General features: G+C 41.2%; 2 protein-coding genes across 4 annotated transcripts; one reads left to right on the top strand and one right to left on the bottom strand.

The window, feature by feature from the left end:
• Positions 1-10,457: 10,457 nt before the first annotated feature.
• TLN2 (talin 2) lies at positions 10,458-153,357 on the bottom strand. 3 transcript variants are annotated; one of them, XM_058033114.1, is made up of 59 exons: positions 153,233-153,357; positions 148,915-149,024; positions 111,399-111,481; positions 100,428-100,597; positions 96,211-96,308; positions 94,172-94,301; positions 92,754-92,906; positions 91,385-91,527; positions 89,832-89,959; positions 84,799-84,862; positions 82,624-82,728; positions 81,709-81,864; positions 80,717-80,818; positions 77,740-77,816; positions 75,967-76,147; positions 74,289-74,402; positions 73,521-73,629; positions 72,634-72,842; positions 72,404-72,502; positions 70,781-70,948; positions 70,370-70,664; positions 68,861-69,027; positions 67,675-67,803; positions 66,167-66,280; positions 65,758-65,871; positions 64,316-64,450; positions 63,288-63,416; positions 62,571-62,673; positions 60,819-61,027; positions 59,905-60,024; positions 58,852-59,049; positions 56,701-56,840; positions 53,930-54,023; positions 52,344-52,433; positions 51,077-51,199; positions 49,695-49,838; positions 48,915-49,076; positions 47,694-47,834; positions 46,409-46,590; positions 45,874-46,006; positions 44,359-44,460; positions 43,443-43,613; positions 42,678-42,824; positions 41,736-41,837; positions 40,302-40,421; positions 38,638-38,784; positions 37,738-37,904; positions 36,847-37,030; positions 36,099-36,224; positions 35,689-35,805; positions 33,472-33,657; positions 29,569-29,676; positions 27,506-27,611; positions 25,752-25,876; positions 19,023-19,148; positions 17,209-17,271; positions 16,932-17,114; positions 14,729-14,854; positions 10,458-13,538 (listed from the first exon to the last, which is right to left on the bottom strand). In XM_058033114.1, the coding sequence occupies exons 4-59, from the start codon at positions 100,561-100,563 to the stop codon at positions 13,410-13,412; spliced, it is 7,629 nt and encodes a 2,542-aa protein (XP_057889097.1). In that variant the 5' UTR covers positions 100,564-100,597; positions 111,399-111,481; positions 148,915-149,024; positions 153,233-153,357; the 3' UTR covers positions 10,458-13,409. The 3 variants fall into 3 exon arrangements, with proteins under 3 accessions (XP_057889097.1, XP_057889099.1, XP_057889098.1); XM_058033116.1 differs by having other exon boundaries at positions 96,211-96,281; XM_058033115.1 differs by lacking the exon at positions 148,915-149,024.
• A 26,589-nt stretch (positions 153,358-179,946) lies between these two features.
• Positions 179,947-181,601, top strand: LOC131089022 (C2 calcium-dependent domain-containing protein 4C-like). Its single transcript, XM_058033520.1, has 2 exons — positions 179,947-179,996; positions 180,248-181,601. The coding sequence occupies exon 2, from the start codon at positions 180,303-180,305 to the stop codon at positions 181,599-181,601; it is 1,299 nt and encodes a 432-aa protein (XP_057889503.1). The 5' UTR covers positions 179,947-179,996; positions 180,248-180,302.
• The last annotated feature ends 24,448 nt before the right edge of the window (positions 181,602-206,049 follow it).

Here is a 206,049-nt window from a genome sequence, read left to right as displayed (position 1 = left end):
AATAGTTTAGAGGTTATGCTAAATCAACTCTTTGCCCAAGTTAAACCTTAATTACCTCTCTCTAAAGAGAAAAATTAATTCCATTTTCTATATTCACTGAGAGAAGAGAGGAAAATTGCCAAGAGCCATATAGCTCAGTGGTAGAAGAAATTCAGCTCTAAGGCTTGAGGGCTGTAAATCCTCAATGTTAATAGAAGTTTTGCACAGTCAGAGAGTGAAAGTACAATTTCTGTGTAGCAATAGTGGCAACAATATAGGGGAGAGCTTGGCATATTAAAGCAGACACACAAATTCCACCCAGCTCCTTGTTCCTTTGTTTCCCAACATTTGTTGAATTCTTCCCACTTTCCATGGTTTTTTTAGGAGTTCTTGCAGATGTTTTAGATTTCATCTAATCACAGTTAGGCACTGCTTATGTTGGGGTTTTTTTAAACAATATGAAATACATAATTTAGTATTAAGCTCCATTTTCCACGACGTCTGTTCCCCTGTGCCTTTTGTTCTCATATTACCCATTATAAAAATGGACTTATAATTAGAAATTATTGCTTTAATATTTTCAAGCTTTGACTGTTCTGTCTGTTGGTAAAAATTTCATCTATCTCTGTAGTGCAAGGATGCTGTGGGGAATTGTGCTCATTCATATATTTGCAGTTTTACCCTTTACCTGAAGAAAAACACTGATGCAGTTCAGCATTGCTTGCTGGAGGTTGAACTGGTGGTTTGGGATGAGGTGGTGGAGGATGAGCAGCAGCTTTTCTAGGCACAGAACCAGCTGACACAAACAGGAGAAGTTAGAAAGTCTTTGTAGGAATAACCCTCTTGCTGCTTTCCCTGCACTGCAAACAGCATCAGTGGCTGGGAGCAGTGCGGGAGCATTGCTCATCTCTGCCACCCCTGCTAAGATGTGGCTTCATCTCCTGCTCTGCTGTAGCTCAAACACTGCCCTGAAGACTCTGCAGGTTCCAGACTCTGCAGGTTCCAGACTCTGCAGGTTCCAGACTCTGCAGGTTCCAGACCACCTTCATGCCAGAGGTGCTTACAGACAAAGCAGCTCTGAGAGGAGACAAGTCTGGAGCAGCATAAACAAAGCTTATTTTGTTTGGTAGGATGAGGTCAGCTGTGAGCTGCTGCTGGAAGAAAGATCCTCCAGTGAGTCCATTGCAGGATGATGAAGTTTTCTTACTTCCTTCCTTCTTCCCTTCAGTCTCTCTGCTCCTCTCAAGCCAAGCCAAGTTAAGAGGTCCCAAGCAGCTCTATGCCAGAAACACCAGTCAAGTTTGACAGAGCTTTTCTCTTATGTTCAGTCCACAGGCAAGGAACAAATGGAAGAGGAAAAAGTGACACTTCACCCAAAATCACTTCCTGAAACAATCACCTTGTCATCAACTCACCTTTCTTTGGTGGGCAAAAAGAGAGTGAGCAGACAAATGTGAGCAGGAAATGCTTTCCAGTCAAAGCCTCCCAGTGATGAAGTGCAAAGACAGCAGAAATGGGACATTGACACAGGCATACACCACTGTCAGCACCAGCAGGCTGAGTGAAGAGCTAGGGGAAAGCTCCAAGCTCACAGTCAAATCATCACCAGAGCAAGAGAGAGAGTCTGAGACTGCAAGGCACATTGAGTTTCTACAGTGACAGCACTTCTCTGCTATTAATAAATTTAATCTTGTCTGTTGTGGCATTTGTCCAGTAGGTGGGAGGTTTCCTTAAGTCCCAGGATTTATTCCCTAGTGAAAAAGTGCAGTGTTTGGCTAGCCCCCTTTCTAGGACACATTCCCAATTGAAGAACAAAGCCATGGAATTATCCTTTTTGGTTTGGTAACAAATCCAGATACTGTTCTGTCTTTCAAATGAAAGGAAATGAGAATTCAGATATAGAGGATATACAACACTTGCAAGGGAAGACATGGCACTGTTTTACATGAAGTTTCTGCCATTCCTGCACTCCAGGGTGGAGTTGGCCCAACACATTGTGGAGGCAAGTAGGATCTTGGGAGTGACTTGCCCCCAAGAAAGGCACTAAACCTCTGGCTAACTCCTGGGGACTCTCCCTTAGCTGTTTCTCTCCTTGGCTCCTGGAAGCAGCTGGTTTTAGTGATATTTATAGAGCAGGGTGTGCTGCTAACTCATCCAAACAGTAGGCCTCCTGCAAACTTTTAAGAGGCCTCTGCTTGTAGCAGGCATAAGTTCCCAGATCTTATTAAATGTTATTCTGGGCACTAGTCTATACCCTTGTGAAATTCCTTACTGAGCAGATTAGAAGGACAGGCTGTGACCCAATAACCTTCATTTTCCTGGGATGATGCAATAGCTGCTTCATGCTCAGGAAGTAGAGAGGGCTGAGCAGAATGAAACGAGCTGCTGAAATTCCCAAGTCAGCATTTTGTTCCCATGCCATTGAGGGTAGAATTTCAAAGTGTAGAATGGTCCTTCAAGTTCTGTCTTTTATGAGGTCAGGCTAAATGCTTCCCTTTTATATATGAAGAGAGGGTGATCTTTGCCAGAGTCTGCACTTGGTTTGCTCTTATTTTGATTTCTGCTTTGCTTGAGAGCTCTGTGTAGCAGGAAACACAGCTTTCAACAGCAGTTCAGGCTCTGCTGGGAAGTGGCCCCTGCAAGAAGCAGAGGGCTGCAGAAGCATCAAAGCAATTTAGCAGCAGCAGACTCTTACTCAAATTTCTCATTCCTACTCAGTCTCAGCTACAAGATATTTGATTTGGGGCAGTGAGAACCATGAATGAAGGAATAAAAGAAAAAAAGCTCTGAAGAGTTGGCCAGGCTGAGAGAGAAGTGCAAGGATTTCCACATAAACTGACCTAGTGAAGGGCAGGTTATAAACACCCAGGATTCTTGACAAGAAAAATGTTTAAGAGCAGTCTACAGGGATCTCCAGAAAAGCATTAAAAAGTACATTAAAACTGGTAGCTTGGGTGAAATCACCAGAAAACATTCTCTACAGTAGTACTTGCAATAGCAGAGAAATAGACTGGGTGCACTAACACACTTGTGGCTGTTTTAACACACTTTTGGATGCTCTAACACACTTGTGGATGCTCTGACACACTTGTACCTGCATTGGCTGCAGGGACTGCAAGTGATCTGGGCAGCTGTTTAGATTCAGCCATTCAGGGTGATTACCCTGGAACCCTAACACTGGGTTCCCATCTCAAAGTAAACACTCTGTAAAGGGCAGACACAAATCCCTGAGGCCAAGCCTTTACTGTGACTGTTTTAAAGTCTGTTTCTCATTCTTGATATCAAAGCAATTTGACCTCCTAAAGACTAGTCCAGAATTTTCTTCCTGCCTAATCTAATTTAGGACCAATACATATCAATTCCTCTTATGCCAACACTACTGTGAATTAAATAGCACCCTGTCTCCCAAATCTGCACTCACCTTCTTGCTGTTTGCATGCAGAGGAGCCATATCTGGCTCAGTCTCTTATGCTTAAACAAAACATTTCTCCCTTTGGCTCTCAGAACAGACTCTCATTTCCTTTTGATTTCAGAATTTCTGCCCTTTGAAATGCTGTGCTTAGCAGCTCAGTATTTCTGAGCATGGAAGTTTCTGTAGGGGAACAAAAAGTTGTCAGAGCATTCAGAACTGGTCCCTAGGATGGGTCCTGCAGGAGCAGCTCTTCACAGAGCTCGAGGGCTCTGGGCAAGCAGTTAGGCTGAAGAGCTGCCAAGTGGTTTTTGAGCAAAGAAATGCATTTTTCTTTGAAAATCTAAACAAAGCAACAGGATCTCACTGCTGATGAAAGGGGCTGGACATGAGACTGGACAAGCACTGCAAACACAAGAGAATTTTCCGGGGACCATATAATGTATAAAAACAAAGCTGCAGCAAGATGCAAAATTTCTCCTTGGGGCTGCAACATAAAGAGTAGTCTGTTCTTAGTCCAGAAGGAAACAAAATCAGATGAATTTGATCCCAAGTAGTGAACAAAAAAATGCCAGACATTTTCTGGATGTCTGTGTTATTACAGGGAACAGCCAGGGATGAATTATTTGTCTTTGAGCTATACAGCTGTTAAAGTTCTAAGAAATGAAGTCATGGCTTTTAACATGCCTCAGTTATTGCATATATTTTTGTTTGAACTCTAAGGTGGCTTGGACTCACAGAAATGCACAGATGTCTCAAAAGCCACTATTTACTTTGCTGCAAGATCAAAAGGGACTAAAAACATTTGAGTTCACCTGATTTTAAATATAATTCTGTAATTCACCATAAGTAGTGTCACTGCAAGTTTGACTCACCATTTGGATACTCCACTACAGCAGGGAGCAACTAGAGATGGTGTAATCCTTGTTTGGAAGCAAATATCTGAAACAAGTCTCAAGTGGTCTGCTTGCTGTCTCAATTAATGTATTTTTGCAATTTTGCTAAACCATTCTATAAAATTCAAAGTAACTCAGCATTTACCTGCTAGGAAAATCCAAGTAAAGTTCCCCCAGTCCTTATTCTGTTGCCCTTTTGCAACAGTAAAGATGCAGCAATGTCTTTCATTATGTCTCTTAAAGGATGGAAAGCTCTTATCTCATGTTTTGACCCTCTACCTTTGGTCACAGGGATTCTTTTTTGTCTCCAGCACAGGATTTAGACTTGCCTGTGCTGCAGGGTTTGGCCAGCCCCATTTCTAGGACACATTCCCACATACCCAAAGCTGTGCTGGCTTCTCAGTTCTGCTGCAATAATGTGACCCAGCAGAGAGAGACCTCTGCAAATCCCAGAGCCACTCCCTGACCTGTGCCTGCCTTGCAGTCCCAGAAGGAACCACAGGCAACTTTCTATTCTATCCAGCAGCTCTGGATCCCAGGAACCACACAGCATGACTGGCAGGAGGAGGAAGGGTATGAAACAACAAAATAAAGGGGAGCACCTGCTGTCTTCATCAACTGGCATCATGAATCTACCCATTCTGAATCTACACAGGCATCAAGCAGTTTGAACTTTGTTGCAAGCAAATACTTTTGAAAAACAACTAACTGGAAGGTTCTCTTTTAATGGGTGTTATCCTTAAGATAGGGAAGAAGATCTGGATAGGGAATAGGCTCTGACCTCTTCTGAGATGGGTTCAATGGCAGCCTGTTTTATTTTACAAAACATTCAGTCTACAAAATACTCAGCATATTCAGTTTTTCCAGTTCCAGGAGAGAAGTAGGACATCTGAAATAGGGGTCTCCTTGAGTTAGGTCTCATAAGCTCTTGGAGATGTATTTCACACCCAAGATACCTTAGCAGGCATAAAATCAACAGGATGGCTTCTGTGGTGGTGTTGGAAACAAAAAGTTTTTATAAAAGGCAAAATAACAAAACTCTTTACAGAGAAAAACCAAGCCAGATGCAAGAGGTTCTTGCTCCTGGTAAACACCTCAAAAAAGCCATTGGTTTCTTTTTTCTCTTCTTTTTCTAGTGAATTGCTCAGGTGGGACTTTTTAGCTCCTGTCCAATTGGCCATCCTTAGGTTTGAGGTGAAGTCCCCCAGGTCCTATGAGGTGTATTTCCACCTAATTGAGGAGAGAAACCTCTGGGCTTATTTCTTTTTTAGGGGGACAAATGATAGTTTTGTATCTCTCTCAACAGGGGGCACATTCCTACAGACATCCTTTGAAGATAAACTTTTGCATCTAGCCTATTTTCAAATAAAAAGATCTTGAACAAACCAAAATAGGAGGGATCTGGTCATGTAGTAAGGAGCCACTCCTGTGATTTGGAAGGGATCTGAGATGACTCCTGAACAGTCAAGAAACTAACCAGAAAATTTTCTCTGTGGCCTGAATTGCTGAGCTGCAGCATCTGGAGGCATCATAGGCATGTGACAGCAGTGGTTTAGTTTGAGAATGACCCTAAATAGCCTTATTATCACCACCAAATGATAGAGTATGGCAACTGGAATGCAAGCCAAGCACAGTGGAATGACCGATGGAGCTCTTTTTCTGAGGTCATCTTGTTGAACTCTTATTTTTTTTCCCCAGTTTTCACATGTGAAATCTCACTAACACAAGTCCCAGATCAGAAAAGATCAGCAATATATATGAGATCAGCAACATGACATTAAAGTTCTCACTCACTTTCATTTTTCTAAGGCAAAAAGAAACATTCTTAAAGTTACACTCACACACAAACATTTAGCTGAAATCACTGCTGACTTCATAAAGCAAAAGTTCAGTCTTAAAAAACTTATTAAAACATAATCATGAGACTGGATCTTGAGAAACTGTGCTAGCCTTTTAGAAACATAGTGTCATTTCAACTCATTTACCATTAAAAAATGCAAACAAAAGATGAATATTTAGAAGAGAGAAAATATTCATGCTTATATAGCTGAAGGCAAAGAGTAAGTAATTGCAGACAGACCAGAATCACTGCAGCTGACTAAAGGCATCTCTGAGTAAACTTCAAAACGGGTTCTGTGGCTAAAACTGTCACACTGAAGGCTTCAGTGCCTCAGGAGTTTCATTGTATTTTCCAGGAAGCTTTGGGAAGGCAGGAGGCTGATTTAAATAAGCTGCAAAGCTTTTGTCCAAATTCTCAAACTGTCACTTTTCTTGTAGAAAAATTCAGAGAAAAAAAGTGCAGTAAATCCTAAATGGAAGGGAACTGAGGCTGGTGCCTTAACAGAAGTGGTTACAACATAAGGCAAAGGCAAGGAACTGAGCAAAGATTGTTGCAGATTAAATTCAACTCTGGAAGACAGGATGTTTGTCTAAAACCTTGGCAGTGAAAGATGGTTATTCTTGGCTCTAATCACAATCACTGTTGAAGTCCCTCTGCTATACAGTTACCAATAAAGAATGCATTTGATTTCTCTGGAACTGACAGAGTGCAGAAACATTAATGCACAAAATAATGGATATATGAACTAGATGGGAATGTAAGTATTAACTCTTTGCTTCTACTGGTCTGTCTAGTTCAATGTGGATCACACAAACTGGACTGGTTATTGCATTCAGGGCAACCTGCTCTATGGATTTGAACAAATTATCTCCCTTCCTGCAACATAATTTTGCCATCTGTACAACAGGAGTGACTCATTTGTATGAGTGTCCATATAGGAGTCTCCATTTGTAGTGCTCTGCAAAGGAGAAATAAGAAATAGTTTCTAAGGGTAGATTATTTTTGTTAATGCTTGAAATTTACTGTGGTGATCTTGGAATGGGTATGATGGAGAAGGTGGTCTAGCAGCAGAGCAATAAAGCCCATGGGCCAAAAGGTCTGAAACACTGTCATTTGGAAATCTCTTTAGCAGGGGCTTAATCCCAAATTGAGGCAACTGGCCTGCAGACAGAAAATGAAGGTTTGTTTTTTTTAAAATAATGTAAATATGTGCTACAGCATTTGGTGAGCTGGGACATGAATACTTTTTCTGGTTTGGAACCAAGGCTGATAAACTTCTGTCTGGCAGCACATCCTTAATACACAAAATGTACTTAAGGGTGAACTGGAAAATGCACAATACAGTGCAAACACATTTATAACATACCCACTGCCCCAGAATCTCACACTCTTTCCAAGACTTAATCAGGTCAACAGTTTGGTGGCTTATATTCAAATTAATATTTTAATCAATAACTTAGAATATTCAATGCAGTTTGAATGCAAAGATCATAAACTATAATGCTGGAAGAATCCTCCCTGTTAACCTTTATACTTGGTCAGCTCCCACTTACAAAATACAAACAGCCACGAAGACCTGGTTTTGTACCATGTTCAGAGAAGATGGAGCACAGTACAGGCAATTATTCTATAACAAAAGGGTTTTACTAACAGCATAGGCAGTGCTGAATATTGATCTGTGTGGCATTGAAAATTCCAATTTGTTTTATTAAATTCAGCACTTTAAGAGCAAGAAATGTATTTAAAAACAGCCAGTGACATTCTCTCACTGTCCTAATGCAGCCTCTTTCCCACAACTTGAAAATGCCTCTGACTGTTAAATTAACATGTAATTCAGTACCATGAGCAAGTTTTCATCATAAGTTCTGGCCTTCTAAACTTAATGCTCCATGTAATTTTTTAATAAAGAGATGGTTAACTTCATAGCAGAACTTGTTACATATAACTGTGCCAAAAGAAACCTCCTTCACCTGGATAAACCCTCACAGTGGACATTTTGGAATGGTACAAAGTCAGCAGCCCTTGTTACCCATTTTAAAAATAAATAAATATACTTGAAGAAAATAAGCAGGATGGAAATAAAATCATGTTTGTAAGATGAGCTTTACACCATCCAAATTAGGCAGTGTATGGGTAAACCCCACATAGTAGTATTTTCTCTGCCACACTAAACACAACTGACTTGCACAGGTGAAAAACTGAAGTGTATATATTGATAAAAGATGTTCCAGGAGGGAAAAAATCCAATTTGATAAGAGGAAGGCAAAGGCAAACAGATCTGTAAAGAAAGGTAAGGTCAAAAGGGATCCAAGCATGTCAAACATTGTGGTTAGGCAATACGGTCCAAGCAAATAGAACTAATTTTCCTGGACTCTCTAAAGTAATGCCATAATGTTCTGAACACAAATTAAAATTGTGCTACACCAAAAATACAAACACGCAGCAAATTTGCTAAATTTCTTTTTTTTTTTTTAGTAGCTTAAAGCATCTATTTTCACAGATATTTGAAAATATTTTAGCCTAAAACATGTCTAGGGCCTCTATAGCTCCTCAATTCATTATTCAGCTAACCATCATTAAAAAGGAGCTTCTTCAGGCTTGTTTCTGTCATGAAAAATGAGTGAAAAAAGCTATCACATCATCAGAGGTGTAACATCCACATCTGGAGAGCCTCTTGATGAGCACACAGAATGCCCAGAAGATCCCACTTTGACATGAGTGTAATTATGCCAGAAACAACCTCCTCTGGTAATGACATCAAAGTACTTTAATGCAGCTGAGCAGTGGCAAAGTTCTGGCACAGTTTTCCTATGGAAACCTGGAGTACCTACACACAGTTATATCTGACATGGAAAAATGTTGAATGAAATGTAAATCATTAAAATATAAAAGCAAAACATGCCTTCCCCCCAAAATAACCTGAACAACACCAAGTATCCAGCACCCTTGAATAACTGGTGTTTGATTTTTCCATATATTTGTGTGCTTAACATGTACTCTAGTTTATGGATATTGAATAATCACAAAGAATACCTGATACAAAGATATCATAAAATAAGCACTCCTAGTTCTGTCTGTGCAGCAGAACTTGAAATGGAACATTCCTCTCTGTCACCTGGGAATTTCAAACTCTTCCAGGCAACTTCAGCCTTATTGTGCTTAAGGAGCAAAACAATCCTTTGCAAGTGATTTTAACCTCTCACAGGCAACTTCAGCCTCATTTTGCTTAAGAAGCAATATAATGTTTTGCAAGTTACAAATACCTGAAAGGGGAAAAAAGGAAAAGAAAGGAAACAAGAAAGGAAAGTAAAGGAAAAAGAAATAAGGAAAAGGAAAAGAAAAAGGAAAAGGAAAAGGAAAAGGAAAAGGAAAAGGAAAAGGAAAAGGAAAATCTTTCAAGGAGCTTATTGTTGGTGAAGACCAAACTAAAATATATTACTTATTTTTATGGCCAGATAAATACTCTACATGGTAGCATGACTACAAACTTCACTGCACTTCTCTTGAGGTTAAAACTTAAAAGGAAAGGAAGACATTAAAGTGAGAGCTCAAACCCCTAGAAACTTCAGCATAAAATTTCAAAACTATCTTCAAGAAGGTTCTTCCACTGCAACGAAGTGATAATTGGAAGAAAAACCAGGGGTTTATACTGCATTTTATTTTTTAAAAAGTGTCAGAATGGCACTTATAGCTCAGTAAATGAGGGCAATTTGTGACAGAGTTGTGACTCATGTGACTAAACAGTTTTTGCATTTGGCATCATTAACTGTGCCACAGAAATGTGATGTTCCATTACCACGACCAACCACAATGTGTTTAATGGAAGTAACATGAATATGGAAATGCAGCTTTCAGAAATCATTACAATTCCGGGCAGATCATTCTCTCTGTTAACCATGATGCAATTACAAAAGGAGAAAATTTCCAGTGTAAGCTACCTGCCCCTAAACCAAGCCCACTCCTAAAAGGGGAAAAAACCCAAACCCCAAGAGGTTACAAAATATGTAGGGATGATAAATGCCATACTCCTGGGCTGAATATTTTATCAGTTTGATAAGGACTGATGAAAACCAGAAATGCACTCATGATCTCAACATATTTAGGTTGAGGAGGTTTGTAGATTTATGTACTCCTCCCTTCATTAGCAATTAAGTAATGAACAAGCAGAAAATCAAAGGGAAAGGGACATACAAAAAAGTCTGGAATTCAATTTCTGTTTCAGAACTTTTCTAACTTTTGAGTCTTCTGAAGGATAAAAGTTTAGACAAGCAATGAAATATTCAATTTTTGAACAGTTGGGGAAATGACATTAGACTATTTGTACACAAAGAACTTTGAGGCATTTTGTTTTTAATTTGCATACAATTCTCAGAGTGAATTCCACATGAAGAAGGGTGAGATACAACAGAGCTCATTCATCATTTCACAAGTTAACAGAACAAAGTAAACATCTGTCCTTCTTATTAATTAGCATCTACCCCTTACTCCAATTTGTCACTTCCTGCTGCAAGTTCCCATGCCAAAGAAATGGATGGACTGGTTCCAAACTCCACAGATGTTCACATGTGAACTTCAGCAATACTGCAAATTATAACAGCAAGAAAAAAGTTGAAAGACTTTGGATGACCTTATATTCTCTTAATGGTTGACAAATGAAGACCCAAAATTCTGAGTAAAAAAATACTTCAGTTGTCCAGCTCAGCTATTCACCTGACTGTGGTTCCTCCATGGAGCAGTGAGCTAAGGAAAAAATACTTTGTCATGTAAGAGGGGGCACTAAATCAGAACAGAGAAGTCTCAAAATAGCTGTGCCAAAATGGACTTCCCAAACACTTTTCTCTGGAGCACAATTTGAACATGCTCTTACCTTCTACATACTGATAAAGTTTTCTAGCTATATCTTTTCCATACATAGCTGCATTTGAAAAGGTTTTTTGGCTTATATCAAACTGGCAGATATCATCCTGACTGAAGTATATTACATCAGTATTATCCCTACAATAAAATAGTGGCATGGTGTTAAAGACAGCATCATCTTTCTTCATGCTTTAATGAGATCAAATAACACTTAAAGGCAGGTTGGAAGGGAAGTAGTAGCAAATCTGTCTTGCAGATCTTTCTGAAAGAGATCAGAAACTGAAGCTGTGCAGGTAAGAAAAAGAAAGGCATAAGCTGCAAAGGAGTTGAACCTACCAACAGCAGCAGAAAATCCCCATCACTTGAGCAGTCTTTATTCAGGTCTTACAGCAATAAATACCAGTTTAGCCTTCTGCCCAAAGACTTACAGAAAGCCTTTTTCTTGGTGGAGGACTCCAGACTGTGACACTGTTCACAGTGAGTTGAACAAAAACCTAAATTGTGTTGAAGTGGCAAATGAAAGAACTCAAAATTGCACATCTCTGATAGGACAGGGTTTGCATTTACACACAAGCCTACACATCACAGCACATCTGTCAATGCCAGTGATTCCATTTGGGATACACCAGTTTATTTTCCTCATGATTGTGTATTTTCCAGCAACTCTACTGAATCTGAAATACGTCAGTATCAGAGAAGAGACAATAAAAACCTTTTTACACTTCAATATTTATTAATTCTCTAGCAGATTTTTGCTATATATTTAGTACTAGTGTAACAAAATTCCTGATAATTCTGTCTCATGCAGGTAACTTAAATGAGGAGTTAGCACTATCTAAACTGAAGAACTACCATTGGGGGTTACTGGGGATGTACAAGACAGGTATTTCCTGCAGCAAGGACAACGAGGTGGGGATGCACAGAACACAGGTCAGGCTCAGCTGAACGTACCTGGCTGGATGTAAGGACAGCCCAGCCTTCAGGAGGACTGCAGGGGCAGCATCCTTTGACCTAAACAGACTTGCCATTGTTGTTAGGAGGGCTTGAGAGGAGTTGGAAACTACTGTTAGGAAAGATGATGTTTCTGTAGTTATTCAAATAGTTTAGCTCTTGCTACTTAAAGTTGCTGTGATTTGTGTTCTCTTTTTGACATAGTGAAATATGTTACTCTACCCAAATTGCTATTTAGGTCACAACAGATACTGAGAGCATACTGTACCTTTCTGCACAAAGACTGCTGATAGACTGCTGCTATTCCTTCTCTGCAATTCCTTGGTGAATACTTTTTCATCAATAGCAACTGTGAAAACAAACTCTCTAGAGTCCAAATTTTTAAAAAATATATTACAGGAAAAATTGTAAATCTACTTGTAAATCACTTATTCTTTTCTCCTACAATTCCCACAGGTTTCAAAACATAATAATTATAAATGTAATTATTAAAATAATAACAAGAGTTGTGATAGTCTTTTGTTGTACTGGGCATTTCCCTTTTTTAAATGAGATACATTCTAACAGAAATACCACAGTACGAACCAGATAATTTCAATTAAAAAACAAAATGCAAACGATTCAGTCCAATGTTAGAGCATGTGTATGTGTGTATAATACTGTAAAAGTAGTCACACATTAGAGGTATATAATTGAAACAGCATTTTCTTTCATGAACCTGCTATTATTGAGGCAGTGACAAGGTTTCCATTTCTTTGTTTTTTGAGCTCTTTAAAGAATGGCTATTGCCACATTATGTAAACCTAAATACTGCACAAGCAGAAGCTTGTTGGTATCAGGTAAGGAATAATACTAGTAGTGCAAACAGCTGCAGAGACAATTCCTCCAGTTTTGGGGTGAACCAGCCATATAACACTGAAAGAGGACAGGCTTCTTCAAAGCCACACTCGTGTGTGTTTCTCCACTCAGCAATACATCCTTCTCCATCTTGGTCTTCTTTTTACAAGGGTACTTGGGGGACAACCACCAGCTCATGGGATATTTATCATATAAAAGACTTCTTGACTCTTTTCCTACTTAATCTTATCAATGTTTTAGAACAAGTCAAGGACTGATAAATACCTCCAGCATCAGGAAAGTGACAATAATACTGACTTAGTATCTTTAGTAAAAAGTGAAACATTCTCTCCTGAGATACAAATCAAGGGAGGAACAGGAATGATGAACCTAACACTGTACCATTGTTTGATCATCATGCACCTCAGCTGAGCAGGTGGGAAAGAACAATTGTTTATTGCCCTCTGCTCATCCAAAGCTATGAGAGGCAGTTTATTTAGCTAAGTGCTTGGCTTATCAGTATGCTGTCAGAGCAGTTCTCAATGTGCTGTCCCCCTTTAGCTTATTTCTTTAAAAGAAAAAAAGAGAAAAAAAAGAAAAAAAATAATAAAAAGGAAGAAAAATCTCAGCAGGTTAACAGTTAACCCTCATCTTCTCTCAGCTCTGTGGGTAGAAATTTGTATTGCTGTTGGCGGATCTGAGCCAGTTTTTTCCTTGCCTCTTCCAGTTCTCTCTCCTTCTTCAGCATTTCTTCTTGGGCTGCAATAATCTAGAAAACAGAAACAGCAAGGAATACTGTGTAAAATAATATTTCTTTCCCTAATGACGCCACAGTCACAGCTGGCCATGTGAGCATTCTCCAGAGAAGCACCTAACTTCAATGACTTCATCAGGAATTGCTCAAATTTTTCCAGATGCCAGGACTAGGCCATCAAGAAAAGTATTCTGTTTCCACTTGAATAAAAGAAAAAAAGAATCTACCACCTTAGTTGTACCATGCATCCATGATGAATTTTACAGTTCTGAATTTTACAGTTCTGCATTCTCCCAACATTCAGCAAGGTGGAGATTTAGAACATGTAGAATAAGCACTATGTCTTAACACAGTATCTGATTGACAGTAAAATTGAACTCTCCTCATGCAGGCATCCACAGTATTTTCCTGCATCTCAGAATGCCAAAGAAAAAATGACAGCAGTACAGACATGCAGAAATAATCAAGCCCAGTATATTTTAAGTAGCATGTACAGTATATGATGTACTTCATTCATTATAAGGAATCTAAAAGTTGATACCTCAGAGCCTTGAAATCTTTTAAATATTGTTATTATTTCCCAATAATTATTATGGTCACAGCAACAAAGCCTCATTGGTTCTTATCTCTCCTTCTTTATTTCTTTGCTTAAATACATGCAAAATCATTGTTTCATTAAGATTTGGGAACAGTTAAACTACATGAGAGAATTCTGAAAAGATTTATTCATTTAATCTGCTCTTACAGCAAATGCTCAGTGGAGAAGTGCAGCTACCACACAGGACATCACTGCTCTTATATCAGGGGTTCCATGGTAAGGAGGCATCAAGTAACTGATCATGGATTTTTCAAGTAATTAATCATGGATTTCTCAAGTAACTGATCATGGATTTTTCAAGTAATTAATCATGGATTTCTCAAGTAACTGATCATGGATTTCTCAAGTAACTAATCATGGATTTCTCAAGTAATTGATCACAGATTTCTCAAGTAATTGATCACGGATTTCTCAAGTCACTGACCATGGATTTTTCAAGTAATTAATCATGGATTTCTCAAGTAACTGATCATGGATTTCTCAAGTAACTAATCATGGATTTCTCAAGTAATTGATCACGGATTTCTCAGTAGATCTGTCCAGCAGGTGGACATTGTAACACCCCTCATTTCTGTGCTGGGTTTATTTCTGGACTGATGGTACCAACCTGAGCAATGCCACCCACAAACTTTGTTTTGACCACAACGTCATCATCCTCTGCTTTTCCAAACGCTGCTTTCTGGGCTGCCCTGACAAGATTGTCTGATGCACGCTTGACAGCATTTCCTGCAGCCTTGGAGGAAAAAAAAAGAAATTGAATAAAAAGAAAATAACTAACATGGATTTGTCTGAACATCAAAACAAACATCTTTGCTTGACTGCACAGGAAAGGTATGGGGTTTTTTTCCCCAGGGAAAAGCAAATTAATCTGTGAAAATCAGTGATACAGAGAAAACAAAATTCCTTTCTTCAAAAAGCTGAAAGTTGGAGAAGTCACAAATGAGATTTTTTTCCTACAGTTTGAAATAAAGCAGTGGATGAAATTACAATTTATAATTTACTGATCAGACTTTTGTTTTTGAGAAGAACAGAAACTAAAAACTAGTGTATAAAGATATTATAAAACAATAATTTTTTTAAATTAATGGATTTTAATCAGGGCAAGTTAGCAACTTACACAGCCAGGGTTATCTCACATTTAAACTTTTACTTCCTAAAAATTCTCAGAGAAACAGTCAAATATTTGTAATATGTATCTTTTGTTGTAATACATATCTTTTGTTTCTACAAAATATTTCTTTTGTTGTCTGAATATATATATATATATTTTTGTTGTTGTTGTTGTTATATAATATATATATTTTTTTCCTATCCCATATTTCCAGCTGCATCTCACTTTCAAGTCTTCCTCACTGAGATGTCCCAAGGATAAATTGTTTGAAATTTACTCTGCTCACTCTGGAGCTCATCCAGAAAGAATGGAAACATTTCCAATTGCTTCATTAAGTTTTGGAAGATTCTGTAACAGTGCAGTCCAAATTTACATTCATGGGAAATGCAGTTCAAATTGGGGTATGAAGGAAAAAACCAAGACACTCAAAGTCCTCAATCCAACCTATTGATTAAAGCTATGGAAAACATTTCTGCTGGGGGCAAAGCCAGCTGAAAAGTCTCAGTAGTTTTGGCATGTCCACCAGAAAAAATGTTTAGTAGACATCAACTCATTGTTTTTGCTATGATAAAGGACATGATTTCCAAGTGCAAACTGCTCTTCCTTTCATCATTCATTCTGGGACTAAAATGAAACTTGGTAAAATGGCAAAGTTCAGTTTCAGTCCATGCTTGGGCTTGTTTCCTTTTCACATTCCCTTCCAATTTCTCACATTTGATGTCTATTTAATAATATTTGCCCACAATGACTGAGAACCCCAAATTTCCTGTCAGAGCTGAGAAAAGTCTCTAGTAGTTGAATTTTTCCTGTTTCTATTGTTTGTTCTGCATTTAAAATTCCTTCAGACCCCCATCCTGGCACCTAGATATTACAGAGCAAATTGCATTATTCCAGTTACTGCCACCTTCCCCACACCCTTTGGCAATGTCAATCTACATGGATTGACTGTAAAGCACTAAAACCATCTCAGCCCTATAACTCCCCTATGACATACCACTGTTTGCTGTAGAAACATGTAGATTTTTCACACAGTCATATATTTTTTCCCTCCTAAATATTTAAACCATGTTTCTACTTTGAAAAAAATGATAACATCAGTTCCTCATGCTCAGAGAGATACTCTGTCATATGTATTTCTGTTGAATTTGATTCTGCCCAGCCATACATGAACTGTTGCACTCAATGTCCATTAGTAGCAGCTGTGCAAGTACAAGAAAAAAGGGAATTTTCACTGTTCACCAAAGGTGGTATAAAAAAAGCAGCTGAAATAGTTGTATGTTCCAGGCTGAGCCTGCAGAGAAGGCTGTGGTAATTTTAAAAATTACCATCCTCAAACAAAACCTCCAGAGACTTTACATTTTACCCATCAAAACACAGTGGTAATTCAGCAGCAGTTGAGAGAAGCCCAACATGAAATGGATGTTAACATAAAAGGGAACCAGTTTTATGTCAAGAAGCTCACTCAGACCTCAACTGAGATGTTGCATTAGATTCTCCTCTTATTTTTGTCTAACAATGATTGTCCATTTTAGAAATGCTCTATCTACAACTGCTGTCTCTTGACTCCTAGGAACAAAGGCAGTCTGACCACAACCTTAGCACTTAGAGAAATACTTTGTTGAACACGTGCATAATCCTGGAGTGCTGAAACAGTGTTCACACAGCACTACATGTGTTCTCAGTAATTAAACACAGGTACCTGTAGCCTCCTCATGGCTTCAGAGTCATGATCAGCCTTCACTTTGCAAGCCACAAGCAGCTGTGCTGTAGAAGCTGCCACTTGTTTGGCAGATGAGATGAGTTTCTCCTCACTGGCATGGCCTTGCACTGAGGCATTTGCTGCTTCACAGAGATTGCTGGTTGCAGCTGCCACCATTCTGGCCTAGAAGGCAGCAAAAAAAAAGCCACTGGGTATTCTCACAGATATTATTTCTTAAGAGAATGTGCCAGTTTTCTCAAGAGAAGTAGTTACTCACAGCAGAAATAAGTCCCTGAGACCACTGTCCATCATCAGCTGCATTTGCAGGGATTGCTCCAACCTGAAAAAACAGTTCAGAGATGGCTTACAAGAAAACAGAAAATTCAATTGCTCTGTCTCAGACACTCAGTAATCCATGAAAAAAGCAAACACCTGTACCTGTGACTGTGCCCAGCACATTCAAGAGCAGAAAATCCAACTGGAAGTCAGTTGTCACAGTGACTGTGCTTCCAGCACACATCTGCCTGCTCAGGAAGTGTCCAGCTTACTGTACTGCTTCAGCTGACCCATTCTTGGAACACACAGGAGTAATTACCAGAATAACCAGTAATTAGCTGACTATGGTGGTTGAAACCACAGCTGAAGCAAGAGCTGAAGCAGCAGTTCCTTAAGTCCCAGGCTTTAAAATAACTTACTTCTGTCTCCATAATACATTTGAATTTACATTATTCTTTCATCTCTTCTGATCTGAGCACTGTGGGAAGGTACAGAAGATCAGAAAGCTTCACGGGGAAGCCCCCACGTGCCTTTATGCCCAATAATGGCACTTCAGGAGAGCAGCTCATTTCTCTGCATGGCTTTTCCACTGAAGTGTTCATGGCATCAGCAGTACCAGCAACAATTTGGAGACAGTTTTCTTCCCATATTGGATGAAAGCAATGAAGCTAAACCCTGTAGTTGGTTGCCAGACCCACATCCCCACAGCTGCATGGGTCTGGGTGGTTTTTGGAGAGAAGCTCCAAGATGTGAAATGTAAACATGGTCCAGAAACTTGTGTTTTAAAAGAAATGTAAACAGGCATTCAAGCATAATGAGAATTCCAGGGAATTAAATCAAATTATTAAGTACAGCATCAACATAAACAGAAGATATGTTCTCTCATGGCTGTGATGACACTTATGCAACTTAAAAAAAAATCAGTTATAAAAAAACCCCTAAAGTATTTAGGTTTCAAGTTTTTCTTGCCTCATCATCCCCTGAACAGATATGTTTAGGCAGAGCACAGATGAAGTGCTTGTTGGTTCTGTTAGAAACAAAAGCACAAGCTTTCCAGAGCCCAGGCTGAAGAGACAGCAGAGCCTGATTGTGGGATCCATGACAGAGCCTGCTCTGAGTTAACAGTCAGGTGAAAATGGAAACCAGAGCTATACAACAACAATGATCCTATAATAATTGTTCTCACAGGCAACATACCTGGTTGATGTTTAGATTTTATCTTTCAGAGTATACTGACTGTGAAAAATAGTGATGGATGTGAAATGATTTACAAAAATCTCAATTCTGAGCACACCAAAAGGATGTCATGTGCTGTAAACACTCCTTCCATCGCCTGCAGCAATAACTACAAGCACAGCCACTGAAATGTCCTGAACTGACATGCAGGCCTGTGTCCCCACTGAATCACAAGTCACTGAGGGCACAATTACTGAGGCCTTCTGCTGTTCTGGCCCAGAGCAGTATTGGACATGGTGACATTTGGTTTTGGATCCCCAAACTGTTGTGTGGGACTGTACATTACCAGCTTCAATCACAGATCTTCATGAAGTGAAAAAGCCCCACAGCAAAACTCCCCATGACTGAGTAATTTGAGGAGTCAAGAACTTGATTACACTTGTGAGGTTGAAATAAATGTAACTGTGGGATTTTTTAAACAGAACCAGGTCTGGGCCATGTATTGTGATGAGCAGAACAATTCACATTTTCATTAGTCATTCCAAAGCTCCTTCCTACTGTTTAACAGAACCTTTAGGAGACTATATTCATTTTTGATGCTTTCCCCCAGTACTGTTGCTACATGTCCTGTTTACCCACCTTTCCCTGAGCCACCAGTTCCCTCTGGGCTGCTGAAGCTGACTTCACAAGGGCACTGGTAGCAGCTGCAATGGATTTAGCTGCTTCCAGGATCTGTTCTTCAAAATCCAGAGTCTCATCTGCTTGCTATAACCAAGAAAAAACAACGTTACACATTCTCCTGACAGCATTATACTTTCCAGACTGAGGATATATACAAAGACAAGAAGATTCTGGAACACGTCAGTAAAGTCAGTAAGATCTGTAACATCATTTTCTGCACAGGAGTTTTGTGTGGACTAAAGCTGGGAGTCAACATAAAGTATTAGAGCTTGCCCTTGTGCCTGCTCACACTGAAACAGCATCACACAAGATATTTAAACAAAGCCATCAACTTTCTAATGCATTAACTCCACTAGAGCTACTCTAAACTACATTCAGAAAAGTGCAGGTCTGAAAAGAAATTCTTGTCTTTCCTATCAAGACTATCTCTGTAGTGCCATAATAGTGGCTTCCAAGATTGCTAAACTAGGGAAAGCATTTTCTAAACACTTAAAGACTTAAGGCATTGAAAAAGAACAATGATAAATATGTGTTGTCTCATTCACCTGCAATAAGGAATGTAAAGTAGATACCAAGCAAGAGCAGAGATTTAACAGCTTTTGGTAAGAGCTGTCACTGCACAGAAAGCAGCTTTGTGCAGTTCAGTGATCTTGGACATTGAAGTTCCAAATCTCTGTCTGGAGCACTTCAGTCATCCAATAATGTCTTTGAACAAGCATTTGCAAAACCTCCTAATGGGGTTTCTTACTATTTAAAATGTAAATTTATTGTTCTATAAAAACTTTCCTGACTTTCAAATAATTTAAACAAATATTGAAAACATTTGTCCATCTAAGCATGCTTACTATCTTTTGAACAGTTAACAAAATAGATAGAGATGAACAGTTATTGTTATTTTAAACAGAACCAGGCCTGGGTCTTGTATTCTGATTGTTTTTTATATAAAATATTCCAACAGAATGTATTTTGTTTGAGACTCAATCACAAGCCCACTGGAATCCAAGGCTGTATGACAAGCAGGGCTAGTGGCTACAGTATCAGGACATCCTATTTTGTGAGAGATAAGGCTTTTGAAATATTATATAGAATATATAGAATAAATAGGTTTATTCTAACTACAACCACAATGTTCTTGTGCCACACAACTAACTTTAAAAACACCAGCCAGGAGGGCCATGAGTTAAAAAACTGGGCACTCATTTGCAAGTCTAAGCACACCCATCTAAATTTAAATCAGGTTTAGTTCTCCTGTTACTGCAGTTTGATGAAATAGTCAATTATAAAATAATAAAGGATAATGATAAGTAATTACAAAATGACCCATCAAGCAGCACTCAGTCCTACAGCACTTCACATAACTGTCACATAACTAAAAGTCCAGGAGATGAAACAATAGCATCCACAGACACCAGAAAAACTGAATCATCTGAAAATTAAAACTGATGTGTAGATAAAGATGTCTGGCACTTTAAAGTTTTTCTTTTTTTAAGAAAAGCCACCTAATCCACAGAAAACAATTTGTCTTGCCTTGCTATTGGGCTGTTCCCATAAACTAAAGTATATGTCTTTGTAATAAAAGAAATTGCTTTGGAAAGTGAGCAAGTCATGTTCCACACACAATTTTGGCAGTGCTTGCAATGCCACATCATGACCATTGTTATAGCAAAGTACAATCACATTGGTCCTCTACAGGCCTCAAATTTCATAAATAAAACTCCTATTTCAATCATGACATTGCCAGAGTGATTAAATGGAATCCAGTACAGTCTGTCAGAATTACTGTCCTTATTAAAAGAGATGCATTATTGACTTTGATTTGGCTAAAGACAAACAGAAATATCAACAAAAATACCACTGACTGACAGTAAATTGAGGAGACTGTTACTGCACTTTTAAAAGTCTGTTATTGCACTTCTACTTTTGTGCAAAACTTCTTACTATCAAGTTTGTAAATTCTCATTTCCAACATAAAATCCACTATGTGCATTACTGTTTATATGTCAGCACTGTCAGGAATTCAGACTTAAATGAGTGAGAACTTCAATATCTGCTTATTTATTACAAAGGAAGTGTCAGTCTTTGTTGACATTTAATAAAATGCTCATGGCCATAGTGTGATCTGCTGGACAGCTATGAATGTGCTCAGATGGAATTCAATTTGTGAAAAAACAGCCACCAAAAAGATACTGAACAAAAGCAGTTGTTTAATCTCAGTTCAGGGTAGTGAGTGGACTAAATATTGCACACAATTCCTAAGCAAAAATTACCTGCTTTTCAAAGAGAATGCCAAGAAATCAAGAGTGCCATTGTACAATGGCTGGATTAACTTCCACTGTGGGGCAGCAGGTGAAGCTCAACAGGAGAACAAACAGCTAAATAAACCTTAGTGTCTCATCTGGTAACAGATTTTTTTCTCCCCTGTTTGCCCAATCACTTTCTTTCCAATTATACTGAAATCCAGGACTTGGGAGATCAAGCCATAGGTTAAATTTCTCAAATTTCCAAGTCTTGCATGTTCTGACATCTCACAACTTTTTTTACTTCTGTAAAAAAAACCTCTTGACAGTTGATCCCTTCTGTGAAGAATTTATTTCTGTAGCAGCCCTACACAGCACTCAAACTGTTGAATGCCTGTTGGCTTTTTATCTTTTCTAAGAAATCCTTCTTTTCTAGTTCTTCTCTGTGGTTTTCCCTTCACCACTCTCAGGTGTGCCACATGCCAGGGCTGGATACTCAGTGGGGGAGGCACAATGCTCAGCCAGCACTGTGGCTGTGTTACTGCCACAGCTCTACCCAGAGCATTCCTCAGCAACAGGGACAGGGAGCAGCACAAGGCTGAGCACAGCAAAATGCCCCACAAGAAAAGGAAATATTTCACCATTCTCATTCTTAAAAGAGTGTGTCTCCTGGACTGCCTTAAGTTCACACTCATAAACAGTACCCTACAATGTGTCAGTTCACAGCCTTCATGAATAAAGTTGAGAGCAATGATGGCAGAAAATGTCACATTGTGAGATTTTAGAGCAGGTTTCTTTAGAAAAGCAGATCTAGGACAAAAGGGATAAGCTTCTCCTTCCTCCAGCAGCCCCCATGAAGATCAGCATCTCATTTTCCTCAAGCCTGAGCTAATATGCTGTTATTAACCATGTACAGCTATAAATAGATTGGAAAATTAAGTCACCAGAACAGACAAACATTAGGCTCACTACAAAGTCTTTAGAATGGAATATCCTTAGAATTATGTTGATTATGCCATTGAAATGTTGATTATGCTATTGAAAAGAAAACGAAAAAGATATGGTTTTGTATTGTATTTTAACCATTTTTCTACAGCATCTGCATTATTAGGGGTAGCATAAATAAAGTCAGGGTTAATAGGAAAACAAATGAGCCCCCAATCTCATTGCAAAACAGTAGCAAAAATTACAAAAGACAAACCACTTTCTTTTCAAGCACCTCTAATTTTCTACCTTATAATGAGCAAACCAATATGAGTAAGTTACTGCACTGAGCCATGGAAAGCACAATAAGAATCTCAGTGAAAGTCAGCTGCTGCTCACTGTCACAAAGAGCCCTACACAACTTAGAAGTCCCTCCAAGAGCAACTCTACTGATAAAGGAGCACTCCATGTATGTATTTTATACCAGATTAGATTAGGAGTCTACAGGAAGTCTTCTAAACCTGCTTGTGAGTGACTCCACTCCTTCACATTTCCTTCTACTAGGTTAAAACCCCCGGAGACAGGGCAGGACACTGTAGGAATATGTTTGATATATAGTTGGATTAAATAACAACCTAATATATCAAACATATCACACAGAGTCCTGCAGAAAAAGGCATCCAGGTTTGATTCATCTTGGGTTAAAAAAAAACAAAGGACCAACTGCTGAAAGCTGCCAGCAGGGAACTCTTCCTGACTACAGGACACCCATGTGTGGAGGCAGAGGCCTGCACAGAACAGGGGAGGGACAGCAATGCTCTCTCCTTTGTACCCCATCTACCACACCTTTTTACTTAAAAGTGGGTTTTGCCCAGTATTAGCATGAAGATTTTGCTAGACCAAATAGTTTTCTTCTTCAGAAAGTTACTAGTTTTGGGGGTTATTTTACAGGAAGTAGCATGTTTGCATAACAGAAGGAATGTGTGTCTGCATTGCAATACAACTGACTCTCCAAATGGAAAACTGAAAAAATAAGAGTCCACATTCAGGAAAAATAATTGTACTGAAAGGAAACATGACAGCCAACTCCTGCTTAATAGACCATAAAGATCTCTGCTTCTCAGATAATTTCTCACTTTGAACACTGCAAGGAGAATACTGAACAGGTTTTGTGTTACAGACAGTAGTAACAACAACTGCTCAGGAGAGCCCTCTGAGCTCAGAAGACACACAGATATTTACAGAGTGTCACTGGGGCTGTGGACTAGTGCACTAAGCATGTTGGGAGCACATTCACCTGCAGCCAAACAGCCAGGATTTAAACAAACAAAATGGTGCAATAAAGCACAGGCAGCAGTTAGCAGCACTGTGTCTCATTAGAAATTGTCCTCTGGGATAAGATGATTCCCAGCAGCAGAAAATGAAGATGTCTCATGCTATTTGTGTCAGTTTAAGACATCGGGGGGTATGATAGGTGCAAAAATATGAAGAGGAAACAAGGAAAAGAAGAAATAAAAGAAAATAAATCCAAAAGTAAAAAAAAAAAAAAAAAAAGGTGAAACAAATGAGAAGAAACCCTACCTTCAGCTATTTGTGGTTTTTTTAGAGCTAAAAGACAAACTGACTGGAACACAAAGATCAAAATTTCAAGCTGAAATCAAATTACTCCCATTCACTGCACTAATAAAACAACTTCAGAAAAAACAGAGAATCAGCCAGCAAGCAGTAATGATGAAGATGGATTTCCTGCAGGTAGACATTCTAAAATTACCAACTGAGGACTCTGCAAGTTCACTTGATGATGATTGCTGCTAACCAAAGCAGGATTCCTGCCTTTCACAGACTGAGCACAAGACAAAGCAGCCCTTCCCTGGTCTAAGCATTCCTACTCAACACCCTGGGTGTTGCCAAAGATGGCTTTAGGAAGACACAGGCTGCTCACCACAGGAAATCCTGCTCTGGGAGGATACAATCTGCAAGTCTGCAGCAGAAAAAGTGCTGTTTGAGCCACTCTGTGATCTTCCTGTAGCTTTTGATGTGGATTATAATCCTTATTGTGAAAGAGATTAAACATCTGAAAAGGATGCAAAGGCTGCTGAAATCCCAAATCAAACAAACAGCTGGATATGAATTTTAGTTTCAGAAAATGACAAACCAACCAGTAAGTCACAAGGAGACTGGATACTCAAATTAACATGTTAAATGATGAGCAGGTGTGAGAACTGAGAAATTCACTGGGAGATTACAATGACCCTGGAGGGGCTTAGATGTTGGCAGGAAACTGCTCCATGGTTCCCAGGCAACACACATGTGCTATTGTGCAGTGACTGCATAGAAAAGGTGATGGAGGACTTCTCCACTCCTCACACTCAGCCTGTGGAATCTCATTAGAAAGGACCATTTTTCTTTATAAACAAAATGGATGTACTTGTTAAAAAATGCAGACAAAGAGCTTTTTTTTTTTTCATGAGCTAATTTATTCCTATCACTGAACAGGGAATGGGGGGTGAGAGGTCCTCAAAGGCTGAAGCTTCCAAGAACTATTTCATCTGATGCTCCTAAATAACAAAATACTACCCTGCACCAATGGAATTGTCCAACACTGAATGAATGGTCTTGAGGCTCTGCTTTTTAGAAAGATTTCTCATTAGCTTTACTTTGAAAACAGATTTGCACCTGCAAAGCAGCATAAAGAGGAAAATAGACACATAGTCCTTTCCTGACATCAATTACACACCCAAACATGTTTTTAATTTTAAAAAGATACAACACAGTAATTTCTACTAAAACCTGCCTGTTAATACCAGGCAAAAGGTAGCAATTCTCTGGGACCCACCAGTTTCATATATTCCCTCTGTACTGCATGTTGGCTTAATTTTATTATATCCTCAGAGACACATTTGAAAGGACCTGGCAACATGCAACACTACTTGATATCATAATGAACTGGAATTTAATTTCCTTCAGGAAAATGACATAGAAATGATCATGCAATGTATCTGATTCTATACTGAAACAGCTACTCTCTAAGCAGTGCAGAAAATGCTGGTTTTAGCCTTAGAAAATCCTGCAGGTCCTTTGCATTCTCTTGAATCCCAACTGTGTTACTGCTGCTTTCTCCTGCTACATCCCACAAATTCAGATATGAACAAAGGGGCTTCAAAAGAAAGCAAGTAAGAATGACTACACAGCAGTAAAATGTTTGGAAACAGAAAAGTAAATATTCAACAGTAATGATGCCATAACTTACAAGCATTTCTAACATTTGGCTCCTCTTCCTTTGCTTGCTTATGGCTGGTGCTTGACTCACTCCCTGAAAAGCACCTTTTTACCCTCTGCCCTCAGGGGTAAGTGCCATCCAGAGCAGGTGGCACTTAACTCATGCCACTTTTGTGGCACTAAAATTCGTGCAAGGTTTGATTTTTTACACCATTATTGTGGCCAGTAGCAAATACACACCAAACTATGGGCAGTGTGCATCCTCTGCCTTGTTAGCCTCAAACAAACAGTGGGGATGGACACTCACCTTGGGCTTGGCTCTTGGTTTCAGCTGCTCTAACTTCTTTGCTGCAGCCTCAATTGATGCTGCAGCCCCTAATAGCTCTGTCTCTGCAATGACTGTTGGGTCTTCTGGATCCACCCACTCTGTCCCTGAAATTAATGGAGATGGAGACAATAACTTCAGTGTCACTGTGAGCTGCCACTCAAACAGGGGGAATTGCAATCACACCTCAAGTGTCCAATACAGAATGTACACCACAGAAGGCAGATTTTAGTGCCATAATGCCATGAAGCCAGTGGTTTATGTCACAGAGAAAACTGTAAAGCAGAGGGGAAAGAAATATTTAGTAGCATTATTTTTTCAGGACAGTAACTTATATAATAATTGTGTAAGCAAAGAAGCTTCAAAAAGGGATGCTGTCCATACTGGGAACAAAACCAGCTGTCACTCAACTTGTGTTTATCAGAGATCTTACTCAGATGGTTGCCAACTTGACCAAGCCATGGGTACATTGAGAAGTCTGACACAGGTAGAGAGAACAGGCTGCAGCCAGCACAGCCACCCCAGCACACTCTGCAGTCCCCCTGCTCTGCCCTGGCATCTGTGCACTGGCAGTGCCTGGGGATGAAGCTGGCACTGCCTGAAGGAAGCACACTTCTGGCAGTGTGTGTCTAACAGTGATGTAGAAAAGGCCAAAGCAGTTTCTGTACCACATCTGAAGGGTAAATTTTTTTTTGCTGTTGACTTTTTGGCATTTCTATTTTCTCAAAGAATTTTTGTAGATCCACAAAATGAATACTTGGCTGGAAGTGGTTTCAGATTTTTTGAAGCTGTCAGTGCATTATTATTTTTGATTTCCTAACACCATTCTCTGAATTACAAGATTCAGAAAGCATCCATATTCTGGGTTGAGGGAAACAATGAATCAGCCAGAAGAAGTTCATAACCTCCAAGGGCATGGTCTAAAACCCATTTCTCAGCTCAAATGCTGTACAGAATGACGATGCTCTGTATTCAATCCTAATACTGGCAGATAAACAGGGTAAAAAAAAAAAGGCAGCAAGTATAAATGCAGTCAACCCCAATTTTGTAAAATGTACTAGTTGCTCTTCAAAAAAAGGCATTTCACAAAGGTTAAAACATTTACATGTTGAATTTGTTAGGAGACAGCTTTACAGCTTTATTGTGTACCTATAAATGAAAATGAGGAAAGAAAATTGTGAATGGCTAAAACACATTTTACTTCCCACAAAAAAAGCTTCTAAAGTGAATAAAGACATCCTCTACAGGCAGCAAGTGAAAAAGAAATAAGAAGTGTTTTTTTTATTTTAGTGAATATGAATTAAAATGCAAAAGTAGCCAGAAATTAATAAATGTGTCCAAAGATGAGAATAATATAAATATCTTTAAAAAGCACTTAGGGAATAGAAGAAGTTTGATATCGGCTTGCCTTAATAGCAAACGAAAACAGAAATTTTGAAATATATGAGGATGCAGGAAGAATTCAATAAAGCTACTTGAGCAGGGAAATAGCATCATGTAGATAACTGTTCTGTGAAAAAGAGTAACTCTATTAAGAGATAAGGAGGGAAGGAGGAGAAAAAAAATGGATTCCCATATATGAAAATTGCTTATAGTGCAGATTCATTTGCAAGGATCAGGTACTGATAACAGCAAGAAATAACTGAGGAGAGCCTGCAGTGTCTGTGACACAGAAGATCAGACCATGATTTCTGCAGTAATGAGCACAGCACACTGGGAGCCTGCTCCCAACTCACCCTTCATTGCTTCTGCTGACTGGATAAGCTCTGTGACAGCACCTGCAACCCGCTTGGAGAAAGAGGCCAGCTGATGCTTTAGCTCTGGAGTTGCTTTTTGCAGAATCTAGAGAAAGAGAATGCACATTATTAAGGATTCCAGGATGCTGGAGGATTCCCAAGGCACTCTAGTGAAATATTTATTTTGTATAGCAATGGTCTGAAGCCCAGTGAGAGAACTGTAACTGTCAGGAGGGGCTAGGAGCAGAGGCTTGCACTACAGTGCTGGGTGCACACCAGGAAAGTGGCACTGCCTTGCACAGCTCCAGACTTCCCTCACCTCAGCATGGACCAGCACTGGCCAGGATGGAGCACATGGATCTGCAGGAGGTCAGGTCACTCTGGATTCTCACTAATACTTACAAGTTTTATTATGATGTGCAGAATTCAGCTGGAATTAGCGTGTTCCTGGCCCTACCCCCAGCTAGGTGATTAATGCAATAGGGCTTTGAGCAAACAAGTCACTTTGTGCCACGTGCCCAATGCAGCATTACCCAATTAATGCACTGGCTTGAGAAATTTTAGCTATTGCATCTGACAACTCTTGTACCTAACAAATATCATTTCCAAAGAAGGATGGCTGCCCTGTAAGCATCCCTAGCCTGAGCACTGAGGGTATAACTGAACTTACTGACAGCTGTATCACAGGGTGCCAGATGGACCAATTAGAGATTCCTCATCCCACATGATCTGCATTTCTGGAGGTTATAAATTAATGAGATTGCAGACCTAGGGGTTCTAAATCACCAGAGGCAGCCAACACTGAGGTAGGGACAGGGTGGGTATGAGGGGGCACAACTTGCTTGTGGCTTCAGGGTTAAAAGGCTTAAGGTAGAAAAGGCCTGTTACTTCAATAAAATGGAACATGCCTTTCTAACCTTAAGCCTCTTGACTTTGTAGAGAGACAGAAATAAAATGAGCAAAAGTGTTTGGTCTGTTCTGGCACTCAGTTTGAAACACATAGTGCTGGCCTTCTAGGGGTCAAATCTGAAAAATTCCCCACAGTCCTCTAAACTAAAAATGGATCAGACATCTAATGCTAAATCACTTACTGCAATACAGCTCTAAGAATTCCACTAGCAAGTTCCAATTCTTTTAAAACTATTTTAACTGCTAGTGACAAGCACAACTGTGACTGGACTTGTACTTTATATATAAATTTCAGCAAGTTGATGCAAATAATTACACATGCCCTTTTCTCAGCAGAAAAAACTGATTTGGGTTTGCTAATGTGCAATTATGGCTGCAAATTTCAGTTTCACAGACTTTAATATGTCAGCTGAGAGCCACCTAAAAGAAACTGCTGGTCATCCATGAAGCTGATTGCTGATTTAAGTCTTCTCACAAACAATAGTTCAAACACATTTTATTGCTTCCTACAAAAGTAATAGCATCAGAAGAACAAGTATTATGGGATAACTAATATATCATGGGATAACTAATATATTATGGGATAATTATGTATGGTCAAGCAAAGCCCACTGACAGCAGGGTTCCTGAGTTTGCATTTGAGTGTAGAAGTTTTATGCAGAGCTTTGGGGGTGCCATGTCTGATGTGCTGGAGGGTTCTTTGTGAGGCAGTGCTGGCTGGGGATTTTGGGATGGCTCGGAGTAGGTGTGGCTGTGAGAGTAACAGTAACACTGATGTAACAGTGCCTTAATGAAGATTGTGAAACCTCTTCAGTCTGGGGCACAGCCCTGTGCCTAACATGTCTGGTGTTTATTGTGGGCTTAAAAGAATGCTGAAATGTCTTAGTTTAATTCCTTTGTCACAACCTTTTTTAGGTTCAGATCCAGATTGCCTCCAATCTGATCCAGAATGCAGCTCCATTTAAGTACTCCAGTATTCCTCCTGTCTCACAGAGCTGAAATATTGAGTTTCCTTTATCTTTCTATGACGACAAAACTGCATAACCTTGTGACAAACTGACAAAAATGTGTCACTAGCAGTCACTATAGAAAGAGGGCAGGGAGATAACTCTCTTTGGAAGCAAGCCAGTGTGTGCATGCAGGTGAGTCCTCACCAGGAGAACGTGCTCCAGGAGCTCCAGGTACCCCAGGGTACATTCTGTTCCGAAGCGCAGGGCTCTCTCCCGAACTTCTTCACTCACATCTGGGTGGTAGGATGCTTGCTGAGGAGGCAAAACAACATCAGCATCCAAAAGGATCCCACAAGAGAAGATCAGCACAGAGATGGGGGAAAGAGAAGGGAGGAGATTTTTTTTTGCACTGTGCAAATGACATTTGAGCTCAAGGGCCAGCCATTTCTGTTGTAAGCAAACGGTGCTGGAAAAGCAGCAGAGCTGCAGTTCTGCAAGGGCTCATTAATGCTGTTAGCTTGACAGAGATTTAACACAGCAACAGCAGGGCTGGAACCATCTGCTAAAATACAGAAAGAAGCTGCAGCAGAGTCAGGACTTTGTAAGGCTTTCCACTGAGTGTCATGTCTGGCACCTGACATAAGCCCGACTAATTCAACCATTTTATTTTCAATGAAAAGTGAAACCTACAGCCTCTTCAAGCCTTGTACTTTCTCCAATAAACTTCTAGGGAACTTTTTTATTGAGCAGAAGTACCGCTTGTTGCCAAGGGGAAGTTCCCAAAACGCACAGCATTTCCTCTCACAGAACAGCTCCTTCCATTCCTGCTTCTCTTATCTCCCGCTGGGATGGGGATTATCTCACAGCTCACTTATTCTGCAAAGCCGCAGCATCCCGAGCAGGGCGGCGCTGGTCTCTGGGCTCCCTCTGCAGGGCAGCTGGGGATGAGCAGAGCACGGAAACCGCAGGAGCCACCTCCCCTCCTCATCCCCACACCCTGGCCGAGGGGATGGAGGTGGGACGAACAGCACTGAATTTCCTCATCCTCAGCATGCTTCAAACGAGCTGCCGAAGCCCACAAAGTTCAGAACAGTTTTGGAATTTTCAAACAGGGCAAAGGGCCTCTAAGTGTTTCTTATGCATGCATTGTAAAGCATCCTAAAATGTCTCTTCTGCATTTAATATTACTGTAACACAGGGAATTAGAGGAAGCATCTGTAGGAGGGAAATAGGAGGGAAATTCCTTCTATGTTTTGCATACATAGCCAAGACTGGTATCAGAATATTTTGGGAGTATTTTTAAGGTTCAGTATAAATTTTGTGTACTTCACAGCAGGCTAAAGAGGTGACAGAAATCATTTTAGGAAATCATTTTCATAATCCAAAAACATCCAAACACACATCTCACTATACCATTTGGGACTTGCAACAGGAATGTTCTCCCCTCCAGCCCTGGGCAGAAGGGCTGAAAACTGCAAAGTGTCTGAAGAAGCAGAACACACACTTGTTTCCTCATGCTGAAGCTTCCTTCACCATCAGCCCTCCTTTTCTCTCCACATGCCAGCACTCCCTGCCTCTGGTGCAACTCCCAGCCCATCAGCAGCACTGGTGCCTCAGGGAGGGAGGTGTGTGAGGGAGCTCCCCCTGAGCCATTTTTCCCTGGCTGAGCCCCAGCTGGGCTGTGTCTGCTCCCAGGGCCTGTGCTCCAGCCTGGCTCTGCTCAGCTGCCTCCAGTGCTCAGAAAAGGGGAGAAGTTGTGTCCCTCCATCCACTGCCTCTGGAATGAGCTCAATGATTGCTCACTTCCATTGCTTCCTATGGGTTTGATAGGCCTTTCATATCTGCTTCCTTTCCAACAGCAATCACTCCATACAGTGATACTGTGCACAGGTTAATTATGGCATTATTTTATACAAACACGTAATAAAAAACCAGAAATTGTTAGCTTAGGGCCTGCTCTAACATTCAATAAATGTAATTACAGCATTTCCACTGACTTTAATGAGAGTTGTCTCAGTACATCCCACAATAAGCATCCTTATTGTCTTTTGAAATGGCATCTCCTCATAACAAGTGAATTAGTAATGAGCACTGTAAATTCATCTACAGCACAGGCATCTACATAACTGTTAATCCTGACTCCTTCTACTACTTGCCTTAGGCAAGAGGCAATTAAATAGAGCTTACATTCAAATTCCTGACACTGGGGAGGTCAGAGCTATGTTCTGTACAATTCTACCACAGATCATATACATGCACTTTTGTCTTGGCCCAAAGAACATAAAAATCTGATAACCTATCAGTGCTATTTCTACAAAGTACCTTAATATCACTATAAACCCCTCCAGTGTTTGTCAAATACCACAAAACCCAAGTCCCATTGCATCACACAGCTTTTACAGCGTAGTAGGGCTAAGAGTGCTGGTTCCTATCCCTAAAATTCAAGGAATGTAGCTTATCATGGAAATGCCACATCCAGTAATCAATTTGTAGAATTAATGGCATAAGATTTCTAAGACTCTGAGCGAAATTCATAGAAACGAAGTTTTCTAAATCAAGTCTGGTTAAAAATCTGCATTTAAAATCTTTGTTAAATGATACTGCTATTTTCTGATACATTTTAGATAATGCACAAAAATTAGTATTCTTGGAGACTTTTATTCTTGTTTGTCCAATAAATGCTCTTGGTGTTAAGAAAGTAGACTTGATCTCAGGCCTTGGCACTGTGTAATTACAGCAAGTAAAATAATTCCCAGCCCTTTTCCTTCTGTAGGATCCTTTCTTTGTGAAAGCAATTCCCTGGGAGATCACAAAGGCTTTTCCAGCATCCCAGACCTCCACTGTTCCATTTGCAGGAAGCTTCATCCTGTCAGCCACTTACAGTGCACAAACCATTCAAAATCATTAAATTAACTGGGAGCAAATGTAGACATAAAAACATTTAAAAACGAATGTTCATAAATAGATATTCAAAAGAAATTTTGGTTCCGGGTTCAATTCAAACATGTCGAGTATTTGAAGACTCTGAGAATTCCTTTTTAGTAAAGCAAAAAAAACCTAGTTTTTCTAGTATTTGTCAATCCATAGAGTCAGAGAAAGAAAAACTAGCTTTAGTCCAAAGGGTAGACTCCTTTAAAATGTAGTGGGCTGTGCATGCATGGAAGTGTTTTATAACATTACTAAAACCAGAGGATTCTGTTCCTGAGAATTTGCTGCCTGTTTGGAAAGACAAATCAAAATCTGAAGCATGCAAAGTGGTTAGACACTAAAAAACCTGCTACAAAGCTAAGTCAATATAAAAAGTTTCATTCAATGGTTTTGTATAAAGGCAGTTCTAAAGCAGAAATTGCACTTTTGAAAGAGGATCATATTTCAAACAAAATAACCCTTCTGTTTGGGCAGTATTAGGCTAAAAATCACTCTGGGACTGATGTAGGCAGTTAGGATTTGACCAGATACTGAAAATCAGACACCACACAGAGCACCATTATTTCACTGTCACCTTCTATACATGGAAAGGCAAAAGTAAATAACTGTGATTTACAGGCAAAGGCAGTTTGCTACTACAATCACTACTGAAAATCAAATAGAATGAGATCTTTATAATCACATTTTTTAATCATTTATGCCTAGAAATTTTATCATCAGAACAAGGCCAAATGGCTTAACAGTCATTTATGTAGCATACAGTGTAGAAAATAGAGCTACAGCTATTTTTTAAAAATTTGCAATAAAAATTGCACACATTTTTGAAAAGAACAAAAGAAATTGAGCAAACCCGCAGACTTAGTCAGGGGGAAAAGAACTAAAGACCGATCAGAGTGATTTCTTTCACCAATCCTTTCACTGTTCTAGGAACACTGAAATTATATTTGTGACCACAGGAATATTTGTATATTCTACTACTTGCACAAATTGTTTGTCTCCTGACTGGAAACCAGGAAATTTAAAAAAATTCACAAAAAACCCTTTCTGAAAGAGCTTTCCTTAAAATCACCTTAACTTTCTCACATGAAAAGCAGAAAACTGAACAAAATACACAACGTTCTATGGATTTAGAGGCACAAACACAAGGAGAGCAGTGCTAGCAAGGAAGGGAATGTTTACCTTACAGGCTGTCAGCATGTCAGACACTGCCTTGCGGCTCAGGTTTGCTGTGGCAATCACATCCTCCTGCCTGCACGAGTTCCCAGCTGCCACAGCTTTGGCAGTTGCCATGGTGATGCCTTTCGTCATCCGGATGGATTCCTCAGGTGATGATGTCTTCTCTGGAACCTCACTGGACTGGAACACCTAAAAGTGAAAGCAGAGGGAAAGTCTGAGAGCCAAGTCAGAGCACAACAACCGTGAGAGAGCCAGCAAAAGGAAGCAGCCTTTGAACAGCAGGAAATGAGAAACATATTTGGAGAACTTGGATATCATTGCTGCTTGTCATGGGCCTGGATCTGATGAGCCTGCTCACCTACAGACACCACGGAGGAACAATAAGCTGAGGGAAGGAGACAATAAAAAAGGTTAACCCTTTAATCTCATCTGCATTTAACTACCCACAAGACAGTTACAGGCAGCCTTACCAGGTGAAAATGAAAGGCACAGTAATATAATGAAAGGAACAGTAATTCCTTTCATTAGATTCTTTCTGTTCCTTTCATTATATTCTTTTCTCATCCTGACTGCTGTTTAGCCTGGTCTGATGACATAAGGAGATCCTTCCCCTGCAGAGGCTGGACCCGACCCAGTGCTTGTTGATAGCACAGAGTAGTGGAGACTGAGAACATCACCACTAAAATATTCAAATGTGTCTGAAAAAAGCAGAGGTGGAGCATTGTCTCTGAGGCTATATTTAGTCTCCCTTAGAAATCTGAAGATAGAATTTTGCAGGGTGAAAAATGTGAAAATAGTTCAAATTACCTGACAATACACAAATTCTGGAATACTGGAACTGTGGGAAGGTGTAGGTAACAAGAGCTGCACAACCTTAATTTGATCACATATTTTCTTCTCCCAAGCTTTAGTCTGTATTTGCTTGCCTTTCTTTTAATGTACACCCTTTATTTGCCTGCCATTCTTTTACTGAGCAGGGGCAATTTGGAGTGCACAATTAATCAGGAGATTTCTTGACCACACACAGTGCAACCTAAGCAGCCAGTGGTTTCAGAATGCAAATGTCTGGACACAATGAGCCTGGTCTATCCTGTGCTCCTGGTAAATCAGTTTTTCACTTCTTCTCTCCAGAAACAGAAGCAATGTTAAAAAATGAATTCTAGTTATACATGCAAAGACATCCCTCAGTGTTGCTCAGAGTCAGCCCCTGGAATTCCAGATCAAGCCTGACACATTTTCTTGAGTACCTGTGTGCCACCCTCTGTTCTCCCCAGGAATGAGATGACAACACCACAAGCAGAGGTGCAGCCCCCAGCAATGCTGACAAAAGCAAGAGGAACACTTCAAACAGGTACCAACCAAACTGAGAATGATGTGATAACCCAGTGACAGATCTGAGCAGGTTTCAGCTCAGAGTTACAGGATGGGATGTAACAGCCAGGCCTTCATGAGGATACACAACAGTAACTGGTGAGATAATGTACAGAACATGCCTGATCAGGAACCACATCAGGAGGTCTTATGACTGCCATATGAATTCCCAATGACTATAAACAGATATTTAAAAATATTTTAAAATAAATTTCCTCATTACAACAGCTTTGCTCACACAGTAAAAAGGCGGATGTTTGATGGAGAGCATTTGACAAGACAAAATGGTGCCACAGTGCAGTTATGGTGTAAGAATTGCTAATCCACTGCCTATATAACAAAGCATTTCCTGCTGAAGACTGTATCTACAGGGTGTTTTAAAACAAAAATGGACTGTAACTAGAGGAAGGAAAAAATCAGGCTTCTTCACAATCATGCAGGTATTAATTTATGCCATTCATGATTATGCTAGTAAAGAAAAACCCCTAAATATACTTTATGTCTTAAGAGGAAGGAAAACAATTGTCATGGTATAACACTTCATTTGAGAGAGAATTCCACACTGCCATTAATTCCTGCTTACACAGGATATTCACAGCAGGCCATGTATCACAGGTGCAATCATTCCATAATAAGGGAAAAACAGAAACAAGTTTGAACTGCAGACACAGATGAGAGTGATGTTGAGGAGACACTACCAAAGCCAGGATGAAACAAAAGTGAACAGCATCAGATCAGAAAACAATATCTGTACTGAAAGCTGAAGGTCTAATGAAAAAACAAGCAATTGCTCCCAGCTTTGTGTAAGGACACACTTGCAAAAACCACTACAACAATTCAGTTCTGTACCGTGAGCTCCTGTTTGATGTACTCAATTGTGGCCTCAAGGGCTCTTGTCCCTCGAGTGGCTTCATCTTCTACTGCTTTAACAGTCTTCAAGAGGGATGTGACATTTGTTACCATCACCTGAAGAGGAGAAGCAAAGCAAAAAAATAACATGTGAATCCTTCCTCCTGTGTTCAGGGTATGAGGCAAGGCAAGATGGGAAGCATTGTCAATTCTAATAGGACCTAAGAGATTTCATGAATTCTACTTGTTACAGGACTAAATACCAACTCTTGTGTTGGCCATGATACCATGATAATTAAACAAATAAAGGTGTTTTCAGGCAATTAGAAAATGCTGACGTCAAAATTCCACATGTTTATCAAATGTGATTGCACAGACACTTGCAAATAAAATTAACACTAAGGTTTTACCTTGGCAGCACCTTTCAGCTGGTACATGGATGGATCATCTGCTGGTTTGCTGGCAGCTCCTTTGGTGGCACTAATGAGATCAGAAAGGGCTTTTGCAACATCCTTGATAGCATTGATCAGAACAACCTAAGGAATGAGAAACAGCCATAAGGCTCAGGCAATAAAGCATGAAGGTGTGATTTTTAGACCACAGCTAAAAGAAATCTGTGTCTTTTTCAAACATCTGCAATTTGCTTGCCTGCCTCCATTTTACTGAGATCCAAACAAGAAACTGAAGAAATATTAGGGATTATCCACATAAAAAAGTTGTAGAGTTAATTGAAAAACAAGACACATATAGCTGGAGAATGGCAAGAGTTTGTCAGCCTACACAAATAATACACAGCACAGTCCAGACATAAGCTGGATAAAGCAGATTTAAAGCCCTGCAAGCTCTTCAGAACAAAAATGGGATGAGCCAGAGTTCCAATGACAGGTCAGTAAAAATGAGCCAAATACTTGCCAGAAGCATCCCAGCTGGAACACAGCAGTGAAATAAAAGCAGAAGGATTACACAAAGGCCTGACTCATTCCAATCAATGCTTGAGCCTTTTGACTGTATTCTAAACAAGTGATATCTGAGTAAACCCAGAAAACTTCCAGAGGAGATGAACCATATTGTGTTTCCTAAAAGCATTAAATCACACAAAGTTCTACCAAATGAAAACTGTTCTCTGTAAGAGTATCAGAAAATCTTAAAACTTCTCACCTGTGTTTCAGGATCATCAGATCCCAAGCTAGCTGCTCCCAATTTTACTACCTCAGCAAGTTGTGTGATGGTGTTAGCTGATGACTGAGCTGCTTGGGCCAGTTTGTCCTGACTTGAGGCAGCACCAGAAACCAACAATTTTGTGTCTTCAACTAAAGCTTTTGCTGTTTTCAGGATATTTTCCCTGTAGCAAAAGAAGAGGAAGCAGAGAGGCAGGGGAAAAAATGTGTTTTCCAGAGTTATGGTGACTAACATGAAAGAGCTGATCTAAATCATCATACCACTGTCCCTTCATAACATAACACAACACAGGTCAAAGGTGTAAGTTAAAAGAAAATAAACCCAAAAGCAACTATGAAAACAGCAGCAGAGCATTTGGGACAAATGCAGGGCAGTGTAATAAAATGAGCCCATCTTGAAAAGAAAGAGATTGGGCAGTAGCATGGGAGATCATTGTATTTGAATACTAAAATAAAATCTGGCCATGCTGTGAGAGAAGTACCAGCTGATGAACATCCATAATAATGAGCATATTGTAAGAAAAACTGAAGTAATCACAGGTGAGGGAGGTAGAAGGAAGAATGGCAGCATGAACAGAGAGTGTGTCCTGGTCAGGGTTCCCCACCCCCTCCCACCCGTATCTGTGTTTTGACATGTCAGGACAACAAAGCCAAAGCAACATTTAGGTAAAAGAAGAAATAATTTTGAGTATGTAGTTCACAAACAAGTCACATTCCAGGTTTCCTATTCCTCCTCTCACTCCCCTGCCTCATTCAGTTTCATTCACAGGAATCCAAAAAGGTAAAAATTTATCTCCATGTGCCAGTCTCTTCTGCCAGTTCCACTGTTCCCCTGGGCATGCACTCTTCCATCTTTTCCAGCAACACTGACCTGTGATCTGCAAATGATTCATTGTTTTCAGCATTAAGGGTTCCAGCAGTAGCAAACATGATAGTGGTGTCCAGATCTGCAATTATCCCAGACACAGCACTGGCTGCAGTGATACAGGCTTGTGTGCCTTTGTTCCCTGCCTGGAGGGCAGATAAAACCAAGGAGACCTAGAAGAGCAAAAGGCAACCATTGAAAGAAAGTTGGTCCTGTGAATCATTACTACTCTCTTTATCAGCTTTAACTTTAATTACTAGGTACTGTCTAACTCTGTCTAAATTTGGAATTGTCACTGCTCCTGGGATCCATCATGAAACTGGTACAGCTGAGAGCACATTCACACAGGCTGAACCAATGGTGTTTGGTGAGATGTGAAAACTCCTGGCACCAACTCTCAATGTTCATGTCCAATAAAAGGAGAGAGATGCCATCAAAAGGGTTCAACAAAACTACCCAGGACATTTATTTGCAGGGGATGTTTCCAAGGAACAAGAAGCCCCAGAGTTTGAAGATGCAGTTCTAGGCAGTTACTTCTGTCCTAAAAGGGGAGAACATTGCTGCATGAAACCACATGTCACTGACCAACCTCACAGTAACTGTGACCTGGGAGTGCCCCATAGGGCACAAGAGCCATCTCACATCTTAGGAGATTGTTTGGACCAATCTCCCTCTGATAGGAGATTGAAGTTTTATTGCAAGGCCTGAGGAAGGACTATCATGGGCTAATCCAGCACAGGAACACTGAATGCTTGAAAGAGAAGCAAGACCTTTGGGTAATTCAGACACTGTTGTACTACAGTGCAAAGTTAAAAGAAACATTTTCCTGAATCCAGTTTGACTGGTTTACTCCCAGTGGGAGCTGGGTAGACAAACACCATGGGGTAACAAGGAAAGCCAGCTCACCTTTTCTGTGACAGCACGAGCACATTCTATCAACTCCCTTTTGGTGTAGCTGTCTGTAGGGCAAATCTGGAGAGCCCCAGCTTTTTGTACAAGAAATATACACCCATGGCCAAGCTCCTGCACCCGAGTCCTGATCTGGAACCCAATCTAGATGGCAAAGAAGGCACAGGGAAAAAGGAAGAAAGCAAATAAATAAATGTCATGCTGGTACACTGTGTCAACAGAAATGGAAACACTGTCTCTCTGGTGAATATCAATATTTTGCCCACCACTATAACTTCTCCAAAGATCAGAAAAAAAGCACAGATGTAATTGCATCTACACATGAAGCACAACCCTATAAAGGCTGCCTCATGAAACAGGGCAGGAATGACTCAGAAAGAGAAGGGTAAGGAGGTAACTGAGTCAAAGGGACATAATTCAAGCATGTGCAACTTCACATTTAAACAATGCATTGTCCAGAACTGCCCTGTCAGCATGAGCTGTACTCAAGGTATGTTCAGCAGGTAAAAGCACATGGTAGTGTTCACTGCTGAAACTGGGTCAAAAAGTAGGTAAGTATGTGATTCTTTTTGCTTGGTTTTGAACCTTGCACAGTCTTCACTCTCCAGAATCAATCACATCCATGTGGAGCACTGAAATGGGGAAAATCCTGCTATTACTTCTGATTTATTAATAATTCTACATCCTAATATGTGCAGTCCCTCTTCTGAAACATAGCTGTAGTCCCTGCATGTTATGCCCTCATTCCAGGGTGATTTGGGATTAATCCATGAGCAGGAATCACAGCCATTAGTATCACAAACGGAATTATTTTAACCTCAGGCACAAAGTAACATGCAGAAATCGTAATTCAATTTAACAATATTGGGCCAAGTGCAAGGCATTGCTTTTCATGTCGCTGCTGAGCACAAAACACTTAAGTCTATCAGCAGGATGTGTAAGCACAAAGTCAAAAACTCTTGAAAAGACTTTAATGTAGATAATCTGATACATCTGGAGAAGGTGAGATACCCTCTACCCCATCTTGACAAAGTTTGTCTATGCTCCAGTAAGAAGAGAGGGGTGAAAGGGCTGTGCAGCTGTGCTCAGAGAAGATGCAGCAACTCCCAAACAGGTTAATGCAACTGAGGTGAACAGCCCATCCTCCTCATGTAGCACGAGGTAAGTAAGATACTTGTCCCACATCACATTCCAGCTCTGAGCTATGGAGGATGTCCTTCAGCAAAAGACACTTGTGCCCCATGTGATTAAAGTGTGATGAATCTCACTTTTAGGATAGCAAGTTATACTTACAATCACTTACAGGCAAGATAAAAAAAACATATAAATATTTGTAACTTGTCAAAACATGCAAGATTGAAGGAAAGCCACATAGTCACAAGTGAAGAGTTTTAAGAGTTTTCATTGTATTTACAAGTTGCCTGTGGGTGAAAGCCCCAAGTAATTTAGGAGGTTCTGTTGTGGTCTATGGAATTATCCACTTTTATCCTGAGCTGTTTCTTTCTAAAGCCAGACAGAGCTTCTGACAACAGGTTTCTGTTTTTTTGACTGGGCAATTCTTATAACAAGGCTTGTCACCTTTACTGTGCTCTTCACAGTAAAAGAACACCCTTGTTAACACCACCATGAAGAGGGAATAAAGAGGTCTAAGGGCTGCAGACCTCCTCAGGTTCTGCCGTAGCCGCAGCCATCCGGCCCTGCAGAGCCAAATGCCCATAGTCATTGGTCATTTGCGATGCCAGTCCGCCCAGCTCCTCCGGGTTAGTAACCGACTTAGTCATCTGCAAAGAGAACACAGGCAAGAGAAACAGAAAATGGACAGGCATGAGGATAACTTGTTAATACACCCCAGTTAGAAGCACACTCATCTGTTTGGCCACGCTGATAAAATGGGGTAATCCGCTTGCCATGGAATGGATGTGTCCTCCAGCAAGAATTCCAGAGGAAACTCAAGCAAACATGCTTTATTAGAGTCATGGCAACTGGGCAGGTGCTGCAGACACCGAGGAATCCAAGAGCAGCAGTTAGAGCCAATACTTCACTCTTTGCCACACATTGGCCAGGTACAACTATTCAGACTGGGAAGGAAAGTGGGGTTTGTGTGTCACAGCCATCTCATTCTGTCAAAGGTGAGCTAATCCCCATCAGCCTCAGCTGAGATGTGGAAGCACGGAAATGGAAAAAATCTGAGGAACAATGCAAAACGCATCTCAGATGAGGGAACAGGATGGAGAAGAAATAGGCAGGATGACACAGAATGTCTCAGTACAAATAACTGAATCTCTCTTTAGAAAATTCTTATCTTTTAACAGAGATAGTTCTTCTGTCTCAAATTAATGTAAGTAAATGCAATGGAGGTCCATTCCTGGGACAAAACTAGTTTTAGACCAATTTTTACTGTCATAGATAGCAGAATCATGGACCTGTCTTGACTGCAAGAGCAATCAACTTCATGAAAAGTCCTGTCTGTAGCACTCACAGAAACCTCAACTCTCTCAACAACAAATTAGCAACCACTGTACTGTTCCAAGGGAAAACACATTATGCATCACTGTGAAACACAAGTCAAGAAAAATCTCAATTCAAGAGGTGTCACTTTTTTCTTTCTTTAAACCCAGGTGAGTCATAGAAATAAAAGAAAAGGATAGTGTGGGATGTTGATCTGCATTCATTCATGAAGCATTATAGAGCTCTGAAAACACTGATGCTATTTCACTTGCTACATGAAACAGTAAGTGTGAAAAAGTATCCCAAAGTCATTGATAAACAAAAGGTGGCATTTCAGCCCAGTTATATGGACTGATGAAAAAACATGTGGTTTTCCTTTTATTTCCCTCAAAAATGAGCCAAAGAAGGAGTTTCTGTGCAGAAAGGCCACAATACAATCCAGTGCTCCTCCTGTAGAGGACCCCTCCATTATTATACCACTAAGATGCAAGAGTCAAATCAACAAGATCATCACTCCTTTTGCTGTATTACCCCAAAAGAGATGAGGTTATTGAAAGTTTGATGATCAAGAGTGTCTCAATACTGTGCAGATAATTCCGTGTTCCTTACGTACACGGAATTTGGACCTTGCCAAGGTAATTTCTTACCATTTCCTGTGCTGTAACAGCAATGGCTTTAGAATATTTCACCACAGTGGTCTGATAATCAACAAAAGTTCCTTTTGGATCTGGAGGTGTACCTTCATCCAGCTGCAAGACAAAGGGAAAACCACAGCATTAAAAATTCACAATAAACAGCATACTTTACAGGCAACAGTAAACTTGTATTATATATTCAATTCTGTGATCTCTCTCAAGATACACAAGTGAAAAAAGTGCACCAGGATGTACAAAGAAGTTCAGCAAATACTTGACCCCAGGTTATGAGCATGGAAAATGCAGAGAATGTACAGAGCAAAGTACAGTTTTTGAGCATGAGGTTTGCTTCTCATGCAAGATCAAATAATTTGCTCTTCTCTGCTAATAGAGAAAGGTGAAACAGTTACAAACCAAAATGTTCATGACAGAAGATAATGTAAGATTTCTTTATATGCTAAAGTATTTAATCTTTAAGTCAGGATAGGAAAGGCCAAATATTTGGATTGAACTCATGTACACTTTGCAACCATACATCTTCAGCAGAATGCATTACAAAGCATAGCAGGGCATTTCAGGCTTTGACAGCTTCTCTGAAAGTAACTTGCTTCAAGGTTGGCTGCTGTTCATTTAAGAGACTAACATGAAAGATTAGGGAAAAAAAAGGAAGCAAAAGTAAGAGGTCACTTGACCTAAGATGATAGTAAAATGGCAGAATATTACAGAACAAATATTTTGTAGGAATTCTACTGACAGGTACCATGTAGGTTGTAAAAGTGAGCACCATGGCCCACATCAGTTTTATTTTACAATATGCAAAATCAAATAATCTTCAGGTTTCCTTCGACAACATTTCATGACTGAACACTAAATCAGCACCAGTTTGTCCAAAGCTCTGCAATGTGGATCAGCTTTCAAACACAAAGTGAGAAAGGGGTTTATTTCTATGCTCACCTTGGTCATTGCCTCTGCAATTGAGTCCACCATACCTCCAACCATGCCAACTTCACTTGCAGCTTCATTTAAAGTGACCATGATGTCATCCACAGCCTCCTTCATCAGCTGTGCAGCCTCAGTGATGGCATCGTGAGTGTGAGATGCCTGGAGGACACAGAATGAGAGAACTGAGATAGTCTGAGATTTTCTCTCTGCAAAACAATGTGTATGAATGAATCAGAAGTGTAAGAAATTAAAACAGTAAAGGTACTGAAAATAACACCTCTGGGCAAAGATGACAAGTCAAAACACTGCAGCAAAGCAGACAGAACAAAACTTGGTAACTCCTACAAGGAGCTGTGGCACATGACACTTTCAGCCTCAGGTGCCACAGCCTTTTTGAATGTCCTCTAAAGACAGCAACTCTCTGAAAGCCACCAATGGCACCTGAGTTATGTAATGATGTGTGATGCTGCTCTTTCCTGCCAAGGGTCCTCAAACCATTGGGCCATGCACCACACAAGCCCTGCTTTTTAACCCTTTGCTTTCTCTGTAGAAGCCTAGATTGCTGCTGTCATACCCTGACAGTGTCCCCTGAGACAATGCTGTGAGAAGACTGGAATCCTGTCCTGGAGAAATGTTCCTACTCTCAGGAGACACCAGGAGAGCTGTCACTGGCACTTGGACTGCAGACATATCCCTTGGCTGTACAGCAGGTACATGCTGGGTTTTCTGCCATTCTTGCCTTCTACTCTCACCCTTAATGCCACACAACCACCTTACCTTGGGGTTTCCTCCCCCTTCTTTGGCAGCATACAGTATCTGTAAGGCAGATTCTGCTAGAGTCTTGCTCTGGTCCAGCACAGTCATCTGTTGCTGATGATTCAGTGTCTTGGATGCCACACCAACTGCAGCTGAAACGAGGGGTTCGAAGTAACTTGCCAGCTGTGTTACCTAAGAAAGCCAGAAGAAGCCCAGGAAGCCATTAACCACACCTCTCAGGTGGAACAGAGAAAACACATTCCCTGCTTGCCCCTGGGATGTGGGTGAGCTCAAGGAGCACAGTGCTCCTGCACTGTACAGCACTGGGTTTGGATCATGTGCCCAGGGACTGGGTCTGCCCTCACTGCCCAACTCCTTTGCAAAGCCACAGGTCTGCTCCTCCACAAGCACATGGCCCCTTGAGGTTACATCAGACTGTTCAAGACTGTCACAGGAGCCACGTGCTATTCAACATCTCCTCTGGGCAAGGGAGGAACCTCTCAATCTTTGTTGCCTCTGCAGTTTTTGCTCTCAAGAATATACAGGATGAGAACTTGCTATGTGAGAAACTTCTAAATCTTGCAATAACCATGGTAAATATGCTTTTGGTATGTGCATTCTAACATTTGTTTTCTTGGAGAGACATCCTACAAGCATGAGCTTGACTCTACTTATATAACATATAACAGAGGAGAGAGAGACACTTACACAAAGCCCCTAACCAAAAACCTCAATAAGAATCTCTCCCCTCTAGCCCAACATGTAAAAAGCTTTGTTTGGTCTTGGCTCTGAGTATTTGAAAATTCCACTTTTTTTTTCTTACTACAAATGTGTTCTTCTGCTCTCCCATAGGAAGAGAAACTGCCATCAAATTGGGCTCTTCCCTAACATTCAGCTGTCCAAGATCTCAAATGCCTCTGTCATGGCAGCACAGTACCTTGTGCCCCAGCTGAGCTGCCTCTCCCCGAGCTGCAGTGGCTATGGGATCAATGAGGTGGCCAATTTCCTGTACAACTGAGGTCAGCTGCTCCTGTAGAGCCTAAAAGAGAGAGAAATTGTCAGTTGCTATCACAGCTGTTCTCCCACTTGAAAATCACCCATGGACCAGCCAACACCCTCAAAGCTGTTCAAGTGACCTGCTATGGCAGAATGCAAGAATCCCCACTGCTGGTTTTCCTCACATACTGCCTCATTTCTTCTCCCTTATCCTCTTTCAACAACAGCAGCCCTGAGATGGGCCTGCTCCTCTTAGGTTTATATGACAGATCTGGGGAGAGAGTGCTGACACCAGCAAACTCAGGGCTAGGTGTTCTTTCTCACTGCAATGTGATTAAGGACCCCCTGACACCTCCCAAGCTATTTTCACCCTGATAAAGATTTAGTATCACTGCACCAATCAGAAAACTGCCAGGAGCACTGATTTAAGTGTGATGAGACATTTTTCAAAGCAAAAAATACAATGCAAGAGCAAAAAACTCTGCCACAGATTTTGAAGCAAGTGGGACAAGTCCACTGGCAAAGGAAAAATGTCACATCTCTGAAGGATAGAGATGAGGAGTGACCTCCTGATTACAATGTGCAGGACAGGAGTAAACACATTAAAAGCTTATTAGTGGCTTGGTCAAGACATAAATACTGGCTTTTAATTCAGAGGCACTTGATGTCTTGGCAGCCATCAGGATTAAGGTCACTCTCATGATAGCGAACAGAAAAAAAAAATTATTTTTGCCCTTTGTTACATTCCTTTACTGCTTTATAACTGCCATTTTTGGTAACATTTACTTCAGTTCAACATGGTGAACACAATAACTGCATTTCAATTAAAATGAATGATAACATATTTTCTGCAATGACTTCTTTTGCACAGCTTCATTTGGTCTGACATGTTTCTAGTATGCAATGTTACAGCCTGAAGGAACCACTCCAATAAACATGTCAGTTCAGGAAAAAACAGTATGAAAAGGCATAAATACCAAGATGAGAATCTCAGTGTGGGTTGACACACTGAAGAGGGAAGCTTTCTTAAAGTGAACATATCAATATCAACTTCAAATTTCACTTATCAAAGGACAAACTAGGCATTAAGAACAAAGAACATTGACATTTATGTCATTGGACTTCTATAATAGACCAGCTTCAGAAACAAATTTATTAAGAATCTTCAGAACCTAATCCTGGCTTCCACATGGCAAGGCACCACAAAAACTCTATCAGTCTGTCATTTCAGCACAGGAAGTAAGAGTAACACGTGGGTGGCAGCAAAAAATAACTACTTTCACCCCTACTACTCCCTGGTGATTTTGGGATCTTTGAAGAAGCGATTCACTTTTGTCTGTGTATGACTTTGCCTAGAAAGACCCCCAACAAGGGCATTTCTCCCCTCACTGGCAGTGCTGTGGTTGAGCAGCAGGGTGTCCAGCCCTGCTGTGTCTGTCCCTGCTCTCTGCCTCACCTCCACAGAGATGTCATCCCTGGTGGCCAGGCTCTGGCTCACAGCAGCCAGCGACGCCTGCTCGATGTCCCTGATGCACCTGTTGATGCCATCGATGGAGAAATCACATTCACGCTGCCCTGGGGCCTTGTCCCTGCAAGACAAACACTCAGCTGAGCATCGTGCAAGGAGCAGGGTCTTTCCTGAATGCACACAGGACCTCTTAAAAAATAAACAACCCAAAAACTTATTTCCTGCATGTTGCTACACGATCTCCATGGAGGTAATATCAGCTAGGGTTCGTTTTCCACAGCATTCTTTATTACATTTACCTTAGAGTGAATTGGGGGTGGCACCAGAGAAGGAGAACAGAACACAAACACACAACAGCCCTGTGCTGCAGGGTGCTGCAGTCATCAATTATGATTAAACACCCGTGTAACTGGGGAGATATTGTGCATCACAGAGTCATTTCCATCAGAGAAAAATAACAGTGCTAATGGCCATACGGCATTTTTCTTTATGAACAGTAGCTCAATTGCTACAGAAGACATACCTGATAGAGGTAATAAGACTCTTGATAGAATCTGAGACTGTGTGGGAATGCCCTGCTAGTACAGACCATGTAGGAGGGTCTTTGGGGTTGATAGCCAGAGAACGGGCAGTTTTGATCAACAAAGATGAGCTCTCCAACATTGTCCTGGCAGAAACCAGAATTGGCTCCTGTGCTTGTGATCCCTGTGGTCAAGAATGTATAAGAACAGAAAGAACATCTGAATTATTGTTCAAGTTCATCCACACTTTCTGCTCCTAGAAGTCTATTTAATTAACAGCATTAAAATGGAATTATAATCCCCTCCATTGTACTATTATATTCACAGATAGTCAACACAGAAATAGAACAAAAACAATCAGTCCAACAGCCTTCTCTGAAACATACTTAAGAAATATGTCTCAAGAAATGCATTTTCCAGCTGAGGAACAATGACTTGTCCAGTTGCAGACTACAGAAATATCACTGAAAATACACCTTGTCACAAAAATTCTTGTCATCAACAGATGTGCCCTTTCCCCAGTCAGATTAACTCCAAGTGATGACTGATGATTCTTGACTGGCTTTTCATCTGTGTATGTATTTTATTTTATAATCTGATAAATCCAGGTACCACAGGCCTGGAGGACACATTTAGATTTCAGTTACAGCCCCACAGCTGTAAGAGTGCAACAGCTGCTGCATCATCTGATACTGCCATCTGGAGCAGAGCCTGACAACAGCAGGAAGCAGCCCCTGGAGGGCCAGCAATAACACATGACCTTTACTCCAAAGCTTTTACAGAGCTTGAGGGGTTTGCTTTTTTATCTTTTCCCTGTGAAAAAACCCAAACTCAATGAATCCCTTATTAGTCTCTTCACATTCTACTCTGTTGTAGTTACACAGTTTGAGGATGGAGAACTTGTGGGCAAAAAGGAAAAAACCCAGCAACATCTTTTTGATTCTTGTCAGAACTAACTAGGTTCCATTTGTTAAAACTGCTCTTGAGGGAAAACAAAGGGTATTTACAATTGTATTGCATGGAAGGATCCAGCTACCAAAACATGCAAATCCCCTGTGCTGTATGGCTTTGATAACAGCAGACTTGCAGCACTTACTGTGGCCAAACTGTGCAACCTGCTGATAGAAAAGTCAATGTCAGAGGTTAAACACAAGAGAGCAGAATGCCCTGAGAACACCCAGAAAGCCAAGGAAATATTTTGGGGTTTTTACACTCACTCTCTCCCAACATGTGATTAATTCAACATTTCCAGCTTTTGGAGGATGGAAATGCAGTATCCTGCCTTACCTCAGTGCTGATCTGTGCTGGGATGCTGACAAATTCTGGGTTTGAAGCAAATGCTGTCAGATTTTCCACAGCCTCTATTAAAGGTGCAGTGGCAGTTCTGCACTTGTTGCGGTTCTCCTCTGAGAAATCTCCATCCAGTGCCTGGAAATGAAATCAGCATTGAGCTCTGCCTGAACAGGTTTCTTTAGCAAAATGGAAGGAAGATGACTTAAATCTTCCTAGTTTTAAACCACTGCCTGTTGAGGATATTTGAAAGCTCCTTCATAACCAAGACTGATGCAAAGAAAGTGATCTTTTAGGAGTGTGTTTCCTTCCTCAGCTGGTTACTGACCCTAAACTGCTGCAGGTTCTCTGTCACTGCACTCTGATGAATCCCTCAGGTCTCTCTGATGAGACTCAAGTCTCTCAAGTGTCCCAGGACCTCACACTCCAAAGGTGGAAGAGGCTAACTCCCATCTTTTTGTGGTTTGTGAAGGTGGTTGTTTTCTATGGGTGAATTTTGAAAATTCTCAATTATTTTTGTTTTAAGCAAATCATTAATATATTGCTCTCATTTTCACCCAAGCCAACTGATCTCTCTCACAATCAGAATAAACATTTCAGCTAATGAAATCAGATTAGATCAGTTAATGGCTTCCAGAAGGGTTCAGACTTGTGAATTCTCCACAGCTTAACAAATATTACTTCTGTTTGCATGAAAAACCTACTCCCTACCAAACTGCTGGAAGAAATCTTGAAAATAAAAGGTTACTATTAACAAGAGACTACATAAATGGCTTCTGTTTGGTTCCCACTATTATTTATTTCCTTTTTTTTTTCCTCTGTTGATAAGGTAAAGCTGTCAGAAGCAGCTCCAAAAACCTCCATATACTGGGGAACTTAACACCATTAAAAACCTTCACATTCAGTTGCTTGCAGATTATTATGGTGCAAGATCATTAAATACATCAATCCCTTCATACTGGATGGGTCAGCTGTCTCTCCTAATATTAAAACTGCCCAATTTTTTTCAACTTGAATTCAGCAGTTACTCCATTGAACATGTTTTCCAATGCAGATCTTCAAAAATTTAATTAGTTATTTTTTAAAGCACGCATGCCCAAGAATATAAAAAGATATTTATAACTGTTCTGATTGTGTCTCAACAGGGGAAAAAAACCAAACAAGAAAACCCTCTAAATCACAAAGGAAGAAGAAAGCACAACTGAGCAGCATTTGTACCTTGATAGTTTTAACCAGGTTAGCAGTGCTGTTTGCAACTTCCTTGGCAGATTGCACAAAGTGTCTCTTGGCAACAGGATTTGCTGTTTTTGATGAAGCAATGCGACAGGCGTTGCACAGAGCAGATGTGTGCTTGGCCACGATGGTGGCAGCTGATAGGACCTGTAAAAGCCAGCACAGAACAGGCACAAGGTTTAGGACCTGTAAAAGCCAGCAGAGAACAGGCACAAGGTTTAGGACCTGTAAAAACCAGCACAGAACAGGCACAACGTTTAGGACCTGTAAAAACCAGCACAGAACAGGCACAAGGTTTAGGACCTGTAAAAGCCAGCACAGAACAGGCACAAGATTTAGGACCTGTAAAAGCCAGCACAGAACAGGCACAATGTTTAGGATCTGTAAAAACCAGCACAGAACAGGCACAAGGTTTAGGACCTGTAAAAACCAGCACAGAACAGGCACAAGGTTTAGGACCTGTAAAAGCCAGCACAGAACAGGCACAATGTTTAGGACCTGTAAAAACCAGCACAGAACAGGCACAATGTTTAGGACCTGTAAAAACCAGCAGAGAACAGGCACAATGTCTTAACCCACAATATTTAGGATCTGTAAAAACCAGCACAGAACAGGCACAATGAGGTTACTGAGGGACAGTAACCACACTGCAACTCTGCACACCAGCATCCAAAGCCAGGCAACAGAGTCCAACCAGAACTCCTTGGAATGGACAGGAACAAAGCAAAGTCTCTTGTCCCAACAGGGATGGTCCCTCTGCATCACCTGGGATGGGCTGCTGGCTGGATCCACCAGGTTCTGACAGGCCATCTGGATCGCTTGGTTGGCACGGGCAAACTGGATTGGGTCAACGAGGCCCTGCTGACCAGCCTGGCTGTTTGGATCTGAGATACCGACCAGGTAAGCAGCCTACAAATGGGGAAAAGAAGAAAACAATCCTAATAAATCATGTTCATTGTGTCTAGGATCTCTGGTAAGCTGGCCATATGTCATAGCTCACTGTGGTCAGAGATTATTCAGAAATCATACTGTGAAATACAATTACCATTTGCTTTTAGCAATACATCACCAGAATCCACTGAAACCAAGAAAATATACCCTTACACTTGAGAAATTTAATTAGTTGAAACAAAACTAATAGTCCACTGTTCAGACAACTGCTGTTCCTGAAAGCATTGCTTGTCACTTGCACAGCCAATAGAGCTTTAAGGATTGCAGGTACTGGCAAATTATTTACTGTATTAGCCATGGTTGGAGGCAGTGGAGGTTTTTGTCAAGATCATAAAAGCAATCCAGCAAAGGCACTTCTGCTGAGTGCAGGTCCTACCAGGCCTGCAGCTGCTGGTCTCACTGCAGCCCAGAGTGTCTGATGGCCAACCTTACCTCCTCTCTCAGTTAAAAGTTTCATGCCTCTCAACAACCACAACTTAACTGTCACAATCACACATGAAGATTCCTCATCTCTAATACAGGTACAATTATCTGTCACCTTAATATGCCAGTAAGGCAACTCAGAGTTAGATGTGAAGGAGATTTAGTCCATACCAATGCATTTCACATTTGGGGAAATGAAGAAGAGGTTTTCAGATGCAGAGCATGATCCCCACAGCCAAATCCTTCACCAAGGTGACTGTATCAGCTCTTTATAGTTCACTATATTGTTACCAGATCAGTGAAACCACAGAGATCAGACCCTAATTTAGAATTTTGGTTATTCCAAAAGTATCTGAACAGCTGAAACAGGTTTCTTTTTAGTTTCAATGTCTGAAACTTGTAGTGCTCCTTAAGAACTTCTACAAACTACAACTTGATTCATTACTTTTAACTGTGGCTTTTTTGTGCATGTCTCTATGATATAACAGTTCTGAGCCTGAACTGGAAACATGAATTCCATATGCTGCAGCTTTGCTTTATCCTCAGCAAAGCTTCCTTCTAGATGGTATTTCCCTTCCTTAAAAAATACTCATGTTATTGCACTCTGCTCCTCCTGCACTTTGTGCAATTTCTGTGACATACACAGAACACACTGTGTAATACAAACTCATCACTTGCTTGATCACAGGGAAGTGAATTTCAGATTACAGACCCAGAACATGAGCTTGCTAAAAAATAAAATCTTAATTGCTTTACAGCCTTCAGTCTCTTACCTGAGCTGCTGCCTCTGTGAGGCCACAAAGAGCCTTGGATGCAACTCCAACACATTCTCCAAAGACTAGAAGATCCCCAGTTTTTGCATTCTGGGAAATGCCTGCCATTGATTCTCCAAGAACCTCAGAAATTAAAAAAACAAAGTTATCTTCCAAATATGCATCCCTTCCACTTAGAGGCAAGCAATTGCTGGCCTGAAACCCATTTTGGCCCACAAACCCCCTGGACTTAGCTTCAGAATATTTAGATTTCTCTAAAGTGGGCACATGGCTCTGTGTCATGTCAGGGATCAGGCATGCTCACCAACTACTGGACTGACAGGGAACAGAAGCTCTGCTGCAGCTCAAATGACTGAGAGGGTACAGAATTACCCCTCATTCATTCTGCTGTCATCCATTAATTATTTATTATTATTAATTATTATTTATTAATTAATTATTATTTAATTAACAGCTAACCTGGCACTAGGTGCATTTCATGCAGCCTGCATGGCAGTCCTGCAGATGCTGTTGACACCTACAGGATCATCTTTGTACCCAAACTCACTGAAGCTCAGTGGGAATGAACTGCACCTGACTTCTGGAACCATCTTAGGGTCAGAATGCACATGAATTCCCACATTATGTCCCACTGAATTCAGTTCACTTGGATTTAGAATTCAAAATGAGCTCTGACTGCAGTAGAGCATTAGATGCAAGATGACACACACATCCATTAGGTATTTTCTTTTAGAGAAGAAGGAATATGAGACCATTCCAACAAATCAAATAATAAGGACACAAAAGCCAGCTTCAAAGGAAGATGTACAGCAGAGTTTGATTAAAAGTAAGTGAAGAAGTTTCCCACAGGTTTTCTGATGTGGTGGGGTGTCTGGACTGCTCAGACATTTGGCAGAATGGGATTTCATTGTCAGGCCCTCCCATTCATGCTTTGTGCTGTTCTAACATAGCTGCAGTCAAAATACAGCACCCAAAGTATGGCATGCTGTCTACTGCATGTCAAGGAGAGGAAGGGAGAGAGCAGAAGCTTTCAGAGCATTGTGTACCTGTCACTTAATTAAAAATTTCTTACTGAGGCAATACAGTAAGTGACCAAAACCTGAAATTACCTGTAAGAAACCAATCTCAGGCAGAGTTTATCAAGGAGTGTAGCAGACATTTTAGCAATAAACACTGACTGCACCTCTAACATTCAATATGCATGTGGAAACCTTTGAAAATCCAAACACATTTTATAACTCACAGAGAGGTGGGAAAAAGAAATTACCTTGGAGTTTTCCATGACGCCCTCAATACAATCAAAATATGAGAGATCACTCACAGGCTCATTTGGGTTATCCAGCATTCCCTTCACTGTCTGAAATAGTGAAAGCAACTGATTATTGACACTCTGAAACACTGAGCTGAGAAGAACACAGACCCTCATGCCTATTCTGCTTATCCCAGTGTAAGCTGACATGTTTGTCTCCAGCAAGCAGCCAAAGCTACACATTCCTGAGGGTGTGCCATGCAGGAAACTGCACCCAACAGGAACTGAGCTCTGGGAACTCCATGTTTGTGCACCACCAATCTCTTGGAAACTCAGGTTTACCTCGTGTTTGTGATGAGTGATATATTATGGCCAGAGGTGCTCAGCTTGACATGAGACAATCTGGTTTTCTGTCAGGTGTCAACAGTGTAACACATGTTTTCAGTACTATTTTATATTTCATAACCAGATTTAAAGAAGTGATAAGAAAAGCAGCTGCCATTTGTTGAGCATTGTCTGGAAACACAAAGAACTGAGTACACCTGCCTGCCTCTTACAGTGTCAGATTCCCCCAGCACAGGAAAATTTTCTGTCAGGAAACTACATAGTTTGGTATAATTTCTTTTTTTGAGGTGATTCTGAGTCCTGAATATAACAATGTGACAATCAGTCACATATCCATTGAGAAGAATGAATGTAGTTAGATAATGAAACTTGTAAAAAGCTGCAAAATGCAGGAGACTAATTCTTTTATACATTAAAATATCTGTAGCACACCTTTTTTCAAGTCTTAAGGAACACTATTTTACTGCCAAATATCATGCAGAAAAGACTTTTAATCCTTCTGATGAAAGTGAAATCAGTATGGACTTGCATATTAAGAAAAATCACAATATCCTGAAATGACTTTGGTATCCTTGTGATACTAAGGGCTGGAAATAAAAATTTTAATGGTATTTTATGCTCTCCACACAGGCCAGTCACCCCTTGATGTTTTGACCTTGACAGTAACCAACAAATATCTAGTTGAAATTAAAACATTATTTCCTTCTACTGACAGTGGCCTGTCTGTGATCAGTGGAGGTCTCTCAACTGACCCATTATTTAGCCAGCCAAATCTTTCACTCAGGACCAAGAACTTATCTTGCAAGAACCTGTATTGACACACACATTGTATCAGTTTGACAGGGAAGGCACAAACAAGGCATTAAAAGTCTACACTAAGAATGGTCAAGGTAGAAGATTCCAAACATCATCCTAAAGTGGGATGTCAGCAACAACTTCTTGCAAGTGGAAAAACCAAGATATTGCAGCTCCCTCCAGTGCACTGGAAAACATCCATCTTGTCATGATTCTTCCTTAATGAACAGTAAATATGAATAATAGGGACTAAAGTGTATCTTTGGAGGGCAGGACAGAGGAGATGGGGACAGGGCAGCAAATTTCATTCTGGCCAAACCTACCAGATGTTTACATGGGTTCCATGCTCACCTTGTACACAGCTAAAATCCCTGCCACAGATGAAGTGAGAGGACAGTATCAGGAGCTATTCAGACACAGAATATAAGGGAAACAATACAAGAACTTTTGACATATAGTAATACCTCCAGTTCTCTGAGTGCATTATCACATTCCTTCTGCCCAGGAGCTTGTTGGGTGCACAGTGTGATGAGCTGGTTTATACTCTCAGTCACAGCTCTGGGGAGAGTAAGAGGAAAGAAGGTGCATTTTAAAATTGAACTATTCCTCTTAGTAAAACTGTTGTCATTAAATGTATACTGCATAAAGTTATACAGCTTGGATTATCTACTACACAGCTGAGCCCAGCAGCCAAACTGGTGGCACATCTGGGAAAACACTGGTGACAAAGGACACAACACCACCTGGCAGCAGGTCAAGGTCAACCTATTACACTGTCACAGTGACACATGTAGCTGCTAAAAGGTATTTCAGCACTTCTCCAGGTCTGACATTAACTGAATAATTTCTCAACTTCCAGCCCAGAAGCCCTGAAGGATCCAGTAACAAGTGTCTGGTATGGAAAACAATGGTGAATGTAAAGCAAATGTTATTTACCTTTCTCTAGCAGTCTTGTCTCACATACTGTAACACACACAATCCTGCTATATCTATAGTCTTTTAGTGAATCAGTCTTTTTTCTCTTTAACTAATAATTGATATTCTCCCATAGGTTTATATCCCCAGAGAACAAGTTATGCAAAGGCATTGTGTTCCTGTGGGAGTTCACAGCTTCTGCACACAGGCTGAACCTGACACACAACAGTCACTGTCTGTCTTTCTGATCAATGCTCTGATAATAGACAACATTCATTATAACTACATTAACTCAGACTCATGACTAACAAGCCAGGAAAAGTGGCATCTAGAAGAAGAGAAAATCAGTGAAATTGGAGTGCATGGAGAGTATGCTTTCCTCTGGCCTTGGACACTGAATGGCATTTGCATCACTTTCCCGTTCAGAAAACAGGCACTTGATAACTCATCAATAACATGATTACCTGGCTGCATGGTATCCTACTGTCACAAAAAGAAACAGGATGTGCTTATTACATTTAACATGTTTATGTTAAATTCCAGGCAAAAGAATGGAAACTAATAGACATGTTTAACTGAGACTCCTACCCTTTTCAGCAGCCTTGGTGTCCCTGTGGAGGACCTGGTGTTCACCTGCTGAACATCAGTGATTTCTATGCATCAGAAAATAATCATTGCATACAGACATAGGAATACAGAACAAAAACTGAAATTCTGTTCACTCCCAGAGAAACTTCACACAAAAATATCTTGTCTGCTGTTGATTCTAATCTGAGACACAATTCATATTGACTCAGAGAATATCAGCAATTGAAGAGAGAGAATTATCAGCTTTGTTAAAGAGGCCACATGATCACAAATATCATTATTACACACCAGGTACCTCTTCCAGGAATCCATCCAGTGTACAGACATTACTCTGAAAACCATTTGGACACAGTAGAACCAGGAAGGTGGCCCCTCAAACACCAATCCCAGAGTGGCAGAGGACTGCTAGGACTCTAAAGGCCACATCTGTTTTCATCAAATACAGCACACAAACACTTGGGCCCTGCAGGGAACTCAGCCAGTGCTGCTGCCCTGTCAGAGGTGGTCAAGAAAAATCCCTCCACAAGGAAGACAAGACTACTGAAAAAGCTGGTGTCTCTTACAGCTGGTGCAAATGGGGAAGAAAGCAAAACAAACCCAGCAAAACCCCAGACTAATCACACAGTACCATTGAGGATGAGAGAAAAATGAGAAGAAAAGCTATCTTATAATAAGGCAGCTGTGCCTCTTCTTTCATTTTCATAAGAGAGAAAGTACAAATATTTGCCCCTGATTGTATCATAGCAGGGAAAGAGAAGAGAGCCCTGGCAAGCTTGTCCCAAGCCAGAGCAGGGGTCTGAGAAGGGAGCACAGTGTCACCTCAGCACCTTCAACACAACCAGAACTGGTGCAGTGTCAACCTCACACAGCTCTGTGCTGTCTGTGTAAGGTCCCACACATGCACACACACAGGACAGCTGAAGGCTTGACCTGGCTCACCTCCCTTTTTCTATTAAATGCTTCCACAGAGGGAATCCCAACCTGGCAGGAACTTACAACTACCTGGTTTCACTGGGGTGAAATTCCTCTACACTCCTGTCAGGAATGCTCCAAGCCTAAAGCAGAAATCTGGAGCAGCTTGATGCTGCAGCAGTAACAAAATCTCATGTGACTCCTTCACTTCTAAGCAGCCTGTCTTTGGTTATCTATAATTTTCATAGATGTTATTTATTTCCAGGGAGATAAGACAGATGTTTTTTTAAACAAGATACAACAAAGTAAAGTAGTGTGAGTCCTTAAGGAGTCCTTTACTCAGGGAGTGGATTTATAATCCTTAAAGTAAGGGTATGCTCCACTGCAGAAATGTAGCATCTAACCCTTTCAAGCATTCCTGATCATACACATGTGCACACTGTTAGTGATAAATAGCTACGATTTCTAAGCACATTTTACTTAAGAATATATTCCATTTCTTTTCTTTCAGGGACTGAGAAGCTTAATGTTAGCTATGCCTGGTCAGAACACAGATAGTGAGAAAACAGTAAGTAAAATACACTGGGGTTCCTTTCAAAAACCAGGCCAAGTCCTCAAATGCTGTTCCTAATTCCACAAGGGTAACAAGTTATCCCAGGTGAGGAACTACTCCAACTCTCCCCTGGCCTACTTCCATTTAAACAGAACTGCAGGTTCCAACCACTTAACTGTCAATAGTAGAAAAATATATAAGCACAATATAAATATCACAGAGAAAAGCAAATATCCCAGGAAAACAAAGCAAGCAACACATCCTTACCTTGCTGCTGCTGCTAAGAGGTTCTTGGCATTAGGAGCTCCAGGATCAACAGACAGAGACTTGGCAGCCAGTAACAGCTTGCTGGAAGCCATTGAGATGCTCTTGAGGTTTCCTATCACTTGAATCTGGTCCTCTTTAGTCTGGAAAGCCACAGCAGCATAACATTAAGTGCAAAATTAGCAATCAAGAGAGTGTGCTGAAACCACACATGGAGACCCAGTTTATTTATCCACCTGAAACCACTGACATAGGTGAGCTCAGAGAAGGAGGGCTCAAGCCATCCTTCACCCAGACAGGTGCCCCTAGCTTCACTTACATAACACAAAAAGACCCTTCCAACAAACAGCTTGGCTTCTAACACTGGTAGCATTCACAAATGAGCAATGGAGGAACTTCCCTACTTGTTGAACAATGCTTTTGTTGACAAGACTCTTATGTGTCTCTGCCTGGCACAACTGCTTCCCATTATTCAGTCAGTGCAGGCTCTCTGGCACCCTTTGTGCAGCCCACAGGCTTCTCCAGCATCTAACTGGAATTGCTCACACAAAAATGGCCTCCAGGAAGCAATCTTTCCCAATAAAATGACTTTCTATAAGCCTATTTTGGTCAACATTCTGATTTGGATGTTCTATTACTTATTTTAAGCCCTTGCTTGGAAAGGGAAACCTGTATTTAAATCCAGTTACAGAAAATTATTGCATCTTTACAGTAAACAGCAGTGACTAGATTCTTCTGCCAATGATCAGTAGAAGTGAACCCATTTTTTCTAACAGTCTGTTCACAGTTTTATGTAAAGGGGTTGCATATTATTCAGTTGGTATGAATAGCTTTTACTCTCTATTTACTATGTTCTACTTCCTCCCTACCCCTATATTTTTCTAGTCCCCCAAAATCCCTGGTATTGCTTCTGTTCAGGCCAAATAACTACATACAGAAGGCCTTCTCATTTGAAAGATCAGCCATTAATAATTCAGAATAATAACCACCCCCTGTGCCAGCAGGATCAGCAAATTCACAAGGGCCACAAGGTCATCAGCAGCTGGATTCTCATTTCAAGATTTCAAGCAGCCATTTGCAGCATTGTTTCTACCTCTGCCTTCACTGAATTGCCTCAAACAAAACATTCTAAAAGTCAGTGTGGTCCACAGCTAAAGAGACAGGTACCTCACTGCTACTCAGAGTCAGCTGTTTATGTAGCCTAACTCACTTCACACATCTGGAACCTGAATGATGGAGAATAATCACCAACCACTGTCAGATGTCTCATTTCTATGTACAAAGTGTCTGCTCTAGAGACCTTTTACAAAAGACTTCAAAGGACTGACACACTCAGGCCCTCCTGGCTGCTTTCTGGCAATCATTTCTGGGGTTTGCAGGGTCCTCCTACAAACCAGGGTAAAACCATCTGCAGATTCTTTTTTCTGCTAGTCCTCCCATCTCTTCTGATACACAATTCCTTTTTATATGCTGGCATGTGTTATGCTAAATCATAGGCAAATGACCAATTACTGTAGCTCAGCACAACTTTATCCACTAAGATAAACTGAAGGTGGCATCTCCAGCTACCAGGAATGAGCTCAGCAATGTGTGACAACATTCCTGATTGTTAGAGCTCCTCAGAGTAGAACTCTGCCAGATTTTAAATCACTGAACACAAGTCCAAGTGCTTGCTGTCACATCCAAGGATGGCATTTTAGGCAGCCCTCTTCAAGTGCTTGCTCCACTCTGCAGCAGATCCACAGCACCATGGAGCAATATCAAAGCATCATTTCCTCTATCTACTTAACAAAAGCAGCAAAGAAAGGTGCTACATTTTGAACAGTGTTCACCCAAATTATGCTCCAAGGGTTCCAACCAAAAGGAAGCAACCCTTTCCACAGGCTCAGAGGTTCAGCACACCTTTGTACCTTGGCAGCTCAAACTGCACAGAGGAGTATGAAGTTGTATTTCTGACTGGACACAGAAACAAATCCCAACATCCTATGGAAGATGCAAATGTTGAGTCCTGTCCTTTCCAGATAACAGCTCCAGATGATTCCCTCACAACAAACATCTCACACAGCAGCATGCTGTAGTGCTACATAAACAATGTGCTGCACTGCCAGAGGTTATGGCAAGATTATCCCTCAATCAGCATGATCAAGGACTTACTTGTGCTTGGCCAGCCATTTCAATACCAGCATCAAGAAATTCATCAAAGTCATCACTGAATTTGCCAGAGGCTGCAGCCAGCTCCCCACTCTGGCCCCGTGTGGCATGGACAACTTCTCCAGCTGACTGATTCAGGTCTGCTGCTGCCTGGTTCAGTTCACTCTGAGCTTCTTGAAATGACTTAGAACTTGGAGGTAGCTGTAAGAGACAAAGTTCAGTATTTTACTGTCTGTCACATCACACCAGCCTTTCCTGGAGAGTTCAACACGTGCTGAGAATCCCAAATGCAGCAGAGCAGTGAGCTGGAAATGTGGGACAGCTGTCACCCAGAAATCTGTCCAGCAACTTGTGTCCTGCTGTTTCTTTCAAGGGACAGACAAGTCTGTAAGCTTTTCAAGGGACACAAATATTGGCAGCTCTTCAGAATTACTCTAAACTCTCTCTAGTAAACCAGTTTGGTAAAAACCTCCCTGGTTTTATCAAAAGGCATTGCACAAACATATAAAAATACAATTGCTCCTTTATTCACAGGATAGCAAGGTCAGTGATAAATGCAGAAAAAAAAAGCTGTTCAAATATTATAACCATCTGGCAAATTGCCAATGCAAAAAGAGTTTGTTGACATGAATGCAGTTAAACAAAGTAACAATTCTTCTCTTTACATAAAATGACCAAGCATTTTTTTGACAGATCACAATGCTCCTTCAAGTAAACTGATCACTTCTAGGTGGGAGATTAACTATAATTTTCTAATTTTCATTTTTTTCAGAATGTCAAGTCATAGTTGCCATTTTCAAAACCAAAAAGTTAATACCAATCTTTGACCATTTTAATACTGCCCTCACAAGTCACAGACACATTTCACCTTGCCCATAAAACTACAAAAATGGTATTTCAGTCTAAATAGCAGCTGCCTGAAGGTGCATAAACTTAAACACAGCTTACATGAAGTACACTTAGAGCTCACTTACTAAATAATCATTTGACCCATGAGGAACTCAGATGTGCTGTTCAGTTTTCTAAAATCTATTTGCACATGAAAAGCCATCTTACCGAATCAACCAGGAGCTTCTTGCTGGATTCCCCAATGCTCTTTAAGGCCACATCCACATCCTTTTGTCCAGGCAGACAATTCACACAGTTATTCAAGGAGTGAGACACTGCTTTGGCCACCTACAACACACAGGTGAACACAGTCACACTGAGAGAGGTTTAAATGCTCATTAATGGGAGGCACAGCCTCTACTCCATAGCCAGAAATTCCTATATTCTGACCCTTACAGCAACATTTTTGCAACTTTCTCAGTTTGTTGTCCTGCAGTCTTGATTGAGGCTCATCCATGGGATAGGATGGTGTTGGCAGGGCAGCCCCACGACTGCTCCTGGCACCTGTGATAAAGGCTGCAGCACTGCAGATAAGGGAACCCCCTGAAGTTATCTATAAACTAATCACAGAAATTCATTCCATGCAGCTTTTTACACAGATCTGATTAAAACAAAGATATCTTCATAAGAAATTATTTACAATGCAGGCCAATTCTAGAACTTTTCAAATCAGTAAAAAATGAACCTGCCACTCCTAAAGAATTCAAACATAGTGGTGCTACACATGAAGAAAACATGCACTCCTTTTTTGAATGTAACATGGATAGAGATCTTTTATTTGAAAATTCCCAGTTTAATGGCTGTCTCACTTTTGCAGTCAAGCAGTCTCCTCACATATATTGTGGGTAAAAGCACAGAGCTGCATCTTTGTATGTTTTCCTAAGAGATGACTAAAATACCATACTTATACCATTTACCTTGTTTAACCTAGGCATGATATTGTCTGAGAGCTTGAAAGGCATAGAAAGTTGAACTATCCATCAGCCTTATTTTCTGTCATTCTTTCTCCTTATTCAGTGCTGGTTTGGAGTAAATTCACTGCACGTTTGACAACTCTTGCAGCTGCCCAAGTCCCAGCTTACCTGGGCTAGTCTCTGCTGACTGTCTGCATCCCCTGGGGCAGCCAGGGCCTGCTTGGCCTCCTGGATCAGCATGGCAGAGCCTTCCATGACATCCCTGGCTGAATCCAGCATGGCATGGGCTGCCACAGGGTCACTGGTGGATGCTGCCACACCTCGTGCTGCCTGAGCCAAAGTCTTCAAGGCCTGAGCAGTTTCTCTGGCAGCAACTCCTGTGGTCACATTGCACCAAGGATTTTGTTAATACCTTTAAAACAATCTTTGTGTTTCATGACATGATCTTGCATGTAATGATCCTATTGCAAAATAACACTGCAAATGCAATTTAAAAGAAAATCTTCAAACAGGAACAAATTTGAAATACACAGAATCATTTGCTTATTGAAATGCCTGTAGTGAAGCCATAAAGTAAATGTTATAGCCCAAAAGCCACATTCTGGGCACAGTCTCTCAGTCACTACATCCTAGTGAAGCACTGAAAAAGAAGAAAAGCTAAAACCTGAAGATGAGGAAAAATTCCAAGCTATGGGGGGAGTGATTGTCTGCAAGAATGGTGCACAGGAGTTCAGAGCCACAGCACAACAGTTTAACTTCAAGCGATCACAAAAGAGATTATTAGGAATGATACAACTTGATATAACCTAACATCACTGTGAGTAAAAACATAAAAAAATAACTGAATGAAATCACAGAAAGGATGTAATAAAATTACCTTCTGTTAAAAGACATCTATCAACTCCAGTGCTAAGGTGTAGGACTATGTGAAAATGGTCTCCTTCTTCTATTTTTGAAATTATTGAAAAGTAACTCATTGCCTCATAGGGTTTCCTACAATCTGATGATAAGAGAGCTACTAGGTTTAGCTATTCATTGTCAGCTGCAAGTATCTGTACTCCCTTGCCTGATACCTAGTGCCTACTTGTGCACAACAATGTGACAGAAACATGAGCTATCTTGATGAAATTCCATCTGCTGCAAATGAAAGCAACTCTACGTTCTAGAGCCCAGATGCAATTATAACCAATGAAGTGGTAATTGCCATAACACATTTTATCAGTAATATTAGACAAAAAAATCTTATGGGAGCATTTGCAACAACAGCTTTCATTTCTAACAGGAATAAGGACACAGAACATTTTAACATCTACAAGTGAGCTTTTGTCCCTCCTGTAGAGCATTTTTCTTATTAAGGCATTTTTGTTTCTAAACTAAAAGTACAGGTACAAAAATAAACTGCAGCATCTGTGTGCCCAGGTTTCCTACTGGCTTCACCTCAAACTATGCAAATGTGCTCAGTGAATCAGCCAGAGCAGCTGCATTGTACATGAACTGGTAACTGCTAGGAGGAGATGCAGTTCTGAATGTCACCAAGCTGTCCCCACTATGTTTGCACCCTGTAGCTTCAAAACATGTCCAAGGCACCCTTTAAACATTCTGCAAGGACACAGCAACATTTCCAGTGGCACTGATCTTTAAAATGCAATACATTTTATTTCAGCCTTTCACAGTTTCAGTGGCACATATTTACAAAAACAACAGATGTCCCAATCTATTCTGATTAAAGACAGAGCAGATTGCATCACTGTTCTTTTATGAAGTATGAGTCACGCTCAATTCTTCAATAACTTAGCACAATTCACTATCAGCACTATAAAAAATAGTGAATTTCTTGATTTAAGTAGTATGTGATAGGAAAACCTTTCCTCAAGGTGATGGAAAGCAGAGGTTTCAGAGCCATCATGGATAAAGCAGTACCTGTGTAGTGCTCGTTGCCCTGAGCAGCACAAGTTAACAACTGGGCCATGGAAGAACCCACAGCTTTGGATGTGCTTCCCAGGTCCTGAGTGCACTTCTCGAGCTGTAAAAAATTGCAAAGTACAAATTACTTAGTTTAAGCACAACAAAAATGCACTTTGTTTTAAATACTACGGAAAAATTCCTCATTCCACAAAAAAACCTAAACTTCCACCTCAGCTACTGAACACACACACAATTTCTCTGAAATCTGACTAAGACATTTTCCCTGCTCAGGATGAAATAAATTAACATATTAGGTAGTGTGAACAATAAAACTATTTAACAATTAGCAATGGAAATAAATACCTTCATCCAAGGAAGGGCTTTCCCCCACCACCAAATAAATCATTTCAGTTTCTATGTCTACTAGAACTGTCCTGAGTTCTCATCATTGTCACTATTGAAAAGCAATTATTTTTGACAAGACCAAAACATGATTGTTACCAAATTGTAATTTGTACAATAGAGCACGAGGCCCTACAGTCCTATGAGTAACTCTACTACAGAACACACTGTTGCTGTAGTAGTAACATACATAATTTTAAGAGAATCAGTGCAAAATCCTATCAGCATGATCATTATCCAAAGCTTCATGATTTGTTTTGCCTCTAATATTTAAGTTTTTAACAGCTAACTTTGTTTGTTTTTAAATGAAGAAGATCCTTCCTCAATTACAGTTTCTCCTGGGAGAGGTTTTAACTGTCCATCCACAGCTGCCATCTTCGCATCCTGCAGTTCATTTTTGAGTGTCTGGACTGTATTCAAAGCAGAATCAATTTCCATTGGGCCACAAGCTTCATGAGCCTGTTCAGAAACCAGATCAGCACCACTGTTAGCAGCTGGACACAACTTTCAGAAACAGTAAATGCTTCAGATCTCATCTCCCCTCCCATATTATTTCTCTTCCTACTTTAGAGGCCATTGTGAGCCTCCAAGGGTTATACATCATGGATTCCAAACTCCAGAACAATATTTCAGTGTGTGAAGAGAATAGCACCCTGCTAAAAGGGGAATGAGGTGCACTTGCCTTGTGTGCATGTCCCTTCACAGCAGGCAGCCCAGGGACTGACAAAGTGACTGTGGCACCCTGGATTTCCCCTTGGACAGTGGCTTCACTGAGCATCATGATCAAAATCCCAGTGACTCCCTGCTGTGGCAGCCCACACTCACCAGCATGGGATGGAAATTGTAGCATTAGCTCAGGTGTGGCCACCTCAGTGCTACAATCCTGGTTTCAGGCCTCAGGGTACACACACAAAAAAACCCAGACTTTCCACTTGCATTTTTTAAGCCCCACATAGTTTAGAAATCTGTGTGTGAAACACAGAGCATCTGCTTCCCTGAGTTTCACAGATGATGATTCCAGTTCACAATGACAGCACAGCTGTAGCTGGTTCTCACTGGTTTGGTGGGGCATGAGATGTGTTCCCTTTTTCCTGCTCTCCCCTGGATGTAACAGCAGTTCAGAGTCTTGATGTGCTGCTCTGTACACTCTGCTCCCATCTGGCTGCTATGGAAAGGGCAGCACAAGCTTTTTCAGCTTTCTTGTCACTTCTCCCTCCCCTTTCTCTCATGCCACAGAGGCCACCTGGGAGTCTGAGCAAAGTGTGCACAAAATACAGCAGTGAAAGGTGAGCACTGCCTCAGGGGGGACAAGAAGTCCTCTTGTTTTAGCTGATTAAAAGCAGGATTTATTTACCTACCTTCTGGGAGGCAGTTCTCAGCTCAGCTAAGCTGGTAGCAAGGTTCTTTGCACACTGACTGAGCTGCATTGCTGCTGCTTGGTCAGTCACTGTGGGGACAGCAGCTTTAGCAGATGCCACCATTTTACTTCCAGGCTGTTCAGAGAACAACAGTGAACACAATTAGTTTTACCAGCTCATTTTCTTTAAAGAAAGTTTAGGATTCAATAAAACTGCTTCCTTCATTCACACACTTATGAGGTTTCTAGGTTTTTCTTCAATGACTAGCACATTCCTGCTCCTTAAGCTGGAAGATCCTGTCAGAATTCTGTCACATTTCCAAGCCCTCTGCAGCAGGACTCATCTGTGCTTTACTGGGACAATGATTACTCCATTGGTTCCAGTGTCTGCCTGAGGCCTTTGAATACTTATGAAGACTACTTAAAAATACTGAAATGTGAAATTTTGCCACTCAGCATTCATGTGGTACAATCAGCTCAAGGTGGCAGAGATGGCAAATTTCTCTCTACATTTCTAAATATTAACCTCTGCCAAAATTCTATTGAATGAAAATTGTAATTCAAGCAATGCCTCTACACATGGATTACTGCTGATACAACTAAAAACCTTTGCTGATTCTCACCATCACCACTGTACACACACACAGCCACAGGGGAGATGGATCAATCATGTGAATGACTCCAGAGGGAATCATAAAGCAAATACTCAAACAGAGTGAGAGGATGGTTTGTGATCCCTCTGCCTACACAGGACCATAAAAACCTGCTAACAGCCATCACTTTAAGGGAACACTAACTGATGCCAATAATGACCATGCCATTGCACAGAGAATTGGTTTCTGGTGTTGGTTCTTGTAATGTTAACAATAAGCCAATAGTTTTGTTATCAATACTCAATATTCTATCTTTCTATTTTAAGATGTTATAGAAAAAGCACACAGTCCAATTTTGTGTTTTTCCCAAACCATCAATCTAGATCTATTATGGAGGGTAATATCTAAAAAACCATGCTAGTATTCCCTTCTACTTCTGAGGAATTCTGAAATTTGTTGCTGCAACACTAAGTTTACCTTGCCTAAAAAAGTCACAACAGCCTGTCACATATTCAGACTCAGACCTCTACTTAGAAAGATGCTAAATTCTCTCCATTTTGTTCTTTAAACTCTAACCCAGAAGACAAGTGTACAGCACTGACTGTTTCTTCTCCATAAACATACTTTTTTCTTGTTACTTTTAACCTCAATGTCAGCAGTTCTCACTCTCCATAGCCACAATGAATTCTGGCCACCTAACCTGAGAAACAAAATTCTGCCTGTCTATGGCTCAGAGCAGTGAACTTCTTTACATGGTTCTTAACAGTTTACTGGTTATTTATCACAAATGAAAACATACAGCACTAAAAAAATGCTTTTTACATCTACTGCAATGATTGGTTCACTTCACCTGAAGGAAATTCTGGCTGGAATTGATTAAAGCAAGCTGAGCACTGAGGTCTTCTGCCTGAGCTTGACTTCCTCTTACACCCTGCACCAGCTGAGGAATGTGGTCTGCAACAGTCTAAAATGGACAAAGGGAAAAGATTTTCAGTAAAAAAATAAAAACTCAAAATCCTTTGAAAATAAAGCAAGCACCCTTCCCACTCTCCTTAAAGATAACTGCAGTATTTCTGTGTAAATTACTTCTGTGCTGTCCTAGAATTAATTTAGGATGCATGGAACCAAACTAGTATACAACAGGACTTTTTATGGATGTTCTATGCAAGAAATCATTATTTATTTCATTATTGATTGGTGATCCTCATCAGTTCCCCAAAAGCATTGCTCAGGAGTTGTTTGCCATGGGCTGTGTTTACCTTGCAGCTCTGCACAAGTTGCTGGTGGGCTGCTGTGTTCTTGTTGGAAACAGCTGCATTCTGAGAAGCTGCAATGGTCTGAGTAGCAGCAGCTGCAGCTTGTTTAGCTGCAATCTTTGGAGAAAAAGAAAGTTAAATCAGTTCTAAAAGTGAATAATTCAAAGGATGGAACACACATCACTGTAGGTAACTTTGACAGTAACAACATTGACAAATTAATAAATTTTATCCCTTAATTTGATTTACCTTAAGGAAACCTCAACTGACCATCATTGCTCTTCTCTCAAGGTGAAAATGATTGGAATACTGTTACCCATCTCTGATTTGCCAATAAAGAAAAAGGCAGGGTTATAAGCATTCTATGCCCTTACTCTTTGACAGCTTAGGTTTCAACAAGAGGAATATTAGTGAATTGCAAACAGCAGAAATGGTCTGAACAACGAGCTCCTATGAAGGCCAGAGGAAACAGCAAAGCCCCCACACTGACACCTCTGAGCCAGGGCTCAAGGGAGCCAATTTCTGCTGAGACTGCCCTATAGCAAAAGCAAAGATCCTACAATGACACAGAGGGTACAAAATACTATTTCCACTTCTGAGTCTAAAAGCATTGTAAAGACCTACTTCAAATATTATCAACATATCCCTATTATAAAAACAAAAATTCAACAACTTATCCAAGGTACTTCAACATGTTGTACAACACTAACTGGCTCACTAAACAGAAGCAAGCATGAAGTTTGTTACATATTATATTCCTTTGTAAGCCAGTATATGTTATAACAGCAAAACATATTAAATACTCTTTTTAGAAAACTTTCTTGAATTAGAAAATTACAGATATCAGCCTTTATTTCCTACAGTACTCCTGATTTATAGTTCTAGACAGACACAGGAACTCAGTGTATTTCTGGAACCTGGTCACCTTACTGCATTTGAACCAGACTAATGCAAAAATCACAGTTGCAAACTAGGAACTATGAAAAGTTTCTGTTTTTTCTTCATTTTAGTTGAGAATGTGAAGATCAAACTTTGCCCACAGAACAAACTCCCATGGTATTTTATCCTTACTAAATTGCTTTTCTCCTAGGCTGGGCCACTAGATAGGCTCTATCTTTTTACTTCCATTTCTGCTTCCTGACTCTGAGTAATTCCCCAGTTTAACTGGACATGCTGTGATCCAGCTAACTTGGTACAGAAATTCGTCTGGAATTCTATATCCCAGTACAGGCACAAGAGGTACTGTGTGTAAATGGCACACCAGAGAGATAAATTAACACAGCAGTGAAGCCATTTCAGCTCAGCTGTTTAATTTTAGGACTAAGCCACCATCAAATGCCTTCTGAGTCAAATCCTAACAGCACTTTACCACATCTGTGACACAAGTTACTCAATTTTCTGAGAACTATGTTATGATATACTGGCATGTCTAATTCTAAGCTTTGTACTCTGGAACTGAGCTTACAGCACTGTCATTCTCTGCTTAGCACTTTCACTACATGGTTTCCAACCTCCAATCTGTTGACAATTTTCTTCTTGATGGCATTCTGTGCAGCAGCATTTGTAGCAACCCGCAGTCCCTCTGCTGCTTCCCTCAGACGCTGCTGCTGATCTTCATTTTCAGGATTGGCTGCAGCTCCCTGCACAAAATGTCCAAGCAAACTTGAGTCTGAGTAAAAAATGACTGGAGAAAATGTGGATGAGCATCAAGACTTAAATCAGCTACATCAGCATTCATTCTCTTCCAAATTTTCATAAGGAAGTTGGAAGAACACTAAAGTATTACAAAACTTCAGAAAGTCTGTTTCTAGTGGAAGGCTGTTACTATGTGTGGTGCTTAGAGGAAGTAAGCTGAACATTTGCTTCATATACCACTTCAGGTGCTTGGGAAAAAAGAAAAAAGCCTTTTTTAACTGCTTCTCCTTTGATGTGAAATAATGTACTTGTATGAATATAGGTTTTTGAAAAAAAAAAACAGTTTTAAAATTCCCAATTCAATATGTCTTTCAATAATTGCAGTCCAAAATTTGAAGTTTAACACAGTAGATCATCTCCACTTGAAGTCAGAAAATACTGGAAAGCCAAGGATAGCAGCCAGGCACAGGCCTTCTGGAGTCCCAGCAAGAATGGCTGCCCCTGCTGCTGTAAAAATAATTTCAATGCAGGATCTGGGAAACAGTTCAAAGGAATTCAGAATTTCAATTCCTCCCTAGCAGACTGAAACAGAAAGGGAAGAAAAGTTGTGATATTTGTGTCTCTTGTGAAAACAAGGAGGGAAGGATGTAGAAGGGAACAACACAGGCAAGATTCCCCAGGTGAAGGAAACTGTTTCTTTAACAGAGGGGAGTTACTGTGCAATGACTGTGTAATGATTGCTGTGGTTGTGTTGCTCCCTCTCACTGGTACAGACCCTGCACCACAGCAGGGCTCAGGGATGTGGTAACTGCCCTACAGGGCTTGAGCCAGGACCACAATGCACACAGGAAAGCAAAAGCAGTGCAAGATGATTTTTGAAAACCAAAAAAATCCAGGCAGCTAATAAATTGGTTTTTGCAATGTAGTAAGTCATTAAATGCTAAACTTTTACAGGATAAGAGAAACCAGATAAACAGCCAGATGCTATTTATAAACCCCAACACCCTCTCTTCCTTGCGCACAGCATTACAATTTTAAGCTGACAGCTCATTTCCCTGGTACCTTTGCAGCTTCCACCATGCGGGCTGTGGAGTCTGCCAGGAGCTTTGCAGCAGCCAGGAGCTTCTTGGAGTTCTCCATGTCAATCTCAGCCTCTGCATCAGACCTCATGGCATTGACCAGATCCGAGGTGGCCTGAGCCAGCACCCGCGCCTGCCGCACCATCTCACCTGGGAGCACAGGGATGGAAAATGCACAGCCCCACCTCACCCTCTCCTCTCTGCACTGCAGGCTTGCTTCAAACCTCAGCATCCGTGCACAAGGTAAAAATTTAACTTCCATTTGCTGAAGTGTTTTTTCACTTGAAAATTATACACATGTATATACACATATAACTTGAAAGTTTCATAAGCGAATCTTGGACCCCAATATAAATGACAGAAATCACTACAGTGGAGATAAAAGTGTAGTATTTGCAATCTAGATCATAAGACAAAAACACACAATCAGTAGTTTTAGGTAATTTTGAATATACAGTTCAAGGAAACTACTGTCCCAGCAAAAACTAACAACTTGGTTTCAGATTTTAGGTAATTTTGAATATGCAGTTCAAGGAAACTCCTGTCCCAGCAAAAACTAACAACTTGGCTTTCAAATCACAGCCAAGATTTCAGTCCTTGAATAAAAATCATCCATATTCTTCCTGTGTTTCTGGGGAATTATCTTTTGTCTAATATAAACTGAGAACTTTGTTAGAAAACACTTAGCACCATTAAGTTCATTTTAGCCAAAACCATCTTGTTTCTTTTTTAAGAAACTGCACTTTTTAGAAACATCTCAGAAGAAAAAGCAGATGTAAGTTTAAAAACCTACAACAAAATCTATGCATAGTAACACCAATCACTATGAAGGATTTACCCAGGTGCCTGTCTTCTGATTTGGAGATGAGAAACTGCTATACAATACTATGAAGCGAAGCAGTGGCAGAAAACACAAAATATTACAGTGTTCCTTTAGCATGGTATTGATTGTTTTCACTGAATATTTACTCCATCTAGCACACAGCTATGTGCACTCTGCTGCTTTATATTATGAGCTGGATCACTACCCGCGACAACAGCACTAGCTTAGAAGCAGAAAACAGAGAAGGATTTTTATTTTCTTGACATACTGTTGTAGCTATGATATTTTCTGAAAAATCCTTTCCTTAGGATTTTTTCTCCTGAGAAGCTAAGAGGCCTCAGGAACAAAATGTAAACAATGATTATCTGCAGCTGTGGAATGCAACAGGTGCATCTGTGATTGGTCTCATGTGGTTGTTTCTAATTAATGGCCAATCACAGCCAGCTGCCTCAGACTTAGAAAAGAAAGAATGATGAATGAATGAAATCTTTTCATCCTTCTGATGAAATCCTTTCTTCTATTCTTTTAGTATACTTTTAATATAACATATATCATAAAATAATAAATCAAGCCTTCTAAAACAGAGTCAGATCCTCGTCTCTTCCCTCATTCTCAGAGCCCTGCGGGCAGGGTCACACACCGCGGTGAGCCCGTGCCGCGGGCACTCACCGGCGTCGCCCATGGAGCTGAAGATGCTCTCGGTGACACACATGATGGTGTCGGTGGCCTGGTCGTAGCGGCCGATGGGCTCCCCCCTGCTGGCGAACTGCCGCACGTGCTGCAGGAGGTCGTGCAGGGCCTGGCTGACGATGCTGGCGGCCGCGCTGACCTGCTTCAGCAGCTCGCTGTCATCCGTGGCCGCCTGGCACGCCCGCACGCAGTTCTCCACCGAGCGGTCCACCAGCTTCCCTGCCTCGATCAGCTGCTCCTGGCACACCGGGGAGCTGATGGTGGGACTCACCACCTGCGTGGGGACAGCACCCACAGGAGGTTTATTACTCACCGGCCCACGCTCGAGGCATTGGGGACACGCAGCGGCACCCGCGGGGCTCCGGCCCTTGGCCAACGGCCCCGGCTCACCTTGGCACAAGCCACGAGCTGGGAGGTGGACAGGGCACACTGGGTGGCAGCAGCAATGACCCTGTTCTGCAGCACTGTGTCCTCAGCCACCTGCGCCACGTTCTTGGCCTTCAGCACCAGCATGGCAGCAGCGTTGGCAACGGCTTTGGCCAAACTCATCAGGACATCCTGGTAAAGGAAAAGGAAAAGTCAGTCTGAGACATGAAAACACACCCAGGTGTTAATTCCTGCAGTCACTAAGTGAAAATAATTTCTTCCCATTTCCCCACTTAAAATCCCACCCATATACTTCAGTTTTTTAGTAGGATAGAGTCTTCCTAATGCCTCTATACTGTTAAAATAACCTGGTTTTCCAGCAAAGGAAATACTTCCAATACACTTATAAATAATTTCACCTTCACAGCAGGCAGAAAACCTTGCATTTCTAAAACCAAACCCACTACTTTTTGTTTTGCTTTTAGATATGATAAACCATCCCCTTTCCTTACCCCCTATCTCCAACCTCCATAACATTGATAAGAATGCTTAAATGCTTCTTCCTCTCAGCCAAGAGTTGTAATAGATATATTCAGCTAGGAATACAAATGAGAACTGATGAAGTTCACAGATTCACTGCTGGATGAAGGGTGAAAATGGCCTGTAAGTTGTATCAGCAGACACCTTGCACACAGTACACTCCAGAGGAGTAGCTGCTGCTGAAAAGTGCCTTCCCTTGCTTCTGGTGCAAACATATCCTTGGCATTCAGTGAAAAAATCCACACATGCTTTTTACAGAGAATTTAAGAGCACTGGTAACAGCAAACACTGTTAAATCATAAGGCATTAATGATTTTGTAAATGCTACTTTTCATCTTGATGAAGTTTTGTTTGCAACACAGCTTTTTTTTCTACTCAGTTTACCAAATGATTTTATTAACTTCTACATGTTTACATATATACATACAGACACAGCAAACACTTACATAAACCCCATTATATTTAATGAGAAGAAATACAGTGCAAAAAGCTCTCCATGAAGCATCTGTATGATGCACAGAATGAAGTAAGGGTTCCTATGAAATCAGCATTGTGATTGTGTGTGACATTCACATTCTCTGAAAAAATTCCTTCTCCCAGGATTTTTCTCCTGGGAAGCTCAGGAGCCTCAGAGAAAAGAAAACAATTCTTATTTGCTTCTCCTGTGTTTTGCTCATCTGTTTGGAGATTGTTTACCCCCACAGGTGATTGTTTCATTGCATTCTGGAGTGAGTTGTTTTCACTCTTTGGCCAATTATGGCCAAGCTGTGTCAGGGCTCTGGCAAGAGTCACAAGTTTTCATCATTATCTTTTAGCATCTGTAAGTATCCTTTCTTTTTTCTTTAGTGTAGTTTAGTATAGTATTTTTTAATATAATATAGTATAATAAAGTAATAAATTAGCCTTCTGAGAAGCTAATTTAATTTAATGAGAAGGCATTCCCAGCAAATACAATAATTGTGTAATTAAAATCAACCTCAAAATGGATTCAATTAGCATAGGGAAACTTCAGCATTTTCTAACCACACTCTGAGCAGCTTGGTTTTATGCAGGGACCTCCTCATTAAAGCTGCACAGTTCTGAGAGTGAAAACAATCCCCCCATTACCTGGAACCTCTCATCTGTCTCATTCTCCCCAATTTGCCTCAGCAGCTCCCCACTGGCCTGTCCAATGCTTCCAGCTGCAGTCAGAACTGTCTGGCGAGGCTGGGAAGAGGTAACAGAGAAATGCATTAATTCATAGAAATTGCATTTTATATTTCCTCAAGGAACTTGTGCATTAGTGTGCATGCAATATGGCCAAAAAGAGGGAACCTGACAAGTTTTCCTTTGCTCACCTCTCCTGAAGTTGGTTGCACAGCCTTCAGCAGGTCTGAGACAGCACTGGCCAAGGTTCGAGCAGCTTTCAGGAGGTCTTCTCCACTTCCAACCTCATCATCCATGAGAGCAGCAAGCAGTTTCACACCTTTGGACATCTCAGTGAGGTTGGAGGAGATGGTTGTAATTGCACATCCCACAGCAGTATAATCAGTGTCAACTGGGTCCCCTGCAGAGCAAATGGTTTTCAGTGATCAGAATGCTTTAGTGGCTAAAAGGGAAAAGCAGCAGCTACAACAGGCTACACTGGTGAGAGATAAGGGAGACATTTCAGGACAGCCAAGCAATGTCTATTAAGTAATGTGCCACTTAAAAACACATTAGATTGCTTTAAACTTTCTCATTTCTACACTTCTTCTGCAATAATCTATCCTCTAATAGAATGTTTCTTCATTCAATGCCATTTGCTGAGAAGTCCACAGTTTCAGCCTCCTTCAATACTAAAAGAACCTAAGGCAAGACAGTCTTGTCTCCTTTAAGCCACTCACAGCTCCCTCAACCTGTAATTTGCTGAAGAAAAACCCCCTGTCAATAAAAACAGAAACTCTCCTTAACAACTGCCAGATCAATGATGCTTTCTTGTAGTAATCTTGCAAACACTCTACTCTGCTGGATAAGCCAGCTCCATTTTGTCTTCACTGACTGTTACACCTTTAGAGAAACTGAAGATAGAAAAATCTGTGCTGGGAGGGACACCAAGTTTGTTCCACATGTCAGTGCATTAACTACTGGTGTGTTTTAAAGAAAAGTTTCTGCAGCTGCCCCATACTCAGTTCATGTTTCTTGATTTAGATTGACAAAAAAATAGAATGACAACTGCAAGGAAATCCTTCCCATTGAAATTTACCTGCTGTAAGGTTAACAACAGATGCAGTTCCTGCCGTGATTGCATCAACCTGAGAGTGTATTTCATGTTTTGATTCATCAACCTTGTTCTGAACCCAAACTCTTGATGCCTGAAGAGCAATAATGAAAAGAAGAATTAAGGACTGCAGTGAGGTTCTGTAAGGTAAGATACTAGGTACATTTCCCATTCCTTTGTGGATTTTTAAAAGTGAAACAGAAGAAAAACAGCAGGCCCCTAAAGTGAAATAAGAATGCAAGCATTTTCCTCTGCTGATTCATTCATTACAGATTTGCTGTCACATTTCAACAGCTGCCCTTTTAAGGTAAATGCCATAAGAAAGGCTAAACACTCTTGACTGACAGTCCCCCATAAGCAGTGACCCTCTGGGGCTCTGCCATCCTGCCCTAACCTGGATCATGAACAACAGAATCATGTTTTGTTCTCATTTTCCATGTTTCTGAGAGGCAGTAAGTCCCACCATTAATACTGCCCATAGTTTGTGTTTAACTGTACATATGCCCACAACACAAGAGCATTCCAGGCAGGATTATGCAGTCTGCTACATCTGGTCTCAGGAGACTGATTCTCTAACCAGTCTCCTGGTGTCCTGGTGGACCAGTGAGGTGGGCCACTGTACATGAATTCCTTAGTGAGCACAAATTTTACCCCATATTAAAAGCTTTAGCAGTACCACTCCAGATCTGGGGGCAATGACTAAACTGCTCTGTGAACACCCCAAAGGCCACTGCTGTGTGGGTCAGCACTCACCATGTCCTGCCCCAGGGGTGGCAGGTTGTCCACCTCGCTGAGGTCGGCCTGCGCCTGCTGCACCGCGTGCATGCTGCTGTTGATGGTCCCCATCAGGGCCTGCTGGGCTGAGGTCTGCAAGGCAGAGCAGGGCAATGGCTGGGCTGTGCTCCACAGGGCACTCCAGGCACAAGGGACAGCAGCCCAGCAACCATCCCAGGCCATTCCAGAGCTGCCTTTTCCTGGCACAGTGCAGAAAGCAAAGCACTCACGCTCTTCTCACAGTCCTGATTCTGCTCATGCCATTTTACACTCTGTGCTACTTTCACACAGATATAAAGTCCTCACCTTTCTCAGCTCAATGGCCAACAGACCCACACAAACCCACTGAGCTGTCTTACTGACCTGCATTTGAACAACATGAAAAATCAATTTGCTTCTAGGAGATCATTACGGATTTCCTGGGACAGTCTCCCAATGCAATGAAGGATGATTCTAAAACTAAATTGTCATCAATATGCATAAGCTAACAGAAAACTGAAGGGGTTTAGCAGAGCAGGATGCTGCCTGTACTGGGTCTGTCTGTGGCAGAAGTTCTGGCTGCAGGGGTGGCCTCTGGGAGAATTAGCCAGAGGCTGCCCCATATTGGGCACACACAGCTGATTCTAGACATCTCCAACAGACCCAGCACAGGACACAGCTGAGTGCAGCACCCAAACTGATGGCACATCTGAGAACACACTGGTGAGGAAGGGCAGTGAGGGGAACAAGGAGTTCAAGAAACAGCCTTGCCAATGCCAGTGCCTGACAGGGATGTGGAGGGTGTGCTCAAGACAGCAGAGCTGAGTTTCCTTAGCCTGTGGGAGAGAGCCAAGTGCAGCAGGTATTTAAACCCTCTTTTTCCCCTTTGAATACTAGTTTTAACTACTTAAAAGTAAAGAAAAGGCTGGAAGAGCCTGCTTTAAAGAAAATGAGGAAATAAATCAAAAAGTGACACCCTAAATATTTAAGGGATACTCATAACTTATGTTTGGTAGAAAAGTCAGGACATGACAGCCAGGACTCTCAGTCTCAGAAATGTGTACAACATTCTGTTTCTGACTACCTGCTGCACAGACAGGTTTCATGAACAAAAAATCTGGTTTTATGGTCTCACTGCACAGAAAGATTTGACATTCCTTTGCAAGAGTGTGGCCAGCTCCACAGTTCTGTGTTTCCCTGTATTCAGTTACTCTCCCATCAAAACCATAACCTGACCTACCTGTACCAAACCCTTTCCCCTACCCACACCATACATCTGATGGCTTTGGCTGCTGAAATAAGCCAGCTCTGCTCATAACACTGTGTACAACCAAACTGACAGGTGTCAAATCTGCTGGAAACCATGCAACCAGCAGACACAAGCAACCAAAACCTTGTAAATCATACATGAAGATGAAAAAAAATACTACAGCTTCTCAGCTCTGCTTCATCATCACCCTCTCTGCCTCAGCATTTTACTGAATTACAGCCTGAGTGCTGTAACACAGTCAAGTTGATGGTGCCATTACTGGTTGCTCTAAACAAAAATTTGTGACCAATATCTGCTCTTCAATCCTTGAACGAAGCTAGGAGCCTGCTGCACTGCCTGGGACAGCACTTCCTTCTACTGAAATACTCTGCAGAAACCCATTCTTTCCCAGTAGCAAGTGTTTCTCACAAGAGGGGGCATGTGTCCTCTGTGCATCTGGCCCGTTGTCACTTGCTGCTGAGGGGAGGGCATGATGCCCACGTTGAAGGTCTCGGGGCCGCTGGAGCCCGAGCGCATCACGGCCGGCAGCGCCACCGAGCCGTGCTCCACCTTGCCCGTCCTGTTGAACTGCTGCTGCAGGATGGTGGGTCTGCAAAACACCAACACACACTCCGTCAGCTCCTAAAAACTCAGCTCTGCCTCAGCTAGGCTTTCAGTTGCATTTCACAGTGTTTGGAGCAGCTGGAGAATTTGATGGTTTTTCTTTGGAACCATTTTTTAACATATCGGACAAAAGATAATGTGGGGCTTCTGGCAGATCAGTTATTAATAGCACTAATGAGCAGGCACCCAGGAAAGATGGCAATGTGCAGTTTTGTTAAACATGAAACAATGGCTTTACCCCTGTTAGACACTGGGCAGACAGAACCAGAACAAGGTTTATGGCATAACAACTGCTTTGTTTCACTTGTATCACAGGCTGATCAATACAAAATAGAAGCATGAACCTTGTGGAGATCTTTTGCAAGTACTCCCTAGAACTGGGATAAAAACTTAATTCTTCCTCCTTTACACAAATAAGCACACACAGTACTTGCAAATAATCTGGCAGTCCTCCAGATACTGGACTGGAGAATAATAAATAAAGTTACTGCCATCCCGAACTGCCTTGCCAGATATACTGATCATATTTAAACATGACTCAACCTTTAATAGCTGGAAGTGTTGACAGAAATTCAGGCTGTAACAACACTCTGCTGAGGGAAAAAAAAAGTGATTTCAACCATGAAAAAATTTTGTATTTATCTACTACAAGTTCTGGGTTTCTCTGCACAGCACTTAACTAACAGTATATGCTGGAAGTGATTTGGAAAGGGCCATGTCAAAATAAAGCACATCTGAACATGTGTAACCCATCAAAAGATGAAATTTCCCATAAGGCCACATGAAATACCTAACAAATCTATCTCATATAAACTGTAGGCTTAACAATAAATCAAATGGACATTTCACATACACACTGCTGACACTGCCACCCTCAAGAGCTCCAAGAAAAGACTTGAGTGGCTCATTACAGCTTCTAATGTCACCAATCTGTTTTTATGGTCTCACTGCACAGAAAGATTTGACATTCCTTTGCAAGAGTGTGGCCAGCTCCATAGTTCTGTGTTTTGCTTTATTCAGTTACTCTCCCATCAAAACCACAACCTGACCTACCTGTACCAAACCCTTTCCCCTACCCACACCACACATGGTGTGATGTTGATGGCTTTGGCTGCTGAAATAAGCCAGCTCTGCTCATAACACTGTGTACAACCAAACTGACAGGTGTCAAACCTGCTGGAAACCATGGAACCAGCAGACACAAGCAACCAAAACCTTGTAAATCACACATGAAGATAAAAAAAATACTACAGCTTCTCAGCTCTGCTTCATTATCACCCTCTCTGCCTCAGCATTTTACTGAATTACAGCCTGAGTGCCTTTGTTCAGGAGTCAAGTTGATGGTGCCATTGCTGGTTGCCCTAACCAACAATTTTGTGACAAATATCTGCTCTTCAATCCTTGAACGAAGCTAGGAGCCTGCTGAATTGCTTGGGGACAGCATTTCCTCCTATTGAAATACTCTGTAGAAACCCATTCTTTCACAGTAATAACTGTAATGCTTCATTTGAAAAAGCTGCCACTGCTAAATGTGGCACTCTTAAAACCAGACCATTTCTTCCTGTTGCATGCACTCACTTCTTAGGTGAAACAGATTCTTCCAACATGGTTGATTCCTCATCACCTTCAAGCCCAAATCTATCTTTACTTTGTTTCTGGAGGGGGGGAAAAAGAGATAAGTTAAACAATGAGTGTTGTTTCTTGCTTTCTCTCCACCATTTATCACAAACATAAACAAATGACCTGCAAAGCCTTGTCAGGTGCTGAACACCACATTGTTGGGCAGTGAGTGACAATACATCCTCCCCCAGAGAAGAGGAACTCTTCAGCATTTAACAGTCCAGGCTCTAAACCCTGGCAGATGAAATATGTAAAGGAAAAAAACCTGCTGGTGCCTTTTTGAACAAAGGTATAAGCAAAGTGCTGAAGTGTTACTGCATGGTGCTACCCCCTGATGCCTCAAGATTTTAGCCTTTATATTTTTGAAATCTTGTACTGCAATATGCACAATTCTAAACTCCATATAAATGTGTTAGTTAACTTGTTAAATGTTAGTTACCTGTCTTCACATTTTGCTCAGAGAAAACAATCCCTCTAGGCCTGAGATCCAAGCACACCCTACAGCCTCAGGCCCCAAAAAGTGTAAACAAAAGTGAAGGGGATGGGGAAGGGGGCTGGAGAGCAAACTGGGGGAATGTAACTTCATCACCTGAGGCTGTCATTGGAGGATTAACTCCTGATATGTAAATGGACCAAACTTATATCTCTCTGAAAAACTTGTGACCACCATTCATTTTGGGGAGGCTCTGTCTGTCCTTAATATACCTGAAAGATATACTTAAAATATAAAATTAATGATTTAAATTTAATTATTTAAAATTAAAATATACTTAATTAAATATATCCACTTTTATTCTTTATCTTTGCCAGGCCTCTGTTTCTAGATAAGCCCAAAAAAGGCATCACTGCCAGTAGGAAATACATACCCACCAGTAAAGACAATAAATTGAATAGTGTCTCCAAGTCATTTTATCATAGTCTTTAAAAGTTCAGGACCTTAAAGTTGACTTTAAAGACTTTAAAGTTTAATGTTCAGGCTGACTTCAGGCTGAAGATTGAGGCAGGGGTTTTTTAGTGCTAAGAGAGATTTGTAAATATGTGTAAGGGCACTAAGTCTAGAAACAAGAGGAAACTACAAATCATAGAAATAGTGCCTTATAAAAAGAGTCTATTTCTACTTGTTGCCTAGTGCAGAGAAACTGTCTGCTTTCCCTCTTGCTACATGATTTGTAGTCTGAGTCCATAGAGAGGAATATAAACAGAGAAGTATCCAAGTGCCCTTCCATCCAAGAGGAACTCCTCATGCACATCCATATGAACACACTACTTTGGAGAAAGAAGTTCTTACTATTAGAGTTTGATTTTATGCATGGACTCAAGCTCCCTATGTCTAGTCATGATTGTGCTTGACTTCTGTAATAATGTGAAGTAAAAAAAGAAATCTACTGGTTTTAATTTAGATGTATGCCACTCAAGTAGCTTACTCAAGTAGATGTAATTAATTTAGATGTAGCATACTCAAGTTCTGGGTTCTCTGTCAGCTGATTAATGACCTATCACTAAAATTGCAGGACATGAGGGGTTGGGTGGAGTGGAGAAGAACACTGTACTAGTAACACTTGAGCAGAAAATAATGTACCCATCAATGCACACTGGAGAAAATGAGCTGGACCAGCCCAAAACACAGCAAGAATTAACAATATGCAACTGAAAGCAACAAACCCAACTTTGATGCATCCATCCCAGACATTACTTGGGCTCAACAACTACAAACTGCAGCTTCTCACATGAATCAGGGGTGTTTATGATTGAACCTGTTCCTAATTCATTAGTTTCAAACTGCCTGTGTCAGCAGATGGTAGAGAAAAAAAAAATCAAAGAACTGGGAGTGGAAATTTGCACATTTGTATTCTATCAAGACAGAAGGCTGCTTCCATTTGGCACTGGACAGCAATGCTACTTTTGAATCAAGTTTTAAACCATCTACAGAAACCTGCAATTTATTTGATGTTCATTAAACCTGAGCCTGACAGCCTCAGAGAAAAAGGCATGTGATGAATTCTGGCAATCCTCCTCAACCTTTTATTATGTAACCCTTAATGTTACATCCTAACTGCTCACACTAACAAAGGCAATAAATTCTGGGCTTCTTAACTTTGTGATTTCTTACTGCTGAAATCTATTACAGTAAAGAATGATGTAGTTGGAATGTCAATGAAGTAAAATTTTGACAAGAATGAATCAGTGCTGTTTGAACACCTCAGTTTTCTGTGTAACATGATTAGAATGGGACCATTCAGCTCCATGTGTGGTGGCAAATTTGCCATTTTTTGCTGTTGCACTTGTTTGCTTGGAAATATTTTGAGTATTTTGGAAATTTGTATCAGCCCTTCCTCTCTCCTGCCAGGCACATTCTATAAAAACAAGTTTCAAGGCAGTCTGACCTCTTCACAAACACTGATTTTTATCCCCCTCTGCACAACTCAGGTCTAATTTTTTGCTTTACTAATCACAGTGTTTTTAAAGCAATGTACTGTTGGGGCTTTTTGGTTTGTTTTTCTGGCCAAAAAACTTTCTCAGCTTTGGTACATTATATACAAGAGCACCTGGACAACTATTGTGCAGTCCTGGCTGTAGTTTTAAATGCTGCTTCTAGGGTAATTTCTTCCCACCTGCTTTATGAGTTTGGACTATAGCATAAAGATCCACAGCTGAAGTTTTGGACTCTTCCCTGGGTATACACTCACAGCCACCAGGTCACTTTCCAGACAGAAAAACAAAGCCCAGGAGTACTGTACTGAGCCTGACACATGCTAGAGATGTAAGAAATAGCCTTGATTTTTCCAGAAGCAGTGCCCTACTTGCAGGTAAAAATATACAACATCAAAACACAAGATACAACACTGACTCCCTGAGAGAAAAACTGCAGTTTGCACACATCTGAATTTTTGCATTGGTTTTTTTTTTGCTACATGCCAAGATGTTAATACTGTACCTTCTTTAGGATGATATCAATGTAACCTGCAATTAATTGAGAGATCTGTTCTCCTTCAGTGGTCTGTACTGAGTAATAGCTTTCCTGATATTCACCAAAATCCTGAAGAAAAAGGGAAAAAAACCCAAAACTTATTTGAAAGTGCAAAGTAAGTAAATAAAGAAACAGTATCAAATATGAGTGAGAAAATTCAAATTCTGAAATTGTATAGACATTTTATTATATCCAACAGTAAGTTAAACTTCTCCAAGATTCTAAACCAGTCTGTATGTGAGACTGAGGGAAGAGAGAAGAATGCTTTTTATTTCAGTTTACTCACAGATGTTTCATAAATTGAAATACCCAAGAGATACTTCATCTAACTTTATCAGATTCAGTCACTTGAGGATGAAGAAAAGTTTTTTTAGAATTTAATCCTAGAGCACAATCATCCATGCAACTGGAAATTAGATGCACATGAATTAAGTGAATGCAATTTTCCAGCTTCTGCCTCTTGCTCCATCACTTCAAACAACCTTTTCATATACAAAATGTATGTTGCAGTGGTCTCCTATTGACCAAATAATTAGCAAAATATCACATTCATGAAGCTTCTCTAAACTCATAATTATCAAACACATGAATGAGCCAGCTGACTTTGTTTATGTTCACATCTTGCAAGTCACAGAGTGCATTATGAATGACAAGCATCATAACTATGTACACAAGTGTGAATAATAGTTTTCTTAATTGGCTCTTCAGTTAGGCACAAATGAGATTTAAGTAGTGGTTTGTTGAAAGATTTAAACAGTATTTCTGAGGAACTGGCCTGTCCAGAAGCACCAAACTCCAGACTGAACCTGGACTACAGCATGTGCCAGTTTACTGCTTGGGGACTCAGTGACTCTGCCAGGCTCGAGAATTGGAGATGGAACAAGTCACAGTACAGAAACTGCTCTGAGCCTCCCTGCCACACAAATCCCCTGTCCTCTGAACACACACAGCCAGATTACCAGAGTGAAGCTCTTAGGGGAGGCAGCCCAGCGTTTCACAGTTGTCAGGGGCCACTCCTGCAGCACCTCCTTGGTCTTCTCATCCACACGCATCACCGAGTCCTTGGTGACCCCCAGCAAACGAGGAACCAGCTTGTTCTTGCCTTTCATTTTTTCCTGTAACAAGGTGTGGGAGATTGTTTTCCTTACAAATGAAGCTTCCCACAGGACAAAGGAGAAGCAAGAGAGAATACTCTGCAAAGGGAAGCAACTGGCATGCAGACAGTGACGATTTAAAACTCCAGGCTGAGTTTGTTTACAGACAATGATTTTCAAGCAATGCATTAATTAAGAAGCTCTGGTCTTTAGTGCAGCTTTACTACTCAGTTCAAAAGACAACCCTGTTGGTGAAATTTCTCCTGATGGGCAGGAAGAATGATGAGCAGGACTCCATGATATCACAAGGCTCATTAAATACTTTATTATACTATATTATTCTATACTATTTCACACTACATCTAAACTGAAACAAGAACTCAACTGAACAAAATCTTTTGACTGTCTCCTGACCAACCATCAGGACACAGCTTGCAGAGATTGGTCAAGAAAACAAAACACTCCCACCCGAATCCAATTACCAAATCCCTTCAGGTAAACAATCTCCCATAATGCATTCCACTAGTGCACAAACACAGGAGCAGCAAATGAGATAAGAACTGTTTCGATCATTCTCTTCTCTGCTTCTCCAGGGAACAAGCTGAGAGAGAGAATTGTCTCTGTCTGCTCAGAGAATGTGAATCCCACACAGCCCCTGTTCTCACTCCTCCTGGAAACTGAAATATCTCAGTGGCTGAGGTAGCAAACCCTGGCTGAGAGAGGGAGCTGAGATAACCCATAACCAAGGGCACGGGGTGGTGCCAGCAGGAGCTGTGTTACCTTCACAAGGAAGAAGGAGACGCCGTAGGTGCGCAGGGAACGCGCCAGCTTCACGTACTTCACCTTGGCCTCTATTTCTGTCATCTCACCACAGTTCTTGTGCTCCTGCAACAGAGTTCTGTATCAATTAGCCAGACCAAAGCTTTCTACAAACAAGAAAAGGACACAGCTTTTATCTGTTTCAGGATGCTTAGTTCATAATCATCACAATTAGAATATTTGAAAAAAATACTGGGTAGAAATGTTAGCACAACTATCACATAATGCCTCACATGAGAGAAAATAACTAACCTGGGCAAACAGAACACTCCTCTTTGACCATCAACCAATCTGTGCCTCAGACCATGCACATTAAACCCCTTCTGACACAGTTTAAAATTCTAGGTATTCCTGCTGTTCGACATCATTAGGTTTCATACAATTAATGCCTCTTCACTCAGCTTTTAAATGTCATTTAAGTGTACCCACACCCTTTTTTTCCTCCTAGAAACAGATTCTTTATTTCTGCTTTGTGCCCAAAACTTCTGACTCATGACAGCCTCACACCTTGTACTTGAGACCATTTTTCACGCCTTGTAGGCACTTCCAATGGGCCTTTTTTGCCAGTTGGAGCATTATTCAAATTTTTTTTCCATCACAGGAAAATATCTCTACAGCTGAGGAACAAAAAATTATTTCTCTGAATAGTGTGGCCTGAAATACTGAACTAAGTGTGCCTTGTAACTCAGTCTCCATTTATTACTTAAACAATGTGGTCATTAGTAGATTGATGATGATGTGTAAGTAATGACAGGCACCCATTTTATGTATTTAAATTTGTTAAATTTAAATAGGATCTGCTCTCCTATCCAGACCACTGTGCTGAAAACCTCATCCCAATGTCTCCCTATTTCAATCCTGTTTGTGGGATTCCCCATCCCACCCCACCTTCCCCTCAGGTGCTTCTCAAGTGCAGGGTGCCACCTCCTTGGGGCTGACCGATGGCAGCAGGGGGAGCAGCAGGAACATGGGAAATGCCCTCTGATTCCACTTGTTCCCACCTCCCCAGCCTGGGAGAGCAACTCCCAAAACCTCCTGCATCCCAAGGACACGGGCTGCTCCAATCTGTCAGCTCAGCAGAGAACACAGCCAGGATCCCCAAAGAACAAGGAGCACAAATGTAGCACCTGCCAAGCTCCAGAACTCCATGGCTTGGGAAACAGCTGAGGGTTTTTCAAAAAGACAGCTCACATATGCTACCTCGTTGATTCTTTGCCCAGATCAGTGCCCTCACTGCTGAGCCTCTGGTCCATGCACTACAAAACTACTCCTAGGTCATATCTGACATGGGCAAAAATCCCATGCTGTGAAAAGCATGGCTGTGATACTCAGAAGTGAATGAATCTGGTTTTGCTCAAACTGCAATGTCACTGCACCACATAAAGGTGCACAGCAAAGTGTCAGACACACTCATCTCCAAGGAAGTAGCGAAGATTCAAGGTAGAACAGACTCACTAAGTCAGAGGATTGTTCAGCTGGGAGTGCAGCAGACAAAAGAAAGGATGTGACCTGCTCCTGCCCTCGAACTTGTCTCCCTAGCTGGGATCTCAGATCTCTGGCGTGTCCTTCCAGAAGCCATGAGACTTCATCCCACCTGCTGACCTCAGAATTTTCCAACTTCCACTGTATTGCCACACTTGTATTTCTGTGGGCAGTTCCCTGATCCATCCATAGCACTCAGGCCCTCAGACCACTTCTAACAATACCAGCACATTTTACCATTGGTACTTAACTTACAATGGGGTGATTCCCACACACATCACTGAATTCAAGCATTAACAAGCAGAATTAAGGCTCATGTTTGAATGAAGCATGAAATTAAAACTGGCTTTCCTAAACATGTGTCTATTTTAATACAAATATGCATCTTTATATTTCCATGCAACTGACAAAAAGATCTTTAAAATACTTAATTTTTACTCTCTCCATTGGATAACCATCAGTAAAGAAAGAATGATTAGGACAATAAATCCACTGAAGAAATAAAATAGAAGCTGTCAAATACTTGGTACTTCATTTTCTCAGAGCTATATACTTCAATTTTTTTTTGTATACTACAAAATGTACACCTGGGAATCTCAGATTTTTCTTATAAATGTAGTGAAACTATAGTAGCTTTTTCAGCCTCACAATTACCTGAAATATTCTCTTTTCAGCCCCTCTTTGTTTGGTATATTCTTTAGGCAGGAATTCTTTCAGGCTAGGGGAAAAACAAAAAAGAAATTCCAAAGTTAATGGTTCCTCCTTGAGGAGGGATGCTGTCCATACATCTTCACTGGCACAAGTTCCCCCAGGCTTCCTGATGTGGGTGTTAAATACTTGCACAACAAAACAAAACTAAATAAGCAAGAGCAAGTGGTTGTCTTACCACCTGAGTTGCTGCCCCATGTAATACCTTTTCATGTTTTGAAAATTCATCAAAAATAAAGAATAGCTGGGACACTTTCCAGTTTTATATTATAGGATGTGTCTCAGCAGCTCAGAGGTTTCATATCTAAGTGTGACCACACTCAGTGTGATCTGGGACAAGGGGACATGGAGGCTTGGGCCACCTCTGGGTGCAGACACTGCTGTCACTCTACAGCAGCCCTTGGATTTACTGATGGGTGGGAACAAGTTCTTTCTCTGTGTCATCCAAGATGTGTTAGAGCACTAATACTGTACTGAAAAACCAGACACTCATTTAAGTGGACACTTAACACCACTGTGTTGTCTCAAAGTAAAAAAAGAAGCAGTTTTAGTTTCTGCAGCACTCAGCTTCCAAGGCTCTCAGAACATGGATTAAATTAAACAAGTTCAGCTCCCTGACAGAGTTCGGTCAGAAGGAATCCTTCAACACCTCATCTGCCCCTCCTTGCTGTACAATAAAATAACCCTTGATCTCAGCCAGATTTCACCCTAACCTGAGGGCATATCAGCATCATCCTTTAACAAATAACTGATCTGGACTGTCCCTTCCCATCTGGAATATTCTACTCTGATGAAACCATGTCATACATTCAGCAGGTCATTTTCCATCTGAAGAAACCTGCACAGTTAAAATAATTAGTCTCTAAGGATTCCCCCTACTTTGGACTATTAAGAATCATAGAAAAAGGATGACTGGAGAATGTCCTCCTTGTTCTGATTTATTCAGTGAACAGGCAACACTTAACACTGAAGGATAGACTACCTACTATGATACAAAGTTAGACATTTTGAGAAGGATGGATTGTTTTAAACAAGACTGGCAAAACATTGCTCAGCTGGTCTGTGGGAGTTGCTTTGTTTTTATATTTTGAAGGTGGTTTTGTTTATATTACTGTTTGGGGTTTTTGTTTGTGTTTTCAAACACAAAACACTGCCATTGCAGACAATCAAAAATAGATCAACATACTTAATTAGGATTTTGTGCTTCAAAAATATTACTCAGTACTGAGATCACACATTTTGTCTTTTCCATATTATAGAACAAAGTAAGAACAACTGTCCTTGATAATCTTTGTTCTGATGTTCTCATAGCTACATCTCACTTATCCATGATAAAGAAATCTCTTCTTGGAGACTTATTTACAAAGACACATCATGGGGTAGGGAAGGCTGAGAAGCCAAATTAAAACTGTAGATAAGGACTGAATACAGCTTATTATCTTAAAAATCTGGTGTGTCTATTATGAAATAATTGGTGGTTTTATACAGAACTTCACAGGTTCAAACCAGTTTAGTTAAATTCAATTCCAAGGCAAATTAACAAAATAACAAACTCAAACCTGAATTAAACGAAGTTTCATTCTGGAAATCAATTCATATAAACAAATAATTTAAAGCTATCAACACACTTTAAATCATCTTTTATTAGCTAATTTTCTCAGCTACCTGCATACAGATAAACTATCAGAACCATTACCTTTTTAAGCTTACCTACTTAATTTTTAATGAATATAACACTTTAAAAAACATTGCTAAGCAAGCATTACTTGGAGCTTCATAAGCAGTAAGGGTTAAGAAAACAACTTTGTGCTTTGTCCACTAACAGCAATTGTAACACCCCTGCACACGTGGGTGGCAATTGGATTGGAAGTTTTTTCCTTCTATCACCTTCCACTACTTTTAAATCAAGAGGCAAGTAATCCCCTCATCTGAAAGGGTGAAATGCCAGTTGTGAACAGACTTAAATTATTTTAATTCTACCTATAATCCAGATATCTTCTTTACAGACACAGTTTCATTTTATGTTGCAACTTTTTAATGGAGCTGGCAAAAACAATGGAAATATCATTTAGCATTCTTTAATCCCTTAAATGACACATATTAGAATGTGTACATTGAACTCAGTTAAAAAAAAACCAGCTAACAGCAAGCAGGGTTGATTTCACTTGGTTTACATTGAATTTCATCTTCTAGTTCCTTAAAAAGTTACATGAGTGCCAACACTTGGATTGTTTCTCATGAGCACAAATGTGTTCCTGAAAAATCCAGCTTCATTCAGCAAACCAGGTTAGACTGAAGAACTGAGCTCAGCACCAAGCTCACTCATCATCTGCAGTGTATTTGTTGTTCAGTGTGCTTGCACAGAATGGAGCTGTGCAGTTTGAGGGCTCCTTTCCTACCTGCTCAGGAGCAGTGGGAGCTCTTTATTAAATATTCTCTCAGCAAATTCAGCCCCAGGGCAGCCTCTGCAGGTGCCATGCAAACCTAGATGTGTTCCACAGAGCAGGACTGCTTTTAAATTGACAGTTTAATGCTTTCACAATTTACTTTGGCACGAGCTTCAAGGGAATTCCAAGAACCAATACCAACGTCTTAGCAAGAGGCAGGAAAAAATCTCCATCTGTGCCAAGAATATTTTAGCAACGACAAAAAAAGATACAAAAGGTGTCTCTACACAAACATATTGTAGACAGGCAACTAAACTAAGCTGTTTCCAAACAATATCATTAAATACTACTGCTGCTCTGTTCTATTTTTTTGTACAAGCTGACAGATTCTCCTTAAGGGAATCTGCAGCATCTTAAGGTTTCAGCAGTGAGTGACTGGACACCTCCCAAATGTATTTCACATACTGAGCTACAGCATACAGTTTATATAAAAGAAAACCACTTTCTTACTTGAAAAGCATCAGTGTTTATGCATTAAATAATCTTCAGAAAAAAATAATGAGGATTTAACTACACTTTTCTCTGTATTGCTCACAGTGAGCCAGGATCACTTGGCTCACTTAGACTCACAAAACAAAAGCAGGAGGTTTCACAACAAGGCTGCCATGATGGCTGTGTAAAATAAAGATATCATCACTAAATCATAAACATGTACACTTCAAATTAGGAGACAATGACCAGAGACTTACAGTTCTGGAGCAGATTCATCTACAGAGGAAAAAACTGAATTACCTCCAAATAAATGCTTAATTTTATGAAACTGATAAAACACCAGGACACAGAGCAATTACACTTGGTTACCTGCCAAGTTTGGTTCAAATACAATCAAAGCCCTAAATGAAAATAAAACAAGAGCAGAGAAAAATGCCCTACTGAATATAAGAAGGTTCTGAATTTTTGAATTCTGGTTCAAAATGGTTTCCACTGGAGTAACACTTTTCTAACAGATTGTTCAGTTATTAATACCTTTCATCTCTATTAGGATTAAAAACACCATAATGCACATTATATGAGTGATGACTGTTTCATGATGGGCTCCAAACTGTCCAGCACTGCATGCAAAGTACAAGCAGTACATGCACACAAAGCAGCTTCAGTACACCACAAAACACACTCACTGTATGAGAGCTTAGAAAAAAGAAAAGAGAAAGAAACTTTCACTGAAAAAACCAAGCAGTGCATTAGAAAATCCTAAAAAATTTAAGCAACTGAATGCTGTCCAGCAGTTTGCAAAAGCCATTGGTGAAGCTTGTGGGAAATTACTGCTTTAAAAATTAAAAGCAACTATTTCAGGGAACACCTAACTCTTGAAATCATTACCATGGCACAACATGAGCTTATCATGACATAATACCCCAATGGTTTGCTGCAGGAATACTCCTCAGGGAGTGGAGAGGGAAGGGAAGAATAAGCAGACAATGGACAAATCCCAGAGCAAGATTGTTGTGTAGCTGGTCACAGTTCTAGGAAATAAAACCCCAATGTACACTGAAGCTCTTACACTGGGGCCCTGTAATCCTTAGACATCAGTATTTGTAATAGGAAAGATTCATGGGCCAATCAGGAGCAGACAGGCAGTAAAAGGAAAATCTGATTATTAATTGGAACTGAAGGATGTTTATCTGCATAACTGAACTGCTGCTCCAGGAACAGGCTTCAGAAGTGAAGTGTTTCAGACAACCAGAGCTGCAGCACTGCCCACTCCACAGCAAGACACCAGCTCAGAGTGCTCCCCTGAGACACCACAAACCCCAAAGAGGCTCACAAAGGGAGCCTGAGGCAGCACTGAGCACTCTGCCAGTGGAACAGGACAGAAACCAAACACACACCCATTGCTGTGTGCCTCCAACTAAGGGATTTATGAGCCTCATGTAGGCTGGGTGGAGTGGGCAGTAAATAGCTCTCTTGTACCTTCCTACATCGCCTTCCTCAAACTTCAGCCCTTGGTTAATCCTACTGCAGGTAAGCCAATCAGAATATCCAAACCAGCAGAAAAATGGGACATCTAAATGTCAGTCAAACTCAACTTGCCCTCCTGATAGCAATAAATTGTCACACTAAAGATGAAAGGATGAGCCACTTGTGAGCAGGACTTCTGCCCATGCCTGAAACAAAGAGCACAGTTCTGGAATTCCATTCATACAACACCATGAGAGGCTGAATCTGACCAAGTGATTAATGCCACTAAAAAGTTTGAAAATTTAATTTCTACACACATGAGTATTCACTTTATTCAAATGACAAAACTTCTTCCCACTCTTGTACTTTCCTGGTACTAAGAGTGTATTTAACTGGCACTCTGGGAGGAGCCAGTGTCCTTATCAGTGCTGTCTGATAAGCCATTGCCAAAGGTGCCCTCATCAGCTGAGGCTGCTGATTTGTGCAATAAAGCTCCTTTCACTTGGAGATTGCTATTGAAAATACACTGAATCTGATTACCTCTGCTTGGAGTAATAAAATGTGCTTAATCTGTGACAACTCAACATTAGTTACACTTGAGGTCACCCAAAGTTAGAAGTTAGAAGTGTTTACTCTAAAAATCCAGGTTTATGTTTGTGTTCTACATGAGGTCCAAACTGGATCTGTGCTTGAAAGCCTCCGAATTCACAAGCCTTCTCAAAGGAGACAGGATGGGAGCCATTCAGAATGTCATCACGAGCCTGCAGGGGACAAACAAAGATGTGTCAGAGACACCCAAACTGCTAAACCCATCTCCAATTCCTTGAAAGCTCCAATACAGCCAGCAACACACCCTTTTCCATCTGAATGTCTTTGTTATTCCATTCTGGATGTGAATGTGACTAATAAAACAAGGGGCTAGATTATTTCATGGTGAGTATCTATGGAGACTTACTGAATTTATGATTGTATCAGCTTTGATCAAAAAGAGAGTTTGACAGTCATTTCCTGTGTATATGTGTAAATAAAACACAACCTGCACAGACACTTCTGTGTATGTACACACACATTTACAGATGCATGTGAGTGCAAACACACACACTGAAAAGCTTTCACCCCACTGCCTCATCTAGGAGGGAGAGAGATCATAATTAGGAAGTAAAAACAAAATTACTGTTACAGATATGGCAATAGGACAGGCCCACAGCATTTTCATTCCTTCTGAGTAAATTTGGTGGTCATTGAAGATGACAGATTTTATAGCCCTGGCAGTAGAAGCTCACCTACCCAAAGACAAAGCAACGACAAAGCATTATCAGCACACACTGTCACACCAGCCTGGATTAAATATTTCAGTGGCAGGAGAACAGCTCAGTGTGATGGTCTTCTAAAGTACTTCAAAGAGGTACTGCTGTTCTACAAGCAATAGAACAGCCTTACCTTCTGCCTCAGATTTTTAAAATGTAACTTATAGCAATATCAAGTATAACAACAGCACATTCCATCAAACTTTTTTTTTTTCTTTGAAAAAACATCCAAAAACTTTAACAACGAATTTAAAGCCTACTTTTTTTTTAGACTGAATTGCAGGCAACTGCAATGGCACCTTCAGTTAAATACGATCTTCTGCATAAAGCTCCTGGCTTTGCTAAGGCATGCACAGTTCCTCTGAGAGTTTAGGAAACCTGTCTGGATGGAATCCTCCTGTGTTACATGACATGGTCCCTTCTGATGGAAAGCCTGCCTGCCTTGTGTGCTGCTGGGCAGAAGATCAGAAAGGAGTCTCACTGATCAGGCAGAAGAGAAAAAGACATGAGAAACAGAAAGCTGTTCACAAGACTGGCCTGAGGTTCAACATGACACAGAGAGCACCATCCAGAGAAGAGAACAGGGAGAAGAACTAAAAGGAGCAACTTGGGACTAAAGACATGTACCAGTTTTAAGGAAGCAGGATGTGTAAGCCAGTGGATTTTTGGCTCAGTGTCCATTACTGGGTTCAAAGCATTGGATTAAAAGAAAATCAGCAAAAGCCTCTGTACTATCATGTGTTTTTGGAGGGCTAGACAAAAGAGCAAAACTAAAGCACATCCAGAACTGGAATTCTAGAAGACGGAGTACTTCAGCAGTGTATTTTTTCTAATTAACCTCCATGTGGGTTTCCTCAGACAAGGTAGAAAGTACTGTACCTGAACATAGAGCAAATTAAGCTGAACAGGATCTCTGGAATCTACATTCTGGTCTGAATAGAAGAACTTTCGCCTCAAGAGCAGCGTTTCACTCTCATCCACGCCTTGCTCGCGGAAGGTGCGGCTGTGATCCAGCCAGTTCACTGCAACAGAGACACAGCCAGGGACACTGAAAAATCCACATTGCTACAGTGTCACAGCCCTTGTCAATCCCATGGGATAGTGGGCATTTCCACTGGGGGAACTGTGATCCAGCCAGTTCAACAGAGACACAGCCAGGGACACTGAAAAATCCACACTGCTGCAGTGTCAAACCCATGGGATAGTGGGCATTTCCACTGGGGGAACTGTGATCCAGCCAGTTCACTGCAACAGAGACACAGCCAGGACACTGTGAAACCCATGGGATAGTGGGCATTTCCACTGGGGGAACTGGGATCCAGCCAGTTCAACAGAGACACAGCCAGGGACACTGTAAAATCCACACTGCCTTTGTCAAACCCATGGGATAGTGGGCATTTCCATTGTGGGGGAACTGGGATCCAACCAATTCAACAAGAGCCATGCACGTTGTAAAACCCACACAGCCCTTGTGAAATTCATGGGATAATGGGCATTTCCACTGTGGGGGAAAACTCCACAAGAAATGTTACTTTCATTTCTGGGGCTAGGCATGAGTGCTGAAGGTTTGCTACAAATGAGAACTGTAAAACAGCACTGCTGAGAAACAAGGATATACTACAGCATAAACATTGTTAATATTGAAGAAACAACTACAGTCATATTTTACTGGTAAATTTGTATCTTTAAAGCTTCACAACAAAATAAGTTTACCACATTTTACCTTTAAAACATATGATTTGTTTACCTTTCTTATCCCCGAACACAATTTTAAAACATCTTCCTGCCACTTACAGTTAATCTTAGTGTCTTGTAGTAAAACAGAAAACACAGTTATCATGACTTAGCACACAAACCAAATCAAATACTCTCTTAATTCTTTGGCAAATTTCACTTCCAGTTAAAACTTATACTTTCAAATACAAAGCTACATTTTAAATGCTTTCAGTAGGCATCAATTATTAAATATCCAACTTCAGTGAAGGGAGAAAAAATAACCCTTCCCACTGAAGCTGGAATAGCCTTACCAAACACATGCCAAAATGCACCTCAAAACACCTGCTAACTCTCAAACTTACTCATTCACTTAATTTTAAAAGTACTCATTGCAGACAGCACTACATAAAAAAGGGATGCAAAACACAGCCAGGAACCAGCTGAAACACACTGAATGGCCACTGCATGGCTTCTCTGCAACATGATGTGGAAAGATATTAATCCAACAATTACCCTGGAACACAATACTCACAATCATCATCTGTATGAAGCTTTGCCTTGAGTTTTTCCATTTTTCTTTCATCACGTAGCAGGGTCCTGTCTTTCTTAAGTGTTCCTGTACTCTCCTCTTTCTTCTCTTCGATGCTCTCCTGGATTAATGAATATTCCTCATAATTTGTTATTCCTGGAATTATAAATAAATCCAATATCTGACCTCATCTTTCCAATATATGAGTTCTTTGTCATATGCTGCATCTGCCACTTTCAGAAAGGAATTAAGTATAAGGTATTTTTTTCTGCTGCCTACCCAAGAGAAGTTGCCAGTTTAAAAACATGATGGAATGTAAAATAATTGTAAATTCAAAAATGGGGACAGGCTATAGCAAATTTCAATTCATGGATGCCTACAATTGCTTCCTGAGGACTCAGTAATTTCAGCTTGCCTGTGATGTAAAAGCAATGTGGCAGAGCCAACTGAGGAACAGAAACCATGTGAAATTCATGATTTTTTTTGTTTAAAGTGTTATGACTCAACTCTTCCTGTGAATTTTATATGAAACTGAATCAAAAATCAGTTCAAAACATTTAGCATATATGCTAAGTTGTTCCAATTTCTTTGTTCTGTTTGATTTTTCTGTACTGTTTAGGAAAGCATGTTTATGATATACCAGACAGCAAATTAAATGCTCACCTACATGACCACATTCATGAAAACAAATCAAACTAGTTTTTGAGGTAAACTAGTTACAGCACATGAGAATCCAACATACAAAACCTCAAAGCTGAAATACATGATTCCCTTTCCAAGTAAAGTAATATAAATCAAATTAAGGCTGCTTGAGCTCTAAATGAGATTTTAAGCAGTTTTAAGACTTAAATCAATCCATGTTGGATGCATACTTATAGTACATGTATTAAATACAAATTTGTTTTAAAAAATGTCTACTTAGCTACGTATTGAGACAGACTATAAGCAATATCACACATTTTTGACCAGCTGCTCTGGATGGCTTCTGTGTGTATTTTTATAAATGATACAATTCTGTGATCAACTCAATCATAACAACACAAAGTCCTAAGCTTGGGCACGTTTCAAGGTCAGCAATGTTCCTCTTTTATCCAATTAACACTGAGTATAAATTCAGTTCTAAACCCTTATCTCATAGCAAGAATAAATGTAATGTACAACAAAAAATTGGTACCTGTACTGTTGGATAACTTTGTGCCTTCAACTGCTAAATCCTGAAGTCTAAGGATACAGCTGACTCTCTACAGACTTTGATAAAACCTGGATAACAGGTTTCAAGTAAGTGTTTGGTAAGTAGTAACTTAAAACAAATGTAAATTTTTCACATGTATGCTGATTTCTAGCCACATAACATCCTAACAATCAAAATTTAAATATGACAGAAGAAAACATTCTTAAGCATGTGGGTCCTAAAACCTTACCTATCCTGCTGCAAATGGTAACCAGCAATTCACCCACTGTTTTAGAGTCATCCACCATGACTGTTTTCACTGAACCATCCAGCATCCGGATTTTCTGAGGTCTCTGTTTCTTTTTGTACTCCAATATATCCTAGGAAGCAAACACAACTGTTTCTAAATGCTTCTGGAAGCCACCACAAGCCAAAGCACTACCTTAGATGCCTAAAACAGGATTCCCTCCCCACCCTCCAAGCTGGATTTTTCCTTTGTGACACTATAGGCAAAGGTACTCATTTAATAAACTTGAGCAGTGACTGCTTCTAGATCTGGCAATGTCATTTTTCAAGGATTGCTCTTGTGCTGTGCAGTGTACTCCAGCATTTCAGGAGGACTGCAGTGCTGTGGCTGCAGCAAGCTGGCCAGAACAGGAGCCAGTGGGACCTCACCACCTCCAGGACACAAGAAACCACCTCTAACACAAGGTCACAGCAAATACAGAGGATATAACCAAAGTTACTTGTCAGCTCCCTGTTAATCATTCTCTGAAGACACTGCTGACCACAGCAGCTCACAGTCACAACCTGAGTGCAGGAGCAAACTGAGCTCTGAGGCACAGCAAGGAAAGGAGCAGGTCGAGTTCAGAACAGACTCAGACCCTCCCAGCCCTCCAAATGCTGAACATTCTTCTTGCTGAATATTCTTCTTGTTTAGGAAACAAGATCTCTAAAAATATAGAAGCAAGAGCCTTGCACCATACCTGATTCCTCAGCATGTAGTAACTGCACCATACCCATTCTGAGTATGTAGTAACTGCACCATATCCATTCCTCAGCATGTAGTAACTGCACCATACCCATTCTGAGTATGTAGTAACTGCACCATATCCATTCCTCAGCATGTAGTAACTGCACCATACCCATTCCTCAGCATGTAGTAACTGCACCATACCCATTCTGAGCATGTAGTAACTGCACCATACCCATTCCTCAGCATGTAGTAACTGCACCATACCCATTTCTGAGCATGTAGTAACTGCACCATACCCATTCTGAGTATGTAGTAACTGCACCATACCAATTCTGAGCATGTAGTAACTGCACCATACCCCATTCCTCAGCATGTAGTAACTGCACCATACCCATTCTGAGCATGTAGTAACTGCACCATACCCATTCCTCAGCATGTAGTAACTGCACCATACCCCATTCCCCAGCATGTAGTAACTGCACCATACCCATTCTGAGTATGTAGTAACTGCACCATACCCCATTCCTCAGCATGTAGTAACTGCACCATACCCATTCTGAGCATGTAGTAACTGCACCATACCCATTCCGAGTATGTAGTAACTGCACCATACCCATTTCTGAGCATGTAGTAACTGCACCATACCCATTCCTCAGCATGTAGTAACTGCACCATACCCATTCTGAGTATGTAGTAACTGCACCATACCCCATTCCTCAGCATGTAGTAACTGCACCATACCCATTCTGAGCATGTAGTAACTGCACCATACCCCATTCCTCAGCATGTAGTAACTGCACCATACCCCATTCCTCAGCATGTAGTAACTGCACCATACCCATTCTGAGCATGTAGTAACTGCACCATACCCATTCCGAGTATGTAGTAACTGCACCATACCCATTTCTGAGCATGTAGTAACTGCACCATACCCATTCTGAGTATGTAGTAACTGCACCATACCCATTCTGAGCATGTAGTAACTGCACCATACCCCATTCCTCAGCATGTAGTAACTGCACCATACCCATTCTGAGCATGTAGTAACTGCACCATACCCATTCCTCAGCATGTAGTAACTGCACCATACCCATTCTGAGCATGTAGTAACTGCACCATACCCATTCTGAGTATGTAGTAACTGCACCATACCCCATTCCTCAGCATGTAGTAACTGCACCATACCCATTCTGAGCATGTAGTAACTGCACCATACCCCATTCCTCAGCGTGTAGTAACTGCACCATACCCATTCTGAGCATGTAGTAACTGCACCATACCCCATTCCTCAGCATGTAGTAACTGCACCATACCCCATTCCTCAGCATGTAGTAATCCAGGGTCCTGCCAGCCTCCAGCCAGATCCCTTTCCGGGGGTCATCATCTGACAAGAACAATCCATAGTCAGAGGCTGTGGGACAGAACAGACAGAGACACATTGAAAAATATCAAACCTAAGAAAGCCAACATGGTTTAATTCAGGGCTAATCAGATTCAGGGTTAAGCCTACATTACACTCACCTTCCATTCTTAGTAAACTTGGATTGAATATTTTTCTGTGCTTCATGAAAAATTCAGTTTAGCAGCAGATAGCAGGGTACATTAGGCTTTACAGAAGGCTTGGAAAAAAGCCTCACTGTGTCATCACATCCTCACATGTCACATTTCTGTGTATTATATTTATAACTACTTTTTTTGAGACAACCTGTTTTAAATGCTCACAGGTCCTGCTTTGGAATTGACTAACCAAAAATACAAGCAAGTTTGGCCTTAACCACAGTGTACTATTTCAGGCAGCAGCTCTATTTTCAAAACACAGTTTGCTTTCAACCCTCCACAAAATGAGTTTATTATAAACTTGGGAATCTTTTGGGTAGATGATTCAGGTTTAGCTTTTTAAAAATATACAAGACTTCTAGAATTATATCCATGGCAAACACAGCAAAAACTTGAATCTTTTGAATGTCAATTGATTCTTTCAGAAGTAAATGATAAAATTTTCATTGACACACAAAACCAGGCTTAGGTTTAAAAGACTGAACTCCAGATACACAAAATGAGGCATCATGACTGTTAATTTAAGGCCTAAACTCCAGATATATCAACTGAGGCATCATGACTGTTAATTTGAGGCCTATCCATATGCATGAAGAACCAATGCAGATTCCACTTCACAAACAACCAACCATTCAGCAGCTGAGCCTGCTCTGTTGGCAGCTCTGCAGGTTAAGCTAATTCCCTTTCTCATGGCCAGAAAGCCATGTAAAAATACCTACAATTTTTGGATAATATTTCATTCTTAAATACCATGCATAGCAATAATTTACATTTAACAGCATTTACCTTGAACACATGATTATTTATGCAATTATACAAAAGACCTTAAACATAACTGATAGAAGTGCAACTGACTTACAGAGACCCAATTTAAAAGGAAGAATCCTTCCATAAACAACCAAGTGAGATGAAAAACTTTCCCTGCTGGCCTTAATTAGAAACTCCCCTGAAAGGTCAAGTGATCTGTCCATACAGGGATATTTATGATACAGATTCAATACATAACCACTTCTGTAAGATTTGAGAATCTCTGCCTATAAATAGGTTGTGACCTTTAGAAGCAGACCAAGTGCCCAGAGCACAGCAGCACCAGGGAAGCACAGAGTGCTCTGACACTCGTTGGTGCTGCCTGCACCTGGAAATGAAACAGCAGGAGCTGTGCAAGTGCACATGGAAATCGTGGCCAGCTTTGTGCTGGGACCAGGCTGTGGGAGAGGGAAATGAATGTGCACAGCTGACAGCCATAAGGACATTTTTTATTGTGCACATCCAGTTTGTCAACTGTACAGCTGTCTCCTGAACTAGCAGGCAAACACACACTTTAACACCACCAAGAAAGGGAAAGGATGTGTTGGAAACATTCCTGTTCATCACTCAATCTTTTAGTGAAGACTCCAAGTGCACTGCAATCATAAGCAAAGGAAAAGCCCTACTATAAAATCTGAGAATTCCTTGGCTTTTCTCTGAGGTTCATGATGTTCAGGGATATTTATCAACTTCTCCAAATTCAACAGCTGTCTACAATCACTGCCTTGAGAGACCAGCATGGTAAAAATGCACAACTTTTATCTGAAAACTGAAGCTCTGGGACTAGACTTCCAAAGGACTCCTGCAAAGTACAGCAAAATTCTCAGTCATAGTAATAAAGTCCATTACTAATAAGTTTTCCTAACAATACTTTTGAAAATGGCTGTAAAGTTTGAGAGCTTAAGCCTCAATAAACAACCTGCTTTAAGAATTACATTCTGGTGGCATTATATACAATGCAGCACCAAAGGGCTTTGAAGTATCTGAATTTTTTTACAACTTTGGTCATGTTAAAACCAGATCTTTTGTCCATGGTGTTTACCAGTCTATATTTACCTAATTTGCTCAATAGGTACAGAGAGTTACATTTGATTAACATGTAGCACTGTGGTAACTATGATATGCACAGCAGGGTGATTTCAGTCATTAACCAGTTTCAAACATTTCTCTTTGCACATTTTGGAGGTACCAAGCCATTCTTTTGTAATTCGTGTCACTGCTTCCTTTGCTGAGGCATAAAATAACTCTGCACAGATTTTCTTAGAACACATTGCCAGAAACATTGCTTTAAGTAGGCAATACCAAACAAAAAATGCTCTTCAAGCAGGAGAGCAATTTCTCACCTTTAAGGCAAACCAGATATTTATTTAAGAAATCTAAAAACATCCATTGTAGGAAAACCTTTGTCAGGACAAAAGGAAGAAAAATAACTGTCAAGGCCCAAAACATTCCTCTGACTGCCCTAGAAGACTCAAAACCCTACCAAAGAGCTCAAAGGGTTGTGCCCACCCAGGGATGCCAATCTTGGGTTTGTGTTGCTGAAATGGCTTTTGAGGTATTAAAGAGTTGGTTTTTTTCTTTAGTTTTGTGACTGAAGAAGAAGTCAAGATTTTTAAGCTTTGGTTTTTAAAGTTGTTTATATTTTTATTTAATACATTCTGGTTTTGACTTGTTGAGGTTTGTTTTGCAGATTGGGTTGAGGCACACTGACTGCTTTAGGGGTGGTGTTAGTTTTTTATACTAGAAACTATGTGTACTTTATTTAGAATAACTTTTTAATACTTATTTATGTTAGACAGTTTGTCTTTAATTTAGAAGTGTCACTATTACAGCAGAAGATGGAGTACAAGAAGAAAGGATATGTTTAGATTTTTTTATTTTGCTTTTTGAACTTCTATTTTAAAAACTTTAAAATTTTACTTTTTGATTTTGTGACAAGTTAGCTATCATTTTACTTAAACTATTGTGGCTTGTAAATCTTCACATAAAGTTGGTAATTGTTTCTATGGGTTAAAATTAAAGGTGCAGGTGTCTTTGACTTTGTGCAAAGGTCCTTGAGCTCTTTGCTAGGGTTTTGAGTCTTCTAGGGCAGTCAGAGGAATGTTTTGGGTTTTGACAACAACTTTTGGTCCCTTAAAATCTGTTTGCACTTGTTTCCTTTCACTCCAGAACCCTACAACTTAAATAAATAAAAACAAAAACAAACAAACAAACAAAAAAAAAAAACCAAAAAAAAACCAAACCAAAATCTCCTGTCATGGACATATTTGATGAAAAATCCTTTTGCTACGATCTTTTTCTCCTGAGAAGCTGAGAGGCCTCAGGAATGAAATGTAAACATTGATTATCTGCTGCTGTGGAATGCAACAGGTGCATCTGTGATTGGTCTCGTGTGGTTGTTTCTAATTAATGGCCAGTTACAGTCAGCTGGCTCGGACTGTCTGGTCAGTCATAGGATTTTATTATCATTCCATTCTTTTCTACTCCTTGCTAGCCTTTTGATGAAATAATTTCTTCTCTTCTTTTAGTACTGTTTTAATATATCATTTTCTTTTAATATAATATATATCACAGAATCACAGAATCACAGAAGTTCAAGGCTGGAAGAGACCTATAAGATCATCAAGTCCAGCCGATGTTCTAACTGTTCAACTAGATCATGGCAGCAAGTGCCACATCCAGTCTTTTTTTGAATTCTTCGAGGGATGATGACTCCACCACCTCACTGGGTAGATGATTCCAGTATCTGACCACTCTTTCTGTGAAGTATTTCCTTCTTAATTCTAACTTACATCTCGCTTGACGCTGCTTGAGACTGTGTCCTCTTGTTCTATCTGTTGTTGCCTGGAGAAAGAGGCTGACCCCAGCTCACCACAGCCACCCTTCAGGAAGCTGTAGAGAGCGATGAGGTCGCCCCTGAGTCTCCTTTTCTCTGGGCTAAACAACCCCAGCTCCCTCAGTCGCTCATAAAATAGTAAATCTGCCTTCTGAAACGGGGAGTCAAGATTCTCATCTTTCCCCACGTCAGGGCTGCCTGCAAATTCAACACTCTCCAGCACAAGAAACAAACGGAGAAACAGGACAAACGCCAAAACCCCCCCTCGGGGTTGGTGTCCATTTCCAATTCAGTGGAAGAGGAGCGGGCAGGGGGAAGAGGGGAGCTCACCCTGGCCAGTCTGCGCCTCGGGCACGCGCTCGCGGATCACGCGGCACGCGTCGTACACGGCCGTGGAGGGCTCGAACTGCATCGTCTTCACCACATTGCACTGCCGCACGCAGATCTTCAGCGACAGGGCCACCATGGCGCCCGGCCTCTGCAAGCCCCTACTGAAGCACCTGGAAAAGGAGGAGCGGTGTTGTGGCTCAGTTTGTCGTTTAATGCTTTAATATAATCAGCTTTTCATTAAACGAGTGAAACTAGTTCAGTGAAATTGCATTTATTCAATTGCACTTCTATATAAAGGCTCGTTAGGATCATTAAGGTAGAAACTGGCCAAAACACGTGTTTTTCTTGGTGTAATGGAAATTCATTTTTCAAAAACTTGTGGACGCATACTAAATGTTCATACGTTCTTTGAGAAAGGTTAAAATGGTGCATAAAAAGCCAACACACTTACTGGGTATATTGGCAACATATTTACCTTTTCTTATATATCTTTTTCTCTCCGCACATTTTTATTAGATCATCTAGACCAGCTTGTAACCAACAGCTTAAAATAACTACTTCATCAAAAGTAGGATTTTCTTAGCACATAACTACTCCTCCCTGAAGATTCTGAAATGTGCAATATAGTGCTGTGGTTTTTCTCAAGTCTCCACATAGACCTGCTAGATGTTTTTAGCCTGTTGCACAGCTACAGAAAGCCTCGAGAATGAGTTATTTTTCATTTCAGCTATATTTAAAAACTACACCAAATCTGACAGCATTTTTTTACAGAAACAGGAAGCTACAGATGCTTTTTGTATTGTTTCATTTTGTAGATAGTCTGGGTTTTGTCTCCAGTGTCTTCCCTTGCTGTTTTAACAGTCCAAACCACTCTTCCATCACTAGACTTTCCACAACCATCTCCAAGAACTCTTCAGAACTTAAATCCATTCTCCATAAATACAGAATGCACTAGAATGCCCAAATAATTTCTGCATAAACTGATGTGTGTGTTTTTAAATAGGACTTTCCTAAGGGATCTTAGTGACTAACTTGAAGAGCTAGGAGCTTGTTTTCCTCAAGTTCAGGGGCCTGAATTTACTCTTCATGTGAACCACATCCCTCAGAGCTGCCAGTCCAGCCTGCCTCCAAACTCAGCATCCCTGCTGGTCCCAGGACAGCATCACCCTGAAGGGATGTTTATCCCCTGCTGTACAAGTTCCCTCTCTGCACTGCCCAGGCTCCCAGTGCTGCTTCTCCAGCAGCTGCAGGGGTGGCTGGAGTGCCCCAGCAGGACCAGCACTGTGTCAGTGGCTCCCCTGCAGCAAACACCCACCACGAGGTTCTCCTTTGTTTCCTCACACTCTGATTCTTCTCCACAGGCCTTCAACCTGCTCACAGCCCTTCTTCAGATCCAGCTCTTGGCAACCTCTTCTTCTCCTGATGTGAAGGGAGCTTCACTCCTGTTCTTCTCAAGTGCCAGAGGTCACTGAGAGTGACACCCCAGCCATGGGATTCATCTCAGCAGCTTTCAGTGAAGGCAACAGGGCCACGGCTTCCCAGCAGCAAGGTGTACTCTGTTAGTGTGACACAATGCTCTGCTGGCTACTTCAAAAACAAGCAGGGGTCCTGTGTCTTAGAAAATGTTCTTTTTAAAGGACGTTGTTTAGGTTTTCAGCTTTTTAGTATTTTTACTTTGTGATGGTGCACCCCATAAACCATAAACATGCATGTCAGAAAGAACATCACAAGGCAGCCTAGCAGAGTGCCTTGCATTGTAAAATGATGCATGCCCGTGCTGTCCCTGCCAGATGCTCATTTAATCCATTCTGACAAAGCTCCATAAAATGGGAGTCCACAGCATCCACAGCTAAGCTGCTCCACTTTTGTTTTTCTTTTTGCTATTTCTACATTTTGGATGCTTCTCCCTCATACAAGTTTTCAACTTAGGCTCTCCATGCTGCCGAAGAATGTTTTTTCCCTTCCCTATATAATATATACAAATTTATCCCTGATATCTTTAATGCACTCATACAAGTTGGGAACCTGTTACTGTCTCCTCTCACCACCACTCCTATTTTTTTTTTCCAGGGTCAAATTCAATTCAAAGAAGGAAGGACCTAAATATATCAGTGGTCTGGTTTCCTTCAGCTCAGGGTTCTTGGTCTCAGAGACACCAAAGGATGCTTCATCTGAAACAGAGCTCATGACTGATCAGCTTCCTCCAATAGAATGTTCTCAAACTCAAGAGAAAGGTTTTTATTTGCCTCCTCCAGATTATCCTCAGGCTCTAAATCTCTCCATTTGGCTTTCAGTAATAAATGGGATAGGCAGTTTCCATCTCCTGAGTAACAGCCAGAACAGGACAGCTGTTCTTTCTCAAAAGATCTAAGAACTTGGTCAAGAAAAAGGGCTGAGATCACAGAGAAAAACAAGGGGGAAATATCTTCCACATTCCCTTTATCTTCTATACATTGATTCACATCATTTAAATATTTCTCTGTGCAAGCAATGGACTCTCTGTGCCCCCAGAATCACTCTGTCTGTGGAATGGCTGACCAAAACTTGAAAGGATTCTGAAAATTAAGAAAATTTTAAATGGAACAGCTTGCTTCGTACTGTGAGTAATAAAGTAGGAAATTTCTAAATCACACTGTGACTAATCTGTGCTTGTAAGGTGGGAGACTGGAATAATAAATTATGAATATGACAGCTTTTGGAGGAATAGCAGCAGCTTTGAGCTCTTAAAAAAGCCACAGAGCGTAACTCAGAGAAGCCAGAGCCTGCAGATACATATCAGAGTGTGCATGTCAAAGCCTTGAGCTGAACCATCACAGGGCTCACATTCTGGAAAATCTGAACAAAACAGAATTCTAAGCAGTGCTTGAATGAAGATGAGCAGCCTTGGTGTGCTCTCAGAGATACCTCACCAACAAAGCAAACAAGCACAAGGATTTCAAACACATATCATCCAAGATAATAAGATATAAAGCAATGAGATATCATCCCAAGACGTTATCAAGGACTGAACAGTAAAGCAAGAATGAGGCAGCAATAAGGTTGTTAAAAGTAACTTCAGGGGGAGGAACGTGTGCCTCTGGGTTAAGGGGTGATTACACAGCGAAACAATCTGAACACTAATTACCAAAAAAAAGTTATTTGATGAAACACTTCTATATATACATAAATATATTAAGTCTATTATTATATATAAAAATATATTATGTCTATTATTATATATAAAATATATATTAAGTCTACTATTAGATATAAAAAGATATTAAGTCTGTTGTATTTTATGAAATAAATCTGTAACTTGCCTACTGCAAGTCACAAACTAATATTTTGAACAAAAGCTCCAACATATTTGTTTGAGAAATGTTCCCAAATTAACAGGAAGAAAGTTGATGCCAAAACACCCTCACCCTTCATTTCCACTGGAAATTAATTTAAAATTGCTTTTACTCCTGGTGTCATTCAAGGGGAGCAAAACAGAACTAACCAACATCTGGTAGGACTGCCAAAGCTGAGTAACAAATGAATTTATTCCTATCCTACTGCACCTCTTCCTCCATCAGCTCCAGCAGTAATTTCTGGAAGGGTATTTTCTAACTAAGTAGTAATTTGTACACACTGTCTGTGCTACCACAGTAAATGAACAGTTTTTGCATGGATTTACTCTCAAACCTCCTTGTTCCGTTTCTGCTTCACCCACAAACAGCTTTCCCAACCAGCCCCTTAAAAAGCCTTCTGTAACAATATGCAAAAATGAGTTTTGTCTGCTGTTTGTGAATATATCTATGTTAAAATATTAAAAGCATTGAGATGGATGACACACATATGATGAGGTTCAGACTTGCCCTAATTAGAGAGCTTCCATGATTTTTTGTCATTAACAGAGTACTAAATCTGTGTAGGATCCAACTCTACACAGTGAAAATTTCACAAATCAAATGAATACTCTGAATGTAAGGCTCAGGTAATGTACAACACAGGTCTCCATTCCACAATGCCTTGCTGAGATAACTAACATGATAAAACCAAAATTACAGAAATTCCAGAAAAGGTTTCCCAAGAAACCCAACTGTACCTGAGAGTCCAGCTCTGAGAATATGGCACTGAGCTCACCAGCTGCTCTGCACAGAGACAGACAAGGCAAGGGGCACCAAAGTTGTCTCAACAAGCATTTTACAAGGCCTCTCAAAGCACATGTAGCACAGGGAAAATTGCTGTTTCTCCCAATACTGACAAGGAGAGAAGTTTGCATCACATAATTTCAACAGGAATTAACTACCATCAAGCCAAAAGCATAAAATAAAATAAAGTAAAACAGCAAAATAAAGATGCAGGGAGAAGGGGGATTTAGAGGGGAGACCAGATAGTGCACACTGACCTCCCTGATCATTTACCCACTCACCTGGATTAATTTGTACCATTGCTACCCTCATATCTATGCTGTCTGTGCTGATGAGGCCATGATTTTATCTGGATACTCTGAAGTGCAAAGCTAAGCAAACAGAGAATGCAGAATGTCAGCTCAGTGCCATGAGGACACGTGCATTTCCCATCCCTGCCAAGTGAGCTGAGGTAACTCACAGCCCAAACCCAGCTGTATTTCACAACCAAGCAAAGGTGGAACAGCCACCAAGGCAATGCCAGACACTCACCACACCCAGCCAGGTAAAGAGAATTGTCACTGCCAGTGCTGTGGCTAAAGCACAGCTCTGCCATGATTCAGTAAAGGTCTGTCTCCCTGGAGATATTTCTTAACTGGTTCATTCAAGCTTGAGCAAACACAGATCTAGGTCATGAGACTGCCACAGCCTCAAAGCCTCTATGTGTACATGCTCCTAGAGGCAAAGCTACGTGTTTTTATACCAGACTAACTTTGTAACAAAATCCAAAGGAACACGAGTCCTCTACTCTTGTCAGTATTCCTACCAACTACCTGCTGGCACTGGGCACCAGCAGTACAGGACAGATATTTTCTGTTGTTCACAGAGGCTGAACATCTAATTCTATGGTACACAGGAAATACTTGTTTCGTGGACTGGTGCCTGCAAAGACCCTGGTGAGCAAAATGCACTCTGAGGTACAAACCCAGCTGAACTGATAGCTTTGTGTACTTCGAAATTATGAATGCAGATGAAAGCATCATCCTTCAAAAATCAAGCATAATGGAACCACAAGGCAGGGAGACAGGCATAGAGAGTAACAACACCCATTTTACTCTGAACTCACAGTGGCACCTGTGTTGGCTCTTACCATAAAAGAGGTGACACTACACCTTTCACGGAGCCCTCCCTTCAGTGCCCCAGCACTGTCAATTTGTAACTCATTTACACCACAATCTCTTAAGGGCTGCAATTAACAGTATTTCTGAGACTAAGCTGATTCTCCAGTACAGGAACCAAGCCATCACCTGTGGGTTGTATATTGAAATGCATGCCCTCATGTCACAGCAAGGCCACCATCAGCTCCTTGCTGGACCAGACACTGTGAAGATGTCATCACTGGCTGTTGCCATTCCACTGGGAGCTGTGTGGTGAGGTGCTTCCAGGGGTAGCTATCACTCATGCACAAATATCACATTTGCAAGCACTGGAGTGGAAGTTGTCTTGTCATTAAGGTTAGAATCTCTTCTGGTCAGAAAGGAAACAAAACAATATCTCAGTTTCCCTCTAGTCAGCTTAGAGCAGAAGGTAAGAGCAGTAAACCAGCAGAGGAAAAACTGATGTTCTAAATGGGCAGCAAGTACAAACAGATCAACTTGGAGGGTGCAGAAGCAGCCTGAGAACCTCAGACACCACACACTGTCTGGGGGGCTGATCAGAGCTCTGGAAGTTTGAACAAGCAACCAAAAAAGCATAACCCTTCCTTCCACTGGTTAGAATACAGGGAACTTAACACTGTACAGCACCAAACACGGTTTATTCTGTTTGCAAGTACGCACAGACAATTAAAATTCAAGAACTCTCACATGCCCCCCCTGCCCTAAGAAAATCCCTGCTCAACCACTATGGCTGTATATACACACACCACAACTGCTGGTAAGTTTTTTACCTTAAAAAACTTCAAGAATCTCAGGAAAAAATTGCTGCATTTAGCTGTAGCATGCAGCACTAAATTTTATAAACAAACTACTTGGAAAAAAAATCCCCACAGCAAAACAAAGATGAACCAGGACAAGCTTTGAAAGGTTACTATGAGAGCAGGCTGTAATTAATGGCATTAATAGAGACCATTCTCAGTCCACGCTTTATAGTCATTCAGCAACAGCATCTCTTTTGCTAAGAGCCCAGCAAGGAAGTTCCCTTAAGCAGAATTATGTAAGACACCAAAATATTTGGGTCTAATTAAGAGTTGTTTACAGGACAGTCAGCTTATTAGCAATTGAACTTCAGCTTGCTTTTTAAGTCAAAAGGCATATTTGCAAACTAACTTGCTTGAATAAATCTTCAAAAGGAAGTATGAATTACAAGGACTACAGAAGGCATGTCACTGTCCCAGACAGAGCTGAAACAGCTTTTAGATAAGATAAGCCAAGGGCTTGACTGGAGCTAGCTGCAACACAGAAATCACAAGGCTCAGCAGCAAGAGCCTGCACTGCGGCACTCAATGACATGTCTTTGAAGAGGCCTTCCAGACTTTGTTTTCCTATTTTGCAAGAAGACTGCAAGAGAAAAGCAAAACCAGAAGCATGAGTTTCTGTAGAAACCAGAAGAGAATCACATCCTTTGGCCAGGTTCCTCCCCCAGAGTCCTTGGGAAGACAGGAATAAATATATGCACAGACTATTACCACAATGGTATCTGATGTATAGAAGACATTTTTATTTGGTGTGGGTGTGTTTTTCCTCCTTTTAAAGGGTTTGTTGGGTTTTAGAGGGGTGCTTTATTTTTTTAAACTCAACTCCTATAAGGTTAATCTAGGTCCACCTCAAGCACTGCAACTTGCTTACAGTGGGATATATTTCTATATGTTTATACAGCTTCAAATATATTATCCAATCTGTAGTACCTATGTAAATTATAGGATAAGAAAAAGAAATTATGATTAAAAATAATTGCTATTCTTTGGAAAGGTTTGGCTGATAGAAAACTGATTTTGCAAAGCAGCAGATATGACTATTTGAAATATTTCACCTAGATTCTAAATCACAGAATCTAGGTGAAATGTTTCAAATATCTAAATCTAAGAATAGGTTGAACTAGAAAATGGGCTGTTAAATCCAGGCTAGAACAGTTCTGTATATTCACACTATTTTCAATTGCTTAAATACTCTAATATTTTGAAGGACAATTTTAAAGCTTTTATGCCTAGATCTACAACCTATGAGCACACTCAATTTAATGTTTTTTTTCCTCCCCATTGAATTAACTGAAGCCACCACTCAAACTTCAGAGCTCCACCAGCCATTTTTGGGAGACACCACAAAGTCAGATGGAATAAATCCCCTGGAGTTCTTCCCTGAGTCATTTAATGACACACTTGGACAAGACTGCTTGGGTTCACCTGCTGTGCTCTATTACTCTGCATTTTCCATTTTTCTTCCTTTTTTAACTGACATGTTTTGGCAGACAAACAGTATTGCAATGTCCCAGATGAACTGTCATGGTAAATCATATATGGATTCTTCTTTTGCTTTCCTTTCACCCTCCTGAACATCATCTGATGCTGCCCAGGAACTTTTAAATTATTTTCTTCAAGGAGAACAGCAGTCAACAGTTACCTCATACACATCTACTTGATCATCCACCTCAGGGAACATGAAGGGAACTAATAGGCTGCTCAAGTTTCTTACAGGCTTTATAAACAACCTTACTAATTTGTTAAACAATTTGAACTATTTAATGATATGAAATCCACTCAGCTACTGCAATCACTGAAGTAAATCCACACTGATAATTCTGATCAGCATCACCATTCAGAATTAGATGGGGTTGATAAGTCTTCAAAAACAGCTTTGCTACACAGAAGAAAATTAGTGAGGCTCAAATACAGTAATTTTTTGCCAGTCCTGTAATGGGGTTTATAGGGAGTGGTTTTCTGCTCTCATTGATTCCATCTGAAATGGTAAACTTAACAGGCACTGAAATTGCTCTCAGTGGGTTTTTGATCCATTTGTCCAAAAAATCAATTAATTCAATTATTTAAAACAGATCACTTAAACAGGAAGTGAGGCAGAAAAAAATTCAACATTTATAAAATGTTATTTGAATGAATGCAATAGTAGTTTTAGCAAGCCAGCATTCCACTTATTTAAGTAAGCCAAGAAAATGTGGGGGATTCACACAACTGGTTGGCATGCTGGCAACCAAACTATGATCTCCACAATAAGCCAACTCCTCACCTAGAATCTTCACAAATTCAAGATGAAGGCAAAGAGATTTCTGACTTGGAAAACTTATTTCTTGCAGGCCCATTTCAAAGGCAGGAGGCTTGGTAAAGAGCTCACTCATTTAGTGAAAATCCAGGTTGACAGCTTGGAGACTGACTGTCATTTATATTAGGGAAAGCATGGCAAAGTGGGTCCCAGTCACAGCTCCTCTTTAGGCAAGATAATCCATTTTTCCTCTGTTCAAGAACACAGAATGCACTAAAATCCCTTCTATGTTCACACAGCCACATATAGAACAATGAAGTGCACCTTAAAATCACAGTTCAGCATCATGCAAGTTCACTACTTTAGCACATTTCTTGCCAGACAATACCTATTGGAGAATTCAGAACAAAGCCAAGCACTACTTAAATCTAAATTATAATTAATTCAGTTATGTTTCTACCCTTTAAACACTCAGGTCTCTATTCCATCTACTGTAGTACTATCTAGACAATTTTTTTCTCATAACCTATCACAATTTGGTATCAACCTGAGATTAAGACAATTTTTAAAATAAATTACCATTCTTTATCAATTTTCATGTCATGAAGATGGAAAACAGTTTACAAAAATAGTAAAAATAAAAAACCTTCATGTCAGTGAAGACAGCAATTGTAATCCAACATATATCCCTCATTAGAAAGGTGGTGACATGGAACTGTCATCATATCCTGGCAGTGCTGGAAAGTTTACACACAGTCTACAACTCAGATGGTGCCACGGCAAAGAGAAAAAGAGCAGACCATGCAATCTCCTTCCAATGGGTTTAAACAGCTACTGAAAATAACCTTTTCTTGCTCTTCCAACCTCCATCATCTCCTTGAGATTTACCACACACACATTACCAGCCATAGTTTATAATTTTTAGAATAATAATGCTTTGGCTGATGCTACTGCAGCAAGGTGGAATGACCTTAGTGCATGCTCCTTTCATTTTCTGATGCCAGCACCTGAACAGAGAGGGAAGGCACAACAAGATGTCTCAAAACTTCACCATTTCTCATCATCTTAAAGGCTGAGTGCCAGCTCTAAACGTTTTTTTTTGAACCTCAGGTTCAGGCAAAGATGTCAGACTCTGCTTTTTGATTACTAAATTATTTTTTATTAAAAAAGAACACTTCTTCCAAAAGAAGAAACAAAGAGGGAATGGCTAGTCAAAAGAGCTCTGAACAACTAATAAAGGGATAAAAAGGGAAAAAAAATTAAAAAAAGAGAGTAGCTGAGGAAAGAAAAAAGATCTATAGCTAGAGACTGCAGAAAGCTCAGTTACTACCAGAATCAGCAACATTAATGAAAACAGAAAAGCTCAGCAAGAACAGTGTGCTTGCACCCATCAAATTAACATCTCTGTCACAGCCACAGAACAGGACAACACAGACTGAGCACTCCACACCCCCAAGATAAAAAAAAGCTCACAACCACTGGATAAGGAAGGACAGAAATCAGAAGGTGATGGGGTCCTTATAAAGATTGATGAGCAGGGTTTGAGAAAAACCTAGATTTCAGAAGGGAACAGGATTGAACCCCAAAACGTCCACTGCTCACTGCTTCTACAGCAGAGACAGAGGAACAAAGCAAGCATGAAACAGCTGAACTTTTCACAGGGGGTGACAGTGTGTGCAAACATTACATGTCAATTGGATTATACTGAGTCTAGTACACTGCCAACTGTGTGCTAATGTGAAGTCAAACCTCCTCCTACACCAAATGTGCTCACCAAGAGCACATCTCACCAATAAGCTCAAAGTCAGCTCAGAAGCCTTAAAATGGTTGAAGCGAAACTCACACATTTTGTTATTTTTCCTAGCAAAGCCTACTTCAATATGTACCTAAACCACCTTCACTTACCCTTGTCCTTAGACATATTTGATACAAACTGACATGCTGCTTTAATTATAGGCTGCTGTGAAAGTTCACTGAAGACATTTTTCAAAGATGGAGAATTGCAGGACAAATTCCATTAGCGACCTTTGAGTATTTCAAGCTCCATTTCCAGATGAGCAGTCAAAGCCAGAGCCACATTTAGAACAGCAATGTGGACAAGGTCAAAGGAACTCCAACAGATGAAGAACGTGGGGTGAGATTTATTAACACCTTGCCCAAAGCCAATTTTACCATTTAGTGACATTCTCTTCTGAGAGCATTACAGCACAGAAGTGGTGATTTATCTGTGAAGTTATTCTAGCAATGATTTTTCCTTGTTCTTTTTGCCACCTCTTACATGTATTCAGATGAAAGAGTTAATTCATCTCTCAGCTGTTTGTTTCATACCAAGGAAAGGCATGGCCCTTTTTCTCAAGGCTTAGAGAAATCACTTATTACATGATCATATTCTCCAGTCTCCCTGGCAACTGATTCAAAACAGTCCATGTCTGTCACAGTCAGGTTAATCTCCAGGCTGTTAATTACAATATTTATCTGGCACTTCAATGTTCATTCATCACATTCATTTTTCAGCTCAGATTTTCTCTTCATAAACACACAGTCACAGAAGTATGTATTTCACATTCTCCCTACAGAAAATTTTATACTAATATGTACAAGCTTTTAAATTACTCTAGGCTTTATGTCATTATATGCATTACAAAGAGAATTAAACAGGACCTTACCTCAAAATTAAACTTCATTTAATAGAAAATTAGTTTGTCTGAAAGTACTGTTTGATCACATGGAAGGCTTCCAGCAACCCAGTCTGTAACACAAAACACAAACAAGTTACTGTCTTATCCCCAGTTCAATAATTTCTACTTTCAAGTACTTTCTGAGGAAGTTGTAAGTTTCCCTTTCCCTTCAGGAGTCACAATTTGCATTGCCAAAAGGCCTTTGTGCTGAAGAAAATAAATTTCAGTCCAAGCTACTAAATTACTCACACATAAGAGCTCATAATAAATGAATTCATTAGTTTTTACAGGTAAACACTTTGAAATTGCCAAAAGTGTCAATTATGAAAACACTTGTAGCACAATTCTGGGTGTTAACATAAATCAAACTATCACACTGACCTCTCTAAACCATTTCATTTATTTTGCATTAGCTTGCTTTTCCATAGTTTACTGTCCCTGTGTGGAATGACAGTTTAATCACCACAACTCAGGCCTCTCTGGGCAATCTTCCTTCTGAAACTGCGATTGCAAAAAACAAGGTAAAAACAGAGTTTTGTTTTGTTTTTAAAAGATGACAAACTCTGTTTCAAGGCTTTGGCTGTTTTGAGGAGATGGGTTTTCTTGTTTGGGTTTGTTTATTAGAATTTTTCTTTTTTTTCCCCCTAGGTTTCTTAGGCTCCTTTGTCAGTTTTTACTCTAAACAAAAGCTAATATATCATAGTGGTTTAATAATAATGAGGATGGGCAAATCAGCTTGCACACAAGCCATTTAGCAATTCTGGATGCCCAGAGTGCTCTGAAATAAACACCAGCATCTCTGCCAGTCTCTCCAAACATCCCCAGGCTCAGCATTACCCAGGCCCAGGTCTGGCTGCTGGCAAAGCCTTGTGTTCCATGTGTGCAGCTATGGAAGGCTCTCATCCCAATTTTACATCTCCTGGATAACCTAAAAATTCAAATGAAGTTCTGATCCACAGCAGCTACCCAAATTTGAAACCAGTTCATGCATCAATTTAGAAAGACCAGGATGTTAAAGAATAGAGTTACACTTTCATACAGCTACATGGCAGGGAATGCCTTTTAGCAGAGAAAAGCCCACAGCAACAAAAGAATTCTTGCAAATTTTAACCAACCAAAGCTGCCAAAAACATTTCTGATAAAACAAATTCATCACTTAATGTTTTTCTTGTCTTGGTTGGTTAGAAAAGTGATTTTTTGCTTTCAGTGGACTTTTAAGCAACATCAGCTCTATGCCAACACAACTATTAACTACAGGTTAACAGATTTAATGCAGGCCAGAGTAAATGCAGGATGCATACCACAATTATTTCAGCCCCCAATTTATCACCTGCACCTGCATTAAAACAGGCAATGCAGTCGTTTTCTACTTGGAAATTGAGATCCTTGATCACTCTCATCCAACTTCTCAATGCCTGCCAAGTTCCCAGTAATGAGCAAGTAATGCACAATTACATCTAATTACAGGTGTGCCAGCAGCCTGCACCTCATGGGCTTCCCTCAACCATCAGGTGAGGATAAAAGCAGGTTCAGCTCACAGAAATCTGAGTATCTGAGGCATTCCCTGAGGTGGCTGTGTCAGTGCATAGGGATTGATCTGCAAGACAAGGATCTGCATTACAGTAACATCCAAATTCCTGTTCAGTACAGCCCATAAACTCGCCAGCCACCCCACTTCCTACATCTCTATGTCCTTCTCCATACCTGCATATATTGGAAGGTTCTAAAATTTCTATCAAGTTCAGCTGTGAAGTAGCTCAGTCCCTTGCAGCTGCCACTGTCTTTGCTCCCACTCTGCTAACAAAGACACCAGAGCCTTCCCAGTCCCCATGCTCTGCCAGCACAAAGCAGCAGCTGAAGCATCATCACCTCTACTCAGAGCCACCCCCAATGCAGGCTGGCACCTTCTGCACCTGTACCAAAACCTGAATGCCTGCAGAACACACCACATCCAGCCAAGAGCACAACCAGATGTAGGAGAATGAAGGGACCATCCCAATATTGCTCCTTTCTAGCTGCACCACACGAAGGCCCTCAGATACATTTTCCAATTCAACATATGTTGTTACCATCATGGTGATTTAAATAGTTGTGAAACTGCTTTGAAATTTGCCCTTTTCAAAGGCAGTTCCAAAAGAGAATCATTGCTTAAAATAAAAATTAAAAAAAAAAAACAAAAAAACACACACACAAAAAAACAAGCAAACACAAAAATCTCCAATAGTTTGGGTTTTTTCCAAGCTGTACACCAAACATAGGTAAGGAGAAAGTTATTTTTCTGTAGTTTACCAGGAGGGTCTATCTATTTACTCAAGTGTTAATGAGACTAGGAAGGAAGGGGGTAAGGCAACTGCTGTCTTAATATTTTACATCAAGGGATGAAACAACACCATTAATTTGCATATATTACCAGAGTAACTCAATTAATAGAATACCATGTTTCAAAATGCCAATTTTAAATAGTAGATTTTAAGTTATCAAAATACTTAAGAGTAGAAATCTGAATATATCTTGTGGAGTGTGAGGAAAACAAAAGTTGTTTGTACTATGATATACTGTAAGACTAGCTGGAATAAATATGACTGTGGAGACAACATTCATGTTGCAAGTGGGTTAATTTACTGCTGAAGCAGCCATATATTTTTTTACTTATCAACAGGGAGATGGAGAGTCCCTAAAAAAACCTATTAATCACTGTTTTTTTATTCTATTGTGCTCACTTCCTGGAATGCAGTCAGAGAGGGAACTAGACTGCCTAGAAGCCCAGTCAGCAAAGCAGCTGCCCTGAACCCAGGATTTGTCCACAATTATTGGAGGGTGGGAGCACTGAGTGCATGAACCACCTAATTGCAGAGGTTTACACAGGGCTTTCTCAATATCTGGAGTATTTCTTAGCAGCAGCCCCCTGGCTCCCCCCTTCTCCTCTCTTTCCTTAGCTGCAGCTACATTTCTATGAAATGTTTTTGGTTCAAATGCTAGTGATGTTGTTTACAGAACAAGAAAACTAAATAAACAAAAGCACCGAAGCAGAATGTACTTTCTCCATTCTACTGCAGATTCCTACACTATGAAATAGAAGTAAATTACAGTTTTATCTTTATAGATATTTCCTAGGTAATCTCTAAATTCTTGGTGGTAACAGTTTCATTCAGTAGCATTTGGATTTCAGGCTCAGATCAAACATGAATTCCAGCATCATCTCATACCACATTTTGTGAACGTGGAAGATCTTTCTGCCCACGTATTTCCTTTGGGTTTATGATGTGTGTTTTTCCTATGCTGTGCTCTGTGGGCTGTTCTTTTTGTTTGTGCTGCTTTGATTGTGTGGGTTTGGGGTTTTTTACACCACAACCAAACCCAAATCTATGCTCCATTACACAGGGTGTGTTTTAATCCTGTTGGCATTCACCTTCACTGTATCACCTCTGCTAAATGAATCTGCTGACAGCTTAATATTTTAAAGCTACAGACAGGGGAATAGTTACTGTGGGACATTGGCAAGTTGAGTTTAGGACATGTGCAGCATTGAGGAGTTTAGTTCTATGATCAAGTTCCAAACTATGTTCCTTGCTCATAATAAAGATATTGAATGGCTGTTTCAGGCTGGTACTAATTCACATGTCCTGTAGTGTGTGACTTCTTTAAATTCTAGTTCCTTCTCACCTGTCTCTGTTACTTGCTTCAAGACTACCTCATAAATGATCTCAATTCACCTACTAGAAGGTTTTTCAGCATTTAGGCAAATTTGGCTATGCCCCATGTGAAACTGTACTCTCCAATGCAGTTCTTCCCTACTTGGAACAAAATGTTATTCCTTAAAAATGGTGAAGTTCTTAAAGCGCTGGTTCAAGCCAGACTTCATGGGCACCTGACAGATGGTGGTAGCTCATCCCTGCACTGCTCTGCCAAAACTCAGCTTTCAGCCCCTCAGGACCTATTATTGCTTCACTCTTATCAGACCTTAACTACTGTATTTCAGCTATCAATCCTTACAACAACCTGCACATCTGGGATAACAGCTTTGAGGAAGTCTGAATAGGTAGAACAAGTAAATTCTGCACCACAAGAGCAAAGTTTGGCATTAATTTCTTCTCAAAGCTTCATGTTTGCATATAGCAGAGAAAAAGTATCTGCTGTGATCATTAAAGTCAGCTACTCTGATTAATTTTCAAAATTATGTAAATTTCATCTCTTACATTATGCTGCTGACCCAACTTTCTGTGATTAATGTTCTGTTTTCATGAATATGAACTTTTTGTCAAGCAAATATCACTTGCCTTCTGTTCAGGGCTCTTCAAGAGCAATCAATAGTTTTTCATAAAGGAGCAGTTATTATTTGAACTTTATTTTGAACTCCAGTTTCTAGATAAATTTAAAAAAAAAGTTTCCAATTTTGTTGTCTAGGAGAAACACTTTAAACCTTGTTTAAAGGAAGCTGTGCTCCTATTATGGTTAAGTGATAACTTTCAATCTTTTTACTACTATGATTTTTGTTATGGCTACTACAGAAAAAGCTACAGCAAATATTCACATTCAGTTATCCTTGGTAAGTTATTTCAAACATTTGGAATGTGGTTGGAGATTGTTTATCCAACATGTGAATTGTTTTAACTTAGTGACCAAGCACAGTCCAGCTGTGTCAGGACTCTGGAGAGTCACAAGATTTTCATTAGTGTCTTGTTAAGCCTTCTGTCTGTCCTTTCTCTATTCTTTAGTATAGTTTAGTATAGCACTCTTTAATATAATATCATAAAATAACAAATTAGCCTTCTAAGAACATGGAGACAGATTCATCATTTCCTTCCTGCCATGGGGATCCCAGAAAATACAACATATAGATTTGAGCTTAGAATATAGTCTTTCAAAAGCAGAGCTAAACATATAATTTGCAACTGTATAATACAATGTATAGTAATTTAAAATGACAAGTAAAGATGTGAAACAACAGGTCCTCAAAAAATGACTATGTGACACTTTGCTCACCAAGGTACCATTCACACTACCTGTAGTTTCTGACCTTTTACAATTTGCAATCTATGTTAATGTTATCCTTTATTTCAAAACAGTCTGCAAGCAGTTAACAAATGCAAAGAAGATGCCAAGCCAAGCTTTTATAGAAAGTGTAGAACAGTTACAGGATACCAGGAGCTGAGCAGTGAACACAACCCCAAATATCAGAAATCCCTCAGCAAAGGGACTATTTTCTTCTCATGCTGTGCTGCTGTACACTCTGAATTTTCAAATATGTACTTGTACTCAGGCCAAAATTAAACAGGTTTCTCATCCATTTACAGTGCTAAACATTACAGAATCAGTAATTCAGCAGTCTAAAGCAAAGATTCACTGGTTCAGTGGCACCTGCTGAGTTTCTGCCCTCCTATGGCAATATAAATAAAAAATAGTACATTTTGCCTGACCTTTATGAAAAGGTGTGAATTCAGCTGTCATAAACAACTACCATAAAAACAATAATACAGGAACTGCACTTTTGCTTTGGTTTTGAGTCATTAATCACTCAGGCCTCAAACCTTTCTCCTCAATAGTCTACAGTGGGTTCACATTTCCCTTTAAACTACTTATCCCAAAAGGCATATCAATCCAGGATACAATAGGCCATGTTCCCAATCCCCAGTGAGACTGTCTGCAGTGTGAACACTTCCACCTTGAACAAGGACACTCATTTCATCATCCCCTTCTGCCTCAATACCTGCAAATAAAGTCATTGGCAACATGGCTGCTAGAAGCTGAGATTTCACGTCCAGGGCTGGTGCATGAGCTGGAGAGGCAATAAAATAACAAAAGTAATCTTTCAGTGGGCAGGTGAGAGAGAGAGAGAGAGAAGAAAAATAACCAATCCCACAACAAAACAGCACCAGGTTTTTGCTGTTGGCACAATTTCCTCAGAGCATGTTACCGAGACAGGGCACCTGCCATTCTGATGGTGCAATGCTCAAGCTGACTGCAGCTAAATTTTGCCAGCTAAATCTGTTCACAACAGAGCTATGGCTCACTCACCCTGCAGCAGACAAAACATACACTTTACTTCTTTGGCATGACTAACAGCAAGTTTGCCAACTTCCAAACACACTCCTAGAAAGCTGGGCTGCTCTGTGTTTGCATCCAAAGGGTCAGCAGAGTAATAGTTCAGAGAGTCCAGATCCAAAGTGTTGGAAACCCAGCTCCAGCAGATAGAAAATTCGGATCTTCCATTTTTATACTATCCTCATTACTTCAGTAGACTGAAGAGCTTCCTTTTAAAGAGCAGTGCTTTGTAAAATTTCCATATCTTCACACCAAGTTGTTAAACACTTAATTTAGGCACCACATTAACTATCCTGAAAGGAAACACAGCGAATCACAACTATACTAAATATTCAAAGTTCATGTTAGCATAGAAATTCGTGATGCATGGAGTGATAAAGTATTTTGAACTCAAACCAGAATGATACAAAACAAATTTAAACTCCTTTCTGTTAGCATACCAACAAAGCTTCGATGGGCCAGGCCTGCATTACAGAGAATTTCCAAACAGACAGCACCAGTCCTAGACCTCCTGAGAATGAAACCTGGTTACCAAACAAAATGCAACGTCACTGAGGTGTGGGGGGGAGTGATTCTGGCCCAACTCTACATACACACACACATGTACATATATGTTGCTATTTCAGACATGCAAGCACACGTGGCCTTCTTCCAGAGCTCACCATGACCTTATCTGGGTGCTCTCCACACTCCATCCCATCAGCACACTCTGCATTTCCAACACAGTCAAGGTGAGAAGTTTCCAGCAGGAGGAAGTCCATTGCATAGATACACCCCAGTTTGAAAACCCCATCAGCACTTGGGAAAAGACACAACTTCAGAACACTAGGAAATGTGGAGAACATCCAATAAATCATTTCTGGGGGAAGTAAAGGCCAAGGCACAACTTGTTGATTTTCTTGTATGCTTGCAGCTCATGTTCTCCCAGTACCAGGACTTGGTATCAAGCCTCCCATACAAAATTTTTAACATTAACCATGATTCTAAATTACTTTAAATACACTTCCCTCTCCAAATCACAGCCATTTATACAAGTGAGTAAAGACACATCAAACAGAAGCTCAGTGTCTACCTCCTGCATTGACTTCTTGAAGAAGGTGCATGTCTTTTGATGTGACTGAGGGAAGGGGAATTTGAAAGGCAGCTTTAATCACAACCACCTATTAGTGTTCCTCAGCAAGGGAGAATTTAGTATGTTTACAGACTGCACACATCACTGCTGTTCACTATACCAAAAATGCATAAAGCAGTTCCCTTTCTGCCTGATTTGCCTTGGAGGACATGAAGTTAACATTTCAGAAAGAAACAGCAGTTCTTTAACTATGCAGCTGCCAAATCAATTCTTTCTGATTCTAATATGCTTTGAATTTCATAAGATCTTTCCACAGACATAAATCTTTCAGTCCCAAGCACTTCCTGTCATTTTAATTACTTCCCTTCAAGTCCCCTGAAGAACAGAAATGATGCTTTGCAGTGTGCACAGACAGGATGAACAGCACTTACTGTGTCCTAGGGGAGAACACTGTCAGGAAGGGCTATTAAAGTGGGGGCAGGAGGAGAGGCAGTGCTGGAAAACACAGACCTAAGAAATGCATACACTTAATACTCAATTGAAATTGAAAATATGAGAAGCTCAACCTCCTTCTCACTCCCCCATTCCAGTAAACAGAGGAGAGATGCCCTCTCTTGACACACTGAGCTTTCCAAGCACACATTTCTGGAATGAAACAGCACCTGAGTTACAGTGGAGAACATGAAATAATCCTTTTCAAGATGCTTCCCCTACTTCTAGATATGTGGTGGTCTTAGATCAAGGGTTTTTTATATAAATATATTTATTCAATAGGGTAAAAAGCAAGCAAGTCTCCATCACTCCTGTGCACTGATATGGTCTTGAACCAAGTCAGATGTGTACACAGATTGTCAAATCCCAATTTCCATTCACCCCCACACGGGAACTGCTTCCATTTCCAACCTCCTGCCTCACTGTGGTTCACCTTGGAGTCACCTCCTGTAAGCTCCCTCCACACACCAGCCCACACTCCCATAATCTTGCTGTGCAGAAATTGAAATCAGGTCACCCCGAGGCAATTTGCTAAAGAGAAAGCATTGTTTGCCTTCATGTCAACTAAGCTACTTAAACACTGCAAAAAAACTTCAGGCACTCAATCTCAGTCACTCAGAGCTGGCTTCAGTTGTTTCAGGTGACTGTGGGCCTGCAACACTGCAGATGGAGACAATGCCCTTTACCTGCCACTGCATGGTTGCCCCATACAGCTGCAGGATTTCATGCTTCAAAAACCCAAAAAATCCTCAAATAAAACTCCCCCCACAAAACAAAACCACCAAATGCAAAAAAAAAATTAGAACAGAACTACTCGGCATTTTCAACATGTCAGCAGCACACCAAACTGTTTGTATGGAAGAATGAACTGACTTGTAATACTTTGGATAACAGAGATCCCAGAAAGATGTATTTTCACTGATTTTCCATTCATTGTCCTGGAGTTGAAGCCAAAAAAATGAGTAAATCAAGGAATTTTCCTATCTGGTCTTTCTGAAACACTAACAGTGTGCATAGTGTGAAGGCTTTAGAAAGGGAGAGGTAAAACATTGCATTCTCAGCTCCAGTCAGCATATTGCATTTCAGTATTTTCACAATAACATACAGTGGATATCCAAAGTTAATTCCAAAAGTTTTTTCCTGCAACGTCTGCCCAAGGGACTGATTCCACTGCATTAGAAAAGCACATCTGAAGTGTTAATTGCTTCCAGATTTTGAAAGGAGAAATTACTGTTATAACTCAGCTGAGTCATCTTAACAGCTCTGCTAAAATCTCTCTGGTTTTCATCCCAAAGTCTCACTTCAGAAAAGACATGCTTCCTGCATATTAATTCTCCAAGCATATAAAGCCCATATTCAATGTTTTGGCAAAAAATATATTTAACAAGGAGAGTGCAGGCAGCTTGAAACACATAGCAAACTTGGGACCTTCAGTTACTGCATCCAACACTCCCTAACCTTTCTTCCCTTCTCTGCCAAAAAGCCAGAACACCACATCCAGAATTTGCACGAAAAGCAAAATTTGATGATCATGACCTGTGTCCAATTCTGCATTTAATGGTTTTATTGGATCAAGTTAGCACAGAGGTGACAACTGACCTCAGTGCTGCAGACACGCCAGCTGTGTCACATGAGGAGAGCCACAGCCAACCCAGGCAGAACCCAGTGAGTGACAAATGAAGCTCATGTGGAACATTCAGATCTGGAGTAATGCAGCAGCTCAGCTACAGACTGAGCCCAGCAATCAGAGAACAGGAACTAACCAGAGATGCAAAAAAAAGTCTGAAACTTCTGCCCAGAGAGCTTTTGCTGGAAAAAGGTACAGATCTTAAAATTAAAATAAAAGAGTCAAAGAGTCTATCAAGAATGCAAGTGACTGTTGAATGCAACAAGTAAAATACCTGCTCAGCAGCACTCACTTTGGTCACAGATCACAGACATGCATGAAACAACATTAAGTAAATGATTAGCACAACATTATACATAAGCCATTTGGTATGAACAGAGCTAGTGAGCATGTTCATGAAAACTGGCAAAATAATGCAACTGTACCTTGGTAGGTAATATTTAACAGGCCAAGTGGCAATATCTGAATTCAACTTGCATTTTCATTGCCCTGTTTCTAAATCTGTGGTTTAGATATTAAATGGGTTTCATCATAACAACTTTCAAGTACTCCTCACGATGCTTTAAGTGATAGATTCCACTTCTGTCACAGTGCACTCTGGAAAGCAAAGCTTCTGACTTGTCTGATAATTCAGAGCAGCCCAACTCAGAGCTGTGTTCTGGATTTCCTTTCACTCCAGCTGCTCTCATGAATGATTAACACTCAAGTCTCCTACAACTATGTGTTACTGGCTCCTCGGACAGCACTTAGCTGTAGGAGCAGATGGACAGCAAGTTTTTGGAAGCAATTCTGCCAAGAATGTCCAAGCCAAATGCTCTTTTTGGACTGGCATGGGGAGAAGCATGTGGGAAGAAACACACTTCTGGTTGACATGTTTGCCACTTGGAATGCTGCCCTGAACCGGCAACTGGCAAATATTTACAGAGGAAACTTTTCTCTTGGTTAGAAAGTGACAGGGCACACATCAGTCAGAGCCTGGAAATGACAGATCAGGTCTTGTGTTTAGAAGCACCACTGCAGGATCCAACAAAGACTAAATGCTGCATGACATTAGTGTAGCTTCAGAAACACACACACAACAGCCAGAGGAGCAAAGTTTTAGCAATGTAGAATACTCAGTTACACAATATCCAATTCTTCTGAAATATTTCTGAATTGCTGGAGGGGAGAGGTTCTCCCTCAGGGAAGAGACCAAGGATCAGCATCTTAAATCTGAAGAAATCCCCACAATTGCCTAGAACTTAGCCAGTGCACTTGAGAACAGCTCATCTGCTCTGGCACTGTTGCTATCCTCCTGTATCTTTGCAGTTGTACAGAAATCTGTGAAGGTGGAGAGTATCAGTCTCTGATTGCATGGACCCAGAAATGAAGGCTTGAAAAAACTCAGGTGACAGAAAAGACTTTTCCACAACCACCAGATGGCTGGGGAAGTAAAAAAGCCTTATGATGGACAGTCTGTGTCTCTGAGCTTTTATGTCTTCTTGCCCCAAGGACATCTATGCCTGAAGTGACAGAATTACTTCAGTTAAATTGTAATACTGAACTTCTAGTCACAGGGAAAGCAGGAGAAAGAAAAAATGGGCAAAAAACAGAAGTGAAGGTTTTTTCATTTCTTTATTCCATGATTTTCCCTAGACATATGGGTATATATAATGTTAACAATCCTAACCTGTTTGTAACAGGCAGCAGAGAAAACATTCAAAAAATGGTAAGACAAAAAAGTAATCTGATAAGTATACATGAAATAAAAGAGTTCAGAGGAAATGCCTCTGTACAAAGGAAGTGTCTATAAGGGTGCTGTACAACTATCACAGAGGAGACTTTTAAAACAACAAAATCAAAATTTACAACAGCATCAAGATAGCAGTAAAAGCATAAAAGAACAGCTGTATCTGCAGAGGCTTCTGCCCTGACATCTGTGCTTCAGTTGAACTGACAGGTCATTGCTGCACAAAACCTTCACACAAATCAGGCTCTGGGGAAGAAAGGGTCACCTAGCCATGCTCACCCGCCCCAGGGCTGCAATACCAAGACAATCAAAGAGATTCTTGAGAATTTCAGAGATGGAAGTAGCTGCAAAGAGGACCAGCGTAAAAACAACCAGGACCTTGGCAACTTCAGGTGTTTTCATAAAAGGCAGACAAATAAACCCTCACAAAAACACAGTAGCTTTCTTCAGGGTCATGGGGTGGTTTGTAACTCTCCCAGAAACTTCTGTGCTCTCTACTTGAAGCCCAGTTTCTCTGAAGTTTTCATCTTCAAGCTGCAAAGGAGTTTTTGTTTCCCTTTGACTTTCATTTGCAGCAGTAACTGCTCCACAAGAGCACTGCAGTTCCCCCTACCAGGCACTCCTGTGAAACAACCAACTTTCAGGACATGTTCCAAGGCATCTCTCATTCTCCACAGGGGATTTAGAAGCACTCCCAGCTTCCCCAGTGGTCCAAAACCCAAGCAGTTGTTTCTGTCTTGTGGTCCATTTTCACTGTTTTCATGAATGCAGCCACCCCTCTGAGGGCTGGAGGAAGCTGTCAGCCTTTAAATGGGCAGTTCCAGCAGAGATGCCAAGCTCCAGATGCCCTCAACTACCAGAGATGCCCTAAACTACCAAAGCAGAGATGCCCTAACCTACCCTCTGAAGAAGACACCACATGTGCAACCCGAGTGCACAACCAGCTGAATGCTCAGAGTGACAGCAGTAAAAACTCACTGAAGTCACACTGTACCTCCATATCTCCCCTTGTGGCTGCAAAAGCCCTGCTTTAACCCAGGCATCCAGAACAAAGTTCCACTGGAATTCCAGGGCTCTCTTTCACAGAAGGCATTGTGCACAGCAATATGAGCTAGAGAATGAGAAGACATTGTCAGCAAGCAGAGCCACATGGTCAAATTCCAGCTGTGACCTTATTCCAATACCCTGCACACTTCAATCCTGTGATAGCATTGAACAATACTTGAATTTAGCCCAGAGGAAAAAAAAATTCGTGTTTCTGTGGTTAAGAACTATAAAATCTAAATTTTCAAAGGTCCCTGCTCCAAATTAAATATTCACACAAAAAGAAATTTCCAATAATGAGACAGTTTCCAGAAAAGTTATGGGGACTATTTGGTTCAGTCTCCCAAGGAATTTGCCTTCCCACACAAGCTGTAAATTTGAATGATACTCAGAATAGTTGTTTTTCTATCTTTTCTGTAAGATTTGTAGACACTAACGTTAGAATGTTCAGCAACAAGCAGCCAACTTTCCAAACACAACTAAATTTAAAAATCAGAAACAGTGATTCCAAGACAATTAGTTACTGTGCTGATACCTGCTAAAGATAACTAGAGATTTGAGTTCTTCTTCTAGACAACCAGACATCCTGGTATTGCTCTTAAATTTATTTAATGGAATGGATAGTGTTGGAATAAAAACTGAATAGAGGAGTTCTTGTTGGAAAACTGCTTGCAAGGGTTGTTTTGCTGTTAGTTCAAGGCTGAGGGGGCATTTCTTTTTCTTAAATCAAACTGTGGTGAAAGTTAATTTTTTTCTTTTAAAAATAGTTCTGAAAAATCAGGTATTTTCAATCAGTATGCAGAGTGTTCTTCACTCAGCAGCTCAATTCTGGATGCTCAATGCCAGGTGTGGCAGACCATGCTCAGAGAGTTAACTGATAATCAGTAACTGTGCAAGAAAGCAGCATCAGAACTCCAGCCCAACTCTTCAACACAGCCCTGCACTGTTGCTGCATTTTCTGCTTGACTGCAAATGTTTCTGGTAATGTTTCCATCTAGAGATTGGGGGGGAAAAAAAAAAAAACCACTGGCATGCTCTAGCCAAGATTCCTACCTTTTGTACATTTTAATATGCTACGCATGCTTTGTTAGAGCATTTTTAGATAATTTCAGGTAATTTGACAGCTATGCTGTCACAGTTTAATCACTCCTGACTCTGGCATGGTTTGTTTCATACAAGGCTTTCCACTGCCTTGCTTGATCCAGTCTAAGATGAACCTCCAGAAAAGGAATTTGCAAAATGAACCAGAGAAAGGTGAATATGTACATTTTTTAGCACTACTACCCAAGAGAGCACTTTGGGCATGCTAAATGACAGCCTAGACAAGGGGAAGGAAAAGTAAAACAGATTCTAATCCTGGAGTTCCACATGGAGTTGTGAGCATGATGAAGAGGCAGGCAAACACTAAAAATCTAGGCCATGAAATACCACCTCATTTACAGGCAGAGTTTCTGGAAAGACAAAAGTGGAGGAGCTTACAGTCAACGAACCAAAGCTCACTGATTCTTTCTTAGCATTCTCAAAGACAAAACACATTTCAAACAATATGAACAACCAGCAAGCAAAAGAGACAACCAATTTCCATCAGGCTCTCCAAAATCTGAAACCTGTTTGACTACTTGCAATTATTCTCAGTCGGAGAAATCTAAGTTTTAAAATGCTCTTAGCAACATTTAACTGTTTATCTTCATCATTTCTAGCCTACCTGATAAACAACCTTGACTGCAAATAGCTTTATTCAACATTATTTATTTACTGAGTGGAAGCCCAAAACCAACTCACACGTGTCATAAGAAGCTGGCACCCTATTCCCAGAGCTGACATCACTTCTCATGCCTGCCCACAATTCCTTATAAACATCCATAACTGGACCAGAACTATGCAGAAAAAGACCTGACAGCCAAGTCCATTTTTGGAACATTAGCTTGCAACCAACAGATCTGAGAGCATCTGCAATGCAGAAAAATCCAACCAAGGGCAGAGTTTGCTGTCCCACCACTGAAGGTCATTTATGCTCCTGGTGTGCTCCCACAGGTTTCATCTATAAAATGCAGTTTGTAAAGCTGCCTCCTCCTGGCTGTGCCTCTCCTCACTGTGTGTGATGTGCTCAGTCTGGAGAATCCTACATGAAAACTGCTATGGTTTAAAAACCAAGCAAAATCCAGCTAGGTTAGGTCATTTTCTTACCTTTGGAATACAACAGCAGTTCAGCCATGGAAAATTAATGGTTAAAACTTGAGCAAAAAAGAGACCAAACACCAGTGTCTTTCATTTCAGAACTTGCATACTATAAAATGCAATAAAATTCAGTTGCAGTCAGTCAGGCTTTCTTATGTCATTTTTTCTACTCTATGCCACATTTCGTATGACAAGACAAAATATAATCAGAATGCAAAATTTCATGCAATAATTACACAAAAATTTTAACCAACCATGTGTTTCTCCATTACCATTCAATGAACGTATTCCACTATGGACAGCACAGCACAATTTCAACCATTTCTGCCATCAAATGGAACAGATTAGGGCATTACATGACAACCATGACAGCCTACAACTTACCCTCTGACACCTTGTTACTTAAGCAAATCCATAGTCCCCACAAACTAAACACTACCACTTAGCCTCAATTGATTTGCTTCATATTAATTTCATCATACCAGCTCCTATACACCTAATAGTACCTCAGGACAATGTAGAAATAAATTAAAATTAAATTACACCACCACGTGAAAAATAACTGTTTACATGGTATTTTTTTAAAAACATCAAATCCTTCTTATTTTCAAAAACTAGATTTCAAATGCTGCACTTCTGGGCTCTGCTGGTAAGGATTTATTTAGTGCTGATATACTGCTCTCCCCTCAGATTACACTGTTTAAATCTAAAAGGCAATGCTCAAGAGGACTGTTAAGAGTAAACATGAAAGTCCTGATGGAAAGTTCCCGTGGACTAGGTTAAGCTTTATAGAGATATAAAATCAGGCATTGCCAGGGAGAACTTGGACACCTTGTTTGTCACTTTTCAGCCTTCAAAGGTGCTGTACTAATTCCTTAGTAAAGGATGGGAAGAGATGAAATGCTCTTCCCTCTCAGTGGAGAAAACCCTTTCTCCACCAGGCTGAGACACAAATAGGCCACCACAGCCTCAGATAAAAGCTAAGTCCTGTGGTTTCCAAGCCCTTTACCCTTGAAAGGGCAACCAACCACACATACCACAAAAGGAAGAGGACCAGAACTCAGTATTTCTGTAGCATATATAGCTATGAAGTTTTTCACAGCCTTGCACAGGCGCTTGATAGCTTGAGATTGCTTCAGCTGCCTTGGTTCTCTGGATATGGAGAGGAGTAACAGCGCCCTTTCCAAGGCAAATATACAGCCTTTAAAAGGACCAGCAATGACTGTGCAACCTGAACACCAGAGGGTAGAAAACAGCAGGCTGAAGGGGAAGATAAAGAGAAGGGCTTGGCAGCAATTCCTGCTTCCATGGAGTGCTTGTGAAGAAACTGTCTGTGGCATTCACACTTGATGATAAGAAGCTTGAGAGACACAACTGCAGGAGGCTGAACACCTGGGAAAGCACCTTTGGTGGCTCTCCAAAACAACTGCTTTGTGCAAGCCAATCCACTGCAGAATTGCAGCTTTTGCTGAGTCCCTGTCCTTTAGTATTAGGGAAAAGTCACCCATTGGCTGACCCATGCTCAGAGCTCAGATTTTCAGCTGAACCAACTTTACCTGGATGAAATGGGAAGAAATCCAGCCCCTCACTTGTACCTAAATCCATGTTAGGAGTATTAAGCAGATCCTAACTGTGTTTAATTCCTAACCAAAAAACTGACTTGAACCACATGCATGGCACCTTTTAATTACTACCAACTCTAGTAACAACTGAAAAATTACACAGAGTAATTTTAGAAAATAATTTACAATATCTGAAAATGGGAAAGAGAAAAAAAATTACTTAAAGTAACAAAAAATGACAGTATTGTCATGTTAAAGAAGCTTGACCTTTCTGACGTTGTTCCCTAAGGAGCCTTCAGCAGCAGCAGGCAGAAAGCCAAGTCAGGAAATTCAGGCTGCAAAAAAGAGAAAGCTGCAGCATGCAGGTGATGAACAAGTTAAGTGTGCTGGAAGGAAGCAATAGTGCACACTGAAGACAACAGCAGGACCACAACAGTTGCAGTGGTTTGGAAAAAAAGAGGATGCAGAGGCAGCTGCAGCATTAGAGGAATCAAATAAAGGCTGAGACATTCCAGCATCTTCCCTCAATTTACCTCAAACAAAATTCTTGTTTAAAGATGATCCAAGTATGGACTTAAGCAGTTAAAAAATTTTACATTAGAGCAAGAATTGTAATGAAAATGCACAGTTTGTTGGTTTGTTTTCATTTTTTTTCTCCTGCATAAATGGCAGGATAGCTGAACTCCTGGTAAACTAAACAGAAGCTCACAATAATGAGATCAAGATTCAGATAGAACCTGACAGTGACAAATCTGTACTGACAAGTTTGCAGACACCTTTCCTTTAACCACATTCCCTGGAGAAAGAGAGAGGCTGAGTAGAATCCCCAGATGGTTTGAAAGAGTCAAAGTGAACAGTTAAAAATCAAGAGGCCTCTCACTGACTGTAAACTGAGTAAATGCAAATCCTACTGAGTTTTCTATCTGGTGAAGACTAAACTTGATCCCTCAGTGCTTCTAATAAGGAAGAAAAGCTGCAGACACTTATTCTTCCTACTTTTCCTCATCAGCTCAACTACTGACAGTGTTGGAACTTCAGATCAACAGACCTCTACAGTTTTACCTTCACAGACTGCACACCACCACATCAGCTATCCTGAAAGTAACCCAAGTGTATCACCAAAGGTCAATTCACAGAAACACTGAGAGAAGTGCTACAGTCAGTGAGAAACACAAAACTCATTTGTCAGAAATGGTATATATTGGTTTTCCACAGCACTAATGCGTCTTTGATTTTTTTTCTATTTACTCCCTTGACTACCTTCTAAATGAGCACATGTTACCCTCCTGACACCACTCATATGAACTTCAAATCACTTGAGCCACTTGAAGACAACAGCAGCATAATTTGGAGCACTTTACTTCACAGAAAAAACACCTAAATGCCCAAGAGAGTGCCCCAGCCTGTACTGCCATTCCCCATGGATGGAATCCATATGCAATTTCACTCACTCTGGTCTCTTGCTGGGGTTCTAAGATGCCTTTATCCATGGATAAAGGAGATGTGTGCTAACAGCCATGCAATGGAAACACTGACAGCAGGGATATGGCACATGGAGCAAGGAAATGTGCCCACAAGGAAGTCAAAGCAAGCTCTTCACTGTGTATTGAAGGATATTTTCCAGAGAAATTCAGTTTACTTCAGTTTGTTTGTCTCCACCCTGTAATTCAACAGCTTTTGTGCCTGTTCCTGCACAGATTTTTTTGGTCCCACACTCCAGGCACCATCACTGTGTCACCTATTTAATCTTCCCTAGTAAGCAAACACTTCTCTTTTACTGCTGTCACCTAGAATAGAACTCCTCAGAGCCCAAGCAAAAGCAAGGTGGAAGGAATTTTGTTTCAGCTATTCTGGCAAGAGTATTACAGAAAAAAGACAAACAGGATGCCAATGAACACCCAATGATGAAAGCACCTTCTGGAACTAGCCCCTCTTAGGTCTAGATATGCAATTAAAATTCAGTCTGGTATTTTATAATCCACTTCAAAATGAGAGATTATCTAATCATTTAGTGAAAGCAGAAGAATTCAAATAAAAAACTCATCACAAAACATCAGCACACATAATTGCTAAACAGGAAGCTTGCTTTGGTTTGCATAATACCTTAATAAACTGCATACTGGATTTTTGAAGTGGTAGCATTTGTAAATCCCAACTGCAAAAGATTCTAAGTAAACAAAAGCAACCTATTCTTCAATTTAAACTGAGCTTTCTTGCAAGAACCTTATAAAAGTATATATTAACTTGTTTAACTAGGAAGGGAAAGTATTTTTTCATGACCAAACATATCCTTGGTTATGCTGCAGAGTCTGCTCTAGGTTTAGAGTTTTCTACAAGTTTCCCAAGACTTTTTAAGGATCTGATCATGGCAGCTGTTTATGAAGTTCCCACCCATCAAAGAAGAGCAGCAGAAATATGAGAAAGTCCTAAGCTGCAGAGCAAGTTCCCACAGCTTTGCCCTCACACAGAGAGCAGCACTGACCCTGCAGAAGGCTGAGAACCCAGCTCTGGGCAGCAAGCAAAGCTGCTGACAAAGGGGCAAAGCAGCTCCTGCCCACAGCTCTTCCACACACGGAAACATCTGTTCTGTAGGCTGAAAGGGAATACGCATAAGGCGCTCCCATTTCTTGAAAATCTTTCAAGTCTCAAGTATTAAACTCCACTATAATGTTCTTTCTCTTACATAATTTCAGGCAGAAGCTTTTTTCTATAATGTTGAGCGCTTTAACTCCAGAAAGTACAACTTTAACTCTACAAATCATAGATGTATGTGAGTAATTCTTTTCAACTACTACAAATATCAGTCAATGACCACCCAAATACTGGAAGCTGTTCAGAGTTTCTTTCCTTCTGTTAGCTGCATTTCTAATTCCTATATTCCTCAAATTCCAGGAAAAGAACTATGTTGCAATGATAATAAAAGCACTGACAACACAAAACCAGATTTTTCACTCTACACTATGTATCATGATTTTTATCATGGATACTATAGTCCCAGCATACTTGGTAGCTCCTCAGACTTTTGGAGGAACTCCTAAAATATTTAAGCTTTCCTTCTGTCTCCCCTTAGTTATTAAATGTATTTCACCCATTTAATTAACTTGATCAAAGCAGATATTTTAAGCTCAATATTTTTTTACACATTTTCAAAAGATATTTAACTTCTCATCATTTACGTATGAAGATAACAGCTTCTGACACATCCTGAAATTAATTGGCTAGAACTGCTTATCTATTCATTTGAAGTATGGAAAGCATGTACCAAGAAAAAAATATTTGTTAGAACAGAATATTTAAACTGGAATTCTTCACTCTTTCCTACCTCTCAGAAAACAGGCTTTCCCTATAAGCCAGATCTCAGACAACATCAGAAAACTCTCCAGATATAATAGAGTTGATTGATAAGATATGCCTGATATTACCAAGCATCACTTAAGTTCAGTATCATCTTCAAAGTCATATAAATTAGACTGTTTCTTTGGGAACAACACATAAATAACCTAAGGGAGGAAAAGCAGAGGTAGACAACTCTGGAATAACAGTAACAGGAAGAAGAATTCTGGTAAAGTGTGGACAGGTGCAAAAGGCCCTCCTGTTATCTAGAAGGTTCAGAAAGAAGTGAAGCAGTGTGCATAGAGTTAAGTTGAAATGCACACCATTTTATACCTGATTCAACTGTGACTTTTTAAATATTAAAACAAGAATAATGCCTTCGTTTTAACTTCAGCACAAATATTTCAAAGCTTTTTCCAAAGAGTTTTTCCCTACAGTAGGCAAAGACCCTCTGGAACACTCCTTTAGCTTTACAGTCAGCACCAATTTCTTATAGATTTTACATTTATTCAAATATGAACTGACACAACTCTCCAAAACTCATAGCACTGGAGTTTTCTTTATTAGGCTGCTTACACTGGCTCTGCATCTTGGATTACATTATTTCGTGAGCAGTTCTTTCTTACAAAAAGAACCTTTAGGATAATCTTTGAACCACAGAACCCATCAGCACAAAACCACTAAACCCAAAGCTGCACATTGTGCAGTTGTTACCATCCAACCCTGTCTGCAGCAAGCCCTGCCTGGCAGCAGCACACAAACACACAACCCGGGGCTGTAGCAGCTTTTTGAAGAAGCTGAACAACAACACATTGGCAAATTGCCTGGAACTCAATCTGAACAGAAGTCAAGGACACTTGGGCAACACTGTGGGGCTGGTGCCACAGCAGGAGCCCTGAGTACAACAAAGAATGCTTGGGCTGCAGCTTCAGCGCTGCCTAGATCAGCCCTCACAGGCCAAAGAGCCAGGCTGGGGAGCTCTGCCTGAACAGTGACTTCATTGTGGGACTGACAGTGCAGGGGAGATCGGCTGCGTTTGGGTTTCCCTCTCTGTACCCGGTCCTCCTTCTTAAAAGCTAGCATAATTAAACCTTTAAATAAATTAATCTTGAAGCTTTTAAGAGTTACGCTACATAGATACATGGTGAGATAAGGAAAGAAAGTAAATGATACTTTTTTTTCCTCTTAGTTGTTTCCAAATCTGGAACAGAAGAGGCAAAACCTCCTGGCAATAGTTGTGATTGATGTACACATAGTAGCAGCCCCAAGTACCAGAGATGAATATCAGCAGGGCAGTGAGCAGCTGAAACAATCTCCAGGGCTGAAAATTCCAGTAAATCAGTGTTTGCACTTCAAAGTCAAGTCAGTATTCAGACAGTTAAATATAACTAATATTGAGAATCAACTGTATTGACAGAAGAAAGTCATGCCAGTGAGACAGGAATGGGAGAAGAAAATTTTATTTACATTTGAATGTTCTTGTATCCAAAAACGGCCTCAAAGAAAATACTGGGGAAACTAAATTACCATGCCAATCTTCATTAAAAGAGAAAAAAAAAGAACAAAAATTAGAAAGCTGAAACACTTGTCACATGAGGAAGAAACCTTCGTTTTCAGAGCAAGGTAACTGACGAAAACCTCAATAGCTTCTCTCAAAGGGAGATGTGCAGTTTCCCGTCACATTTCAACTCAAGGATTTTCATGTTTCTGCCTCCTCTCATAGTAAATTGAGGCAATGATAAAAATATCCTAGCATTTCCCATTTCTGAACTATGACAGTATGAAATCCTGGCAGCAAAAACAAGGTTTTTTTCCGTTCAGATATTTCTCTAGAACCCAATTATTGCAGCATGACAGATATTTGGAATACTGTGCAGTGGTTATTATGGCACTCCCAGCAAGGAGAACCTAATGAATTGCTCAAAAAATCCCCAAACTTTCTTTCATTGTTCTAGCAAAAACATTCTCTTAATTTTCCATTCCTCTACAGATAACACCATTTCCTCCAGAGTAGTTGCTCAAACATGATATTCCTAGTTTTATCTACAACTTTGCAACAACAAAACAAAGCACAAAGCAGCAAAGGCACCCCTGAGGCTGCTGCTTAGGGACCCACCTCAGGGGTCTGAAATAAGAGATGCAGTGACACATTCAGCTGCTCATCACAGAAACCACACAGTGGTGATGACACAGTTACATGTGCCTAAAGCAGAGAGGCCTTTCAGCCTTCACCTGCTACAGCTCCAGCTGCAGAGGTGGCCAAGAGGGGAACCAGAAAAGGAAAAGGCAAAACAACTCACTAAGCATGAGATGAGTGGGGAAATCAAGTCAGCTGCTACAGCTACAGTGCCTCAGTTCCTGAAGGAGTTCAGACACCTGGGCAGAAATACCAGACTCTGCAGAAATGCCACCTACCAGACACTCCCTGGGCATTCAGACAGAATGCTGCTCGGATGACACGGCTTGTTTCCAAACCGAGCAACTGTAACAAAATGTACCACAACACAAACCTTGCTGTGCATTTACCATGTGCCAGTGTGCACATAACTCACATGCCAAGAACACTGCCGTGAGGGGCAACAACACACACACATCATGTCCTGGCAAAGACAAAAGTTCCTCATGGCAAACTCCAGACTGTCAAATTAAATCTGATCATACTCTTATTTTGAATACTTTATAGTATTTCTCCTCCTGTTGATACAATTTTATAGGTTATGGAAATATTTATCCTAAGATGGTAAGACTGTAAAGAAGACAGATACATTAAAAGAATCTTTTCTGCTCTTTTTTCATTTAATATTTTAAAGGATGCGGATGTAAAATACAGTTCTAAGACAGCAGTGCCTAAACTCTGATTACTGATCAGCTAAGGCAAAGAATAAAAGCTAAGAATAAAATAACTGCTGGCACTAACCCCTTGTTTTGCCAGGTTTCTCACAGCACACACAGCATCACTCTGACTGGTGCTGTGTGGCTCTGAGGAATGCAGAGCATTAAATGCCAGTAAAATATTCCCCATACCATTGTACCTCCTGGCTCCTTCCTGCCAGTCTGGGATCCCTGAATAATGGAACAGCTCTACAGGACAATCTAGCAGCAAGCAAAACTTAGATGTTAACTCGCATCAGAGCACTGTTGTGGGGAGAAAAACACTTTGAATACTTTACCTAAGCTAAGAGGTTTGTGAAAGAAACAGCATGTTATGACACTGCTTTTCAAAATGACAGCCACACCAAGCCAAATAACAGAAAAACTTGAATAACTTGACTTGTGGCAGCAAAGCAACCACGTTTCAGTCCTTCAGAGTAAAGTTAATAACAAACTAGGGCAGCTCAAATTGCAGAACTGAGCTGGAATGACCTGACAGCAGCAACTGCTGTCCAAACACACATGAGCTATAGCAAACCTACAGCATTTCATCAATGCTTCCAAGAAAGTCCATATTAGAGATGTGTGGAGAAGAAACTCTTGATAGATTATTTTAATATTTGCAGTGCCACTATTTCTATCACCCAACACTTACTTGTGGACAAGGAATCTTCATTTTCAAGATATCTGCAATAAAACACTACAGTCAACCAGCAATGCTTCAAGCAGCGACTGTTTGCGAACCCAGCTTCTCTTCAAATGGCATTTATCCTCACTGACATCCAAGAACCTGAAGGCCAAAGTCTGAGACTGTCAAAAACAACAATATTTTTGCCAAATCATAACAGAGTACCTTTATGAAAAGCCAATTTTGACATATTTCTAAAAATCCCGTATTTCATTCTCATGCAACTCATCAATTCAGCATTGACATATTTAGGCTAAACTTCATACAGCAAACTAAGCAAAGAAATTACATTAGAGCCAGTAGAGTAAATATTGCAATCCAAAAAGGGTTTTTAGTCTTTGTGAGTGTTAAAACATTGATTCTAAAATGTTAATTTGAGAAGAAATGTATCTTCTACAACTGAAATGCTTCTTCACAGATCTCATCTCCCTTTCAAATCACTAAAATTCACATTATGCAAGTCTAACAAACACTTCTCACTTTAATACTTGCCCTTGAAACTTTCAACATGCTCACAAAGTTAAAAGAATTGCAATGTTTTAAACAGGACTTGGAAGGTGTTGGTGGTGTTATCCAGTGATGCAAACACAAAAATCAACCCTGCACATGCGTGCAGCTACACAGGCTACCCTTTATCCTGACTGGTTTCACTGCTCCCAGCCTCAGGAATGAACACGCCACTACAATATGTTGTTAGAGGCTGCAAGCATTAATTTACAAGTGCTTAACTTCCCACCAAAAAAAAAAAAAAAAATATCTAGGAAATGGAGTCATTTGTTGGTCTTGAAACTCCAGCAGCTGTCACTGTCATTCACTGCAGTGCTGCCAGACGTTCCAAAAGACACCAGATATTCCAGCATGAGCACCTGCCCTCCTGCCCTTCAGTTCACTATCCTACACCTACTGAGGGTAATGGACAAAAATTAATAGAAAATATTAGCTTTTTGCCTTTTGATTAAAAGAAAATAAAGTGCATCAATAGCTTTCCTTCAGTTTTAAGGGTCAGTACAAAGAAGTACTTCATAAACATGTACAAGTTATTTTATTTCATCTCAAGAGTTTACAGATAAGGGAAATGCTAATCTTAATTAAAAAAACTGAAGCCATGCCAGAAATAACTGGAGTCTCAAAACAAACCTACACTACAATCTATTGTTAGGTATCTATCTTACCCAAGTTCTTACTGGAATGATCCTGTGCCCGTTGCCACCAGCAACCTCACTTTATTTAAGAATTGCTGATCTGTCAGGGATTTTAGTGAAAAAGCACCTCAAACATCAAATGCCAGGTTGAATTCTGAGGTCTCAGCAACTGTAAGACTTCAGCAATCCTCTGGAGGGGAAATTGGGAGAACACAACACAGCCAGCACTGCTGTAGCACTGGGTGAACTTGCTGCACTCTTGGGGAATTTTTACAAGACTAGCTGTTCCCAAAATGGAAATGACAATCCCGGTATTTTTGAGATACAGAATGTAGTATTATGCTCCAAAATTCCACAATGACTACTCAGAGATGCCTTCTGCTGTGTATGTGGTGCCCATTGCAGATCAGGGATCAGCAAGGACTTGCTGCAATCTGCACTTCAGTATTAGCAGCACACTGTGAGCAGAGCAGAATTCAGACTCTTTCTATGACATCTGGGTTGAATCAAAAGATGCTTCAGTCTGTGCACGTCCAAGTCCTTGCAGTGTTGAGTAAAAACTACTGCTCAGACCCAGCTTTCAGATGGTTACATAGCCAGGAAAAGAATACATTGCCATACAGATACATAATGAATAGAGATAAGCTGGTCACTCAAAAACCATCAGAGCCATCTCAGATAGAGCACACAAAGCTGATTCCATTTCCATGCAGATCAGCTTGTTAATTACATTTCATACATCCTCCCAGACTGATACCAATATTCTGGTATTTTACTGCTTCTTCAAAAACAAAAATGTAACAAATAGCTGATGGTGGTTAATACTTCTAAATCTGATGATCTAAATTACCCCAAGATTACGATTGTCTCAGGAGATAGTTAAAGTCCTGTCAAAACAATTATAACTTACTAACAAGAACACATTCCACAATCTTCTTCACTTTCATACAGGACAAAATACTCAATTTATGCACGGCACACGTAAACAATGGCCTTGGCTGCCACAGAAGAGCTTTGCAAAGAGAAGCAGATGAAGTTGAGCAGCTTCCTTCCTGAACTGAAGAGCACTGAAAAAGCCACAACTGTAGCTGCTTCTTAATCTCAACAACTGGAAGAAAAATCACCACTCATAACCTACTTGTGTCAATCATAGAGAAGCTGAACCAGACAAATCTGGTTTAAGTTTGTCTGACATGAGCAAAAGGATGGAAAAGGATTGACATGAGCCCATAACAGATGATGTTTTTCAAACTAATTCTACCTTTGCCCACGGTTTTGTTGTCTTGTTTTGGGAAATGACATAAAACTACTACTAATGTCAAATCAATTTAACTAGACTTGAAGTCAGAGGCCAAGCCTGCCTCCATTCTCCCTTCAAAACTGGGTTATAGTGATACAAAATAATGGAATATCACTAATTATGTCCTGCCAGGCATACAGAGCTTTTTACACCGCTTTACAGGAGCTGTTTTCCAATACAACCCAGCAGAAACCTTTGATTAGGAATCCTCTTGTCCAGTGGCACTCCCTACAAGATCAAGTATCAATCATATGATCATATTCTAAATGATCAAATGCTTCCTCCCAGCACACTCACATAATTGCACAGTTGAAGATATAAACAGTGTGACTTGAAGGTGAGGTGCAAACTGGACACCAATACCAACCTGCATTTGGCCAAAAATGTACTTTAACAGATAACTGATCAGCTAGTGAGATACACAACATATATAATTAAATGGCTGAGAACAGTTAGCACTTTAGTATCAAATTAGGGTATATCTTCACTAACATTCTATAGAATTTATTTTTAAAACTGTTTTTAAATGTGAGCTTAAAGAAAGAACACACTAAGATAATGACTAAAATGTTTTGCCAGTTATTTCAAGTGCTTTCCTTCCACAACAGTAAAAAAGAACCACAGCCCTCTAAGAGAAAGCAATATGAACAAAAAAAAGGGTTGCCCTTTCAAGCTATCATATACACAAGATTTTCTTTCTTCAAATCTCAGGCACAGAAGTGTTTCACCATTAACAGCTTCCACTGATTCAACAGAGCCCAAAGGAACACACGAGGCACACAAATTAGCACATGGGCACTGTTTCAATACATATTGTGGCATCTCTAACTCCACCAACTAAAAAATAAACAAAAAGAACTTGTACCAGAGCAATGTTACCTGCTTGTGACCTCAAGCACACAGTTTTTGGAATGCAACTCCATTTGTTGCAGCATGCTGAGGGCTGGAAGTCACAGTGCACTCATTGTAAGACATGGCTTTAACCAAAATAGAAAGCCATGAATGGGGCTTGACAGCAGGGGAATCCCCTTCCTTTCTACTGCTATTTATAACTGAAGGCAAGTAAGGTCATTTCCAATTTAAAAGGCAGTTCTTGAAGCAACTTTTTCTGCAGGGAAGGGGAAAAAGTGAAAGGTACAAGTATTCCAAACACAGCATTCTTAGGCTTCATCTGCCAGCAAGACACACTGACCATTCCTACCACACAAATTAGTAACAGTCAACATTTAGTGTTCTGTGGAGAACATTTATTTTCATGCCAAATGCAGTGAACTTGGAAGCACCTGGCACTGAAATAAGGAGTAAACAAGGAAAATTAATACCAACTTTCCCACAGCTTTTCAGCTGAAAGAAAGACTAGATTTTGCATTGGTTGGGCTCATTCGACAGCTTGGTTTGGCTGCAAGTGTGCTCCATCAAGCAGACTTCACTCCTCAGAAAGAATTTCTTCCAAAAGGAATTTCCAGTTTCCAGCTCAACCCAAAAAAAAGTGTGCAAACTGATATACAGTTATATATATATAATTTGCTTTCACACAACTAAAGTATCAAAACACAGTTGATTAAAACTTCTGTCCCACTATTAGGCAGAATCTCTCCTAACACTCTCTAACTCTTTTTAATTTAAAAAAATGAATATAATAACTTTCAAACTTTGAATAATAGCTTTCAAACTTTGAAAGTTCATGAGAAGAACACAGGAAATCAACCAAGTCTTCTGTTAATACACTGCCCAAAGTTTTCAGCCCCATCTCTCCATCAAGCAGATAGATATTGTACTAGAGTTTACTTAAGCTACTGATTTCAGGAAAAACTGAAGGGTGGTCAGCAGAGCAGTTAATCCCATCAGGAAGCTTGTTTGTAGATGTTTCTGCACACAAGAGACTGTAAAACAGTTTTTTGCACTGTTGGATGGGACAGGGATTCACCACAACCACAATAATCAGTAGAGATCTCTGCATTCTCTTTGATCACCTGAAGCAGGAAACAATCTTTGGAACCATATTTACCAGAGCACCTAATACAGAAACCTGATGAGAACTCTGTTCTTGAAAGCTGGCATCAAAAGTTTCACTGCTGATGAAAGGCGGTCAGAAACTAACAGCATATCAACATATCTTCACTTGAAATGAAACAAAAGGGCTTCCAGCACAAAATACACATGAAATTATACTAACTGTTGATGAGATTCTCCTTGAAACATAGCTCAGAGGTAGAATCCAGATTAGGGGCCAGAACTGGACACTAGTTGAATTAGCAGCCTCCTGTGCAGAGTTAACATGCCACAAGCCTTTTGAAAACTGTGTTTAAGAAAAACAAGACAAGTTACCAAGATGAGCATCCCCAGACTCTCAGTATTTTCTGCGTGCACCAGCACACACTGTGTCACACGCACAGCCAGGGCAGATTCCTCACTGCTGCATGTCCAAAGCCCAGCCCCTCCCTTGCAGTGATGCAAGAGTCAATAAACATCAGTACAGGAATAAGACCCCTATTTTCACACAGAATAGACACTCTGAGAAGAAAACAGCATTAATGGCAATTGCTCAATGCGGATGATGTGCTTGGTGAGGCTGCAATACAGTTTGTCACTTGGTAACAAACATTTCTTGCAAGATTTGGAATTAGATATTTGCTGCCAAACATATCCCACACTTCTAAACAAGGGTTCTCTTTAGTGTTAGCAGCAGGCAACTGGAAAAGATGTTCCCTATTAAGAGCAGCTGAGGAGGAACCAAAGAAAAGCAAGTGTCTGTCCTGTAGCCTGACAGCCTTCACACAAAGAGCTGCTTCTTACAGAGGGCAAGTGGTAGCTGGACACAGGAAATTATTTTTATGGTGTTCATCCCAAGTGTTGAAACCCAAACCTTGCTAGAGGGACAGATTTTTTTTTTCCCCAAGTCTTAATTTTAATAAAATAGGATTATCTTTTTACAGAACAGAAAGATGGGATTCAAACCCTAGCAATGTGTAGAACAATGAGGGTTTGCTATGCAGGCAGACACCTTCCAATATGCAGCTGGGAACTATTTCAGTAATGCTTCCAAGCAGCAATTTGGGGGGGGAAAAAAGTCCAAGAATCTGGGGTATGGGAAAGAGTGAGGCAGCATAAATTGAAAAACCAAATCCAATAACCAAGATGGAAAAAGCTTAGTTTTGAGTTTTAGGATGAAGAGTTAACAGAATACAACTGAGACTGGATTTATTTTAATTTCAAGAATGCATAATACTTGCAGCACACCAAAATGGGTTTCTCACATTCCAGGTGCAAGCTGCTGAGCAAGATTTTTCCACTTTCTCTATTTAGCCATTAGAAACAAACAAGCAGCTTAAAATCACACCCTTAACAATTAATCTTAGTTTTAATTTTAACCAAACTTACAACTTATCAAATCCTAAACGAGGTACAAGTAGAGAGCAAGCCACAAACTAAAAACCTATTTACAACTATTTATTTCTTCAAGCCCAAGTCATTAATGCTTAGGAAGCTGGAATAAACTTAAGTTACATGTCACTGCAAGTTGGGGTCAGTTACAACAGTGAGTACAAAAAGATAAATATATCCCTGGGGAACTGGAGCATTTTCAATTTTTCCTGAATTGCTGCCAATTTTTTGGCTCTTATTTTTAATAATGCAACAATTGAGATATATTAGTCTCTTTTTCTCTGAATAAATATATACTTTTGCAAATGAGGAAAAGACTTTTCACACTACTAATACTTGTGTGCAACACCCATTCCCTCAGTTTCTCAAGTACCATCAGAACACAGCAATTCAGATTTGTTATTTCTATCATAGTCAGTGAGTATAAGAAACATTATTGGAGAATGGCATGAGAGGGATGCAAGTTTAATAAAGCTTCAAACTCAAGCTGTAGGTCAGAGTATGCCTTCCAAGTCGGTATTTCAATTTAAATTTTCAAATCCCAACTTGACATTTCAGGAACTCAATTTGCTGTGACACACAAAGTTCCCTTCCCCTTGCCCATCAAGGTTTCTGCCTTTACCTTTGACAGAGCAATTACAAACCTGTAAGGTTTCTGAGAAGGGTCAAATGCTGATTGTTTAGCCATGCCTGCATATGCAATGCAAGGAAAGAAGCATTCCCCCAGGCTCTCTGTAAATTGTTTGAGGCTGTAACTGCACACCCAGAGCCCATAGGGCTGCCCAGCCCTGACAGCCAAAAGCCACAGAGCCCACAGAGGGGCTCCATGCTGTGGGAAAGCATCAAATGACAGGAGAACTTGGCTTCCAACTATCAAACCTTTTTTTCTCCAAAAGAAAATGCAGAAACAAAATAATGAATGCCAGTAATTTAGTGATGCTGGGTATGTTACACTGTTCTACCTAAGAGAACACTACAGAAATAGTTCAGATTTCAATTCAATGTGCAGACACTTTGTCATTGAGGCATAAAGCCTGGTCCTGGTCTCTGACTCACAGTAACTATGCTAAAGCACTCAAAATCAACAGCACAGACTCATGGGTCTATTTATGCTTGTAAAGTCAAACAAAGCATCTTGAAGTTAAATGATTTCCACTTTTCAAAATGTATATTTATTCTTTCTGACCATCAGCACTACATAAGTGAATTTATTTTGATGTGAGGGTTGAATTATAGTGAGTAATCAACTGCCAAAGCCACAGGCTGCATTGGTACTCCTTTAGACAGATGTGACACGTCTCATGTGCTCATTTTACACACACATTCCCTCAGAGCTGCTCCTCCTCATCCTCAGATTTCAATAGTGCTTCAGTGACTGTGCCTCCATGAATAACTGAAAATTTGAGCTCAGTAAATTAGAAGATATCAAGTATATGCACAGAAAGCACAATTTCACTATCTCATTAATAACTTACATTGCCTTCAGGTGCAGTAACTGTCACACAGCAAGCTCATTCTTCTGACACTTTATGGAGGCAGCCCAGAGTACTATTTACAAGATTCTTTTGAAGTAATTTGTTAAGTGTAATTCATCTCTGTAGACCTCCTCAAAGGCTTCCTATTGTTTTTTCACTGGAACACCACCACAGCGTCTCTCTTGTAATAACAAACCTGGGGTTTATGTTCTATATTGTATGCAGTTTTCTATTCTGCCTGAAGAAACTTTTTGCCACTGACAGCCTGGATCCATAGGCCTAGGAGTAACCCAGAGCCTCAGGAAGTCAAATATTTCCTTATTTTTCAGGATCCCATGGTCACCATGGAGACCTAAGCTATTACTAGCTCAATTTTGCATTTTTGTATGTCTGTTAAGAGCACCTTAAAAAACAAAGCAGTCACACCGGTATCCCAGCAGGACAAGAATTTGAAACCTCAGCTCAGAAAATGCAACCAGCAGCTGGTTCAATGCGAGAACTTATTCAACATTAACACACAGCTCATAGAGATCTGGGAGTGGGCAAACCTCCTCCTGCCTACACGCTGCTTTATGCAGGACTAAACCCAAGTTCTGTGTATTTGGAATCATTAAAAACAGCAGAGCAGGCATGGGAAAAGCAGAGCCTGTGTGAGAAAACAACTTTTTTTCAATTCCAGGATTTCAAAGCTGAGTTACTGGGAAGTACCTTTTCTCGACTACCTGCTAAGCACTCCCTCAAACACTCAACACTGCTCCTTTGTTCAGCTGCAGGAAATCACTACTGCAAACTTCCCAAACAAGCCAAGAACAGACATTCAGAAACCAGCAGTATAAACAAACAAATTAAGTTGCAGCACCCTGCCGACTTGGCCTTAGACTCTCAGAACAGTTAAACATATTAAGTTATATCTTCCAGCTCAAGGAATCAAACTCTTCTACAATAAAAACTTGCTTTGAGGGCGTTAGTTCCTTATTCATTCTGCTGGGCAGATACAGCACTGTATTATTCATTTGCAGTATAACACCCATGTTAGAGACCCTTAAAAACACCCAGACTTCATTTCCCTTCAGTGAGATACCAGCCACTGTGTACTGAACAGCTCATTTAAAGCTTTGCATGATAGAGAAGTACTACCAGGCAAAGCAGGTAACAAAAGGATGCTAGAACTGCAAAAGGTGTTGTCTAAATATCCTCTCTTTAGTTAACTCAGTCAGGATTTCTGCCTTCCACACATCACCAGAGCTTTTTTGCTGAACACAGGTTCCTTCTTAACAACCCCTTGCACTTCTAGACTGTGGGACTTGCACCAAGATCTGCATCCCACTTGAGTTTCATTTCTGCTGTTCCCAACACATCCACTACGGACCAGAGTCTGCCTAACAATGACCCAGATCTACCTGTGTACATCCTTCACCAAGCATGATAATGTTTTTTCATGCAAACAGCTCAGTTTAACCCCATTTTGCATCAGATGCACTGTGGAGAAAGAGCTGGTTTCGTGGCAGGAACAAGAACTCCAAGAGAGAAGCCCAGACTGGCCTGCCCTACTTGCCCCAACTCCTCCACCCCACGTGCAGCTGTTTCACCACCCAATGGTCACTCACACCACCCAAAACACAGAATTGTCTCCTACCCAGTCAAAGGCAGCACTCCAACAGCCACTGACAAGACAGCCATACTCCCCAGACAAACCTGATTATACAAATACTAGGCTTTCATTAGTTTATTACTTACAAAGAAGCATTTTCTTATTGCTTAGTTGAATATCCCATGAATGCTGACAGAAGAAAGCTTTTCTAATTCTAAGCTACTTGGAGATATCTAAAGTATGAATTGCTTCGATTCAAATGGCAACTCCTAACAAGCACAAGTATTTGAAGCATCTGTAGACTGACCAGGAAGAAACAAAACTTCTACTAAATACTTTCTTCTAGAAAGCCAAAAGGAAGACAAATTTCAAGTCTCCAGCACTCTGATTCACTCATCACTTGTCATGGGAGAGTTAGATATCTCAGAATACATGTAAAGAAAAATGTGCCAAATAAAAGGAAGCTAAATTACAGAGTTCTTACAGAACAACTCAAGTTCAGAAGGAACTAGCAAAACTACTGAAGACATCAGAACAAGTGTTGATACAAAATACAGCTATTCTGTAAGGTCTGTCTCTGTGATGACATGGCTGCTTTCTGCATCTGGTCATAATAACACAGAGTACTCGACAAGCAGTAATATAGTTCTGGTTAAAATAATAAGAGGTAAACACAAAGCAAGAAATTTGACATGAGTCAAATTAAAAGAAAAAAACCCCAAAAAACAAAAAGCAATTAGTCAGTACACACTACTAGAAACCTTCAGTCTTTACAAAGCTGTAACTAGAGTTTGCAGAAAAACATTTTAAAATGCTTTTCCCACTTTTCTTTCTATTCTATCATTTTCTGTCCTCATTCTACATTTCTTCCTTTGCTTCTCAAAGTCTTGTAAACAACTTCTAAAAGCAACTCCCCGCTTTATCTTCTCTTTCTACCCAAAACACAATTATCTGCAATCCCACCTTGTTTTTGCATCTTCCTCGGGGCAAAAATTGTATTTCACTCCTTGGCAGCTACAGAAAGATGAGCTGTACAAGAAAAGATACACTTTTTGGGTGGGTACCAAGACAGCACTGGTGCTTGATAGCAGATGTTTTGCAGGTACTTGGAATTTATCTGCTGTAGCCTCAGGCAGGATGAGAACTACACTACGTTTTCTAAGCAAGCCAGAAGTAAAGAATTGCTGTCCCTCCTTACAAGTGCCAGAAGCAAAGAAAAGCAAAAGCAACAAAACTTCCATTATTTAGGAACGCTTATTTCTAAAGGTTTAACTGGCACAACCTAAGACCACAATTAACAAAGGGATGGTTACAGAAATTTGCATGCTATCACAACACATGTGGACTAGTAACTAAATACTCTATTTTCAAGTATAGTAACATGAGACAAATGAAGGCAAAGAAATGCACAAATGGTTTAGGGGCTTTAGGGCCCTCTACAGCTACAAATCCTCCTAAAATCACCTTTGATCCTAAAGGCTCTGAAGTGTTACTATGTCAGATACACAAATGCCAAGACAGATCTTCTTTTTGCTTCAAAATCCATATGCAACAGCTGACTTCTTATTCCCAGTAAAAGCTACTTGTCACACAAATTATGAGGTAAAATCAACAACCTAATCAGATCTGACAAAAAGCGGGCCAAAAAAAATTGGAATTATGATGATAAGTATATGAAATATGGATTTGCATCTACCATCATTAATGATGAACCTCAATCTAAATACACATTTTGCCTTGAGATATTAGATAATGATAATATGAAGCCATCATGGTTAGCAAGTTATTTAAAAATTAAGCACCCAGCAAGGTGAGGACAAATCTTATACTCAATTTCTTCAAGTCTTGTGATATTCAATATAGTACTTAAAAAAACCCCAACCCCCTGAACTCAATGGCAAACCTTCAAAAGCCTTTTTAAAAGTTTCTTACTTTACAGCAGAAGAGAAAAAGACACATAGCATGAGAGACCATTTGGTCTTCCTACTGCAGCAAAAAATGGCTGAAATAATACATGGAAGACAATATGGCATTCCTTTGTCAGCAAATACTGCTGGAAAACTCACAGAAAACAGCTGAAGATTTGAGGAAAAAAGGATTAGAACAAATTATGCAGTGTGGGAGGTGTGCTACACTTTTGGCTGACCTTACAGATGTTTCTTACATGCCTCATGTTGGGGTATATTCTGAATTGTTCCCCCGGTGAAACACACTGGGAACTTCTCTTTTGTGAGCCACTCCAGGAATGATGTATTGGAGTAAACTCAACAGTAAATTATTTCTTTATTAGAAACAATGTTTTATTAAACTGTGCAAGTGTACACTTATGTGATTTTATCTGTAACCTTTACACTAGAACCCTTTTATTTTTTCATTGCATCATTCACAGACAAACCAACACAGCAACGCTGGAGGCAGGAGTGCACCAAGTGCTCAGGATGTCATGGATTATATAATTTTATAAAAATAAGAGCTTCCAGCAGTAGAATACCTTGTAACAAGATGGGGAGTGACCACAAAATTCCCACTCCCACAGTAAGCTTTGCTAGTTATGTTGTGGCAAAGGGCCTAACAGAGTTGTCACACCTAATGACACACCATGTGTTTTTCCCTACAAAGGCAACTGTTCAAAACTGCCTGTTCTTTTCTGTGCTGAAAAGGGGCTGTCTGCACTATCCTACTTACCAGATATTTTCAAATATATACACACCTAAGGTGTCCCTTCAAGGTGAAGGTGACAGGCTGTTTCAACAGGGAGCAAGAGGGTAACTGCTTTCCAGAAGAAACTCACTTTACAGAGACTGTTCTGAAAACAGATGTTTGCAAATCTGTCCACTGAAAAAACCTCCTATAAAGACCTCTGAAAGCTGTACATAATTTACAAAACTTTAAAATCTTTTTTAAAACCCCAACACTGTTTAAAAATCTTCCAAAGGAAGTACTTCAGGAAAAGAGAAGAATGCAACATCTTCCCATTAGTCTGCAAGAACTGATTGGCGTCAGGGAAGGCAGAAATTTAATAGAATGAATTCCAAGAAGAATCTCTGCATAATTAGTGTATGGGAGTGGAAAATTAGTATCATTATTCAGTAAGCACCAACAAGGCACTTCTTCCACTTGGATCTGTTGTTGGCAGGCATCTTATTTGGCTTGGAAAGTCATTAAAACCAAGTAATGAACTAAACTGAACCTAGAACCAACCCTTAAAATGGCTGTATACAAGTGATAAACCAACATTTAAAAAAAATTTTGAGAGGCACATTCAATTACATAGCTCTCACTAAATGATTCCTAAATGAAAGTAAAAAATGGATTTAGTTAAAAAATAAAACATATTCTATTTGTTTTCTTTTTTATTAATTTCTCATTGTTGTTTGTTCTGTAATGTGCATAACAATAGTTGAGTAGTATGTGTGCAAATTGATGAATAATATATATATACTTTGGTGTGTGTGCTCACAAATCTTTTACTGATAAGGGCGTGAGATCAAAAAAAAAACTTTCTAAACTATTGCCTTAAATAGGCAATAGTTTAGAGGTAGGCTGGCAATATTATCCCAGAGAAGTTAAGGCAATGGCTGATTACACTAAGATCCACATGGAAAACAGTGCTTTGTGTTCAGTAGTACTAAAGGATTTTTACCCCATACACAGATGGCATTTGTAATGCTTCAAAGTGCAATTTATCCCTGAAAAGGAATGATAATAGCACTGAGGCAGGAACACACAGTTCCCACACAGATATTCACCCATTACTGAGCCACTGTCACAGCCTGGCCTCACAGCTGCTGCTGCACTGGTGTGCTTGATTCCTCAGGCACACCCACCCTTCCTCCACCTGTGCTAACAACCCCCAGGTGCACAGCTGCTGCATAAGCAGCTCACCTCCACCACACACGTGTGCCACCATCAAGGTGCTCTTCTGCCTCATCTCTTCATCACCAAAGCCCTGCCATTCCCTTGGGACTGGTACTACAGAGTCAGCCAAAGCTCTGACATGAAAACCCTAAAAATACATTCTCTGCCTAGGACAGAGAGAGAATAGATTTTCACTCCCTCATACACCACCTGTGATCCATTTGAACTGACCCTTTACAGTTCCAGGTCTACTACATGCAAAGCCCTCACTCAAAACTCCTTACATCCCCTCCTCAATGGGTTTGTTCTGTATTAATCCACAGTCTGCTCTGCCCAAGCTCCCAAGGCAAAGTTAACTCCCCTTTCTTCACAGCTTCTGCTCTTCTGGACACACACCTACAACCATCAGCTGCTTTTAAGTCTCATTAGTACCACAGTGCAGCTGAGCAGACAACCCAGCAAACAGCCAGGCTTAGCTGCACCTTACTCACAGCTGCAAACACAGCCACCAATTATTTTTTTTATTAAAATAACCCAAATATTCCTCAGAGTTGGTACATACCACAACATCTTGGGTTCCTGCCTGGGGTCTGTACATCCTCAGCTATTGCAAAGAACATTTCCAAAGAGTACTTTAAACATCACAACAGAGTGATCTCATTTCCCACAGCCTTTGCATTTTTCAGCTGAAGCTGGACACTGATATCTTCCTCCCTGTACCAGTGCCCTCAGTGATACCCTGACCCAGGAGACACCACTGGTTCCTTTTGCTTGGCCCTGCATGCTGGCTGTGCAGCAATGACTCCCACTCAGCCCTTTCCCCAGGGAGCTCAGACACATCTTGTCAACAGATATGTCCTTATGCCACGACAAAAAGTAATCAAAGAAAATCTTGCAATCACCAATGACAAAGAATTACAAGAATTACAGAAATACAAGAATTACAGAAACTGCAAGCTACAGTAAACTGAAATATTCAGGTTAGACCTCCTGATTTCATTTATTCATACATTTATTCATAGACCCATTGCTAAATTTTGATTGTCGTGGTATCTAAACATACTCATTGGGTTTAAGGATGATGCCCATCAGCCCTACACCAGCATCACATTCCTGAGACCATCCCTCCTGCCATCACAGGTCTTCTCTCAAACATGCACCACCACTTCTGTCAGACACTGACAATCTGTCTTTCCTGCTGCTGTTCTGACTGCCAAGTGCCACTGTGCCATTTCCTGCTACACAGTACTTGGCACACATAAACTGAACTAAGGTAAAAGGTACTCACTGTAAATTACTTTAAGCCTAATTAATGTTTCCAGCTGAACAAATTCAAGCCAGCAATTTTTGGAACTGTTTCATGCTTATATTTATGTCAACTATACACAAAGTTTAAATCTCACATTCCAGAAAAATCAGAACTTTCCTGATAGTACAGAACATGACTGAAACCAAACCACAGGATAGGCTGGACTTGAGGTTGCTGAGACAGAGGGTTACTCACCACATTACAGCTAACAACTCTCAAGAAAAGTCAAGAGAGATCATTATATGAAAATAAACAATATGTAATAAGAAAAGGATTACACAACTGAAGACAATGCCATTGTTTAAGAGGTTCTCACACCACTACACCAAATACTTCAGCAAAAACCAAACTCTTCTACATATTAGAGCAACAAACCTACCACAGCTGGCAAATGTAAATTGTAATTCAACTCCAAAAAAAAAATCAGTCCATGTAGTACCATTGATTCTTTATCACCTCAATTGTTATTTACTGTGATTTAGAAGCCTGAGAGTCTGCTGCTTGTTCCTGGGTTATATGTCACTTTTCCACAAAAATAAGAAATCTCAACCTTACAAAAGTTGCCACAGACAAAGACACAAGGTTCATTTACAGTTCACTTCAGACCATACTTTCTTCCTGCTGCCTCAACACAGAAAGATGAGCTACCTACAGAGAATGAAAGGAAGGCAGTTTCAATGCCAGCCTGGCCCATCTTGGCAGGAAATCAACTGGAAGCTGCCAAGCAAAGGGACTACAAGTAAGTCAGCACAGTAATACTGTAAAGATATTTTAAGACAAGACTTACTGTTGTATAGTCACCCTCACCTTGTGAAGTCACTGCATTTTCTAGCTTTATGAAGATGCTTGAGTAAAAAGGTGCTGGAGCTTTGAGAATCGAGGGGGTGGATCTCTGGGGATGAAATTCCAGCTTGCAACTGGAAGTGGAAAATATCAAAATGTTATCACAATTGCTTCAAGTATGCAGGCTAATTCAAACTCAATTCCAAGATAAGCATGTGTGCACATAGCACACCCAGGGAAATGCTTCTCTGACTACTGTGAAATGGGTTTTCAGCAGCATTAGCAGGGACACCAAGCTACAAAATTCATTGTACACAGTTAAAACCTGGTGTTAAGACTAAGCACAGGGCTCCTTACCCCCTTCTCACACTCAAGCATCCCAGACTCACTCCAAAGGTGGAACTCCCCTGCTCTCAGGGACAAAAGGCACAACACTGAACACTGATCAGACCCAGGATTGCACCACATGCTGTGAATCAGCACTTACATGTCTAAGGAGCTCAGGCTACCTTCAAGGCATCCTTTGTGCAAAAGGAATAGACTGTTTAATCACAACAATAAAAATCAAGTATAAAGCAGCTTAAGACACAGCATGATGTCCATAATCATAATCTCATCCACTGAGTTGCAAAACCCTAGATTATTTTGCTTAACATAGCCTCTGGAAGCTGTAAGATAAACTACTCTGAAAAAACCTCTCTGCTTTATCATTTGCATCTCCTTTGCCCCAAATTTTTTGCAGTTCAATTTACTGTGTATTTTAATAACCATATGTAGCCAAAAGCAGAACCCTGGAAGCAACAACCTGCATTCTCCTTCAGGAATACCTGACACTGCAATTTCCACCTCCAATTGTCCCAACTGAAACACTGAAATCCAAGAGTAAACAAATGAAACATAACACTGCTTTATTCAGACAGCCTCCCTCCATGTGCAACAACACCCAACATTTTGCTTGCTGTTCTCAATTTGCATCAGCATTCTATTGTCTGTAGAAACATGCACAAGCAGACTTGCCAAAAATTTTAAAGATTCAAAAGCAGGGAGGAGAAAAGAATTTCTGAAAGCTGGTACAGTGGTCTGTAAAGACATTCACACTTGTTACCTAATTAGGGCCTGGTGCAAAGGCAGCATCTGGAAAACACTGCTTAACAAGGAACTCTTCATATTAAAAAAAATAATATCAAGATGTCTGTGTATTTGGCAGCTTATCAAAATCTCCAAAGGTCAGATAGGACTGGCAGTTGAGAATCAACTCAAATGGTGTTTTCAGTACCATATTGCTAAAATTATGGATTGTAGGGATACTTCAACAAATGGTATTGCTCATATTTCATGAGCATACAATATTGATAACCCAACAGTTATCTGACACTACAGTGCCACAAAAAGGAATGGAGGTGAGATGCTTAAACTCCTGTCTAGATGTGGTGACTAATTAAGCACTGCCATTTTTGCAAACCATCTAGACTGCATTTGCACAGGTTTAATAGATACAGATCATATAAGTAAGCCTATAAAGCAACAATCCAAATATTAATGCATCAGAACATCCTTGCTCTCCATCTGCACATCCTTGATGTGCAGTCAAATCTTTGTAGAAACAATACCAAATAAATGAAAGTTTTCACAGCAAAACTTCCAAGTCTCATGCAGTTCAAGCTCTTTCAAGCCCACTTCTTCCACTCCAAAATAAGACTGGGATTCTGCTGTAGTGGTGCTTTGTACTGATAGTTATATTTATAACTGCAGATGGATTTCCTAATATAAGTAGAATTCAGTCATTGCATTAGCTGGCAAATGATGAAAGAAGTCTAAGTAAAACTGTAAAACAAACCAAGCCCAGAGTAAAATGACTTAATCCTCTGCAGTTCAAATGCAAGTTCATCTTCCTCAATATTGTCTGCTTGTAACCAATCTGTCCATCACACACACCACAAAACCTCTCACCCTCTCAGGCACTACTACAGTGCAATGGCAATGTTTCAAATCAACCTAAATTAGGCTGTACCACATTCCATTACATGATATCATGCAACAGATGTTACTCCAAGAACACACAGGACAATTATTCAGGATAAACTCCTGTAATCTGAATGGTAAAATGAATGGGTATCCCATGAATTGGCTGTAGACTTTATCTTACTTTATACTGAGATTCAGAACTTGAATACCATTCAAGCTTGCCATAGTTAACCCACTTAGATTGGCAACCAGAAACAAGAAGTATTCTTATCTTACATAAGCTCAATAATTTTGTCACTAATAGATAAGCTAGAATTCCACTTAACCCTTTAGTCCTGCAGTGACCAGTGAGTTAAATGAGGCATTAGGAAACTCAAATGAAATGCACTTCCAAGAACCAAGAGACACTCCCCCTCCCTCCTCAGCTGTGTGATAACCTTGAATCTCCCTTGAAAATGTCACATTATGAAAATTAAAGCAGGAATGGTAGTTCAGCCAACTTAACTCTCATCTCAGTTAACTTGTCTAACAGCTGTTGTGTTGGAAGCATGGCTGACCAATATACCATAGAGATATGAAAGTTTTTCATATACTACAATTTGTAAGGTATTTTTGATTGACACTGGCAGCTTGCATTTCTACTTAAAAGACATTGCCATAAACATATAAATAAGTCACGTTTTACACAAGCAAGAGCAAGCTCAGAAATATGGTGCTTCTTTGTTTTTAAATCATAGGGACATTGTTCCATGGCCATTGGGCTCTTCTGAGAATGCAAAACTCCTCAATGCCTCTAAGTAACAGGCTTCCAAACCCAGAACTGCCTTGAAATTTAATATGGCTCAAACTTTGCCCCAAAATACAGGTCTACAAAATATACTTTAAAAATATTTGGAGGGAAGAGGACAATTGTTTAACCTGACAAGAGATTTTTTTCAACCAATGAACATTCCCACAACCTTCCTAACTAGACGTCATAGCAGCATTTTAGCACACAAAAAGTGAAGAAAAGGCTAAAATGAAATGTCTGGTCAGCAGAACAAAAGCGCCATGGGAGGTGAGCATAAAGGCATCAGAGGCCCCAGCTCTCAGTAAGGTGTCCCCACGCAGTGACACTGTGCCAGGCTCCACAGACACCCGAGGGCAAGGCTGCACACAGAGACAGAAACCTGCCAGGAGAGCATGGGAGAAACAGAGGGATCAGGGCACACAGAACTCCAGTACCTGCCAGGAGGGGACGGGAGAAACACAGGGATGGGGCACACGGGAGAACCCCAGTATGTGCTAGGAGGGCACAGGAGAAACACAGGGATGGGGGACACGGGAGAACCTCAGTATGAGCTAGGAGGGCAGGGGAGAAACAGAGGGACCAGGACACACAGAACCCCAGTACCTGCCAGGAGAGCACGGGAGAACCCCAGTACCTGCTAGGAGGGTACCGGGGCACACAGGAGAAGCCCAGGCGGGACGCGGACAGCCCCGCTGCGAGCACACAACGCCGCCTGGCACTCGGGGAGGTTCAGCGCTTCGCCCCGGACACGCAGGCTCACCGGGGCAGGCAGCCCCGAGCGCTGGAGCGCCGCACGGCCCAGGCCGGCCCGGAGCACAGCGGGGCTGCGGAGCAGCGCCCACCCACCCTGGGCTGCCTGCGCGGGGGCGGCCGCGTCCTTCCCTCCCGCCGGGATGGCCCCACGGGACCGCCCCGCTCCCCAAGCGAGCCTTCCACCGCTCCCGCGGGAAGATGCGGACACAGAGATGGATACAGATCCACGCATATGCAAACGCGGCAGGAGCGTCCTTGGGAGGTCGTCACTTCACCACGTATTGCGAAAAGGTTTTTTCTACATCGCGGTCGCCAATAGCGCCCAACAGCGAACAGCTCCGTTCCCCGGGCAAGCGCAGCTCCGAGCCGGCCACGCCACGCTCCCCCAGGCATGATGCGAGTGGCCGGCCGAGCCAGCACCTGCCTCCTATTCCAGCCCTCCACGGCACGGGGAAATCCCGAGAGACCGCTGTCTCCCGCTCATGCCGGCCCGGCTCCTGACGAGCGATAGGTGAGCCGAGGCCGCTCTCCCCTGCCGGGGCTCAGCCCGCACGGCACCGGGCCGGGCTGCTGCTGTCCCCCCTGGAACCGGCAACTTGTTGTGCAGGGAGCGCTGCCCGCGGGCTGCAGCGAGCCTGCCCGGGCGCTGCAGGGAGCGGCGGCTGCAGCCGCTCGGAGCAGCCCGCACCGAGAGCCCCGCGCAGCCGAGCGGCTCCGCGCTGCCGCCGCTCAGCCCCGCGCCGAGTCTTCCCCCTCTCGGCGGCTCCGCACAGACCACACGCTCCGTGCAATGTGCAACGGCGGGGCAGGACGAGGGTCCTCGCGGGCTCCTACCGGGAACGCTGTTACTGTGGCATTGCGGAGCGCCTGAGCCCCGCCGCGCTCTCGCTTCCTTCCTTCCTTCCTTCCTTCCCCCCGCTCCCGCCGGCTCCGCCGCCGCCGCCGCCCGCAGCCGCCGCCGCTGCGGACTCGAGGCGCAGACCCCCGGCGGGGAGGGCAGGAAGCGCGTCATCACTCCGGGCCGCTCCGCCGCCCTCCGCCCGGCCCGGCCCGCTCGGGGGACCCGCGGCTCGCGCCCTGCGCCCGGAGAGCGGCGGGAGCAGAGCCCGCCTCACCTGAGGGGCCGGAGCTCCCCCGGACCTGGGCCTGAGGGAGAGGCGCCTCCGCCGGCCGCAGCCCTCGCCCAGGCGGGGAGGTAGCGTCGTTCTTGCTCTGCCCGCCCGGCACCGCGGCGCCCAGGGCACGGCAGCTCCTCGGGGGAAGGAGGAGGAGGAAAGCCGGAGCAGCCTCTCGGGGAGGAGAGAGACCCCGCAGGGCCGGGCAGGGCAGGACCCAGCAGCAGCGGGGCATGAGGCGCCCCTGAGGCAGGGACGGAGCGGAGCGGGGAGAGGCGCGGGAGCAGCCCCGACCCCCGCCCAGCGCCCCGTGCCGAGCGCGTACGGTCACGGCATCCATTAGGGTGGAAAAGACCCCTGAGGTAATCGAGTTCCAGCTTAGGACCGATCAGCACCTTGTCAAACAGACCATAGCACTGAATGGTGTCGGACGCCTCTTGAACGTCTCTAGAGATGGTGACTGCACCACCTCCCTGGGCAGCCCGTTCCCATCTCTAATCACCGTCTATGTGAAGAAATTCCTCCTAATGTCCAACCGAAACCTCTCCTGGCATAGTTTAAAACTATGTCCTCTTCTCCTCTTACTGGTTATCTGAGAAAATAACCCGACCCCGCTGGCTGCAGCCTCCTTTGAGGGAACTGTGAAGTGATGAAGTCGCACCTGAGCCTCCTGCAGGCTGAACACGCTCAGCTGTTGCTCGCAGCACCTGTGCTCCAGACCTCTCCCCAGCACTGTTACCCTTCTCTGCACCCACTCCAGCTCCTCAATGTCCTCTCTGAATGAGGGGCACAGAACAGGACCCATCTCGAGGTGTGCAGGGCACAGCACAGGGCAGGAATCACAGCCCTTGTCCTGCTGGCCACACCGTTCCTGACACAGGCTGGGGTTCAGCACCAGCAACCGATGAACCGCTGTAGCAGCAAAGGAGACTCAGGGCTTCCCTCACGCAGCTTGTGTCATTTGAACAGTTCTAACACTGTTAGAGTCATGTAAATGCTTTTCATACCAATATATTCCTACAAACATGAGAAAGTAAATACCTACTCCAGCTTAGGTCCCTTACATGAATTAGTGCCATATATACTGGGGCCTCGGTAAAATTGCAACAGTTGAAAATCATGCAGTTAAAATAATTTCTCCTGATTTAGCTGAAGTACAGTCATTAGTAAATATTTTTACTTGTAACTAACTTAAAAGAGCTGCATCAGTATACAGCTGGTTTTGCCTTTCAGAGTAACCTTGCTCCAATAAATTAACCTTAAGACACTAAACTCACAATGCATGGTGACACAGTCCAACACAGCTACACAGCTTGGATCAATGCACTTGGTGGGCACGTTCAAGGCAGTCCAGAGATATAAAATCCAACCAGATTATTTTATACACCCGCCCTACAGAATTAAAACCATCACAATTTCAACAGGTTGTCTTTTCCTGACACCCCTAATAGTTACCCTGAGCTGTGCCAGCTTTATCAGACAAGAGGTGTCTGCTCTCTTAAAATAGAAGCTACACAGGATTTACCTCATAACTTGCCAATACTTGACAACATCATGAGTTTTAGAAATGAATTATTGTTATCATCTGTTACTAAAAAGATACTATCCAACCTGTTATTAAAAGAAGTGATAACTAAAGTATTTTTTTTGTGGTTTAGAAGTACTTTTGCACATGTAAGTTACCTGTGAACAGCCATAATATTTACATAAAGAGCAGTTTGGTATGTTTTGGTTTGTTGGCTTTTTTGTTTGGTTTGGGTGCTTTCCTGGCCTTTTACTACCATGATGATAAGCTTCCAACAATGTGGTTTTCCCTGGGTGGCATACAACTTAAACTTCCCTCTAAAAAAATAAATAATGATGCATTTCATTCTTCTCTTCATGCAGTATTATCCTATTTCCTGGCTGCAATACTGCATCAAGAGAAACTTCTTGTACAACGTGAGTATTCCTGATTGCATTATCTTTTTCTGCCTTCACTTTTAAACCTTTTCCTAACCTGTGTGTTCTCTCACATAGTAACATGCAAGGCCACAATTCCAGTCTCTGTTGCCCTTGTCATTTCTGTGTTCTGTTTCCTCTCAGCTCACAGGAGGGCTGTTTAAATCCCTGTGCTGCACTGACCTCCAAATAACTCCTTTGAAATGTCTGCAAAGAGATTTCAGCAGAATGTCAGTAAAATCCCAAAGAACAAAATTTCACTACAATGTGGAGTGCAATGTCAAGACCAGGCTCCACTGTGTCATTTCTGTGTCTTGTTCCTCCCCATACATCTCTGTGTCTGGACACATTCACTGTCTCCCTTTGTGCCAAACCAGCTTTTTTTTTTTTTTTCCTCCTTATGTTGTATCATATCAAATGCAAGGTGGTCTGAGCACACACCTGCATTCTACAGTAAGAATCCTTGATAAAACTAATGCAATAATAAATGAGGTATTCTGTCAATCTGTCATGTGAGGATTCAGCTTTTGTTATTTCACAATTCTAGGCTTATTTGTATTCAGAGAATACTTTGAAATTAAGGCATTCTATTGGACACCTGACTTCTAAAGTTGTTTTTTTCCTGCCATCCCAGCTATTCTAACACTTCATCTCTCCATCTTCTTATTACCAAACCCCAGAACTGTAGGGTAAGTATGTTTTATCAGAGAAAGAATTACAACAATCTAATGTCCTTCTTCACCGTGGGTAGGGTGTGTGAACATCAGGGTGTCTCCAGTGGTTTTCCTTTCCCACAGCTCAGGAGACAGACATTAAATGATCTCCCAAAAGAGTCATGAAGCACCCTCCCAAACTGCCCCTAAATGCTGTCATACTTGTCATACTTGTTCACAGCCCTCTGTTAATCCTGGTACTGCAACTGCTTTAAGCATTCTGGCCCTCAAAACATCCTGTGGAAGGAAGAGAGCAGCACTGGCATATTTACTGATGTTTGGGTGAACCAGTCTGGGTGCAATAAAGTACATTATAAACAATTTTCTCATCTGTCATGTCACATACATTTTAAATCACTGTCTCAGAACAAGTCCATTAAAATGTAGCCTAAATCATACCCAAGCCTGTAAACTAGATTCTCTGTGTGTGACAAGACAATTTTAATAATTACACTGGATAGCTTAGAAAGATATATTGAAGACATTTATGAAAGTGACCTTTATACAATAAGTCAGATTTCTCCTTGGTAAGTAATACTGAGCAAAGCCCAGCACTGCCAGTATCACTTTGGCATTGCAGGTGGGGATGGTGCTGAGAGATCTCAGAGCCCTCAGTGGCCCTGACCAACCTCACCTGGGGTCTCCATCCACACCCCCTGCCCACGTGCTCCAGGTGCTCAATATCAGAGCAGTCCTGAGCCTGGGGCTGCTTGGCTCTGCTTTATTCTCTAGAAATTTGGGTTCTTTGTTGAGCTTGTCTCTGTCCTGATTGCTGTCTTGTGACTCTTGTTTTTATACTGTAGGGTGGTTTCTGGGTTCTGTTGTTTTGCTTTGCTGGGTATGGTTTTGGTTGGGTTTTTGGTTTTTTTCATTCGTTAAAATCCTTGGACTAGGGAATATTGTAGTTTCTTGGTATAACTAATTCTAGTATTCTACCAGTCCTACCAGGAAGTTTCTGTGGGGACCCAGCCCCAGCCCAGGTTTGTGGTGCTAATTCAGAAGGGTTCTTTTTATTCTGCTCCTTCTACTTGGAATAAACAAGTGGGTTGTAATCGAGACTTTATATTATTGAAATTGTAACTTCATAGTCTGAATTTTTTTCTTTACTCTGTTTGACAACTATTTAGGTGTTCATAGAAAGAGTATTTCTTTGGGGTTTTGTATTCTTCTTTGATCATTATAACTTTATGCTTTTCAAAGTCCATTGCAGCCCTCTCCAGTGTCTTTTTAGCTTTAATAGTGAATCCAATTGGCTCTCTGGCTGATCTCTGATATTCTGATACTGAGCTGATTAATTTCTAATTGGTATTTGTATTTCAGCTTTTAATTTTCTGTTTGAGTCCTTCTTTACCAGCTGAGTTTATTGACAGTGGAGCACATCTGCAGATTATTGCCATCATTCTGGATTCTTTAGCCTGTTCCTCAGTACTCACAGGTATTTTTAACTGCAGTGCTTACTTCTGCTGGTTTGGTGTTTTCTTGATACCATGGTGCCTGGTATTGAGCAGTTCATGGGCTTTAGGAGGATTAAATCATCCTGAGGTTTATTGCTGTTCTGGCTTCACCAGAGCCATACCAATCTCCTCCTTGTGCAGCATCCCAAACCCTCCCTGAGCTGGGGGGCAGCAAACCCCCTGTGCTGCAGGTGGGCAGGGTATAGGGGAAGGAGGAGGGTCCTGGTTTTCTTCCCCATTGCTCTCCCCCACTGGAAGCTGCCAGGAACCCACCAGCAGTGTGAAATAGCTTGTGCCACATCTTGTGTCCAACATTCAGTGAAGGTTTAGTGTGTGTGTGAGAGGGAAGTGAATTTTTGGGTGACAATTTTGCTGATTGCCTGGTGTAAATATTGTCTTCCTTTTTGGCAACATCCACTTTATTCCATACCATTGCACTGTACAAAAACCACAGCATTACTGTGCTACCACAACCATGTTCTTAATTCACATGGGCCTCTTTATTCTTGTAATAATTGGACCTATGTGTAAATTTTTCACTGTTCCTGCTAAAGATCCAGTTCTGTAAGGAAGTAGGTCATTAGTAACAGGCATTCAGTATTGCTGAATCTTACTCTTCAGATTTGCACAGTAACTTTCAGAAATTATTTTATTAGAAAAAAAATTTCTTTGGATGTCAGTCCTTAAAAAAGATATTAAATGACTGAAGGGATCATGTCCCTCTCATCTTATGGTAGAGGATTATAGTATTCTCTGGAATATATAGCAGTTTAGCAGTCTTGTCATGATCTAACAATTTTTCCCAGCTCTACTAATTCTAGTTTTGATGAAAGGACAATGTATTGTCTGTTAAGGCAGGATCAGCTGATCTCAGAAAATTCATTTTTTATCTTTGTGGTTACAAAAATTCAATATGGAAAAGAAATTGTATTTCTCTTTTACGTGGGTTATATCTGCAGAAAATTTATCAGTTTTTTCTAAATGAGAAAATAAATGTACAGGGTTGACCTTATTGGTAAGGAGCACTAAAGACCAAGACTACAGAAAACAAAGAGGGTATTTTGGTACCTAAACTTCAAGGGAACAGCTACAAGAGAATGAAGGATCAGATTTTAATATAGATTGAGTTACCACAGAAAATGTCATTCCTGGCAAAGTTAATGGGACACAGGTTTGGTGGTGTGGGAGGTCAGGACACTGAGAACCAGAGTGGCATCCCTCATAATTGTGTCTGACACAGCACCTGCAGTGGCAGGGTCATAAATTGATCCTGTAGTCAAGGTGTCTATCTGCCCTTGAGCAGCCAGATTTTCTGGTTATTTGTATCATCAGAAAAATTGACTCCCTACCAGCAGTGTTTTCTGTCCCTCAGAAGACAACCCAAGTTGCCTTTTAGTTCTACAGCTCTGTGGCTTCTGATAAAGGCATTAACACTTCTGTTTGCAGCTGAGCTGCGTTCTGCTCTGATGAACACTTCCAGGTTTTCAAGAGTGCTGCCAGAAGGATCAGAAAATGAACATGAAGACTGTTGTTCACAAACCCACATCCATCTAGGTGATAATTCTCAATGTGAACAGTAAGTAATACAGAGTCTTTAATACAGGGATTCCTGAGTAGCAGTATATATGCTTTGCCAGGTTTGTTTTCAAAAACAAATTAGTATTGATTTCTAAAAGTCTGACCCTCTCTTGTTTTCTTGTCCATATCCAGAACATTGTTTGCTGTACAAATTACATGAAAATACTTTATTGCAGTTTTAAAAACAGAATTCAGCCTTCTAAATTGCTTGGCTATTACATGGTGTGATCCAAATTGGATGTGACTTGTATGGAATTACGCTGAACTTTTTGCTTTGTCTGAAATTCATATCATGCAGCAATAATGGGTACTTTTTCAATTGCCTGTATTTTCAGGATGCTGATAAAGCCCTGGAACAATGCCAGGTATTTTAGGAAATGCATTGCTGTTTCCCTGGATCACCAGATGTTACAATACATTAACTCTGTTTCTGGAATGAAGAGTAATTTTTATTGTATTTCGTTAACTAGGGTGATTCAGTGTTAGACAAAAATCTTTACCTTTAAAATGAGGGATGTTGTTAGCACCTTACCTAATACTACATTTTATCTAAATTATTTGTTTGAAGACATGTAACTGTTTCCTTTTCCTTGTATAATCTCTTTCAATGAATGGTAAGAACTGTGCCTCATTTTTATCAAGTTGTTCTATTGTTCAGAATTATTGGTTATTTATGATTTTTAGCAAAAAGTCTTTTAAAACAATGAAACACGGACTTGGAAGTATTTAAATGAATCCAACATGTGCATTGAATCTGTGTGGTACCAGAGGACAGAACTGTAGCTGACACAGAATTATTTCTTGTTGGAGTTTTGCCAAAGAAAAATTGGTGTCATTCTCACTATTCTTTATTGCAAGCCTCCTCTAATGTGTGTGTTTAATAAAACTAACATCTGGCCCATAGGGTACACATACAGCTCCATGTGTACCAGCAGTGGAACTCTTCCAAATCACTTTTTATTTGCAAACTTTTCACTCAAGCAAAGCCATCCTGAAGTATCTGCTTTGGGGCTGTGTGCTACTGCAGTGCTAATTTAGCCCTGCTTGGGTGAGGGTCCATGGTGAGGCAGAGTCCCCAGGCAGATGCAAAGGAGAGCTGCTTTCTTGCAAAACCCTGGCCTTTTAAAGCAGAGAGCCCATTATCAGCTTTAAAGTATAACAAACATGATTCAACCAACCACCATACACCACAACGAGAACACATGGTTAAATAACTTGGTTTTCTACCCCTTATTCAGCTGAGTCTCTTTCCCACAGTCCTTTCCTACTTAGCCACAGCAACAGGCCTGAGCCATGATTTTCCAAGGCCTTCCTTTTGTCAAGTTTTCCTTGTCAGTGACACGTGGGGTTTGAGGAGCTGAAGTATTAGATAAGCTTTGTTCCTTCCTGTGCTTCCCATTCAGTTGCTGCTCTCTTTATGGCCACACTGGGATTTCCATGGCATGGCCCCAGGCTTGTGCAGGCAGCCAGCACTGCTGTGTCTATTGATCTCCTCTGGAGAGCCAAGGAATGAAATCACAGGAAAATGGAGCTGTGTTTTGGGATGGTTACTTCTAAGATAAGGCATGTGGTGGGCCAGAGCACAGGAAGGCATTTGTCATCTGTGCTGTCAGGAAGCTGCTTACATGGATTTGTGCTTCTTCCTGGCTGTTCCTGGTGCTTTCCCTTGTCCTTGTCCCTTGATGTTTATCAGCTGGAGAGGGTGCTGCACTCAGGTGTGAGGTGAGCAGGAGGGTTCATGTGTACTGCACAGGCTTGAGATGATTCTGGCCTTTCCACAGCAAGGGGAAAGCCCTGCCAAGGGCTTCTGCTATAGCACTCACTGGCCTCAGTTTAAACTAGCTTTTCACACACCTGAGATTCTGCTTGGGTGTCTTTCTAGATATTTGTATTCTTGTTGGGGTGTCTTGGGTTTGTTTTTTTTAGTGAACCAAATCCTCAAACCTGCTCAAACAGTAGTAGCAATTGTTTTTCCCTGCTGAAATCAGTATATGTACATAAGCACAGGTTTCATGTGGTAGCAGTATATGTACATAAAAGCATAAGTTTTACGTGGTAGAAATATGCCAGTGCTTTTGTTCAATAGTATTTTACTGTATTGCTGACAAATAGTAAAATCTGAGGGGAAAAAATAAGAGAAGGGGGCAAAAGATAAGGGAACTTCTTCCTTGTAGTTGGTGGCAATGCTTTAAATAGCCTTGAGCTCTGAAAGGGATTGCAGTATGTGGGTAGAATTTTGCTCCATAAACAAAGTGGCTGCATAGAACTAGACAGTAACTTGGAGGATAAAAGGAGTTACCATAAAGAAGGCAGTAGATTTTTGAGAATCTGTCTTCTGCAGTAAAGTCTTAGGTCAGTTTACCCAATGCTATCTAAATGGGTGAAAAATGCAACATTATAAAAACCTGATGAAGCACATCAGCTTTTACAAGGTCTGTGTGGGAAGAGAAGAGCTGCTTCTGCCATTAAGTGGAGACTATAATTATACATAATTGATAATTCTGCATAATGTGTCTTAAAGGGTAAATGTGCAAGTGGAGTTCTTGTCTGGCAGTGCTGAGCAAGCATCCTCTACCTGTGTGCATGTTCTTTGTGCACATCAGGGTGGCCTGTGTTTAACTGATGTCTAGATATTGCAGCATTCTTGTTTGCAGAGGCATTTTCTAGACATTTGTGCAAGTGCTGTTATTTCTGCTTCCTGCTCTAATCAGAGCACATCATTTTGCTTATGCATATGAAACCAGGTTTATAAGAATAACAGTCTCAACCAAGTAATTAATAATTTCTGATTATGATTGGCAAGTTCATATATAATTGTCTTTTTAGCCATGGGAATAGCGAATTAATTTTCTTTCAGTAAAATGAAAAATTTGTACTCTTTGTATGAGGGCACGGACAGCACATAATTAATATAATATTCCATGTAATTTGTATTTCTATAAAAATAGATCAGTGCATCCTTTTGTGTCCTATGAATCCTTATCTTAGACTGTTTTGAAAGTAAGCTGCCTTTTCTGTGACTTCCTTGATAAATCTCTTAAGGTCTTTTGTTGATGTATTAAGTCAATAATGATTGAACAGTCTTTTTAAAATTATTACAGCAGTTATTAATGAGAACTGTACTAATTCAGGCATGCCTGAGCTCTGGGGGAAACATAAGTGCAACTGCCATGACTCTAGATTTTATGCTGCATTGTGTGACACCTTTGGGCTTGCTGGTTTTGGGGGACACTTTAGCTCTCAGGGCTGGCCTGTTTGTGTTCACTTGTCCCATCTCCTGCTGGGTGGTGGCAAGTGAAGGATGGCTGGCACTGCTTCCTCTCCCACACTCTGCTTCAGGCACAGGTCTGGGAAGGCCCAGTGCCAGCCCTGTGCTGCCACCAAGCCCCTTTTTGGGCCATTATTCCCTGGGAGGGGCCGTGTCCATTGCTTTTCTGCTGCTTGTGATGCAGATGAGGTTGGGGTGCCCTGGAGCAGCTCTTGTACCCAGCTGTGCCACTAGAACAGGGCTGGACATTCCCCAGCCTTTTCTTTTTCTTTTTAGAGATCTCATAACAGAAGAGTCTTTAAATCTACTAATTGTAATCAGGGCTTGTGTATTTGGCAGTTTTCCCTTACTCCCTGACCAGCTTCACTGTTTCTGCCAAGCCACCCCTTCCTTCCCACAGCTGAATGCTTTGCAAGGCTGGGCCTGAGACAGCTTGTCCTAGCTCTGGAAAATGGATCCATGGATTTCTTCCTACAGATATAATGAATTCTATAAAATTATTTTCTCTTTTTTGGATTGTATTTATGACCTCAAGAGCAAAATTCACTGTTTAAGGGCAGACCTGCATTCCTTCCAGAATGGGTTAGTCTTCATTGTGCTGCATGCTCCTCCTCCTTATCCTGCAGGAAGGGGGAATGAGAGATCTGGAGCTTTTGTGTGGATAAATCCCTGATGCTTTACTTGCTGGAATGTGTTGCATATGAACATGCACTATTACACATTTTGTGGTCAATTGCTAAGGAAAAAATGTATCCCAAAGCAAGGGAGCAGTACAAGTTCTCTTATATCACTCTAGCCTTGTGCTCATGAATTGTGTTGAGGGATTTCTTAAGTGTAGTACATCTTTTTTAATTATGAAGCATGAACTGAGACTGCACTGGGGTGGATATCCTGATGGGAACTTGATGTCATTTTCAGGTTTTACCTGCCATTCTGCACCCTGCATTGTGCATAGCTGGTTTAGAGTTGTTTTTTTGGTTTTTTTTCCAACTACCCTGGCAAAAATTTGATCATTCAAATAAAGCACAAAACAAGTTCTTTGCCTTTTGAATGCAGTAGGCCTGTGAGCATGCGTGTGCATGTACATGCCTACATCATTTACTAAAGAGAAACAATTAATAGTGACGTTGGCAAGTTGGGCAGAGGTGTTTTTCTTTTAGCAGATTTCAGTAAGAGTTGAACTCAAGGTGGGACTGACACATACTGCTCACGATTTTGTTTCAACTTTGCAGGCAAGGTTATTGATAAATAATTTCTACTGAGGTGGAAGTGCATGCATAGGTAGAACTCACAAAAAGAGTTGATTTGTGGATTTTTCTGTAGTTTTGAATGAGGCTAATCTCAGTGCTTGGCAGGGCCAGATTCAGGCACAGGAGGCAGCAATGGGGATGGCAGAATGGGCTCTGGCAAAGCCCTGGAAACCAGCCTGGCAGCTGCTGCTGCCAGCAAAGGGGATGAGAATGTATGAAACAGGAGCTACTTCGGGAAAAATGGGTCATGTGAGCCTTGGCTGGATCCTGTTCACTGTTCTGTGGCAGAAAAGGCCAGCTCTGTGTGTGATGTGAGCACTTCCTCCTCAGGGCAGCACAGGGTGGTTTGCTCATGCTCATAAGAAGCCTTGGGCCAGCTCTGGTGCTTGTCTTCCAAACTGAAAGCATTTAATTATTCATTAGCCACTTCACAAATCAAACAGGTACTGCTTAAAAACAACTGTCAGGGAAAGCTATTGATGAGTAGTGGCAGACACCCATGGATATTTACAGACAGACAAAAACCTAGATCCACACGAAATGAAATATGAAAGATGAGCAGAACAAGTGAGGAGAAACTCATCTGTTCCTGCAGAGCAGCAAGCTGTGGGCTCTTCCATGGTGTGCAGACAGAACTGGCAAGACGGAGAAATGCAGGAGGGTGCTCCAGATGAGAGAGTTGTGGAGAATGCTCTTGGGCTTTTGTGGGCCTTTGTGAGGGGATCTTCACAAGCAGCCTGTTCTGAACTGGTGGGGGAAATGAGGGCTAGAGAGTAAGTCTATGGTATAGAGAATTGGTCTGTGAATAATCAGCCATTAATAAGTGTTACTTTTACTTTTCCACAATTCTATCCAGACAAAATTGTAATAATGTCTCCAATTGTTGCTGAGTCCAATGAGTAACTTTCTCCAGTGGCACACTTCCAACCATTCTTGTGTTCTGAGCTTTCTGAGATGCAATACTCTTCCCTTGCCCAAAGTGTAATCTCTTTTGTGGCCACTAAGCTGGATTCCCATGTAAGAGTCTAGACTGTAGATTCTCCCAAATATTTATTTTATTATATCCCAAAGTATTTATTTTATCTAAATAAAAGCAATAGAGGCTTACTTACACCATGTTAGGTGCAGCCACCTCTGTGAGAAGACAAATATTGATGGATTTAGCAGGAATGCTGCCACACCAGGGGCAAAGATGATTTTTTTTCCTCACTATTGCTCTCTGAGGAATAATAGTGAAGTGCCACAATGTACAGCAGTCAGTATGTGGGGAGAACTCATCCATGCAGTTAAATGTCAATTGGTCTACATGTTACAATACTCAAAAACCCCCTACTTTGTTAAATTTATTTTTCACAGAGCTTCAGTAACTATTGGCACCTTTAGATCCCTTTAGTATTTGTCAGGATTTCTTTGCACTGCCTCTTCCTACCACTCTGACAAAGCTCTGTGTGTCAGATTGTTTTTCTAGGCCCTGATTCAGCAGCCAGCATCAGGATTGAATGTCTCAGCAGTAGCAGCACATTCAGAGTTGTGACTGTGGCAACAGTGAAAAAGAAAAACTGGTTAGGTCTGTGATGGTCTCCATTTTCTGGGAGGAAAAACAGTCCAAGGGGAAAGGATCACTTTTCTGAAGGAGCCCCTCTCCTAAAAAGACCAGTGGAATCCTGCTGCAGTTTTGAAATAGCTCAATACCAGTCTGTGTCCTATGTGTGAAAAAGCAATTTTTAACTGATTGGTCCTGCACCTCTTGAAGCTGGTGGCACAAACCCTGCTGGGATCTGTGGGGCAGGGTTAGGCATTGCCACAGCTTGCTGAGTTAAGGCCACAAGATGAGCAGGACCTGAACCCTGGCCTGCCAGACATCAGCTCTCTCTCTGTGCAAGCATTTGGGGAATCTTAAACATGGCTGGCATGGTGCTGAGGCAACAGCTACATCCAGGATGAGTTGTCCTGTTTTATCAGGGGTTTTTTGGAGAACTGGGGGCTGTAACCTTCATGACACAGTGAGCTGGGCTGCTTCCTTCCAGTGCTCCTGGGGTTGCCAGGATAACCCTATAGTTAGGCAGTTGCAGTACTAGACACTACTGCTAAGTGTAAGCATCCTGCCTTAGGAATGATTTTGGCATTCATTCAATATAACAGTGCCAATTAGAGATAGCACACAAATTAGAAACACAGCTTGCACAGAAATGTTCTGTATCCCTTAAGTGTTTAATTAAATTGTATCCTAATACAGGCTTACTCGAGCAGTTCTGGTTGAATTTTATGTCGTATTACTTTATGTTCACAGAATTGGAATGGTTTAAATATTTCTTAACCACCTAGGGAGGAAGAAGTATCTGTCCTGCAGCAAAAGAACAGGCTCTGTAGCTGTGCCAGCCTTTGCCCTCAGAAGCTGGCATGCAAGCTTTGCAGATACCTCAAGCTTTCCTTGGCAAACAGGGCTGGAACTTGTTGTGTATCATGCAAGTTTGGGGGTAGGAAAGAAGTAGAAAGGAGAAAAACCCCATTTTTCCTAAGTCTCTTGTTTGACAAGAGACTTAAGTAATGAGTTAGGAAAAATGTGAGAGATTTTTTTGCTTCTTGCCTGCCTAAACAGAACTTTTTTTCTCATTGTTGACTGCAGCCCAGGAGTAACAGATGAGAAAAGAGTTCATATCTACACTTCATGTACAGGGTTAGCAACCTGGAATCCATTTTGTAAATGCAATGATACTCTTATCTTGCTAAGTTAATGCAGTTTTGTGCACTTCTGTTTCTCAGAGCCAGGGAGGAGGAGGGGGAGGCTGTGCAGTGCTGCAGCCACAGTCTGTGCCACAGTGGTGACCAGAGATGTGTGTGCCCCAAGCACACAGCAGAAGGGACAGCTGCTCCTCTGCCTAGGAGAGAGTAACAGGGGTGTGCCTCACACCCTGGGAGCTGGACATGTTTGGGCTGCATCTCTTGAAAATGCTTGCAGGGGTTGTATCTCCCTCCTGTGAGGCACATACTGACCTCATGTAGGATTGGCCAGGGAAACTCCCCAGAAAGCAGAGGTTGGTACCTGCCTTACCACTTTGAGAGGAACTGCAGAAGCAGCTGATGGGGCTTTCCTTGAGAACTCAGTCTCTTCAAGTAATAGAACCTGTTAGCTGTAAGTGGGAGCAGCCTTTTTGTGTTAAGATTTACAATATAGAATCATCTTACACTTGATGTTCACCCTGGTTTTCCTCGCTTTTTATGCTTTGCACTTTGGTAAGGCAGATTTCCATTTGCTCAGCTGAAAAGTCTCCAAAGCTGGGCTTGCAATCTGTTGTGAGCTAAAAAGAGCAACCAAGGTCTTGCATTACCAAGTGCTTTTGTGCTGGGCCTCTGCAGGGTACAGATGATTACAGGTGCTGAGGTAATGCCACCCTCAGACAGGGGGCATATGCACAGCCCTTAAGTGAGTGTTTCAAGGGGTGTCAGAAAATTAACAGTGACATGCGCCAAGGGGTCAACCCAGGATGCAGCCTGCTGGTGGCTGGGCTCACTGTTGCTGTCCTGTTTGTGAGAGAGGTTGTGTGTCCTCAATGCAGCCAACTCCAATGCTGATTGCTTCATCCTGCATACCCAGGGTCTACCCGGCCTCCACTGGGACTCACTTTTCACTTATTTGAGAAAGCCATAAGTCAGGTTTCCAGCTAAACCCAGATGGGGGAAAAAATGCTTCTCCCAGTGAAAAAGGGGAAACGAGGGTGAAACGGAAATGCCGTAGTGACTAAGTGCTTGAACAAAATGAGGGTACTTCTGTGTACATGGAGGACTAATGTTAGTGGGGAAATTGAATTTCAGGATGGCAAGGTTGTATTGCACCAGAATTAAAGGAAATTGATGTGGTGAACATAAATTGTTTAATCATGATCAATAAAATGATTTTTAATTTCACCCCAAAGTTTGATTTCAGCTCAGGTCTATGATGTTCCATGGTAGTAACTGGCTTTCTAACTTGAATTTAAGGAAAAGACTAACCCTGTAATACATGTCGTTTTAGGGGTAAAGAAAAGGCTTTGGCAGGGCTGGAATCTGCAGTTACCAGAGCCATCCATGCAGACATACAGCTGATCCCTTAAGTCTCAGCTAGCAAGGAGGGCAAGGCCAAGGGGCTGAAGATTTGGTGGCTTTCTGCACACCCTGATCAATGGTTGCAATTGACAGTATCTTGTGAGAGATGTTTTGGTGTCTTTTCACTAAATCCTGATGTTCACATTGCAATACCCAGATGGAGGAGCTTGGGTGAGGTGTGTCCTGACTCAGAGTTGGGGAGGGGGTTGGAGGGAGCTGGCTGTTTGACCAGATGTAGGGGGGAAATGATGTGTGCCTGAAATCACTGCATGTTTTGCTGTATATTTTAGTGAGAAATGAACAGCCAAGGAAGGTGTGGAATTGCCTGTGTACACAGACTTAAGGAATGCAGAACTGTAAAAGCACCTGAGCTGTAAGTGCAATTCAGCTGCTATTTAAAATCTCATTTCAAGAGACCCTGCTGAGTGTTTACTCCCATCACTGAGTGTGTAAGTACATTTTCAACTCTGTCACTGCACACTGAGCTCTGCTGTGCTTTCCCTTCCTGAGAACAACTGTAAGCACTTTTCATTGAGCTGCTTTGCTTAGGCCTTATTGAAGGACACAGCAGAAATCCCAATCAGCTTAGAGCCCACCAGGAGTGCAAACCTCCCCCTGTGCCAGCCAGCTTGTCCCACTGCAAGGGAGAGCTCCAGTGTTTCAGCACAGGTACAGCCCAGCCCACCACAAGCTGTTTCCCAGTTGCATGGGACTGGGGGTGTGCAGGGAAAACAGCTAGGAACTGGTTACAGCTGGAAACAGCAAATCTGTGAGACAAGGAGTGGGGGAAGAAAAGGGAGAGCATAACATCAGATTTTCTATGCATTCTTGACTGTGTAAGGAGTCAGTTACAACTTTAGAGTTTTGCAAGGAAATTTGTGCTGCTTCAGAAAACTTGGCCACAGGGCAAGAGGGTCTACCAATCTCACAGCTCAAAATCCCTTTTTGGCTCTTGGACAGCTTTTGCAGATGTTTCTTGTGTGCTAAGACACTGCTTCTGCTAAGCAATTCAGTGAGGGAATAGTATCCTGCTGCCCAATATTGACACACAGCCCTTCCAAGGAAGGGAGCTATGCTAATCACCTGTTCTGGGGTTTTTCATGTGGAATGTTTGAGGGAAAATAATCCCAAACAAAATCCATGAGGTAAGCTGCATTTTGTTTGTACTCAGCATTTAAAATCATGTTAACAGTGAACAGCTCTAAGTTTTTGTGTAATATTAGAAAACAAAGTATTTTGTGCTGCTAGAGCCATGTTCAACACCTCAAGAAAAGGTGTGTATACCGAGGAGTGTTTGCCCAAGAGGAAGGAGCCATTATTTCAGGGAGCATGGCCAGTTCTGTGCTTCTGCAACAGCAGGTTTACTTCCCCTGTGATAACTCAGAAATGGGTTTTTCACATCGTCAAGTAGTAGAAAGCTGGGATTTTTATCTGCTTTCTACAGCTGACTTGTCAAAAGATGTTACAATTGAGCTCACACACATCAGTGTTTTTGAGAAAGTTGTGCTCTGTTATTGATAAAGTCAGGGATTGACTTAGTCAGTGAGTTGAAAAATCATGTAGTGTATATCTTTATTTCCCTCACTTTTAATTGAGGTATTCTAGACAGAGAGATCTTTCCATCTCACCTTTTGGCAGATTTTTGATGGATAGATTGCTTTATGTTTTCTTATTCTATTTATTGGTTTGTAGAATTTCCAGTTCCTTGATTTGCTTTGTGAATATTGTTAAAATCAGGAGGTTCAGTAAAACACCTAGAGACAAACAGATGTAGTCATGGGCCTGAATCATTTTGGGGATTCCAAATAAACTCATTACATGTTTACTGTTTCACTGACAAAACTTATGTAAAACATTTGCTATGATTTCAAATTTTCTTTTGAATTTGTTACATGCCCTGATAGCCTGCAGAAAATTAAAGCATCTGGAAAAAAAAATCCCTTTCACTCTGAATTTGCAAAAATGGAAACCAACAGCTGTTTCAGAGCCAAAAATAAATAAAAACCATGTAGCAGGTGGTACCATGCATGTACATCGAATTGCAATCTAACAATCTGCAAGCCAGCTACCAAATATTGAGGGGTGAGATCACAATTTCGGCAGAGAAAGGGAGCAAAGACAATGGGAAAGCAAGAGAAATAGTTTTGGCTCAGGAAATTGGTATCTTTATAGGGGAGAGAAATGAGCATAACTAAGAGCAGCGAGTTGTGATATCCTTTTGTTTTTGAAATGTTGGGCTCTTGACTCATCACTGTCTAGAGAAACTGGCTATGGATGCCAGACATAGTGGGGAAGTGATGGCATGTCTGGTTCATGGCTCAGTACAAGTAACCCCGATGGGTTTGTCAGGTGAGGTGCAGCTCATGGCCCTGAGGGTCACACACAGCAGTTGTGGGGCTGCTCCTGGGCCTCCTCTCACACAATGTGTGTGTGTCTGCTCACACCTGTGCTGTGGAGGAGCAGATTGTGAACAGCCCTTCTAATTTCCTCACAAAGGAGCTGTCTTAAAGCACTGAGTTTTGTGGTGTGGATCTCAAGAGCTCCAGCAATGTTCAGGATGGATAGAAGGATTAGTGTGGGTAACTCTGCAGTCCCAATTGCCAGGCTGGGTCAGAGGCAGTGTGGTGTGCATTTGGCAGGTGATTCTCTTCTCACTTGTGCAGTGAAAGGCTGAAGTCAGCAGGATTACACAGAGGTGAAGCCAGCATGACTGAGAGGAGGAAGCATGAGCCCATTCCCAGCTGCTTTCTCTCCAGAGATCTGATGGTGATTTATTTTAATGCTGTTTTTCACTGGTGCCCCCCATGAGGCATAATTTGTTTGCATTTTCTGTAATCAGACCAATCTTCCCTCTTATTGTCAGCCATTCACTGATAGCAATCCTCAGTTAGTTCTTTTTTTTAATGCTATTTTATTGTACAGATAAGCCATAAAGGATCTCTCTGCCTGGAGGACATGTGCTACTAACTGAAACTGATTTAGGAAATGCTTTCCCAGAATTTCACTGGACAGCACAATGAAAGCATTTTGAACAAATATTTAAAATTAAAGCATTCAGTATAATAGCACAAGCCCAAGAGTGCTTTTTTCCCTTGCCTGGCACGCCTTTCAGAGGGTGGAATGTACTCCTGCATGGTACCAATAAGATCACACCTCTGGAACCATCCTTGAAGGGCTTCTATCAAGGTAAGTGTCATAGCAGCTCACTGCTGCCAGGGCAATACTTCACAAATGAGAAGTCTACAAACCTGTGGCTTACTTTGCAAGTTTCCTTCAGAAATTTAATCAAGCCCTGGGTCACTAAGGTTCCTCACAACTTCTAAGGGGCTTTGACTTAGATGTAAGCACAAGAGATCTGAATTATATTCTTAGAGGACAGCAAATTGTTGACAGGCGAAGTTAGGCTGCTGTGGATGACTTTTAGTCTGCCTGAAAGAGCTGATCTTTGAAGGGACAATGTGGGCGAAATATTTGAGGGGCTGAATGAATCCCAATCTTTATTGCTTTAGGGAAGTTGCTGAGCAGTACATTGCCAAGTATAATATTTTAATTGGTTAAGATCAGTTGTTCTTCCCAATTTCCACTGATCACAGTAAATAGCAATTAAGAGCAATCAGCACAGAGTGAGGGTGCTGCTGCCATGGAGCTTAACATTAGGAATAATCAAAGCCAGAGTACTGTGTTTATTAGTGCCTGGGCCATTGGCTGGCTGCAGTTTGCTGAGGAGTTGTGCTTGATGAAAAGCAGCAGGGACAAGCTGATGGCTCTGTGACCCTGGCCCTACAGTCTGAGAGTGCCCATGGGGCAGAGCCTGCTGTGGCACAGGGTAGAAGGGCAATGTCCGTCTGGAGGCCAGAGATGGGATTTCCTCTGTGGAGCAGCAGCTTTCAGGTGTGTTTTGCCCCAGGGCCACATGAGAGGGGCTGGTCCCTGCCCTCAGCTGATCATCTGCATGATGAATTAATGTCAGGGACAGAAAAAGACTGCTAAAGTTTCTAGTTTATTAATGTGGGAGGGAAATAGAGAACCTGCTGGTTCCACACTCAGCTCTGAGGATGGTGCTGCCCATCATGAAGGAAGAGCTGTGTTTCCCACAAGCACAGCCTGGAAAAGGTGTCCTCCCCTCATACCCCTCCTTTCTTCTCGATGACCTGCCTATGCAGCCTCTTGTAAGACTGCTGCTAGAAGGGGCATTTTCCAGAGCTTTCATTGTTTTGAGACAAACTAATGGTGAAAGATACTTGTAAGTGCCAGGAAACAGGAAGGCATGCTTGGGTAGCAAAAAACCCCCCAAGAGTCTTAAGAGCTGAATTATTGGGTTCTGTTTGGGGTGTGTGCAGCCTCCAGTGAAACAAGCACCACAAGTAACTTGCAGCCTGCTTGAAGCATTTGGCGTGGAGGAGGTTCCCATGACACAAGTGCCATGTGTTCCACATTGCCTGCTCCAGCAGGAGCCTGCTGGCCCTGGGGGATGAGAGAGGGAGGCTGGGGCTGGATTCAAACTTCAGGCAATGAAAGGATGAGGAAGCCAAACAATAAAGGGTTTAATTTTGTCCTCCCCACTTAAGCAAAGCTGCTCACCATGAGACAATTTTTACCAAGTGCCAGAGAATCTGTTATAGCCACATGAGCCTATTTCTGCTTTTCCAATGGGAATGTGTGTGACAGCAATAACTGCAAATTATTTTTCTTTGTACAGTAATATCTGGCCATATGTTTAAACTCTGTGTTTAGTAGCAGTAGTTAAACAGTTTTTCTCATGCCTAGTGCTTCCTGAGTTGGAAGTAATTTTGTCAAGGAAAATCCTTGCATTTTTGCCACTCTCTTTGCTAGCTGCTGTGAGCCAGTGTTGTTCTCCAAGCACTTTTAACCTAATTTGCTACACATCTCTGGTTGTAAGCCATTAATAGCAGATGTTTAACGTGGGAATTCTGGGGTGTGATCCACACCCCAAAGTGCCCCAAAGCTGCTGCTTTATCCCAGGATATAATTATAGTATCCTGTGACTTTTCTTCTAATTTTCCTTTAAATGAAATTTCAGACAATCCATTTCCTCATGGTAACAAAACTGTAACTGTCTGTTTTCACTGTTTCTGCTCCCAAAGACCAAAACCAGCACCTCCACAAAATCCTGAGTGTTTTCCCAAAGCTGCCTGAAGTCTGTAGAGCTGATTCCTGGAATCAGATTCCTCTTACCAGTGTCAGGTTAATTAATGGATTTTTCCCCCCCATCACTGATGGTCCAAGGACTTGTTCTCCAAATATTTTTTGGGCATTAGGAGCTCTGAGAAAAGGGAGGTATTCACAAATCATCTGTGTGAAGCTTTGCAGGGTCAGGGCCATAGCAGGCCCTGTTTTGGAAATGGAAAGTACAAGTGGAATGCTATCTCATTTCTGAAAATACTTCTAGGAGAAGCAAAAATACAACCTAGGGGACAGAAAGCCCCAATCTAGAAACTCTAGAAAAAGAACTGTCCTTTTGTACACAGAAATGCCAAGGACAGCCTAAGGGTGAAGAGTCTAGCTTTGAGCTCTGCTTTGAAGGTTGAACTCCAGTGTACTGAAAGCACCATCTGTTTCATAATGAGATGCTGCTGGTTAGTGAGACTACCCTGAAACGTATTCCACTTAAAGGTATGGCTGTCATCACTGCATGTCCTACCCAGCAAGATATTGTGGCCAATTCCAGCAGTGTGCTGTGCCACCTTCAGGAGAAGAAATGTTCAACTAAATTTGACTCTTCAGTGGAAAAAAATTACTCTTCAGTTATTGGTGAGTTTTCTTTTTTCATATTTAATTTGCAATGACCAGGTCAGGCTGCCTGGAGTAGCAGGCGGATTTCCCCAGCCTAGATCTTGATCTGCCTCCCACTGGGACTGGGCTGGGGCCAAGGGAGGAACAGCAGAGTCCCCACACTCAGCCCAGCACAGGATGACTGCATGGCCTGCAGGCAGCTGCACTTGCTGGGCAGAGCTTGGAAACTCCTCCTGCAGTGCCATCTCACTCTTTGTAGCTCGTGGCATGGAAAATGATGGGAAGTGATGATTGCCAACACACCTGCTTTTGAAGTGTGAAACACTCCCAGTCAAGACCCAGCATGTTTTGATGAGGTGAATTATCCTTTTGGAAATGTCCTTGGCCTGCTGCCTTGTTCCTTCTCATGAGCCCTGTGTGTCCCAGCAGGTTGCTGCTCCAGCACAGGCACGTGTTCTGGTGCCTTTATCTTCATCCATACCAAACATGCAGGACACACTCAGCAGCCAGGAAGTCCTGAGCATGCATTTCAGGAGCATTACAGGGAGATCCTTCCTCTGTTTTTAGGGTTGCTTTGGGTCTGTGCTCTTTGGAGACTTTGTGGGTGTCACTGGACAGGGAGGAAGGTGATGAAGTTCTTGTTTAATAAAACCTGCCAGTAAGGGTTTTGCAGTGCATAGATAAACCTTGCCAAACTTTTGGGAATCCCAATCACCTTTTACAAGTTTCTGCATGACTACAGGAGTATTACATTGCACACTTGTTGAGGAAATTCTCAATATTATTTGTGCAAATCATGGGGCATAACTTGACAATTGTGGTGCCTAACTGGACAACTTTGGCCTTTTATCTTGAAGGAAGATGGCAATCACAGAAATCCTAGGAGTTATTCTTCCAAAGAAAAACTACTGATGTTGTAATATCTGGTTAAGGTGCTAGTAGGAGATAATTATCCATTTGCTGACTCATATAGTCTTCCTTTGAGGTATAAAATGATGTCTAAAATGATAAGCTATGGATCTATGTGTTGATTTTTTTCTGTAATTTGACTTCTTGAAATGGATGTAAAAAATACATTCTTAGTATGGACAAGCATAGATTTAGTTTCCTAATACACAGTCCTGGCACTGTTTCCTTCTTTTTCTCTTTAACCTTGATACAAGTGATCCTTATTGATTTTAAGATTTGTGGAGACTTTTTTATTTTGTTTCTTTTTACAAAGGCTCATTTTTATTTGAAAGCAAAAATTATTTGTAACTTTTATCTTTCATACTTAAATTTGCTTTGAGCACAAAGATGGAGAGAAGAGTTTTTTCTTGTATGTGTGATTCACCTTGCAGGTGTCAAAGTAACTTTTCATGGAATGAATTAATTTAGGCCACATGAGAATGACCATCAAATTAGACTACATTAGGCATGAGACCAAACTGCAGAAAATATTCCTCTATTGAGGCTACCAGAATAGAGATGGTTGCATGAAGTGTTTATTTATGCTTTTGTGCCTAAGCAGGGAATCTGAAATGAATGTGGCTGAGGAGCAGCTGAGGACACTCTGTTTGCCTGGCTTGAGGAATAGGAGGCTGAGGGGTGACCTAATTGCTCTCTACAGCTCCCTGATGAGGAAAGTGCTGAGAGGGAGGTGCTGAACTCTTCTCCTGGGATCCAGGGACTGGATGTGTGGCAGGGATTCAAAGCTGGATGTTAGGAAGCATTTCTTTACCAAGAGGGTGGTCAGACACTGGATCAGGCAGGTGATCAATGCCCTAAGCCTGTCAATGAGTTAAGAGGCATTGGGACAAGGCCCTTAATAACACACTTTTAACTTTTGAGAAGCCCTGGATTGGTCTGGCAGTTGGACTTAGATGATTGTTGTAGGTCCCTTTCAACTGAAATAGTCTGGTCTAGAAATTGTAAAGTTGTACTGCCTGATTTAATTTCTGTTTTTACTCTGAGGAAAATACTAATGATAATGATCACATTTCATTATTGGGGATTTATCCTGCTATAAGCACAGCACAGTAACTCTGCAAAGCCATGGCAGCAGTGGAGATCATTGCTGCTCTAACACAGTACATCTCTGTGACATGACCTAATCAGTTTGGTGGAGATTTTTCCTGACAATCCTAAAAGGCACTTACTTGGCCTAGTGGGAGAGGCCTGCCCTGGAATTGAGCTGTTTGACACTGGAATTAGTTTATCTTCAACAACAGCTGAGTGACTTGAACAAGACAATCTGGGGGCAGCTCTGCTTTCACCAGATTGCAGAATTCTTGAAAGAAACATAGTCTGTAACACAGAGCTGTTACTGTGGGAAATGTCATGGGAATTTTTAGATTTTCATCGTGTTTAGCCCTATAAGATTGAAATGAAACATCCACTAACAATGCAGTTTATACAGCAGCCCCTTGGATATGTTCTTTCCATCTTGCTGCAAGGTTTGATCGTGCCCAAACTGTGCACCACTGCCACTGCTTCAAGAATCTGAATTAAAAGCACTTGCAGAGTATTCTGTGGGATGTAAATCTTTTAGAGGAAATGCAATTTCCATTCTTTGTGTCTGCATCTGTGTGACTTGGCTGTGACCTTATGGCTGGCCTCTCAGTGAGCATGTGTCCAGCAACAAAGTTTTCTTCCTGACTGGACACCCTTTAGTTCTGCTGGTGAAATTGATTCCCTGGAGGAGGATCAGACACTTGGGTGCTTCACAATGGTGGCCATGCACAGGGGTACCAGCAGCCTCCTTGGGAGTACCTGAGCCCTTTTTCCCTTTGAAGGTTAAGATTAATCACTGAGAGGCACTGCGCTGAAAGGCAGCGGTTTGCCAGGCCTTGGCTGAGTCACATGTGCCTTCAAAGGTGGAGCTGTGTAACACAACTCAGAAATCCCTGCTCTTTTTTCCCAGAAGCAAGCAGTCTTTCTGCCTACTGTATTTTTTTTTAAATCAAATAATCCCACATTCTTTTGTCTTCTTTAGGATCCTTTCCACCAGCATTACTAAACTGCCCAGGCTGTCTAATAAACCCTCTGGTCCTGGGAAATCTGCTCCACTTTGCTGTTGAATCTTTATGCTGGTTATCTATGTGTAGAAACTTGCCTTTTTGGGAAACTGGCTGAGTGGAATTAGGAGCAGCATACCTTTCTTGCATTTTTGCATGGCAATTCTCAGCTTCTCATAACAGGACTATGTAATATGCTAGGAAGAATGAATTTTTCAGTTCATACTTCTAGATTTTTACAGTTCACACTGCTGTGACACAAGGCACTTGAGATACTTGGCATGAAGGGCCCTGCAGCTCCTGAGCTCTTGCTGCCAGCACTGTTCATTCATTTGTTCATTTAAAGGAGCATGGACATTTCTTGTAAAGCAATGCAAGAACTTGTATTTGCTCATGAGATAAAATGTAAGCTACTCTGTGATGCAAAAGAAGAAAGGTCAAGTTGTCAGATGAGTTTTGCTGAACCTCTGTTACTACTTTGCGTTACTGTGAGAGTAATGCAGAATGATTTGGCCATTGATTTAGGCCAGAAATGGTGAGCAGTCTGCTAATAGATATATTTGGCATTAGTCAAAGTGACATGAAGGAATTAATGCACTATACAATGTGCTGTATTTGCTCATGACACCAATCTCTAACAAAAAACTGTATCTAAGTGCCTCTCGGTTGATTGAAGTCTTCTTTCAAGAAGCTACAGCTGAGTTACTGCTGCATTCTTTAGGAAAATAAAGCTGAACTGGGTTCCCTATTCTCACAAAATCTTGTGGAAATTTGGAATATTTTAGGTAATATAATGCACAGCCATTGCTGCTGCTTTAAGAATGGTGAGATGTTATGTGCTATCTCATCCAGGACTGGGATTTGCATAGCAGCACACACACAGCAGAGCCAGAGCTTTTTTGGTTTTTATCGTTCCAGTAATTTTCCCCCTCCCCTGGTGCACGTCCTCCAAGGGCTGTCAGCTCCTGCAGCTCTCCTACCTCTCTATCCCCTGTAAAGCACGGAGAGGGTTCTAATGTTCTCCTTGCAGTTGCAGGCCCTTGGAGCAGCCAGCCTGAGCCCTGTTTTGTGCTCTGATGTTTGATCCCCGGCAGGGAGGGACGCGGAGGTGGGCGAGGCACGGCCGGACCTTTCTGAGCCGCTGTGCCCAGGGAATTCCGAACGGCAGGGGAGGAGATAAACCATAGCAGAACACACGAAGGAAAACTCCCGAGCTCCTCCTGGGCTGGTAGGAAATTCCGTTTTTTACAGCCCCTGCCCAGATCCCAGGCTTTCACCTGTTGTAATAAAGACTTTCCACGAATTATATCCGCTTTAAAAGTGGATTCTTGTAGGCACATTTTTTACAACAACAGGAAGTCCTGTTGGCAGCATATTTTAATTATGCTCTGAAGCTAATCAAGGAAAGAATCTGTTCTGAACACAGGAAGTTATATATACACATTTGAGTGCCTATTTCCATGGGGCAGGTCCAAGTGCTTCAGTGTTGCTGAACTCCCAGCACATGAGCAATCTGTTAGATGTCTATAAAGGGCAGGCTTGCATAGGAAGGGGAGGATCCACCACCCCGTGTAAGGCACCTGCTTCCTCTCGGCAGTCACTGGAGGGAGACAGGCAACTGTGATCATGAGACTGATCACCTCTGGAGAAGCCCTAACTTTTCCCTGATGGTAAAGAGACGCAGGAGAAATCACGTAGCTATAAGTTATTTCATAGCAATTTTATTTTATCACTGCCCGATGCCAGCTGTGAACTTAGTGCACCTGAGGCTGGTTGCCAATTATTGCTGCATATGAACAACCTCTGTGATCTGTTACTGAAGGCAATATGTTTTCCACTAAAAAGTACGATTTCCTTAATTTTTCTCCATGTTTAATTTTCTTTTGGTATTAAAGGCAGAGGTGCATAGCACATAGAACAAGCCCACTTACTCTTTGGAAACTACATGGTGTGTGATGCATGATACAAGGTATGGTATTGCCTGGTCTGAATGGATAACAGCTGTAAGGTGCACACACTGCTTCCTAAAGGAGAGCATCCCAGCATCTCCAGGAATTTCCCTTACTGCTCTGCTGTAAAGTCTCATGGGCTGGAGAAAGCACTAACCCTCTCCACAAGCCTCTAAATTGGATTGGAGATTATCTGAAGCACACCCACATCAAGTAAACTACACGAGCTCCTACAACTGAAACATCACTGGGATGTTTGGAGTGTCCTGAACCTTTGTAAAAAGCACGGCAGAAAAAATTTTCTCAGATTTTAATCACCAGGAGATTGTTATGGTAATGAAGCCTAACTGGTATAAAAAAAAAAAACAAACAAACAAACCAAAAACAAACAAAAAAACCAGGAGAGAAGCAGGGCTTACACCCAGAACACGTGTGTACCCTGCTAAATCTTTCAGCAGGTTCAAAATGTTCCCTGCCCCTGTTGCCCACGGGATTTATTTTTCTCTGAGCACATCTCATCTATTTCAAGAACTCAGTAAACATGCATTTCAGCGAAGAGGGAGGAAGAATATTATTTGTTTACTATCCCTGTGTTATAGGCTTCAGATGAGTATTTAGCCAACAGGTTTGGCAGGCCTTCCTGTTGTTGCGTTAAAGATTCCTGCTTGCAGAACAATTAGAGTTTGCAGAGTTCGTTCAGGCTTTGCTGCGTTGGTGAGGAAGTTCATGGATCCCACCTGGCTTTGAGCAGGCTCTGTAAAGCATCACTCGGGGCTGGATTTTGGACGTGCTGCTTTTCCATGTGACTTGCCAAAGCATTTCGTGCCTTGTTTTTCCCCTCGCTGCACCTGCATTCCCGTTTCTGTCGCTGCTCAGTATCGGCGATAAGAACGCTGTGTCAGGGCTCCGCTGACTCGTGCTCTTTGTGAGTAACGAGGGGGTGGACACGCATTCAGATGTAGAAAGGCAGCAAAGTTCTTTACAAATGAGCTCGAAAACCGCAATCCTCACTTCCTACCGCTCTAACGCTGGAAAGCTGCCAGGATCTCCAGAAGAAAAGAATCCCCAAGACAATGTTGCTTTTGTCCTGAGCTTGTTAGTTATCTCGGGACGCCTCTGCAAGTAGATATTAATCAAAAAGAACCGGGAGCGGGGAAGGACAAGGGGCTGGGGCCGGGCAGCCCCGTCCCCCCGCGCTCGCAGGCGAGTGCCAAGGGCTGGGAACATCCGCTGCCCTGCGGGGGCGGCAGGACGCGCTCCAAGAGCGCTTTCCCGTGAGGGGCCCCTCCGGCACGTCCCTCCCGGTGCCCCGGTGCCCGGCAGAGTGCCCGGCAGGGCCGCTCTCCCTGCTCACCCCCGCACGAGGGTGGGAGGCGCGGGTGCTGCCCCGCCCCTGCCCGCGCTGGGAGGCGCCCGGCGCCGCTACTAAAGGAGGATCGGGGCGGGCTGCGCGTCCTGCTCGGAGTGCGGCAAACAACACGGCTTGGGCTTGGCCAGGTACGTCCTCTGCTGAGGGGAAAGCACCGCAGGGACTGTGCGAGAGGGACGTTTTCCTCTGGTCGTGACTCGATGCTGTTTTCTCTCTTTAGTAGTTTAGCTCTGTTCTTGCACCGATTGACTTTGCTAAAGGTAGTGTGCTGGGCAGGGGCTGTTTTGAACATGCCTTGAATGGCACCCTTTGTGCCTTGCTTGGCTGTAGCATCTCCAAAAAGGATGTTCATGTACCTTTTCTTCTCTGTGTTCTGCAGGCGGATTTCTCCTTCAAACTTTTCCCCTTCGAGGACCTACTGCCCAGCTACAGTGATGTGGTTGTTGGAAAAGATCAGAGCATCTCATGAAAATGGGAACCTCTCCAGCTCGTCCTTCCTGGGACTGCCACAAAGCCAAAATCTGCCAGAAAAAGCCCAGCTGAGGGCTGCTGCTTTTCCAAATGTGATCACTCCTGACAGAATCCCTGAATTCTGCATTCCCCCCAGGCTGACCAGCTCTGGCCCCATTAAGGGCAGTGGCTTCCACCAGGATCACAGTTCAGTGGATGGAGCTCTTACTTCTGATTACAGCCCCAGCTCTTGCCCACATCTCATTCAGGTGGAAAGTGTAGAAGAGGAGATCTCTGCCCTGGAGGAAGAAAGCACCAATGCCGACCCACAGTCCCAAGCAGCGCTCTCCCTGCCCCACTTTCCCAGAGCCCCCACTTCCTATGGCTTCTGCACTTTGCTGGAGAGTCCCCACACCAGGAGGAAGGAGTCCATCTTCCATGGTGATCCCCGTGGGGCTCTGCCTGGCCTGAAGCTGTCTCGATCCAGAGCTAACACCTTCAGTGGCAAAGGAAGCATGTCTAACCCCATTGCCATCAGCTTTGCTTCGGTGAGACTGCCACCCAAGCACCTCTCTCTGCACAGGCAAGCTGCCTGTGACAGTGACACTGCCTCTTCCAGTGATTCCTCTCCTTTCAGTTCTCCACTTCTCACCAGGTCACCTCCCAGACCCTGCTCCCTGATCAAAGCACAAAGTCAGGAGGGGTTGCTCTGCAGAGCACTGAAAGACAAGAGCAAACACAGTATGCCCAGGAACAATTCCCTCTCTACAGAGGAGAGCAGCTCCACGGATAACAGCCCCAGTGCCATCAGGAGGGCCTCCGAGGGGCTGCTCGGCATCCGGAGCTTTAGCACCTCCTGCTCTCCCTTGTTTCCAGTGGACCTGAGCTGCAGTCGGGAGAGGCTGGTGGGGGAGAGTGCAGTGGTCATGGACAAGGGGGGCGTGTTGAGGCTGTCAGCTGAGTACTGCTCAGAGAACGAGAGGCTGCGCATCCGCCTCATCAGTGCAGAGGGCTTGTACGATGATTCTGTAGAGCCCAAAAGCATCAACTGCTGCATCTCCTTCTCCCTGGTGCCAGGGAAAACACAGAAGCAGAGAAGCACAGTTATAAAGAGAAGCAGGAATCCCATCTTCAATGAGGACTTCTTTTTTGATGGTATTGCAGAAGAAGAGCTGTACAGCCTCTCTGTGAGGATGAAAGCAACAAATAAAGGGTGCAGTATGAAAAGGGATTATACCTTAGGAGAACGGGAGTTGTCCTTAATGAGTATGTTGGCAGTGTAGTGCTTCAAATATTCAAACAAACGGTCTTCTGAAAGTTTTCTACTGAATAAAGTTTTAGGTTGACTTTTATGTTGTTGGCTTTTTTTTTTAGGAATAGTTAAAAGCACTGCCTTGCTTGGTGTCATGCTCTTGTGCCTTGTTTTGCTGCTTAACACTTCAAACAGATATTGACAGGAGGGGGGAGAAAGGCTGGTTTGCCTTTAGGATAAAGGATTAGGCTGTTGCCAAGTCAAGGCTGCTGTTTATGGCTTTCAGGCCATAAATTTCAGGTGGAAGTGTTTTTCCCTCTCCCTGGTCCCTGAGTGGGTAACAGTCTGTGCACACAGTACACCCTGAGCTCTATTGCAGCTCCTTGGTACAACATCAGCTAAATGGACCATTCTGACAGCACTCATATTTGCACAAACGAATGTTTTAATGAGCCTTGTGTTTGGAGGGAGAATGAGGTGGATTTTACACCTTTTACAACATGTGGATTTGGTTTCCCAAAGCTGGTGCAAGTTTGTGTTGAGGATAACAAGATCAGCTCCTGAGCAGCAGCTAAACGCCACTTGAGGCAGGGCTCTCTTTACACAGTCCTACAGTATCAACACCAACAGCCTGGTGAGGTTGCAGCACGGTCAGCATCCTCTTTTACCTTCCCTTTCCATGGCCGCTGTCACAGCCCACAGAATCAAGTTGCCAGGTAATTTCATTTTGATCAGGAATGTTCCTGAGAGCTGCAGCCCTCAGCAATTCAGCTATTGAATCCTTTCTGGAGCTGAAGCAGATAAGATATCAGTGCAGCAAGGACAAAGGACAGTTTGGGATCTCGGCATTGAATTCCTGCTTCAGCTAATGACTTCATGCATACCTTGCTCAAGTCATTGTCATACAATTAGTGTAATCAATCTGTCCTGTCACCACGTGGTGAGTGGCTGAAGAACTTGCTTCAGTGCCAGGGGAAACAGAAAACACAAAGGTGCAGAACTCCAGCATGCTTGAGACCATCTTCCCTTCTTTTTGTTTTTTTTTTTAATGAGGTTTACCTGGGGCTGGGTAAATGGATAAATTAGTAGGAGAAGGTAAAAATGTCTTGAAAGTCCAGGAGTGTTGCTGCCTCCCTTGAACAAGTTGCAAGCTTCATTACATGAAGGTAGATAAACCTTAATGGAGGATCAACCCATGCAGGCAAGGGGCAGAGAAAACAAAGGTTTACTTTTGTGTTCCCTTTGAGGCTGTAGAAACAGGGCCTTGCTAGTGCCCAAATACACACCTTAAAGGCAATTTCACAAAGATTTTAGCAGGATCTCCCTCTGGCCTATTCCGGCAAGAGTCTAGTTGTCTGCAAATCATGGGACTGCTCACAGGAAGACTGTGGGATTCCTTGGTTAGTGAATAGTTTTATTCAGTTTCAGACAGAAATACTCCAGGAAGGACAGCAGAAAATTCCTTCTGATAGCAGAAGAAGCCCAAAGGATGTTAGCTGTGACCACAAGTGCTCAGAAATGCCTTCTGCTAATCCTTGATCCAACTCACGTGAGATGCTTCTAAAAACAGAATCCTTGTACAAAGGACAACTCACACAGGTGAATGGCTGGGTGTATTCCCAGAAGCCAACAGAAATAAAATGGAATAATAATCCCTTTGTGCTAAGGGAAGGAATTAAATGTACTGACACACTGCTCAGATGGAGGTGATGCACTGTCACTTTTGTCCTTGAATCTGGGCAAATTGACCATAAGGGAAAACTTAAAGGAATTGGGGAAAAGTGAAATTTTAAAAATGTGACTTCAAGGAAGAATCAAAAATGTTGCAAAAAAAAAAAAAAAAAAAAAAAAAAAAAAAAAAAAAGCCAAATTAATTCGTTATTGCATGGGGTCTCCTGAAGGATGGCAGAGGCTCCCTCTCAGGCTTGTCACTCATCCACCACCACATTTTTAGTTCCTGAGGTTTAGGGTCTCTTCACAGGTATATTCACATGGAGACTGTCTGAGATTATACAGAGCAGTTTCAGGCCTCAGAGGAGCATATACAGTCACTCTGTGCTGGGTGTCTCTCTGCCCTGTGCCCTGTGCCATGCCAGTGCTGTCCTGCAGGAACACAGTGATGGTGGGTTTGAGGTGGGGCAGGGCCCTTGGGGATTGTATCACCTGATTGCTGCTGGAAGCACAGTCAGCTCCAGCAGGTTGCCCAGGACCATGTCCTGTATTGGGCTTAAAGTGTCTCCAAGGATGGAGAGTCCCAGATCTGCTGGGGAAACACTCCAGTGTTTTACCACCCTACCAGCAGAAAAGGGTTTTATTCCTGTGTAAGTGAAATTTCCTGTATTTCAATTTGTCCTCATGGCCTCTTGTCCTGTCACTGGATACTGCTGAGTAAAGCCTGGCTCCATGCTCTCCACTCCCTCCCAGCAGATATTCACACACATCAATGAGATCTCCCCTGAGCCTTCTCTTGTGCAGCCCAGTGGGCATACTGCAGTTCCTGCCATAAAAGAAATGTGCTTCTGAAGTCTTATCTTTCTTTAGGCAGAGAAGGAGTTAAGTCCTTAAAAAAGTTGTTCCTTCCTGTCACAGGAAGATAGGTTTCCAGCTGGGCTCATCTGTTCAAGTATTTAAACAGGTGAAGGCCACCTCTTTGGTTGGTTGAAAGGAAACCCAGCTGTTTTTTAAGACACTTTAAAAAATGATATATTTCTGAGAAAGTCTCCTCATGGAAGTTTGATGATAGGCCTGCAAGTTAGAGGGGGACAAGACAAATCAGTAGAAGAAAGACTTGCAGACCCAATTCAAAGGCAGAGTTTAAGCCTGGGAAGGATAGAGGGACTTTGCCTACATTTCTCCAGTAAATAATTTAGATTCAGGTTTTTCTTGATAATTTTCTTCCTTAATATAAGAACTTTGAATTAAGTATCTATTCAGGTACATTAGAGTAGACTAGACATGACTGTAACACTAGATGGAAAACAGTTTTGGTGGGCTCCCCCCATTTTAGTGTGTCTCTTTATATTTTAGAATATTTGATTAATTTTGAGTTTTGGGGTGTTGCTTATCAGGTGTTATTAACGATGCAAAGCCAAAATCTAATTTGACCACTTCAATTAGCCTGTCTAGGAGCACAGGACTTGTTTTGCTGTGCTCTTAGAGGCCAGCTAAGCTGTGAGTGGTGGAAGTGGTGAACACTGACAACGCTGCCTGTGCTGCAGCTGCTTTCCGTGAGCGTCAGCCTTATTGGGGCAATTACGTAAAACACCTGCATGAGCAAACAAAAGGCAACTGGATACTTCAGCCTGGAAAAACTCATGATGCCTCAATGCTTCTGTTAGAGTCAGCAGCAAGAAGAAAGTCAACTTCCTGGCATTAGCAAACAGCTGTTCAGAGTTAAGAAATATTATCGGAACTTCTGAAACAACGGGAAAATATGGGAGCATAAATGACTCTTTCAAGCAAAAATCCTGTTTTGGGTAGTCTGATCAGTTGTGTTCAGTGGTGCTCGCTGGTTGGAAGATCACATCTCAATTTAAATTAAAAAAAAACAAACCCAGACAATTGTTTGAGGAAAGGAAGGTCATTGTGCCAAGATCCTGGACTCACGTTCTACTAAGCAAATATTATTTGTTTCAGCTGCACTGGAAGTCACACTTTTGCTGGCCTTTTCAAAGGCAGTTATTTCAAGCATGCCTCTTCAGTTCTGGAGAAATGTTACTGCAAAGCAAGGCTTATGTTTTTCTTTCCAGAAATCCACTCAGGTTATCTCAAATACAATTTGAATTGAAATATACTGGCATATGGTACAGTAAAATGCAATTCCTGTAACTGAGCTCCTTTTCAGGTAAAATTCAGAAATAACACCAAGGGAAGTAAATACATGTGACCTAAAAAGCCTAACAGGACAGATCTGTAGACCAGGGATTAGGCAACATAGTGTTTGCAGTATCAAATTCTGCTTATTGCATCACTTTTTCTAAGCTGCTCCCATTTCTCAGACTGCCTTTGGTGAGGCACTGTGAACACAGCACCTGTGCTGCTTCCAAGTGCTTCATCTGAGAGGGCTTTTTGGGGAGGGTGGAACCTCTGCTCCTGGGGCTTGGCTTTTCAGTCAGCAACAGTGACTGTGGTGAAAGACTGAGCTTATGATGGGGCCTAATGGGCAAAAAGTCTTCTATTTTTTTAGTCTAGGTAGGAATTGCTGTGGGTAAACTCTTAGTTTCCTTAGAGAACTGATGAAAGAACAATTAGATAAATATATAAATCTGTGAAAAGCCTATCTGTGAGTTGCCAGGCTGGGGAAGTTGTCCTGGAGAAATCTGTGTCAGTGGGATTGCTCAGTGTGAGGACTTCTCTTGCAGGAGCTCTAGGAAGGTCATGGCACAAGCTGTGTGCTCACCTGGCCTGTCCCAGCTGTTGGCTGCTGCTTGTTGTCCTGTGTCTAGGCTGGAGCTCCAGCTTGCATGGGTGCCTGAACTGTGGGCCATGACATTTGGCCAGGGTAGGAAAGGGATCAATATCTGTTGATAACTTTTTGCAGCAGGATTAAAACCAACAGTAGCCTTACACTCACAGAATGAATAGCATAGATAGAGGCTATTTGTTTTTGAGTTCTGTGTGCCCTCAACAAAAAATGTGTGTAAGATTTACCTGCATATTTAAATGAATGGCATTTCAGTGCAGACTTAATGCTGGTGACTGTCACTGAGATGTACTCTCATATTATTAATAGTGCCTTAGAAGCAAAGGCAGATGCTGAACAATCTGTCCTTGTGGCAGAGGTAAAATGAAGTTTAATGTAGTGGAGGGTCTGCAAACAAACCTATTTGCATTGAGGTGATTGATGTAAAACATAGGAGTGATGCCCCAAAGCCCATCTCAGCCTGGCTGTGCACAGTGCTGCCTGCAGAGTGGGGAAAGGCTCTACATTCTTTGACTGTTTGTGCCTCCATTAGGATTGATACAAGTCATCTTTTGTGCTGCTGCATCTTTGCATTTAGGGTATCCTTTGGAGAGGAAAAGAGCTTCCAGTAGTTCTTTGTTCCTGTCAGGAACAGAAATAGCTACAGCCCAGGTTCCTGGTTATAGGTGGCAACTGAGGAGAGATACTGGGAACTGAGCACAGTCAATTGGGTGAGAGGAAGGGTCCAACAAACAGGAGTGAATAGAATTCCCAGCCCTTTTTGCTTAGATAACCACCACAGGTGACCAGACATGTCTGGTCTTCGGGTTTTGTTATTCCTATTTCTGCTACTTTTCTCCTTCTGGCTATAAATATTCCAATGCTTCAAAATTAGCTATCCTGTGTGGTACAGTGAGAACCTGACCTTGTCAAGCATTGCATGTTCTGGACAGGAAAGAACTGAACAAGATTTTCCACTTTGCCTCTGTTCTGTTAAATCAAAATTATTTTTCTACTTACCTTTCTCAGCCTCTTCAGTGCAGGAAACATCTGAAGGAGTACAAGGTGAAAGATAATCTGACAAACCTTAGAGTTGCTTTTTTTTAGTGGGAGGACCAGACAGGTTTGGATCTTCATTTCATTGCTGTGATGGAGAAGCACTTAGAGGGAAGCAAGTCACAGCCTGCCTGTTTAAACTGTTGCTGTGAATTAGAGGAGCTCACACAAGTTGTTCCTGATGCCTTCATCCCTGTGTGCTGTGGCTCTCCCGTGGCTGTGTCACCATGTTCCTCAGCTGCCTGTAAGGGAGAGCTCTTCCTTCCCTTAGGAGGTGATAAAGACATTGAGAAATGTCACTCAGGAAAGAAGCTTATACTGGAGGTGCTCATTTGCTCATGTGCAGAAGTGAAGGATAAAGTAGCTTAGAATGTATGAATATTCAGGATCATTTCTATAAGCTCCTTATGAAAGTGCACAGTTCTAGAAGGTGAAACCTTTAACTCAAACATTTGTTCTGGTTTGGTTGGGGTTTTTTTTTTTTTTTTTTTTTTTTTTTGTCAAATCTTCCTGTGCTAACCACTGCCTGTTTCCCATGAGCACTAAACCTGAATTTACCATACCAGTAAATATAAAAGGAGGAACAGATATTGTCTTGAAACCCCAGAGCCAACTTCAGCTTGCCTCTGAGGTTTCTGTGATTTCACTGGATTATTTTATTTATGCAATTTTGGTCCTAGAAGATACCCTAGCTGTAAGCATGTGTTGTTTGATTGTTTCTGACAGCCCAGTGCCCACAGCAGAGAATTGTTTTCTGTTGAAATCCCAGCTCTCACATTTTGCAGAAGGCACTGGGCACAGCTGGTTTTGCAGTGCTGCCTGCCAGAGCCTCAGCTGAGCTGGGCCCAGCTCTGCTCCTGCCGGCACTGGAGCAGCATGACAGAGCTTTGGTGTCACACAGGCTCAGCATGACCTGCCCCGCCCGCAGGGACTGCTGACCTGGGGCTCACAATAAACATGGAGGTGAGGGGAGGAGAGGAAGGATCACCCAGCAGAGCTTGTTAAAGGCAAAATAGCTCATGCTGAGTGTTGGCAAAAGCAGTGTCACAAATGGTGAAAAAGTGACTGTGGTGGTAAATGCTGACTTTCACACCCCTAATTAGCTGCTGTCAAAGCTGATTCAAGGCAGTAATTCAGCTGTGCAGTGTTGAACTGCCTGGTCTGTGGGGGAAGAAGGAGAGGCAAACCTCCACAGATGATTTCTAAAGGATGGGACAAGTTGTGTAGAGCCCTAAGTGTTGTTTGTCTGCCACGTGTGCTCCGCCAGTGATGGAGGATGGCAGGGTTGGGAGTGAAGGCATTGTCAAGTGGGATTCTGTAAAGGAAAACATCCACCCTTATCCTCAGATGGGTGATTAACCCTGTGCCCTGGCAGAGGTTGCAGTGCACCAGAGAAATAATTTTGCATTTTTAAGATAAAACTTTTGATTTCTAGAAAGTTTGGAAAAGTTACAAAGCCTATCCCACAGCTTTGTTGCTTATTAACCCAGCTGGTTTTGTTAGCAGAATATTTTGCTGGGCTATTTCCTCTGGTATAATCCAGAGGAATCTGAAACAAGACCATTAGTATGAAAACACTGGTGAAACTGAAAACTATTCTTAACCCACTGGGAACATGGAACATTTTCCAAGGCTCCATAAATCCTAAGCACAAGTGTGCTTCCTAAGACTTGTCTTAACTAGATCTATTGGAAAGGATCGGACACATCTAGTAAATGCAGACAAAGAGATATGGGAACCAGCTGGAATGTTTCTGTATTGTTCTAAAAAGATGTGACTTTTTTTCACCATCTGTTTTGAAGATATCTTGCTAGGAATGAAGGAGTTAATGTTGCTTCAGGAACTGGACTGGGTGGAAGTTATGGGACAACAGACATGTCCAGCTGACAACCCTTGGAAGTTACTACATGGGCACAGGAGATGAGCAGAACACTTGAGAATTGCACAAATATGAACAAAAACAAAGGGAGATTAAATCCATGGGACTTTTTAAAAGGTCAAAATGCAGCATGACCTCAGGGAAGTTACTGGAAAAAAACTGATAAAGCCAAAAGCCAAAATGCAGGGCAGGTGTGCCAGTATGGAACTAATCTGCTCCATTTATTTATATTTCCACTCAGTGCTTGTGTTGTAAAGAAATATTTGAGAACTGAGTACTGCTCACATTTCACTTTTGCTTGATAAGAATTTTTTTCCCTAAAGAAAAATAGTCCTTGTTGTGGCTTTGGCCCATGACTTTTTGTCAGCTCCAGAATCCTGGCATAGCTGATGCTGGCAGGGAGCCAGAGATCCCTGAGTCCAGCCCCTGCTGCCAGTGAGGTCAGCACAGCAGTGTGCCCAGGACCACCTTCACTTGGACTTTGAATATCTGCAAAGGATGGAGATATCCTACATCCTCCCTGTCCTAGTGCTTCCCCACCCCCAGAGTAAAAAAGTGGCATTTTTCTGCTCTTCCTTCTCCTGTGTCATCTTTTGTGTAAATGGAATTTCCCATGTGTCATCTGCACCCATTTCCTTTTGTTCATTCTGCTTGCACTGAGAAGAATTTGGCTCTGTCTTTGCTTCCTCAAATCACACTACCATTGTTCCTTTTACTCAGTTTCACTTTCCAAACACAGGAGATGACTTCTCTGTGCATTGCTTATATGTTTTGCTAATACCAGTAGTGTAATAATATAAGATGTCTCACCCATCTTGGCTTTATTTTAAAGCACTACAAATATCTGTGGTCTGACCCTGCTTACATTACATGCAAAGAGAATCTCAGAATGTCATAAGTACCAAGTTAAAAACTTTTAATACCTATATGAGATGCTTTTATATAAGTTTTGTAACACATTAGTTTTGTAACACTTGTATTTTATACTGTCAATGCAAGTGTTACAAAACTAAGCAAGACTTAAAACCTGAAAAGCATATTGACACAAATAAATTGGCAAGGCTGAAGTCTTGTTTCACTACATATTACCAGTGCACAACACTGGGATTCAGTCATGATCCATTTCTCTGCTCATTGCACTTAAATTAACAAGATTTTTGACTGCACAGGCTGCAGGACCAAAGTGTGTCAAGTGAAAGAGTGAAAAGATTTGCAGTATGTAATTCCAAATGCATCAACCAGACTGACAGAAGTTTTAAAGTGAAGATGGGAGCTGTTTAAAATTTTTCTGAAGAGTCACCCTGAGCCCTCATTGCAAAATAATATGCTAGATAAACATGTATTATCATACATGAGACACAGCAATGTCTGAAGAGAAGTTTTTGCCAGAATACATCAGAAGAGCAAATTCTTTTTACCATAGTCTTGAATATACCAGGCTTATAGCTACCACCTATGCAACATCAAAAAACAAGGAAAAAAGGAGGCAGGACTGAGTTAGTGGTAGCAGCAGCAGCAGTAAGGACTGTATTTCTGTGTATGATGGGAGGGGAACTTTACCTCTTTCTGCTTTCCATTGCTTTCCATTTCCATTCTGCTTTCCATTCCCTCTGACACTGTGCAGCTTTCTCCATCTGCCTCACTGTGCCCTCCTGTTTATCCTTGTTTTGTTGTGTGAGGATGATGTGAGCAGGTGGACACCTCAGATGTGTCCATCTGGAGAAAACCAGAGTAGTCTCAAACTGACATCTGTGCACCTAGACATCAGAGGGTAAATCCAGCTAAAGAACCTGAAAATTATGCTATTTTCACCTATTATGTTGTACAGATTATGAGGAATAAGAAAAAGTGAAAGTAGCACTTATGTGCCATAGGTCTCATAGGTATAATAACAGCAAAACCAGAAACCTGGGTGTATTGAAGGGAGGCCTGGACCCTGAAACAAAACATGAAATATCCCCAAGTAAAACAGTGCTGAACAATTTTATAAATCAGCTAACCAGAAAAAGATAATTTTCTAGTGGATACATCATAAGAAAAGCTGGGGATCACCCCCACTTTAATTCATACTCAATGACAAGCATTTTGGGTTCTGCAAAACTACTGAATTGGCACCTCCATGTCTCACAGTGCCCTGGTGACTGATTTTGAAAACGTGGGTAACAGTTCTCTGATTTGGAAAGAGCTGGCAGCACACCACAGCTTGGCTTGCTCGTGGTGCTCTTACACATTGAGTAGTGGTAGGTGAGAGGAGACCTGTTAGCCATCCTCACATGATAAAACTAACACAGGCTGTGCTGCCAGATTTCCTGGAAACTACAAAAGAAGACATAATTGGATGTAAGGGGAAAGAAGCAATCCAGCACACCACACAGAACCCTAGTTCTACAGGTTTCTTCTACACCATGTCCACTTAAATGTTACTGAAATATAAACATTAACAAAATCCATAGGCAGAGCAGAGCAGGACTTGCTCAGGTATATGAAGCAGAAAACATTGGATGAGGAAACTGGTGACATTAAAGTACATCATAAAACACAATTACTGACCTCCTAATTTAATGAAGCATTGCACCTCAGTGGAACAAGCAATTTGTGCAATAGAATAGTTTAGGAAATAAGAGACCTATTTATATCTCCCAGTAGTTTAAAATAGTTCTAGAGGTGAAAACAAAACAAAAAAGCAAGGCCATGGTGATGTCAAGCTAACTGTTCAGGTGAGGAAAGATTTTGGATTTGCTAATTCATTATGTGCCTTGACTAGATAGGGTTTTTCCTCCCTCCCATTCCCCCACCCCTTCCAGTTTCTGAGTTTCTGTATACAGGCACCCATAAGTGTGCCAATAATGTAACAGGATTCTACTCTGTGCACGTGAGAGGGGAGCACACAGCCAGACTCTATGTCCCTGCTCAGTGTGTATGAAAGCAGATTCACAATTTATGCTGATGCTGACTAAGTCGAGGTACCAGAGCATTGCAATGATTAATTTCACAAAGCTTACTTAGAAATGACACCACAAGTAACAGCTAATGGCAGGTTGTTTCACTCCTGCAAGTGCAAATTAGCTGTTACTTTTAAGAAAGAACAAAGGGCTGAAAGTCTGTTCTTCCTAGTCAGTCTGACAGATAAAATGGGAGACTGTATATTTTGGATTGCTCAGGTGATCCCATATAATTGCTCAGGTGTGTCAGCTGCTTGAAGCAGCTTTGGCCTGCAAAGGAGAGGGTAGATTTTCCCCCATGCATGATCAGGGCTCAGTATAATGTTTAATCAAGGTGAATGCTTATCCCTTTCATGAGCCCACAGTGGGTACAGATAGCACTCAGCCAGTCTGCCAGGGCCACCAGGCTTACTTGGTTTGTTTTGGAATTATCAGTTGCTTCACACCTGGGACACAGTACCCAGCCTCCAAGTGCACCTGGACAAATGTTTTGAAGAACAGTTTGAGACTGTAACTATGTGCCTGTCAGCCATGAGCTGCTGATGTTTCTTGGTGCAGCTTTGACTTACCAAACAGGTTCTTGAGGCAAGGTTGGCCAAACAGTTTGGTTCATCAGCTCAGCAGTGAACATACCACCCAGAACAGTCAGATCACTGGACCTGCCATGAAAACAAATTAACTTGATATAAAAATGCTTTTAACCTGTATTTGAATGTTTTTGTCAGGGAAATCGCCGAATCCTCATTTCACATGAGCAGATATGTGAGTCATAACAGTTGAGCATGTTTATTGTACATGGCAGTTCTTTTCAAAACACACGTTTAAACAGATGGCTTGTGTTGACTATTAATGCAGTTCCTGCAATTAAGTTCAATCTGAACAAAGTCGACAGGGACTGACATTCTATTGACATCAAAGCTGCTCTACTGCATCTTCTCCCTACCAATGTTCAAATTTGGACCTGCTCCTCCAGCCTTACTGAAATGTCAACTGTGATAAGTCACGACACAACTGAAGAGCAGAGATAAGGTACCTGGCGTCTTCCTAAATTACTTTTTGACGGGGATTTATTATTTACATATTCATGCTGTTACATTTCAATGGTGAAAGTCCATGTTTGAGCAAATTGCTAGAAATAAACACAGCAGCAGGAAGAAATTTGTCTCTCTCTCTCTACAGATGTGGTGAGCTCAAACCACAGGCAGGTGAACTCCCCATACAAGGAGCCCAAGCCCATGGTGATGCTATGCTCTGCCCACCACAATGCCCACAAATGCTGCTGTCAGATCACTGGACCTGCCAGTGATCTGGTTGTCACATCCCTGGTGAAAGCCAGAGCTCTTGAAATGCAGTGTTGTGTTGAGGCAGGATATTGCAATAGTGACTGGCAGAGGAGTGTGAGAGCAGATCTGGTGACACAACCCAGACTGCAGAGGTTGCTTTGGGGCTTTCTGATATGCAGCTCATTTTGATGTGTTTAGAAATGCCAGACAGGTTTCTCCTCCAAGAATTTGTTGCAGAGTCTTTGCAATTGATGTAAACATTCATTCCTGCAGCAAAGTGCTTCATACTGTAGCTGTGCACTATGTGAAAATATGTCTCCCCTTCTTTTGAGTTAGCTATTATCTTCATTTGACAATCTGCAGGTCTTTCATTGGAAGAAACACAGAACACTTGTTCCCTACTCACTGTCTTTTGTCACCAATGATTTTACAAGTCTTTCTATCATCTGGTGTGTTTTGCAGCCTGAGGGATCCTTGCTATTTTTAGCACTTTTCCCTGTATTAACTTATCAGTAGTTTACTTGCCTATCTCAGTAATTTCCAAACACCTGCTTGCAGCAGGTAATGTGTTGGCCCTGAAGCTGGGTTTGTATGGCTGCAACTCAGCAAAGAGGGCATCCAGTCCCTAGTGATCCATTTAGGAGCTGTTGATTGTGACTTCTGAAGTGACACAGAAAAATGTTTAGTGAAGGTTCAGCTAGGTTTAGTGAATTAGAGTAACAGGAATAGTTTAACAAGCATGTCAGGTCTGTTAAAAACTGCTTACCTTTCCTCCTTTCTTGGTACTCTCCTAAAGCAAATTCCATCTTTACTACTTTTTCTACTATATTGTTCACTTTCACTTAGTAGTGGGAAAACATATATTTCATACATGTCTTTAGAAAGACATGTTTTCAAATGTTTTTTCATTATCCAGTAGCAACTTTGTAAATGTGCATGGGAGCAACTTTCATACAGCACAGAGCTGTACAGTAGTTGAGCTATTTTTCCTATCTGCTCTAGCAGGGCCTGTGACACACATTCTTGGAAGACCTCCAAGTGTCACTGCATGATGCTGGACAAGGCTGAGGTTGAAGCAGAACAAGGTCCCTTCTATTTCCAGGTCTGGCACATGTTCAGTGTGGCAGGGCTGGAACAGCCTCCATGCTGGAACTCCACCATCTGTTGGAGCAGAGAGCTCATTTGCAGTCACACTCATGCAAATACCCAGGCAGACATAGTCAACAATCTAATTAAGTCTGAACATTGATACATGCAACCTAAACCACAAATAATTACCATTCTTTGAGTGGAATTCACTGCTGGAATTAAAAATCCCACTGTATTCCTGGGAAAGGCTTTCTGAGTAACAACATGAAAGCTCTCTGAGGAGCAACATGCAGTACTTAAATCTTTCCTGATTTGTTTTTATTAGCTTTAACAAAATTTACACCTAATGAAGAAGAGGAACAGCTATATATCTCATTACATATGTTCTGACCTTTCATTTTGCTGAATACATTATAATAGTAATGAACTCTACAGAGTTATTATTTCAGCACTCTCAGATAATAAAAAAATCTAACTTCACCAAACAACACTTCAACTCCTGAAAACCTATATACACTGTCTCACCCAGCCAGTGAAATATCCTGGTAAGAGTAGATTTTCTCTCTAGGAAGATATAGTTAGCATTTTAGCTGACCACAGCCCTAGGAAGGAAGTCTTGAACCCAAAGGGAGAACAGCCTGGATGTTTCTCCAGTAAGATGTAACTACAGCAACCACAGATATTTGCCTTTATAGAAAGGAGCAAAGTTGTGCTGGAGCTTGATTAAATATTTGTGAAGCTGATTTAACATCCTTTCGCCAGGTGAACCTATCATGCTCTAAACAGCTGGGTAAAAATAACCTGTGAAAACAGATTATTTTTATAACTTTTCTTGAAAAATGGCTCCAGAGAAGTACAGGTAATGAAGAGGTACCAGAAACATTGGGAAGCTGATTCAAATTGTAGCTCTTAAATCTGGTTATTTAGGTTGCTTGATATTTCTTGTCATTGGAGCTGGATTTCAGTCATTGCTAGCTTTGTCAAATCCCATGTTTTTGGTCTCATGTTTTCTAGCCTGGATTTTAGTGAGAAAATGATTAATTTTTCTTCTTTCTGATCAAGCTGTGTGTACATGAACTCTAAAGACTAATTAAGCCTGTTTTGCCCATGCATGCAAACAGAGTCAGTTTGCCCATCAAAGCTGCTCAGGGCCCAGCACAGAGCTTGTATTTTTGTGCTTACATTGATCCTGTGCTAATGGAACCCAATGGATGTATGATGAGAAGGAGGAGTGAAGACCAAGAGGAGGGAGGGATCACCTCAGGGAGTGGCAGGACATGGCAGCCCTCTGCAGGAATGGGTCATGACTCTGGAAGACAGTGGTGGCTGGGGGGGACCAGCCCAGCTGGCAAAGGACTCAGCAGGAAAACAGCTCAGAGAACTGGGGCTCTGGGAAGACAAAACAGGGAAGAGAGTTAAACTAGCAGAAGAGGTAAAGCAATGGAGATTTTGGAGGGACTGTAGCTACACTGGTCAAGGAAAGAAAATCAAAAACAGCAGCAGTTTCTCAAGCAGCAGAACCAGTTTTTGGGTTTGAGGATAAAATATCCCAGGTTAATTTATTTTTTAATGTGTGTTTTCTGAAAAGTGTTTTAAAACAACCTATTTCAAAAGTATAACATTAACACAATTGCTACCATCATAGGAAGCAGCCAAATCTTTGCTAGAGCAGAAACTTCCCAAGTTATTTCTGAAGGATATTGCGAGTGGGAAATTGTTGGTCAAAGGGCAGGGGATGATGGGGGAAGGGAGCCAAGGTAGTCACTTTGAATCAGAGGAAATCTGATGAATGCTGTTGGTTAGCAATGAACACCTGCAGGTTACATGCATTCATTGAAGAATTTCTCAAATCCAAAATTTGGAACAAATTGAAGGAAAAGTGGCCATCTTATGGCCATCACATTTCTTGAATTTTCCTCCCTACTTTGTTAAACAAATGATATCATTTTGCTGCTGCATTATTTTCAGCTTCCTGTTTTTAAGCTTATTGGCATTTCCTCCAGTCCCAGAAAAACTAATTTACTGAGAGATTATAGAGCAGTCAATTTGTGTTGGTTTAGGCAGACACTCAGATTCTGCCTGACCTTAAAGACTAATCTCTACTTCCCTTTGGCATGTGGATAAATGCAACAAACCTTCCAGAGTCACATGGGTAAATAAGGATATTTACAAGCAAAGCAGGAAAATTAGTGTGGTCCTCTTTGAAAAGTTGTATCACACTTGAAAGCAGCAGCTCTTGTTGTAACCTTGTGTCTGCTGAGCATCAGGAAGATTCCTGTCTGTGCTTCCTTGTTCTGTGCTGCCAGCTATGAGGAATGTTTTTGGCAGTGGCCCTGATAAACTGGTAGGCCATAAAGCTTGATACTCAGATAGAAGTAGGTGTGAATGATGATCACATGTTTATTTAGTGGTTTGTATTAATTTTGTGGTTTGGTTCCCCCCTCAACCTCAGTATTTGCTGCAAGTGAACAGATTTTGCTTTTTCCATCTAGTGGCAATCTGTCTGCCTGTATCAAAGCACCAACAGGATTTTTCCTTGCTTGTATGCAGAGTATGAACTGTCATTCAGGGAGACATCTTGTGAGGCACCCTGGCCATGCTGGCAGCTGTGGCATAGTGGAGGTGGCCTCGTTCTTCTCTGTCATTGGCCTTTGGCAACTGAGTGTGTAGAAAGAGGTGGTGCAAGAAGGACACACACACCTTTAAGCCACAAAGCAATCATTTGTTGCCTTATGCACAGAGTTGAGACTGACAAGTTCCCAGGCTGACGAGAGCTGGCAGGGACCTGAGAGCAACAGAGGAAAAACAGTGTTCTCTTGTTCCCTGGTACCAGCTCACCCTCAGAGCTGCTGAGTTGCCATCCTTGAATCCCTGGTTTTTATTCAGGTCTTTATGCCTTTCCAGGAAGTGACATTCTCCATCTCAACAATCTTGCCTCTGTCTGTAAAGTTCTCTTTCTCATTTTGTCCAGCCCCAGCTGACACACAGCTCTTGCTCACAATTTGGTGGTTTTCTCGGAAGTCTGAGTGGGGATTATGCTGCTGCAACTCAAAACAGAGCCTCAGGTTACAGAGGGCTGGGAAAAAAGGAGGAGGGTGCTGCCATGAACTCTGCTATCTGAGGCTGTGGGCTTAGCAGGCTGGCTGGTCTGGGAAATCTGGGAAATCTGGCACACACCCTCACACTGTGCTGCCACAGAGCTAAGAGCCCTTAGCTTGGATTAGGTAAAACTGCATGGAAACCATTTTGGAGCATCATTAGTGAGGAAAAGAATTAATTCTCTCAATTGTTTAATACTGACACAACCCTACTTAGCAGGACCTAAAGGAACCACCCTAGCACCAGACAGTTCCAGCTTGCTTTAGAAAAAGAGTTATTCATATGTATCTTCCAGGAATGTGCTCATCCAGCATTCCTGATGGAGGAGAGAACAGAAAATTTTAATGGCTAAGCTCTGCAGTTTAGGGACAAATTGAGCTCACAGTGAAGAAAAGGCAACCAGAGGATATTACAAACCTGTTAAGGATGGATGAGCATGCAAGAAGTCTGTGCCAAATATTTCAAACTCTACTCTTATGTTATAAAAAATGATAACTCTTGTGGTTACTTTTTCCCCCCCTTTTTTTTTCTCCATGTGTAATTTATTTTTTAAATTTTATTTTCCTTGCTAAGTATATGACAGTATTGAAATTCTATGAATTGAAATGCTGTGCTTGAAGTGAGAGCAGTTGAAGTAAAATCATCTGTCATAAAATCCAAATGGTGACCATGAAATTATAACAGATGTGAGACTGAGAAACTCAAGCTGCCTGGACATATTGAGTAAATGCTGTGCTGGGACACAAGGCAGGGTAATTGCTTGGTTCATCAAGTAGCTAGAGACCCAGAGCATGAGAATCAGTGCTGACATGCTCCTAAACCAGTATGCAAGATACATAGTAGTGGATGAATAGTTGTGATTTGCAGTAGAGACCATAATGTACTCATATACCAACCCTGGAGGAGGAAAAACATGATTTACTACAGTAATACATAAAAGAAGACAAATGAAGAGGCTTCTGAAAGGAGATTTAATATAAGCTGTGCAGAGAGGATTTAAAGAACTCTTATCAAAGACTTGGATGTATGCACCCCATCCAATGTGTTTTCAAAAAGACTAAACCACAAAGAAAGTGGTATGGCTAAACAGGAATGGGAGCCTTGTTAAAGTAAAGAAACATTAAAAAACAAATCTTATCCAAATCACAAAAATTGAGAAGAGCATAAGTTCTGGTTTTAGAATTAACTTCCCCCAAAAAGGAAGCCATAAGAACTGAGCTGTACCCTTATCATTCTTCAGTTTGCTAGTCAAGCTCTTCTATTATTCTCCTGTACAACTTTCTCACCTGTCCTCTGCTCATGCTAGTGGATATATCTGAATCCATCTTTCTTCACAAGGGGTGGCCAGCTCTAATGAAGGCCTTTGATTTTAGAAGTCCTAACTTGTGTTTCATGAGAAATTTGCAAAAGGCTGTTAAACATGAAGACATAATCTATTTCTGTGTGCTTTTTCATATTTTATTATTTTAAATGGTAAAGGTAAATATTAGCATCACAGAAGCACATCACATAGGCTTAACTACTATAAACTAAAATGAGCAATATTATAATCCAACAAAATGACAGTTCAGATTAGATTGAGTGTTCACAACTTTATGAAGTCATAAATCTGGTACAGTATGTAATCAAAGCATGTGCCTACCAAAGAACAGAATGGCTATTTGTTAATTTTACTCCTGTTAATTTTACTCCTGTTCCTGTTAATTTGTTAATTTTACTCCTGTTTGAAACAGGAGTTGTTTCCCTTTGGTAAAGGCCTGTCTGTAACAGAGGACTTGAGCAGCCAGGGATTGCCAGGGCCAGGGTTTGCTGCATGAAGGGTATTGACTGCAAGAGAGGATAAAGCCTCTTTTGTCAGGGTTAAGGAACCACAGAGATCTAAGCAGACCCTTTGCCATTTTCTGCTCCAACACTTTCTCCTGACAATCTCATTGCCTTGCAGAGCTATTGTTTACCCTTTCATTATTTGTTGCCTTTACCTACATGAGCACAAAGCTTGCCAATGGTTTTGCATAAAGGTTCATCTCTGGACCAGCCTCAGGACTAACAATGGTAGATCAATATGACCAACTTGCAGATCACTCTGCAATGATCTCAATTTAATCAACAGGATTATGAGCTGAGGTTTGCTTTTCAGCTAATTATGGACTGTCTCTACAAACCAGTTTTTCTGCACTAGCTGACAGTCAAGTTAATTGTGCACTTTGGGCACAATCTGTGGAACCCAGTCCTCTCCAAGCAAATCTTTAAACTTATGTCCTCTTCAGAAGTGGTGCTCATCCTCTGTGCTACAAATAAAAATCTCAGAAAGAATCCAATTATTTATTTTAGGGTAGGTAACTGGAAATTTTTTTTTTTTATTTTTAGTTTATCTGAAAACACGTAATAATTTATGTGCCAATTGTGTTTTTCATGATTATTCCTCTGTGTCCACTGAAGTTTTGGAGTTTCTGTGTGATCTGAACACACTTTCTTTCATAAAAAAATACAAATCTAAACTGCTGTAAATGTACCTAAGTTGCCATGTCTTCTCTTTACAGTACATAAATGGGTTGTATTTTGGAGTTTGAGCTATTCAAATCACAGTCTAAATTCTATGGCTACATATTATTAGTGCTTCTTACATATTCAGTAAAAGCTAGTGTTATAGAAAATATTTTTAAAGTGAAAAATATATTTCTATACAGCTCATTAGCGTTAACTGTGGAAAAATTGGAAAAACCCTCTTTTTGCAATCATAGCCTGAAAAACTCCTATATGATTGAACTGACTGATGCCTTAATTAATTATGAGATGCTTTTATCCTTTCCTGTCTGCACTGGTTCCCAGAAACAGTGGTGCTTCTGCACACAGTTTAACTCCCTTGTAAACACACCCATCTGCTCAGTGTTTTCCTTCCTGCATAACTTTTACCTCAGAGGTAAAAGCAGCTGACTGAGGGCATTAGGCAAGAAATACATCTGTTCCTGCAGATCACCTTGTTAAAATGAAATGGGAAATCAGGCAATGGTGATTCTCTCAGATAATCCCTATGTTGACAAATGCCAGCTAGAGTTCAAGGGTGTGGGTGACAGGACACCTCAGTGACTTTTCCTTAAATGCTTATGTGTCAAAGAACATTTTTATTTACTTCTCGATATCTCAGCCTTGGAGACTGTTATAATTTAAAGTGGCTTTTATCAGAATTGTGTGCTCAAAAAAGCAATGAAATTTGATGTGATTATTAGCCAAACTGTTGTGTCATGGAAATCATTATTATTCCACTGACTCCAAATATTTTTCTTGGTCTCATGTCATCTTCAGATTTGACCATAAAGTGTTCCTATGAGGTTTAGAGCAGTGGAAGGATCATTTCAAACTGTGATAGAGGTTGGGCCCCTTTCATGCTGGTGACAAGTTTCAGAAGTAGGATGCCAGCAAAATTCAGCTCACCAAGGGCACTTATACTGAGTGCCTCTGTACTTCGTGCACAAAAACCTCACGCTCCCTGTTTTATTCCATGGAATTTTCCAAGAGCAGCTATCAGGTTCACAGGTCCCAGAGCCTCTACAGGAAAGAAATGTCACTGCAGACCAGACAATTTCAACAGCATAGTCATAGCTGCCATGCTATTCTTGTGCTGCTGTACTAAAATGCTGAATACAGAATCTGGTCTGCTCGTTGCTGTAACGTTGAGTGGTTGTTGTGCTCCCTGTTCTCATGAAGTGAACACAGACAAACTACATGGATTGTGTGTTTTGTGGCAATTGTACCCTTAGGTGTGCTCAGCTGCATTGATCCTCACAGGAGAACACTGTCTCACCAGGGAGTTTGCCAGCTTTCAAGCTGAATTTTGCTTGGAAGCTGTGCCTCTCCATGCTGACTTCAACTTCCAGAGGATCAGGAGATATCTTCCATGTTTGGTTGTCCCTGGTTTTTAAAGTGAGGACTGACTGTTCTATTCTCACTGATTTTAACTTTGTGTAGATCTTATCCTGTGCATTTTAGAGGAGAGAAAATAAAAATTGAAATGACACAGACTGTCTGCAGGAGAAATGCTTCATGTTGGGACAAAATACCTGGGAATCTACCCAGGAGAGAATCTGGTATTCTGTAGGTGAGTAAGTTCAGCATGGACAGGCAGGTTACAAGGTGTGCTGGAGACTACTATTTAGGTGTGTCAGCTGGATCAAAAATATTTAGTTTGGTATTTAAAGGATTTTAAAACTGAGATTAAAAATAAAGAAAAGTTTGAACAGGAGTGGTTTCTGATCCAGCAGTGGAATTCAGATAGATCCCTGTGTCCATGCAGCTAACCCCTTTAGTGACTAGGACTTGGTATAATGTGTAAGGTAACAGGCAACTTGATGTGTTGTTCAGGATTACTACTTTGCATTCTTTAATGCATAAACCAAGAGATTTGTCATTCCAATAATCTGATTTGCACAGACTACTGCAGCACAGCATGTGAGTGCCTAATTCAGGTATTGTTTTTTTAAACACTGTACTTCTTTGTTATAGTAACACCAGGAAAAAAGTACATATGGTTCCTGCTGTCAAAAATAAAGATGTAGGAACATAGTAAGCAGATGCTTCTAATTTCTTTCTCATCTGCCGAGTACAACCTTCCACCTAAAAACCCCAATGACCTGTAAAAGGTAGTTGTTAAGCTATTATTTTATTAGGTATTATTAAATAGCTTCCTCCTGATAAGTGACTGCTTACAATATGTGCAGCAACTTAAAATACCATTCGTATCCATAGGCTTCAGCCTTTCCAAGTCACGTATGCTGAACGTGTAGAGGGTGAATGTTTCATGAGAAAGGCAAGCTTCAGAAATCAGGTTAATCTATAAAGAGCTTCATTATTGAATGGTGGCATTTAGGGCTGTGTAATATTCTGAAAATTAAGGGTTTGTGTTTTCCAGTATTTTCTACAAATAGTTAACGTATACTCTAGGCCAGGTTGCCTTTATTGCTTCCTAAGCAGCATACAAGAGGCTGTGGGGACAATCCACTCTGTACCTGAGAGGTCACAAAGACTGGGATACAGCTAGAACTGTCAAAAAAATCAGCCTCAGTAGGATGTTGCCAAAGAGCTCAATTCTTTGACTTTTCTTTTTCTCTGTTTGCATGGAAAGCATTTTATCAATAAAATATGAAGTGAAGGACAAGGAAAAGGAAGTGGCACTAATTTGTAGGAGAGCTGTACCAAACAAGGAGCCTTTCTGCTTGGTGACCATGACACTCCAGTGCCACTTTCTGATTTGGCACAGATGTATTACAGCCTTGAAAATGTGGGTTCAGCACAATCTGAGTGTCAAACTTGACATCGCCACCCATGTTATGAACTGTCACTGGTCAAGTTTCCAATGGGAGTGAAATCAGGATTTCACTAGAACAGTATCAGTACTTACATGAATCTCCTGTTTGGGTGGTGGCAGTGTTGCACTGTCACATTGCCCGTGGGGAAAAAGTTGCAACTCCTTGCTACAGCTTCAAGTATCTAAAAGTTACAACAAGCCAAAAAATACTGAAGTTCCAGAGAAGATTGGAAGGCCAAATGTAAGACTGACATTTGAGGCAGACTTTTGGTCTTAAAATCATGCTTGAGCTGCTTAGTATCTCTTATCTGTTGAGAAGAACTAAAGAATTTAAGGGCAGATATTATGTGTTTGAGTTCAAGCACAGTATTTAAATATGTTGTATGTTGCGACCTTCAAGTGCCTCACTTCTGGAATAACTGATAACTTGCTACTTACATTTGGCTACATATCTACTTATATGAGAATCCTGGTCTAATAAATACCCAGATTATGCATATAAAACAATAAAGTTGGAATGGTAATTGTACTTATCTTCAATTGAAATACAATAAACCCTGAATTTAGATAAGCTTTAAAAATGTCATTTTAAAGTTAGTTCCTCATATGAAAGTTAGTTTCAACAATTAAGTGGCAATATAAAGACCATGTTTTTCTGTAGTGAGAAATGACAGTCTTGGCAATCTTGCTGAGGTGTGTGGAAAGGTGATCCCCAAACCCAGCAACTTACCCTCTCTGGAGTGTGGCCTTGCAGGCTCTGGAGAATGTGTGACCCACTGGGGGCAGCATCCACAAGTTCAGCTTTGAATAGCACATTCTGCACCCATTGAAGCACCCAGCCACTCTACAACAGGGTAAAGAAGAAAAAGAAGATATTGGCAATTAAAAAGTTGCTCAGAAGACTGTAATTCTCTTATTATGACTTACTGGGTTTTGCTGGGGGACTCTTCCAATGTCCAAGTGAATGTGCAAGAAAATGAAATTTCTAGGAAGGGCAATGGTTTGGCTTTGGATTAATAGATGTTTATGTGTGCTTCCACAATGAATAAATTCAAGTCCTTGTCCATGAATGAATTTACACTTATAATATAAAATAAATATGTTCTGTCCAGACTAGACTACTATTGCTTTCTTCCCCACTTGAAGGCAGCATATTCATTAAAATAAGCAAAATTTTATTTCAACCACTTTTCTACCCAACTAGTGGCATTTTCATCTTCACAGCACATCACTGAAACAAAAAGCTATGACTCTCAAAAATTCTGTCAGACAAAGCCTTCATGAAAAATTAAGTTAGATTGTTCTTATGATAGAACTTAGGTGCTTTTTGAAGATTCCCTGGCTCAGGATAAAATACAGCAATGTAATTTAGATTCCAAACTTCAGCTGGTATGACATGCATGTGATCAATACTGATAAGATAAACAAAGCCTCTTAGCCTAGAAATTTCATGCAGAAATGCAGATTCTATAATAAATCTTTCAGATGCTGATAAGGTGCAGGATATAAAGGAAATGATTCTTCAAACTCTATTGAGAACCACCTGTCACAGTCAGACTGGCCATGGAGCTGTCATCATCTGTGGATACAGCATTATTTCATACCATGCGGTGTTTACACTTTGCTGTGCTTGTTTTTTCTAATCACATGGAAGCTGTAAAGATCTTGGGGTCTAGACTTTTAACTAAGGTCAGTGGGAATTCCAATTTTTTAAATCTAGATTTCTCTGAAAATATATTTATAGAACCCAGTGAGGATAATTTTATGCAGGGTTTGTCTTGGAGGATAATGGGTATACATTTATTTATTTATTTAGAAACAGATGTGGCATTTTTATAGGAGGAAAAATATAATCATTGTGTTCAGATTTAGACAACATGTCTGGTTTAAAATTATTCTGAGAAACAGAACTGGGCTTTCTGCAGATGATTGAAGTTATTTTTATGAATAAGACAGGCTTCTATTTGCATATCATTTAGTTCTTACATATTTGTGCACAGCAAGTCTTTTATATTTTATTGTTGGATCACAGAGAGAAAGGACACCCAGTGAAACAGTATCACAGCTTTTTGCAGATGTCAGTTCTTCTCCACTGAGAACTGAGACTCTCCAGCTGTTACAGGGGAAAAGGGAAAGCAGATTGCTGTGTGTTGGCAGCTGCTTAGTGCAGATATATTCAGATATATATTCAGACATCTGAATATATCTTAATCTGTTGGGTTTACTTACTGCTAATAAGACTAGTGTTGCAAAAATTCCTAAGAAATGTCTTAATTGTTAGCAGTGCTCTAAGTAGAAGCAATTATTTTAACTATTTTGCTACTCTAGTCCTTGTAATTTGGGTGTTTAATCTAGTATTTGACATAACTGTTTAAGCACCTTTTGTTTTCATTTATTGTCTACAAGTGCATTCAGCTCTAATGAAATCTCCTGTGTATTACTTAGGAAAAAGATTAAAACCAGTGCAAAATGGAGTTATTATAAAATTTTTAAATGAAAAGATAAATAAGAATAACTCCAGTATCAAATACTACTATTTTACAGCATACTAAACTTTTCTTTAGAAAAGACAAATTGTCAAGAACATGAATATTGATCTCTTTCATTTGTTAGGTCCATATTTTTGGACCTAAGTATATAGTTACCTCTGAGACTGTAATATAGTTTTAAGTATATAGTTACCTCTGAGACTGTAATAATCCAAAATTGTGACAAGAGAAATCCTCAGTAGCTGGAAGGAATGAAACATCCCTCGTAATCAGAGTCCTCAAGGGACTGGCTGCTCAGAGAAGCTGTGGCATAATTGGTTTTTGGAGATTTTCTAAAGTTGTCCAAACACTTTTGGCTTTGGCAACCTGATCTAACTCACCACAAGTCCTCTTATCTCTGCAGACTTTGTGATGAGAGTGATGCAACATTACCTGGCTGATTTCCCAGCTGCTAACAGGCATACATTCTGTTTAGAGAGGTCCAGTGGATAAAATTTGCCATCTGTTCACTTGCCAACAGTCAGAGGTTAGGAGGTGAGACTTTATAATATTAATGCAGTAAAACAGGAGAAGAAAGCTTGGCTACTGAGCTTTCATCCCATGTAGCCACCTCAGATTTGAACCGATGTGGCTATTATCCATTGATGCATGCAAGATTGTGGAACAAGCAACTCTAAACAGATACTTGTTGCAGTTATCCAGAAAAACTGAAGCTCTAAATGATTCTTTCAATGCAGATTTCTTGTCTTTTTTTAGGCTTCATATTTTTGGTAAAGGTTTCCCTAAGAAGTTTGATCAAACCTGGCCACATAAAATAGCATACATACAAAGTGTCACAATCTTGTATTTATATATTTTTAGTAAATTAGTGCAGTGATGGAATCATCAGATCCTCTTATTTAACAGAGTGCTGCAATAATATAAAAGAAGCCTTTATA

This window comes from Melospiza georgiana, chromosome 13 (genome assembly GCF_028018845.1).
Source record: "Melospiza georgiana isolate bMelGeo1 chromosome 13, bMelGeo1.pri, whole genome shotgun sequence".
In the NCBI taxonomy this organism is placed as follows: Eukaryota; Metazoa; Chordata; class Aves; order Passeriformes; family Passerellidae; genus Melospiza; species Melospiza georgiana.
Note: the sequence above shows the minus strand (reverse complement) of the source record. Positions and strands in the feature narration are given on the sequence as shown.

Coding starts and splice junctions, on each gene's coding strand:
- TLN2 (XM_058033114.1), bottom strand. CDS start 100,563: ATGGTGGCCCTGTCGCTGAAGATCTGCGTGCGGCAGTGCAATGTGGTG. Junction 91,528..92,753: donor GCTTCATACAGATGATGATT/GTGAGTATTGTG, acceptor TCTCTGTTGCAG/TGAACTGGCTGGATCACAGC. Junction 25,877..27,505: donor GTCAGCAGAAGCAATGAAGG/GTGAGTTGGGAG, acceptor CATTAATTTCAG/GGACAGAGTGGGTGGATCCA.
- LOC131089022 (XM_058033520.1), top strand. CDS start 180,303: ATGTGGTTGTTGGAAAAGATCAGAGCATCTCATGAAAATGGGAACCTC.